At 36.7% G+C, this 283,323-nt stretch overlaps 24 protein-coding genes, 2 long non-coding RNA genes and 3 pseudogenes across 44 annotated transcripts; 15 read left to right on the top strand and 14 right to left on the bottom strand.

Annotated features, from left to right (window-relative positions):
* Positions 1-1,737: 1,737 nt before the first annotated feature.
* Positions 1,738-3,922, bottom strand: LOC103322054 (uncharacterized). Its single transcript, XM_008223918.2, has 5 exons — positions 3,765-3,922; positions 3,480-3,678; positions 2,376-2,737; positions 2,027-2,093; positions 1,738-1,877 (listed from the first exon to the last, which is right to left on the bottom strand). The coding sequence occupies exons 1-5, from the start codon at positions 3,836-3,838 to the stop codon at positions 1,869-1,871; spliced, it is 711 nt and encodes a 236-aa protein (XP_008222140.1). The 5' UTR covers positions 3,839-3,922; the 3' UTR covers positions 1,738-1,868.
* Positions 3,923-5,932: 2,010 nt separating this feature from the next.
* On the top strand, positions 5,933-9,982 carry LOC103322038 (putative glycosyltransferase STELLO2). The gene is made up of 3 exons (XM_008223903.2): positions 5,933-7,977; positions 8,873-8,999; positions 9,227-9,982. The coding sequence occupies exons 1-3, from the start codon at positions 6,296-6,298 to the stop codon at positions 9,695-9,697; spliced, it is 2,280 nt and encodes a 759-aa protein (XP_008222125.2). The 5' UTR covers positions 5,933-6,295; the 3' UTR covers positions 9,698-9,982.
* A 379-nt stretch (positions 9,983-10,361) lies between these two features.
* LOC103322037 (L10-interacting MYB domain-containing protein-like) lies at positions 10,362-13,428 on the bottom strand. Of its 3 annotated transcripts, none has more exons than XM_089043048.1 (4): positions 13,286-13,428; positions 11,982-12,058; positions 11,155-11,488; positions 10,362-11,068 (listed from the first exon to the last, which is right to left on the bottom strand). In XM_089043048.1, exons 3-4 carry the CDS (start codon positions 11,482-11,484, stop codon positions 10,481-10,483), a joined length of 918 nt encoding a protein of 305 aa, XP_088899174.1. In that variant the 5' UTR covers positions 11,485-11,488; positions 11,982-12,058; positions 13,286-13,428; the 3' UTR covers positions 10,362-10,480. The 3 variants fall into 3 exon arrangements, with proteins under 3 accessions (XP_088899174.1, XP_088899173.1, XP_008222122.1); XM_089043047.1 differs by having other exon boundaries at positions 11,155-11,491; XM_008223900.3 differs by having other exon boundaries at positions 11,155-11,498.
* On the top strand, positions 12,650-13,840 carry LOC148914798 (uncharacterized). Its single transcript, XR_016122782.1, has 2 exons — positions 12,650-13,149; positions 13,296-13,840. It is a non-coding gene; the product is annotated as an uncharacterized LOC148914798 (long non-coding RNA).
* Positions 13,841-13,916: 76 nt separating this feature from the next.
* GUN5 (magnesium-chelatase subunit chlH, chloroplast, putative / Mg-protoporphyrin IX chelatase, putative (CHLH)) lies at positions 13,917-20,089 on the bottom strand. Its single transcript, XM_008223899.3, has 5 exons — positions 18,338-20,089; positions 17,912-17,994; positions 15,523-17,325; positions 14,686-15,162; positions 13,917-14,545 (listed from the first exon to the last, which is right to left on the bottom strand). The coding sequence occupies exons 1-5, from the start codon at positions 19,737-19,739 to the stop codon at positions 14,168-14,170; spliced, it is 4,143 nt and encodes a 1,380-aa protein (XP_008222121.1). The 5' UTR covers positions 19,740-20,089; the 3' UTR covers positions 13,917-14,167.
* Positions 20,090-21,441: 1,352 nt separating this feature from the next.
* Positions 21,442-26,033, bottom strand: LOC103322034 (3'-5'-exoribonuclease family protein). Of its 2 annotated transcripts, none has more exons than XM_008223897.3 (9): positions 25,895-26,033; positions 25,038-25,236; positions 24,850-24,899; positions 24,694-24,763; positions 24,482-24,587; positions 23,970-24,036; positions 23,404-23,479; positions 22,369-22,655; positions 21,442-21,737 (listed from the first exon to the last, which is right to left on the bottom strand). In XM_008223897.3, exons 2-9 carry the CDS (start codon positions 25,195-25,197, stop codon positions 21,654-21,656), a joined length of 900 nt encoding a protein of 299 aa, XP_008222119.1. In that variant the 5' UTR covers positions 25,198-25,236; positions 25,895-26,033; the 3' UTR covers positions 21,442-21,653. The 2 variants fall into 2 exon arrangements, with proteins under 2 accessions (XP_008222119.1, XP_008222120.1); XM_008223898.2 differs by lacking the exon at positions 25,895-26,033 and adding an exon at positions 25,534-25,847.
* Positions 26,006-30,122, top strand: LOC103322033 (Adenine nucleotide alpha hydrolases-like superfamily protein). Its single transcript, XM_008223896.2, has 7 exons — positions 26,006-26,480; positions 26,768-27,116; positions 27,207-27,293; positions 28,023-28,144; positions 28,235-28,313; positions 28,825-29,207; positions 29,674-30,122. The coding sequence occupies exons 1-7, from the start codon at positions 26,155-26,157 to the stop codon at positions 29,720-29,722; spliced, it is 1,395 nt and encodes a 464-aa protein (XP_008222118.3). The 5' UTR covers positions 26,006-26,154; the 3' UTR covers positions 29,723-30,122.
* A 4,769-nt stretch (positions 30,123-34,891) lies between these two features.
* On the top strand, positions 34,892-38,815 carry LOC103322032 (uncharacterized). The gene is made up of 3 exons (XM_008223895.3): positions 34,892-35,402; positions 35,621-35,836; positions 35,939-38,815. The coding sequence occupies exons 1-3, from the start codon at positions 34,962-34,964 to the stop codon at positions 38,438-38,440; spliced, it is 3,159 nt and encodes a 1,052-aa protein (XP_008222117.2). The 5' UTR covers positions 34,892-34,961; the 3' UTR covers positions 38,441-38,815.
* A 320-nt stretch (positions 38,816-39,135) lies between these two features.
* LOC103322030 (amino-terminal glutamine amidohydrolase) lies at positions 39,136-41,059 on the bottom strand. The gene is made up of 5 exons (XM_008223893.3): positions 40,848-41,059; positions 40,637-40,742; positions 40,279-40,493; positions 40,019-40,143; positions 39,136-39,509 (listed from the first exon to the last, which is right to left on the bottom strand). The coding sequence occupies exons 1-5, from the start codon at positions 40,919-40,921 to the stop codon at positions 39,352-39,354; spliced, it is 678 nt and encodes a 225-aa protein (XP_008222115.2). The 5' UTR covers positions 40,922-41,059; the 3' UTR covers positions 39,136-39,351.
* On the top strand, positions 40,994-42,136 carry LOC103322031 (DTW domain-containing protein). The gene has a single exon (XM_008223894.3). The coding sequence runs from the start codon at positions 41,136-41,138 to the stop codon at positions 41,943-41,945; it is 810 nt and encodes a 269-aa protein (XP_008222116.2). The 5' UTR covers positions 40,994-41,135; the 3' UTR covers positions 41,946-42,136.
* Positions 42,137-50,522: 8,386 nt separating this feature from the next.
* Positions 50,523-64,650, top strand: VLN2 (villin 2). 3 transcript variants are annotated; one of them, XM_008223890.2, is made up of 24 exons: positions 50,523-50,921; positions 53,334-53,474; positions 53,800-53,899; positions 54,361-54,429; positions 54,566-54,802; positions 54,906-55,083; positions 55,275-55,407; positions 56,673-56,832; positions 56,919-57,069; positions 57,152-57,252; positions 57,344-57,502; positions 57,856-57,924; positions 57,996-58,064; positions 58,172-58,309; positions 59,338-59,466; positions 59,915-60,062; positions 60,226-60,236; positions 60,328-60,468; positions 60,545-60,670; positions 61,781-61,843; positions 62,481-62,582; positions 62,781-63,033; positions 63,760-63,995; positions 64,076-64,650. In XM_008223890.2, the coding sequence occupies exons 2-24, from the start codon at positions 53,419-53,421 to the stop codon at positions 64,187-64,189; spliced, it is 2,943 nt and encodes a 980-aa protein (XP_008222112.2). In that variant the 5' UTR covers positions 50,523-50,921; positions 53,334-53,418; the 3' UTR covers positions 64,190-64,650. The 3 variants fall into 3 exon arrangements, with proteins under 3 accessions (XP_008222112.2, XP_008222114.2, XP_088899177.1); XM_008223892.2 differs by having other exon boundaries at positions 63,796-63,995; XM_089043051.1 differs by lacking the exon at positions 50,523-50,921 and adding an exon at positions 50,926-50,998.
* A 1,149-nt stretch (positions 64,651-65,799) lies between these two features.
* On the bottom strand, positions 65,800-70,991 carry LOC103322028 (uncharacterized; annotated as a pseudogene). The gene is made up of 2 exons (XR_016122791.1): positions 70,777-70,991; positions 65,800-67,026 (listed from the first exon to the last, which is right to left on the bottom strand). The product of XR_016122791.1 is annotated as an uncharacterized LOC103322028 (transcript).
* Positions 70,992-89,076: 18,085 nt separating this feature from the next.
* Positions 89,077-93,309, bottom strand: LOC148914799 (uncharacterized). 2 transcript variants are annotated; one of them, XR_016122795.1, is made up of 4 exons: positions 92,967-93,309; positions 92,696-92,879; positions 90,324-91,391; positions 89,077-89,354 (listed from the first exon to the last, which is right to left on the bottom strand). It is a non-coding gene; the product is annotated as an uncharacterized LOC148914799 (long non-coding RNA). The 2 variants fall into 2 exon arrangements; XR_016122794.1 differs by lacking the exon at positions 92,967-93,309 and having other exon boundaries at positions 89,078-89,354; positions 92,696-92,948.
* A 13,103-nt stretch (positions 93,310-106,412) lies between these two features.
* On the top strand, positions 106,413-109,121 carry LOC103322053 (receptor-like protein EIX1). The gene has a single exon (XM_089043305.1). The coding sequence runs from the start codon at positions 106,533-106,535 to the stop codon at positions 109,119-109,121; it is 2,589 nt and encodes an 862-aa protein (XP_088899431.1). The 5' UTR covers positions 106,413-106,532.
* A 208-nt stretch (positions 109,122-109,329) lies between these two features.
* On the bottom strand, positions 109,330-113,104 carry LOC103322027 (uncharacterized; annotated as a pseudogene). Its single transcript, XR_016122793.1, has 2 exons — positions 112,947-113,104; positions 109,330-110,579 (listed from the first exon to the last, which is right to left on the bottom strand). The product of XR_016122793.1 is annotated as an uncharacterized LOC103322027 (transcript).
* A 738-nt stretch (positions 113,105-113,842) lies between these two features.
* LOC103322026 (uncharacterized) lies at positions 113,843-117,864 on the bottom strand. 3 transcript variants are annotated; one of them, XM_089043053.1, is made up of 2 exons: positions 117,341-117,805; positions 113,843-115,066 (listed from the first exon to the last, which is right to left on the bottom strand). In XM_089043053.1, exon 2 carries the CDS (start codon positions 114,993-114,995, stop codon positions 114,018-114,020), a length of 978 nt encoding a protein of 325 aa, XP_088899179.1. In that variant the 5' UTR covers positions 114,996-115,066; positions 117,341-117,805; the 3' UTR covers positions 113,843-114,017. The 3 variants fall into 3 exon arrangements, 2 of the variants coding, with proteins under 2 accessions (XP_088899179.1, XP_088899178.1); XM_089043052.1 differs by lacking the exon at positions 117,341-117,805 and adding an exon at positions 115,470-116,421; XR_016122792.1 differs by lacking the exon at positions 113,843-115,066 and adding an exon at positions 116,460-116,651 and having other exon boundaries at positions 117,341-117,864.
* Positions 117,865-126,095: 8,231 nt separating this feature from the next.
* LOC103322025 (uncharacterized) lies at positions 126,096-128,049 on the bottom strand. The gene has a single exon (XM_008223879.3). The coding sequence runs from the start codon at positions 127,827-127,829 to the stop codon at positions 126,264-126,266; it is 1,566 nt and encodes a 521-aa protein (XP_008222101.2). The 5' UTR covers positions 127,830-128,049; the 3' UTR covers positions 126,096-126,263.
* Positions 128,050-135,401: 7,352 nt separating this feature from the next.
* Positions 135,402-138,432, bottom strand: LOC103322024 (uncharacterized). The gene is made up of 2 exons (XM_008223878.2): positions 136,834-138,432; positions 135,402-136,535 (listed from the first exon to the last, which is right to left on the bottom strand). The coding sequence occupies exons 1-2, from the start codon at positions 138,133-138,135 to the stop codon at positions 135,546-135,548; spliced, it is 2,292 nt and encodes a 763-aa protein (XP_008222100.2). The 5' UTR covers positions 138,136-138,432; the 3' UTR covers positions 135,402-135,545.
* A 3,237-nt stretch (positions 138,433-141,669) lies between these two features.
* LOC103322023 (ARM repeat superfamily protein) lies at positions 141,670-154,402 on the top strand. Its single transcript, XM_089043033.1, has 18 exons — positions 141,670-142,267; positions 142,698-143,217; positions 143,866-144,117; positions 145,012-145,103; positions 145,834-146,044; positions 146,911-147,089; positions 147,188-147,415; positions 147,745-147,929; positions 148,801-148,900; positions 148,997-149,053; positions 149,152-149,286; positions 151,518-151,586; positions 151,840-151,956; positions 152,634-152,795; positions 152,913-153,041; positions 153,189-153,290; positions 153,621-153,700; positions 153,794-154,402. The coding sequence occupies exons 1-18, from the start codon at positions 141,746-141,748 to the stop codon at positions 154,170-154,172; spliced, it is 3,519 nt and encodes a 1,172-aa protein (XP_088899159.1). The 5' UTR covers positions 141,670-141,745; the 3' UTR covers positions 154,173-154,402.
* A 996-nt stretch (positions 154,403-155,398) lies between these two features.
* Positions 155,399-160,381, bottom strand: LOC103322021 (argininosuccinate synthase, chloroplastic-like). Of its 6 annotated transcripts, none has more exons than XM_016791834.2 (11): positions 160,231-160,381; positions 160,035-160,155; positions 159,718-159,776; positions 159,481-159,568; positions 158,208-158,349; positions 157,420-157,468; positions 157,118-157,300; positions 156,777-156,851; positions 156,484-156,669; positions 156,265-156,353; positions 155,399-156,170 (listed from the first exon to the last, which is right to left on the bottom strand). In XM_016791834.2, the coding sequence occupies exons 2-11, from the start codon at positions 160,099-160,101 to the stop codon at positions 155,624-155,626; spliced, it is 1,485 nt and encodes a 494-aa protein (XP_016647320.1). In that variant the 5' UTR covers positions 160,102-160,155; positions 160,231-160,381; the 3' UTR covers positions 155,399-155,623. The 6 variants fall into 6 exon arrangements, with proteins under 6 accessions (XP_016647320.1, XP_088898892.1, XP_008222098.1 ...); XM_089042766.1 differs by having other exon boundaries at positions 160,035-160,158; XM_008223876.2 differs by having other exon boundaries at positions 160,254-160,380.
* Positions 160,382-176,872: 16,491 nt separating this feature from the next.
* Positions 176,873-182,541, top strand: EMB2654 (Tetratricopeptide repeat (TPR)-like superfamily protein). 2 transcript variants are annotated; one of them, XM_008223875.3, is made up of 10 exons: positions 176,879-177,279; positions 177,372-177,544; positions 177,746-177,851; positions 178,247-179,356; positions 179,446-179,551; positions 179,644-179,848; positions 180,517-180,649; positions 180,899-181,003; positions 181,592-181,712; positions 182,205-182,541. In XM_008223875.3, the coding sequence occupies exons 1-10, from the start codon at positions 176,929-176,931 to the stop codon at positions 182,354-182,356; spliced, it is 2,562 nt and encodes an 853-aa protein (XP_008222097.2). In that variant the 5' UTR covers positions 176,879-176,928; the 3' UTR covers positions 182,357-182,541. The 2 variants fall into 2 exon arrangements, with proteins under 2 accessions (XP_088899231.1, XP_008222097.2); XM_089043105.1 differs by lacking the exons at positions 180,899-181,003; positions 181,592-181,712; positions 182,205-182,541 and having other exon boundaries at positions 176,873-177,279; positions 180,485-180,617.
* Positions 182,542-197,372: 14,831 nt separating this feature from the next.
* LOC103343812 (Integrase-type DNA-binding superfamily protein) lies at positions 197,373-201,407 on the top strand. Its single transcript, XM_008247452.2, has 9 exons — positions 197,373-197,712; positions 197,888-197,970; positions 198,135-198,143; positions 198,257-198,345; positions 198,669-198,742; positions 198,820-198,870; positions 199,581-199,642; positions 199,826-200,457; positions 201,052-201,407. Exons 1-9 carry the CDS (start codon positions 197,489-197,491, stop codon positions 201,103-201,105), a joined length of 1,278 nt encoding a protein of 425 aa, XP_008245674.2. The 5' UTR covers positions 197,373-197,488; the 3' UTR covers positions 201,106-201,407.
* An 800-nt stretch (positions 201,408-202,207) lies between these two features.
* On the bottom strand, positions 202,208-204,288 carry LOC103343811 (protein PATRONUS 1). The gene is made up of 5 exons (XM_008247449.3): positions 204,154-204,288; positions 203,321-203,418; positions 202,822-203,235; positions 202,677-202,735; positions 202,208-202,584 (listed from the first exon to the last, which is right to left on the bottom strand). Exons 2-5 carry the CDS (start codon positions 203,376-203,378, stop codon positions 202,423-202,425), a joined length of 693 nt encoding a protein of 230 aa, XP_008245671.2. The 5' UTR covers positions 203,379-203,418; positions 204,154-204,288; the 3' UTR covers positions 202,208-202,422.
* Positions 204,289-216,331: 12,043 nt separating this feature from the next.
* Positions 216,332-242,814, top strand: ABCA1 (ATP-binding cassette A1). 2 transcript variants are annotated; one of them, XM_089042462.1, is made up of 40 exons: positions 216,332-216,604; positions 217,863-217,942; positions 218,240-218,408; positions 219,258-219,340; positions 220,044-220,260; positions 221,311-221,528; positions 221,682-221,742; positions 221,928-222,014; positions 222,648-222,880; positions 222,998-223,112; positions 223,198-223,287; positions 223,416-223,639; positions 223,725-223,837; positions 224,018-224,124; positions 225,328-225,390; positions 225,946-226,032; positions 226,434-226,532; positions 226,617-226,801; positions 227,457-227,511; positions 227,612-227,683; positions 228,500-229,201; positions 229,340-229,533; positions 230,276-230,486; positions 232,400-232,483; positions 232,941-232,982; positions 233,066-233,162; positions 233,986-234,113; positions 234,230-234,334; positions 235,137-235,283; positions 236,397-236,657; positions 236,762-236,897; positions 237,340-237,419; positions 237,759-237,866; positions 238,104-238,254; positions 239,164-239,300; positions 239,394-239,468; positions 239,583-239,886; positions 240,979-241,112; positions 242,155-242,213; positions 242,294-242,814. In XM_089042462.1, exons 1-40 carry the CDS (start codon positions 216,518-216,520, stop codon positions 242,373-242,375), a joined length of 5,682 nt encoding a protein of 1,893 aa, XP_088898588.1. In that variant the 5' UTR covers positions 216,332-216,517; the 3' UTR covers positions 242,376-242,814. The 2 variants fall into 2 exon arrangements, with proteins under 2 accessions (XP_088898588.1, XP_008244242.2); XM_008246020.3 differs by having other exon boundaries at positions 229,355-229,533.
* Positions 218,909-219,011, top strand: LOC148914800 (U2 spliceosomal RNA; annotated as a pseudogene).
* A 2,323-nt stretch (positions 242,815-245,137) lies between the features above and the next one.
* LOC103342399 (tryptophan--tRNA ligase, cytoplasmic-like) lies at positions 245,138-249,828 on the top strand. Of its 2 annotated transcripts, XM_008246021.3 has the most exons (12): positions 245,138-245,789; positions 245,889-246,008; positions 246,160-246,345; positions 246,803-246,854; positions 246,943-247,008; positions 247,184-247,270; positions 247,659-247,751; positions 248,282-248,362; positions 248,704-248,775; positions 249,019-249,087; positions 249,191-249,301; positions 249,485-249,828. In XM_008246021.3, exons 1-12 carry the CDS (start codon positions 245,575-245,577, stop codon positions 249,533-249,535), a joined length of 1,203 nt encoding a protein of 400 aa, XP_008244243.2. In that variant the 5' UTR covers positions 245,138-245,574; the 3' UTR covers positions 249,536-249,828. The 2 variants fall into 2 exon arrangements, with proteins under 2 accessions (XP_008244243.2, XP_088898450.1); XM_089042324.1 differs by lacking the exon at positions 248,704-248,775.
* A 2,518-nt stretch (positions 249,829-252,346) lies between these two features.
* LOC103342442 (putative pectinesterase 63) lies at positions 252,347-254,049 on the top strand. Its single transcript, XM_089043034.1, has 4 exons — positions 252,347-252,853; positions 252,966-253,172; positions 253,357-253,598; positions 253,702-254,049. The coding sequence occupies exons 1-4, from the start codon at positions 252,347-252,349 to the stop codon at positions 253,880-253,882; spliced, it is 1,137 nt and encodes a 378-aa protein (XP_088899160.1). The 3' UTR covers positions 253,883-254,049.
* An 810-nt stretch (positions 254,050-254,859) lies between these two features.
* Positions 254,860-255,650, top strand: LOC103342400 (uncharacterized). Its single transcript, XM_089042161.1, has 2 exons — positions 254,860-255,297; positions 255,400-255,650. The coding sequence occupies exons 1-2, from the start codon at positions 254,961-254,963 to the stop codon at positions 255,417-255,419; spliced, it is 357 nt and encodes a 118-aa protein (XP_088898287.1). The 5' UTR covers positions 254,860-254,960; the 3' UTR covers positions 255,420-255,650.
* A 6,722-nt stretch (positions 255,651-262,372) lies between these two features.
* Positions 262,373-266,450, bottom strand: LOC103342401 (tryptophan--tRNA ligase, cytoplasmic). Its single transcript, XM_008246022.3, has 12 exons — positions 266,149-266,450; positions 265,925-266,044; positions 265,331-265,516; positions 264,841-264,892; positions 264,685-264,750; positions 264,244-264,330; positions 264,014-264,106; positions 263,625-263,705; positions 263,274-263,345; positions 262,961-263,029; positions 262,747-262,857; positions 262,373-262,556 (listed from the first exon to the last, which is right to left on the bottom strand). Exons 1-12 carry the CDS (start codon positions 266,361-266,363, stop codon positions 262,506-262,508), a joined length of 1,203 nt encoding a protein of 400 aa, XP_008244244.2. The 5' UTR covers positions 266,364-266,450; the 3' UTR covers positions 262,373-262,505.
* Positions 266,451-283,323: the final 16,873 nt, after the last annotated feature.

A 283,323-nucleotide genomic window follows, 5' to 3' on the forward strand; every position in this document is an offset into this window, starting at 1 on the left:
ATTCTAGTCGTTATGGTTTTTTTTTAAAAAAATTTAACTAGAAGACTCGAATTTAGGACCACCCTTAATGTCAAAGCCACTTTATGCCAATGTCAATTGTCGCTTAAGCCAAGCGAAAGGTCCTGGAACTTATTTATTCCCAATCAGGACGGAGTCAGGATTTTAAATTAGGATGGTCTAAATTTATACAAATTTATCAAAAATATAAATGTGTGCAATGGTCAATTCATGAAATTTGTTCAAAAATAAAAGGCTAAATAAAGTTTTTTTTTAACAGATTAAAATAAAGTAATTTAGTTATAACTAAAAATACAGTAGAATAGGGAGCTTATTACAATCTAGAAGCTTGGTAAAGGTGTGTAGCTATTGCTGCATGAAACTTGGGTTTGTAGTGAGAAGGAAATTAATTAATAAGAACAAAAGGGTTGGCTAGGTTGGGTTTCATAAATAAAAAAAATTGGGTGAAATAGGGGAATTAACCCCTAAACACACAAAAACTAAATGACAGAGACAGTACGAGTTCTAGGAACTCTTAACAAATCATAATCAAAGGTAGCCTCAACCCAGCTAAGAATCTCATCAAGCACCACAAACCCCAAATCAAAATTATAGCTCCCCTTTACTAAACAGTCAGCCACCCTATTTTTCTCCATGTAGATGTGGTTAATCACACAATTACCCACTTGTCACATTAGAGCGTAGCAACTGGACAACAAAGATGCCATTGGGTTTCATAAATTTAATCAAAATGATACCGTGTGTATTAAATATCCCTCTTACCAAACTTACTGTTTCATTGAGGAAAAAAACAAACAAACAAAACTTTTAAATTAAAAGTTAAAAGTCAAATAGGTGGCGTGTGTTCTCATCTTTTTTCTACAAAATGCATCTAAGGCGTACACCTCTACAAACCTTCATTGGAGTGGAGTATTTCACAAAGCATGTGGTGGGCTGAGAATGTTATGTTAGGCTGAAAAAGAAAAAGTCACCTGGGCTATAGTTCAGGTTAGCCATATGTACGGTCCGTTTTTGTTCCCAGTTGTAGAGAATTTATGTTTAGGGAAAAAAAAAAGTGATGTTACTTGTATCATATTTATATATGTTAATAATTAATCGCAATTTGTGAAGTAAAATAAATTAAGGTTCGTTTGCCTAAAAATATTTAAAAGAAATGAATTTTATAATGTCATCTAAATCCTTATATATATGAAATGTGTACCTCCATCCAAATGGACCCAAAAGAAGAGCATTTTCATAAGAATATTATTATTATGTAGATGGGTTCTTTGAACAAAATGGGTTGGTTAAAAACTTATTGTATGTATATAAGAACAAAAGCTATTGCTTAACTCGCCCTTTGATTCTTTGCTTACGCATTAGGTTTCGTTAAAAGCCAAAGTTGAGGTTGGCCATTCACAAATCACAATGGACAAATGCCAAATTGCCAGGGTTTTATACTTTCCTAAAAGAACATTCCATTGGTAATTGCTATAACTAACTAATTAACCTTTAGTAAAAGTAAAACTCTGCGGTAATTTTAGGTAAAAGAAGCCGCCTTTCCCTCTAGACTTCAGGTTAAGTGCTGCATGCATGCTGCCAAACAGTACTGAAGAATACGTGTAATTATGAACTGCATGCCATACAATTCACATTTACAATATCATATCATTCCATATTAATTCTATATTATATAGACCATATATATATTTATATATATTTTTTGGTATATATATATATCCCAATTTTTAGCTACCCATCATAACAAAATTTCCCCAACCCAACCAAGGGAGTGGATCCAAGATAGCTAAAACGGGTCGTAAAGATGACCCATGCCATGCTTAATCGGGTTCCCTTTAGCTTACCTCTTCTCACGCTATCTGCGAGGCAAGAAGAAGCAAAAGATTAATAGAGAGTTTAAAGAAACACAAGTATTAATATAAGTATATGATCACACAAGCATAGATAGTTATTTTTGCATTTTTAATATATATTTATAAGCAACTTTAATATATAAGTATATATATACCGTGTAAATATAAGGGTTGTAACGGCCTCCAATGCCTGACCTTTTGACCTTCTCAAGCTTCAACAACCTGCATGCACAGAAACACACAATACCCATTTACATCTCTCCACGTCAGAACATTCTTGCCACGTAAGGCAAAGGGTTTTGTTCTAAAAATTAACTAAAACATAACAGAAGTTCAGATCCGACGGTTAAGACGTTCTCATCACACTAATTTCTCGTGCACTCTTTTTTTTTTTTTTTTTTTTTTTTTTGGAATTTCTCGTGCACTCGATCACATCCACATGCATAACACACACACCAAGGGCCACGTGTCAAATTGAGGGATCGAGAGAGAGAGAAAACTAACATTCTGAGTGCTTTGCTAGTGTCAGGACTGTCACCGATGGTCTGACGAATCTTAACTTCAGAAAAGCAGCAGCCACCGGACAAGAGCTTCAGAATTGCCTCAGCTTTGCGGCGCATGTGAGCCGAGAAGCTCAGCCGCTTCCTCTTCATCGGCTCCTCCCTCACCATAGAAAGCTTAGTGGCACCACGATAATTCCAAGCTGACCATGACGCGTGTCGGCTTCGCGAGCTTGAAGCCGCACTGGAGCTGGTGGACACGCACGAAGACTCCGTGGTGGTCTCAGATCGGAACGACGCCGTCGCCGACGATCCAGAGACGGTCTTCCAGCTTGTTTGCGTCTTGGAGCGACTTCTCCGCACACCCTAATTCAGAGAAAATTCAAATTATTACTTGAAGAAGAAGAAAATGCTCATAATTGAATCGGATCGATGAAATCGAATTGCTCAATCACTGATTTGGAAAGCAAAAATTTTAGAAAGAAGGATCTTTTAGATTTATATTGGGATTGGAAAACACATTAAAGCAACAAAAATGAACCGAAACTTCCATGAAAATCGTACAAACTCAGCCAAACAGCAAGTGAGAATGCCAAAAATCGAAGAGAAACAGAAAGAGAGAAGCTCAGATTCAGCTTAATTACATATCAGCTTGAACTTTGTTTCGGGAAACGATTAAAGTAACAAAAGGAAATTAAAAACACAGTTCGGATTCAGATATATAAGATAAAAATTCAGCCAAACAGAAAAGTTAAGAACGAGACCAGATTAATCGGATTATGCAGAAATTTCAGCCAAACAGAGCTTACAATGCAAAGAGAAAAAGAAGGAAAAACAGAGAGAGAAGCTCCGATTGAGCTTCATCTTCATCACATGACGAAGAGAAAAACTGAAGAAAAGCAAATATTTCACTAATAAGCGAACAGATTAAAGCAAAATAATAAGAGAAAAATCATCGCTCGATCTTCCGTTCCGTTTGGAAAACGATTAAAGGGACGAAGCGAACTCAGAATTCACAGTTCGAATTCAGAGTTGTGAAAATCAACCAAACAGCAAGTAAAATTTAAAAATAGATGAGAAACAGAGAGAGAGAGAGAAGCTCGATCACCTTGAGCTTCATCTCACGACGAAGAGCCGCAAGCGCTACGATTCTGATCTTACGAGCTCGAATCTCCTCCGTGGAAACCTCGCATGTGGTGATCAACGACGAGAACGACTTATTGGAATCCCCAGAAACCGAGCTCTCTCTGCAATTCTCGATCTTGCTTCGCTCCCTCACCAACTCGCGATCGTCGTCCAAACAGAGCCTGCAAGCAAAAATGCGTCAGAAGATTGAAGAACGATCGAAGCGATCGAAACGCAAATGCAAATTGAAATTGAAGTTTTGGTTTACTTCGGAGGTGTGGTGGCCAGGACGAGCAAAGCCGAAGCAACTACGCGTTCGAGTGGAGATGGAAACGGAGCCATTACTCTCTCTCTCTCTCTCTCTCTCTCTCTCTCTCTCTGAGTTTTCGAAAACTGGCGGTTCCTTGCCTATTATTTGAAAATCTCTCTCTCTAAACCGTTTTCATTTTTATTTTCTTATTACTTTTTTAATTTTTAGTTATAGCTCTTTAAACCCGCTGTGGTCACGTGGAATGGCGGGTGCTGCGTTGGGTAGTGGGCTAGCTTGCTAATTCCACTGTTTATTGGGCTATCGATTCATTGGGCTGATATGAATGTAAACCCTCTGGACTTTTGCGCTGCCATACATGAGACCCTCATAGACGGTTATAGAAGCGAAACTTAGGAGGAATCGAATGTGTCACTCCGGAAAGTGGTGAATTCTCTTAACATCTTGAGTTACAAGTTTGTTGCATACCAATAGGAGGTTTGAGATGTTCAAAAGCAGATCAAAAGTGGATTTTGGGGCCAAAGGGCCAAAAAAATGGGTGGTACTATGGGCATTGAAAAATTTTCTCTTTACATTTCTACCATAGACCCATCATCTTCTCTTACTCCCAAATATGGCTGAAAGTTAGGTTGAAAATTTCTGATTATGGATCTTTGAAATCTATTCTGACATCCGAAAGTTCAAAAATCTGAAAATTCCAAAAAAAAAAAGTTGGATTGGAATTAGAATGTATCTCAAGATTTCGAAAATTCCGCATTCTGAAATATATTGGGGTTTCGAGGTTAGACTACATGCAATGACTAATTTCATGTTGAGCTACACATGATTTAATGACCAAATACACATAGACAAGTTGTTCTTGTTCTTACCCAAAAAAGAAAAAGTTATTCTTTAATGACCAATAATTTCTTGTTGGAATTGGAATCCCTTGATTCCTATCTGTTTCATCCGAAAATCAAGCCTACTCCCAAACCTCTAAATCACTACACACCAACATTCATCACCTTCTCTCATTATCCAAACCCTACCTAATATGCATTGTGTTTTTCTTGATCAATGGAGCATCAATTTGTTGTGTATGAAGATTTGAGGAGGAGAAAAAACTATGTTCATTCTTTTGCATTGTGTTTGTTCTAAGCTCAAATTTTAGAGCTGAGCCGACCCAATTTTGAAATCTAGGCGAATATTAGCTTTACTTTAGATCTATGGTGTAATTGGTTTGATTTTGGTCTCCCCAACAATTATGTATTCGATCTTAGATGATCTCTTGGGTTGTTCTAGGCCTAGAGCTATTCATGTAAAGTAAATGTTATTTTATTAACAAAAGATGGGAGATTTGAAAGTATACCTGGCAAACAAGTCATGTTTTATGGTGTTCATATCCAGCCGCTTTATTAACGTATTGACATATACACAACCCGTTAAGTTTTAAAATAATGAATGGCACAACATGACTCGTTTAAACTTAAATGATCCGTTTAACCCGTTTAGAACATAAATTATATTTCTTATAACAAATTGTTAAATAAAAACACCTCATATTAGACAATAATAAAAATGATGTTTAAATATTTAAATAAAATATCTTTAAACAATACATCTAGAGGGATAAAAAATGATCACTCACCAAGTTCCAAATATAAGATAGAATTGTTGATAAAATGTCTTAATAGGTGATTACGGTTATCTCTAAATGGACCCCAAAACGACTAATTAGCTTAACGAGTAGGTAACAAGTCCACCCATTTTCAATACAACTCAATAAATCCAACTTAAATACTGATTTTTTTTTTTTTTCCTTTTACGAATTTGTTTTGTATTAATGGACCATGTACAATATTCCCACCTCTATTCGAAAGCATGATTAAAAAATTAGGATCATTTTGGTATTCTGAAGAGACAAGGTTGTCATAAATAGATGGAAAATTTGAGCTGACAATTATTGCCTTCAAATAATACTTACAAATGGCACAAATCGTCATTATCATATAATAATGAAATAGGCAGAGTAATAAAGACTCAATCAGTCCAATTCTACCATAAAATTGCAGACTGGCAAATCGAGAAGAACCAACTAACAAGTACAGAATACAGAACATAATCGATTTCATATAAAGAAATAAAAAAAGAAGAAGCATAAAATAGAAGAAGAAGACAGAGACCCCACCAAACTGCAACAAGAGAGCAGCTGCAGTTATATAATTCAAGACTTGAAATCTAAGAAAGAAACACCAACCATCACAAGTTCAAAACTTTCTCTTTACCCTAACTGTCGGCAGCGCAACCACTTGACAGAGAAAGCAAGGCAGCTCACAACTTGCTCAAATCACACGCAGTGGCAGCTCACATAACAAAACTTCTTCTTCTTCTTCTTGTACGGTGCAAAAGTACTGCAAATGAACGTTTGTTGAAGGAGCTCAACAGTGAAGCTCCTCTGATCACTCACAATCAGCTCTGACTCTGAGTCAAGGCATTTCAGACTGAGAGAAAAATTTGGGACTTTGGGAATTTGGGTTTTGAAATTTTCTTCAATGTTGGTCCAAGACCGTCCAGGACCCAAATCACCGAAGCACTCTCACTCTTCTCAGATCAGAGCCTCACTCTCTTTCGCTCCAAATCTCGATTTCTCCACATGGGTCTCCGAGAATCTATACAAGATCGTCACCGTCGTGCTTCTCATAGCCACAGTCGCCGTCCTCTTCGTGCTTCGAAACATCGGAGACACCGCTGCTTTGCTCTGCTTCGAAACCCAAGCCCAGGCTCTCGAGAAGATTCGATTGCCGCAGCTCGAATCGAATATCAAGCCCATCTCCGACACGTCGTCTCCCTACGCGAGTTTCCGATCTGAGAAGTGGATTGTCGTTTCAGTCTCTAATTACCCAACTGACTCGCTCGGAAAGCTTGTGAAGCTCAAAGGGTGGCAGGTCTTGGCAATTGGGAACTCGAAAACGCCGTCGGATTGGAGCCTCAAAGGTGCTATCTTTCTGTCCCTTGAACAACAAGCTCAATTGGGTTTTAGAGTTTTGGATTATTTGCCTTATGATTCGTATGTTAGGAAGAGTGTGGGTTACTTGTTTGCGATCCAACATGGCGCGAAGAAGATCTTCGACGCTGATGATCGCGGGGAGGTGATTGATGATGACTTGGGAAAACATTTTGATTTAGAATTGACGGGAGAGGGTGCTAGGCAAGAGATTATATTGCAATATAGCCATGAGAATCCTAATAGAACCATTGTGAACCCATACATTCATTTTGGGCAACGCTCAGTTTGGCCGAGAGGTTTGCCATTGGAAAATGTTGGTGAACTTGGCCATGAAGAGTTCTACACTGAGATTTTTGGTGGAAAGCAGTTTATACAACAGGGCATATCAAATGGACTTCCTGATGTCGATTCTGTGTTTTATTTTACACGAAAATCGAGTTTGGAAGCCTTTGATATAAGGTTTGATGACCATGCCCCGAAAGTGGCGTTGCCGCAGGGTACGATGGTTCCTGTTAATTCTTTCAATACAATTTACCATGTATCGGCGTTTTGGGGTTTGATGCTTCCTGTTTCAGTTAGCACGATGGCTTCTGACGTATTGAGGGGATATTGGGGGCAGAGGCTTTTGTGGGAAATAGGTGGATTTGTTGTAGTTTATCCCCCAACTGTTCATAGGTATGATAGAATTCAGGCGTACCCATTTTCTGAAGAGAAAGATCTTCATGTCAATGTGGGACGTTTGATCAAATTTTTGGTTTCATGGAGATCAAGTAAGCATAGGCTGTTTGAAAAGATTTTGGAGTTAAGTTTCGCTATGACAGAAGAGGGGTTTTGGACTGAGAAGGATCTGAAGTTTACTGCTGCGTGGCTTCAGGACTTGATTGCGGTTGGGTACCAGCAGCCCAGATTAATGTCATTGGAATTGGATCGGCCACGGGCAAATATTGGTCATGGGGATACAAAAGAGTTTATCCCGCAAAAGTTTCCATCTGTTCATCTTGGAGTTGAGGAAACAGGGGCAGTGAACTATGAAATTGGAAATTTGATTAGGTGGAGGAAGAATTTTGGGAATGTTGTGCTTATCATGTTTTGCAGTGGACCGGTGGAACGTACTGCTCTGGAATGGAGATTGCTCTATGGGCGGATATTTAAGACTGTGATCATTTTGTCAGAGCTAAAGAACCCTGACCTTGCTGTTGAAGAAGGCAAATTGGATTATGTATACAAGTAAGTCGCTTTTCTCATGAATCTGTACCTCTTTTATTCAATTACTTTGTTGGCTCTGCCATATTGTTAAATTGTTTAGTTCTATCCTTCTGAGTAGCCGTAAGGGTTAAGAAGATAGGGAATGCTGTGGTATAATATTCAATTGAAACCTTGTTTCTTTATTTAAAAACATTAATTGAGGAGTTAGGTTAGATACAAGTTTGGGGCTACTGTTCTCATATTCAAGACCTAGCAGGAGAGGTTTTTGTCACCAAGGAGCGGATGTCATTCCAAGCTCTGTTCCTTTCTTGAAGGCTCAGGCCTCAATTATTTATTTCCTGGGCAAATATATGCAATTAGTGATCCTTCAGAATATTCGCTAGCTTGTTTCCAGAAATTAAGAATTTAATCATGCATCTTCCTGATTGTGTTCCTCACAGCATTTAAAGTTTAGTATTGATTATACAAAATACCCTGCAACTGTCAGAAAAGATTTTAATTTTAGAAGAGCATTGTTGTTTTCCTTCTTTTCTCGGTTTCGTGAGTTGGTGCCTTGTGGTATGCATTATGTGCTAGTTAGGTTTATGAAATTTATGTTAAATGAGATGAGTGAACTGAACAGCTTCAGAAGCAGGCCCTGTAATCCCCAAGTCTGTTTTAGACTGCAGAATCTATGCGTAGCCCTAGGAATATGAATACTGTTGATTGCTTCTTTCAAAAGCAAGTTTCGGCAGTTGCGTTGTCAATTTTAATTTTTCTTGGGCATTCATTGTTATCGCTCATAATTATGGCAGACAATGGTTGTATGTGAAATCCTAACTGCTTTACTTGCATTTTGGTTGAAAGCCTGTGTTGGAATTAGTTAACATGGGCCATCAGTAGTTTTCTAATTGCGCTTTTCAATGTTTCTTTGCAGGTACCTGCCCAAAATATTTTATCGATATTCCGGTGCAGATGGATTTTTATTCCTTCAGGACAATACTATTCTTAATTACTGGAATCTTCTACAAGCAGACAAAACTAAATTGTGGATTACAAATGAGGTATGACTTCTAATACCCCATTTCTTTAAGATTAACGTTTCTATTGCATTTTAAAACTAGTTATCGTTGTTGCTAATACACACGTAGATACCTTCCGAATCACTTTACCTAGAAGGAAAGCAAAATACAAAATTGATAATATAGTGCCTTCTTTTTCAAGAGCTGATTGGTTGACATTTAAATTATTGTAATGTCTCTTTTTCTCTTACAATTTCAATCTGATTCAGGTATCCAAGTCTTGGACTACTGTTTCCACAAAAGACAACTCGGATTGGTTTTCAAAGCAAGCAGGCATGGTAAAGAAGGTTGTTAGCATGATGCCAGTTCACTTCCAAGTCAGTTACAAGAACTCTGTAACTAGTGGCAAGAGCATCACGGTATGTAGTTCTGAGGTATTCTACATACCTCGTCGGTTTGTAGCTGACTTCACCGACCTTTTTAATCTAGTTGGAAATCTAGAAATTCATCACAAGGTTGCCATTCCAATGTTCTTTCTAGCAATAGATTCACCTCAGAATTTTGACTCAGTGTTTAGTACAATGATCTATGAAGAACAACCACCTTCTACCAATTCTTCATCCCTTTATTCAGCTAAAGTACCTGCCATTCATCCGTGGAATGTGTCAAGCGAACAAGATTTCATAAAACTAATACGAACAATGGCAGAAGGTGACCCTCTCTTAATGGAGTTAGTTTGAAGGTAAATTTCTATCTTTTGATACTGAAAATACCAAGAAAGGGGAGTAAGAAGGAAACGTTGTACCACTTTGTTAACTGTCATACAGAACTCTCTTTTTCTTCTTTTTTTTCTTTTTTGAGGGAAGGGCATCTTTTTTCCATTTTTATTTCTATTTTTTGGTTTCTTTTTCTGTAGGTTTATATTTTACCATTCATTACTGATTGAAGATGCACTCCCAAAAGATGTATTCATCTATCTCTTTTTGATCATGAATATATGAAAGGCAGAATTGTGTATTCAATAATCCGAGTTGGACTTGTAGATTGATTCAAATTCTCGCAATTCGCACATTTGGATTATTGTTAGAATGTCTCTTTATCAAACGAAATACTGACTTAAAAATATTCAAGTTACGGAAACAAGAGGAAACTCATAGCTACAGGAGTTTGGTATCCTATTCAAGTAGGGAACTCACAAATTTCGACTTTCTTAAAAACAATAAATTCTTAAATCCATTTTTTAAGATTCAAAAACATCTTTGGTATGCAACTAGAAAATTGTTTCAAAATATTAAAAATTTGAAAACTTGTTTGGTTTAATTCTTGACAATAATGTTTTTTAAAATGAAGATATTAATAAAAATTATTAAACTTATATTAAACATACTATTTTAACACCCGTGCTTTAATACCAAAATTAAATCATCGCCAAACTCAATTGATCTTCAATTCCTAAATAATACATATTAAATTAAAATATTCTAAACTAAATAAATTCTAAAACTAATAATTCACAATCTCATTCACTTTAGGCTTTTGAGCCACACTCTTCTCCTTGAATCCGACATCTTCACGAACATCCTCCTCCAATCTGAACTAGTAAACTTATCCAAAGCTTTCACATAAGCATCATCATTCACTCCCTCCATGGCCTCCAATATTTCCATACAATCCTCAATGGAGCCCAATTCTTTATATGGAAAGGCCACTTCCTTTTCACTCTTACGCGTAAGCTTTGCCAATGAAACTTCAATCTTGCTATTAAGAGACTTTGCCCAAGCTTCAATGGTTTCATCAATTTTGGTTGATTTAGATGACTTTAACCTTGAGGGAAGATCACTCTGGGGAAATAGAGCAGCACGCTTGTTCTTGTTGCTAGTTCCTTCATCTCCCTCACTAAAACCTCTTGAACCACTTTCTGGATTAAGACCTACATGTGCACCATTGGTAAGAAAATCATTTTCTAGCTCTCTTTCAGCATCAGAATCTGGAGGAGAATGAGTAGATGCGCATTGCATTTGTCCAGAGGCAGTGGTGTAGTTGAAAATCAAACCAAGCAAATCATAGTGAGGACATCCTTTGCTACGAAAACGGCTTGCAAACTTGTTTTTCTGTAAAATTAATACAAGATAGATTAAAAAATGCACATATATTGTAGCATACCAAAACAAGACAAATTATACATGAAGATGCATACCTTGAGATAGGATGCCCAAATTTCTTCCGATGCTTGAACGGTGTTTGTGTTTGGGTCCCAACCCATCCCGGTATGAGAAATGAGCTTTGTAAACTCACGGTGAATCTTGCGCAATCGGTTATATTTCTGCCTCAATTTGTCACGACTGTATCTCTTCCCAAACTTGTCAAACAACTGCTTTTCTATACCAGCCCACTCAGTCTTATCTAAATTATTGGTTTGCAAGCCTTTTTTTGCCTCTTCATACAGTAGATGAATAAAATGGTCTTCAATGGGCTTTGGCCAATAAGCTTTATCATCAAACTCATTTTCAAGGTCCTTGTTTGACATCTCTCTACTATGTACTAAAACAACGTAAACAGACAGACATCACAAAAAACACATGGCAAGCTAAGGCCAATTCAGACAGCAAAAGCCACCATAGTCCAAGTTTTAAGTTCACAATGCTTTTAGGAATCAAAATCAAGATTATTGTTTTCCAAAGTCCAAAACAGAAAACATAGAAATGAACCATTACACTGATAGTCATAAAATTAAAAGAACATCAAGATGAAACTCATACAAAATATTATACCAAAAATGGAAAAGTAAATTCATCACCAATGAAAGGTTGTAACAAACACAAGTAGTATGAAGAGTTAGGAGCATTGAATACTTACTAAGGTCTAAGAACACCAAAGTAGACAGATTTACAAATTTACAAAATCATTGCCTCTTATATCCAAGACAAAAATACTCATAAAGGCAGATTTCAGTGCCCACATAAGATGACTCATAATCAAAATTAGAAACAATACAAACACATAAAAGAGAGAGAGAGGACTTACTAGGCACACTCAGCAAGTTTTCCAAGTTTTTGATTATCCAATATTGCCAGAATCAACTATTTGTTCTCATCAAGGTACTGCAAAATAAATTAAGAAAAAAGACATTAACATTAGATTTATTTTAACTCCCACATATCACTTATCATCTGAGGCATATTGGAACTTCTTCCCTAAAAATTGTCACAAAACCAATTCCTCAGTTTCATATTCAAACTCATTTTTCATTAATTTCAGTGAGATTTCTAAACTGATACTGAAAAGAAAGCAATTCCTATCCAACTAGGGCATATTTACAGAAGCAAATTTCAGTGAGATTTCACAGAAGACAATATGACAGCAAAGAATTAGATGTTGTCTGAGCACACATCATAGAAGCAAATTTTGTGTTTTGTTTCTAGGTTACAGTTTAGGTCATGTCAGCTTGACAGTTTTGAGATCTGGTGTTGATCAATATTTTGGATGCTATGCAGGGATTGAACCTTATTCTCAGGCTAGCTTGGTTGCAAACTGCTCTCCATTCAAGTTTTGGACAAGTGGACTACAAAGTAACTGGGCTGTTTTTAGCAGCCCTTGAAGTCATCAGAAGAGGGATATGGAACTTTTACAGGTAACTACTCAAATCCCAATGATTTTTATTCTTATATCAGTCTACATGTGCAGCCATTGACATGAAACTCAAGTTAGATATACCCCTTTCGTTTAAAGTTCAATTGCTCCAATCTAATGGACAATTTGTTCCAACTGTCCAGGTTAGAGAATGAGCATCTAAAAAATGCAGGAAAGTTTAGAGCAGTTAAAATGTGCCTGGCATTAGTTTCACTGATAGTTCAAAGAGAAGGTTCAAGAAACTCATGACAAAGTATAAAGAAGGCAAAAAAAAGGAAATCAAATAAACCTTAAAAAAGATAAATAAGAGGTATCATGTTATCTACCACAATATTTATGGGCAAGTGAGACATTTTAGAAGGGCCAGTTATAGAGAGTGAGGTCATATGTTGGTAAAAAAGAAGGTCAAAAAATCAACATTAAAAGACTCTTTCCCACCCTTGAAATGATATTAAGTAAAACCAGCCACATTGGAAAAGACTAGAGACCAGTCTTCAAAGGGAATATTTCGAAGCTATGTGCCTACCTCATCACAAAGGCAACGTATCAAAAAATTACAGAGGTATCATTCCAAAACCCTTTATCTGTTAGTTTAGGTTACACACAAGAATTCATATAAATCAAATCGAAAACATAACTCAAATGAAAATTAATCCCCAATCTTCAGTAACAAGGTCAACAAAAGAACTAAAAATTACCCGATTGCAGATATCGGAGATGGAGAGCAACTCAGCTCGCGGTGTGTGACGTTGAGACTTCGACTGACGGAGTCGCAGAGACAAGAGGAGGCCGCGAGAGCAGCCCCCAGATGCCCAGCACTAAAAGTTACTGATGAGATAGAGGGACGAAGAGAGAGAGGGAGAGAGAGGGAGCAAGAGAGGTTCAAGCTTCTGCCATGGAGGCTTGAAAGCTTAGCCCGACCAGAAGAAAAAAATTCTGAAAAAACAGCTATTTTCAAATTACTTTTCGGTGTTTTTGAGTTATTTTTAGGTTTGGGTTTTCAAAAATGGGCCTATTTTTCGGACTTTAAACTCAAATTCTGTTTTTGAATTTAAAAAGTTGGATTCAAATATAATACCAAACAGCTCCTAATTTTTTAATATAAAAAAACAAACCAGAGATGTAAATTTCAAAGGGGGAAATGGGTAAGAAAGAGCATTTTCATTCCGTAAGTTTCATTCTCTGTCATCAGATTAAGAACCTGAAGCTATTTCTTCCATAAGGATTTCTTTAAGATTAATCTCTTAACACTATTTCTGGCATTCTAACCTTTTTTCTGCTTTGAAATTCCCATCAATTTCAACTATAATGATGATGTTGTTGAGAATGTTTATAAAAGAAGTTGTGAACTGAATACATATATTTATAGGACTTAAAAGTCTGCAAAATAACAGTACAGATACATATCCCTCAAAATGAATTGAACTACATGGGGGAACTGGTTAAGAATTCACATTAGACATTTCCTAAAGGCTTTGCCGAGCTGGAAAAAGGGACTGGGGGGAGAGGAGCTCAAGTAAATCATAGTGTTACTGATATTTGCACATTAATTTACAATGTTCTCAACATTGAGTTTGAGTTTACCGATCGATTCCCTCGATCTTGTCTTCAACTTCTGAGTACAACTCCTTCAACTTCTCAATATTCTGCTCATCAGTGTCCCAGTAACCGCGTCCGTTGGCCTCCAGGAATGTCTGTACCAGCTTCCTGAAGGAGTTTGGATTTGTTTTCATCAGCCTGTTCAACATCTCCTCATCTTGAATGAAAGTTGAGTTGGCCTCTTCATACACCCAGTTGTCAACTTGGCCGGAAGTTGCACTCCACCCAACTGTGTTAGTAAGCCTTTTCTCAATTTCACGAACACCCTCGTATCCACTGGATAACATTCCTTCATACCATTTAGGGTTCAACAACTTGGTCCTTGCATCAAGACGCACAGTCTCAGAGAGTGTGCGAACCTGCATTGCAAGATCAGCTTGTTAATTGGGAATTTATTTATTTAGTTTATTCAGATCTTCTTCTGCAATATAAACAATAACATGACACTCCATTCTGAATTTAGTATTGAAATAATAGTACAGTGTGTCTCAATGCTCACCTGGGCATTAGCTGTGGTGGTGTCAGCAATGTAAGCACTTGGTTTCTTTCCATCCTTTCTTAGGTTTTGCACCAGATTGGTTGGATCCGAGTCAAAGTAGTGGCTTACATCAGTAAGTGAGATCTCTGATGAGTCAAGGTTTTGGAATGTCGCATCAGCTGTGCTCAGAGCCATCTCAAAAACTTTTCTATTCTCAGCCATGCCTGTACCAGGGGCATCAGAATCAAAAGCAAAAGATTTTCGGCTTAGATACATGTCTTGCAGCTGCTTCTCATCATTCCATGAGGAGTTCTCCACAGCAAGGTTAATGTTGGAGGAATAGGATCCTGAAGCATTGGAGAAGATCCGTGTTGCAGCTTCACGAACCCCAATCCCAAGGGTTTCTGCTTGTTCCAGTGCATGCTTCCTGATAAAGTTTTGCTCAACTGGCTCATCTAGTTCAGCTACCATCTTCACTGCACGGTCAAGCAGATTCATCTGCAGACAACAAAATTACCATGTAGAAATTGTTAGTAATTAGTTAATACAATTGTCAGTGCCACATTATTGATGCTACTCCATGAAACAGCAATATGCATTTGCGGAATATTTATTTTTCATCAAATAGGGATCTTATGTCACAGTTCGTCAAGCATAGTCAAAGTATTATGTATTTGAAATGAACCAAAACCACGAGGACTGCCAACGTCTTATTACCATAGAAATTCAAAGCCCCTATTATGATATACCGTAAGTCACATAAATAACTAGACAGTGATCCTACCATATAATGTGGGTTGAATTCTTATGTGCTAACATGTATCCAAAAGAAATGGGAAGCATAGAAAAGAACAATACCTGATTGATAAAGAGGTCTCTGAAAACTCCAGAGCAGTTGACAACAACATCAATCCTGGGTCTTCCAAGCTCTTCAAGACTTACTATTTCGACCCGGTTGACTCGTCCAAAAGCATCAGCAACTGGCATTACACCCACCATCCACAAAACCTGAGCCAAGGACTCACCATAAGTCTTAATATTGTCTGTACCCCACAAAACAAGTGCTATTGTCTCAGGATACTTTCCCCCATTATCAATCTTCTGCCTCTCTATCAACCTCTCCACCACAATTTTTGCACTCTGCATTGCTGCTGTTGTGGGTATAGATTGTGGATCAAGTGCATGAATATTCTTTCCAGTTGGTAACACTTTCGGGTTTCTAATTGGGTCACCACCAGGACCTGGCTCCACATATTTGCCCTCCAATGCTTGTTTCAAACTCCCTATCTCATTGTCAGCCACAATCAGCTTCAAGCATTCTCCCAAAAACATAAACAATGTTCTCAGTTTGTCCCTGTCAGCCCTATAAAACTTTGTGTTTGACAAGTACTGAACCCAAGGTTCATTTATACCAAACCCAAGGATTGAGCTCAGTTTATCTTTAACATCAACTACTTGACCCTTCTCATTGGTTGTACGCTCCACAAATGCAGAAATTGCTCCACGTGATGTGTCAGTTATTTGCTTAAGAAGCTCTACATCCTTCAATATCCCTTTATCACTCCCTCTATAAATGTCCTCTATGTCTCTTCCAGCAGTCTCAGCTAATATATCTGGGAGGGAAGTAATCCCTTCTTCTGGACGGTTCAGTGCAGCAATGTTAACAAGAGTTGCAACTGCTTCCATGGCTGTCGGAGGCTCACCAATGACATGAAGCCCACAAGGCAATAGACGGGACTCAATCTCCATGATTTTGTTATACACCTTTCCAACCACAAGATCTCGTTCTTTTGCTGAGATTTCCAGCCCTTCCTCAGGTAGTTCTACGTCCTTATCAAGATTACATTGCTTAGCTGTGCTGATTATTGAGCTAACAATCTGTGACCCACGGCCTGTGTCTTTAAGGGATTGATAGGAGGAGATAAGCTCACTTAATTGCTTAAGGCCTTTGTAAAGCCCAGCATTTTCTGCAGGAGGAGTCAGATAGCTGATGGTGTTGGCATAGCTCCGACGCTTGGCTATGGTAGCTTCAGATGGGTTATTAGCAGCATAATAATAGACATTGGGGATGTTCCCAATCAGACTGTCTGGGAAACAGGCATCACTCATTCCCACCTGTTTTCCAGGCATGAATTCCAGTGAACCGTGAGTACCAAAATGTAGTACAGCATCAGCTTGGAAAATCTTTTCAACAAATGAATAATATGCTGCAAAACCGTGATGGGGGCTAGCTGATTTGGAGAACAGTAGCCTCATTGGATCACCCTCATAGCCAAATGTGGGCTGAACTCCGATGAAGACATTTCCGTACTGTTTCCCATATACTAAGAGATTCTCTCCATCAGAGTTCAGGTTCCCAGGAGGTTTTCCCCAGTTTTCCTCCAATGCAGTAGCATATGGAGTTAGACTTTGATATTCACGGACCCCCATTTTGTAAGCAACATTAAGATTTGGGCTGCTGAATTGAGCCTCTTTGTCATGAATTACATCTTCGATCAAGGCTTCTGAAGTCTCCGGAAGGTTCTCCACATTGTAACCATCTCTTTTGAGTTCTTGCAGAACTGCGAAGATGGAGGAAAAAACATTCAGATAGGCAGCTGTTCCAACATTTCCTTTGTCTGGAGGGAAACTGAAGACTGTAATTGCTAGCTTCTTCTCAGCCTGCATCAGTGCATATACTTGTCATAATGAGATCAGAAAAATTATACAAAATTTATTCAGTGAATAACCATAGAACAAGGACATCATGCCAAAGACAAACATTCTGTTAGTATGAAAAATGGAAGACCCTTTTTGCCACCAGACTCAATCCAAATTAGCACTCCTGTATGCACTACCAGCCAAAGTAAAAGATACCTTGATCTTTGTTATTCTATCTATGATTCTAAGCAAGACTGAAGCATGAGACTGATGGGCCTATTCAAACCGTCTTGGTCATCATTATTAAGAATATATATACCTCTTAAGCAACGACTAAAGCAAAGCATGAAACTCATGTCATATTAAAGTTTGCATGTTTATAAAAATTATTGATACGACCCCTCCGAATCAATCATTACCAGATAACAGGCAGAGAAACAAAGAGTAGGCTTTCTACATATGTATCGTTCAAAACAACGATTTTTATCAGCTGTAGCAAAAAAACAAACTTGATAAAAGTCGAAAAGTTCTTTTTAGTTTCTTATCATGTGTTTGGAAGCAAATTTAGGTTTAGGAGGAAATAAGAAAGGACCCAAAAGGTAAATACCTTTGCCTTCCTTTTCAATTCACCCCATCTGATTGCCCTGGTGCAAAGCTGTTCTACCCTCTTGTGAAGAGCATGTGATTTCCCTGCAATCACATTACAATATTCAGCAACCCTTAATAAATCTTGACTGCTAGGCTTCACACAAGGAGGAAGATCGAGACAACCAGAATGGAGAAAGAAAGTGGAAGCTAGTAGGAGTGTAAATGTCTAAGGAATAAAGTCAGTACATAGTTTTGGTTCACTAATTCAGTTCAAGCACTTGAAGATCAATCTGTTTGGTTAGCATTATTGAATCATTTTCCATTGATTTCCAAAATAGAGAAAGGCTTTTATCATTCCAGCTTTCTTCTTAGTAGTCATTCCAAAGTACTAACTGAAGACTAGTTATAAATTATAGGCATGATAAAAGAATAAAGCTTTACCAACCTGTTCTAGGATCCCGGCCTGCGAAAACAATGGGCTCCATGCCTCCATCTAGCTCTGGGAGAGCCACTTGCAATGCTACCTGAATTGGGTGCAGCCCCAAAGTGCTATTTAACCACTCCTCAGTTGTCTGGAATACCAAAGGCAATGCGACAATGTATGGAACGTCAAGCTTCATCAGAGCCTCAACAGCCCGTGGATGATCCTGTCTAGCTGGCCCCCCAACAAGAGCAAAACCAGTAAGAGATATAGCAGAATGGATAAACGGTTTCTTAGTAACTGGATCAATCAGAAACCTCTCAACTGGCCCTGAAAAGTCAAGCCCACCAGCAAAAATTGGTATCACCTTAGCCCCTCTTGCCTCCAATTCCATGATCACAGCCACATAGTGACTTTCATCCCCAGTAACAATGTGACTCCTCTGCAAAATCAACCCGACTATTGGTGCATTGGGGCTCTTAAGCTTCTCATTAGCATCCTTCCTAGTTCCATACCAATTCAAGTACTCCTTCACATCATCATACATACAAGGGGCTAAAGGGTGCCAAATTCCACTATCCAAGAACAGAACTGGGTCTGAATATGGAATCTTTTCGCCTTTCAGAGCAGGAACATATGAACCAGATATCATTTTCAAGAAATTCTGCAAGTTATCTGGTGACCCACCTAGCCAAAACTGCAAACTGAGAATATAAAGTCTAGCATCCTGAGCTTTATCACTAGGCAAGTATTTCAACACCTTAGGCAAAGTCCTCACAAGCTTGAGCATACTGTCAGCAAAGCCAGCAGACTGCTTCTTCCTCTTGAAAAGTTGGAAAAATGGACTCTTGGATTGCCCAAGCTGGGACATGCTGAAAGAACCCAACTTGTTGAGCCTCATCACTTCAGGCATTGAAGGAAACACCAAAACTGCATCAAGCCTGTCCCTTTCTTTCTCCACAGCATCCCTCACCTTCACGGCAAGCTCCTCAACAAAAATCAAAGACCCAATGAAGATGTTGGCGTCCTCAAGGTCTTGGCAGAACATTTTATAAGTTTCTGCATCACGAAGCTCTTCAACTAAGTAACCCACAACTTCAAAAGAAGCATACTTGCTGTTGCTGTTCAAAGCCTGCACTGCTGCAGTGAGTGATGATTGGTACTGTGCTTCCAAGACCACATAGACAATTTTCACAGTGGGGAGGCCTTTCTTATTTTCTGGCACAATACGCCGGACCTCCTGAGTGGTTTGGGTGAAGAGGCCATTGCCCATTGCACATTTCACTTTGAGGGAGGACTTTAAGCTGCTCTGGTTGACTTTTTTGGGGAGAAATGAGTGAAGAAAGTATTGCTTTCTGGAGAGCGAAGAAAGCTGGTCTGCTTTTGTGTTGGGTAAGGTGAAGGGTGAAGATACTAAAGAAGCCATTGTTAATCAGCCTCTGTCTCTCACCACCAGAGCCTCTGTTTCAAAATTGAGGATTGGAAAAATGAGAGAGAGAGAGAGAGAGAGAGAGAGAGAGAGAGAGAGAGAGAGAAGCAGAACTCTCTCTGTGATTGTGTTTTGTGCCTGAACTTGAGTTTCAGGTCTTATTCTTTCTTTTTCTTTGGGGTTTTGAAGATTGTTGTTTTATAGTTTGTGTGGAGAACAGGGTGAAGAAGAGCACACTTGGAACCAGTGACCTTGAAACAGTTGGTTTTCATGGCCAGTGGTGGAAGTTGGGGACACGTGGCTTGATGGGTCGTCAATGAATTATGAGCGAAGTTATTTCTGAGGTGGAGTTTCATTTTGGTATAGTTTTGAAGGAGCTGAGGGCAGAGAATCAAGAAGTGGGCAATGAGAGTGTAGTTATCTAATCTGTTTTGGTCATTCTGATGGAGTTTGCTGCATTCTGATTGGTTGGAATGGATTTCCAAAAGTACCATGAAGAGCTTGAGAGCAAAGTGTGGATGATGAGAGAGAAAAAAGAGAGAGATATTCCCTCCCTTGTTTCCTTTGCTTGAACGAAGCACAAGCACAATTTTGCACAATCGGCGTGTAAAAAATCTGTCTATTCAATTTTGTCTCTTTGTAAAAAGGAGGTGATAATTTTTCTGTGACAACCATGGGACCAAGTATCTCAGCCATGTCCATGTCATTTCTGGTTTATACTTTCTTGATGCAGTTAAAGCATAAACTGAAGATTGAAGACAGAAAGTTCACGGTAAAATGCAAGCCCACTTATTAAAATTAACTGCACAAGACAATGATACATTAAGGTCCTTTAGATCTTGCAACAAACCATTCTGGTGGAAAAGGAAAAAAAAACCTTTGAAGAAATTAAACCAGGTATTTTATTAGGCTATGTGTACCAACCGTCATTCATTTATATTTTTTTTAGCAAAAAGTTGAGCTTCCTTTTGCTTTTGGAAGGAAGAATAAGGAATGACAATGCAAGCAACAATAACCAATTAAATAGTTTGACCTAGAGTAAAAAGTTGTATTCATTTTACATGATCTATCAAAATTTTGAGTAGAAGCTTCAGCTTCATGATTGTAAATCGTTGGGTTTAATTTTCATCCAGTTTTGCTTACTGTGATTCCAATCTCCATAACCCGTACATTAAGTGACAATGATTGCACCTATGGTTTGCCTCCACATCTTTAACTTGAAGCCACATATTTTTGGGTCGGGAACACCAATTCCTCCTCTACTTTTCATCTTTCAAAAGTTACTTTTGGTAAAAAAAGACAACAAAAACTTATTATTTTTTTTCCCCCTCTTGTGACTAAAGAAACATGCCAATAGGGTCTAACCCAGTGGAAATTGACCTTGACTTGCATACCAGTACTTTCAAGTTCGAATCCCTGTATACTGTGTGAGAAAATCTCCTCCTTCCTAACTTTGACTAAAGAAGAAACATGTTACATAAGCGATGAAAACAGCATCAATCTTACATCCACGCAGGCAACACCTTCAATACACATTAACCTTCCTACATCCTTTTTGAAAGAGGCAAGACAAGACAAGTACAACCTTAGTTCTAGATTCTAACCAATCTGCAATGCGTGTAGTGAGTAATGAGTATCACATGGCAAGCTTTGCAACGGGATGCTTTGCCCATGCTGAAAGTAGCTCAAGGCATCAAAATTTCAAGAAAGCAGAATTCTCACATCTGCTAATTGCTCTAAAAATGTGAAAAATGAACAAAAATGCAGAGCAGTTCCACATATAAAAAGAAAATAAAAAAGACTAGAATTTCTAACTCTCAGAAACCTGGCAACAACTTTCAACACAAAACAAGGATATAGAACCAAGATGTAAACCAATAACACAATCCCCTTAGGAGATGAAGGACAAAACTAATCAACCTCCATACCGGAGGTGACTTCATCTAAGATCGTTTGAAGCTCCCTCGCTCTTTGCCTAGTCAGTGCAACACAATCCTGCACCACAGAGAGCCTTCCTGTTAAGTATCTGAATCATGACTTCATTGGTACTTTTCTTAGGCCACAGTTTTGTTCTTATTAACATATTTTGGTGAAGTAATACTTGATTGAAAAAAAAAACGTATTCAACAAAATATGTAGATAAAAAATGCAGTTTATCTAAACCGCTCCACTAGCATCTTTCTGTGTTTGCAAACTGGAACAATTATGTAAAACAAATGAATAATAACTCACCCAGATAGTTTGATCATAATTTAGCAAGAGAGCATTTCTTATAAGTTTCAAGCCTTTGAAAGTTAAAGCTTTTAAATGTTACCAAGTTTTAGATTATTGTTTCAAACTAAAAAAGGATTGGAACTTTACACTCTTTTCCACTTCTATTTTTTCTATCGAGGCACAGAATTGATGTCAAAAACAGTTTTTAAAACCTTAGTCCTGGATGTAATATGAACATGAAAACCAGCATCCAATATAGTGATATGCATTTTCTTCTTTACTTTCAGTTATCATGGTTGAGCAGATAGACTGCAGGAACAAACTATGGAATTTGTAGTTTTAATCTCCTACCACGTATAATTTGCAGGGTACCATCAAAATAATAAGTTGAGGGTGAAAACTAAGAATTGACCTGGATAGCTGATGTATAGGCAAGAACAGGTCCACCTGGCTTGTAAAGAGACACAAGTTGACCAGATGAATCCAAAACCACAGTTACAAGAGTTTCCATTACAGACTCTTCCTCTGCGGTAGGGTCAGCCAAGATGTAATTCTTATGAAGCAAGCATGTTAATGAAAATGGAATACTGCTTAATGTGAGTTTCCTCTTCCCTTTATTGACTGGCTCCTTTCCTCCATGATCTCCAGACAAAACTACTACTTTCCCATCATCATTCATAGAAACTACAGGAATCTGCACTGCAAGGCATGAAAGTTATATGACCAGAACGATGCTGAACAACACAGTTAGTGTTCAATTGCAATTCTAAGCATGACTTACAGTTCTTTAAAAAAAAACTAAATTAAACTTCTTTTTCTAGCATACTAAGTGAGTACAATCGTTTTAACAGCAAAATAAATGTCAAAATGGAATTGTAAATATTAGAGAAACAGAGATTTAATCTATGTTCTAAAATCAAACAGAAGTAGAGGCACAATTTTTACTGTACAGTACTATAGATGCCAAAATAAAACTTGAATTAATTATAGGATGACCCAAAATGCTCTAAAAGTTCGATTTACTCTACAAATCAATTATATTTTTTTATATATATTTAAAATAGCATGTAAAATGTTTTGTTTTTATATTTCATATTGAGCAAGAAAAGATTTGCCGATCCACACAGAGAGAGAATTTAAAACAGGCATTTATGAATAAACATAAGCTTCAATGGGACTTGATTAATTTCCAGATGCATTTCTCAAATGCATATCTTTCCTTCTTTCCTTCATTTATACATATATTTAGGTTGGTATAAAAGCTGATAGTTTGAATAATATACTGGCTCTAAGTGCTTAATGGTGGGGTAGGTTGGACTTTGGCAACTATGGTAATTCCATATGTTGTGTTCGCAGTACCAGAACTTTACTTTACATAGCCAACTCTTTAAACAGGGACAGAATGACAGTACAGGATACCACATGATGGGATGGCTGTAACACTTACAGTGAGAAAAGGCAGCAACCGCTGACAGCAAAGCAGCATCGAAAAGAGCACCATCAGCATCCAAACAATATATGTCCTGCAGTAGACAAATATATATATCAATATGTATAGGGAGCTTCTTAAGAGGGATCCCTTTTAGTTTTACTATTCACCAAAAAGGATCCCAGGTGGGTGCAACCATCAATGCAATTCGATAATCCAGACCGTTTTATGACCTCATTTAAGGATAATCTTTATTATAAAAAAAAAACACCGAAATTGGAAATCATTTAGTCACAAAAAATTGACAAACACAAAGTTTCCAATATAACAACAAATATCTATGATGACAATGATGATCAAATGGTTAAACGTTTCCGACTTTGCTGATTTTTTGCAGGGATTATTTTTAAATTGGGATCTATAAACTAGACGGTTTGGATCATTGAACCACATTGTGTAGTTCCCAAATAATGAGACCCTTCTTTACTATTCACCAAAAGCGATCCATGTGAAAAAAAAACACACTAAAAATGATTGCCATAGGCACTGACACCTATGAATTTTCCAAGTTTCCAAGTAATTACCAGGTAGGCCATCCAAGCAGCCTTTCCGCTGATCAAGGATAACTCCTTCAAATTAATCATGCCACAACTGCAACAACCAAGATAACTGGTAATTTCCCAAACTGAAAACATCAAATGAAGCATCAACTTTAAATAGGGCAAAGCCAACTTTGATGAGAGTTTTCACCATATAAAGATATCGACACCAACATAAAACGCTTCTGGGTTCAAAAATGGAAACCAATATAACTAAAGCCAGTGTCCACCAAAAAGAAAAGTGGAAAAGTTGATTTCTGAATACAAGGTTCCTTTCAAAATGTTAGTTGGGATCCTCACGAGTATAGCAACTTTAGTAGGATGAGTTGTTTTATACTAGTAAACAAAAAAGTCCTACAAACAATAAGAATTGGAACACAACTAAACCATCTATGATATACTAATGTGGACAGAACTAACAAAACTGACAAATTCAACTAAAGAAACTTCATGTAGAACTGAGAAACAAAGAACAACAAGATAGACATTTGACTTGCCTTAAAATAGTGTCAGATAACTGCTTCGACACCACAGGTGCTGCCTCAGCTGGCCTGCCAGGCCTAACAGTTGGGGAGCAAATTGGAGGCATGTGGAAATCAATTGCTGAAAATATTAAAATTCGAAGTGTGGACAGCCAGTTAAATAAAAGAGAACAAGATCATATAGTTGAAAGAAGCAACAGAAATTTATCAAGTAGTGCAAGTCAAACCTATGCAACCCTCATCCGGTGACTCTTTTGAAGGGGTCATGACCTCCATTTTTATAGCAGCCAACATTCTCTAAATCCAAAAAAACCTCATCAGTCACAAGACCATATATCTCTTTTATACATGTAAAAGACACATAAATAGAGATAAGCAATTACAGTTGAACCAATCTTTACTAATGCTGAGCCATCAGCAGATGCAACAGCCCCTACATAAAAACGAAAAAACATTCAGGTTACATGGCTAAATAAAGTTAAAATTCATAGGTGCATAAACAAAGTAAAAACTAACGAAATGAAGAATGGAGAATTCCATATTATTGATTCTAGTTCAGGCTTTAGCTAACCAAGGGCTGAAGAAGTCTCTCTAGCTTCGGCTAGTGACCTGCCATCAGGTCGTGTAGATTTAACAAGATGAGTCTCGAAAAAACGAAGAGGAAACAGGCGTCTGAAAGCATCCACATCCATTTCTGACAGCACATCCCCAGAAGCATCTGGCAACACCATTCTCTTCTCTTGTTTAGCTTTCTAACGATGTGTCTTGCTCTACAAAGTAAAGATGAATGCTTTCAACATAGAACGAAATCAACAGTTCAACCACAAAGATATGAATTGCATTTCAATATACAGCGACTACTGCTTATCCATACAAATTTGAGTTTGAGATTTAAGAGACGCCTGCATTAACAACCATATTGGATACAAGAATGTTTACCACAACACTAGACTTCAGGATTGAATATTAAGGGGGAGAAGAAAGGACTAAAATTGATAATCCCCTTTTTTCTATTTCACAAAAAGGAAAAAAAACCCAGCAGCAAGCTTCCAGCTCGTAAATAATACCTTGCCTCCACACCCCTAGTGACGAATTTGAAGCCCCTGCTTATTACAAATGGGAGATGGGCTATTTTTTTTCCAAGGGGAAGAAAAGAACACAGAAACCATACACCAGCGCTTATTCACAGTCATTGATTGTTTTCATTAATTTCCAGTAGAACAAAAGCAATGATTTTAGAAAAGACGGCAAACCCAAAAAACTTTTCCTTTCCTAACAACCCACGAAAAAAAATTAGAGGAAAAAAACAGGAAAACAGAAATAAAAGCTTCAATGTGGTGTAGCAGACATTGCACATGTGTTTCTATGCTTGAATTGAAGTATGAGATATTCAGAAAACAAAGAGAGAGACAGGCAGTATGATCATACCTGTAGAAGCTTCGAAGTTGAGAAAGAGAGAGAGAGACTGAGAAACAGAAAATAAGCAAAAAGGGTGTGGGCGGGTCAAATAAATGGGTTAGGTTTTATGGGACCATGCCCGTTTGAGGTACGGGCCTTTATAACCCATACCTGCCATGACCCGTTATCTTTGTCTTTTTTGTCTCCCAAGTTAAAAAATTCTTAGAACCAAAACCCTACTACGTTCTCGAGCTCAGCTGAGGGAAAGAGAGATAGAGGGAGAAATAAGCATGGCGTGCAGTGCTTCAGCTTGCCAGTCAAATTGCTACAAAACCCAGCAGGAAGAAGAAGAAGCTGTTAAAGACAACAGCAATACCAATTCATTTGCTGCTAATAATAGCAGCAGCAACAACAACAGCAACAGTGGTTTGTGTCTGAAGTGCAAGGCCAACCAACCTATCTCTTCCAGTAGCGACGGTGGTGACGATGCACGATTTTGCATCGATTGCTTCCGCGGCAATCTCTTCGGGAAGTTCAGGTTAGCTGTGACCTCCAACGCCATGATTGCTCCTACTGATAATGTCCTCGTTGCCTTCTCTGGTGGCCCTTCTTCCAGGTCCGTCTCTCGATCACTCTTGGCTGTTCATTTGATTCGATTTTAATCACAAATTGTGCTTCATGTAGTAAGAGAACGAAGAAATTTGATCAATTTATAGATACCCTCTTTCTGAAATGAGTCGAATTCTATGTATGTGTAATGAATTTTGTGCATAAGGTGGATTATAGAATGTTAGAAAGTGCCTTTCCGCAATTTAAAAAGATATCTACTGAAACGTTGTTGTATGTAAATTTCGGACTTGAGATTTTTTGAAATACGGAAAAAAAATGTTATTTTGGTTTCAGGGTTGCCTTGCAGTTTGTACATGAGATGCATAGTAAAGCGCAGAAGAATTTCGATGCATGTAGGGATAGATCGTTGCCAGTTTTCGGTGTTGGAGTTGCATTTGTTGATGAAAGTTCTGTTTACTCTGTCCCCTATAATGAAACCGACAAAGTAATTGGAGACGTTAGATTGATAGTGGAAAATCTAGCCCCGCCATCAAAGGAGTTGTATATTGTACCTATTGAAAGTGTCTACTCTTCAGATTCTGGTGATGGAAGGGAGAGATTAAAGAAGTTACTGGATGCTGTTGGTGATGCAACTGGGAGAGAAGATCTTTTATTACATCTCCGCATGTTGGCCTTGCAAAAGGTTCAGATCTTGATATATATATTTCAAGTCAAAACATACAATTAAGGGCAGCAAAATTAATTTATGCAGAATGTTCTGTTTATGGTGCAGGTTGCCTCTCAAAATGGATACAACAGACTTCTACTGGGGTCATGCGTAACGAGGATTGCCTGCCATGTTATTTCAGCCACTGTCAAGGTTTTTTCTTAGTGTCTTCAGTTGAATGCTCATTTCCCTGAAGATAAAACTGCTTACTGTCTCTAGTGAATGTATTAGATTCTTTTACTAATTCATGATATTTGTAATGAATGTTGTGGATTATAATATACATTGCCTTGACTGCATTTGATTTGAGAGATAGTTTTGTCCCCAAGAAAATGGCTTTTAAACCGTTAATGACTGGTAATCCTGTACATGGATCAATGAGATAACTGGCTAATTACTGGTATTTGGTTACATTAATCCTTTTCACGGGAATCTAGGTTTTGCTTCAAGCAATTTTGTTACATACATTTGCGACTCTGTCTTTTGGAATATCAGTTGCACTTAACACTCTAGCAAGGTGTTGTTTATGTCGAGATTATTTCATCTTCTCTGATGTCGAAGCTGTAAACTGATTTCTCCTCTTCATTCAAACAATATTTATGAGTAACTCTGAGTTATTATCAATGAACCTGGAAAAATATCATCTCAGATAATAGATGTTGTGACAGGAATGTAGCAACGTGCTCCTTTATATGATACCTTTTTTCCATGGAAACCAACTGTCCACCATTGCATTTTATTCAAATTTTAGTCTGAATTTTGTAGGAAGGTCACATGATTTGTGGAATGAAAGGCCATTGGTATCAATGGGGTATTTTCTCAAGTTTATGTTGAAGCTCGAAAGGCATTTTGATATATCTTATTTGTACTTGATTTTAACAGGGCCAAGGATATTCTTTACCAGCCGATGTACAGTATGTTGATGCAAGGTGGGAGATCCCAGTTGTGCTTCCCCTTCGTGATTGTCTCGCCAAAGAGCTGACCATGCTTTGCCGCCTTGATGGGTTTGTAATTTATTCCATTTTGGTTTAGCTTCATAGAGAATTTTGTTTTCCTTACTGAATTATGTCTGATCTCTCATCTTGCCAGGGCAGTCTAAAAACTGTGGAGTTGATAAGAAGTCCTTGCACTGGCATAAATGGCTTGGTCTCATCATTCGTGACACTTTTGCAGGTACAAAGTGGGCCCAGTTTCTCTTATCATTTATGACTGATCGAAAATATTTGTTAGAGAGCAGCCTTGGAGATCAGCTTTTACTAAGAATAACTTCACTAGTAAAGTTAAGTATGCACTTGAAGAGCAATTATTGCTTTGTTCTTCAACAAGATGGGAGGGTACACAATTAAGGGTTAATGATTGTTTAGCTAATTGTTGTCTTATGTGGATGCAATTTGAAAAAGGCATCACCAAAAGTTGATAAGGTAAGTTTTAAAGGTTAAAATTGTGCAACATTTGAAAACAACTTGCTTTCTGCATAAATGTGGTCTTACGGCTAAAGTAAATTTTCCTTTAGTTAGAAACACATATATTAGAGGCAGTAGTTTTAGCTTGAAGTTTCTTTCAAATAGAACTTGAGAACAAAAGCATGTATCAATACCATTCTTACTCCACAAGTAATTCCCTTTGGTTAAATACACATATAAAGAACTTGATGGGCAAGTCAAATTGAACTTTTGTTTTCCAGGAAGAAAATCCTTCTCGAGAGTGCACAATTATGAGAACAGCTGGAAAGCTTATCCCATTTCATTTCAACAAAATTGAAGAGATTGATGACTCTAATGTTCTTTTGGCAACTCGAAGGCGTCAGAAGAGATATAACCTTAAACCTAATGAATCTTTTTCCTCCGAGTCGTTCTGCTTTATTTGCAATAGCCCACTCAGCAGATCTGACTTGCTAAGTTTGAAGAACCTGGAGAGTCACAAAACAAGTTCTGTTTGCTGTTCAAGTTGCCAGTTCCAAATACTTCCCCAAGACCCCTCATCAGTAAATGAGTTGTATACTCTTTTACCTGAGCAACTGTTTGCCCGAGCAAAGCATGAAAACCTTGACCATTACAGTGCCCTCAGGTGAAATACTACACTTATTAATCATGTATGATGTTTACCTGCTGGCTTCGGTTTTCAAAATTCCTTAGAAGCTATGAAGAAACCTTGTTCTGGCTGTGGGTTTAATTAAGCACATGCACTTCTTGTGTTAAACCCAAAATGACGAAAACTATAGGACAACTAGATGAACTTAAAGTTGATTATGTCTGTCATTTTGTGCCACAAAACTTTAAACCAAAATTTCAAGATTATCAGAAACTTATGGAATTGGCATTCTCTAGAGGATGCCATCTGGATGCCAGTCTACCATTGAATAGTTGCATTGCGATTATGTACAAAACATTTGACTGACCTCTTTTGGTCGTGTATGGTCAATTCAATTATTTGTATCCTTTGTGTGGCTAAAGAGAAAAAAAAAATAGAGAGAGAGAGAGAAACCGACAATCGTAACTCAGCCTTTTCCCTATTGCTTTATGTTTTCTTTCAGGGAACAAATACAAGATTGCTTGCTTTCAGAAGGTGAAGATGAAACTTGAGTCGGCTCACCCATGCTTGGGATCTCAATTATTGAAGCTATTAATAGGCACTATTTCAATTTAGTCCTTCAGATTGTTTCTAAAGGATGGTGTTAGGATTATGGGTTGCTAGTGGACTTGCGATGCCAAGAGCTAATCACTAAAACAGCATGCAATCAACTTCTGGTCTTTGGACGACTTCCTGCTGTCCTAATTGTCTAACATGGTTTCGAAATAGCGATCATTGTTTCTGTCTTGATGGTGGTATTTATGTTGTGTATCAGAAGTTGCAAAGTTGAACTTGGTTCAGTGAAATTCAAACTGGCTTGAAAATTATTAGATTGTTTCTGCTTGATGTGCAGAAAATTCAATACTCTGCTTTATTCTGGCATGATATGCATGAGAAGAAATTGTGAGTAAATTGTGTTGAGGAATGAGTGCAAGTCGAATGGCTGCTATGATAGTGGTAGGATTCTCCAATTCTTATGAACAGAGTCTAGGGTCCATAAGTTGTTTGTGCTAATGTATTTGACAAGTGGCCCAAGCCAATGTACGCTAGTAGTTAGGGCTACCTGGCAGCTTCTAGGGTTTTTGTTTACCTTGTGATGGACTATGTTGCTATGAGTAGCCCTCCCTCACTGGAGGCACTCATTCTCTTTGCTAAATTTTGGAGTGAGGGTGTCATATATGGACTCCTCGTGCGGACATTCATATTAGTCACATGATCATTTCATTAAACTTAAGTGAAGTTACTATTCAAAGGAATCATGTGGCTAGTATTAAGGTCCACATCTATGATCCATATATGGCACCTTCACCATAGAACGACTCCATTCTTGTTTCCTCGTTTTTATTTTAAATTATCAAAAGGCTTCAAATGTCCATTCAAAAATTCAATAGAATGGGGTACGGCTGCTCTGGTAAAGAAAAACTAAAACAAAAGACGGGTAGAAGTGAAACTAGGTTTTCTATAATTAAGCTTCTAAGGTAACTGAATATAGACTAGTTTCTACGTTCTACCTATTTGATCCATCAAAAATCACGATAGGATCTGTTTTCATCCGTTTCCTAGTTACATTGTGATCTATCCTTTTTTTAAGTACAAGCGATAGTCTAAATTGGTGGGGAGGGGGTTTCTCACACACACACAACTAATAGAATCTCTAACAGACTCTCTATCCTCTCATCTCTAGCTACTTTGGCTAATAAGAAGGAAAATCCTCCTCCAACTACATACTTGGCTCTCTATTTTGGAGAACCAACTTTTGCCTCTCTACATGTAGGGAGGAGGAGAGAGAATTTGGCTAGGAGGAGAGAGAGAGAGAGAGAGAGAGAGAGAGAGAGAGAGAGAGAGAGAGAGAGAGAGACATTTGAGAGGTTGGTGGGGTTGAGTTTCTATTTATTTATATTTAAATATATTTGATTTGCAAGAGAAAGATGGAGAAAGAGAAAAAGAAAATAATAAGAAAATATTTCAGATAAGCCAAAATAGAGAACATTGCTGGAAGAAACACCTTTTAAGTGGTTTGCTATAATAGCTTTCTAGCTATTTTAACTAAAATTTGGCTAAAATTTGGAGACTCTCCTGGAGATGCTCTAAGATGCCATAGGGGTTCGAAGTTGATACCTCTGACCTGCAAATCAATGCCTTTTTCCACTGGGCCCTATTGGCCACGTTGTGATCTATCTTAATCTTTATTAATTAGTTAGAAGTTAACAAATCCAAATAAAAACAAGACACGTGGACCAATATTAATGAGACAACTGGACCGATGACAATCAGGAAAGAAATAGGCAATGTAATATCGTCATTAATTTACTCGGATGACATTAACATAAAACAAGACAAACTGCCTTTAATATTTAGAAACTAACATATAGACACTGCTTCCTCTTTCTGCAAATTACAGTTTGACACATATGCAAAAATAATTCATAAAAAACACAAAAAGAAAAATATATGCACACATGTCAAACTGTGATTGGCAAGAAAGTAGGAGTTCCTACTTTTAGGGAAGGAGACAAGTATTTTCCCTAACATAATGAAATTATGGGCCTTAAACTATTTGGAGGCCACGACAACTTTTGGCCTAAACGTAGTTATGTCTTTGACCATACTGTCATTTGGTGTTAATAATTCACTCATATTATAACACATAGATTAATAATGCTATATGGCACAATTACTATTTATGCAACTTATTTTTCAACCTACAAGAACATACAATTTTTCCCCACTTATTTTTCCAACATACATGACGCATGATATATGATCACAGACTTATCACATTTTCAAAAGCAAGTCACACCATGCAATCACAAGTCGGCTTTGCCAAATAGGTCGTGAACAAAAAAATTGATGAAATGTACGAAAAAGATGACAAGAATTTGCTTATGAAAGTTTGAGTTACCACTATATCTCTAGAAGCATGAAGAAAAGATTCCCATGTTTCCTCATGATTTATATGCGTTCCTCTGTTCTATAACCAAGGGCATGCTTACTAACAGAGAATGAGAGCTCTCATTCAAGGTCATTCCAATATTTACTAGTACTTTGGGAATCAAAATAAGAGTAGGGCTCACACCCTGATTTTTCAAGAATGAGATTCCATGATAAATGGGTGATATTGTAATTACTGGTAATCATGGGTCCTCTGTCATCACTTTGATTCCAAGTTAGTAAAAATTTCACAAATTCGAAATTCACTTACTTTCTTGCCTTAACAATATACTTCTAAGAGTATATTTTTGCGAGTTTTTATTCAATCTCTTCCGATTTGGTTTGTTTAAAAATGCAAGAGCAGTGCAATAGAGATATTGGAGGGAAACTATATTTGTTTAGAGGGACAACTTTGAGCATAGGCAAGGCCCAAAATGTAACACTTAAAAGTCATCATCAAATCAGTGGCCGGCCTATTAAGGCGCAAGGAAGTGCAGCTACACCTCCCCTCGCTCGAGAATCCATAAAAGGTGTTGCATATTGCACCTCTACTCAGCTTTGGAGTTGCAATGTAGGTGTTCGATGAAATGCCTAGATGAAGTTTTTGTTTTTAAGCGTTGTTGCTGCGCGCTTCTTTTTTTAAGAAAAAAAACTGGTCAAAACGACATGGTTTTGAACCAGGCTTTAAAAAAATAAAATAAAAGAGGAAACCTACTGCCATTTCGTGGGCTTTTAATAGGGCATCCATAATTCCTTATTTAAATGGGATTGGGAGTCCTCTTTATTTAATTGGGCTTTAATAGGGATGCAATTATAATGCGACGTTTTCATAATATGAAATCTTGTCGGCAACAATTGTAGGTTAATTGTAATGTTATTTCTTCAATTAATTATGAATAACATTAGTATTGTTTAAATTATAAGGATATTTAGTTGTCTATCTTTTTTGTGTGGAACTTTTAGCCTTTAAAAATTGCACATCCGCTGAAAATTTAACAATACCTTTGAAAATCGCACCTCTGCTGAAAATTGCACCTCTGTTGAAAATGGCCTCGTTCCTTAGATAAATTACTCAACGAACAAGGTATTTTACTATGAGAACGTAAAGGGTTCGTTCATTAAGTAAACGTGATCATTCCGAGAATAAATTGACAAAGAAACATTCTTTACAAATCCAACGAAACCTTTTACACTATGAATGGCAAAGAGTCATTTGTGAGGTAAATCTCCTCGTTCCTTAGGTAAATTACTCAACGAATGGGATATTTTACCTCGTGAATGTAAGGGGTTTATTCGTTGAATAAATGTGATCGTTCCTAGAGTAAATTGACAAAGAAACATTCTTTACCAATCCAACGATACCTTTTACACTACGAACGGCAAAGAGTCGTTCATGAGGTAAATCTTCTCGTTCCTTATGTAAATTACTCAACGAACGAGTATTTTACCTTGTGAATGTAAGGGGTTCGTTCGTTGAGTAAATGTGATCGTTATTAAGAGTAAATTGACAAAGAAATCATCTTTACCAATCCAATGATACCTTTTACACTACGAACGACAAAGAGTCATTCATGAGGTCAATTGTCTCGTTTGTTAGGTAAATTACTCAATGAACGGGGTATTTTACTCCATGAACGTAAGGGGTTCATTCGTTGAGTAAACGTGATCGTTCCTAGAGTAAATTAACAAAGAAACCTTCTTTACCAATCTAACAATACCTTATTTACCATATAAATTGACATAAATTTAAACTATGGATATCTAATTTCCTTCATTTAATAATTCTCTACAATTTTCAATTCCTTCATCCAAATGGATGGTAAAAATAAAATTGACAAAATTGAAATTACTAGGACCAAAGCAGGAATGGTATGTTTACTAATCCGTAATTGGATTAGGATGAATTAAATTGAGGAAGAGTTGAATTGAGGAGCATTAGATTCCGGATTCCTATTGAAGTTTTGGGGTAAGAGTAGTACTAATTACTAAAATATCCTCATTATTAGGTTAAAGTAGATAACAAATTTGGAATTTTAAAAATTGTGTGAGAATATAATGGGTAAAAAATATAAATTCCTAATGGGTTAGTTCTATATGAATTAGAATACCACTTCCCACTCAAGAAGTGAATTCCTCCAAAATCAAGAATTCAATTCCTAATTTTGTGTGGACCTCACTTACTTTTCAATTCCTTGATGTGAAGTAAACGCAAGAATCCTCCATTGGTGGAATTCAGTTACTGATAAGAATTCAAATTCTTGATCAGTAAACAAACCATAACATCGGCTAAGAGCATCCATAATGGGCTCTCTAAACCACCTCCTTAGACAAATTTTAAAGAGGAATTGTAAAAATGCAACTCTAACCATGCTCCCTATTCACCTCCTAATATAGGAAGTTCTCTATGAGCTCATAAATCTAAGGAGAGATAAATGATTTCTAGTAGCTCCCTATAATTTAATGCTGCTTTATTTAATAAGTATTTTAAACCTTTATTTAATGCTAACTATATTTTATTTTATTTTTTAATAGAGATGGACCAATCAAAAAAGAGTTATAACATTTATGACTCTCCAAATTAAGGAATATGGTTGGAGTTGAAATTTTTTAGAGAGCTCCTAAAATAGTTTTCTTATATTTTTGTCTAAATTTTAGCTAAAAAATAGAGAGCATTATTGTGGAGGCTCTAAGTATAAGAACCGAAAGTGAACGCCTTTAAAGAATGTACAGGTGTCAAAAATTGAGAGAGCTAACCGAACTAGGGTTTTAGCAAGAATCAAACGGAACGGAACCAAACAAGTGAAAAGACCGCGAAAGAACATGAGCTCCTCCTCCAAGTGTGGCTGCCCCGTCGTCTTGGACCTCAACAACACCTTCCGGCTCATGGAATTGGGAGCCTCTTCTTCCTCGTCTAGGCTTCTGAACAGCAGCAACCAGCTCTCGTGCTTCACCTCTGTACGATCCAAATCCCAAAGACCACTGGACCCCTCATGCCGCCTTCATTGCCTTCATCATTCATATCCTTCTTTGGCTTTGCCACTCTCTCGCAGAGATTGTGCCCTAAGAGTAAGAGCCACCATTAAAGATGATACTAACGTCGTCACCACGGAGGAGAAGGTAAATGGTGATTGTTCTGCTGAAATCGAGCATTCGATTTTGACGGCTTTGTCGCCGTTGGACGGTCGTTATTGGGGTAAAGTCAAGGAATTGGCTCCTTACATGAGTGAATATGGTCTCATCTACTACCGTGTTCTAGTTGAGGTACTTCTTTTATTTATTGCATTTTTGTTTGTTTGTTTCTATTTGAGCAATTGAGTTTTCTAATCTATTAGAAGCGTAACAATTATGTCTTTCAGTACCAAATATCACATTTTTCACAAGTCTGATTTTTTTATTTATTGGTTAATTGGGTTCTTTGTGGATTTTTTTTTTTTTTTTTTTGGTGAAGTTGTGATTTATATTTATGAAATGTATGACAGATCAAATGGTTGTTGAAACTTTCACAAATCGCTGAAGTCACGGAGGTGCCCAGTTTCAGTGAAGATGCTCAGTCTTACTTGCAAGGAATTATTGATGGATTTTGCATCAGTGATGCATTGGAAATCAAGAGGATTGAGAAAATGACTAACCATGATGTAAAAGCGGTGGAGTACTTCCTGAAACAGAACTGCATTTCACATCCAGAAATAGCTAAGGTAGATATTCCCTCTATTAGTTATTTCCTTTGTATTTGATACAATTCTCTTGATGTCTTTGTTTCTAGTTTTTTAGAATCACTTAATGCTTTCTTATTTCAGGTGCTTGAATTTTTTCATTTTGCTTGCACATCTGAGGACATCAACAATCTTGCTCATGCTTTGATGTTGAAAGGAGCTATCAACAATGTTATATTTCCTGTCATGGATGATTTGATTGAGGCAATATGTGGCATGTCAAAGGTTAATGCTTCCATTCCCATGCTTTCTCGCACACATGGTCAGACAGCCTCACCCACAACTTTGGGGAAGGAAATGGCAATTTTTGCTGTTAGGTTAAGCATACAAAGGCACAGAATTTCTGAAGTTGAGATAATGGGGAAGTTTGCTGGTGCTGTAGGAAATTACAATGCTCATCTAGCTGCATATCCTAATATTGATTGGCCCCTAATTGCTGAAGAGTTTGTAATATCTCTTGGAGTGAGTATTAATCATTATGTTACTCAGATTGAGACTCATGATTATATGTCAAAAGTTTTTAATGCATTCAACCGATTCAATAATATATTGATTGACTTTGATAGTGATATATGGCGTTACATATCTTTGGGTTACTTCAAGCAGACAACGAGGGCAGGTGAAATTGGGTCATCAACAATGCCTCACAAAGTAAACCCTATTGATTTTGAAAATAGTGAAGGTAATCTTGGTGTTGCTAGTGGAAATCTTTCCTACCTGAGTGAGAAGTTGCCTAAATCGCGTTTGCAGCGTGACCTGACTGATTCTACTGTTCTGAGAAACATGGGTGTCGGACTGGGGCACTCTCTTCTTGCTTACAGAAGTACACTGCAGGGAATAGCAAAGCTTCAGGTTAATGAAGCTCGCATAAGTGAGGAGTTGAACCAGTCTTGGGAGGTGCTTGCTGAAGCAATACAAACTGTTATGCGAAGATATAGTGTTCCTGAGCCTTATGAGAAGCTAAAGGAACTAACAAGAGGAAGAACAGTTACCAAAGAAAGAATAAGAGAGTTCATTAAAGGCTTGGAATTACCTGAAGAACCAAAGACCGTTTTGTCAAAGCTGACACCGCATAGCTATGTTGGAGAAGCTGTTAAACTGGCCAGGATGGTAGACACGGCTGTTAGAGCCACCGGGAAAAACACCAATGTTTCTACTGAGAAGATCAAGATGGTATCTGGTAAATCTTCTTGTGAATCTGAGCTTGTGAATTTGATGGCTTTGTCACCATTGGATGGTCGGTACTGGGGTAAAGTCAAGGACTTGGCGCCTTACATGAGTGAGTACGGGCTGATCTACTTCCGTGTTCTAGTTGAGATCAAATGGTTACTATGGCTTTCACAAATTCCTGAAGTCACAGAGGTACCTACCTTTAGTGAAAATGCTCGGTCTTATTTGCAAGAAGTGATTGATGGATTTAGTACCAATGATGCATTAGAAATAAAGAAGATTGAGAAAGTAACAAATCATGATGTGAAAGCGGTGGAGTACTTCTTGAAACAAAGATTCCAATCACATTCAGAAATAGCTAAGGTGCTTGAATTTTTTCATTTTGCTTGCACATCCGAGGACATCAACAATCTTGCCCATGCATTAATGCTGAAAGAAGCCATGAACAGTGTCATATTTCCTGTCATGGATGATTTGGTTGAGGCAGTATGTAACATGGCTAAGGACAATGCTCATATTTCTATGCTCTCTCGTACTCATGGACAGCCTGCTTCACCCACAACTTTAGGAAAGGAAGTGGCAAATTTTGCTGTCAGATTAAGCAGAGAAAGACGAGAGATTTCTCGGGTGGAGATAATGGGAAAATTTGCTGGTGCTGTTGGAAATTACAATGCTCATCTTGTTGCATATCCTGATATCAATTGGCCCCAAATTGCTGAAGAGTTTGTAACATCTCTTGGGTTGAGTTTTAATCCCTATGTTACGCAGATTGAACCTCATGACTATATGGCAGAACTTTTTCATGCAATTAGCCAGTTCAATAACATATTGATTGACTTTGATAGAGATATATGGGACTACATATCGTTGGGTTATTTTAAGCAGATAACTAAGGCTGGTGAGATTGGGTCATCAACAATGCCTCACAAGGTAAACCCTATTGATTTTGAAAACAGTGAAGGCAATCTTGGTGTGGCTAATGGAAATTTTTGTCATCTGAGCATGAAGTTGCCTATTTCGCGTTGGCAGCGTGACTTGACAGATTCAACTGTTTTGAGGAACATGGGTCTAGGATTAGGGCACTCTCTTCTTGCCTACAAAAGCACACTTCAGGGAATATCAAAGCTTCACGTCAATGAAGGTTGCATAAGTAAGGATTTGAACCTTACTTGGGAAGTTCTTGCTGAACCAATACAGACGATTATGCGAAGATATGGTGTTCCCGAGCCCTATGAAAAGTTAAAGGAACTAACCAGAGGAAGAGCAGTTACCAAGGAAAGTATAGTAGATTTTATGCAAGGTTTGGAATTACCTAACGAAGCAAAGTCTAATCTACTAAAGTTAACACCACATAGTTATGTTGGAGCAGCCATTGAATTGGCTAGGACGGTAGACAGTGCCGTGAAGGTGTTATGAACCAAGAGTTGATATAGTTGCACAAGGTCTTCCTTTCCTTTTCCTTTTGAGACTGCTTTGCACAACAAGGTCCTACATATTTTGACTGCTGTGGGACTATGAAATAATCAGGCGAAACGTCATATACGCTAAGGCTGAGGAGCTGCTTTCATTTTAATTGTAGTTGAAAATGTTTTGTATTTATATGCTGGGCAGAAAATCCCAGGTTCAAATTTTGTCCTTGAAGTCTTAAAGAATGGATGGGGCAATAGGGAAATATGAGAGCTTTTCATTAAGCTCTTTGTCATTTCAAACAGCTCCAGCACTCGGATGTTGGGGGCTAATATTTGGTTATGATGTGTAATAAAAGAACAAAAAAATACATGTTATTTCAAATTCTGACTTGAAACAAGGTGATGAATAGAAAATGAGTTGCAGGCGGCAGCAATAAGAGAATTATTTCGCAATGACAATAGTAAACAAGTAACAAGTTCTCATTGACCTCCTGGCGCAGTCCATAATGTTTTCTTCAGTATGCAATACAAGCATGCAATTGCAGCATCGAGGTTAACAGATGACTTCAAAAGTTTACAGGTTACCACTTCGGCTTTTAACATCCTCCAAAATCAAAAGAGGAAAAAGAGAATTTGTCTATTAGAGAGACTTTTTGGCTGCAACCAACCACTGCATACAAGAATTCTCTCACAGCAAACCACTGCAAAAACTTTCTTTCTTGTCATTGAAGTTAAAAATGCAAAGCTCCGTACAATCTTTAAGGAGAATTGCACTTCTCCGAACTACCAAGGAGAAAGAAAAACACAGCCAGAAAGAACTAATCCCAAATGTGATACACCAAGAAAAACTCGGTCAGGATACAGGAAATAAAAATGCTTTATATGTGCTAGTCCATCTGAAAATAGAATTTCCATACATCAAGGAATTTGCGAAAAGAACTCCTCCAGTTGGCTTTCTGTTATGACCACACCAAGCTTTTTGGTAAAAACTTCATTGGTCATATCAGCTCCTGTATCTGTTGCTGTATCTGTAGTACAGATGTCGAAGTACTCATTCAAGTTGTGAACAGTTCCATCTGCACAAATACAGGAAGAAGGATAAAAACATTAAATTCAGTTCTGTTGTGCATTATCACTACCTTGCTTAGCAAAACTATTTGACAGGGAGAGGAAGAGAACAAGCAACTGCTCTATCTCATAAGGGAATTGAAATAAAAATTATTTTATCTTTCATTATAAACAGAACTTATAACACTCTGACCACACGAAGCATGAGCTTCTCATGAAGTTATGCATTTTCCCGCTATTAGTAGTAGAAATCTGACCCAAACTCAAGAATGGAAGTTCCACATATTTATATATTCTAATAATATGATCCTAAACTCAAGAATCTGATATTTTAAATGACGCACAGTTTCATCTAAAAGACATAAAGCAGAAAAAGCAAGGCAGCATTATTTTGCTTGTTTGTTTATTGAAAATGAAAATTTGTTAGAAGTGGTATGCTCCAATCGAGTAGTTCTGATTGTTAATGATTTTACCATCACCAAAATACACAAAAATGTAAGATGAATTTAACATTTACCCTCCGCAACAATGGGCGGGTAGAGGGGAGGTTGATGTAGCCAATTGCCAACAGAATCTTTCATGTGTCTCCTATCAGATGCAAAGCAACGAAGAAACACAGGGGCATGCACAATCCGGAAATACCTGCACCACCACAGAGAGAATGTCATAAATAATGTTTACTGATCACATATTCAGCATGTTAAATTTCTAAACTCAGAGCCAGGTACTTACTGAGCCAAAAACATACAATACAATACAATACAAATGATGAAATACCTTTGGAATTCAGAAAAGGTCTGAAAGTCGGGGCGGATAGTTTCGGAGACATAGCGTGCTAAGGGACAAGGAAATGGAAGACTTGAATCTAAATCCCACACCAAGTGTGGGGAGGGTGAGTCACCTCCGCCTTTTCTCTGTATGCAAATGACATGATAATCCCAGAGAACAATCCCATCTGCTCGGCTGCTGGCCTTCTGATGCCACAATGGGATCTTCACCATTTTTTAATTTTGCACCACAGCAAACAAATAGTAAATTCAATAAGAGGGAAACTATAGCATCCAATAAAATGACAAAATATATAAATTTAAAAACAAATAAATCAATTAAGTCACTTGGGTACAAGGGCACATGCCTGTTTTTTCTCATTGGAAATGAAAACAACAAAAATATCAGAACTTTGGGCATCTGCTATGCCCTTTGTGCCCAGTTCCTTGCAAAGCAAGTACACATTCTCCTCACTTCACAAACACACACAAGAAACAAAAAGGTAATTAATTTTTCTACCTACCAGATTATTAGCACAAGCAATCAGAAACACAAAACAAAACAAAACCAAGGCTTACCAGTAAAAAGGGGTGTGTTGAAATTGAGAGACGTCCCACGAGCTGCCGCTTACTTCCAACTCTGACGTCGTCATCTCTCTCTCTCTCTCTGCCGCTCTCTCTCTCTCTGTCAGCTGACCTCTCTCTCTTCCAAATTTGATCAGATTTTTTAACTACCACCCACCCACCACAACAACGACATGTCGTTTACGAACCCAACAATATATAAACCCAAAACGCTACCGTTTAAACTTCCTTCTATAAAGCAAGCGAGCTCCTCATAGGTCCATAAATTAACATTGACATGGAATGATGGAACCAGAAGAAGACATCCACATCTCCGACAGCGCCGCCGCCGATCCACCGCCGCGTGGGCCCAGGCCCATATGCAGCAACTGCACCCGACCCGGCCCGGTCTGCCTCTGCCATTCTCTCCCGGCGCAGCCCATCAAAACCCAGACCCAAATCATAATCCTCCACCACCCCCACGAAGCCAATCACAAGCTCTCCACAACCCCAATCCTCACCAAATGCCTCTCCAACTCCACCGCCATTGTTGCGCGCAAGTTCAAGCCAGGCCTCTCCCCGCTCCTTGACCAATCACCCCCCGCCATCTACCTCTTCCCCCCAACCAAAGCCTCACCCGCCGTCAGCCTATCAGACCTCCCTAGCTCACCCGTCCCCAAACACTCCCCTTTGGTGCTCATCGCCTTCGACGCCACGTGGAAGCATGCCAGGGAGATGGTCAAAGCCAGCGAGGGGTTTTTGTCGACGTTTGCGAGCAGGGTTTGTTTGGATGTGGATGAGAGTGCGAGTGGTGGGAGCATTTACGACTCGGAGTTGGTTTTGCGGAAAGAGCCGTTTGGTGGGTGCGTGAGTACCATGGAGGCTGTGGCCAGGGCCTTGGGTGTGATTGAGCCCAATGGGGTCGAGATTGAGGCCAGGCTTGTTAGGGTTTTGAGGGACATGGTGGCTTCGCAGGCCCGGTATCTTAAGACGCCCGCAAAGCCCAGGCCCAAGTTGTTGAAGAAAGGCAAGGAGAAACAGCGGCTCAAGAATGAGAGTAAGAGTGAGAGTGTAAGAGAGAGTGACCCGATATCGGGTCACGGACAACTTTAGGCCCGCACCCGAGTCCAAGCCCGTCAGTAAATTGGGCTGACCCGCCACTCTTTTGTAAAAGTTTTTTCTTATTCGAACCATCCCAATTTTTGGTACCCTTGTTTTTTTTTTTCCTTGAACTGAAAATGTATTGGATCAAAGAAAACTTGCAATTCAAAAAAAACCCTAATGTCGGTTTCATTTTTGCATTTTTTTATGTCCGATTGTGCACCGACCAAACCGTCCTTGTGGAATCTTCCCCAATATATCCACTTCATTGCTTGTCATGTGGACAACTGTTCTTGCGAGCAATTAAAAAGGCATATAAATTGCAAAATGGAAATCAAAGAAATACTTGAATATTGAAGTAGGTTAGCCAATTAGGCGTGTCAAAGTTTATTGTATTCTTCTACTAAAAAAAAGAAACAACGTTGATTGCTTTTTTTATAAATAAAAAAAAAACTGAAACACGTCACAAATGAGATCCTTTCGGATCTTAGTACCATACAAATCAAGGTAAACTATAATAAGTACATCTAAGGAGAAATTACTAAACTAAATGCCGGAATATGTTTGATGGTCACATGATTGAAATTTCCAAAAAGTCGCCCGATATCTTTGCGATTGATCGTAAGATTAAGGTATATTAGTTTACCTAGTAATAATTTGTATAAACGTCTTAGAGTCTTCCTAGAAACAATGATTGCATTGTTTCAACGTCGGATATAGAGTATTTTTCTTTGGTCAACCCCTGGCTATAGAGTATAGAGAAATTGTTGCTGCGCTTTTGTGATGGTCCATGAACTTTGTTTTACTGGTAATGTTTTGTGAGCACAAGCATCTCTCATGTAGTTGTAAATTTCTACATTGAGACCTCCCACGTGCAGGAAGAGAGAGGGTGTGGACCAATGATATACAAGAGAGTGATCAAAATGTGCACGTACACCACATGACATGTTCACTTTTTTGCTCTTAAAAGCTGTCACACTAATTATAATTAATGGTGTGAAGGAACTTTCTATTTCGGATTGCTTTTCTGGTGCACAAGTTACAACCATTTGCAGCATGGAGGAGGAAAGGCTGCGAGAGGAATGGTGAGGAAAAGGAGATGCGAGGAAGAATGGTAGGGTTAGTGTTTGTACAAGTGGAATGTTATTCATCACACTCTCGAATTTGTTATTCTGTATTTCTTATATGATGTTTTAACATAACAGATTTAAAGTGAAAGCTCACACATTGAGAGTTTGAATAGTAAATGTCTTATACGAAATTATTTAGAGCATCTCCAAGGGAGTATGTAAAGGAGTACGCAAATAAGGTTTGAATAGTTACATTAGCATTTTCCTCATCTAACGGAGTAGGCAAAATATACATATTGCTAAGGGTAAGCATTGGTTGGGTTCGGTCAATTTTGGTTCCAACCCGATATACAACGGTTTATGATTTCTTGGACCCAAGAACCACTCATTATTAGGCCAACCCAACCCAACTCAATCCTTTTGTGATCGAGTTTGGCGATTTGGTCGGGTTAATTCAAACCTATCTCTATAGAGAACCTACACACCTATCTCAGTGTCTTTACACGAACGACTTGAGACTAGTCATCCTCCTAATTGAGCAAACATAGTGTGTACTAATCTTTGCCGATTACCGTTATTCAATTGGTGATCCTATGACCAAGAACAATTTAAGATTTGATATTACTACGATGGAAAGGTCTCGTGTATCTAACTTTTTTAGACTGCTTTCCATTTATATCTTTATCCATAGACTTGTTACTTTGCGCACATTATGTATCTTAAAGTAATATTCACGCTCCTTTGATTGTATTTATTATATTATATCCTTATTATATACTTAGAATTGAGCAAACATAGTGTGTACTAGTCTTTGCATATATTTAACATGGCAGGCATGAGTGCCTTACTACAACCTCAAGTAGTTGAGTCATAAATTGGATAAAAGCATAGTCAACTTTCAAAATTATTGACCTTATGAAGTAAATGGTACAAATATTTTTCATTATTCTTCTTGGTTAATTTATTCTATATCGTTTTGGTGTATGTTTTTTTTTTTTTTTTTTTTTTTTGGGTGAGAAATTTGCATTCATAATTCAGCCCCCCCAAAAAAAAAAAACCATTAGTCACAAATGACCAATACAAACTAACCACAAATGGCCATTACAATAACATAGCGATCTAACATCAAAATTATAACAATCTAAGGATCCTCCACTAACGATCAAGCAAGATCGAAGAAATTGTGGCATAGGCATCCCAACTAAAAGAAAATACTCAGAATAACCGAAAATAGATAAATCTTGAAAAAACCAAGCCATAACAATACAAGTAAAACTCTTGCAAATGATAGATGGAAAGCTCTCGCAAAGGAGAGTTGGAAAGATCTAAAAAAGAAGAGGTGAAACACTCTCACAAAAGGAGAGGTAAAAAACTCTCACAAAAGGAGATATGAAAACTACATAGAAAACTCAAAGAGTCTCTGTAACTTATTCCAAACATAAAGAAACCCCAAAAAGGATGGTTGTAGAGATCCGACACTGAAACGTATGTGGAGATCCGATGCCGAAACGCATCCGCATATGATGAGTAAGGGAAAACCATTACAAAACGAACACAAATAGAGGAAACTTTCTGTCTCTGAAAATTAGGGAAAAGAGAAGAAGAGAAGAAGATAGAATAGGAGAGGGAGGAAGAAATGAGGGAAGAGGGGAGGAAGAACAGTGATTTCCTCCCCCCTCAAAGTAAAACGACTGTAGATTTTTTTTTGGGAGAGAGAGGGCTAGAATTTTCATCTTTTTTAGTGTATGGTTTACTCATATATTTGTTGATTATTTTATTAGTTAAAAGTTTCGTATTTTGTTAGGATTTGCAATCATAGTTTGAATCCCCTCTCTTGCTTTGATATGATTTTGTATTATAAAAATGTTTTGCATTTTTCAATAATATGTTTGTACTAAGAGCAACTCCAGCGACATGACAGAGCCTCGGGCTGGGGGAAAAAATGTCAAAATCCGTTTCAGCGAGGAGCCCAAGCTCAGGCGCAAGGTGGGACCCAAGAACCTAGGTGGCCCGAGGGTAAGGTTGGCCTGAGCTTCAACCCTCGTTTTGGTGCGGACATCAGAGCTACATTACTGCTACAATGCTCACGTACTACAATGCCGCTAAAGTCCACGTGTCGCGCTCTGGGCTCTCTGATCAGATTTTTTTCTCCAATCTAACGACAGCCAATTTTTGTGCAATAAAAAAATTAAAAAAAATCGAATTAAAAAAAAACAAAAAATTAATGATTTTTTTTTTTCTATAAATACCAAAATTTTATCCGATTGAGATATGAATTTTATAATAAATATTGACACGTACGAACCCAAAAATCTTATTTGAAAATATTATCCAAATTAATTGTTTAGGTAAACAAATTTGTGAAAAAAAACAAAAAAAATAAATAGTAATTGCCCTTTGCCATGACAACGGGTGAAAACATACAATACTATTTGTAAGGGCAACTACTATTCACGTGAATAGTGGCTTCTTTCTCGCTAAGGCAAATGGGTGGAGTTGCTCTAAGTAACTTTTAGTTTAGCAAAGACTTTCTCCAGTAAGGATGTTCATACAACAATCGGAACAGTTCAAGTTTAAGTTCTCTTTCCTTTTTTAGTTAAAACAAAATTGTTTATCCATTTAATTATCCACAGTTCCTTTTTTAGTTTTATATAAGGAACTACGTTTTTGTTTGCTTGCGCGTTTTACACAACCAAACAATTTCTGATTTGTATTTTTTAAAATTATAAAAAATAAATAATCTTCGAATGATGACCTAAAATCAATGTCATATAGATGCAACACCTTACCTAACAACAGTGGCCCGTACATATATAAATAGCTGTATTTGGTCAATTTAGCTCGAGAGATGACAAGATATAAAGGAAATTATTGGTGGCCAAAAAGGTTAGATAAAAAGAGAGCTTAGAATACCATAGTTCTATCACATCACGTGATAGTGACCTAAAAACTTATGTTACTGGGTTATCATTTTGGCTCAATTGCCTTGTATTGTATGAGGCTGGCCTTTCATTTTTCTTGGATTATTATTGTGACATGTTTGTCATTGTATCAGTGCCCTTTCATTTTGTGGTTCCCTCGAATTAAGGGCCAAATGAATTTCTGTTCAGTATTGCATATATATATATATATGGAATTTTTGATAGTGTTGACTTTCTTTTTATTCAACTCTTTTGTTTATATTAATCGAGAGGGACGAAGTAAACTTGAAATCTCTTCTAACATTAGAGTGAGAAGTACCACTAAGTTATACGTTTTCGGATTCAAAGTGTAGTCATACTAAGATATATAAATCGCATTTAAAAAAAAAACACTAGGGCTATCGTAAAAAAACTCTCTAATATTGAGAATGACCCAAACCTTCAGGAAGTCTTTTGACATTAGCCCAAATAACTAAGATATTTAAAATTTAGGCTTATTTGTTGAGATACCATTGTTGCATCAAAATTGTCTCAATTTGCCCATTGACGTTTTAAATGACTCGATCTCCTCCCTGAACTTCTATTATGTGACTAAAGTTGCCACATTCCGTTAATTTTGATATGAAAATCATTAACTCCGCTGATTAGGTAGTTTAAAAATAAATATTTTTGCCACGGAGAAATTATTTTAAATGTTTAAAAATAAATTAACTTTTTTTATTTAAAACTTAAAAACCAAGCAGGCCCTCCCAATCGCGCAACCACCATCCCCCTCCCCATTCCATTGCTCCAATGTCCCACCCTTTTGCCCACTTTTCTTAATGGCAAACAACTCGTAGAACACTTGCTTCTCAGAATTTGTTCTAAAAATGAAGTGCTTTTGTCACACCACATGTATCTTCCTAAACTTCACGCTAATCACCCATTAAATTCAAAAAAGAAGAAGAAAATGAAAAATTGAAAAGGAAATACAACCCAACAGCTGTAAAGGGAAGCAGAAGACAAGATCGTTTTTAGATCCATCCTTGCTCAGCTCTCTCTTTCACCACTCTAGCACCACTGCCGCCACTCCACATTCCAGCCTACGAACCAAGCTGCTCTACCTTCCCACCGTCCCCACAAACCCAATTGCAAAAGCTGGCCAAAGTCTTTTTCAAATCCACTTTCTTCATATGGATGTTCATTTTTATATTTGTTAGATTGGTTGAATGGATCTCGCAGGGGAGCTGTGGCTGAGTTGAGGTTTCGATGGAGAGTGGGGCGACTGGATCTCCCAGGGTAGGGGTAAGTGTTGGGTTAAGACGGCTAGAGATCAGAATTAGAAAGGCGACGACTGGGTTGTGTGGGAAGATCAGTTTGGTGGTTTTGGGGCAGCTACTGATGTTGTTGGGATGTACAGTGGGGTGGTGGTGCGATGGAATCGAAGAAGATGATGCATTACTTTGGGTTTGTGTTAAAAAAAAAAAATTGTTTTTAAAATTTTACGTTATTTAATTATTCTACATATTTGATTTTGAATAAGTTCAAGCATTTTAATCTTTAATAGTTAAAATTACCAAAATACCTATGCTACATCAGCGAATTTAATAATTTTTATTTGAAAATTAACGGAATTGGGCAACCTTTGTCACAAAATTAAAGTTTAGGAGGGAGATTAAGTCATTTAAAACTTCATGAGGTAAATTGAGATGATTTAGAAATCACAAGAGTATTTCAACAAATAAGCCTAAAATTTATTTCTCATGCCTATCCTAACCTATCCAAAGAAAATGTGGATTGATTGGAATTTTTTTTTCTTTAATTAAAAGGTATCTTGGACATTCTCAAGGTCCTGGTGCCCCACCATTAAACAAGCCTACTCTCTCTCTCTCTCTCTCTCTCTCTCTCTCACACACACACAAAGCCAAATGGTTGAAAAAAGGGCGAGCTGACCAATTAAATAATCCAAGCCTAATCCATAAACTAGCTTTTGGGATGAATTTTGTAGCACCTAGCTTCACTTTTAAGAATAGTTCAAAGTCTTGTCGATTAACGTCTTGAGATTAAATGAAACGCTTTGTGGGGAATATTTTGGAAGGTTATCAACAAGGTTTAGTCTTTATATTTCATTCTGTCCTACCAAAATTCATGTTGAATATAATTAATAAGTTATACCAACATATCAATAGCCATTGAGTAATTGACCTAATCATATTGAATAAATATTGTATAATAAGTAATATGCAGTTACAATTTCTCTAAAATTCCACCTAAGTAATTATATGGAGAGTAACATAACATGTCGTGTGCGTTATATCAAAATTTATTTTTGGTTTTCTTCACCGATAAAAAATGTTTTGTTATTATTTTTTGTTCTTCTTATAATAGTCAAATTAAAATATATGTTTATATTTAATTGGTACATGTAGGAGCATAGATTTTACACTTAAATAGAATATATATATACATATAACACGTATGTATATCATCATAGCGTATTATCTTTGGCAATATATAGGAAACTAACACGCTCTTTATCACGCATTGATGAGGAGCATACGGCACTGCATGTTGGGCGTGTGAGCTTGCAAGGTCTAACAGTGATAATCAAGGGATAAGTCGCATAAGATTATCCTCATTTCAAACACTTGTAGTGAGTAATTGAAAATCAAATCACCCATGATATCTCTGCCCATTAAGTGGTTAATGGCCCAATAAATACTAGACAATCAAATCCAATAAACATTTTACCACGGTAAGGATAAAAATATAATACTCGTGGTTTGGCAAATGGCCTATTGGACATGGTCGAACATTTTACCTTGCAAAGACATTACTTGCCTCCTTTCCTAAAAAGAGACAATTATCCTTCCTACAAATCGAAGTTTCAAACATATACAAAAATAATTCATTAAAAACACAAAAGACAATTTCTGTATACATCTCAAGCAATGATCGACAACAAAGTTGGAGTTCTTCCACAGTAAGGAGAGAAGTATTTTCGTAATACATTTTCAAAAATGAAATTTTTCGATTTAAGAGCATTGCATTTGGTGGTGGCTAGGTTGAGTAAAATAGTAACAAATTTTTGTTTGGCTCTTTTTTGTGTGTAACAATAAGTCCTTTGGAAAACAGATGATCAATTTTCAATACAGTTCAAGACACCTACCTACCACCAGTTTAGTAGTATCAACAAAAGGGTAGAACTAAAATAATTAAGTTCACAACTGATAACTGACACTAGTTGTTGATATATAAAGAGAAAATTACCTAAGACAGTAAAGTCGGTTGATGAGATCTTGGATCATCGTGTGTTTTGATTTGGCTCTCATATGAACAACCAACCTTTATTACACACACCTCATACAAACATTTAAACAAACACTTCAACAACATCATAAATAAAAAAAAACAACTTTGTTATAGTTTTTGTTGCATTATTAATTGGCACAACATGATGCACACCTTGGAATTCATTTGCAAATTGTTGAACTAATCCCCATTAACCTTCTACACCCTTCTAGTTTATCTATATAATCAATTTACAAATTAATTGAGCAATTTCAATTCATAAATTATAATATGGAAAAGTATAGCTATATATGTTCTTATCATTTGGCAGTTTTTTTGTTTTTTGTTTTGGTTGAGAAATTCTAGGATTTCATTCATAATTCAGTTGAAAAGTCACTAGCCACAAAGGGTCATTACAATAACGGAGCGGTCTAACATCAAAATTAAGACAATCTAGTGCGTCTCCATTAACAATCATGCATGATCAAAGAAACTTTGGCATAGCATCCCAACTAAGATTGCAAACTCATAATAATCATTTGGCAGTTTAAGTAGAGAAAAGAAAAAAAAAATATTGTGAAGTCTGGTTGAAGTCTTTTATTTTTTATTTTTTTATTTTTGGTCAGAGATGTTATCACTGTCATGTTTGGTAAAACATTGTGTCTGTGTAGTGAAAGAATGAGTACAAAAAAAAAAAGGTAGTTTAAAAAAATCTAGCTTCTAAGCAAAATATTGTACCAATGTTTTTTTTTTAATATTTTTTTAGAATGAATTCTTTGAGCTTACGGGGTAAAGTGGTTGAATTAAATGTGACCCACATAGATGAAAAATTCCTCCATTCCATAATTAAATTCACTATAAGAGAAAATAAAATAAAAATTCTACTGATAGAAAAATAAAAATCAATGTTATATATGCTTTGATTTTCTTTTTTCTCGCACAATAACTTTTTTGACATAAATGATATTGGAGGAAAATTCGAACGTAGAAGCTCGAATGCAGAGATAATCAATTGAGCTACAAACCCTCTGCTCCTTTCAATTTTTTCTCATGCATCAAAGAAAATAGTAAATACCATAGAATTCCCCACTTCAACATGCAAAAAGTAGACAAAATTTCCACATAAAAAAGATAAAGAAGGGGAAAAAGTGTTATGTTAACAATCCGAATTATTATATTCTTTGTATTGTACAAAAAAAGATTATTATATTTAGACAAAATTAATAATTAAAATAAAAAAAGAAATTCCAAATAAGCAAAGAGCCAACATGGCCGGTGCCCCCGTCACCGGATCTTTGCCTTAAATAACGACTTTTTCTGTCTGCCAAAAAACCAAACTCACCCTCTATCTCCCTGTCATTCCGTTTCGGTTTCGTTTCGTTTCGTTCGGTTGGTCTTCGTCGTCGTCATCATCATCTTCTTCATAATTCATTATTCATATTATTTCCATACCTTCTTTCTTTCTGTCTGAAACTCAGCTGTCTCTTTTTCTCTTTCTCTCTCTCTCTCTCTCTCTCTCTGAATTACAAATCTCAAAAGGCTTTACAAAAGTTAGAGAGAGAAGCGCACACACGCAGCACAATAATTCACTTTTCTTTCCAACTCTCTCTTTATTGCCAGCTCTGGTAGCTCGTCCTTCCCATACCCATTTCCCATCTCTCTCTCCCCCTCTCTCTCTCACCCCACCACCCGCCATCATTAAATTACACACAGAGATCCCATTTCAGGTACGTCAATTCTCTCTCTGATCGATCACTTCCTCTGTTTTCATACTCTTTTCAGCTCTATCAATACCAATTTTGCTGTATGTTATCTAGATCTCTATGTTTTTCACAATTCTTCCAGTTCTGCTCTCATGCTTATTTTGTTTGCAATTTTCATTTTTTGTTATCTGGGTCTTTATTATTTTGTATTAAATTTAATGGGTTCTGATTGTTTTCGTTTGTTTATGTATGTGTTGTGAACATTTGATCTGATGGACCATGTTAGTTTTTCTCCCTCTTGATTGCTTGTTCCTTGTTCGATCATCTGTGCTTGTTGGTATTGTTTGATCTCACCTTTTCTTTTCATGAATTTTTCTTGATTTGAATTCGTCAAGAGCTTGAATCGGTTGAATTGAGATGATTGAGTAAGTGATTGACTAGAAGATCTTAATGATTAGCTCAGTACGTAAACTATTGTCAATGATTTTTGATGAAACATTATCTGGATTCTTTCATCTGGTAAAACTTTACTTTAATCTCACTCCATTTTGCCATTGTGTAATCAGGCACGTTCCTGATCAGTTTTATGTAGTATATCTGCCAAAAAATGTTAATATGGATTTGATACTAATTTAGTTGGCAGTCCTATTGCCATTACTGTTGTCATGTTGATCACAAGTTACATTTTAGTTATTGGGAACTTTTTTACTTGTTGGAATACTGGAAGGACTTTCAAATCTGGGAAGCTATTTTCTGTGTGTTCTTGTTGAGTCGGATTCAGGAATGGTATGATCCAGACAAGATTGAGGATTCTTCTCATTAGTGGTTTCAGTAATTAGATACAAGGTTTCAAACTTATTTATATGGCAGCTATACAACTAGCCGATGTTTCATGGATGGATTATATACACCCTATTTGAAAATATCAAATTTTTGTTATTTAGATAAACAAGAAGAGGAGCTGAGTTGGATTAGATTACCGTTGTTGGCTGAGAATTTACCAATGATTCTTCAGTATTTGTGTGTACTTGAAGCCAATGGTTTGAATAGGTTTGTGCTCCAAGTTGTATGGGCAAAACAGATAGAAAATATATTGTAATCAACATAAACTTATATTAGAATGATAGGACCAACTTTGAGGCGAAACTTGTCATCTAGAAACCTTTCCCATAGGAGTATATAAAATTAATTCATGATCATCTAAGTGTGAACTTCATAGGAAGGACTGCACTTACACGTCAAAACTAGTTTCATTATTATACAAAGATAGTAACGTCTATATAGTAATTAATAAATAGTAATTTCAAGGAGTATTTTTAGGTTAATTCGGGGCTCCACTTGTGGCACCAATGAGTAGATTGAAAGATGGGGAAATCTGAGGACAGCATGATCTGTGGCTGAAGTACTATGAAAAGAAGAATGGTGAAAAAAGGGGACATATTTCGAGAAATATGGTCAAGGCAGCAAACAGAGTGGAATTTAGGTATTTGTATCGCTATGAATGGAAGGTTATCCATTAAAAGAAGTTACTAGGGACAAATTTTGAAGAGGAAGGTCTTGCGTAAAATGAGCAGAGGTGTTCTAAGTATTTTGAAAGCATATGTGGAACAAATTCCAGCTATATGAGAAGCAAGAGATGTAAGCAATGATTCGCTTATGAGAGTCAGATACGACCTAATGTGATCGGGAAATGCCTCTGGAAGAGAAACCTGTGATACTAATGCGATTGGGAAATGCCTTTTGAAATATTTTAATTGAGAAATAGTCCAAGGAAGGGGAGTCCATGAAACTAATGTTATCAGGAAATGTCTTTGGAAATATCTCACTTGAGAAATCAGTCAGGGAAGGGGAGGCTATAAAATGTTCCAAAGTCCAACTTGATTTCCTCTTCCATAGCTGAATATCTCAAGTGAAGTATCTTGAAAATCAGATCCAAGGTTCAATGGGCAAAACATAAGCTAGACCTTGATATAAAAGGACTGAGACGTACTGATCAAGTTAGACAACCGAATTCCAAATACAGTGCAGCACTTGACCTTCATTCTCTCTTCTAGCAAGCACTTGTGCTAGTCTGATGTGAAGTTCTTTGTATACAAAAACAAGTCGTTAGTTTAGCATTATGAGATATATAGTGAGGTGAGATGTGGTGAGTGCTGGCAATTTAAACATATGATATTCTCATAGAGCTGAGATTTATTGGTGCTTCTCCATTGAAGTTCTGCTTTGAGTCTCAATGCTGATATTTGTACTAGTGAGAAGAATTATTGAAGCATCTCTATTGAACTTTTGATTTGAGCATCAATGCTGATCTTTATACTATTCTTGAAAAATCAGGAAACTTAGTAGTTTAATTTTGGAAGCTCCTAAGTCTCAGACCTTGCACCTTTAGTTATTATTTTTATTTTTCATTGTTTTTTGTTTTTTTTTCCCCTGCAGTGAACTCTTTTGGAATTTCTAGATACGGAATTCAAAGAAATTCAGCCTTTCTTGAAAGTAACATTCTTACAAAGGATTTCAGGCAATGTCTAGCTCTGCAAAAGCTTTGGATCCAGCGTTTCAGGGAGCAGGTCAAAGAGTGTATCCTTTTATCATAGATGGTGACTCAATAAAAATGAGTCTGGGAGACAGTACTTTCTAAACACTATAACAAATGAGACGAACAAACATCTTACTATTTTACTTCCACAACAGAAAAGTGAAAGTGGCTTAAAATGAAATATGACCTAAAATATAATGGAATTGAGGCCAAGTTTCATGTAGCTGATCCCATATAGTTGAGTCAAGGTTTTGTTCTTATAGACAAAAAGTTAAAGTAGGTTGTACTTGGTGTCAGTTTTGGGAATATATAATTTTAAATATCTTAAACGTGTTATTTGAGGTTCTCAAACTTAACATATAATAGAGGAACTGAAATTTGGCGAATTGAGAATTTCCAGCCAGCTCCTTTGCCAAAATCTGAACATGGAAAATTCTATATGGGGGATTCTTATATAGTCTTGCAGGTTTGTCTTCAAATTTTCACTCTTTAATTATTTTCAATGCCACTATTTATGTTTTATTTTTTCTTGCAAGAATGCTGAAATAAAAACTAAATTTGTCAGTGTAACATTTTTATTTTGGGAAATGCACGAGTTCAATTTGTCTTGGGGTGAATGATAAGTTGATATCATGATTGAATAGCATTTTTGTTGTTCTCCCAATTTACTCGAGTGAAAATTATGATATCAGCTTCTGCTCTGGGGTTTAAAAGGTTTAATAAAAGTATGGTGCACATTTTTGCTCTCTACCAATACTTTTATCCATTGCCATTTTTTGCATGTTCCACCTTAAGAAAGGGGAAGGAGGGTAAGGAGGGGGGAAGGGGAAGACAAGGAATGGGTAAAGGACAGACCAAACTTTAGATTTCCTTCAAGGAGGCTTTTTTCATTCATATGTTTTCACTCGCTTATCTGTCATTTTGTAGACATCACAAAACAAAGGAGGTGCTTATCTCTATGACATACACTTCTGGATTGGGAAAGATACAAGTCAGGTGCGTTTCTGTGTGTTTGTGTGTGATGCACACATGCATAAAGCTTGAACATGCCTCGAATTTTTGGTATATTATATATAGGAGAAAGAGCTAACTTGAAAATATGGTTGCTTTATGTCGTGACTTCTTACTGTAGGATGAAGCTGGGACAGCAGCTATTAAAGCTGTTGAACTAGATGCAGTTCTTGGAGGACGTGCAGTGCAACATAGAGAAATTCAAGGCCATGAATCTGACAAATTTTTGTCATACTTCAAACCTTGCATTATACCATTGGAGGGGGGTATTGCATCTGGATTTACAAAGGTTGAGGAAGAAGAATTTGAAACTCGATTGTATGTTTGCAAAGGAAAACGAGTTGTTAGAATGAAGCAGGTATCCTGTTCTGCTTACATGCGAGTTTAGAGGTCAATTAAGTTTCTTCGATGTAATTCTGCTGGAGGTTAAAGTGAATTCACCTTGCATTTTAATTCTGTAGGTTCCTTTCGCGCGTTCTTCACTGAATCATGATGATGTGTTCATCCTGGACACTCAGAATAAGGTCTTTCAGTTCAATGGAGCAAATTCCAATATCCAGGAAAGGGCGAAGGCTTTGGAAGTAATCCAATTTTTGAAGGAAAAGTATCATCATGGGACCTGTGATGTTGCAATAGTTGGTAAGTGCATATACGGTATATCTCTGTATATATACAATCCCACACAACTCTCACTGTGTTGCCTTTTCCTCTGGTATTGGAAAAGCCTGCTTTATCCAACCAGAATTATTACCTTACATGTTTACTATCTGTGCTGCCCATTCTCACCAGTTACTTATTTCATTTGTTGAAAATTATGTTCACCATGCCAGATGATGGGAAGCTAGATACAGAGTCCGACTCTGGTGAGTTCTGGGTCCTAATGGGTGGTTTTGCTCCGATTGGAAAGAAGGTAACCACTGAAGATGATGTGGTTCCAGAGGCCACTCCTCCTATACTTTATAGGTATTCTCATATTCCGTTACTTTCTTTGTCTAAAGTGTCGATTCTTTAGTAAATGGTAAATTATCTCTCTCTCTCTCTCTCTCTCTCACACACACACACACACATACACACAGAGTGCACTTTCACATGTCTGTGAAGTGTGCCCTTTGGATGTGTTTGCATTTGCATGTGGTAGGTGTGCATAGGAAGTATATTCTGATCTACAAACTCAAAACAGTGAGATTATCTTAATTTTCCCTCACACTTGTTTCTGGACCCAATCTTGCTATAAGTCCTCATGCTTCACATAATATCTAATTGTTTCTGCAAGAGCCTCATATTGATTCTTTTGGGAAGGGGAATAATGGGTAGTAGAGGGAACATCTGGAAGGTGAAGCGTTTGGGAAATAAGGACTGAGGTGGAAGGAGGTTAGCAGTTGGAAGAGAGTTTGTTGTATGGAATGGTGCACTATGAGAAGCTGTGGCTCAAGATTCATCAGCATGGAGGCTGGAAAGGGTTGGGTGGGGAGATGGTGCTGGATTCTAGAGAGAAGGATCTCTCTTTAACCCTCTTTCCCCCTTCCCCATGTTGTTGTTAACACTTGTCAAAACTCTAGTCGGTTCCTTTTCAGAGAGAGCCTGAGATGTTGACTGGACCAAGAATTCATATAGTTGTATTATTATTATTATTACCTAAGTGCATATAATTATCACTTGAAGGAAGTTCTAGTGGAAATGTCGGTATATATTGAGGAAACTGAAGTTTAAGGTAAAGAAACCTCAGTTTCCACTGACAGTCAAAAACAAAAATTTCAATGTTATGTTACCTAATTTTGGGGAAAATGTGGAAGGGTTTGCTTTCCGCCAAGTTTCGGTGTGCTGAAAAACAAAGATATCAGCCAATATGTTTTTTTGTTGTTGAGAAGAAACGAAATTTATTGAAGCAAAGGCAAAAACACAGAAGCGGATAAGGCATCCACAAGCCAACCAAACAACACAAAAACAAAAAGAAACAGCACCAACGCCTCCCAAACTAACAGGGAAAAGCAAACCCCAAACAACCAAAAACAACACACACCAAAGCCCTTATTTAACCACAGCTGCCATATCCCTCATAATTGTGGAGTAAGAGTAGTCTTTAAAATCTTTTGTAACAGATGCCCAAAGAGCTGCCCAGAACTTTACTCTGTCCCAAAGCTCACTCACTCTCACTCCCTCTGTGCCAATATGTTAAACATTGGTATTATCCTCATAAAGTTCTAACTTGTAATAACTGGTTTTTGAAGCATAACTGGTGGTGAAGTGAAGGCCGTAGAAGGTGAACTGTCCAAATCCTTGCTTGAAAACAACAAATGCTACTTACTGGACTGTGGTTCTGAGGTATTTGTTTGGGTTGGCCGGGTGACACAAGTGGAGGACAGAAAAGCTGTTAGCCAAACAGCTGAGGTAGTGACATGCATCTGTTTCTTCATGCTGGTGAGCATATGCCTTTACAGTGATACATGTAAATATAACTCTGAATTTTTTCCTAGGAATTTCTTGCTAGTCAGAACAGACCAAAATCAACACGAATAACCCGGGTTATTCAAGGTTATGAGACACATTCATTCAAGTCCAACTTCGATTCTTGGCCATCAGGATCAGCAACTTCAGGTGCTGAGGAGGGAAGAGGAAAAGTAGCAGGTAATTATGAACTCATTTGTAAAGTACATAATAATACTTTCTGGTTAGCTTTATTTACTATTGTATATTTATGGTCTGCTAGCTTTGCTGAAGCAACAAGGTGTTGGTCTAAAGGGCATTGCAAAAAGTGCTCCTGTAACTGAGGAGGTCCCACCTTTGCTTGAAGGAGGTGGAAAGATGGAGGTCTAGTATATTTTTCATGCCTCTAGTAAAAACTTATTTAATTAGGTTTCTTTGTTGATATTTTGGAATATTGGATGTTTGGTTTTTTCAGGTATGGTTTATCAATGGTGGTGCCAAAACTCCTTTGCCTAAGGAGGATATTGGTAAATTTTATAGTGGAGATTGCTACATCATTCTTTACACGTACCACTCTGGTGATAGAAAAGAAGATTACTTTTTGTGCTGTTGGTTTGGAAAGGATAGTATTGAGGTAATTCACTATCCTGAAAGATTTAGTAAAGCAAGGTTGATATTCTTGTTTAAGAGTGGTTTGTATATTCTGGAAGGGATTTCACCATCGTGAAAGATTTAGTACAGCAATGTTGGGATTCTTGGTCTAGGCTCTGTGTTTGTTCTCCTCTTTTGTCAAGCTATTCATGGTCAAACACTAGTTTTGACCATAAATAGGACTAGTCATGTCCTTGTTTCCAGTCCAATTATTTTTCATTTTTTCATCTTAATTTTCCTTTTGTTGTGAAAGTGGCGTTCTACATTTTTTTCTGTGCTCCATTGAGAAACCTTAGCATTACTGCTAAAGAATTTTTGTTATATAACCCATTTCAGGAGGACCAGAAAATTGCTTCTCATTTGGCTAACACGATGTCCAACTCACTGAAGGGAAGACCAGTTCAGGTATCATATTATCTGTAGTCATGTTGGAAAATATGTCTTTTGGACTTGCATATAACAGGGGCTTCTTGTAGGGTCACATATTTCAAGGAAAAGAGCCACCACAGTTAGTAGCACTCTTTCAGCCTATGGTGGTCCTGAAGGTATACTGTTTGGTCTTGTGAAAAAACTTCTCTTTCATATTAGGAATCTATATTCATACCAAAATGGTTTGTTAATATCCTTTTAATTTGATTGACTTCCACTTCAGGGTGGCTTGAGCTCTGCTTACAAAAAACATGTTGAGGAGAAAGGTTTGACGGATGAGACTTATACAGAGGATTGTGTTGCACTCTTTCGGTTATCTGGAACTTCCGTTCATAACAATAAAACAGTGCAAGTTGATGCGGTATGAATGAATTTATATGTTGTAATCACTTATCCTACATGACAGTACACATTCCAATGACCTAGAGAATTCTTCACAAATTTTTGGGGAGTGACTTCAGATAGTGATAAGCAACTTACTTTATAACATTGCTTAGCTGACTTCATTGCTGGTTAGGTGGGGAGGACTCAATGCAACAAAATGTAGCGGGTTTCACATATGTCGTGCATATTAAAACTATAAAAGCCAGAAAAACAGGAAAAAAAAAGAGGCTACAAATTACCCCTGCACTTCCAATGTAGAAAAATTTATCTGATTACTAGTATGCTTTCTTTAAAATTTTCTGAGGTGCATATTGCATTATTTGAGAGAAATATTCAATGGGATTGTTTTCACTTTTTTCTTTTGATTTCCTTTAAGCATATTGTTTTCTGTTCTTCAGTTTCCCTTTGGAAGCTAGTCTTGGTTGGTCATCGGACATAATTTAACAAAGTGAATATGAATTTCTATTTTCAAGTTAATTTTAAATTATGGGTTTGGGTTTTTTATTTTTATTTTTTTATTTTTTATTTTTTTAAATTTATTTTTTTGAGAAGGTTTGGGTTTTGTATCTTGCACTGTTAATGAATTATAAGTTTGTAACATTCAAATATTAAGCTTTTTATTAATTCAGGTTTAAGGATGAAGTCACTAGAGGAATTTACATAATGGATTTAAGATGCTGTAATTGGGCAAGTGAGAGAAAGAGGGAGAGAAAAATATTGAAGCTGGAGTGGAATAATGGTCCAAAAATTCTTTGTTTTTGAAAAAAAAAAAAATCTACATGCTGATTAGGTGGCTGCAGTTTAATTCTGTTGGCATGTGTTTCCTGTGATTGTTATATGTTGTAGGAAGGTTAAGATGAAACTGCATGCTTCTGAGAGAATGTTTTCTTTGCTATTTTTGGTTGGTGGACTTCACTGCTGGACATCATCTTTATACTTTTTGCTCTTTCTGAATAATCTTTGCTTGTTGTCAATATATGTAATATAGATGTCATTTTTGTTTAGGTGGCAGCATCATTGAATTCTACCGAGTGTTTCCTTCTGCAATCTGGCTCCTCAATTTTCGCTTGGAATGGAAATCAATGCACCATTGAGCAGCAACAATTATTAGCAAAACTTGCAGAATTTTTGAAGGTATACTCTTATAAAGTATTCTACTCTCTCTGGATCTTATGTAACATTATCTGCCTATGAAATTATTGTAGATTCATCATTCAGAAGAGTTATCCAAGTAGGCTTAGTAAATATATTATAGTCAGGTTTTAATTAACAATGTTATACTGAGGACTGACATTGTTTCCACTGGTACAAGAATAAGATAATCGTCTAAGTAAAATTGATTAGGAATGTACATGATAGATGTTATACGTTGGATTGACATTATTTTGTATGTATGCTTAATGCAGTTTCTCAATAGTCGTTGAATGATCACAGACCTTGAATTTCCAGTGTTTCCTTATATGCTCTGTTTTTCTCTTGAATTTCCAGTGTTTCCTTATATGCTCTGTTTTTCTTTCTTTTTTTGTTTTGCCAAAAGATGCTCTGTTTTTCTATTTGAGCCTTATGTGCCTTGCTAATACAGCCAGGAGTCACTTTAAAACATGCTAAAGAGGGAACTGAGAGCTCAGCCTTCTGGTTTGCTCTAGGAGGGAAACAAAGTTACACCAGTAATAAAGTTTCTCAGGAGATTGTCAGAGATCCCCACCTATTCACGTTCTCATTCAACAAAGGTGGAAACTTATGCTAATAATAAAATGCTACTTTAAGCTTTCCTCTTTGTTGAATTTACATTTGACATAAAATGATCTCTAAGTTGGATAATTTGTTTGTAAAGCTAGTTCCGTTCTAACTGTGTTTATTTTGATTGTTCCCGTTTCCATGTGGATTCCCCAGGAAAGTTTCAGGTGAGTTATATGACCTTTTGAAGAGTAATTGAAATTTCCTTCTTTCTTTTTTTTACTGGCTTCTGATCTTTTTCTGTATTTAATTCAACAGGTGGAAGAAATTTACAACTTTACTCAAGATGATCTGCTGACAGAGGATATCCTTATACTTGACACGCATGCTGAAGTGTTTGTTTGGGTTGGTCAATGTGTAGACTTGAAAGAAAAGCAAAATGCTTTTGAAATTGGCAAGGTATGCCTTAATATTAACATTTTTCACATGTTTCCTTTTGTTACATTATTCATTCATTATAAAAAGATTTGTGCAGAAATACATAGCGATGGCGGCATCTCTCGAGGGGCTGCCTCATAATGTACCATTATATAAAGTTACTGAAGGAAATGAACCTCGCTTCTTCACAATATACTTTGCATGGGATCATGCAAAAGCCACTGTATGTCCTAAAACAACACACTCTCTCTCTCTCCCTCTCTCTCTCTCTCTCTCTATATATATATATATATATATACATGGCCAGTCAGTGACTCAATGGGCCCTCTATATCCTGCAAGAAGTGTTCCCACTCCTGAAGTTATATTATGCCATTAATCCTCTTTTCTTTTTTCTTTTTTTGTGGTAGGATTGTGGTTTTTTTTTTTCAATAGCACTAAGAAAAAAATTTATTTCACCATGTGCATGCAAGTTTGAGATCTATGCAGTGTGTGCAATATACCCATATAGATAAATTTTAAGGAATTCTTAGTGTAAAATAGGGAATAACGAAACACATTAAATTCAATGTAACAATGTTTTCTGTAATTTGGAAGGATTTTTACCTTTTCTCTTCATTTTAAGCCGTTAGTTGAGATACACTAGTCTTTTGATCTAGAACCAAATCAAATGTTGGAAGCATGCGCAGAATGCAGAAAATGATAATTAAAAGTTCAAATCTCGTAATGAGGGAAGTGATAAACTGCCTAGATGGGAAGATAATTGTTTTAGGGATCATTACGGTAATGTCAGGAAGTTGATTCAAAGAGTTCATGGTGAAAGTATAGTGACTTTGAAGCATCTATAGTAGAATATCATGACTTATAAATATAGAGGTATATATGTAGAAGTCTATCTTCTCAAAGAAAAGAAAAAAGTGTAGAAGTGTAATTTTGTAAAAACATACTAGTCGATCAATGCTCTTTTTTTGTCTTTTGTCTTTTTTCTGGATAACGTGGTGTTGATTAAATTCTCATTGTGGTAACTGGTGATCTACTTCATTCTTCAGTGGAATAATTGTGTTAGGGATCATCTAAAGTGCGATTAAATTCTGTAACTCTTGGTAGTGCATTTGAGACGCCAGAATTTTGGTTATATGTGTTAGAGGCAGTGTGTCCAAATTAGTTTGTGATGTAAGAATTACTTTGATTAGTAAACTGTAAAGGAAATTGGGGTAATGTGTTTAAAAAGGCTGTGGATATTAACTGCTTTAGTTCAAAGTAATTTATTATGGATTGATTATTCTAGTGTGTTCTATATATATTTTCCTTACAATATGTATACTAAACTGTAGGTTCAAGGAAACTCGTTCCAAAAGAAGGTGTCAATTCTCTTTGGGATTGGCCATGCTGTGGAGGTAAGCAATCTATATTATCAAACATGTTGCGGTGTAATCTCCTCTGATACGTTTGTGCAAAATGCTTTGTAATAAATTGTCTAGTATATACAAAGGATCCAGGACCATATTATGTCTAAAGATTCTCGTAACCCCATTCATAGTTCTTCAATAAATAAAAAACATAGGCTACACAGTTCTAGGGGTTCACCTTATAATTCAATATTCTTACCAGCACCTCTCCAATCTATTAAACTAAAAGAAAAAAAACAATAAATCTCTGTTAACTATGCTAAATACCTCTGGGTATTATAAAGTTGCGGTATTATAAGGAAGTGGAGTACTCTAAGGCTTCAACCTTTTGTTTTCTTCCTCATTTTTTTGGACCCGAGCAGCCCATTTGGAGGGGGTGGGGTTGAGGGTTCTGGAATGATAATTGAAGTGGTGAGTTTGTAGACACATCACATGTGCTCAGCTCACTCTATTGGAACTTCTCAAATTACAAGTTGATTACTGAAATCATGTTTTATTTATAACAGTTTGAAATGATTTAACTACATTAAGGGTAGAAATCTGTCAAATTTCTTAATTTTTTTTAGCATTACCATATATTATCCTTCTGTAATTCACGGAGAAAGGATCCCTGTTGCTGACCCAGGACAAGTCCAGTGGGAATCAAGGAGGACCAAGGCAAAGAGCTGAAGCCTTAGCTGCTTTATCATCTGCATTCAATCCATCCTCCGGAAAATTATCCCATACGGTAATTAAAATTGGTTGTGCCAGTAGTTCCTTCCATGAATCAATACTAGTCTTGCTTTATTGTTTTTGTTTCTCAGCACCTCTTCGTTTTTATATTCTTTTATGATCCATGCTCAATAAAATTGTCTGCTACATGATGATGGTTTGGAATGTGTTCCAAGGCCTCATATTCAATAATTCAACTTCCATGCAATCACAGGGCCAGGATAAGTCCAATGGATCAAGTGAAGGAGGGCCAAGGCAAAGAGCAGAAGCTTTAGCTGCTTTATCTTCTGCATTTAGTTCATCCTCTGGAACCAAACCTTCTCTTCCCAAGCCTTCTGCAACGGGTCAAGGATCACAAAGAGCTGCAGCAGTTGCTGCGCTTTCAAATGTTCTTAAAGCTGAAAAGACTAGGCTGACACCCGATGCCTCTCCTGTGCAAAGTCCTCCCTCAGAAACTAGTGCTTCTGGTAAGGAAAGAAGAAATACTTCTGATTACCTACATAAAATTCTATGCATGTTAGAGAATGGTTCTTTCTGTAATTTCTTTTATCCTGACCCCAATAAAAGCCACTAGTCCTGCATGGTGAGTTTCATTGTTGTTATACATCTCTTTTAAGCATACTCTTTCCCCTTTTTTTCCCTTTTGATTGAATGGCGGTGTGTTTTATTCTGTATTTACGTCATTTGTAAGGAACTTGAATGAGGGTTATTGTTCTTTCTTTTGGTTGTCTAAGTTAGTGGTAGGGATGCTATTTTAAAATTCAATTTTGATAGATATCTGGAATTGTGACTTATATCTCTCCACTGCTTTCTACTTCATACAATAGTGACCTGTAAATCATTTCGTCTCTGCTTAGACAACATAGTTAACCCTACTTTTGAGTTATATTAGATAATTTAAAAGGCTGTATACCAACAAAGTGCAAGCTCTTTTTTCGCCGATTGATCTAAGTGAAAATCAATGCTTGTGATGTTTACCAATCCTGCTCGCGCGCGCCACCCCCCCCTTTCTCTCTCCTCCTCCTCCTCCTCCTTTTCCCTTCTCTCTTCAGTAAATTTTTTTAAAACTAGGAATTAGTCCTAAGCATGATAGATGCTAGCCCTAACCTCAGATCTGTTGCTTCTTGACAATTTTGACTTTGTTCTCGTGAATCTGAAACTGTATAACTTTTGTTACACTTGGGTACTTGCAGCTGAAGCAAAAAGTGAAAATGCTTTCTCTGAAACAGATGGTTTTCAGGAAGTTCCTGAAGTCAAGGAGACTGGTGAAGCACCTGCATCTGAAAGCAATGGGGATGATTCAGAACCAAAGCAAGAGACAGTCCAGGATGAGATTGATAGTGAAAGTAGTCAAAGTACTTTCAGTTATGACCAACTAAGGGCTAAATCGGAAAATCCAGTAACCGGCATTGATTTTAAGAGAAGAGAGGTTGATCTTTTGTGAATCTTTTCATTTCATCAGTATATGTTTTGAAATCATAGTGACATTTCCTCTGTTTGGTTTTTCAGGCTTATCTATCAGATGAGGAGTTTCGGACCATATTTGGGATGATGAAAGATGCATTCTATCGACTGCCGAAATGGAAGCAAGACATGCAGAAGAAGAAAGCCGATTTGTTCTAGAGGCTGAAATTCGTTAGAATGAGTGATTTTTCTGTGTTTATTTGCCTCCTAACTTACAATTCATTCATTTTGATCAATTCTTCTCTGTGGGGGTAATTGTGGGTTTTCTGGTACGTGATGGTGGTGCCTGGATTTCTGTCTAGCACTTTGCTCTTGATGAACATAGCGTTGTGGTTAGTATCGTTATTGATTGAGATGCTGCCTAAAGAGTGATTTTTATCTTATTTTATCTTTCTTAACTGCTGCTGGCTCTTGTAGTGATCACAGATGATAGTCTTATGGACAGCACGCAGGTCAAATTCTTTTATTTGCTCCATATGTATTTCATTTTGGGGTTTCCCCAACTATTTTTTTTATTTTATTTTTTAGTTTGTTAAAAGGGGGGTTGTATATGTAATACATTTGTATTTTATATACTTGTGACCATTATAAAGGAATGGGAAATTGCTTGTGGTTTGCAATTTATTGGGATTATACATTGAACGTGCCGCTTATATTTTTATGAAAATAAAATCATCTCTAAACATATTAGATAAGAAGTTATAATTAATGGCATGTTTATTTATTGGAATGGGTATGAGAAGAATAGAAACTATTTCAATATCTGACTTCTCTGCGATTACTAGACGTAATGAACCAAAAAATATATGGGTCTTACCTTAAAATTAGTAGTTGATCCAACGAATTCCTAACTTTTTGTGTTACTAAGTTCTCCGATTTCTTACTTGGACATGTTTTTGTTGATCACTTTAATTCAAGGTGTATTTTCACCATCCTTACTTGATACATGTTCATAGATATAATCATAGTTGACTTCTTACTTTGTATTTATGGAACCATGTTTATGTATCAAGTGTTGAGAAAAGTGAATATAAAGCTCCCATAATTGTTTGGGATAACGAGAGTTCCCGAGAATGATATTGAATTTGCATAATGTTATTATATTGGTTTTCTGAATAAATAAAAAAACATTATAATTGTAAAATCCTAGAAGAAAAAAAACCATTGCAACGCACTACCAGAAATTCAATTACAAAAGGGATGTAGTAACACATGGTCATTAAAACCTGGTTGAAGGTTGAAACTGTTCCTCTCCCAAGTCCATATATCTTCCAAGATGATTTCTTCTCAGAAGATGAAGTCCATAGGTCATGATAGCTGTTCAAATATTGTACACGGTTCTGAATATTTTGTATAAACTAGCATCCCAGGATGGGATGAACTTGACCATCCTTGTGGCGTACAGAACGTTGTTTGGTGCTGCTACAATGGTAGAAATGTATCTTCCTGCCTCTTAATCATTTCATTTTAGGCTGATCTCACTACAGATTGAAATTAATATTATAGTTATTCTCAATTTACAGAGACGACATAACAAACCTAACATGGATGGTACTGCTGAAAGCTTTTCTCTGCAGGCTACTTGGGTAACTAATTTTTATTATTCTTATGTTAAAAGTAAATCGAACGCATTAAAACCTTTCAAACCTAAAAATACCCAACTTAGACCCATTTAATTCCATGATGAATTTTTGACAATAAAACTGATTCTTTCGTCTTCTTTTGACTAAGATGAACCAATTTTGCATGAATCTGAAGGAGGACACGAAGTGAATTCACAAATTTATCCGTTAACCTTGATTTAATTCTCATAATACAAGAGTATTAAACAACTTAAGCTATGCAAATTAAACATTATCCTAGACGATAGACCCCAAGCTGCTCACAAGATCTGAAGACTCTGAACCATGTTGTTTATTTGAGTTCAAAATACTTAACATTCATATCATCAGGGAAGAAGCAGAATCTTTCCAATGTGCTTGCTGCTTTCCATGAGCCGGTGAGCCTCTGCTGCTTCAGATAATGGAAAATACTTGTAGACCACAGGTTTCACCTTGCCAGCCACAATTGCAGGCCACACATTGTTTTCCACCTCCCTAACAATCGCTGCTTTGTTTTCTGGACTTCTGTATCGCAAGCCGGCAGCTTGGATGGTAAGGCGCTTCGAAAGCACAACGCGAAGGTCTATTTCTGTAACAGCACCACCCATCGTCCCAATAACAAAAAGCCTCCCATCAAAACTTAAGCTGTCAAGGTTCCGCCGAAAGTACTCTGCCCCTATGATATCCAAGATAACATCAACACCCTTGCCACCCGTTTCTTCCTTTACCCGCACAACAAAATCCTCCGTCTTGTAATTGATGCATACATCAGCTCCAAGATTCTTGCAAAAAGCCAACTTTTCCTTACTTCCTGCTGTGACAAACACCTTTGCTCCCCAGTATTTAGCCATCTGAATTGCAAATGTACCAATTCCACTGGAGCCCCCATGAACCAAAAATGTTTCGCCAGCAGATAGCCTACTCATCATAAACACAGTCGACCAAACAGTGCATGAAACCTCGGGAAAACTAGCAGCATCCTGCAAAGAAACACCAGGTGGAGCAAGAAGGACTTGTCCAGCTGGAACAGCCACCTTCTCAGCATACCCTCCCCGCTAAGAAGAGCACACACCTTGTCACCGACTTGCCAGCGGGAGACTTGCTTCCCAACGGCCTCAATGGTTCCAGAACATTCGAGACCCAGGTATGGGCTGGAACCTGGGGGTGGTGGGTACATGCCCTTCCTCTGAAGAATATCGGCTCGATTCAGAGCAGTGGCCTCAACTTTTATTAGGACCTCATTGTCTTTGAGTTCTGGGTCTTCAACTTCTTGTAGTTGGAGGACCTCTGGTCCACCTGGAGTGGATATCACTACAGCCTTCATTGATGCTGCACTCTTTCTTTTTCTCTCTCTTGGACTTGATCTTCCACTGGAGGCCACTCCACAAACGATTCCTAAGTAAACAGGACAGAATACAAGTGTGATGAAAGAATTTAATAATACAAATCCAAAACCTCATCTATAACTCTTGATAAATTAGAATAGACCATGAGTTTTTTGTCTAGGAATATAAAAGTTTTGAAAGGCCATTGTAATTTGTAATATATGCAATATGGACCAGTTATTTCTATAATTCGGAAAGAGAACAAAAATAGAGAGAAAATGCACCTCAACATTCTGAAAGGAAGTAGTCTAATGAATAGAGAGAGCCCAAACAACACTAAAAGCCACTGAAAAACCATAACTACAGAACTCAACCAAAAGAATGGGGCAGCTTGGGTTTGATTTGGTGGTTTCAGTGAGGATTGAGGTGTGGGGATGTACTCAAAAAGATTACAGGCTTTTTACTGGAAACATAAAATAATAAAAGAAGACCTTTGCACTTGCGTTATCCAATACAGTTCTCTAAATTTGTAGGACTAAATAATCCTATCCACTTCAAACAATCCTCCCAAATTCCTCCCTGTTGCATCGGCAAAGCAACTTCCTCGCTTTATCATCCATGAAAGGCATCAACTGCATATTTACTAAGAACTCTTTACATAAATAATTTTGAATGGACTTTTAAGAAACCATTGATAATCTCTCACTCTCCCACAAACCAATTGAAGGAAGTTGAGGTTCCACATCCCAAAACCAATTAGCAACAGGGGGAGTAGCTCAACTCCTTATAATCCCCTTCACATTCTCACACGCCTTCACGTGTGGCGAATTTTCAGCTGTCGTGGACAACACATTTTGGGTGACGTGAAGCACGTGTAGCTGTTGGGCTTTCACACGTGGGCTAACCCGCTCTGAAATCATGAAGGAAGTTGAGGTTCGCCAAAACCAATTGGCTATGGGGAGTAGCTCAATTCCTTAGAGCCCCGCCAAGTTTGGACCCTAGCGCAACAAAATCAGCCCAGCAAGCCTGGGTCCCACCAGCCGGGCAAGCCCACGGGCAATTCTTGAGTGGGCTCAAGCTTGAAGGCACTGATGTCGCGTGACGTCAACCCTGAGAACCCAATAGGAAAATGCCACGTGGCGCTTCCTAAACCCAACAATAGATTTTTTTTTCTAGAAATCCTATGCCCTTCATTTTTTTGGCTTAAAAAAATTAGGAAAAAAAAATTTAGAATTTTTTTTTTAAAATACCAAAAAATTCTTGATTTTTTCCCTATAAATACCTAACAATTTTATTCACTTTCCACACCAAATCTTCATACAAACTCTTCTCCTTCCAATATTTTTTACTTTCCACTCACATTTTTCTACTACTTTCCATTTGTATCAAAAAACAAATGGTCTCTTATGTCGAAGTCGGAGGCGCATGGACAACTCAAGAAGATATTGTGTTGTGTGACTGTTGGGTGAAAGTTAGTCATTGCCCTGTCACAGGCAATAAGATGAAGTTCGCTCATATGTGGAGAAAAATTCATGGAGAATTTTGTATAAGATCGGGTTTGCCTCGGATTGAAATGACCTTGGCTAGTAGATGGAAAATTCTGAATAAAGAGTTAGGGAAATTTAGAGATGCCTCGGAGGTCCTTAGCCGTAGGTTTGTGAAGGTACTCCCTCTTGTAGAGATTTGCTACTGCATCACAGAATCTCACCAAGCACTCTAGGATATTTGATTTTCCCATCCGCGCAATCTCATCGACCTGCTCTACAAATGCCCCGTAAGCAAGCATCCAAAGCATTGTAAGTTTTGCTCCTAAGAAGACTCAAAACCCTAACAGCATCTTACAAATATCATGCATGATTTTTTGGAACAAATGTGGCTGCATCCTATATCTCTCTCGAAACTTAGAAACATGATATAACGAATTTAGGATAAAATAATCCTCCAAGAGATTCTTACCCCGAGACTCCCTACGTCTGTCCACATTCGTGGCACGACGACGACGGTGTCTCAATCTTCTTCAGCACGTCTACGCCAGATTTCTTCCCTTTCTTTCTGTTGCCTCTCCAACACCCTCCTCAAGTTTGACATTGAGAGTAGAATGTGTTTTGTAAAATCTGAGAAATGAAGGAATAGATAAGAGATGGTGTGAAAGGTATGAGTTGATGGTGTAGTTTTATAGAGAGATTTAGAAGATAGAGATGACATGTGGCACAATTTTAGAGGGTGAAAATTTTATTTAAAATCTGATATTATAATTTATTAAAAATATCTGAAAATCTTATCTGACATAGAACACGTGGCACAATTTTAGAGGGTGAAAATCTTATCTGAAATCTGAGATTATAATTTTTAAAAAAATATATGAAAATCTTATATGACATGGGACACGTAGCACAATTTTAGAGGGTGAAAATCTTATATGAAATCTGAGATTATAATTTTTTTTAATGAATATCCGAAAATTTTATCTAGAATAAGGCACGTGGCAACCGAGATTCTCATCTGAAAATATTTTTTGAAAAATAATGGACATGTGACAACCAAAAATCTTATCCGAAAATTTAATTACAAAATATTATCAAAATTAATGGTTTAAAGTATAAAAAAATAGGAAATAAAGTACGATGAATAGTATTTGCCTTAAACTTAGCCCTCATGGGTGGAACCACAAATGGTAAGGCTAACACTATTCACTTGAATAGTGGTAGCCCTTGCCCTAAACTTAGCCCTTAGAGCAATTCCGCAAAGGGCTGAGCCTAAGGTCGGAGGGAGAAAAAAATGACGCGTTCCAACAAAGAACCTAAGCCCGAGTTGGGAGTGGGACCCACGGTCGGCCCCTCGAGCGATTCGGCCGAGCTTGAGCCCAAGTGTTGTCAAGTCATGTGCTCGCATCAACGCGAGGGTTTAAAGTTTTTACCTTTAGCGCGTGCAAAAAAAAATTTAAAACTCGCGTCTTGGCGTCGACCTGCACAACCTCCAACGAGTAGAAGACAAGTGTCATGCCCTCAGGTGCTCCGATCTGCTTCTCCTCCTCCAATCCAACGACTAGCATTTTTTTGGCAATAAAATTATGGAAAAAAAATCGAATTTTTTTAAAAAAATACTAAAAAATTCTGAATTTTTTTTTTCTTTCTATAAATACCTATTAATACCATTCACTTTCAACACCAATCCTCATACATTTTCTTCTACTTCTACTATTATTCACTCTTTATACTCAACATTTTCCTCTGTTTCACATTGTATTTTTAGTTCTTATATTTATGGCTTCTTCTATCGAAACCGGAGGGGCGTGGAGCATCCATAGAAGATGTTTCCTTGTCTGAGGCTTGGCTCCAAGTTTGTCATTGTCCCGTGTCAGACAATGAGATGAAATTTTTTCATGTGGAAAAAAAATTCATGCCGAATTTTGGGAAAAAATTCCGGGGTCGACTCATATGGAAATGACATTGTCTAGTAGGTGAAAAATTCTCAATAAAGAGTTGGGAAAATGGAGAGATGCATTGGCAAAAGCGATGGACAACCATAGAAGCGGGGAAAATCTTAGTAACGAGGTAAGTATTTTGTAATTTTCGTTTTATTAAGTTTAATGTCCTAATATATATATATATATATATATATAATATTTATTGCATTTTCAATATTTTGTTAATATTTCTTACATTTTCAATATTTTGTTAATATTTCTTGCATGTTCAATATTTTGTTAATATTTCTTGCATTTCCAATTGTTTCTTAATATTTCCTACACTTCTAATTTATTTGTAAGGTTAATTGCATTTCCATTATTTTTTTTTTGTTACTTGCAAAAGATTCTTACCCCGAGAATGTCTATGTCTGTCCACATTCCGGCGACGGTCGACTTGTGAACCACGGCGGCGACCTTGGTTCTCTTCATCTTGCAAAGCCACTGCTATGACAACTTGTTCATCGACTTGTCTTTGCAACTCATTGATTTCATCTGCTCTACGGTTTCTCTCATTTCTTTCTCGCTCTTGCCTCTCCAAGCATCTCCTAAAATCTTCCATTGAGAATGAATGGAGTATGAATTCTAAACTCTGAGAAATGAAAATATAGAAAGATGTGGTGTGAGATGTATGAGCTGAGCCTTTGGTTTTATAGAAAATTTTGGCAAGATAGAGATGCCACGTGGCTTGATTTGATTGGAAGAAAATATTATCAGAAATTTGAAATTCATTCGAAATTTGAACCCAAATTTATCTGAAATTTGAATTTTAAAATTCATCCGAAATTTGAACTCAAAAATCTTATCCGGAAATTTTATCCGATTATGAATAGTCTTGACACGTAGGAACTCGGAAATCTTATCCGAAAATATTATCCAAATTAATTATTGAGGTAAAAAAATTTGTGAAAAAACAAAAAATGAATAGTAATTGCCTATGCCATGGCAATGGAAACACAAAATCTTATTTGCAAAGGCAACCACTATTCACGTGAATAGTGGTGCCTAACTCCCCGCAATGGCTAAGGGCATTTCCAAAAGGGCCTTGGGGGCAAGCACAAAAGGGTGTTTCCAACAACAAAAATATGCCAGGGCAAGGTGTGGGCCCCATCGACTGGCTAGCCCTTGGGAGGTTCGGCCCAAGGAGGAAAACTTGTTTTGGTGGCGTCGGCGTTCTTGTTTAAATTTTTAACGTTGGCGCGTGCAACGCACGCACCAACATTAAAAATTTGACGACTCGCTATAGTGACCTCCTAACGGTGTATTCCACGTGGCGCTCCCAACAATTGTCCGATCCACTTTATTTCAAATCCAACGGCAGCCATTTTTCACGAATAAAAAATGAAAAAAATCGAAACTCCCACCCAGCGGCTCTCTTCCACGTGGCAATGATCAGGCGCTCCGATTCATTTCTTCCGACAATCCAACGGCAGCCAATATTCTCCCCAAAAAAACATGAAAAAAATTGAAATTTTTTTAAAAAATACCCAAAAAATACTGATTTTTTTTTCCCTATAAATACCAACCAATACTCTTCACTTTTAACACCAACTCTTCATACATTTTCTTCTCCTTCTACCATTATTCACTTTATTGAACAAATGGGGTTGCATTCTATATCTTGCTCGAAAATAAACATCAGAGTACAGAGATTGTGAGATAAAATAATCTTCCATAAGATTCTTACCCCGAGAATGTCTATGTCTGTCCACATTCGATGCCCGGCCTTCTCGTGAACCACGGCGCCTCTGGTTTTCTTCCTCTAGCAAAGCAACGGCCACACCAAGTTGCTCATCTAGTTCTCTCTGCGCCCTTTTGCTTGCAGCTCTTCTACGCATTCTTGTTCGCCTTTCTCGCATTTGCCTTTCCAAAACCTCTTCCATGTCTGACATTGAGAATGGAGAATGAAATCTAAAATCTGAGAAATGAAATCTAAAATATGAGAAATGAAGATGTAGAGAAGATATGGTGTGGGAGGTACTGAGCCTCTAATTTTATAGAAAAATTTAGGCAGATAGAGATGACACGTAGCGCAATTTTAGAGGGTGAAAATCTTATCTGAAATTTGAAATTTATCTAGAATTTGAATTTCGAAATGTATCTGAAATTTGACATTTTGAATTTATCTGAAATTTGAATTTTGAAATGTATCTGAAATTTGAAACCGAAAATCTTATCCGATATGAATAATATTGACACATAGGAACCAAAAAATCTTATCCGAAAATATTATCTAAATTAATTGTTTAAGTTAACAAAGTTGTGAAAAAACACAAACATGAATAGTATTTGCCATAGCAGCCTAAACTTTGAAACACACTTTGCTTTGGGGGCTAGGGTACTATTCACGTGAATAATGCTTAGGGCTCCTTGCCATGGCAAGGGCTAACTGTGGAAATGCTCTAAGGCAAATGGGTAGAGTTGCTCTTATGGGTGGAGATCTCTAAGCCCTTTCTAAGTTTCTCAACTTTTTAATGTGAGACTTTTTACCGTCACATTCTCACACCAATCTTCCTCCAAACCACCATTTCCTAAACAAAACTTTATTTCTCACTCCTCTTTATGTCCTATATAGTCTATATATTAGATTTGTAAATTTAAATTTCAGCTCAAACTCTGAGTTCCTGATTACCAAACCCTTTATAATATAATCTATGACTTCAAAAAAAAAACAAAAACTTGGGAGAAGGGATGTGTTGGTTTCGAACTAAGCAACTAACCAAGCAACTAAGATGAAGTAACACTTAAACTAGAAATGAGGACTTTATTACGAGAAAAGGGAGTAAGCAGCTGCCCACTGTTTAAAAAATTAATTTTGCTTTTTCAACAGAAACCTTAAAAAAATTTATAGTTCGACCAATTTTTCTTCAAACTCCACTGAAAATTGAAACTGACACTGATATATATCTGTATAAATAACATATATACCCAGAATTAAATAGAAAAGAAAAATTTATTCTCACTTTGAGATTGTAACTAAGAAATGAGACTATAAACAAGAAGAAAAAAAAAAGGAAAACTATGATGTCAAAGAAGAAATACCTTTTGGCCCTTTGGAAGCAATTCAAGGCTGGATTCTGGAAGATTGAGTTGAAACTGCCAAACTGGAAAAATAAGTGGGAATCTGAGGATGTCACTGAAAGAACAAACAACTGATTCAACGGAAGAAGAAGGCAACAACACAGGTGAAGAACCCAACAAGGGTGGTTCGCGGCGTAAGCAGATATAAGCCTGCGTAATGGGCTGGGCTGCTGGTTGGGAAGTCTAGGCAAGCAAGGCCTGAAATTGATTGATGGGCTAGTAGGGTTTTTGATAGGCAGCTGGGCTTTGAAGAAGCCCACCCCAATTTGCATAGAACTCTCGTACCTGTTGATTCCATATGTGATTGTAAAAGTATAAAAATAAAATAAAATTTTCATGAAACTGAGGGTGTGTTTGGTATCCTATTCCAATAGGGAGCTCAAAAACTTTTATTTTTCTAAAAAACAAGGAGTTCTTAAATTTATTTTTAAAATTCAAAAACTTGTTTGTATGCAACTTGAAAACTGTTTTCAAATCTTAAAAATTTGAGAACTTGTGGGTTGTTAGAAAAAAATTAAAAAAACAGATATTTTTTGTTTTTTTAATAATTGGGGTGTTTTTTAGTTGTTCTTGAGTTTGAGTTTTCAAAAATAGGGCTACTAAACATGTTTTCTTTGTTTTGGACTTAAATTCTGTTTTTGAGTTTAAAAAGTTGAATTCAAGTTGAATACCAAACAAGCCCTCAATGTTTCCAACACCCATTTGTTAGTAATCATAGGAGAAGTCATGAATGAAGATAATTCCAAGCCAATACCTATTTTAGGTAAGTTAAGTAAACATTCATGATTGGTTGAAAACCGTCCTTGTTAATATTCTCACTGAACCATATTTCAGTTTGCGTAGAACTCACATACCTGTTGCTTCCATAGCATGCTGAATTGGATCACTTGTTCTGGACATTCAGTTTTTACATTCTCAATGCCGACATCTATAATTGGTTCATGTGTATCAGGAAGCTAACTTTCTGACACATTCATTGGCTAATCTATAACACATTATCACATAGCAATGCTTTTCTTCAAGGTCACGTTTGATATGGAATATTAGACTAGACTAGTTAAATGACTAGATTTCATGTGCAATCTCTTCCATATCAAATGTTGACCTCATGCGGTGTGTACTAAATAAGTTGTTTGATGTTCTTAATTGTGGTTTCAATAGAGGATCATCTTTGAAAATATTTCTGGATTATTAACAAAAACATTATAACGTGAAAATTGAGTCGCTTGGGTTCATTACCAATTGCCATTTATATATTCTTTTCACTATTTCCATGAACTTTTTTAGGTTTGTTGAGAGGCCTTTTGATTGAATGGTGGTGTGTTTTATTCTGTAGACACATCATTTGCAAGGAACTTGAATGAGGGTTATTGTTCTTTCTTTTGGTTGTCTAAGTTAGTGGTAGGGCTGCTATTAAAATTTAATTCGATAGATATCTGGAATGGTAACTTATATCTCTCCAATGCTTTCATTTTTCTAATCTGTTAGACAACGTAGTTGACCCTCCTTGTGAGTTATATAAGATAATTTAGAAGGCTGATATACCAACAAAGTGCAAGCTCTTTTTTGGCTATTGATCTAAGTGAAAACCAATGCTTGTGATGTTTTCCAACGTCTCTCCCCATTAGTCCTAAGCATAATACACTAGCCCTAACGTCAGATCTGTTGCTTTCTTGACAATTTGACTTCGTCTTTGTTCTCGTGAATCTGAAACTTGGTACTTACATTGCAGCTGAAGCAAAAAGTGAAAATGCTTTCTCTGAAACAGATGGTTCTCAGGAAGTTCCTGAAGTCAAGGAGACTGGTGAAGCACCTGCATCTTAGAGCCCCTCCATCGATGAGCCCAGCCCGAGGCTAGGGGAAAAAAAAAAAAAAATTTGCGTTCCAGCGGAGAAGCCCAGGGGTGTGGGACCCACCAACCGGGCTGGCCTAAGGCAAGTTCGCCCGAGGTCCAAAACGCGGGGGTGGCGTCAGCGCAAATCAAGCCCAGCGGCTGGAAGCCACGTGGCACGCCCAGCGCTCGATTTGATTCCACACCTTCATCCAATGGCGATTTTCCAACAATAAAATTATGAAAAAAAATCGAAATTTTTTAAAAAAAAATACTAAAAAATTCTGATTTTTTTTCCTATAAATACCCTTCACTTTCAACACCAATTCTCATACATTTTATTCTACTTCTACAATTACTCAACATTTTTTTCACTCTTCACTCAACATTTTCTTCACTCTTCACTCAACATTTTCATCTCTTTCACCTTGTAATTTTATTTCTTATTTTTATGGCTTCTTCTATTGAAACCGGAGGGGCGTGGAGCACCATGGAAGATGTTTCTTTGTGTGAGGCTTGGCTCCGAGTTTGTCATTGTCCCGTGACAGGCAACGAGATGAAATTTTTCCACATGTGGAAAAAATTCATGCCGAATTTTGCGAAAAATTCGGACTCGCCTCGTACGGAAATGGCATTGTCGAGTAGGTGGAAACTTCTCAACAAAGAGATGGCAAAATGGAGAGATGCCTTGGCAAAAGCGATGAACTTGTATAGAAGTGGGGAAAATCGTACTAACGAGGTAAGTATTTTGTAATTTTCGTTTTATTAAGTTTAATGTCCTAATATATATATATTGTTAATATTTATTGCATTTTCAATATTTTGCTAATATTTCTTGCATTTCAAATATTTTGTTAATATTTCTTGCATTTTCAATATGTTGTTAATATTTATTGCATTTCCAATTGTTTCTTCATATTTCTTGCACTTCCAATTTATTTGTAAGGTTAATTGCATTTCCATTATTTTTATTTTGTTACTTGCATATCCAATATATTTTAAATATTTATTGCATTTCCATTTTTTTGTTAAATAGCTCATTCAAGCACAGGATGTGGTTCGATTGCAACTGGGGGTAGCAAAAAGTTTCACCCATCATGAATGTTGGGAGGTGGTGAAATATTATGGCAACGCTTCATAATTATTCCCACGGGTCCCGACGTTGTGTTAAACGAGACGCCTCTCCGTGATGCAACGACATCGATTCAAGCCACATGTCCCCTGAAACAAAACAATATTGGAAATTTGAAATTTGAAATTCATCCGAAATTTGAACTCAAATTTATCTGAAATTTGAGTTTTGAAATTCATCCGAAATTTGAACCCAAATTTATCTGAATTTTGAATTTTGAAATTCATCCGAAATTTGAACCCAAAAATCTTATCCCGAAATTTTATCCGATTATGAATAGTCTTGACACATAGGAACCCGTAAATCTTATCCGAAAATATTATCCAAATTAATTATTGAGGTAAAAAAAGTTGGGAATAAAGCAAAAAAATGAATAGTAACTGCCCTTAGCAAGGGCAACGGGTGGAAACACAAAATTCTGATTTGCAAGGGCAACTACTATTCACGTGAATAGTGGCTGCCCTAGCTCCCCCCCTTGCCATGGCTAAGGGCAAATGGGTGGAGTTGCTCTTAAAGCAATGAGGATTATTCAGAACCAAAGCAAGAGACAATGCAGGATGAGAATGATAGTGAAAGAAGTCAAATTACTTTCAGTTATAACTAGAATTACTCTACAAATAGAATTTCTTTCAACAGTATAGCCGCACGGCTATACCGATTGAATATCATAATCTGAATTTCTCTTTTTTAATTACTGTAATTAGTAGTTATGTTTTAATTATTATTTACTTCGTGAATAATTAGTATTTAAATATTTTAATACATTTTATTTTTATTCAATAATATGTGAGTATTTTGTGTATAATACGTGAATTTTATGTGTATTATTGAAAAATTTGTGAAAAACAAGTGTATTAAACATGAAAAATAAGTATGTATGTGTACAATATGAGTACTAAACTTGAAAAATGCTAAATTCTTTGTACGAGTAATAACTCTGCAAAAGTAAAACTCAAAATGGGACAACAGAGACTCGAGTAATAGTCTAATGGTAATGGATAATGCTCTAAACTACTCTTATCAATAAACAAAAATCAGAGAAAAATATTTTTTTATTTAAAGATCACTCTATATAGGCTAAATTGTAGCAATAGTCCCTAGACTGTGGCCCAACTTTACTTTTCGTCCCTCACATTACTAAATTGTTACCGTGGTACTTTAATTATACCTCTACTTTCAGAAATTGTCCTTTCCATCATCTCAATCAACTTTTCCGTTAAAAATGAGGGCATATTTGTCTTTTTATTAATTTTAAATTGATTAAAATGTTTATTTTATTATATATATAAATAAAAATAATATATATAAAAAAGTCCCTCTCTCTCTCTCCACCGATTTCTTCCCCTCATTCCCCATGAGCATCACCCGCCCCATGAACCCAGAACCCATCGCCCCCCCATCCACCGCAATAGTCTACCACCTAGTGATGTACATGTAGAATAAAATAGTAAACCCATGTTGGCAGAGAGTGTTTGTTGCTCCCCAAGGAGCTTAGCCACTTGTGCCAACGGTAGGCAGACAACAACATTTGACAATAATAAATATCAACAGGTAAGACTAGACACTAAGCAAGACCAAGGCCACAAGAAGTTGATTGCATGAAATTTAAATTCAGCCAATCTAATCTGTGCCAGAGGGGAAATAAGAAATTGGGAAAGAAATCGGGTGGAGGTGGGGGAAGGAAGAAATTGGAGAGAGAGAGAGAGAGAGAGAGAGATTATATGAGATGAGATTTATTTTTTAAATTTTTTTGTGTGAAACAACATTTTTTTCCATGCCATGTCATCAAATTAAACGGAAAAGTTGATTTAGATGACGGAAATGACGATTTCTAAAACTGGAGGCATAATTAAATACCACGGTAACAATTTAGCAATGTGAGAGACGAAAAGTAAAGTTGGGGCTTAGTCCAGAAACCATCGCTACAATTTTGCCTATATATATGTAAAGAGTAGGGCTAACATCGTTTTACCCTCTCCAGGTTTGGGGTCATTCTTGAAATGGGCCACAGAGTTTCAATTTTCTCAATTTATACCCTAACGTGTTAAAATTCGACCAATTTACACGTTCCGTCAGTATGACATGGCAAATGCAAGGTCCACTTCTTTGGCTTAGGTATAATTAAATATTAAGAAATCATATTTATTTTATTTTGATAGATTAAAATAAAAATAAAAACCTATATTTCCTTTCTTTTTCCTATCTCGCTTCGTCGGAATCTGATAACCTCTCTCTCTCTCTCTCTCTCTCTCTCTCTCTCTCTCTCTCTCTCTCTCTCTCTCACATTCCATTTTGATTCTCTTTCTATCTTCGTCTATTGTTAATTGTTGATTCAATTGGTTTGGAGATAATGAGGCTTGAAGATTTAACACCTAATCAGAATTCTTTGAAGAATCACAACTACAAGATCTCTACAAAACCCAATCCCGCCCTTTCTTTCAAGCGTACGCGTTCCTCCGATTCCCATCCAGTTTGGGTTTTGGGTCAACAAATGAAGATGAGTGTAAAGAGGCAATGCAGATGCCTAAGGCTAAAGATATTGATGAAGAAGATAATGGCGGATTGGTGCCCTTGAAGACAGTTGTTGATCATGGCGTCGCTATGAGTAACTCTAAGGTTTCTTCTAGTAATTTCAGTAGTTGTATGAGGGGGAAGGAGTCGGGATGAGGAGAAAGGGTCGGGATGAGGGGGAAGGGGTTGGGGATTTGGTCGGGATGAGGGAGAAAGGCGGGATGATAGAGAAAGGTTTGGGGGTTTGGTCGGGATGAGGAGAAGGGTGGGTCTGTCAAAAATTAAAAATAATGAAAATAAATATAATTTCTTAATATTTAATTACACCTAAGCCAAAAAAATGAACCCTACTTTTTCCACGTCATCATTTAACAGAAGACCAAATAGTCAAACAGACGGAACGTGTAAATTGGTCAAATTTTAAAATGTGGAGGAGTAAATTGACAAAATTGAAACTCTATAGCTCATTTCAAGAATGACCTGAAACCTGGAAGGGGTAAAATGATATTAGCCCTAAAAAGTATAGACGCTCGGCTATACAATTTATAAAAAAAGAATTAAAAAAACAACCCTAGTCAAGATGCGCGGCTATACTATTTATCTATATATATAAAGCAAAAGATAGAGAATGGTAAAATATTCAAAATACCAGAAAATGCCTTTGGTTAATTCAAACATTAAGAATTGAAATTATTAATTAAATGAGGATAACATGATAAATTCACATTTTTTTTCATATTAAAAAAATTAAAATTAAAAACAAAATTAGATAATAGGTCATACTTTTATGGAACATAATTACCTATGTTACTTAATTCTAAAAATAAAAGAAAAAAGAAAAAAGAAAAAATAAAACCAATTGGCACATGCATGAGCATGTGCCAAAGTAAAAAAGAAAGGAAAAAGAGGACCGACCTAGAGTATAGCCGAGCGACTATACGGTATAGCTGATCGGCTATTTAACAATATAGCCACATGGTGCTCCTCATTTCCAATCACATTTCCAGTCTCAACCCCAGTCTAACAGCCACTCTCAACCCTAGTGTCAACTCCAGCTTTGCTTCCACTTGGTATAATTGCCGAGGATGTTCCTCTTGTATTTCCTCAATAAACACTTTACACTTTTTCTCAACCACAGAACTGGATTGGAATTCTTTACTTTTAAGGCAGTCTTTAACATCACAGTCTAAATGCTCTAGATATATCTCAATCTCCTTAAATTTTAGAACTAATGCACACATATCTACTACATCTTTATCAAACTACAGTAAGGTGAGAAAGTTTAAATGCCGAGGTAACTTATAATTATATAATATAATCCCTTCCAGATAACCCAATTCCTGAACCATATAACTTATTTCAACCATAGACAATCTGTCCTTATCAACATAATCAAAATAGGCAATATTACCACTAACATAGAAATTGTCACTAAATATGTCCTCGTGATTCATGGTCACTGTAAACATATTAGAATTGCCTAAAAATACCAAAATGCACATGCAATTAGACTACAAATATACAATAGTATTCATTGGGACCACATGAGTCACTACATTGACTATACACAGTGGCAGAAACCCTCATTTCAGTATCAAATGGAACCCAAATCTTAACATGGAAAAACATAAACTAATGGGAACAACATAAACAAATGGCAAAACCAGAAACAATCAAACCAAAACCTAAAGTGGTAAAATCATAAATGGAAAAAGCCAAAAGCAATAGAGCACAACACTGACAAACATAACCCAAAACAGGCCCCCAATTTGAAACTTACAAATACAATCCATAAATCCAATATCACCATAATTTGGTCTCACTTCTCCTCGAAGTCTGGTACACCAAGCCATCACCGATAACAACTCTAATTTTCAAGATTCGATTCCCTTTACCTCTGCGATCCACAGGAATCAAAGGCTTTTGGCAGTGGAAAGAGAAGTTCTTTTTTCTATACTTTGTAGAGGAATCGACGATTTGGGTTTAATTTGCAAATTAGGGCTTCATTTTCTTAGGGGATGGCAATGCGTGCAGCTGCATTTGGGCGCAAATCCGACATGGCAACCTCTAACTTTGAGCTGCCATGGTGACCTTTTAAATTATCAAAAAAATCCACATCGACAGCGCCACCTCATCACTTAACGAGGTTCCTGAAGGATTAAGCGACAGAGGGTGTTTTATAAAAGGATTCATAAAGTTCATGTACTGGTCAGATGGGTCAACAAAGGTTGGGCATGTGTTTGTAATGACCCATATATGTTGGGGGTTTATTGTAGTTAATCCATAATTTTTTTTTACAATAATCTTAAGATGAAATTTTATTTTATTTTTGTAATTGCTATATTTATTGGTTTTTTATTTTAAATTTATTTCAATTTCTTAAAAATTGTTAGTTTACTTTTAAATTAAATTGTGGATTTTCCTCCTTATTAAAGGAAAATGACTGGTGTTACTAGAAGTGATTGTACTAGTAATGACAAGGAAAAAGGTATGGCTCATGCTTTACCTATGGTGATCCCTGCTTCCTCCTCTCATGGAGAGAAACTTGAGAAGTTCAATGGAACTGATTTCAAGAGGTGGCAACAAAAGATGCTATTCTATTTGACTACACTCTATTTGGCCTAGTTCTTGAAGGAAGATGCGCATGCTACTGGTACTACTACAGAAGCGGTGGCTGCTGCAGATGCATGGTATCACTCAGACTTCCTTTGCAAAAACTATATCCTCAATGGATTGGATAATACTTTATACAATGTATAGAGTCCAATCAAAACTGTCAAAGTCCTATGGGAGTCATTTGACAAGAAATACAAGACCGAAGATATGCTGGCTTGAAGAAATTTGTAGTTGGTCGATTTATTGATTTCAACATAGTGGACTCCAAGATGGTCATCAACCAAGTCCAAGAACTTCAAGTTGTTATGCATGTGATTGAGGCAGAAAACATGGTTCTAAGTGAGACTTTTCCAAGTGACTGCAATCATTGAAAAATTGCCACCATCCTAGAAAGATTTCAAGAATTATAAGCGCAAAGACATATGACTTGAAGATTTGACCTTGAGGCTAAGGATTGAGGAAGACAACTGTAGTTATGAAAAGAAAACATGAAAAGAAAACTAATAGTAACTAGAGCTACAAGCCACATCTGCTATAATAGGAAGATGTTTACTACTTATCAAGAACTGAACCATGGGAAGCAACTCTTCATGGGAAACTCATCAGCTTCCAAGGTTAAAGGGCACGGAAAGGTGGTTCTGAAGATGACTTTTGGCAAAGAACCCACCCTAAATCAAGTGCTTCATATGCTCACTAAGAATGGTTTCTGGAGCGCTATTAAGCAAGAATGGTTTTAGATTGGTCTTTGAGGCTGAAAGTTTGTACTCACCAAGAATGGGATGTATGTGGGGAAAAGGTACTTGAATAATGGTTTATTTAAGATGAATCTAATAACTATTGTACATTCTATGAATAATAAGAACACAGTTAGTTTGGCTTATATTCTTGAGTCCCCAAATATTTGTTTTGGTATACTAGGACATGTTAATTATGATACTATTCATAGATTAGTTAACATGGATTTATTACCTAAGTTTAACATTGATACAAGTAAAAAATGTGAAACTTGTGTTGAAGCTAAACTTACTAGAACATTCATTCTATAGAACAAAGTACAGAACCTCTAAACTTAATTCACAATAACATTTGTGATTTAAAGTTTGTGCATACTAGATGTGGTAAAAAGTACTTTATTGCCTTTATAGATGATTGCACAAGATATTGCTATGTCTATCTATTTAGAAACAAATATGAAGCCTTAGAAATGTTTAAATATTATAAGAGTGAAATTGAGAATCAACTTAGCAAAATGATTAAGGTTTTAAGAAGCGATAGAGGTGGTGAATATGAAGCACCCTTTGCTGAGTTTTGTGCTCAACATGGAATTATTCACCAAACTACCTCTTCTTATTCATCTCAATAGAATGGTATTGATGAACGCAAGAACCGTACATCAAAAGAAATGATGAATCCTATGTTGATAAATTATGGAGCATCCCAGAATTTGTGGGGAGAAGCTTTGCTTTCTGCAAATCATATTCTCAACAAATTACTTTACAAGAAGTTGGAAAAGACACCATATGAATTATGGAAAGGACGAAGACCTTCCTATAAATACCTCAAAGTGTAGGGGTGTTTGGCTAAGGTAGCAGTCCCTGATCCCGAAAAGGTTAAAATATGACCCAAAACCATTGATTGTGTATTTATTGGTTATGCTTCTAATAGAAGTGCATACCGATTCCTTGTACATAAATCAAATAATGATGATGTATATGTCAATACAGTTAGTAAGTCAAGGAATGCAACATTTTTTGAAAATGTTTTTTCCTTGTAAAGATGCACATGAGCAAAGTTCTCTTAAAAGAACTTATGATAGTAGTAATTTGGAAAATCATCCAGACCAATCTGACCACAGACATGAAAATGAGGTTGAACCTATAAGAAGTAAAAGGGCAAAGACATCTAAATTTTTTGGTCCTGATTTTCTAACTTATTTGTTGGAAAATGAACCTGAAACTTATAAGGAAGTCATATCATCCCCTAAAGCTCCTTTTTGGAAAAAAGCTGTCAATGCTGAAGTAGAATCTATCCTACAAAACCATATATGGGTGTTGAACCAAAAAAAATTCACAAGAAAATTTGTGGGTTTGGATAAGCCCTACAACGTTGGGTGGGTATGGTCCCTATAGTACAATTGATTTCAAAACAAATTTGAAACAATGAGTATGTCAAATTGTCTCTGATCTTATCCCTAGAGAAAAGGAAGGGATAAATAAAGGAAAAATATAATTTGATCAAGTGCGAGGAGGAATCCAATTTGAACAAGGATTGTTCCATCACAATCACTTTATAAAAGGGGGTGTTGAGGCCCAAAATATTCATGGTTCGGCCCAAATAAATTCTCGGCCCAATGTGATGCTTTACCAAGAAGAAACCCGATTTGGGCATGCGAGAGTTCATCATATGCGCTTGCACACATGCCACGTAAGCGACCACGCCACGCTAAGCAAGGAATTATCATTCCGCACCTAATCACGCCACAAGCTTAAGTGGGCCCCAAGCCACTCAAATACCCGGGGCTTGCTTGAGTGGGTTGTGGCATGGATGGTGATAAATCAACATGAGACCCATTGATGGACCGAGAAATGGAAAGTCTCGGGTTGCTTGGGAGCCTCGAGACTCAAGCCCATTTCTTAGGCCCAAACATGTGGGTAAGCACAAGAGAGAAAAATAGCCCAAAGCCCAAGCAAAATAATCTAGCCAAGAGATAACCCAACCAAAAAATAATAAGCCCAAATCAAGAAGCCCAACAAGCCCATTTGCTTAGAAAGCCATCTTGGCCCTTAGAAAAACCCAAAATAGCCCACAAGAGCTTCAGCTCTTTTGAAAAGCAGAGGACACGTGAAGAGCAGATGGCAAACTCCTTAAGCAAAGCTGCTGGAAACAAGTCCCAAGCCAAAGACATCCAAAGAACCGATGAATACCATCCCGCATGCTGTCAGAAGCATCCCTTGGACCAGCATACATTTGCACCTCTTTTCCTTCATCAGATTCAGCCAAGGAAGAGGAAAGAAAAGAAGAAAAACAGCAAACCAAGATTGGAAGCTCTCATTGCACAGCCGCGGGAAAGGGGGATGTTGAGCCCCCAAATCCCCTGAATTCATGAAGATAGACAGAAGCAATCTTTGCCAAGAAAGGGAAGTCGAGAGAAGGGGAGGAGAAAGGGAGAAAAGCTCAGCCAAAGTAAGTAGAAGCCATTAGGGTTTCTTGAAAAATGGTGATTTCCGGCAGCTATAAATTGAGCCTTCCCCTACTCAACAAACTCAACCCACAACCTGCAGAGAGCGAGCTTTTCTCTCTATCTTGCAAAACTCAGACTTGTGCACTGTTCATCTTCTTCTCCAATTTGTTTTTCTGGCAGCTGCCAGAAGAACTCTGCCTTTCTTTTTCCTCTTTCCCTAGTCGAATTCCTCACAAAACACCTCATTCCTTACTTAAACACTTTCTTTTCTCATAAACCAAGCCTAATTTCTCTCTTAGTGCTAAACCCATGTTGATTTTGCTCCCATGCCACATGCCACTCATGCTGAGCTGAAAAGACTATCTGTAAGCATGCCAAAACTATCTGCAAGTTACCATTATTCTCGTTGGTGAAGATAACCAAAATACTTCCTAAGGCTCTCTTGCCTTTTCGAGGTATTTTGGGGCTTAATTCGAACTCGAGGCTCAAGGCGGTTTCTTCCATTTTGCCCTTTACGGCGGTCAGCCCGTAGTAGCTGCAGGAAGAAAAAGCCCTACATAAATTGGCGACTCTGCTGGGGATTAAGCCACTATCTGCACCAATGCCTCCAAAGAAGAAGACCAAAGCAATAAACCGGAGGAAATAAAGAGATAAGAGCATTCCCTCTTTCTTTTTCTTTTTCCTTTCGTTGGCTATCTACTTTGTAGAACAAACATAATATAGATTACTCACATGCTCCCTTTGCTTGTGTCTTAGATATCCATTCTCAAGCAAAACAATATCTTGTAAGACGACTGGGGGCTTGAAAATAACGTGCAAGCCACCACTGTCATCAATGGTTGAGGCTAGCTCTGCCGTTCACCTCTCCGCCATGATACATCATCAGCAAGTCTGGCCATCGCCGTAAATCACCTTCATAGCAGCCCTCACCTCTCTAGAGTTGTGAAAACGCGGTGAGAGAGGGAGAAGGAACACTTGCACAATGCTCTCAGACCTCATCTCTGCGAATGGCTTCACCAAGATAAGATTTTTATTATCATGCCTTGTTGATCTCAATATAGTATATATATTTGTTTGTTGTTCTAAGATATCCATAAAATTTATGTTTCATTGAACAATCTCAAGCATAGACAAAAGCATGTGCATTCAAGTCCTAAAAAAAGATTGATTGATTAGTTGTTATTCATATGGTGCACGACTTCCATCATTTTCTTGTTATGTATTAAACCACCTTTCAATTTTGCATCTCCAGCAAAATTTCTAGGGCCTTATTCCACGACTATTCACTTATCTTACTTCTTATCATTTCGTATCGATCCACCTTTGTGTTAATCAATCCAAGTTACACATTGCAATGTAGATGCCAACTATGCATGCTCGATACTAAAATCATACCTACTCAACATGCTTATGTCAATTATGTTAGTCATTTGCAAGCTACAATGCTTATATTATTTTATGCTTTGGTCATGCAGCATTATATCGGTCATGTGCAAGGGACCCAAGCCTCCAAACAACAAACAAGAAAACAAATGCTCTCATGTTTCCTACCCAACATCTCAACACACTGCCATTATCATTTATTCCTTAGACAAATCTCTCTCTATACTTCCAGTCATAGAAGTTCAAGCACCACTGAAAGAGCCGCTGGAAGGGTAGAAGAAGAACAGAGCCAGTCAAAATCCAAACACCACTGCTGGAAGAATCGCTGCCATAAGCACATGCTACCACCGAATCATGCCAAACTGTCACCGTTGCAACAAAAGGATATCCCAAGTTCATCATGCCATGCAATAACCCAAACAAATACTAAGAAGGCCATGTTGCAAGAGTTTTTGTAGCATGTGCCCATCAAATCTTTTTTTGATGATTATGGTGCACTTGGGGGCTGAGGAAGGAATTCATTGCAATCACCACAGATTCCAAAACCCCAAATGAGCTTAAAAATCCATTATTACCAAAACCACTATCCCAGGACCAAAAATCTCCTTAAAATCCCAATTATGTTACTATGACCTCCAAGTTCGCCATCACTTGTTGTTGTAACCCAACACATTTGCTGCAGTGACCACATACAAAGCTCAAGCTTCAATAGCCAAGTCCAAGCTTTTGGTTCCTAAAACATGTTCACAACAGCTGCAACAAACAATACCTAAGTTGCCATAACTGATATGTTCCAACGCCTCAAGCACTTTCTAAGCCTTGACCATTCCAATGACCAAGTTTAGGAGTCAAAACCAAAAGGCTATCAGGATGTCTCAATTGCCACAATTCCATAATCAAGCATCATCAAGCCCCGAGCTTTAGTCAAGGAATCCAAGCACTATGCTTTACTCAAGAAGGAAAACATCTCAATTCATGGAAGAACCTATGATACTGCTGGAAGAACCTAAACGCTGTCAAGATGAAGTTTATTTTACCAAGCAATTAGAATTTTTGAAGCGATGTCAAGCTTTCAAGAAAAGGGGTGCTGAAAGCATATTTTCCTATATTCATCCATTCTTCACCTGCAACATCCACCCTTTGCTCGCCATACTCTAAGGAAGATCTTACACGCCGAGATACATGACAAAACTCTAAGAGGCAAGCTATTGACAAGGACCCCTTGCCAAAGCGAAGGGGAAAGTAGATGGCTCTTGTCATTCGTGCTTTGATGACTTGTTCGATGTGACGTATTGTGCCACCTGTGGAAGAATGACCCAAAGCCACCGGAGGCTATGTGGGAACCTTGTGGAAATATGAAGAAGTCCAACTGGAGCAAATATTCAAAATATGCAAGCTATAACACCCCGTGGCTACTTGCTAATGGATGGGAGAATGGTTCCAGCAGCGAAGTATTCACATTGGACATGCTGGAAGAAAGCCACTCGGAGGCTTCATTTGGTCATCAAGATTATCAAGAGGCAGCTGTTGTAACCTCTCATAACTTCACAGAGGTTGAAGAAAGTGCAATGGGTTAGGAGCTGCAAATCACTCTTTGATTAGTTTGGTTATGAGCTGCGAGGCAAGCAAAGCACAACGTGGCTCTGTTAAATATCTCTCTGAGCATGGCATCCTAGTACAACACATGCGAATACATGCCAACCTAAGCCGCAAGCTTTCGTGCTATTGCAAGTCATGCACAACCTTGGGCCCTTTCATACTTGGGGCTTAATTTGATGGGGATTGGATGATCTTTGAGCGGATTGGCGGTGCAAGGTAAACAAAGTAGTCATTTGACCGGTGGCCTTTAGGTCTCTGTGATCTCCTCATTTATAATCTGGAGCGATTCGGCGATCTGAGCGATTCGGTGATCTGAGCGATTCGGCTGATCATCTGCATTTCTTCGATTCAGCTGATCCGGAGCGATTCGCTGATCTGAAACGATTCGCTGATCTGGAGCGATTCGCTGATCTGCGCATTTCTTCGATTACAGGCTGATCCGGAGCGATTCGGAGCGATTCGGCTGATCATGCGCATTTCTTCGATTACAGCTGTCGAGGGCGATTCAGCTGTCTGAGCGATTGGTGATCTTCTTCCAAGGCATCAAAAGATTGGATGATGCTTTGGAACAACACGATACAACACCGGAAGCTTTATAAAGCCCGAGTAGAAATCATGCACATATTGGTTCGACCCTTTGGGGAAGGTGGGAAGCTATTTTGTCAAGCCTAGAATCTAGATAAGCCATGCAAAAGAAGCTTTTGAAGATTTTGCTTCTAATTTCAAGCAGTTCATAAAGACAATTAAGCCAACAAAGCGATACATATACATATCTACACAGGAAATATGCAACATGCCTCAAGCATTCAGAAATTAATGCAAGTTCCAGTGGTTCAGTAGTACATTAAAAGGTCATAATGACATAGTCATTAGATTATCTGAAAAGTACACGAGCCATCAAAAACAAGGTTACACATGCTGGAGATTAGTACATCCTATGGTATCAAGAAAGATGGAAGCTGTGCACCAATAGCCCGACCCCAAGCCAAAAAACAACCTACGAAATAAAGGAGGCAGCCTATTTGGAAGATGCAAGGCGTGGCCGTGAGCTATGTCGCATGTTCGAGAAGAGGATGAGTAGGAGGCGACCTTTGCCGGAAGGTGCAAGCAGATGCGGCAGCTATGTCGCATGTTGAGAAGAGGAGAAGTAGAATGCAGCCGCATGAAGGTGCGAGGCTCGGCAGCTATATCGCATGTTACGAGAAGAGGATGAGTAGGAGGCGACCTTCTGGAAGGTGCGAGGCGATGCCGTGCTATGTTGGATGTTCAGAAAGAATGAGTATGAGGCGTACTGCTAGAAGGCGGGGGCATTGTCTACCCCTGCATCGGATGTCCCAAGAACATAGGGGCTATGGGAATCATGCCGTCATGCAGACAATCTTGGGAAAAGTCACAGAGGAGGAATTTCTCGAACCATAATGATACAATAGCAGCAAGACAACACTGGCACTTCGCCTCTGCAACATCTTCACAAGCATTCTTGAAAAATGGAGGGGGCCTTCCCCTCTTCAATTGATCATCCGTTGAATAAAGGTAGCCACTAATAATTGACAACGGGTTAGTGAATGCCATGGCAGGTCTTGACAAGCGATGAATCCCTGCAAGAATTGCCAACAAAGAATACGCTGAAAAAACGGCAAAGCATAAAGCTAGTTCTCTGTGTTAAAGCCAAGCAATCTCCACACTAGCATGCAAGCCCTATGAACTTTACAAGCCAAGCCAAGCAAAGCAAACTATCTCATGCCAAGCGAAATGCATAAACAAAAAAAAAAATATTTTTGAAGCATCATGCAATCTATTACTCGAGCTCATGATGAGCAAATTTCCCATTCCATGCTCAATCAATCATTCCAGCAGACCCATTTTCACAAAGCAAGTGCTACAAACTGAGCACTATTTACCTCATAGTAACCTTTTTCACAAAAACGAAATACCTACGAGTTACACATCCTTGCAGACCCATCATACACATGTTTATGTCTATCCTTATAAAGCCAAAAAAATAAACAGTTACCCATGACCAAATTCTAAGCTCATAAAAAATAAAAATAAAAAGAAACCAATGGTGCTTTTCTCAAAGCTTTCAATAGCCTCTAATCCTATGCATTAATCATACGATTACAAGCATGCGCTCGTGATGCATATAGTTCAACAACAAAAAGTGGGTCAAGAACGCAGCACACGCAAAATATCGCCATAGCGAGGGCAAGTCAAACTCAGGCCAAAGGAAACACTTAAGCAAATACCCAAGCAGCATACAATTTATCCATGGCAAGCGAAATTTTCAAGCAATTCCCATGACAAGCAAATTCTTCCTCAAAATGCAAAAGGATTCAAGCATTGCAGAGCATGCACTCTATCAATTTCTATTTCCACAACATGGGAGAAAAGTCCAAATTTATTCAAGCATGCGAAAAACAAGCCTAGGCCAAGATATCAGTCTATATCTATTCCTCTGAGTTAAAAAGAAGGACCTGAGATTCCAGTGAGCGAGCAAAGCCCATGGGCATGAAGAGCCCAACAAGCCCCTCGATAGATTCAAGAAATTGCAAAAGGAAAGGGCATACCTTGTCAATCACCTCAAAGGACGACCTCAAATGCACCAAGAAAGAAGGGAGGTTGGTGCTGGAAGAAGGGTAGTAGGTGCCGGGAGAAGGACTTTGGCACCATCATTATTTTCAGGCATACTTAAGAATTGGTCTTTCTGAAGATGGATACTTCGGCAACTAATACTTGCAAGAACTTCTTCTCATGGCTATACGACAACTCCTGAAAAATCACAAGCTTTATTCATGCAATTGCACTACAGCAAAATTTAAAGCTTTTCAGACAAAACATCTTGCGAAAGGCTTATGGGGGCTTAAGAGAATCCATCATAGCAAACAGCACATGCAAACTCCGAATGACTTGGGGGCTTCATGCCAAGCAAAAGAGAGAGACAAGAATCCTGAAGTGTTGTAAATTTCAGTTTTCCTCTTGGAGGAAAGCAAACTGTTTGTTACTTATCTGGAGGAAAACAAGCTGTATGAATCTCTTCCAGCAACTCGCTTAGCCTATTCCTTCTCATCTTCAGTCTACTTCTTCCAAAGATCTTCTTTGAAGCAAGTTGCAAAAAAATATATATATATTTACAAGCAGGCCTCTACTTTGTTTCTCGACCCTGAGTAAGCCAAAGAGAATATAACCCAACTCTGCAACCAATTGCTGACCTCAACAAGCTGACTTGAGGGCTTCATGCCAAGCAAATTCAAGGAAGTACACCATGCCTTCCAAACAAGCAAACCCATCTACCTTTTTTTTACCACACAGTATAAATCATCTCTTTGATTACAACAAGCCTAGATAATCTTGCATTATGGTGAGAAACAGTTTTCTATTTCCCCTTTTTGAAACAAGCCAAGTTACATTCTTCTAGCACCTACTCCATAAGCAAAGAATTTTTATCACCTACCCTATTTCAAACATCCTTCCAGTACATGCCTAATTTCAAACATTCTGCCAGTTTCAAATCTTCCAAAAGCCTTCATATCGCAAGTCAAGGTACAAGCAACCAAAACTCACCTTCATGCTACCAAATTCCTTGCAAATTAGTAAGAAGATGGCATTTCTCATGCTGCGGAATCTCTCAATCAAGCCTGAAAAAGAAATAAGGGAGTACGTTGGTCAGATCAAGTGCCGGAAGGGAACTAGTAAACGAAAGGGGGTGCTGGAAGTAGAATTGCTATTAAAGCATAATGTTTTCCAAAGACAAGTTGCAAGAGACCAAGACTCACTTTCATGCTATCAAATTAGACTTCTCATGCTTTATCATGCTTTCGAGCTTTTAAAACAAGAGAATATGTTAGCCAAAATCAGACGCCGGAAAGGTACTCATACACAAACGGATGTGCCGGAAGCATAATTTTCTCAAAGTGCAAGCAAACTCATCTATTAAGCATTTGACAAAATTCACAAGGTGTGATACCAATTCACATGCCAAGAAATTTCATTTCATCCAAGCATTTCAAGCAATTCGGGCGTCTGAAAGCAAATTGAAGAATTCATGCTCTTACAACAATACCAATCCACTTCATGCTCTCACGACAATATTGCTCAAGAACATGCTTTAGCAATACTCAGATCGGCACTCAATGCCAACAGAAAAGACATGCTAAATTCCCAAGCAAAAGCAACATGCCAAGCAAAACTTATACACAAACTTTCCAACCATCCTAGCTAGAATATCCCACCTTTAGAAAATCACTATAAATCAAGCTTACAACCAACAAATCCCAGACTTTCCAGATTAGAACTAGACATATCAAGCTTCATTTTCCCAAAATTTCGTTGCATTTCGAGCTAGGGAAGCATGTCAAACAGATTTCTAAAACAGCCCATGCAGCAGAAACTGTACAGCTCCAGCACCTTAACCCTTACTTTGAAATTCCACCGAAAATTCATTTTTTCTTCAAGTGATGCAAGACCAATTCCAACATTACCATTGAGAAGTCCATTTTTATGTCTCAAAAGCTCCGACTCAGATTCGAAAAGAAACATTTCAAAAGTTCAAAAAACAGCCAGCAAGCTACTTTGAGATATTTTGACAAGCACTTGGCATGCATACCCAAATGAGCTTGTATAACTCTTGTTTATCACCAAGCTAGAATCCTAAATCAAAAGCTCAACCTTAGAATTCGATTTCTAGTTCACAAATTCTGGGAAATACAGAGGAACTCAAGCATTCAAGCATAGAGGACAAGCATGCAACAAAGGCATCAACATCAACTCATGAACATGCTTTAGAAAAATGGAGGTAGAGAGCACTAGAATGGGTGGATGATCCTCAATTTTGGATATGTTATAGACAACATAATTTCAAGCAAATTTTGTGAAGCAAGCGCAATCATACGAGTATCATAAGTTAAAGACACATGCAGAAGAAAAATCTGCAAAGACTCACCAGCCATGGATGAATTCAGAAGTTGCAAACCAGCTTTGAGGTATCAGAAAAATTCAAAAAATTTTGCAAATTTTACTGGCTATAGTACTCGAGCAGATGAACAACTTTGATCAAGGAAGTTTTCTGATCCGAGCTTCCGAAATATGACTTATGTACTGATGCACAATACCCACGGGTTTGGGTCCTGAAGAAGAAGAAAGAAGAGAATGAGAGAAAATCATAAAATAAAGCATGCCATGCCAAATGAAAGGAAAAGAGGGTAGACACTTACAAATAATAAAAAATTCAAAGGGAAGGGGCAACAAAATTTTGCCCATCTGAAGGCCAAGCCAGCAAGGAGACAACGTGCCCAGCTCTCTTATGCTCTCTCAAACTCGTATCTCTTCTTCCACCCATCAATACAAGCATTTGTGAATCAATCCACGCAAACCATGCAACTCAAGCATTTCACTTAGATGCAATCATTTCAAGCAAACCAAACCAAATATCACAATATCAAGCTTTTCAAGCAATACAGTCATCATAAAAATGGCAATGTTAGAACTTGGCAGTTCTAGTTGCTGGAAGCACATAGAAGAAGTCATGCTATCATTGTCCTCATTGCAACAAAGGGGTATCGTTTTTCCAAAACACCAATATTCATGCTACCGGAAGAGTGAACCCTCATGCCAGATCAAGTTATATCTTGATTCAACTCAACCATTAGATTATCTAAGTCCAAGCTAATCATGCCAAGCCAAGTCACGTTTTTTCCAGCACCTATACCATGCCAAACAAAACCGTTTCCAGCACCTATCCTATTCCAAATATCCTTCCAGCACTTGTTATATTCCAAATATCCTTCCAGCACTTGTTATATTCCAAATATCCTTCCAGCACATGCCCTATTTCAAGCATTCTTCCAATATTTAGCCATCATGTCACACGATATCACCTTCATTGAAGTTTTGTCCTCTAAATTCAAAGTGTTCGGAGGCTGGTGCTGTAAAGTCAAACACAATGGTGAATCCAAGCTTATTGCATCCGCAACTCTAAGATTGGATCCCCACTATCCACTAGCACGTCCGGCTACTGTCAAATGACATCCACCATGCTAAATGTCCCAAAAGCCATATTAAACCATGCTACCTTAGCCAAAACCAAGCATCCAAGCATGCAAGCCAAAATCAAGCATACACGCCAATACCAAGTATCAAGCCAAAATCAAGCATACATACCAATGCTAAGCATCAAGCCAAATACCAAATATACAAGTCAAAGCAAATCATGCAAGCCAAAATCAAGCATACATAACTAATATTAGATACACAAGTCAATGCAACTCTTGCAAACCACAATCATGCAAAATCAAGCCTCTCTAGTCACTCAAGCAAATAAATCATGCAAGCTAAGTAGTTATCTTGAGCTAATCCACCAAGCATTTTCTTCTATATCATGCCACAAAATAAGGTCAACTCTTGGTAACTCTAGTAAGTGACCTCAAAATTACAGTGTCTAGGAAAGTTCTTCAAGGCAACACCCTCGGTGTTTAAGGATGATTGGGTTTTAAGTGGGACCATTGTGACCCCTCCAATCTTCCCGGAAAAGACCTGGCTGTAATTTCAGAGACTCTTAACTGTTATCCTTGAGTTGCTCCTAAACCCATGCCATGCCATGCCACGGTAATTTATTTTGGGCTGAAAATTGATTATTCGGACCATTTCAATACACATTCATGGCCCCAATAATCAAGGGGGCTAATGTTGAGGCCCAAAATATTCATGGTTCGGCCCAAATAAATTCTCGGCCCAATGTGATGCTTTACCAAGAAGAAACCCGATTTGGGCATGCGAAAGTTCATCATATGCGCTTGCACACATGCCACGTAAGCGACACGCCACGCTAAGCAAGGAATTATCATTCCGCACCTAATCACGCCACAAGCTTAAGTGGGCCCCAAGCCACTCAAATACCCGGGGCTTGCTTGAGTGGGTTGTGGCATGGATGGTGATAAATCAACATGAGACCCATTGATGGACCGAGAAATGGAAAGTCTCGGGTTGCTTGGGAGCCTCGAGACTCAAGCCCATTTCTTAGGCCCAAACATGTGGGTAAGCACAAGAGAGAAAAATAGCCCAAAGCCCAAGCAAAATAATCTAGCCAAGAGATAACCCAACCAAAAAATAATAAGCCCAAATCAAGAAGCCCAACAAGCCCATTTGCTTAGAAAGCCATCTTGGCCCTTAGAAAAACCCAAAATAGCCCACAAGAGCTTCAGCTCTTTTGAAAAGCAGAGGACACGTGAAGAGCAGATGGCAAACTCCTTAAGCAAAGCTGCTGGAAACAAGTCCCAAGCCAAAGACATCCAAAGAACCGATGAATACCATCCCGCATGCTGTCAGAAGCATCCCTTGGACCAGCATACATTTGCACCTCTTTTCCTTCATCAGATTCAGCCAAGGAAGAGGAAAGAAAAGAAGAAAAACAGCAAACCAAGATTGGAAGCTCTCATTGCACAGCCGCGGGAAAGGGGGATGTTGAGCCCCCAAATCCCCTGAATTCATGAAGATAGACAGAAGCAATCTTTGCCAAGAAAGGGAAGTCAGAGAAGGGGAGGAGAAAGGGAGAAAAGCTCAGCCAAAGTAAGTAGAAGCCATTAGGGTTTCTTGAAAAATGGTGATTTCCGGCAGCTATAAATTGAGCCTTCCCCTACTCAACAAACTCAACCCACAACCTGCAGAGAGCAAGCTTTTCTCTCTATCTTGCAAAACTCAGACTCGTGCACTGTTCATCTTCTTCTCCAATTTGTTTTTCTGGCAGCTGCCAGAAGAACTCTGCCTTTCTTTTTCCTCTTTCCCTAGTCGAATTCCTCACAAAACACCTCATTCCTTACTTAAACACTTTCTTTTCTCATAAACCAAGCCTAATTTCTCTCTTAGTGCTAAACCCATGTTGATTTTGCTCCCATGCCACATGCCACTCATGCTGAGCTGAAAAGACTATCTGTAAGCATGCCAAAACTATCTGCAAGTTACCATTATTCTCGTTGGTGAAGATAACCAAAATACTTCCTAAGGCTCTACTGCCTTTTCGAGGTATTTTGGGGCTTAATTCGAACTCGGGCTCAAGGGGTTTCTTCCATTTTGCCCTTTACGGCAGTCAGGCCCGTAGTAGCTGCCGGAAGAAAAAGCCCTACAGGGAGGATTCAAAGAAGAAAAAAAAGGCTGCAAGGCCACAAAGGCAAAGAAGAAGAGCTGAAAGGCTGGAAAGAAAAAAAGACAGAAGCAATCAAAGATGCATCTGCCTCAAAGCTCCTCTCTTGAGGTACTCCATGTTGGGTGGCAACCCTTTAATCAATCAAGTGGATGGCAATCCATGTGGTATGGCAACCCTTGAATCAAAATTTCTTGGATGTTCAATCCATCTTTGGGTAATAAACCCTGAAATCAAAGCATTGGGTTTTGCACCTCGAAAACCAAGCTTGGGTATTTCACCTGCAAACAAGTTTGGGTATTGCACCCTAGAAATTAAAGGTGGGCATCTCATCCGAACTATCCGTGTACCGACGGTTTGGTTTGGTTTGGTTAATAATTATTTTTTAATTTTAATTATTCCGATCCAACCCTTATCGAGATGTTTGGTTTGGTTAACAGAAACAATATTCATAACCCGACGGAAACCCGTATTGATCCGATATTTATACTTTTTTATTATTTAAATACAAAACAAGAAACCAAAGATAAATACAATTAGCATTTTATATCACTCATTTATCACTGCTGTATCACTTCTTTGTCACCATTGTATCACTGCTTTATCACCAGTCTATCACTTCTTTATAACCCCGGTATTGTAGCATTTTTTGGTCATAAAGGAATTTATGAATTTCCTATATTTTCAAGTTTCGACCTTTGTCTTGTTTTTTACCTGTAACTTTCCAACCGTTAATCGAAATTTTATGTTCTTTATATGGTTGGATTTAGCATGAAAAACTAAAGAACCAAAAGCGAAAAAAATATCAAAATCATTTACATAAATGTAGAGAATTCAGTAAAAATAACACTCAAACGTTCAAACAACAAACACAAGTAGCTCCCAGTATATCTTGAGTATATATTGAATGATATAGTGACTAAGTTATTTGATTTCATACTTGGATGAATTAGACTATTGGATTTTTATATTTTACAAGGATAATTTGGTGTATTTGTTTAAGAACTTATGTTATGTGAAAGTATTATAAATTGTACTTTTATTAGTATGTTTTTATTATGGTACTACCGGCATACCGAAACAATCCGAACCGAATATTAGGTTAACCGATCCGAAGTCTACCGAAATCTTTGGTTTGGTTAACGGAAGCGAAAATGGTCTACCGAAGTCTTTGATTTGGTTAACGGAAGAGTCTTCTACCATTCCAAACCGATCCGTGCCCAGACCAACTAGAAATATGCAGGTGTGTCTTGCTCGACAAAAAACAAAAAAAGATATGACAGCCACGTTTTTTGTGGCATCTTGGTGTTGTTGGCAGCAACAAACCAAAAGAGAAAAAACAAATGAAGAAAGGTCAAAACAAACAAAACCAAAAAATACAAGAAAACAATGTCATTGCTGCGCTAGCTGGGCAAGATCGATTCGATGCTGGTTTTAAAGCAAAATCGAGGCTGGAGCAGTATTGTTCATTCGGTTCGGCTCAATTTGGGTTTTAACTAAAATGCCAAAGAAAACCGGACCAACCCAGGCCGGTTTAGGTGAGGTTCGGTTCCAGTTTTTCACACTTTGGACCGGCTCTTAGCCTAACTAATATTTTTACACAAAGCAATGGAGCAAATCGCCGAATCCATACAAGAAAAACTATATATGAACTTTAAAAGATACAAAAAAAAAAAAAAAAAACTATCCAGCAAAACATATCCAATTGATGCACCAAAGGAGAGTAAGAAACAAAAAGAGAAATCGGACAAAGAGGAGAAGAAGAGAAGAAGAAATAAAGACCTGGTGAGAAATAAATAATCATAATAATAAGAGAAATAGATGAAGAAATAATCAGTGAGAAAGAAGAGAGGAAAGAAAGAATAAATGGGATGAGAGTAGAGAAAAGAAAGAAATCGGAGAAAATAGAGGAAGCAAGAACTAATGAGCAAGAGAGGAAAAAAAGAATGAGAGAGAAAGAAGAAATCAGATAAATGAGAGGGATAAAAAAGAGATGTGAAAAAGTAAGAAAGATTTCATTAAAAAAAAAAATTTTAAAAGCCTTTCTCTTCTCTCTGCCCAAGACATCAACATCATGAATGCCTACCCAACTTGCTTTTTAATTACAATATTTTAATACAAATAGGCATGGGATCAGAGAAAGTGAGGTTATAGGCGTGGACTTCAAACAAAAAGTAAGACAGATTTCATAGAAAAAATAAAAAAAAGCATGTTCTATTTCTCTGCCCAAGACATCAACATCATGAATGCAAACCCAACTTGCCTTTTAATTACAATGTTTAAATACAAACACAAAGAATAGAACGCCATGTGTAAGTAAAATATATATTGAAATGACCTGACCCAATTTCCACTTTGGAATGCGGATCGAAACCTGTTTAAACTGACACCTAGTAACCGTGGGTTGTAAATGACCAAAATGCCTTGAAAATGTAACATAAACCACAGGCCCTTAACTTGTGGTTGTGCACGATAGCGTAGGCTGCCTCGTACCCTTCTTGAGTGATCAAGCCACATGTAGTTCTTTCTTCTCTCGACCAGAATCGGTTTGTTTCTGTAAACCTCACTCTAGGGCTGACATTTCTTGAGTATCCGAGACTCCATTTTACGATCCTGAAATTACCTAGATCAACATATTGGAACATGATTACGATCCAACGGTTCAAACTTGCTGAACCCGGGAATCACCCACTAGGTGAGATCCGTTCGGGATTCAAACGTTATCCGAATTAAGATCCGCGAAATCCTACCGCTCGTGGGGACTAGGAGATTATTCTAAGGTGACTCTGGTCCCCACCCTACGCCCACAGCCGCCACACGCTCCGGTAGCGCGTGGTGCCTAAAGAGATAACACTCTCCCGGAAAAACTCTAAACCACAGCTCAAGACTCCTACCCTAGGTATAACACCCTATTTGGAGCCACTTTTGTTCTTGGACCTACCTAAAAACCCGAAGTGGCGGAATCTCCCAAAATTCAGACGAAAACCAATTCGTAAATCGAGTTGCCTACGCTACAAATTGATCAATTCCTACCCAACAGGCAGCTAGAGCTCGGAAAATAGGTGGAAACCATACCTCACTCGTCGGGATTGGTGTCAGGAAGAGGAAGATCGGAACCGGTGAATTTCAGCGACACCCGAAAATCATCTTTTTCTTGGAGCGCGGCGAGGTCGGGAAGGGCCGGTCGTGGCCTTGAGCCGGTCCTTTGGCACCGGTCCGTTCGCGACCATGGTCGGTGGCTGGATTTTGAAGAAGAGAGAGAGAGAGAGAGAGTGTTGTCGGTGAGAGAGAGACACTGCCCGGGAGAGAGAGAATATGAGGGTTTTAAAAATCTGACTTTCTAAAATTACCATTTTGCCCTTGAACGTATTTTGACCGTATCTCCGTCAATACAACTCGGAATCGAGTGTACTGCATGTCTACAAACTCATTTCGTCGTGTTCTAAGCAACGGTATAACTGAAATCCCAAAATTCCTTCCCGGTCAAAAAGTCAACTTTTATACCATTACAATATTCTTGGGATATAGTGGTCTTTTATTAGAATAAATTAATAATTAAATATTAATTAAGGACCGGGTTGTTACATATATTTAATATGACCAGTCTGGTTTGGACAGGTCCAATTTTTTCAATATAAAAACCGGGAAACTGGATTAAATTGGTTCGGTTCAATTTTCGGTCAATTTGTCCGTTTTTGGTCAACTCGGTTTTTGGTTTTTCCAGTCTTCAGCTCGGTTTTCCGGTTTCCCAATTTGAATGCCCACCCCTACTGCACGCCACTTTCTTTGTGTGCTTTGGGTTAAAAGAAGAGACAGATGCTAGCCCAAAAGAAAACATGATTAATTAAAATTTAAAAAAAAATAAAAAAAAAGGAAAAGGAACAAGGCTTTGAAAAGGCCACGTGCCATGTCTTGAATTCCTTTTTTTTGTCTGAACTTCCCAAGGTTGCAGATACATGCAACCTGCCTTCTTTCTCTCTTTTAGGCATTCACCCATCTCTCCCTTTTTATTTTATTTATTTATTCTACACACACTCTCTCTCTCTCTCTCCCTTTCTTCTTCTATCTCTCCGTCTCTCTCCCTCTCTTTCTCTTCTTCCTCTTCCCTCTTCTCTCTTCTCCATCACAATCCAAAACAGTAAAACATAAATACCCACTCCATACATTTTTCCCTCTTCTTCCCTTCTCTTTCTCGCTCTCCTCTATCTGCTTTTTTTTTCTTTTCTTTCTTCTTCTATCTCTCCGTCTCTTTCCCTACTTCCTCTTCCCTCTCTCACTTCATCACAATCCAAAATAGAAAAATATAAATACCTACTCCATAATTTTTTTTTCCTCTTCTTCTCTTCTCTCTTGCTCTCCTCTTTCTATTTTTTTTTTCTGAGTTGAGTTAAGAATGAGTTGAGAGACAGAGAAAAGCTAAGTTTCGGAGGCTGAGGGACTCATCTGAAGGCTGAGTTTAATTTTGTAAGTTCATATCGCGATATTATCGATAATATCGCGATATATTGTCCATTTAAAGTTGCAACTTGAAGGAAAATATCGTTACTGAAATATCGGCGAAATTATCGAGGAAATTATCGATAAATTGACGATATATATATATAGAAATGTAATAAAATATCGCTGCCCCAAAAAAATGATAATTTCGCATAAATATCGGCGAAATTATCGATATTTTGTTCTATTGTTTGCAAACAATCAAAACAAAAGTACAAGTAAAACAAAAGGAAGTGGGGTCTTCGTGTTTTGTTTTGAGGTACAACATTATAAAAAAAGGAGTTTGCTACAGTAACAGAAAGAAAAGGAAGACATACAAAGGCAAAGTGTAGTGAATGTTTTTCCACAAAAGTCTAATATGGTTCTCGGATCTTGTGACTAAGAGCAATTCCAACAGCAACAAAGTCTGGCCCGAGCAACAGGTGGACCCCAGCAAACTGGGCTGGCCCTTAGGGAGGCTGGCCCGACTTGGAGCCTGAGTTTTGGATGGCGTCAGGCGCTCTGATGCGCGCATAGCCGCAGCCACGTGGCTTCATCTGGGCTCTCCGATCGGATTTTTTCCTCCAATCCAAAGGCAGCAAATTTTTGTGCAATAAAATAATGAAAAAAATACCCAAAAATTAATGAATTTTTTTTCTATAAATACCAACCAATGCTCTTCACTTTTAACACCAAATCCTCATACATTTTCGTCTCCTTCAACTACTATTCACTTTCTATTTAATATTTTTTTTCACTTTCAAGTTTTATTTTTCTGAAATCTTATCCGAAATTTTTTTCCGATTGTGAGATATGAATTTTATAATAAAGATTGACACATACGAACCCAAAAATCTAATCCAAAAATATTATCCAAATTAATTATTTAGATAAAAAAATATGTGAAAAAAACAAAAAAATGAATAGTATTTGCCATTTGCCATGGCAACTTGTGGAAACACACATTGCTTTTTGTAAAGGCGGCCACTATCATAGCAACTGGTGGAAACACACATTGCTTTTTGTAAAGGCGGCACTATTCATGTGAATAGTGGCTACCTAGCTCCCCTCTTGCCATGGCAAAGGCCAAACTGCTGGAAGTGCTCTAAGGGAGCAAGCTTTGTCAAAGTTGTGCAATAAATAAAAAAAGTGCAAATCCCTCTTAATAAAGAGAAGCTAGGGCGGTGGTTGAATTTCTCTCCAAGTCAGTCAAGGCTACACTTCCTTCATAACTCCAATTCCTTTGAGTCTCCAATTCCTGAAGCCCCAATTGAAGTATGACTAATCCACTTAAAGGATGAGCTGCACGTTGGTCTCTTTTGGCACAAAGACCACAGTTGTGAACCAATTTCCGTTCATGGGTCAGTCAAAATATCAAAGGCCAGAAATAGAATAATGGGCTGTCAAAAATAATTGCTCATTAACTCTCAAAAACTCATAGTATTTAATGGGTGATCCAAATAATTACCCATTAAATTTACAGAGGCCCAAATTGCCTATTAAATGGTTTATGGATCAATTTTAAAAATCCTCATAGCCATATTTTGGCCCAAGGGCAAATGTCAATTTTAGAAAATTAGTGAGTTAATAAAAATTGCTCATTATTTTTCTTGGACATTGACAAAAAGAAAAATGGTACAAAACCATCCAATTTTGTCCATGTGTCATCTACCCATGCAAATTTCAATGAGATTAAATTCCAATATCTCAAACACAAATTCTCGATTAGTGTGTCACACTCACCCATTAATTTTCAATTTTTCTCATGGGTCATCTACCCATGCAAATTTCATTGAGATTAATTTCAAATCTCTAAAACACAAATTCTCAATTAGTGGGCCACACTTACCCATTAATTTCTAATTTTTCCCATGGGTCATCTACCCATGAAAATTCTAATGAGATTAAATTCAAATCTCTCAAACGCAAATTCTCAATTAGTGGGCTACACTTACCCATTAATTTCTAATTTTTCTCATGGGTCATCTACCCATGAAAATTGCAATGAAATTAAATTCAAATCTCTCAAACTCAAATTCTCAATTAGTGGGCCACACTTACCCATTCATTTTCAATTTTGCTCATAGGTCATCTACCTATGAAAATCTCCAAATTGTCCCAAAGACACAAATTCTCAATTAGTGGGCCACACTTACCCATCAATTTCTAATTTTTCCATGGGTCATCTACCCATGAAAATTTCAATGATATTAAATTTAAATCTCAAAACACAAATTCTCAATTAGTGGGCCATACTTACCCATTAATTTCTAATTTTTCCCATGGGTCATCTACCCATGAAAATTTCAATGAGATTAAAATCAAATCTCTCAAACACAAATTCTAAATTAGTGAGCCATACTTACCCATTAATTTCTAAATCAATTTGGAACTACGTCGGTTTGATCTCATCAAGGGTACGTAGGCAGTCTAGCATCCCAATAGACGCAACCGCAACCAAATTTGAATCACTGGTTATATCAACCAAATTCTCACAAAAATCAAATATCTATCTCCACACAAATCAAATTTCTGAACTACGTTGGTTTGATGCCTTCGAAAGGGTACGTAGGCAATCTAGGGAATCAATCTAGATGCAACCGCCCAAATCTCCAAACAGAATCCCTGGTTTATTCTTAACCAAATTCGCCCCAAAACACAAATCGAAATCGAATCCCTGGTTTATTCAGCTAAATTCACTCAAACTCTTTTTCAATCAAATTCATACAAATCTTCCCTTTTGCAATGAGTCATCTATTCATTGCGAATCTTTGAACTACGAGTGGCTTGATTCCCACGAGGGATACGTAGGCATCCTGAGGTTGGACTTGGGAGCAGCCGCAAAATCAAACACACACGTTCTGTTTCTTTATGATGGAATCAAAGGGTATTCCCTTGAAGCAAAGGATTGTAATTAAGGGACACTGCGTCTCGAATGGGTTGAATATAAAATAATAAAACCCCATTATTTAATTAGTGGTGGTGAAATTATGTTGGGAGGATCACATTTTCCTTCAATAGTGGGAATTAGTGGATCTTCCTCCTAGAAATAAACCTCTTGGTTACAAGTGGATTTCCAAAAGGAAGATGAAGGCAGATGGATCCATAGACGAGTGTAAGGTGAGACTTGTAGTAAAGGGTTATAAGCAAAAAGAGGTCTTAGACTACTTTGATACATATTCACCGATTACAAGAATAACATCCATTAGAATGCTAATTACAATTACTGCTTTGCGTTATCTTGAAATATATTAAATGAATGTTAAAACTGCTTTTCTAAACGGTGATTTAGAAGAGGAAATTTACATGGAACAACTGGAAGGATTTGTTGTTCCTGGACAAGAGAAGAAAGTGTGTAAGCTTGTTAAGTCTTTGTATGGCTTAAAGCAAGCACCAAAACAATGGCATTTGAAATTTGACAATGCAATAATGTCAAATGGATTCAAAATTAATGAGTGTGATAAATGTGTTTACACAAAAATCACTCAAAATTGTTATGTCAATATATGTCTTTATATAGATGACATGCTTATCATTGGAAGTGACAATGATATGATTAAATCTACTAAAAGAATTTTGTCTAATAAATTTGATATGAAAGATATGGGAATTGCATATGTTATCCCACGAATTAAAAGCTCTAGAACATTAGATGGAATAGTCTTGTCTCAATCACATTATATTGAGAAAATACTTGCCAAATTTGGTAAGTATGAATATAATCCTGCAAAGACTCCATATGATGTGAATCTTCATTTGACAAAGAACACTAGTCAAGGTATATCACAAGTTGATTATGCACGAATAATCTGCGGTTTGATGTATGTCACAAACTGTACTCGCCCTAACCTAGCATACTCTGTTAATAAATTGAGTAGATATACAAACAATCCTAGAAGAGATCACTAGGAAGAGATTATTAGGGTTCTTAGGTATTTGAGCTATACCAAGAACTATGCATTGCATTACACAAAATATCCATCTGTACTGGCCAAAGCCTGCTCACAATATGTATGCATTGTGATAGTCAAGCGACGATTGGAAGGGTTCAAAATAATATGTATAATGGTAAGTCTCGACACATACGTCGAAAACATAATATTGTAAGACAACTCCTCTCAAGTGGTATAATTACTATTGACTATATAAGGTCAAGAGATAATTTAGTGGATCTGTTTACCAAAGGTTTGATGAGAGAGCTAGTTAACAAATCATCAAGGGGAATGGGGCTAAAGCCTATATCTCAATACTTGTCATTATGGACACCCAACCTAGCTGACTGGAGATCCTAAGACTTAGGTTCAAAGGGACAACTAAGTTATCTATAACTAAAGTGCGAGCATTGTGGGGATTCCATTCCCTGCCCATTCCTATGATGATACAATGCTCCTTGCATCGTGTATGGTTAAGTTAATCTTTTAATGATTCGTGTGACTTGGAAAATCAAGTGGAGTATAGCAGGATACTCTTTATAATGAGACTGTTTCTATGAAAATTGCAAGGCTCAATTCTCTAACGTAGTGCCGAACACCAAGAGTGGTCCACGAAAGGACACAACCTAGAACCAAATGTGTATGAAAAGGTATTATGTGAGTAATATTGTTTCGATTTACAAGACGGCCAAAAAGTTCAAGACATCATGTTCACTGATTGGCTAGTAAATCTGATTTTACTTCACTATGGAAGGTTCAAGGCCAAAACCTACCTATCTTGATGTGGTGCCTTTTCAACCGAATTCTCTCAAGTGTCTGCCTTGTACATTTGCATTACGTAATTTCCATTCATGCAGGGATTTGTTAGAAAATTATAATATTTATATTTAATTTTTTGAATGGAAATTAAATTGTGGGGCCCGTGACTTTAAATACATGACTTTTACGAATTGGTATGTGTCAATTGGGAATAGTCATGTTCTTAACAGAGAAAAAATAAAATATTATTTATTTTTTTGTGAATAAAATAATAATACTTTTATATGAAAAGTTGCATTGTTTCATAGTAATTAAAATATTGCACTTCTTGGCTTGTGGTTGTAACAGGAAAAGACACATTTGTTGATATTTTTCAATCACATATTTTTCTGAACAGAGGCCCTGTTGCCTATAAATAGAGAAGGTCCTACAACATTTCATTCAGCCAATTGTCATCCGACAATTGTAGTTTTAAGAGCATTCATAGCATTGTATTTTCATAAATATAGTGAGTTAGTAAGAGAGAATTCATGCACAAGTTTGAGTTCGCTTTTCTTGGGGATTGGAGTGCTACTTCAACAAGAAGTCGATCGTTGTATCCTAGGAGACGTTTGCCAATCAAATCCTAAAAGCACCTATGGGGAGGCAATTTCGTCTTAAGGAGATAGAACCAAGTTCTAGACTCGATCATTTGTAAAGTATTATTAATTTTTTCCTTGTCGTTATTTTCTTATATTTATTTCAAATTTATAGTGAAATTTTATTTTCGAAATTCTGTAAATATAACAATTAGCTTTATTTTTTTACCAACAATTGCATGCATAAGTAAAAAGCCAACCATGCGCATTTGGGGACCAAGACCAACCATGCAGTTTAGTCAAGAAAATGCATATAATTCCATTCCACGTACCTTATTGGACTTGCAAACTTGCAAAATGTGTTAAGGGCCTGGAATCTTGTGTATCCTCAATCCCTATCTACTACGGTATCAACCCATGTGTGTCGCGGCATTTGTTTGGTACTGGCACGTTAGTCCGTCGCGGCATTTGTTTGGTACTGGCACGTTATGGAGACTAGAAAGCCCCCTCGCTCACGTTCTTTGTAATTTCAAGGTGCGCCAGCTCAGATAGTAATGTCAACTGATATAGTGCAAAGACAGAGAGAACCATGGCTAGAATTTGCCAAACTGACCAATTATAAAGTCATCTTTAATTAGCCATAATATTAACAGCATTGATGACAATGATAGTGATGATAAGTCAAGAAGCCATAATATTAACAGCATTGATGACAATGATAGTGATGAGAAGTCAAGAAAATGTGTTGGTAGTGATGAGAAGTCAAGAAAATGTGTTGGACATGGGTTGAGCAACCCCTTATTTTGGGCACGCGCTTCCTGCCTTGTATAATTATATAAATGTATGAGTTCACTTATTGTGTGCTCATCTGCATCACATTGAGAAAACTTGATTCGAAAAATGAAAATCTATCACCTGATGAATATTTCCCAATATTTGCTCCTTTTGTTGTTCTTGTTGGGTGATATTGGACTTGCAAGCACGGGTATGAAAGTGAAACCAATATGCATTGAGGAAGAAAGGAAAGCACTTTTGAGCTTTAAACAAGATCTTAATGATATGTCTGGTAGGCTTTCTTCTTGGGTGGGTCATGATTGTTGCCGCTGGGAAGGGATTTCATGCAACAACCGCACCAGTCATGTTGCCGAGATGGATCTCCGGAATACATATGACAAGTCCACGGCTGTTGAAGAGTGGGACGAGTTGGCTTATAGCCAGTCTCGCTTGGGGGGTAAGATAAATCCTTCTTTGCTTAGCTTGAAACACTTGCATTACCTGGACTTAAGTTCGAATAATTTTGAAGGGATCCAAATTCCTGAGTTCTTTGGGGAGCTTAAATCTCTGAGGTATCTCAATATCTCCTTTGCAGAGTTTACAGGAGAGATTCCCTCTTCTCTTGGTAACTTGTCAAACTTGAACTATCTTGATGTCAGTTTTTCTTCATCCAAAATATATTCCAAAAACTTGAATTGGCTTTCTTATCTCTCTTCCCTAAAATACCTCAATCTCAATGAAGTGGATCTTAGTAGCAGCACAGGTTGGCTGCATGCTGTTAACATGCTTCCTTACTTATTGGAGTTGCACTTGTCTCTTTGCAGAATAGAAAGCCTTCCATTATCATTACACAAGATTAACTTCACCTCACTTTTGGTCCTTGATCTTTCATTTAATGATTTCAATACTTCTTCATTTCCCAGCTGGATTTTCAATCTTACTAGCCTCAGAGAACTTGATCTAATCCACAATTCTTTCAGTGCTCCTTTCCCAGTTGAACTTGGAAACCTCAAATCTCTTGAATACCTAGATTTATCTCATTTGGGGCTCAGAGGTAGTGGAGTTCCCAGAGTCATTGGAAACTTGTGCAAGCTAAAGACATTACATCTTCCTGAGAACAATTTTGATGGTGGGGGGATTGAAGAGTTTTGGGGGAGTTTATCAAATTGTCCAAATAATACACTAGTATTAGAGTCACTAGATTTGTCTGGTTGTGAGTTGGAAGGCCAATTGCCGGCCTCCTTAGGAATTTTAAAAAGTTTGCAGGACTTGGACCTCTCTTTTAACCACATGAACGGGTCCATTCCACAAAGTCTAGGACAACTCTCCGAGCTAGTTGAACTCAATCTGTCTTTCAATTCATGGGAAGGTATTCTAACGGAAGCCCATTTCATTAATCTCACCAAATTGAAAAGTCTTTCAATAGGTAACAATCTTGATGACATAGAGAAGCCCATGTCCCTCGTTTTCAACTTGTCTTATGATTGGGTTCCTTCTTTCAAGCTCCACACAATTGTGATTAGAAACTACAAAGTAGGTCCTGGTTTTCCTGTATGGCTTCAATCTCAGACTGAACTAGTACAGGTCGTCCTTCATAGAACTGGAATATCAGATTCTATACCAGAGGAATGGTTGTTGAAGCTATCTTCCCAACTAGAACACCTGGATTTATCTTGTAACCAATTCCGAGGAAGGCTTTCATCCAACCAATTGATGAGATTTCCGAAGTTACGTTTATTAAATTTGACTCATAATCAATTTGAGGGTCCACTCCCACTTTGGTCCACTAATGCATCTTACTTTGATCTTGAAAGCAATTTATTTTATGGGCCAATTCCCTCAAATTTTGACAAACTGATGCCCAAATTGGAAGAATTGTATATTTCGGAAAATCATTTGAATGGTACAATTCCACCTTCTATTTGCAACATGCAAAACCTGACAGTCCTTTCCCTGAGGAGCAATCATTTTTCTGGAGAATTTCCCCACACTTGGAGTTCGTGGAGCCAGATAACCATTGTAGATGCTGCCTACAACAATCTCTCTGGTAATATTCCCACTTCAATGGGAATATTAAGTTCTCTTGAAATATTGAAGCTCAACAACAACAATTTTGGCGATAAGATTCCCGATTCTTTGCACAATTGCTCTGTTTTGAAAAGTATCGATCTTGGAGGCAACAAATTATCTGGGAGCATACCTCCATGGATAGGAGGATCAAATGTATCCATGTTGTGCATGCTACGATTGCGATCCAACTTTTTTACTATACATATTCCCCGACAATTGTGCAATCTTGGCTACCTTCACATCCTCGACCTCAGCCACAACAACTTTTCAGGTACTATTCCCACATGTTTCAATAATTTGACTTCTCTCATCCATAATGTTTCCGATATATACAATGACTACTATCTTCCACAAACCATGGTGACATTAAAAGGACAAGAACGTGTATATAACACCACTCTAATGCTGGTAAAGAGCATTGATCTTTCATCAAATATTTTGGAAGGTGAAATCCCTCAAGAAATTGGTAGCCTCACTTTATTGGGTACCTTGAATTTGTCGAGGAATCATTTGACTGGTAACATCCCCTCGGTTGTTGGAAATATGCATGAGCTCGAAAATCGAAGTTTGAAACAACTTTCTACGTCCCTATATCTTAAAAAACGACATAGTAAGTGTTACCACGTCATTTTTTTAAACTCATAGACATGGTATTACGTTGATTGCTTTGCAAAAATAGACGTGGTATGTGCCTTACTACATCTATTTTTCTATTATTGAAAATGGATGTGTGAAGTGCATTTTCTGAGACTATTTTTAAAGCTTCAACCGTCGTCGTCTATTTGTCAATTCAGAAATAAGCATTTAATGGTCATTAAACCCTTGCAATGCTCATGTGGCTAGGAGCCACATGTAATCAATTCTTCACAATTTTCTATTCATGATAAAAACAGTCCAAGTGCTCAACGGATTCAATTGAAAAGATAAAGCAAATATTTCTTTGCACAACAGATTCTTTCGCCTGCTTTTGACTAAGATGAACCAATTTTGCATGAATCTGAAGAAGGACACGAAGTGAATCCACAACCTTACAAAATACTTAACATTCATATCATCAGGGAAGAAGCAGAATCTTTCCAATGTGCTTGCTACTTTCCATGAGCCGGTGAGCCTCTGCTGCTTCAGATAATGGAAAATACCTGTAGACCACAGGTTTCACCTTGCCAGCCACAATTGCAGGCCACACATTGTTTTCCACCTCCCTAACAATCGCTGCTTTGTTTTCTGGACTTCTGTATCGCAAGCCGGCAGCTTGGATGGTAAGGCGCTTCGAAAGCACAACGCGAAGATCTATTTCTGTAACAGCACCACCCATCGTCCCAATAACAAAAAGCCTCCCATCAAAACTTAAGCTGTCAAGGTTCCGCCCAAAGTACTCTGCCCCTATGATATCCAAGATAACATTAACACCTTTGCCACCCGTTTCTTCCTTTACCCGAGCAACAAAATCCTCCGTCTTGTAATTGATGCATACATCAGCTCCAAGATTCTTGCAAAAAGCTAACTTTTCCTTACTTCCTGCTGTGACAAACACCTTTGCTCCCCAGTATTTAGCTATCTGAATTGCAAATGTACCAATTCCACTGGAGCCCCCATGAACCAAAAATGTTTCGCCAGCAGATAGCCTACTCATCATAAACACAGTCGACCAAACAGTGCATGAAACCTCGGGAAAACTAGCAGCATCCTGCAAAGAAACACCAGGTGGAGCAAGAAGGACTTGTCCAGCTGGAACTGCCACCTTCTCAGCATACCCTCCTCCGCTAAGAAGAGCACACACCTTGTCACCGACTTGCCAGCGGGAGACTTGCTTCCCAACGGCCTCAATGGTTCCAGAACATTCGAGACCCAGGTATGGGCTGGAACCTGGGGGTGGTGGGTACATGCCCTTCCTCTGAAGAATATCGGCTCGATTCAGAGCAGTGGCCTCAACTTTTATTAGGATCTCATTGTCTTTGAGTTCTGGGTCTTCAACTTCATGTAGTTGGAGGACCTCTGGTCCACCTGGAGTGGTTATCACTACAGCCTTCATTGATGTTGCACCCTTTCTTTTTCTCTCTCTTGGACTTGATCTTCCACTGGAGGCCACTCCACAAACGATTCCTAAGTAAACAGGACAGAATACAAGTGTGATGAAAGAATTTAATAATACAAATCCAAAACCTCATCTATAACTCTTGATAAATTAGAATAGACCATGAGTTTTTTGTCTAGGAATATAAAAGTTTTGAAAGGCCATTGTAATTTGTAATATATGCAATATGGACCAGTTATTTCTATAATTCGGAAAGAGAACAAAAATAGAGAGAAAATGCACCTCAACATTCTGAAAGGAAGTAGTCTAATGAATAGAGAGAGCCCAAACAACACTAAAAGCCACTGAAAAACCATAACTACAGAACTCAACCAAAAGAATGGGGCAGCTTGGGTTTGATTTGGTGGTTTCAGTGAGGATTGAGGTGTGGGGATGTACTCAAAAAGATTACAGGCTTTTAACTGGAAACATAAAATAATAAAAGAAGACCTTTGCACTTGCGTTTCAAACGCCAACGGCGCGTGAGTTTCAAATTTTTTTTACCATTGGTGCGTGAGTTTCAAACGCCAACAGTAAAAAATTTGACTTCCGCTTCGCGTCGGTGTGACATCACCACTGGCAGAATCCAACGGGCATGTGCCACGTGTCGCAGGACTCTCCGATCAGTTTCTTTCCAGAAATCTGACGGTCCTCCTTTTGGCTTAAAAAATTGCATAAAAAATCGATAAAATTCTGAAATTTTTTATTAAAAAATTCTGTATTTTTTCCCTATAAATACCTAACCATTTTATTTACTCTCCACTCACATTATTCACTTTCCACACCAATTCTCTATGCAAACTCTTCTCCTTCCAATATTTTTTACTCTCCACTCACATTTTTCTACTACTTTCCATTTGTATTAAAAAAAAAAAAACAAATGGCATCTTCTGTCGAAGCCGGAGGCTCGTGGACAACTCAGGAAGATATTGCGTGGTCAATCTTGGGTGAACGTTAGTCATGACCCTATCGCATGCTTTTGAATGAAGTATGTGTCGTAATTACAAATATTATGCATGATTTTTTGGAACAAATGTGGCTGCATTCTATATATCTCTCGAAACTTAGAAACAGGATATAACGAATTTGGGATAAAGTAATCATCCAAGAGATTCTTACCGAGAATCCTGCGTCTGTTCACATTCGGGCACGGCGACGGCGGTGTTGCCTTGATTGATTAAGCATACACACCGCTCTGCAAGCATTTGTTCCTCTTCTTCATCGGCGTCCGATCTTCTTCAAGACGTCTCACGCGGTTTCTTCCCTTTCTTTCTGTTGCCTCTCCAATACCCTACTCAAGTTTGACATTGAAAGTAGAATGTGTTTTGTAAAATCTGAGAAATGAATGAATAGATAAGAGATTATTTGAGATGTATGAGTTGATAGTGTAGTTTTACAGAGGGATTCAAAATATAGAGATGACACGTGGCACCATTTTAGAGCGTGAAAATCTTATCTGAAATATGATATTATAATTTTTTAAATATCTGAAAATCTTATCGACATGGAACACGTGGCACAATTTTAGAGGGTAAAAATCTTATCTTAAATCTGATATTATAATTTTTTTAATGAATATCCAAAAATTTACGGAATAAGACATGTGGCAACCTAGATTCTCATCCGAAAATCTTTTCGAAAAATAATGGATACGTGACAACCAAAAATCTTATCCAAAATTTAATTACAAAAGATTGTCAAAATTAATGGTTTAAAGTATAAAAAAATAGGAAATAAAGTAAAATGAATAGTATTTGCCTTAGACTTAGCACAATCATGGTGACACTATTCACGTGAATAGTGGCAGCCCTTGCTTTGCTCTTATAAGCGCTTTATAGGTTTCTCAACTTTCTAATGTGAAACTTTTTACTTTCACATTTTCACACCAATCTTCCTCCAAACCACTATTTCCTAAACAAAACTTTATTTCTCACTCCTCTTTATGTCCTATATTAGACTTGTAAATTTAAATTTCAGCTCAAACTCTGAGTTCCTGATTACCAAACCCTTTATAATATAATCTATGACTTCAATAAAAACGAAAACTTGGGAGAAGGGATGTGTTGGTTTCGAACTAAGCAACTAAGATGAAGTAACACTTAAACTAGAAATGAGGACTTTATTATGAGAAAAGGGGTAAGCAGCTGCCCACTGTTTAAAAAATTAATTTTGCTTTTTCAACAGAAACCTTAAAAAAAATTATAGTTCGACCAATTTTTCTTCAAACTCCACTGAAAATTGAAACTGACACTGATATATATCTGTATAAATAACATATATACCCAAAATTAAATAGAAAAGAAAATTTTATTCTCACTTTGAGATTATAACTAAGAAATGAGACTATAAACATGAAGAAAAAAAAAAGGAAAACTAAGATGTCAAAGAAGAAATACCTTTTGGCCCTTTGGAAGCAATTCAAGGCTGGATTCTGGAAGATTGAGTTGAAACTGCCAAACTGGGAAATAAGTGGGAATTTGAGGCTGTCACAGAAAGAACAAACAACTGATTCAACTGAAGAAGAAGGCAACAACACATGTGAAGAACCTAACAAGGGAGGTTCACGGGTAAGCTAAGCGAAGCCTGCGTAATGGGCTGGGCTGCTGGTTGGGAAGTCTAGGCAAGCAAGGCCTGAAATTGATTGATGGGCTAGTAGGGTTTCTGGTAGGCAGCTGGGCTTTGAAGAAGCCCACCCCAATTTGCGTAGAACTCACATCATTTGTAAGGAACTTGAATGAGGGTTATTGTTCTTTCTTTTGGTTGTCTAAGTTAGTGGTAGGGATGCTATTAAAATTCAATTCGATAGATATCTGGAATGGTAACATAGTTGACCCTACTTGTGAGTTATATAAGATAATTTAGAAGGCTGATATACCAACAAAGTGCAAGCTCTTTTTTGGCTATCGATCTAAGTGAAAATCAATGCTTGTGATGTTTTCCAATGTCTCTCCCCATTAGTCCTAAGCATAATACACTAGCCCTAACGTCAGATCTGTTGCTTTCTTGACAATTTGACTTCGTCTTTGTTCTCGTGAATCTGAAATTGGGTACTTGCAGCTGAAGCAAAAAGTGAAAATGCTTTCTCTGAAACAGATGGTTCTCAGGGATGGTTCTCAGGAAGTTCCTGAAGTCAAGGAGACCGGTGAAGCACCTGCATCTGAAAGCAATGGGATTATTCGGAACCAAAGCAAGAGACAGTGCAGGCTGAGAATGACAGTGAAAGTAGTCAAATTACTTTCAGTTATAACTTATGACCAACTATGGGCCAAATCGGACAATCCAGTAACCGGCATTGATTTTAAAAGAAGACAGGTTGGTCTTCTGTGAATCTTTTGAGTAAGATGAAAGTAAGGACATGAAGTCAACTCACAAACTTACAAACCGAATTATAGAGTACAACATAACATATGCATATTAACTCTGAACCATGTTGTTCACTGGAGTTCAAATAATTAACATTCATATCATCAAGGAAGAAGTAGAATCTTTCCAATGTGCTTGCTACTTTCCATGAGCAGGTGAGCCTCTGCTGCTTCAGATAATGGAAAATACTTGTAGACCACAGGTTTCACCTTGCCAGCCACAATTGCAGGCCACACATTGTTTTCCACCTCCCTAACAATCGCTGCTTTGTTTTCTGGACTTCTGTATCGCAAGCCGGCAGCTTGGATGGTAAGGCGCTTCGAAAGCACAACGCGAAGATCTATTTCTGTAACAGCACCACCCATCGTCCCAATAACAAAAAGCCTCCCATCAAAACTTAAGCTGTCAAGGTTCCGCCGAAAGTACTCTGCCCCTATGATATCCAAGATAACATTAACACCCTTGCCACCCGTTTCTTCCTTTACCCGCGCAACAAAATCCTCTGTCTTGTAATTGATGCATACATCAGCTCCAAGATTCTTACAAAAAGCTAACTTTTCCTTACTTCCTGCTGTGACAAACACCTTTGCTCCCCAGTATTTAGCTATCTGAATTGCAAATGTACCAATTCCACTGGAGCCCCCATGAACCAAAAATGTTTCGCCAGCAGATAGCCTACTCATCATAAACACAGTCGACCAAACTGTGCATGAAACCTCGGGAAAACTAGCAGCATCCTGCAAAGAAACACCGGGTGGAGCAAGAAGGACTTGTCCAGCTGGAACAGCCACCTTCTCAGCATACCCTCCTCCGCTAAGAAGAGCACACACCTTGTCACCGACTTGCCAGCGGGAGACTTGCTTCCCAACGGCCTCAATGGTTCCAGAACATTCGAGACCCAGGTATGGGCTTGAACCTGGGGGTGGTGGGTACATGCCCTTCCTCTGAAGAATATCGGCTCGATTCAGAGCAGTGGCCTCAACTTTTATTAGGACCTCATTGTCTTTGAGTTCTGGGTCTTCAACTTCTTGTAGTTGGAGGACCTCTGGTCCACCTGGAGTGGTTATCACTACAGCCTTCATTGATGCTGCACTCTTTCTTTTTCTCTCTCTTGGATTTGATCTTCCACTGGAGGGCACTCCACAAACGATTCCTAAGTAAACAGGACAGAATACAAGTGTGATGAAAGAATTTAATAATACAAATCCAAAACCTCATCTATAACTCTTGATAAATTAGAATAGACCATGAGTTTTTTGTCTAGGAATATAAAAGTTTTGAAAGGCCATTGTAATTTGTAAATGCCCCTCAATATTCTGAAAGGAAGTAGTCTAATAAATAAAGAGAGCCCATGACAAACCATAACTACATAACTCAACGAAAAGAATGAGGCAGCTTGGGATTGATTTGGTGGTGGTTTCAGTGAGGATTGAGGTGTGGGTATGTACTCAAAAAGATTACAGGCTTTTAGCTGAAAACATAAAATAATAAAAAAGACCATTGCATTTGCATTATCCAATACAGTTCTCTAAATTTATAGGACTAAATAATCCTACCCACTTCAAACAATCCTCCCATATTCCTCCATGTTGCATCAGCAACCTCCTGGCTTCTCAAACTGCAAGACATACTAAGAACTGCAAGCCAAACCATTGAAAAAGCTAGTTCCTAGTTCTTGAAAAAAAAAAAAAATCCATAATTACTAAAAGGTCCTCTAATAATTACTGATCATTAGAGCACTTCCAACCATTTGTCTTACCATGGCTAAAGGGGGCTGGGCTGAAAATAACACCCACATCAAGCAAAAATATGAAAAAATTTCGAAAAAAATACCCAAAAATTAATGAATTTTTTTCTATAAATACCAACCAATACTCTTCACTTTTAACACTAAATCCTCACACATTTTCTCCTCCTTCAACTATTATTCACTTTCTACTCAACATTTTATTCACTTTCAAATTTTATTTTTATTTATCATCTTATGGCTTCTTCTATCGAAACTAGAGGGGCATTTTGTTGTGCGAGTGTTGGGTCCAAATTAGTTATTGTCCCGTCACGGGCAATGAGATGAAATTTTGTCGTATGTGGAGAAAAATTCATACCTAATTTTGTGAAAGATCGGGTTCGACTTGTACGGAAATGGCATTGTCTAGCAGGTAGAAAATTTTCAATAAAGAGTTGGGGAAAAGCGAGGGACAACCATATTAGTGGGGAAAATCTTAGCAATGAGGTAACTTATTTGTAATTTTTATTTTATTAATTTTAATGTCCTTTTTTTTTTAAAATGTTTCTTGCATTTTCAATATTTTGTTAATATTTCTTGCATTTCCAATAATTCTTTTAAATGTTTCTAGCATTTCCAATATTTTGTTAATATGTCTTGCATTTTCAATATTTTGTTAATATTTCTTGCATTTCCAATATTTTTTTAAATGTTTCTTGCATTTCCAATATTTTCTTGCATTTTCTATATCGTCTTCGAAAATCAACATCAGACTACAGAGAAGTTGGGATAAAATAATCTTCCGAAGATTCTTACCCCGAATGCCTATGTTTGTCCACATTCGGGCCACGGCCTTCTTGTGAACCACGGCGGCTCTGGTTTTCTTCAACAAGCAAAGCCACTGCTATGGCAAGTTGATCATCTAGTTCTCTCTGTGCCCTTTTGCTTGCAGCTCATCTATGCTTTCTTTCTCTAATTTCTCGCTCTTGCCTCTCCAAAACCTCTTGCATGTCTGCCATTGAGAATGGAGAATGAAATCTAAAATCTGAGAAATGGAAATGTAGAGAAGATCTAGTTAGCCTTTGGTTTTATAGAAAAATTTAGGCAAATAGAGATGACATGTGAATTTTAGAGGGTGAAAATCTTATCTGAAATTTGAATTTTGAAATGTATCAAATTTGAAACCGAAAATCTTATCCGATATGAATAGTATTGACACGTAGGAACCCAAAAATCTTATCAGAAAATATTATCCAAATTAATTGTTTAAGTAAACAAAGTTGTGAAACAAAAAAAATTTTGAATAGTATTTGCCATGGCAAAGGGCAAGTGCTGAATACACACATTGCTTTTTGAAAGAACAGCCACTATTCACATGAATAGTAGCTGCCCTAGCCCCCTTGCCATGGCAAGGGGCAAACTGCTGGGAGTACTCTTATGAGACAAGGGAGTGTTGGAAACCTTAAATTTTTTAGTAGTTCGACCAATTTTGCTTGCTGAAATCTTGATACTTCATTGAAAATTGAATATAAATATAATCGATATATTGAAACTGATATACCTCTCTCTCTCTCTCTCTCTATATATATATATATATATATATATATATATAAAGGCAACAAAAAGAAAAAGCTTATTCTCGCTTTGAGAGTATAAACGAAGACTAAGAAATGGAAAACTATGATGCTAAAGAAGAAATACCTTTTTGGCTCTTTGGAGGCAACGCAAGGATGAAAGATTGAGCTGAAACTGCCAAGCTGGGAAGGTAGGTGGATGGGAATGTGTGAGACTGTCACTGTGAAAGAACAAACAACTGATTCAGCTGAAGACAGCAACGACAGGTGAACCCAACAAGGGAGGTTCACGGGTGAGCTAAGCCTGGGTAATGGGCTGCCAAGCAAAGCCTGGGTTTGAATTGAAGGCAACGCAAGGATGAACGATTGAGCTGAAACTGCCAAGCTGGGAAGGTAGGTCGATGGGAATGTGTGAGTCTGTCACTGTGAAAGAACAGACAACTGATTTAGCCGAAGAAGGCAACGACAGGTGAACCCAACAAGGTGAGTTAAGCCAGGGTAATGGGCTGCCAACCAAAGCCTGGGTTTGAATTGAAGGGCTAGTGGGTTTTTTGATGGGCAGTTGGGCTTTGTAGAAGCCCACAAATAGCCACCCCCCACACAAAATTTCATGGATATATTAGTACTTCATATTTACGAAATATCGACTTATTGCAATGTAAACGCATAGAAAATCAAGAATCAGATTAATTCAAACATTCATTTGTTATTATAGGCAAGGAAAAGTCAAGAATCAAGATAACTCCAATACCCATTTCAGGATTAGTTAAAAACGAATCCAATCACCATTATATTCTCACTAAACGTACTTCCTAGCATGGCGAATAACATCACTTGTTCGGGATATTCCATTTTCACTTTCTCAATGCCGACATCTATAATTGGTTCGCGTGTATCGTGAAGCTAACTTTGTGTCAAATTCGTCGGCTAATCTAGAGCACAATATCACATAGCAATGCTTTTTGGCGAGATAATTAGTGTACCAAACAAGTTTTTTGATGTTCTTAGTCCTGGTTTTTTCAACAGAGGACCAGTCTTTACTCACTAATTCTTTTTGCGTTCTACGGCGTCGTTTTATGCCTTTCATAAATGATTAAACCATATTTATTCGTGACAAGAAACCATCACTTCGTTTAAAGTGGCCTTTAATCAGGGCCCCTCCATGTTTAAATATGCCTAGTAAAGCTTATGGGCCCCCAAGTTCCAGGAATCCTAAACATCACAAACACAAAGCATCTCGATCACAAAAAATTAATCAAACACTTATCCAAAACACCTAATACTTTTAACATGATTATGTATATTTATACCGTAGGATGATCAAAACTTTTGTTGGACCTTACTGATTGATTGGTTGTCCCTTTCTGCTTCTGCTGCTTGTGCTTACCCTTTCTTTCTTTTTTATGTCGACATTCTTTTTCTTTTTTGCTCAACATATAATTTGCAATATTAAAGGTTCATTGTACATCTTTTAATCACATCAACGTCTAATTTTATACTAAAAGGAATTTGTCTCATAATAAAAGGAATTTTTTCTTTCCGCACAATCTGACGTGTTAAATTTTCATATTCTAATTAAAATTAATGATCATGTTTAATATATGAGATATCAATATAACTCATCCACGTCTTATAATGTAAGTGGGAAATCTTAACATTGTTATTCACTCGTATTATAACACGTAAACGAGTTATACTACATATCCGTATATTAGGTATTACAGAATAAGAAATCATTATTACATCAAATGAAAGCAACTTGCCATAAATTATGGTTAAATTTTTGTGTTGGGTGGCTACAATACAATGACAGGCTTCACATGAAGTACATTGAAGCTTCACATGCAAGAAGAAGAAAAATACACCCACTTAGGATAGGCTCATAAGTGACCCGTGGGAATATATGCCCCTCTATCCCTAAACCAGGACTGCTTCTTCTAGATTGGGACGGTTTGGTCCTTTTCCTGTGTATAATGGCACCACCACCTTCTTCATTTCATGCGCTGCTTGCCATTTAGCCAATTCTCCATAACTCCATAGTCCATGGTGCCACCACATATTATTAAGACAAAGAATCTTTTCTTTTTTTCTTTTTTTTTTTTCTTTTGTGATTAGTTTCTTTTTTTGGATTCTTTGTTGTGATGTGATCTTAGGCACTAGACCTAAGAAAAAGTGTGCATTATAGGAAGATAAAATGCCTTCTTTTTTGTTGTTGGTGGCGGTGTTTGGTTGGTTGGGTTTTTTGTTCCTTTTTTTCCTCTTTGAATAAAGGAAATTATCCATCCAATTTCTAATTTGTTATGATGTGAGCTTTAGGCACTAGACCTAAGAAAAAGTGATAATGAATGACCAAAATATAAGTTTGTTAGTTTAAATAAGTTTCTGAATCAAAACATTCAAAATGGAAAAATAATATCGTTATATAATCAGTCACGGATGTATATAGACTTTAATAATTTACTTGTACTCGTTCATATACACGTAACTATAATATGTCGATAAACAAAACATCTATAAACGTAGACTCATGTCAATCAAGATCTCACAATTATATAAAATCCTTGATATGTTATGGATTGGTAAAACATTCCCATCATACAAACCCATGTGTGGAAACAAATGACAACACCAAATCACTTGAATAATATTATACAATCAAAACAAAGCAATGAAATATTCCAACTTGAATGTCAAACTTTTCCACACCATTCAACATGATTGCATTAGGAACTATATTGAAAGAATTGCATCATTAATGTGGAATCCCTCGCGCCTAAGAAGACCGTCTGAAAATTCAAACCCAAAATTTCACTTCGGATTTTGGAAAGAATTGCATCATTCGATATTGAATAATAATTTAATTTTTATGATTATTTTAATGTCACACGTAAGCTAAAGGCATAAATAAAATAAAATGCAGAGTGCAGATAATAGAAGAAACGACGTACGGCTTCAAAGCTTTCGGCCTATCTATATTCTAATGCTGGTCTGGTCCATCTCTTTTTGGTCCATGCGTGCGTCACTCTCACACTTTGTCATTAATTTGTGAAATTAATTTAGCTAGAAGTTGGGTTGATGAGTATGTAGGGGCACGTATGTATTGTATTGTGCGTATGTACCTAGGCTATGTACATACATTCATATGATATATTCATATAGATTACTTAATCATGTGATAGGTATAGGTATAACATTTATGTTTCGTTTTACAATCACTTAATTACATGAGCAATACGTGATAAGTAGATATGAAAGATCAATCATTTCATCACGTGAACAATACGTGATGAGCATATGTGAGTAAAAGAGTATATATTGCCGCCACACTCTAGAATATTCTAGTTATATATCTAATTGGGTAAATTTGTTTCATTATCATCGAGAAATTCTCCATCATTTTCTCTCACTTTTATGGTTTTCTCATTTTACTTGTTTAGGATGAATTGACACGAGCCAAGCAGTGTACTCTATGATTATGAGTGCTCAAGATGGAATGGAAGAACTAGAAGTGTGGTTGAAACTTTTCCATGGGAAGGAAAATGTGTTACATGGGAGTATTGAAAAAACCAAAAAGGATAGAACTTTTATAAAATCTTCCAAGTCAATGTCAAAAAAAGAAGGTGGAGCCTTTTGCCAGTGTTCATATACAAAACAAGGTTTGGAGGGTTCTCCAATTCTCATTCTCTAAAATTGCTCAACACAGTCCACTCAAAATGTCTTTGTCCTATCTTCTAACCTAATTTGCCATCAATTATATATATAGTCTCTTTCAATTGAGAGACACCTTTTAGGGTCCCATATAAAAAAAATTTCAACGATTCAAATCATTTTTTAAGTCTTACATTCATAAATCATCCTTGCAAAAAATTAGACAAATTGGAAACCGTTTCGATATCCAATTGTGTTCTACAAAATCAATGAACACAGTGTTTGAAAATCTAAAATTTTAATAATTGATTGAATGGTCAAATGATATCAGATTCAAGTGATTTTTTATAGAGATGATCTTTGAATGATTATCTACAAAATAAACCGTTTGGATTAGTAAAATACAATATGGATTGGACCTACAAGAATGTCCCTCAAATAAACTAATTTGAGAGATCCCTCAACTGAAGCTCCATATATATATATATATATATAAGTGGTTCTAAATATAATGATTTTCCAAATCCAAATCTTATGTGGAGTCAAATTGAGCATATTTCTCTGTTATCATGGTCCACCAAGAAGCATCTCACCACAAAAGAACATTAGAAAGGACTGGTAATTGTCTCATGCATATTAAGTGATGTATAAGTGACGCATTTTGGCCATTGATTTGTGTCGGTGGCTTCTTTGGCTTTTACCATGGATGGATGCATGAAGCACTTCGTCGGTGGGCATCCAAGGCAAAGGAGAAAATTTTGGACAACGATCTCACCTTCTTCACTAAATAATTAAATATATCATGTCCCCATTAAGCAATATTTTAATCAAATTTATATAAATACACTATAGAAATGGATCTAACTTGTTTCTTATTAAAATCTGCCATAGTGCACGATGAATGTACTCGTACTGTTATGCATACTTCAATGGAGATCAAGCTCGCAACTTATTCTAATTCTAATTCTTTTCCTCACATCTTATTCACCTCTTAAAAAAAAAGGATAATGTTCTCTTCCCGGAAGATTCTGATATTTCACCTCCTTAGTATTACTTGCATAAAAAGAAAGTTTTTGTTATTACATTGAAAATCCATACCACACACGTTCAAGGTTGTTGTGATGTCTTCGTCGGACTATCTAGTATTTTCGTACATGTGTGTGTATGCAAGGACGGACTTATGCCTATGCTAGAGTGGGCTCCGGCCTAGGGGAAGATTTCTAAAATATTAAATATAGTTTAAATTTAATAAGTTTATTTCTACTCCGATAAATATTTAGCCCACTGCACCAAATAAATATAGCCCACACATGCATTGTTTTTCTTTTTTTATTGCTAATATAATAAACTAATGATAGCACAATCTAAGTAAAGTAAATAATAGCTTAGCCTTCTATTTAAAATAAGCCCGCTTCTCCTGAAGCATATAGGAAATAATAAATATCAATTCGAACCTATATAAATTTGATTAGAAGCCATATTTGAACCTTGAGAGCCTAGAGGAAATAGCTCTCCTCCTCTAAAAAATTGTACAAACCTATCTTCAGTGGGTTCTTCAATCTTGTTAAGTTTTTCTCTTTTTATATATATATTCAATTTCCAATTTTAATTGTTGTTGTTAAGTTTTTATGATTTAGGGTTTGGGTGAAAACTTTTGGAGATTGTTGATATATGTTTTATTTTTGCAACTTGAATTATTAATTAGTACATATGATTTTTGGTGTCTAGTATTTCTTGTTAGGATATCATGTCACATGATGATAATAGACTAGTAAAGAGAGGAAAAACTATTTATTCATTCTTCAAAAAAAGTGGATTTTATTTATATTTTGTACTTCTTTGTGTTATATTTGCTTGAAATGTGCCTTTGTTTGATTTATAAAATTTTATTTACATTTTTGTTTCAAGAGGAAAGGGCTAATAATATATCTCCTCTAAAAAAAAATTATTTAACCTACACCTATAAAAATTCTGGAGTCCGCCATTGTGTGTATGTAAGTTGTATGATTTTCAAGTTTTGCCAAAGCTTGTTTCATTATTCTACACAACATATGCAACGTCTTCTGAATTGGATTTTTCTCGTTGATGTGGAAGAGAATGATATTTAAATCCGATCAAGGAATTCATTGGCTATTTTTAAGTTTTCTAGCTACTTGCTTGTTTTATTTTCTGCTCCTCCTACGTCTCAAAAAGAAAAAAGCTCCAAAATTATTCACTATTTTGTGTAATCTCAATATGTATAAGACAAAGTAAGTCGGGTGCATATTTTGTCACCCGATACACTCTGTTAATATAAAAAGTATTAATTACTTTAAATAAAATATTTTCAAAAGAAAGAAATGAAGAAATTTGAGAAAATAATTGAAGACAAAAAATAACAAATGATTAGTTGCTGCCTATATCAACCTGGACGTGAAGTTCCGAACTGAATAATTCTAACATTTGGTGTGACACTAACAAGCAAGCATGATATTAATTAAGGAATTATATCATTAATAAGTACTCAATATGGTAAAAGTAATGGATCCCACGATTTTTATTATTTTATGTAAATGAACAAATGTTGCGTCAACGGCAAGGAGACAGAAACCCTTCCCGAGTCCCTCACCAGTTATGAGAAAGCTCCTCCTGAGTCCTGACTCGTCAGGAAGTAAAGTAAGTACTGTTGTTGCACATTTGCAATCTAAAGCCATAATTAGTTAATATCATTTGGGTTTATCAAGGTGAAAATCTCACTCACTTTGAGTGATGAATTTTGAGCTAACGGAGTCTATTCTAGTGGAGAATGTCTTCATTTGCATATTATTTGTTTTACTCTTAAACTCGAATCTTATAGCGCTTTGGCAGTGTGTGTGTGCGCAAAAAAACTCCACTCCTTCTTCCTAACTTTGGCCAAAAAAAAAAATTTATATGAATTTTGGAGAGGTTTCAATACTGTCTCTAATTTTTTTTATAAAGAAAATGAAGAGTTCTTGGTTTTTGGGTTTTGGATCTAATTAGCAGGTGTAAATAAAATTCTTTTTTCAATTTATTTTATTTATATTTATTTTTGGATCAATGTGTTCAATGTAGTTTGGGCCATGATCTACACCAGCCAATCTCTTACCTATAAATGGGTCCCTTAAGGTTGTCTCACTGACTCACTCTCTCTCTCTCTCTCACCAGAATGCCATCAATGGAAAAGAGAAAGTCAAACAAAGAGTATTTAATATGTGAGCCTTTGAAATGTGAGAATAAAAAAAATAATTTTTTTATATAAAAAAGATCAGCATGGGGAGTAGCAAACAGCCAGACACTTTTCTTACAATCTCATTAACCCTGAAATGAAAGTATTTTTTGTTAAGAAAATAATATTTGTTTTAGTGACGTGCAGCATTCACTGGGAATACAAGGCCCTGTAATGTTTTAAGTTGTTTTCATTTTCAGAAAATAAAAATGAGGTAAAAACATGTTCAAAAAACAGAAAACATTGAGAATGTTTTCATAAAATGAAAACAAGTTCATGTGTACTTATAGAAAACAGAAAAAGTTGTTTTCATTCTCATGAAACATTTTCATAAAAATAAGTAAAGATGTTTTAATTAATCTATTTTCTTGTTTTAAATTCTGAAAATATTCTAGAAAACATTCTCATTCATTTTATTATTTGGAAAATAAATGTAGGAGAATGTTATAGTTATTATAATTTGTTAAGAAGTTAAACCCATGAAAGTAAATGATATGTAAAACCCCCCTTTTTTCATTCAACAAATGCAAAACCTCAATTTGGTGAGTTTTTGAATATCCTAGAATTTTTTTTAGCATGTTTCTGTATTTGAATTATTCTAATTCCGACTTTACCATATGCGGTAATTTAATATCCGAAAAATCAACAATTAGATTAAATTAGGGAAGAATCAATAACTCATTATCAAGTACCAAAATCTTAGCTATTGTAGAAAGTTTTTGGCAAAACAGTTGAGAATCCAAAATTTAATGTCAACTGCTTTTGTTAGCTAACTATTTCGAGAAACATGCTGTTATCATGACATGAGCTTGGATACCAAGACGAAGTAAATAAGGGGTTGTTTGGTTGGAAGCACAGTAAACTGTAAGGCTGGCAAAAGTGAAAAGTAAAGTCCCTTAAACAATTACACGTTTTTCAGGCTTTGTGGCTTTGGTGCTTGAAAAAAGCAGGGAAATATTTAAAATCAATACGGATGGAAAAGATCACAAGCACATGGCTCCTCATCAATGCTCCTATTAACCCTACGCGTAGTTGCCTCACATTCCTCCCATGAACACAAGCACGCACAATCAACACCCCACTGTTTTTCCCAACCAAAAAACCACTTCATCTTTTTCGCAACAAGTTTGTAGCTCAAGTGATTAATATATACTCAAAAGTCTTAACGTTTTATTATTTTCGTAATGAACTTATAACTCAAGTGATTAACGATAATTATCGATCTACTTGTGGTCTTGTATGTGAATATCTCATCTTCTAATATTGTTTGTATCTAAAAAGAAAAAAAGAAACATGTGGCCATTTTCAAGTAACTCAAGCTTTTGGCCTTTTTTGGCTTTGGCTTTTTGCTTTCATTGCTTTCACCATTTTGAGATCTCTTTGCAAAGGGATTTATTCATGTGCCCAGCTAGGCAAAGCATGAGGATGGTAGTTGATCATGTAATGGGGGGTATGGGCCCACTTACACCAATATTTCCTCTTAGTTTTTTGCATTAATCATTATAAAACAAAACAGGGTTGCTTGATAAAACAAGGGATTTGCTACAGCTTAGCTGCATTGGTGCTAAAACCCCCATCAATCTTGCATTAAAAGTTCGGTCTTTTACCCATTTTTATTCAAAAAAGTTTCCTTCAAATAGCTAGAGCTTAGCTGCCAAAATCCCATCATTCTAGCACTAAGTTTCTTAGCTTCTTTTTTTTCCCACCAAGTCTCCTAGTTGACTTGACTCTATTTTTGTCAATTTCATTTTTGACCTAATAGAAGTTTTAACCCCCTTTGGACCCATAAAAATTTATATGAAAAGAGAATAGTGTTGTTTTCTTATTTAAATCACAGTCTGCCACGTGAAAAAGTTATCACGCATGACATATCGTGATTGACCAGGAAGTGTAAGTGTTTCTCCCTTGGACCCTCTAATTACTATTTGATTGTATTTGCTTGAATTGTGCTCTACCTACCAAAATTCTTGCCGCTACTAGAAAAAAAATTACCATACAAAAGTAAAAATAGACAAGAATTGAATTTATTGCTAAATCAATATTATAAACAAGTAACAACAAAACTTGGAGCCATGGATGGAGGGAAGAAATTAACAAAAGAAAAAACAAGAATTTTTTGGACAATATCTTAATAAAGATTTCTATTCTTTTTTCCCCTAACTTGTTTTATTGTTTCCTAACAATCCCTATAGACAGAAGAATCTATTTCTGATAAACAAATTTGCTTCATAATAATAGAATTTAGGTCAAAAGCGTTACTATTACCACGTTGGATTGTAGTGTGCCCCGACAACTCAGTTGCCGCGCCGAGTGAACTCGGGTCCGGAATTGACTCAGTAGACGTGATCAAATTTATGTTCTTCGCCACGAACGCGTTGGCAACAAGTTGACTCAAAATTCCTGACTCGGTGACTGAGTTCTTCCTCTTGTGCTGCATAGTAGCCCGAACGATTTCTGTCAACACGGTGTTCGACAGCCGGCGGATTCCCCGAGCTCCGCCGGTGATAATCACCGAGTTAACGGGGCCGTGGGACGGAGTTGACTCGGAGTTTTTCTTTCCATGCTTACCAGGTGGCATTGTGAATAATAGAACCGACTCGGGGCTATGGTGCCTGACTCGCCAGAGTGGGTCGCCGAGTACAACCGAGTTTTGGACGTCGACTAACATAATATGCTTGAAATTTCTTCTAACTCGGCCGAGAAGCATCGGGTAACAAGCCCACCTTCGTAGACTCATAGGCACCACGTGGTCTAGAAACCCGGAAAGCGAGTTCTCCGGGTCAAGCTCACCCGCCTCGAACCCGACAACCGAGCCGTAACTCAACTGAGTCAACCCAGCCTCAGCTTCCGAGTTGGCCCTCTTCTTCCCCCACAGAGGCTCCTCAATTTGCTTCTTCCCGGACTTCAGAAACTGAGCCACGTCGAAACCCGAACTGGGTTTTCGACTCGTCCTGTTCAGCTCCCTGTAATGCTTAATGAGCTTGAAAAACGAGTCATCCTCCTCTGCAATTACAGAGCCAAATCTCGAAGAAGAAGAAGCAAAGATGAGCGCCACGTCAGCTTTGGATGTGAGGCCGGACCTGTGCAGGAGCCTCAGAAACAAGCGGAGGTCGTCTTCGGTGACGTCCTCTTGGACATGGCCCACCACAAGATCCGCCATGGCTCTCGTGCCGCGCCTGTACAGAGTGCCCATTTTTTGCAGAGCAAATTGGTGGCGGCGAGAAGCAAGATTTGGGTTGGTTTGTTTTTGCTTCCACATTTTGCCAAACCAAGAGGAAGAGAGAAGGAAGCTGTGATTTGGGTTTGTGGCGGCATTGGGTTTATTGAGTAATTTGGGGTCTGTTCTGGTGGTGGGTGGAGATTTTTGGGAGAGAAATCTTCTGGAGGCTGTTATGATGAGTGGGTGAGGCTTGGTTGTGGGTTCAAAGGTTGAGAGGGTGAAGAGGAGGAGGGTGATGAAGACCAAAAGGGCACAGATGGAAATTGTGGATTGGGCTTTTGACAGAAGGAGATTATTGGAATTGGTTCGTCTGAAAATTGTGCATGTTTTTGATGATGATGAAGAAGAAGAAGAGGAAGGAGATGGGGAAGAGGACGATGAAGAAGATAAAAGCTTGTTGCTTTTGTCAACAATGGCTGTGCCGTTGTCTTCTGGAAAGAAGACTAGAAGCAAATCCATACCCCAATTTTCACTGCTGCTGCTGCTGCTGCTGTTGCTCTTGGCCTTTGCAATCAAACCCATCCGCCCTTTTGTTCTCTCTCTCTCTCTCTCTGTCTCTCTCTCTCTCTCTCTCTCTGGCTTTGGCGCTTTCCCTTTCTCGCTTGATAGGCTTAGGCTGTCTGTGTGCGCATCTGGGTCATATTTTGCTATGCCCTTGCCCACATGTGTTCCACTTGTTTATAAACTCTTGCTTTGGCCTCTCTTGCTATGCAAGAAATTGGAATTAATAATAAACCTAATACCAAACATATAAGGAAAAATACATTCTTGTTATACCATACTTGGTAAATACGCGTATGTACCACGGGAAAAAAAAAACAAATACTTGATTCATATTTCACTTAGCCCTTTAGCTTTTAGAGGTTTTTGTTTTTGTTTTTTGTTACCTAAAACTTATTTTACTTTCTTTTTTGGTTGGTAAAAATTAATCATCACTTGTTTTAAGTTTCAAGAGGTTTTAGTTTTGTTTCTCTTTTTTTCAGTTCTACTTGTGTTTGTTTTTAAGTTTCGGTTCTAGGTTTGTTTGTCATGTCTTAAACTGCCACACTTGTGTTTCACACTTAACTCTAGTTGTTTGTTTCTTAACCGAATTCTGAGTGAAAACATCAAACAAACAGACCTATTGTTTCTTCAATAAGTTCTTTCAAAATTACCCTTTTGCTTTTCAATTACAACCATTGTATTCTCAATCCAAAATTCAGAATGCAATTGGCGAATTGGGTTGGAGGAGGCAACAATGTTTGGGTGGGGAATTTGGTCGAAAAGGTGGTGGGCGTAAATTCCATGGAGGTAACAGGTGAGTGAAGAGAGAAGAAATTGATGAGCTTTGGTAATAACATAACAGGGTGTTGGTGTTGGGTTTATGGGAGAGAGAATGGGCTCATGTGGACAGTTGGTGCTGCCATAATTGTCCTTGGTGAATAATGGCATTGCTAGCTCCACGACGGTTTGCTTTTGTCCTCTAAAAACGTAATGGCTAGAAGATGGCCTTCTTTTGGTAAAACTTATTAAGGTTTGTGAAAAAAAAAGCGTCTTTCGGCTTTTTTATCTTTTTGATATACAAGCGATATTGATAAAGCGGGGAATTGAACTTAGGATATCTGGTATTGAAACTCTTAACCACTTAGGCCCTTGCTAATTTGTTTGTTTAATGCTAATCATGTTGTCTTCATCTCCCATATCATTCAATCCTTCATTGTCAAAAGGTAACTTAAAGCAATTTCACAGTTTTCTTTAAAGGTGAGTCTTGATCAGCCAACCACGGTGGAACAAATATCATTGATCTAATTGATTAATTTTCTGTTGGCTGGTGTTTGATGTGGCAGGTTATAATCTGTAAACACCACATAATCTTGTGCTTTGTCACTATTGGATGGATTCTACCAAGTTTTTAGCGGACAAGAGTCTCCCCCTTGGCTCCCACATACAACATTTGAGGAAACAAGTTATTAATTACAATTCTCAATTAGCCTCTCAAAACTGGTTCTGATCCATCTATATGTGATCTTCCATTCATTAGTGAGCATAAAATCTATATATTCTATAAGGTTAAATACCTTTTTGGTCACTGTGTTATATAAGAAAATTCAATTTGGTCATTGAGAAAAATTTAGCCAAATTGAGCAATATGTTTCCCAAAGTTTACAATTTAAAGACATTTCCGTTATCAAGTGCAGTTTTTATTTTTATTTATTTATTTATTTAATTTATAGAAGCACGTTCAATTTCTTCCTCTAACTCAATGAGCTAGTATATATTGTGCTATTAGGGTTCAACAAATTGGGAAAAATCTTGGGTTGAAATCGAAATTGTGAGGTATAATGTCACGGATTGGATGTTATATTGAAGCCTAAATTGATTGAGTGAGAACCATATTGTGACTTTGGATGGCAAGGAGACGTAATCAAGGTGGTAGAGCACCAAAATATATTGGTAAGTTGTTGATTTCATTTTAATTTGGTTTGATTTTTTTATTTTCCTTATACCTCACAATTTTGATTTCAAGCCAAGATTTTGCCCCAATTTATTAAACCCTAATAACACAATATACCCTAATTTGTGAGTCAGAGGAAGAAAACTGAAAATGCTTCCTAAAAAAATAAAAATAAAACTTAACCAAAGATAACTGAATGTATATAAATTGTAAACTTTGAGAAACAATGACCAAAAAGTAAGGTTTTAGGTTTTAGACATAAAAATTTCACTTTTGAAAAAAAGTTTGAATTTAAAATAAATATTTTGTCCATTTTGCTTCTTTTAAAATTTTTCTCTCTCCTTTTGCTTTTTCTAAAATGTCCCAAAAAAAGTATTCAACCCTATTCTATATATAGCCATCAATTCTTTGATCAAAATTGAATGATAAAAAACATGGAAATTTTGATGTGAAAATGGCTTTAGGGTTTATGGAAGAAACAAAACATGGTGGAAGAGAGAGTGGGCTGGTAATCCTTAAGGAAGGGAGGTGAGAAGAGTGTTTACCATTAAAGTGATTGATGATTTTTCTTTCTTCAATTTTACTAGGATGGAAATATAGGGTGAGTCGATAAATAAGACTAGATGCCGGAAATAACATCACTCTGAACATATATTATAAATTTTTTTTTTAAAAAAAACATGAAATCCACCTTCAACAAAATAGAGATAAATGACATTCTGTGATGAGTAAAAATGACAAATTATATTCAGAGTTAATTATTTAAATATTCATTAGATTACCGCTCTCCAAATCCAATCCTTGATCAGTTTTGATGATTTTTGCAGATTGAATTAGATCTTTATATTAAACGTTCAACACCTTTATTTGGAGAATTTTTTTAGTATGATTGTCACACCGTGGAATTTCAATCAAATCGTATCCAATCTAACTTTATCATATTTTTTCTTTATCATTCATATTATTTTATATTTTAATTCTATTAAAATGTCTGATTCAATTAGATTTTTCTTTATCGACATAAGCTTCCCCGTCCAATATTACCTCCTAGAAATTTTGTATTTTTCTTGAACTTGATTTTGATGAATTTTTTTTAAAATTTAATATCGATGGATTAGCTACTTCAACATTTGTGATTAGGGATTCTAATAGGAATCCAGTTTTCCCAAATACAAGAAATGCATGTCTATTGTGGATGCCACGGTGGTGTTTTTCAGTCTGGTTTGTTGGGGATGGCATCACGCCAGCAATTTGTGTGTTGGTGTTCTTCCTTTTAGAATAGGAGTGTGTGATTGGCTTTGTAATGGTATGTGTTGTATTTTTTTCCAACTTGGGTTTGTCCCATTGGGTTGTATATGGAAAAGTTTTAACGATGCCACTATTTGCATATCGGACTTGTAACCGTTTGTTTGGTTCAATAGAATTCCATTTCTTCAAAAAAGGAAACGCATGTCTATGGCTATGTCATTTTAAACTTTCATTTAATTATATTTTCACCACAAGCCTTAAATACCAAACCCTAAACCTACAAACACTTAAGCTCCCTATCAAAAGAAGGAAAGAACAAAAAGCTTAAGCTCCCAAACAACGTGGTATAAATTTCGACATACGCACAAAATTATGGCTAACCAAATCAACAACAATTATATTGAAAAAATTAAAACGTATTTGATCAATATATGTCAACTATTTCACTTTGGAGTGTACTCTGTAATAAGGGAGTTTTTAATGAATAGTTTTAAAAAAATTACCCTCTGTTTGGATCAAGGAATTGAAAATTACATAGAATTATAAAATGACGGAATTTAGATTTCCATAATTTAAATTTCTGTCAATTAAAGATTTCAGTGTTTGGATTTATGTATTTCAAATTTTGTAAATGACATTATAGAAATTGTGAAATGACGTCTATTTTGGTGAAAATTAAACTCGGGAATTTGATGCCCTAATTTTCACGATTTTTTCTCACGTCATTTAATAAATTCCGTGCTTAATTGCCAAAGAGGGGAATTGTCAATTTCTCCTTTTAAATTTCCTACTTTTAGTTAAGTTAAAGTAACTCGTTATTAACATTGTAACAAAACAAAGTTGAGTCGCTGATCCAAGATATTCACTTGCTTGCTGGTGTCTTATTATGATCACTTATTGTTTGCTCATGTTTCGAAGAAACCAATAAAGTATGAAATACTTTACCCAATATTCTATTCTAGCTATAATAATAATAATAATAAAATGACACTAAAAATAGGAAAAAATAACTCTTTTTAGAATCGTGATATCTGAGACACGTGTGTTGGTCTATGATTGACTGGCCAAAATAAGACACGAAGATCTGATGAGGTGGGGATCGTCTGAGCTGAGCCTGAGATAATTAAGGTATTGAATGAATGAAGTGTCCTAAGTAGGTCTTGGGATTTTTCTTGGCACTGTTTTGACGGTGGATCTGATGGAAGTTTCCATGAAACTAAACACACGTGTTGATATTAAAGCCCTTGTCCACAGCTGCTCCTCGCAGATAGTTTCGAAAACCTGAACTTCTTGGCTGGACTGTTGCTGCTCACGAGTCACTCTGATGACATATTATATATATATATATATATATAAACCCTAGTTCCCAGAAATAATAGTTTTACAAGAAGGAAATATAATATTTCTTTCTTTTTGTCAGAGGAAATGGAAGTTTGTAGTTTTTTTTTGTTTGTTTGTTTGATTTGCTTGATTATTCTAAGCATGTGAGGTTTTTGTTCAATGATACATTAATTGTGGGTTATGTTTGCTTTCAAAACTTGTGCTCAAGTGCAAATCAGACTTTTCATTAAGGTAATGCGCATTTGTTAAAGATTGTAAAAATATTATGTTGGAAATTTGATAAAATAAAATACGATATATAACTTATAAGTATGTGGTTTCATTGACGTCTTTTGTAATACGACAACGCAATGTATATGATTAAGTTGAGAAAAGTAGAGACCCTTCCTTTGATCCGTCTCTTTGGCAGGATGAAAATGGGTTAATGACATCAAGTTATTTGGGAAGACCTAAATGTGCCAAATGTTTGATTCCTAAGCCCTCACAAAAGCCTTATAAAGTTGAAAGCGAGTGATTCTGTGGGATTTTCTAGGGTGAAAGTTCTGAATCATCATCATGGTTATATATAGACATTGACTCATGGCAAGGATGACGGTGGACTCCATTCGATTCAAATTTAATTCATAATGGTTATTATTGGTCCATCTGATTGGACTTTTCACTTGATCTTTTTTGCCTTGAAATTTACTTACTTTTTTACTTTTTGAAAAATCATGGATCGTGGCAAATACGACGGTGGGCTGAACTCCACTTGGACCATTTCTCAAAATCAATTGGTCGCACGTACACTTGTTTGGTCTTTGTTGTTACATTTGCTCCATTGAGTTTTGCATACGCGAAAGTGGAGAAGAACTAGAATGGGATGACACTATTTTATTATAGGGAGTTTCTCACCCAAAATTTGATCATGTTCCATTAAGTGAAATTTTTATCACACATAACAGAATGTGATTGATGAAAATAGCAAAATAACATTATTCTCGTAATATATAGACTTTTTCTTGTGAGAGTGAACAAGCTATCACCATGTATTATGTTAAGTGAAGCAAGAATATGTATGCAACCTACAACACCCCCTCCCCCCTCCTCTCTCTCTCTCTCTCTCTCTAACCAAGTATTGCTAAAAAAAAATTCTTTAAAAAAGAAAGAGGTGATATTAGGAGAGTGGGAATTTGGATATAGGACCTTAGGTGCATAGATAAATATGCTTAACCATTTGAACTATAAATCCTTTGCAAAACCTCCAAAATTTAGAATCATGATCCAATACACCATCCCTTTGCACATAAGACTAGATTAATTTTTTTAAAAAATAAATAAATAGAATCATGATCCACGCCTAGCTTTTAATTTGGAATTTGAAAATTAAGACTAGATTAATTTTAAGGGAGTTTAAAAACACCCAAAATGGGGGCTGATTATAAAAAAACCCAACACCCAAAACACTTCATAAATACATCTAAAACCCATCATTACATACACTCAAAATCCATTTATAAACACACCCACAAAATATACAATTGTTGATTTTGATTTTTATATGTTTAAATAGTGCTTGGGTTTTTTTATAAATACATGTCTAGGATTGAGTTTATTTAAAATTTGTATAATTTTAATTTAAAATATGAATTTATGATTAGAGGAAAAATACGTGAGACCAAATCAATTTGCCGTACCCTTTTATAAGAGAAGAACTTGTATGTCACTGGAATAGCACTTTTTTGTCATTTCCAACCAATCATGCTATGACACGTGAAAAGTTATTACACGTGGTGGGACATGATTGGTTGGGGATGACAAATTAAAAGAGAGTGTTGTCATGCATGCTGCACATACAACTTTCTAGTTTAAGTACATAACTTGTTGAGTAAACTGTTCGAGTTGCTCCATTCTTACATGGCAAATTTGAGACCACCTTCAGTTTAAGAACCTAAACTTTTTTATGGGGATAAAATTTCCTTCTTCTTAAGGCCTCCAGTCTCTTTGTCATAAAGTGTCTATTAAGATAAAGACTGGAAAATTGCAGAAGAAACTAAGATGACTGGAACGAGTAATTGCACCCTTAGCTAGCCAATTGAACAAATATCACTATGTTGTCATAACCAGCTGCCCCTGAAGGCATATAAGCAAGTACAGAATGACCTGTTGCCTCCTGATGATTTACAAAGTAGCTGCAACAATAAGAAAGTTGATATGCAAGGGTTGTAGCTTAAACGGTTAAGAGCGTTTACCCTGCACTGAGGTCTTGTTTCTTGAATCACCCTCCCCCAATATCGCTTATATCCGATGGATTAGAAGCTTGCCTGCCTGATCCCGGCATTTAAGTGAAACTGTATAAGCATCTCTGCAGCAAATCAGCCTTCCATTCTGCACAAATGCAACTGCAGGACCTTATGGAAGAAATTTGAATTACCTGCTGTACTGACTATGCCTGCAAATAAATACCCTAAATTTCTCACACTCCATCCAGCCATATCACATCATCCAAATCATCAAGCACATGACTGACATATTTTGATTTTATTTTTTTTCTTTTATTTTGTTGTTGTTTTTTTACAAAGAAAGAGGGAGGAGGGCTAGGCACAGAGGGTTGCATTCTGACCATCACAGTGAGAAAAAGTAATCCAGAAAAGAAAAAACCCAGCACCCCAAGTTCATTATGCAGAAATGAGCTTGTTACCATAAACCAACCCAATCCATAATGCCTTAACATTTATGAGAAAATGAGGTATCCATTCTGAATTTGAACAAACCTATTAACTAAGCAACCCCAAGCCAAGCCCATTCAAAACCAAAATAAAAGGCAGAGGAAGTAAAAGTCAGAAATGAAGCATTGAACCCCTAAATCAACCTCTCAAACATAGAAATCATAAGAATTTGAACCTCAAAGCAGCTATAGAATCCCATCATAAAGTCTGGTATCACTTTATAAATCCCATTTTCAGAGTGGCAAGCAAGCTAATTTGATCCATATGGGACGTTTAAGTAAATCCCCCCAACACATAACAGAAATTGTTAAGGAGAGTTATAAATTATAGTGTAAGAACTAAGAAGGAATGAAAGAAGAATGATTTAAAGGAAAATAAGAAACTGATGAGGGCTTCAATTTTAAAAACGTTGCAAGTATGCAACTGCCAACAACAATGGAATCTAGAGAGTTCCTTAAATTGAAAGGTACAAATCTGAATGAATAGTAAAAAAGCCTTTCACTACATTTACATGGATGCTGCAGCTGCAACACCTTGAATTGTGTGAAGCCCTTTAGTGTTAGTTGCAGCGAGCCTGCCACGTCCAATCCCACCGCTCCGCTGGTTATGGTCATCAGAGTCTCTCTTTCTTCCACTCAATCTCCTTCTGGCAGCTTCATCCACATCTAAACTCAGCGGAGTTATTCTGTGATTGGGACCCTCCTCTCTGGTGTTGGATCTTGAGGTCCAGCTATCGGTGGAATCAGCTGAATTCGGTTCCCACGAAGAAGAAGACAAGCCCCAGTGATGCTGTTGAGAATGAGAAGTGCCACTCACAAAGCTGTTGCTGCCAGAAGATTCTTGGTCCTCCATATCTAGTAGGCCCCCTCCTTCCAATGCACCAGTGCCCCTTCTCACTGTCACATACTTGTGGAAGCTTGGTTCCATTAGATCATCATTGACAACGACCTCAGACTCCACAAAAGGGTCTTTGGGCTGACCTGCTGTGCTCTTCCCAACAACATTATAATTAGCATTCAGTGAACAATTGTAGCCGGAACCAGGAGTAGTTTTCTTGTTTATTTGATCTGTAGGGTTGCTTTTCGTTGCAGAGTTGAGGTCGGCAACTGCTTCTAGGATGGAGCAAGCCTTGGTTACACATGGAGGGACTGAGACTACATTAGGGGTGTTCTGCTGGTGGAAATTATGTATGTCTTGGAGCAATAATGAAGTATATAAAGACGGCGCAGCAGGATTCGAAAGGGTAGCTGTTTCAGGATCGAAGTCTAGGTCTCTGGATCGCCTAGAGGACCTGCTTCTTGTTAATGTTTGGGGTTTCACTTGTGGCTGTCCCTTAGCCTCTTCCGCTGGAACATTCTGCTGCCTTTCCTTTGATGAGCAGTTTGCACTCATAGCCTTGTTGCTGTCCATTGTACTTGTGCCGCTGGTTATGTAGTTAACACCATGGGGAACAGTTCTGTTATTGTTAATTTCGAGATTCGGTTTTTGCATTGGCACCTGCAAGATGATTAATCAAACTAAATTTGAGAAAGCAAGTTCATAGTAATCTTAATAGTATAAGAGGCTAGCAGATTAGTAAATCCTAATAAATCCTAAGTCAGCTTAATTATCTAAATTCTATGATATAAACATAATGATGAATAACCGATACAATTGAAACCTCTCTCAAACTCTCCCTTCCTATTCTTCTCTCTCATTTAGTCTAATATACTTTAGATTTATGATAATGGTAGAGACGTTTGCATATAATACAGTGGAAAAGATAATGGAGGAAATGACTAGAAGTTAAGCTTACCGGATTCATTAGACTGGTGGGTTCCTTGACAGGAATGTCCTCTTCAGTCTGGATTTCCCTTTTGGTTCTGTTGTTGGTATGCGCTTGTGGATAGGCAAGGGAGTTAGGATCGATCTCAGCCAATGGGTTCCTTCTGTAGGGCGATTGCTCTGCTTTTCTTGAGGAGCTACGGCTAAGTGAAGGTTGTTGTTGCAGCTGCTGACCCTCATTGGGAGCCCCTCTAGCATTTGCTCTAGCAGGAGACTGAGCACGGGGAGATCCAACATTTCTCTTCACCGAAACCCGCTTGATGGTAGCTGCAGATTCTCCATTGTTAATGTGGGTTGTCTTCTCCATCGTCGCCACAGAAGAAATGGCGGCGGCAGGGACCGAAACCATCTTTCCTGGCCTGTTATTCCCATTGGCATTTGCATTAGCATTAGAAGAAGAAGAAGCAGAGGGGTTTTGTTGGGAAGATGAGCGCTTGCTCGGGGATCGACTAGTTCGTCTCTCTCTGCTGCTGGATCGCTGCTGCTGCTGCTGGTTTCTTTCTCTGCTTGGAGTTCTCCTCCTCCTCCTCCCTTGAGAAGAAGGAGAAGAAGGCCTTGACCTCGAGGACTGGCGGTGGCGATGGATTTTGTCCGCTGCAGACATCCCATCAGCATCAGCATCCTCATGACAAATTTCATTGACATTGACATGACCATCTACAGCATCAAAGTCATAGCTCCTCTTCGAACCAGAATACCTTCGATTGTGCCCAGATGAGTTGCTGCGGCTGAGCCTTCCACACTGTAGAAGAATGGCGTCCAGTTCTTCTTTGTTGCAGCTCTGTGTCCTCACCCGCTTCACAACCTTGTCAACGTCATCCGCTAATTCATTGCAAGTACCAGTCTTGGTGGAACTATTAGCAATCTGAGGTGTAGGAGGAGAAGCAGAAGCAGAGGCAGCAGCAACATCAGCCCCCCCATCTGATACTGATGGTTGTTGTTGGATTTGATTTTGGGGAAGTGAGCTTTTTCCGCAATCTCTGTCTCCTCTACTGTCGTGGCTCTTGCGGTGTTTGATGATGAATACCTCCTTCTTCACTTGGACTTGGGTTTCTTGATCTTCTTCTTCTTCTTCAATTTGTTCTTGTTTTCGTTCCGGCTTCTTCGCCTTCATTTCAACCCGACCTGGCTCTGGTACTACCGAAACCGATTTGGGCTTGTTCTTGTTATCATTTGGATCTTCACCCACTACATAGCCATAACCAGTAGCAGGAGGAGGAGGAAGAGGAAGAGGAGAGGAGCTCCTCTTCTTCTTGCTAAAACAAGTACCCATGGAGAATAAGCTTGTGGGTATGTGGGGTTCAAGCCTAAACTCAACCAACAGAGAACAGAAATTGATGTTTGATGTCGAAAGATTGAAAATTTAATCTAATCTAATCTGGGTAAATCAAATCACACAAGAAGAAACCCAATATTGGATGAAAATCCTAAAGAGAAACGGCAAGACAAGGAAAGGTGGGGTTTTGAATTATATTAGAAGAGATGAGGCTGAGGGGAAGACATGGTGATGGTGGTCCTTTGTCTTTGCTCGAGACAATTTCAAAATGGTTTCTCTGTGGCTTTAGCCGTTGGGGATTTCATCTATCTAACCATTTAATTTAATCCAGAGAGAGAGAGAGAGAGAGAAAAGGACAGAGAATTTGAAATGAGTATGTTTTGCCATTCCACTAAAAGCGACTGAGCTCCCACTCTCTGTTTATTTTCTATTTCCCCTTTTTACCCCCCTCTCTGTCAACAAAATAATGCATAGCAAAACTCCATGAAAAAGGTGATGCATTCATCAAAAAATTACTTTCATGCAGAAAAATCCAGAGACATAGAGATAGTTTGCAGAGGAAACAAAAGCCAAAAACAAAAAAACAAGCCCAAAAGAGTTTCTATGTCTCATTATAATGTCAAAAATTCACAGAAAATGCCCAAACATCAAGAACAGAAGTCAAGGGATGAGATGGGTTTTTAGCTAAGAATCTGTACAAATATTCCTCTTTTGCCTTTGTCACTTTCTTTTGATGAATATCTGTCTGGTGTTATCCGATATGCACAAGGGTAGAAACGGTAATTAACAAAAATGCTTCAGCTCCCTTGAGAACCCCAAAACCACGTGTCAGGCTAGTCGCGCGAATAGCAAACGCCATTTGAAATAGTGAGATGCGGACGGGCGGGCGGGATGGCGAATTTGAAAAATAGAGCCGTTAGATGGGGAGAGAACCGTTGGATGGAATTTTCCCGGCCCTACTGATTACTGAACAACCACTGACCCACCACCACCACCACCACCAATTTTTTACTCGCCATATATTTTTATTTATTTTTTTGGTCAATATATATATTTTTATTTCTTTGCTAGCTTTTTTTTTTGGGTCAAAGTTTTCTTTGCTAGCTTAATAATGAGAGATATCGTAACTCATGAGACAACTTTTATAACTTACAAACATTTATATGCTCTCTCTACTTTCTTTTTTTGATTCCAAACCATGATGATTTCGATATCTTTTTACAATTCAAAAAAAAAAAAAAAATTTCTCTCTTTTAGTTTTGTAATGATCTTATCATGTATCCTTTCTATTACATTCATTATGGTGTCGGATATATTATTTCTTGTAATAATTTGAATTACACTCGTAACACTACCTTTTCATAATGTAAGTTACTAATTTATATATATATATATATATATATATATTCTTTAACAATTTTTTATACTTTAAAAAATTACATATTGCTAAGGAGAAGAAAACAGAAATTAACAACTTCATTACAAATAAAGAAAATATAAATATGTTTAATTTTGAAAGTAAAAGCATTCTTTTAAATCAAGTATACATAATGCATGCAAATCCAAGCCACAAATCGAGCCACACGTTTGGTGGTTTAGACAAGACTAGGGCTAGGCATTATAAATTGTAAATTGGTGAAATTAACCGAATCAGATTGGACCAAATCGGTCAATTTGGTTTTTTTATTTTATTTTATTGTTTACAATGATAAATTAGACTCAGTCAATTCGGTCTAACTTGCAGTTTGAGTATTGCCGAACCACCGATTCACCTGAACCAAATCAATCCAAACCACTGAAGTGACATGTTCTCTTGTGATTTATGTGTGTAATCAATATATTTAATGGATCCCTCGTTAGTTATTTAAATATATATATATATATATATTCAAGTGTTCAGCTTTAACCCTATCTCTTTCTCTCATCTCTATCTGCACGCCTCCATCTTCATCTCCTTAAGCCACGCCACCATCTTCATCTCCTCAGCAGGCACCTTGAGGGTGTGGCACCACAGCACAAGGCCCCCAATATTTATGGGCTTCGAAATTTTTTACGTGTATATTATGGATATTAATATTATAGGTATTATTTATATAGTTGAGCGTGTAAGAAAGTAACATAAGTGTGTATTTGGTTGAGTTGGAATTCATCCCCTTGATTTAAGTAGGCAAGTTGGGTTCGAGTTCATATTGTGTCATTTTGTAGTTGTATTTTTACATTTATTTATTTATTGTTAACAATAGAGAAAAAAAAAAGTAAAAAGAAAAGAGGAAACACATCAAAGAAGAAGAAAGCAATATATACAAGCTTTCTCCAATGAAACAAATTTTTTTGGAGTGTATATTTTCACCCACTCAAAATGAAACAAAAAAAGTTAATGTCTTTTTCCTCTTCCATTTTCTCAAATTGAAACATTAAAACTTTTATGAATGTTATTGCATGCTAACCTAAATAGATGATCAATTTTAGTTATTAGAAAAATTGTTTTATGGTGTTAAGTCATGGCAATTTTTTTAATAAATATTTTCATATTAGATTGATGGCTCCCGTTTAAGTTTTGCATAGGGCCCTCAAAATCTCAAAACCAGCCCTACTCCTCAGGCCACACTTCCATTATCTTCTAAAAAATTTCTCTCATTCTTTGTCTCTCTCAATGGTTTCTCTCTCTCATCCATCTATGTATGTTTCTCGCCACTTTCTCCCTTCTATCTACATCTCCATCATTAGATCTGGTCGAAGCTAAGATAAATCTCGGTGTTGCCGTGTGAACCAAACTACAACCAAACCGGTGGTTTGGTTAATCAGTGTTGTCGGTTCCTCCTCCCGTTGGTTCAGCATTGGTTTTCAAAAATTCAACATCGAGGAGTCTAGTTCGGTGAGCCCCTCACAACGTGCATTGGTTTGGTTGCCCAGCACTAGACAAGACTGGACTATTTCAATTAAATGAAATAACAATCTAACATATTGTATGATACAAGTCCAATATACCAATGTGGGACTCATAAGAACTGGCTTGAATTAAACTCAAATTCATTCCAAATTGAGCCACCAAAGATGACGAGGAATAAAGAAAGAGATTACGTTTGAGAAATAAGAAGTAATAAGAGTATCCACAGTGATGAGATGTAAATTCGGGGGTGTAAAATCACTTTTACATCCCCTTTACACATCCGGGTGTAAATATGTTTTTGCTTTAATGGGGTGTAAATTGGGTGTAGCTGTGGGTCCCATCCTTTTATGTTGTTTTTTTCATTTTTCTTCTCTTTTCTCGGGTGGGTCCAATCTGCAAGGGATGCAAAAATAGATGTAAATATACATTTTATTTTACATCTCCATGGTGGTGATATATATTTACATCCATTTACATCTCCCCATTGGAGACGATTCTGTAACTTGGGATGTATATTTAACATATACTCCATATACATTCCCATGTGGATGCTCTAAGCCCGGAGAAAAGATTATAACCTCAACTTTAAGCCCAAACCCAATTTTATCCGTTTGAAAACTTTTTGAAGCCCAACCTTTCCAACCCAAAACCCAAACCGCTAAAACCCTCCCGTCCTCTCCCTTACGCCACCAAAACCCTCCATAACCAAAAACCACCATGGACGAAGAACGCCACCAAGACCTAGACGCAGAAGCAATAGAGCCATTCAACGATGGCGCAGACATCTGCCAGCAGCTCATGGACCGTTACGCCAAGTCCTCGGCTTCGCAGCACCGCCACCTCCTCGCCACTGCCGCCGCAATGCGCTCAATCCTTGCCGCCGAGTCGCTTCCCCTCACTCCACCGGCTTATTTCGCCGCCACCATCTCCGCCATCGACGACATGTCGTCTTCCGCGTCCCAGAACCTGGACCCCACCGGCGTAGCGGCGCTGTTGTCTTTTCTAGCCATGGTGCTCCCGCTGATGCCTCCACGGAGCGTCTCGTCAGGGAAGGCGGGTGAGGCCGTATCGATGTTGATTGAGCTTCTGGAGAGAGAGGAGGGGCTGGCCATGTCCAGCGTGAGGGCTTTGATAAAATGTTTGGGGGTTTTGGTGAGGTTTTGTGATTTGGAGAATTGGGGATCCATCAAATTGGGTTTGGAGACATTGCTCAAGTTCTCCGTCGATAGGCGACCCAAGGTGTGTATTTCTTTGTTTAATTTTGTAGGAGGTCTTTGATTATGTTGTTGTTTACGTATAATTAGCATAAGTGGGTTTAAAATGTGTACACTTGGTGTGAGCTGCATAGGGAGCATGAGCTTTGTGCATAACAGCTTGGTAGTTTGGAGGACTTCTATATGGAAAGTCAAAAAATTAATGACTATTTGCAAACCATAATGACAATACAAGTATTTTATAGTAAGATTGTTTAGAGCTAGCCTTGGTCTAATAGTAATATTGTTCTCTGGTGAGTTGGAGGTGAAAGAAACAAAAACAGCCTCTCCGCAAGCTGGGTCTGACCATTTAAGACCTTCTGATAACGGGAGCTTTGTGTATTTGCTACCCTTTACTAATTGAAGTTGGATTATTTATATCTGGAGAATTTATGCGCATAGTTTCATTATTGCAGGTCCGTAAATGTTCCCAAGATTGTCTTGAGAGTGTTTTTAAGTCGCTCCACTCTCGTGCTGTTATCAAGGAGGTGAGCAAGCTGGTACTGTCTAAGCTCAAAGGTTACATGCCTTTAGCAGTTGAATTAAGTTCACGGACTAAAAATGGACCTAAAAATCTAGAGGTCCTTCACATGCTAAATGTGGTGAAGCTTACTGTTCCCTTTCTCTCAGCAAAAGTCAGTTCAAAACTTCTTTCAGAAATGAATAAGCTTGTTGGTTCACGGTTCTCAGCACTCACAAGGCATGTTCTCCAAATTATTGAAGCATTATTTAAGACCTCAAGAGTTAATGTGATTGTTTCAGAGACAGAGGAGGCTATAGCTTCTCTTGCTTCATTTGTGTCTAAGGGAGATAAGAACCCCTTGGACACTGTCATGTCTGCAGCAACCTTACTAAAATCTTCTGTGTTCATACTTCATACTGGTGAATCAACATTGTGGATTAATAATCTTCCTCTAGTATGTGGTTCTGTGGCGGGTATGCTTCTTTATTGTATTTACTATATCTAGACACTTTGATGCTCCTGTATTAAAGTCAACATCTATGGATTAGCCAAATTTTGTTTTTTTATTTTCATTAGTCACTAACTAAATCTTGTTACAGTTGAAATATAGTCTTGAACGCTCATAAATTGATTATTCTCATCCTGTCATTTAATATTATGTATCTTTAAGGCAACTGGCATGATTGGTGGGGATTCTTCTCCATACTATATTGCCACTGAAGTTTCCTGGCCTGTTTCCGTGCTTTAATATGAAGCTATTGCAGTGTTCTTTTGTAACTTGTTAATCCACACCAGTTTGCAAGATGTTAAGCATCCTTAATTGGTTGTTGATGTCAAGCTTCTTTTTAACGGTCTTGTGATTAGTTTTTGCGCTACACTATTCTGAAGGGTATAAGAAAGGCATATCTGTTGATGAACCTTAATCTGCATTTCTGACCATGTACATTGTGCCTGTTAGTTGAGGTTTTTTTTGGCTTACATGTTGGTGGAGGGTATTTGATATACGTCATATCTATCTATAAATTCTTAACCAAAGCTATTTTTTGGTATAGTCGTCATGTTATGCACTTAACAGAAATTGTTTCTTGTGGCTCTCTAATATGTCGCCTTAACTCATCTAGGTCTTTTGACTTCTGAGGCTAGCACTGCAGCACATGCTTCAGGTATTTTGCAAGAGCTGATAAGCCAATTTGTGGATCAAAGAAGTTTGCTGGTGGCTGAAAGCCAATGTTCTGAAGATGGAGGACATGAGACTATGAAAGCAAGTGCATTAATATCAATATGCACTATTTTTGAGGATGCCCTTAGCACTTGTAAAGGATTGCCAAATGAGCATCTTTTGGACGTTATATCTGCTCTGTTCCTCAAGCTCGGTATGTATATATTGATGATTCACATGACTTTTCTTTTTATCAGGGATTTGCATAACTACAATATAGCCATATCATTATTGTTATTAGTTGAATACTAACACTGGTGCATAACTCCTAATGAGGAGGAGAGTGTGGATCATGTCTTTCTCCCTTGTATTTATTCTTTACAGTTGTGGTGGAAATTGTTTAGGGAGATCAAAGCTAGTTGGCATATCCCAAAGTGCTGTTTTGAGTTTCTGAACACCAAGTTTGTTAGAAAAATCTTTGGGGATTATAGTGTGCGAGGGTAGATGAACTCTGGGACAGGGAGGTTCTGGGCAGCTTTTTGAGAATCAGTTTCGGCTGATTTGAGGGATTATTTTCATTCTTCTTTAATGTTGGATTTGTTAGCAGCTGTGAAGTGAGACTAGATTTTTTGAATTTTGTGTCTTTTTCCAATTTACCTCTATTTGAGTGGTCTTTTATTGTATTTTTTCTCTTTCTTCATATTGTGGATTCCTTATCCACTCTTTGTAATTAGATTTCCTACTTTAATAAAATTCTGTTTCCCTTTAAAAAAAATTAGTCGAATACTTCATTCATATATTTTGCTAACTTTTCAGTTAGTTATTGTTGTTCATGTTAAAAAACACATTGCATTGTTTGATATATTTAGGTTTTTTTTTGTAATTTGGCAGCTTTGTCAGCTAACTTCATGACCTTGCATACTCGTTGGGTTTGTAATGGTTTTTGGATTAATTATTGTGGTTGTGTCATTCCATTTTTTAAATTAATCAAATTCCAAAATCTTTTCTTCTCCAAGTGGTTAGAACTGTTTTCCACTATTTGTATCTTACATTGTTTCTTTCACTGGTAATTCAATTTCTAATTGTTACTCTGGATGTTTGACTGTAGGAGGAATCTCCTATATCTATATGAAAAGTATTCTTCTCAACCTTGCCAATTTAATGACCCTTGCTAGTGGGGACACATCTAACACTGATCATGTAAGTCTGAATCGAAAACTTTTTGGCATTTGGAATAATGGTAGCGCTTTGGTGCAATATTCCACTAATATCTGTAATTTATCACCTTATTGCTGCTTATGTTTTCTCATATCTTTTATTATAAATTTGCGCGATTTCAAATGTTATAAAATCCGATAAAGTCTCTTGGTTGTTGTTCTGGATCCAACTTCTCATTTTCTGCATACTTCAAATGTGCTTGTGTCCGGGTGCAGTGGATTTTTTTTTTTACAATCATTGGATGTCCTTAAATATTCATTACTTTTTTTGAGGGTGTTGCAGCTGGAAATTGACAATATTTATTTGATTTTGTGGTCTGTTAAGTGTATCTCTTCAGAAGGAAAATGAAAAAGAAGAGAAGATAGATGGGCCGTGGGCAGATGTATTTACACACACACATACATATAATTACCCTCTATAGGATCCTTATTTAAGGATTTGTTTTTTACTTGTTATCACTTTAGGTGTGTGTATATGTATATGTTTTTATGTATATATCAGTACAATTATTCTCAAATAAGTTGATTTTCAAGAATTTGTTAGATATGAATAACTGAAATGTGCAATGGGTGAGATGCATCTCAACCAGTCAACTGTTCATGTTTGATCTACTGGGTTAAGAAACAATTCCTTGTTTAAGGATCTTATAAAATAATCTCTCTCTCTCTCTCTCTGTATAACGGTTTAATGTCCCTTTTATCATAACTTGCAGCTTCAGAAATGTATTGGAACTGCAGTAATAGCTATGGGACCAGAGAGGATTCTTGAACTTTTGCCCATCTCTCTTAATGCTAGCGACTTCACCTGTTTAAACATTTGGTTGATACCTATTTTGAAGAATTATGTTGTTGGAGCATCATTGGGTTACTATTTGGAGCATATCATGCCTCTTGCGAAATCCTTTTGTCGGGCCAGTACTAAAGGTATTTTCTTCAAACTATTCATATAGAATTTGCAAAAAAGTATAAATTCGACACATGCATATATGGATTTTTGTGTCTATGGGCTGCTGTGATGCTGCAGCAGGATTTAGTTTTATCCTTTCCTGTCCCCATCTATACTTCCTCTTTTTTGGCTTAAATATCTCCTTAATGAGGATGGTCATGTACAAAAATGATAAAGTTCAATTAATCTAGAGAGTTTCTTTTGAGTTTTTTTCTTTCCTAATCATCTTTATTTTTCTATGAAATAGGAGTGCACAATGTACATCATTATGAATAATGAATTTAATAAGAAATGTTTTAACTTGTCCTTTTGGTTTGCATGGATACAAAAAGTATGCTTCTTACTTAGATTCTTGAAAAAACCTTTATACAACGTTTTCAACAACTCTAGATTCTCAGCTTTTCATTACATAAATTTCAATTTAAAGCTTACCCGTTCAACTCATTAGGTGACATCCTAGTCACATGAGAATAAAGAGAGGTCTAAAATAAAAATACTAGTGGCCTTCTGGCTGGTTGTTTTTGTTTTTTGTTTTGTTTTATTGTTTTTTCGAAGATAGGAAGATTTGTTCTTACTATATCTTGAAACTTTCTTCGAAACATGTTTTACCTTTGTTATTAGTCTCACCACCTCTATATGAGATGAGTCTTTTCCTTTCTGGGTATGATGAGGAGTACAAATGCAATGAAGTGAGGGATAAATTTTTCTGTCTCAAACCCTATTCTTTCCTCTGATTTTCTTTTATTTTATTTTAAATTTTCAATGGCTTCCATAAAATGCAATATGTCACTGTACATAAGTCACCCGTTTCTGGACATCACATTTTCTTTTGCTCCTTTTCCAGTTAAAAAGTCAATAACCAGTCAAGATCTACAGGCTCATGCACGTGATCTGTTGGGATTGCTACCTGCTTTCTGTAATCTTCCAACTGATATATGCCAAAAGTTTGGATCTTTGGCTGAGGTTTTAGTGACATTTCTGAAGGACTCCTTAATGCATGAAAATATTGCAGTTGCCTTGCAGGTGATTTCTCCTTCACAATAATTGGAATCCAAATAATTCACTTGAAGTTTGTTATTGTATTCACGTTTCCTATTGTATTTGTGATTTTTTTTGTCTAGGTTCTTGTGAATCAGAACAAAAGAGTACTTGACCAAAAAGATGGTGGTGGTGAGACAAATTCCTATGATGTGAACGAAATGTTGCCAAAGTTTGAACACATACCCACTTATTCAAAGAAAACTGCTACCAGAAATATTAGGGCTTTGACATCATGTTCTGCTGAGTTGCTTCAGGCACTAACAGACTTATTTCTTGATTCACCGCCTGGGAAGCGTTCATATCTAAAGGTTTTTCAGTTTTTCCCTTGTTTAAACTTTATTAACTAGCCAGAAATTGTCAGCATAACCTCAAACCAACTGGTTTTAAGCTGTTTAGTTTGCACTATGTGGGACGCCTGTGTACTCAACTGTAGGTGAAGCACTTTACTGTCCACTAGGGTTGGTCTTAACTAGGTTTGGTTCACTGTCCTGAATTTTGTAGTATACAATGTTGAATCAGATCCAACTCTGGTACAACTTTGGACAGCTTTTGACGAACCTGGATAAATTTTCTTATATACATATATATGATATTTGTCTCCATGTTGACTCAAATAATATGTATTTTCATTTTTCAGGATGCCATAGGATGCTTGGCTTCAGTAACTGATTCGTCCATTTCCAAGAAGATTTTCGAATCATTGCTCGAGAAGTTCCAGTTCAAAGATGGTGGGGATGAATTTGGAAAGGTGGAGAGTCATACGGATGCATCATCTGGTGAAGAACAATGCAACCTGAGTACTAGAGAGAAAGATGCTCAGAGGTAAGCTAGAGGCTTTCTTCCACATTGTATAGAAGTGCAGAAATTTTATAAGTGAGGTTTGTCTGTTTTGTGGTTCTATAATTATGCATTGAGTGTTCATTATTTCATTTAAGGACATATTTATGGGGCCCTTGTACCGAAAATTTAAGAATGAGCTTTACATGTTTCAACAGCTTGTTTTGCTTTCAGTTTTATTTGCTTGGGTTGGGGTCCAAGTGTTTTGTTGTCATTTATAACAATCTCCTCTGGTAAGATGTTTAAACTTATAACTAGATCAGATAAAGAATTAGCTAACTCTCACCAAAAGGAAACAGCACTTGCTAATCAAAAGCTCGAGCTATCCTCCTTCTGAACGTCTGTACAACTGCTGTCGTTCTATAGCTATAATCATAATCATGGCTGTGTTAGAGACTTTCCACTTGATGACAAATATACATGGCTCTTCATTTGTCATGGTGTGAGGAATCTATCTGTTAACTGCTTTATGGATCTATCAATTAATTATAAGATGGCTAGGGTGTCCAACTTAGGTGTATCCAGTATTTGAAATTTTATACTTATTATTACAAGAGGTTTTTCTTTAATGAACAGCATCGCCTTTTTTGATATAATAAATATGGCTCCCTCCAGTTCCAAATATAAGTTCTCTGTCAAAATCACTGCCACTGCTCAAGCGACATTGGACTTAAATTAGGAGTATTATGAAAGAGCTTTTAGATAACTTGGAGTTGTTGCAAATGTTAAGATGTCTTAAAGAGCTATGACGACTAGTTCTTTCCTTGTGATAAATTGCATTGATGATATCATCAAATTGTTTTATTTATTTATTATTTTAAATAAGTGATCTAAATTTGTTTGAGTTTTAATACAGATGTGTGATAATGGAATTAGCATCTTCTCTTGTTAAAGGAGCCAAGGAGGATCTCATCAATCTAATCTTTACGTTTGCAAAGATACTTTACAGGTATAAAGCTGATTTTTATTGCTTTCATGGCATGATTTTTATTTGTACATTTTATTGTTTTTGTTGCTGTTTATTTCTGAAATCATACTTATTCTGTATTTAGAATGATGACGAGGTAGCGAATCGTGAAGCATACCATGCTTTGAGCAGAATTCTAGAGGTTTGCACTGATATCTTGGTTAAACTTTCCATAGATAATGTTTTTTGCTTTGTTCATGGCTTAAGTTCCTATTCCCTGTATGTTTGAAACTAATGCAGGAGCATACTTGGTTCTGTTCTTCCCAATTTGCTGAGTTGATTGATCTGTTACTTTGTTTGAGATCTCCTGTTGATATCCATTCTCTAAAGAGTCGTTTCGCTTGTTTCCAGACTTTAATGATTCATACTTTGAAGGTCAGAATTATCTCTTTACGAATGTCATGCATATCTATCATTTATAAACGTTGTAATTTGCCATTGTTCTTGATACAGTAGTAGAAGGTCACTTAATTTGTTTCAGAAAAGTGAGAAAAATATAGAGAGGACATGTGACTCTAGCTTTTCCATCTGTGTGTATTTCACTTCATCCACTCCTTTCCTCTGATCCTTTTTATGGTTTTTTTTTTAATTTCCTAAATCTCCTTTTCTATCCTAATTACATGAAGTTCTGAATTTACCCAATGTTATGGAGAACCTAACTGATCGTTTTATAAATTGCATGCACCTCTGTATGAGCTTATTTCATGACTCAAGATGATAAAAGTAGACATCAATATTATTGTGAGGTGTGACAAAAGTGGTGTGATGGTTCTGATGCATGCTTCGATGTCGACTTGTTAGTGTATAGCTTGAAAGCATTTGCTAGGTTGTTTACTATTTAGAATTGCATAAATTATTTATTATGGTCCAATTTTACTATCATATCTTACGAGTTGAGAACAACTTCCCCCAGAAGTTGTCCAAAATTCTCTTTTATCTCGTGTGATATTGGAATTGCTAAACTACTACCATTTTCTTTACATGCAACTTTTAACACCTTGCTTGGTGTGATTGGATAGAGTAAAATTATTATTCTCCCGTCCACTTTGTCCTTTTGTCATAATTCTAATTCTGGATACTTTCCAACTCAATGGTTTTTTTTGGCTTATTTACTGTTTCACCTCCTGGAACTCGAGCTTGCTCTCACTTAACCACCCAGAATTCAAATTTCCTCACTTTACCCCCTGAATCTCTAAAAATTGATGAAATTTTCTCACCTTACCACTTCTGTCCATTTCTGTCCACAAAACCGTTAAGTGTGCTGTGGTGGCATGAGCATTCTAGTAATTTTAGCCCCTCTATCTTTTCTCTTCTCTCTGCCTCTCTCTCTCTCTCTCTCCCATCGCATCCCACCCTACCCCATCCCCTCTTCTCTCTTCTATCTGCCTCTCTCTCTCTCTCTCTCTCTCACACACACACACACACACACACACACTCTTTGCCTCTCTCTCTCCCATCCCCTCCCCAGACCCAACCCCAGCGCACCTCCATCGCGCCCCACCCATTCCCTCCCTCCACCTCTCCTGTTCTCTCTCTCTCACTCTCACTCTCTAGGTCTCTCTCTTCTCTCTTATCCCCTCCCTAGACCCAACCCCCAGCGCACCCTACTCCTTTCCGACCCTCTGCCTCCCCCTCTCTCTCCCATCCCATCACTCTCTAGGCCTCTCTCTTCTCTCCCCTCCCCAATCCCCATCGCACCCCACCCCTCCCATCTTCTTTCTTCTCTGTGCCCTTTTCTCACTCTCACTCTCTCTGCCGAGAGAGAAGATGGGGAGTGGCTGTCGAGGAGATTTTTTGAAATTTTTTTGAGTGGTGGTGGTTTGGGTGTGTTGAGTAATTCCATGGAGGGTTAGGTCTGGAGTGGGGGTTGGGTCTGGGGAGGGGAGAGGAGAGAAGAGAGAGGCAGAGAGAGTGAGAGTGATAGAGAGAGATAGAGAGAAGAGAGAAGAGGGGGAGGGGGTGTGCGATAAGAGTTGGGGAGGGGAGAAAGGTCATTTAATGGGAAAATGAGACAGTGTTGAGAGGAGGGGTTAACATTTGAGACAGAGTGGGAGAATGGGGGGTAAAGTGAGAAAATTTGAGTTCTGGGTGGTTAAGTGAGAGTGAGCTCGAGGTCTAGGGGGTGAAACAGTAATTTTTATTTTTATTTTTTAACAACTGTGTCTATTCACTGTTTCGGTCTGTGCTGGTGTTATAACTTCATCTCAGCTTTCATGTGCTATTTGAAGTCTTGGTGTGATCTTATAATTGGTTTTTAATGTGTAGATTTTTGCACTCTCTAATTAACAACTCTTTTATCCCATTTGATTCTTTATTTTGTGTAGAACAAATTTATGCATCTTTGTATTTCCATTGCAATTGTATAGTGACAATTCAATGTCTCATGACCAGACCAAGGATAACTTTTGCTGCAGCAAGTAGGGAAAATCATGTGTTTTTTCTGTCATCAATATGGCGTACTAATCGTACTTTTTCCGACATCTTATATTCGTTCTCTGTTAACATCTTTACTTTTTCTGCAATGTGCATGTGCAACAATGGCCATTTTAGTGGGATTAAGTGGTCAATTGAACACTTAGTTTAATCTTTATAAATGATTTTTGCAGGTAGACTCAGAGGTGGAAAATTCAAAGTCGTTTCTTATTCTCAATGAAATCATAGTAACGTTAAAGGATGTAAGAACTCTTTTGAGATTTTGATGATTCGTTCATTGTTTTGATATATCCTTGTGTTATTGTTCTTCTTATGTTGTTCCACCTCTTTGTGTGTGAGCCTTTTAAATCTTCGGTTTGCCTGATTCTTTATATAGGCTGTGGCATATCCAAGCTGTCATGGTCTAATGATTTGTATTTAAGGCTAATCATCACATAATTTTCATGATATAAGACACGGATCTGTTAATAATTTTTGGTGTTTCTTGATTTGTAGGCCAAGGATGAAGCAGTTAGGGAAGCAGCGTATGATATACTCCACAAAATAAGTGTTCGCTTGAGAGACACATCATGTGTCAGTTCAGATGGACCTTACCAGAAGCTAATTAACATGGTAAGTGGTTTGCTTATCCCACTTGAAGCTCTTTTATGAGTGATATAGCTTATAATGCTTATTTTCTTGAGGCAAAATGCATCTCTCTGCTACTCATTTATGTGATAATGCTAGTTTTGTACTGTGCTCAAATGATTGGTGGAGGAATCTAGTTAGTATTATATTGTTAAATTGCTTGACTGGATTACATCCAGATGTATGTATATATGTATCTATATTAAAATTTATTTTAGTGTTTTTAGTTTTTCTTGGTTCAAAAGTTTTTAGTTTCTTATTATGTTTTCTAGTTCTTGATTATGTTTCTGAGTTTTGTAACAAACTGAACATGATAATTGTTAATGCTTCTGCTCTAGGGGGTGTGTTGGAAATAGAATTATTTTGTAATTAGGACCCTCCTAATATTTGCTTTCCTAGTTTGTTTAATAAGGGTGATCTAGTTTCTTGATTTGATTGTAATTTAATTTCCTCTTGGATTCTCATTCTCTTTCTATTTTCTCAACAGACTAACTGTACATCCTGAAAAAAAAGAATCATATATAAGTAATATGTAGAGAATGGAAACTAGTATGCTCCAATCCGTCTTCCTTATGAGCGTTCTTGCTCACATTAGGCCTTTGTTGGATGACCTGGTTCTGGTCTGCTGTATGTTTATCGACTGATTATTTTACAATATTCAGATAATGGGCTATCTTTCCGGTGGATCACCTCACATAAAGAGTGGAGCAGTGTCTGTGCTATCAGTGCTGATGTATAAGGATACAGATATTTGTCTTTCGATGCCTGATCTTGTTCCCTCTCTTTTATCTTTGCTGCAAGGAAAAGCTCTAGAAGTTATAAAAGTGAGTGTTGTTACTTCTGATGGCATTTGTTTTTTTATTCTTTCTGTTTTTGTTTATGCCAATGAGCTTCTTTTTGGACCTGAAATGCTAATGAGTTAGTTGCTGCACATTTAACAGGCTGTTTTGGGCTTTGTGAAAGTACTAGTATCTTGCTTACAAGCTAGACGTCTGCAAAATCTTCTTCCTGATATCGTCAATGCAGTTCTCCCATGGTCACCTGTCTCGAGACATCATTTCAAATCAAAGGCACGTACATATTTAACAATAATGCTTTTAGTGGCTATACAAATGCACACGTATATTTATGTTTGTAGAATGTTTATCCATATTCACATTTTTGCATGTAAACATTTTTTGTTTTTTGCACCTTGATCATGTTTGTTTTATCTACAGGTCACAATCATAATGGAGATTCTGTTAAGGAAGTGTGGTACTGCAGCAGTTCAGTTAGTTACGCCAGATAAATACAAGAATTTTGTCAAGGGTATTTTGGAGGTAATTTTCCTTTTATGTTTGACATGTTGAGTTTCCATATATTGAACCTTTTGAAAAGGTGATTTGATGGTTAAGTTCGGGGTACCCATGTTTTAACACGTGCTGGCCAGAATTAAACCTTCATGTCGCACATAATACATATTCCTCTTTTTTATGATTGTTTCCTATTATTGCCTTAATTTTCACATTGAAACATTATCAAAAGAAAATTAATCATTTAGCTGAGCCGAATTTGTTGACATGTCTAATCTGTTGATTTGAACTGAGTTGATGAATCAAATTTCAATGTGTGACATCAGAAACTGAATTTACCGTGCAATGTTACTGCAGAGCCGCCATAACAAGAAAAGTTCCAACGAAATTGCCACAACCGATATAGATACAAGTCATGAAGATTCTTCAACCAAAAGGTCTGATATCATTGTACTGACCAGTTGTATTTGCCAATATACTAACTGTATTTAGTTTACATTGTCTCACTGCTGTTGAACTCTTTCTTAAAGGATGGAGGATAGAAAACGCAAGGGATTTGGTATGCAACCTGAAAAGAATGGATCAATGGAAAATAGAACGAGAAAAAGGGCGAAGAAACACATGCCCAGCGACCCTAGAACGAATGAGCTTCATATGTCTTCTTGGGGTGGACTGAAGCGTGCTGGGAGAGGTAGGCAATCTGATGGTGTAAAATCAGTTAAGGACCAGCCAGAAAGAAGTGGAAAGACAAACAAAGAGAATTATAATAAAGGGCCCAAAAGTGGTCGCAAGAGGAAGATAGATGAAACAAATATGAGCAAGGATGCAGCTGGGAGGCAGAGACCTGGCACTAATAGTAATAAATCCATCAAATTATTCAAGCACAAAAAGGTTGGGAGAAAACAGTAGATCATTGATTAGGGTTGTCATTTTTGTCCGACTAATGTATGATTAATATGTGTATGTCTAAATTATCCAATGAGTTGGGATGATATTCTTAATATGACATGGTAGCATATATGAATCCCATATGAACATTGGGTTCGGGTTGAATACAAATGTGGGGATGACAGAGTTGTGTTAGTGTCAAATTTTGTATTATATAATGATAATGCTTTTATATATTTTCTTCATTTTCATTTGGGCAGCATTTTTATTTTGTAGCTAATGAGTGATGTGTTGGCAAGGCATTTGTAGTTGGAAGTGGTTATGAAGAATTAGAGTGCATATGCAGTTCTGTAATTTTAACTCCTAATGACACTTTTTCTTTTGGACAGAACTCCTAATGACACTTGTCTAAACAGAGAAAAAAAAACCATTAATAGCATCATTAGAACTCAGTGAAAACCCTAAACCCTTCAGCTCCTTACGGCCCTGGCCTTTCAGCCGAAGATATTACAAACTTTCCATTGCGCTCTACTCAAACTCTAGCCTTCGATTCACCAATAATTTGAGTCTTCACCATTCATTAAAAGCTCCACGCAACAAGTATCTTTCATCTGTATATCATGGCCGTACAGCAAATTAATTTATTCATTTTAATAATGACGTTTCTTCTTCCCATTCCATTTTCTTTCGTAATTCAATACCAAGCAAATTCGTTAGTGATTTGCATTTGTGTAATTGGTGTTAATAGATTTAAAAAAAAAATATTTATAAAAACTAATAGAAGCTGAACTTGGAGACGAGCATAATCAAGTTTTTTTAATTTTTAATTTTTAATACAAGTGATAGTTTAAACTACAAAGAGAAAGGAGATCCTTTTTTATTGAAATCACTGGTTTACAAGTGAAGGCCCTTTTTTATTGATTACTGTTTTTCCTTTCTATCTCTTTTGCAAAATTTATTTCATGACAAACAACATTGTAGTGTAAAGTAACTCAAAAACTTTCGAATTGAAAACACCTTTTTTTTATAATTAAATATGTGCAATTATTTCTAAGTTGTAATGTACTGTGAGTTCCTTGCTATTAATTTTATAAAACTTTTTTTTGGCTAATCTTTCAACGTTCATAACTAATTTATTTATAAAGAAATTATTATTTTAGGTTTTTTAGGTTTTAGACATAAAAAAATTTTTTTTTACTTTTGAAAAAGTCAAAGCTTTTTCAAAAAAGACAAAAAAACCACTCAACTTTCAAATCAAAGACATGCAAATGTATTGATTCCTTAGGAAATCTAAAAATAAATAAGGGCATTTTTGTCCATTTTTGCTTCTTTTAAAATTTTTCTCTCTCCTTTTACTTTTTCCAAAATGTCCTATTTTTGTTCAAACCACTGTCTAATATTTATATAACCTGCTCACTCCTTGGTTCTAACATACAATAAAAATGAAAATAAGACAACAGCCGAGTGAGCCCTCAAGAGTCCAGCATCGCTCGCACCCTAATGGGAAGGCCATACAGCCTAATGAACCCAGCTGCATCAGCTTGATCATAGACATCCCCACTCTCAAATGAGGAGATGTCTTGCCTGTACAGGCTGTATGGGCTCTTCCGGCTGGTCACAGTAATGGAACCCTTGTACAACTTGAGAGTTACTGATCCTGTTGTTGTTTTCGAGATTTCCTCCATGAATGAATCCAGAGATTCGCGAAGCGGGTCGAACCACCTGCCTGCATACACCAGCTCTGCGTATTTCAGGGCTAACGAATCTTTAACCTGCATTGTTTCTCGGTCCAGTGTTAGATTCTCCAGCTCACGTGCAGCAGCGAATAGGATGGTGCCTCCAGGAGTTTCATACACTCCACGGCTCTTCATACCAACGAGCCGGTTTTCAACCATGTCAACACGGCCAATTCCATGTTTTCCACCAATCTGATTTAGATGATCAAGTAGAGATGCTGGTGACAACTTCTTCCCATTGACTGAAACTGGAATACCGGAAACAATCCCGATATCTACATACCTTTAGGAAATGAAAGCATGGGCAAGATGCATAAGAAAATGCACTCATAACACAAAGTAAAAGCTAATACACATAGGTTCAAAGTGGAACTTACTCAGGTTCATTTGGTGCATCTTCTGGATCGACTGTTAACATGAACATATCCTTCTTAGGCTCATTTTCCGGGTCTTCCAAAATATCACCCTTTGATCAATTCCATAAATATATACACAAATCAGAGAGAATTTTAGAAAGCCAAAGATGAAGCAAAGGATTTCATATGACAAGATAGTAGTTATCCAGACAAAACAAAAAAGAGTTGTAAAGATTATACCTCATGACTAAGGTGCCATAAATTGCCGTCTCTGCTGTATATGGATTTCTTTGTCACTGGAACAGGCACATTATGCTTCTTAGCATATTCAATAGCATCTTCTCTACCTCTAATATCCCACTCCCTCCAAGGAGCCACAACATTTAGTTTGGGATTGAGAGCAAAGAAGGTCAGCTCAAAACGAACCTAAGCAGACAAGATAGGTTGTGTCAGAAGAAATACATGAGTTGGTATGACCAAAGAAAAAAAAAATACATGAGTTGTGATATTAAATGCTGCATTGCAAGGCATGCCTGATCATTTCCTTTCCCAGTGCATCCATGAGCTACGGCATCAGCTCCAACTTCTTTGGCAACATCTACCATGGCCTGTTTTCAGGAATGTCGTTGTATGTAGTTATAATATTTTTTTAAACGAGAGGAGTATAGATATATCATGACACAGACAAGACAAAATATGTGTCAAATTCAAAAACTGAGCTACTACGGAGCTATACTCAGCAACAAACCAGACAGAACAGACCTCAGAAGAGCATATTTAAGAAATCCAAAAGGCAGTATCTTGGCTGTCCACATATCAATCCATAAAGGTGATGTTTTTGTAATTAAAACAAAACATCATATTGAGAGATCACCTTAGCAATAACAGGGCGGGCCATGGAAGTCCCCAGCAAGTATTTCCTCTCATATATGGCACCAGCTCGCAAGCAAGGGAATATATAGTCGTTTACAAACTCCTCCTTTAGATCCTTTACTACTAACTGAGAAGCCCCACTGGCCTTGGCCTTCTTTTCCAGACCTTCCAATTCTTTTAAACCCTAAAATTTTAGATAAAATAGCAAGCACACAAGTCAGAAGCAATTATTACCGCCCTAAGGTGCATTGCAGAAACAAGAAAGTTTTGACTTTGAAGTAGATATTGCTAATTCCAACTTACTTGGCCAACATCAGCTGTGAAACAAACAACATCACAACCGTAATTCTCCCTGCAAATAAAAAAATAGTTGCACAAAACCATAAAAATGAAGTAAATAATCAGAAGTACAAGCTAGCAAGTTAACTGTGGCCTTGGAAAACACAAGAACAACATATGCAATATGCATCAACAAGCATTAACAGTGGGCGAAACGAAATGGTGCATTGGGTACATGAAACAGGCTGTATTGAGCAACAGAAGAGAACTATCCAATAAGGAATTTCACTAATCTTTAATCAGACAGTAATTTTTTTTTATAATCCTTATAAGTTGCAGTAAAAAAAAAACCATATTTTGCAAGTATCTCAACTATTCTGTGAAAGAGTATGGCAATAAAGCAAATCTTGAGAAGTTAAGATATGTGCAGACATAAAGAGGATAAATTGTTATGTTTTATTAACTGCATAACATTGTTGCATTATCCCTTAAACTCCTTTCATAAGCATTAGCCAAAAGTTTGTTATAAACCTCCTTATATGTTTCCTCTACAATCAAACTATCCAGAAAGTATGAGACAAATTGAATAATTATTGGAATATGGATACGGCTGCAATTTATGGCCCCTGTACATGAAAGCTATTGTTCCTCGAAAAATTATTATTCAAGAACTTCCAGAATTTGCATTGACATCAAAAAGAAAATCCATTCATGATGAGTTTCATGCTCCACGAGACATAATTACTTTTTTTTTTGGTGGAGGGGATCACTACAACGGTCAATGAAATGATAAAAGAAAACAGGGGGATTACCTTAGCCACGGAACGATGACTGATGTATCTAAGCCACCACTGTAGGCCAGAACAACCTTATTCAACTTGCCACGTAATCCTCTTTCCTTTGTAGATCCAGATACTTCTGTCTCACTATAAGTGGGCAGCACTGCTCTAATAACTGCATTCATTTCAAGATAAATATTACATTAGCATCTAATACCTCAAATATTACAGAACCAATGGAAGAGTGAACTTAGAAAATGGAAAGAAATTGTGTGAAATAAGTGAATCTATCCAATTGAGGAATTCTTGATTGAGAAAAAATGATTCCCTCTTAGCTAATACTATCAGGAGCTGATCAACGTAACATGCATCTCTTTTAACTCCTTTATCTCTCTAACCTTCCAACGTGCATACACACGTATACATGCTCTTCACAGTACTTATCCATATGTTTAATCCATTCACAACCACCCTTCACTAAGTAGATGTATACGCCAAAGTTCTTGAGATGTTAATATGCGATCCAACAGTTCTGATTTTTCTGTAGCTAAACATATTCCTAACTGTCCAATGAAAGTCAATTTGGAAGAAGTATCTGTAGCTATGCTATGACTTAAAAGGGGGTTTCAAAACCTCATCACGAAATAATTTTTGAAGACACAGATTTATAAGGTTATTGCATGCTTAAAATAAACAATCATAGGAAACATACCTGTAGCCAATGTTTTACAGTAAAAGAAAACTAGAAGCTTGGAAGAGTCTTCTCTACCTTATTCTCTAATTCTCTATACTGAAGGCTTAAGTGAGTTCAGCAGCTCAGAAATAAACATCAGGGGAGGCAAGGATCTGCTCTTTTGTTTGCTCTCCCATGAGCTAGAATGCTAGCCTTAAACTAGAATGCCACCTAACATACCCATGCATCTTTACAGAAGTTCTACTGTCTATGTGTGTACCTTAACGGAAATGCACAACATGTATACGAAATACTAATTTGCAAAACTTTTCACAGTTCAAAACGTTCACTAATGTCATCTCACCATATGTGATCACTGCAATGAACTCATTAAGTACACTTTAATAACTGAGGTGCCAGAATACATTTATATTATGCACATATGTGGGTGTTCAGTAAAAACAACACAAAAGAAAAAAAAAAAGAATAAACAAATATGGCATGTGTGGATTTAGATCAAATTCCATAACAAAAAACGTTGTTTAAACTTAAATAAAACGGAACAACAGCAGTAACATCCAAAATCAGAACCAAGGCCAACATATGAAAGAACCACTGACTAGGCAACCCCACCTTGGTTGTTATGAGCTCTAGTTACAATTCCATTGCTACTAGTAACCGCAAATGTATTCCCCTGTAGCTCACTCTTTCTAGCCCCCAACTACAGAAACAAGTTATAAGTAAAAATAATAACTTAATTTAAAAAGAGGCAAACAAGTCAGGAACAAACCAAAATCAAGTAATCAACAATAATCACAAGGTGAGGGCAATTTGATATGTATAGGGCATTATGGATATAGGCATAGCTACCTCTTGAAATGAAGATAATTTCCCTGGACAACAAACTTTGCCATGATATGGATACGACTCTGCTCATATAAACAAAAAATGGGATACACGTTATATCAGAGTATACCATCCATCACACAGTAACCCAACTATTTTTAAGTATCTTGGTGCTGCTAATTTATCCTCAAATTTTACAAAATCCTTAAGCATCTGGAATGAATTACGCTTTCTCTAAGAACAAAAGGAACCTATTTTCTTCTCGAATTCTATAAGCCTATTACCACACCCAGAATTTGCTGTTGAGAATATGTACCATTTCTCTGCTAAAAAGAATGTACCTCTTTTGGGACCGTGAAAAGCGAGGTTGGAGGACGAGAATGCGGAAATGGACTTCAATTGCGCCATAGTGGCTGAGACCAGAGTGTTTGTCTGTGAAAAGGGTACCTCAGGTTTTCACTTCTGCTAAAAAAACCAAGCAAATACATAAGCGACTGGATAGTTATCAAAGAGAACTCCGAACTGCACAATTCGAACCAGAAAAAGAAGAATACAACGACGATTTGGTTGAAGACGAAGAAGACGTTCGTGTGCACTGCTCAGTCTTTTCTCGTCGCGTCGCGTGCTCGTGTTTTCTCTGAGCGTATTTTCCACTGGGCTATTATTTTGGGCTAAACCCTCAACCCTGAATTTTACATTTCGCATTACTTTCTATTATTTATTTATTTTTATTTTTTGGAGTTAGTTACCCTAAGCCAAAAAGAAAAAAAAAACTAAATTTAAGTGGATACTAGCTTCTCCGCGTGCCATTCCGCGTCTACGAGGAGTTTTTTTTTTATATTTAAATTTATTTAAAATTTTTAATTTATTTTAGAATTAAAAAATATAATGGGCAGTTGTGTTTCTTAAAAATAGAATCTATTATTTAATTTTTCTTTTAATTTTAAAATTTTTTAAATATGAAAAAGTGTTAATTTACCATATTATCTTTATCTAATTAATAATTTCAATTCTTAATGTTTGCATTAACCAAGGACATTTTCTGGTATTTGGAATGTTTTACCATTCTCTGTCTTTTGCTTTATATATAGTAGCCTCTCTGCATGCGCTTCCGCTGTGAGAAGCTTTTTTTAAAAAAAATTTAAATTTATTTTAGAATTAAAAAAGATAATGGGTAGTTGTGTTCCTTAAAAATAGGATTTATTATATGATTTTTCTTTCAATTTTAAATTTTTTAAAATAGGAAAATGTGTGAATTTACCATATTATCTTCATTTAATTAATAATTTTATTATTAATGTTGGGATTAACAAATGACATTTTCTGGTATTTTGAATGTTTCATCATTCTCTGCATATATATATATATATATATATATATAAATGAATCCAACCTGAAGAATTTGGAAGTCAAAGTGGACTGACTTCCCTAGTGATTTTGTGTTCGAATTTAGGGATGGCAAAATGCATCCAACCCTTAAGAATTGGAAGTTAAGTGGTCTACTTCCCTAGTGATTTTGTGTTTGGAGTCTAAGGATGGTAACGGGATGGTTAGGGAACGGGTATGTGATTATTTATTTATTTTTAGAATCTCTATCCTCATCCCCGAACAGGGGGGCTTACCTCTCAAATCCGCCCCAAATTCCCTTTTTTAATTAAAAAAATATGTGTATCCTACATTATAACACTTCAATTTCACCTTAAATTATCAGTCAACTGATTTATAAAATTCTTTCAATAAACCCTAAATCCTAAATCCTAAATGAGGTTCCAATTCTTTCGGTTGAGGTTAATATATGATGAACACTTTTACATGACAATTAATCACCTCCAAAACAAAGGTTTCAACGGCCATGATCTGGAGGTGGGCCTAGACAGGCTTGGCAGACCGTTAATTCATTTGTTGAAATTCTTCCAAGAATCTTACATCTAAGGTAACCTTTGCATTTCCCTTTTTTTTTTTTTTTTTTTTTTTGCAGTCGCTTTGTCAGTTTGGATCTTTTGTAACAAAAACTGTATGTTTGTCTTTGTTTTCAGCTAGAGTCTCCCATGAGGTATTTGGATTTGGAAGAGATGTCTGAGCATGAACCCTTCTGGCTGTTTGACAAGCTTGAAAGTAAGACATAAAAAATGAGTAAGTGAAAAGCAGTCAGAGGAAGGATTTCTGCAAAATCATGAAGGACTAAATCAAAGTAAGATATCAAAAAATCAGTAAGTGAAGAAGGAATGAATCAACAAAATCAGACACCAACATTGAAACTTGTTCATCATATATTTATCTCAATCAAGAGAAATTTGAACTGCATGCATGAAGTTCATGTAAACTCTCTTATCAATCATAGAGGTGAAGAACTCCGTCATCGCATTCGGGAAGAAATCGTTTAGTTAGTGATCTACGTGCTCGATCACCTACAAGGATTTTAGAATAAGCCTTTAAATATATTTTTATTAAAAATAAATATCCAAAACAAAATTTAATAGTTACATAACCATCAAGAACAAGTATCCACTTTGATTGCAGACTTCTTCGCACTAATCAATAAGCGCGAGATACTTTTTCGCCCTTCCAACTCATACCTTAGGCTAATGACTCATCTATACCAACTCATCTCCAAAATGATTGTGCATTTGAAAATTTGAGGCAAGGGGGAAAGAATGGGAGGAGAGTGGGTTGTCCACATTTCATATTCTTCTTCTTTTTCTCTTTTTTTTTGGCCTATGAGGGTATTTTGGTCATTTTGGCCCAAAATTTAGAAACAATCTCTTATGAGTTCGTTGAGTTGAATATTATTGCTCTACTTGAGAATCATAATGGTCTCACTTCAATTTCTTATACTTACTTTGAAAAATTCACAAAATGTTTGTAAGGGCATTTTTGTCCAACTTGAAATTAAACACATTTAATCCAATACTTTCAATCTAAAATCACTTGATAAAATACTCATAATCATCATTCACCATAATATTATATTTAAGTGAAATATGAAAATCCATCTTGAATTTTTCGGGGTATTACACCTTATATCCAATCTCATTGCATAGCTCTCATACAATTTCATATTCCATGGACTTGCTGTTTTACTATTATAATTATGGGTGGGCATCTCATTCGAATTATCTGCGTACCGACCATACCGTACCGACTGTTTGGTTTGGTTTGGTTTGGTTAAATAATTATTTTTTAATTTTAATTATTCCGATCCGATCCGTACCGAGATATTTGGTTTGGTTAACGGAACAATATTTCTAACCCGACGGAAATCCGTACCGATCCGATATTTATACTTATTCTATTATTTAACTACAAAACAAGAAAATAAAGATAAATACAATTAGCACTTTGTATCACTCCTTTATCATTGTTGTATCACTTCTTTATCACCATTCTATCACTTCTTTATCACTCGGGTATTGTAGCACTTTTTTGTCAGAGATGAATTTATGAATTTCCTATGTTTCCAGTTTTGACCTTTGTCCCCTTTTTTACCTGTAACTTTCTAACCGTTAATCAAAATTTTATTTTCTTTATATGGTTGGATTCAGCATGAAAAACTAAAGAACCCTATCTGGAACAAATGTCAACATCATTTACATAAATGTAGAGAATTTAGTAAAAATAACACTCAAATGTTCAAATAGCATACACAAGTGGTTCTCATTACATCTTGAGTATATATTGAATGATATAGTGACTAAGTTATTTGATTTAATACTTGGATGAATTAGACTATTGGATTTTTATATTTTACAAGGATAATTTGGTGTATTTGTTCAAGAACTTATGTTATGTGAAAGTATTATAAATTGTATTTTTATTAGTATGTTTTTATTACGATACTGTCGGCGTACCGAACCAATCCGAACAGAATATTAGGTTAACCGATCCGAAGTCTTTGATTTGGTTAACGGAAGAGAAAATGGTCTACTTAAGTCTTTGGTTTGGTTAACGGAAGAGTCTTCTACCGTTCCGAACTGATCCGTGCCCATGCCTAATTATGATAATAGACCAAATATCATGGTTGAAAACAACTATTGTGCCTATTAGTGATGGTGAAATATCAAGAAAGCAACATCACATGTTTGACTTAAGGGCATATTTCTAACACATAGATGTGTCATAGAGCTGATAAAATGAGACATGATGCGGAAGACTAGGAAGTGGGACATAGATATGTGCTTCTTGGAGTGGATTAGGAGGTGGTTTTATCCCTATTTCATACAAGTTTTTTGGGGGACGAGACTATTACTTATTGTAAAGGCTTTTTCGTTCCGGCAACTATTATGGGCCTGGGCTGCCGTAAATAGCAAAATGGATGAAATTTCCCCTTGAGCCTGAGTTCGAAGATCAAGCCCCAAGAATGCTTCGAAAGGACAGAGATGCCTTAGGGAACACCTTGGTTACTTCACCAACAAAAATAACAACAGCTTACAAATAAATTTTCTAGCTTTGCATGAGAAACTTGTGGCATGGGAGCAAAATTGTCATGAGTTTAGCACTGAAGAGAAAACTAAGTGTTTCTGGGGGAGGGGGCAAATGGGTATTAAGGTAGGAGATGAAGAGTTTGCAAAGAGGTTGTTTGGGCCAAAAATTGACACACCCAGCCCAGCGAAAAGATGGAAGCCCGAAAAACTGTAAGAGTCCAGCCCAAGGCTCATCAGAGCAAACAAGGCTGATTTGGGCCTCACAGGCCCAAAATAGGAAGAGGGAGCCTGTAGGAACAATCCCGCGTGGTAACCTCTGGGATAAAAAGTCAGCAATGGCAACCTCTGGGATAAAAAGTCAGCAATGGCAGCCTCTGGGACAAAGAAAGTCAGCAATGGCGGAAGTCGCAATGGCAACTGCCATAGAAGAAGTGATTGAAGGGTTCATGACATCAAGTTGATTCTGAAGAACTGAAGATCAAATCCCTCTTATATATGTATATTCAGAGATTTTTCTTCTGTCTTTTCAGAGAAGGTAATTCTCCCAAGGAGATAAGCAAGTTACAATCTCAGAGAGGGATAAGCAGGAAAGCAGGGAGCTGTCCAGAAAAGGAATCAAACTAACCATCACGGGTAAAATATCACAAGGGGCAGCTGAAAAACAGAAGTGATTGCCTATCCGAGAGCCTATCTGCCAAAATCTGAAGAAGAAGAGGAAAATGGGGAAATATCTTTGCCGCCCAATAAAAAACACAATCACCCTACTCCAGAGAAGAAACAGTTTACTATAAATACAAGAAGGGGTGAACAGGGGAAAGGAGACTCAAAAAAAACAACCAAAAAATCAATCAAAAACAAAAACTCAAAATGATCACTTGATCTCAAAAAACCTTCAAAACACTGAAGCAACCAAAGCTCATTGAGCCAAGACACCAACACAAACAACTCAAAATCAACCAGAAGCTCACTTGAATTCCAAGTGAAAACCAGCTTTAGATTAGAATTCCCAAGGTTCAGACTTAGAAAATAAGTCATTCAAAACGAGGTTTCTCTCGTTACAAATTTGGTTTAGCAAAAAACCAAGACAGGTAGAGCTTGAGCTTTTCCCAAACGTGAAAACCTCAACAAATTTTACAAAGTGCAAGTCTCTAGCCCATGAAGTCCTCGAGAACACCATACGCCTTACAGATCAAGAAGCCGTAGTTCGCCCACTCGAAGCTTCACAAAAGCTTAAGGTACATTGAAGCTCTGCCAGAATCAACCTTTGGTATCGATTTATAGTTGAAGCTTAGCAATCAGAGTTGTCAACATTCCAGTCCAGCCCAAATTCCAGTCCGGCCGGGCAATTCGGACATTTCAAGCAGAGCCTCCCATCCAGGCAGAAATGGAGTTCCAATCAGATCTTCATCTCTCTAGCATGAGTATTTATTGTTATAGTTTTGTAAAAGGCAGTTCGCCTAAAAACAGTTTAAATTCCATCAACCATTCTGGCCAGAACAACCTCTTTATACTAAGATAAATTGTTAAAGTCCTCACCAGTCTGAGGCAAGAAAAGAACTTACTTGAGAGATATTCCTCACCCAAATTCACAATCGTTTGTTTGCAGAAATCAGTAACTTGGGGCACAAGTTATCTATTCCAAACTAAGTCTGCTAGAATTTTTATTACTAGCAGTGGCACGCTCGCACACCAAAGAAAGTGACTTGTTGACCAGTCTATGGTTCTCAAGGCAGTGGGGAACTTTGCCCTTCCATCACATGAGTAAACGCAAAACGGGCAAACAGAGGTTTGGCTAAGAATAAGGAAAAAGAGAGGAATGGGTGGCTTGAGTATTATTTCCGGCAGCTTGACAGTGACTCTATTAAATGCTAGAGCAGCCTGCCAAAAAGGGAAAAAATGGGGAGGATGATAAACAGAGCACGAATTTGCTAGGTGTTGCAGGTGAGAGAGAAAGCTTGATATCTTAAATGTGGGTTGTCTTTGGTTGGGTAGAAGAGGCCCATTTTATAGCCGTTGGAAGCCATCTTTTTCCAAGAAACCCTAATGGTTTCTATCCAATTTGGCCAAGTCTTTTCCTTCATTTCTCCCCTCATCCCTTCAATCATCCTATTTTGGTGAAATCTACTCTGCCCATTTGCACAAAATCAGGGATTTTTGGGAGCTCAAGGCCCTTTTCTTGCAGCTGCTTCAGAACTCCCATTTTCAGTCATCTCCTTCCTTTCCTTTTTTCCTTTTTTTATGGTCAGGTCTGATGAGGGAAAGAGAATGGGTATGCATGCTGGTTCAAAGGGTGATATGCGCTCCAATATCCCTTAGTCCCTTGGGTGTCTTTTGCTTGAAACTTGCTCCTTTCCCATGTGTTGGAACCTCCCAGCAGCTTTGTATAATGGACCTTCAGGACTTCTCCTTCGTGGCTTTTGTTTTTCCAGCCAAGTGCTGGGGCTTTTGTAGATCATTATGGTAATTGTATGGGCAAAGGAGAATCATTAAGTAAGTGGGCTTTCTTTATCAAACATTTGAGCTTTTTGGTTGAGTCAATAGGCTATTTTGGTTGGGCTATTTTTGTTTAGAGTGATGAGCTATTCTTTTCTCTCTTTGTGCTCACCCATATGTTTGGGCCTATGAAATGAGCTTGAGTCTCTAGGCTCCCAAGCAACCCGGGACTTCCATTTCTCAACCCATCAATGGGTCTCATGACAATTTATTATCATCCATACCACAACCCATTCAAGTAAGCCCCAGGTATTTGAGTGGCTTGGAGCCCACTTAAGCTTGTGGCGTGATTGGGTGCAGAATAATAATTCCTTGCTTGGCGTGGCGTGTCAAATTTTATCGTCCTTAAAGAGGGACACGGTGTAATAACCCAAACCCAAAATTAATATTTAATTATTAATTTATTTGAGAAAAACAAAAATACCCTTAGCATATTTTATTAGTTTAAAAGTTGACTTTTTGATCGGGAAGGAATTTGGGGATTTTAGTTGTACCATTGCGTAGAACGCGACAAAACGAGTTCGTAGACATGTAGTGGACTCAAATTGGAATTGTAACGAAGGAGTTACGATCAAAAGAAGTTCAGTGGCATAACCGTAAATATTTCGAAGTTCAGATTTTATAAACCCAGATTTTTCTGGGTTTCGGCAGAGAGGACGAGCCGACTTTGGGAGCTGTTTTCTCTCAGCTCCGACCTCCGATTCAGGCAAGACCAGTGCCAGACGAACCACCAAACATCCCTCTTCCAACTTCAGCCCTTCGCCGCCTCTATCGGCCGCCATAGTCGCCGGAAACAGCCGCGAAACAGGCGGTGTTCGACAGTTTTTTGTAAACTTTCGCCGGCTCGTTCTCCGTCATCCGGCCACCATTTCCGGTGATCCAGGTATGGAAACTCATCTATTTCTCGAGCCCTAGCTGCTGGTTGGGTAGGATTTCAGAAATTTCTAGCGTAGATAACTCGATCTTGGATCCAAAGTTTAGCCGAATTTCGGGTTGAGATTCCGGCCACTTCCGGCCAGTTTTTGGGGTAGGTCCAAGAACAAAAGTGGCTCCAAATAGGGTGTTTTACCTAGGATAGGAGTCTTGAGCCGAGATGTTGAGATTTTCCGCGAAGCGTTATCGCTTTAGGCACCACGCGCTGCCGGCGCGTGGGCGCACGTGAGCAGTAGGGTGGAGACCACAGTCAGTCCTAGAATGATCTCCTAGTCCTCACGAGCGCGTGGAATTTTACGGATCTTAATTCGGATATCGTTTGAACCCGAACGGATCTCGCCTCTGTGCGATTTCCGGGTTCAATACGTTTGAACCGTTGGATCGTAGTTAATTCCAAGTATGTTAATCTAGACTTTTCCAGGAATGGTATGGTATTTGATGATCATAAAACGGAGTCGGATACTCCAGAAATGTCAGCCCTAGAGTGAGGTTTCTGATAAAACAAACCGATTCTGGATCGAGCAGAGGAAAGAACTACGTGTGGCTTGAGTCCTCGTAAAGAATGCGTAGGCGCCTACGATTATCAGTGCAGCCACGAATCGAGTCCCTCGGTTGTATTCTTGTTTTGAGATATTTTAGTCATTTACGACCCACGTTTACAGTGTCGATTTTAAGCGAGTTTCGACCGGTTTTGTGATTTTGAGCCACTACTCGGCCATTTTCATCATTTTTGGGGTAGGTCCAAGAACAAAAGTGGCTCTAAATGGGGTGTTATACTTAGGATATGAGTCTTGAGCCTAGTTGTTGAGTTTTTCCGAGCGTTATCGCTTTAGGCACCACGCGCCAGCGTGTGGCGGCGAGTGGGCAGCAAGTTGGGGACCACATCCCTAGAATAATCTCCTAGTCCTCACGAGCGTAAGATTTCGCAGATCTTAATTCGGATAATGTTTGAACCTCGAACGGATCTCGCCTATTATGCGATTTCCGGTTGATGCGTTTGAACCGTTGCATCACATCATTTTCAAGTATGTTGATCTAGGTATTTCGGATCATACGATGTCGACGGATCATAAAGCGAGTCCGGATACTCGAAACGTCCACCGGAGTATGTTTACGAATAATTAAACAAGTGCAGAATAACGAATCAGTTGCAGGTCATGAACAGAGGAAAGAACTATGTAACACCCCGACCCCAAATTTATCTCATGTTTTAATTAATTTGAGTGAAATTAAGAATTTACCCGTGGGATAGGGGTATTTTAGTCATTTTCTTATCCGGAAGGAATTTGAGAATTCCAGTTGAACTGTTGCGTAGAGCATGGTGAGATGAGTCCGTGGACACGTAGTGGGCTCGAATCGGAGTTGTAACGAGAGAGTTATGATCGAATAAAGCTGAGTGGCACGATCGTAAATATTTGAAAAATGGATTTTTGGTTAAAAGACGGAATGCCCATCTTTCTTTCTCCCCGCAGCCTCTCTCTCCTCCTGTCAAAACAGCGGCGGTTTTTCCGCCGCCATCGCTTCCTCCGGTCACCATTCGAGGTGGTGTTGGTCCCAAAATGACCGGTGGTCTTCCGCTTCAACCCGTCTCCGCAAGTTTTGAAGCGCAGAAAATCCGCGTTTTCCCGAATTTTCAAATCGCTCGTTCTCTCTCATTTCTCCACCAAATTGGACGTATAAGGTATGAATTTCTATCTATTTTTCATGATCTAGCTGATGGTTGGGTAGGATTGCATCGATTTTGAGCGTAGGATGTCTAATTTTCGAATTGGATTTTGGCTGAATTTCGGGTGAGATTCCGGCCACTTCCGGTCAGTTTTGGGGTACGCCCAAGAACAAAAGTGACTCCAAATTAGGTTTATTACCTAGGGTAGGAGTCTTGGCTCTCGATTTGGAAGTTTTCCTGCGATGCGATATCACTTTGGACACCCACGCGTGGGCATTGTTGTTGAGGGCATTTTTTCCCACTGCGATCCTCTCGATGTCACGAGCGCGTAGGTGTGCTCGGATCTCATTTTGGATACCGTTAGAGTTCCGAACGAATATCGCATATCGCGTATTTTCCGGGTTCGCTAGGTTTGGGCCGTTGGATGGTCCTGGGTTATAATATGTTGATCTAGGTATTACCAGGATCGTGTAGGATTTGACGGATCGTAAAATGGAGTCCCGGATACTCCGAAAATGCCAACCCTAGGGTTAGGATTTTAGTGACCATCCGATCGTGCGATCGTGAGTGATCCGACCGTCTGATCTGGACCAAACTTGCAGGACGTGTGTCCTAGACCTTATAGAACCTATAGGAACTTTCGGATCATAATTTGGGCCCCGCGGGCCTGTTTGACCAAGTTTGGGTAGTTTGACCCTAGGTCGACTGCTAGACTTTTGTTGTAGTTCTACCATCCCATGAGGGTTAGAATGACCTTGGTGACAGGTCTCGAGCGTTGTTGAGTTAAATGGGTTGTATGCGAATTTAGGACATTATTAAATGATTTAAATTGCGGAATTATCATATGCTATACCAGGGTTCAGTTTTACGAAATAAAGGATCTTATGTGATTTATGTAATTATGTATGTACACGAAGGTATTAAAGAGTATAGAATGTTAGTTTACAGTGCTATCATTACTACCCCACGTACCCCCAATATTGTGATTATGTTGAGGCCTTTAAACCCATGTGGCTGGTGAGAATGTAGCCCCCAAAGTGAAACAGATATGATGGTGGTGAGAATGTAGCAGCCCAAAGAGAACCGTATGACGGTGGTGAGAATGTAGCTAGGCCCAAAGTGAAACGATATGATGGTGGTGAGAATGTAGCCATGCCCAAAGTGAACGATGACTGGTGAGAATGTACCCAGCCCAAAGTGAATAGATGAGGCTGGTGAGAATATAACCAAGCCAGTGTTGAGGTCGCAGGCGTCTTTGGATTAGCCGGCGTGTTGCACCCCACGTGGCGGTGCGTCACGGCGTATGAGGAGAGATATGATTGTGTGAGGGTGGTGAGAATGTAGCGAGCCCGGTGTTGAGGTCGCCGCGCGTCTTTGGATTAGCGGCGTGTTGGCACCCACGTGGTGGTGCGTCCCGACGTATGAGGAGATATGACCGTGTGGTGGTGAGAATGTAGCCACGCCCAATGTTGAGGTCGCACGCGTCTTTGGATTACGGCGTGTTAGCGGACCCCATACGTGGCGGGTGCGTCGGCGTATGGGGAGATATGATTGTGTGAAGGTGGTAAGAATGTAGCCAGCCCGTGTTGAGGTCGCATCGCGCTTTGGATTAGCGGCATGTTGATGCACCCCATACATGGCCTGGTGCGTCCCAGCGTATGAGGAGAGATATGATTGTGTGAGGGTGGTGAGAATGTAGCCAAGCCCGGTGTTGAGGTCGCAGCGTTTTTAGATTAGCGTGTTGACATACGTGGCGAGTGCGTCCCGGCGTATGAGGAGAGATATGATTGTGTGAGGTGGTGAGAATGTAGCCAAGCCTAGTGTTGAGGTCGCCGCGCCTTTGGATTAGCCGGCGTGTTGGCGGACCCCATACGTGGCGGTGCGTCCGAAGTATGAGGAGAGATATGATTGTGTGAGGGTGGTGGAATATAGCGAGCCCGGTGTTGGCGTCGCCGCGTCCTTGGATTAGCCGTGTTGCGGACCCCATACAAGGCCGAGTGCGTCCGGCGTATGAGGAGAGATATGATTGTGTGAGGGGTGAGAATGTAGCCAAGCCCGATGTTGAGGTCGCACGCACCTTTGAATTAGCGGCGTGTTAGCGGACCCCATCGTGGCACAGTGCGTCCCGGCGTATAAGGGAGATATGATTGTGTGAGGGTGAGAATGTAGCGAGCCCGTGTTGAGGTCGCCGCGTCTTTGGATTAGCCGGCGTGTTGGCGGACCCCATACGTGGTCGGGTGCGTCCGGCGTATGAAGGAGATATGATTGTGTGAGGGTTGGTGAGAATGTAGCGGGCCCGGTGTTGAGTCGCCGCGCGTCTTTGGATTAGCCGGCGTGTTGCGGACCCATCGTGGCGGTGCGTCGGCGTATGAGGAGAGATATGATTGTGTGAGGGTGGTGAGAATGTAGGCGAGCCCGTGTTGAGTCGCACGCGTCTTTGGATTAGCCGGCGTGTTGACCCTATCGTGGCTGGTGCGTCGGCGTATGAGGAGATATGATTGTGTGAGGTGGTGAGAATGTAGCGAGGCCCAATGTTGAGTCGCCGCGCGTTTTGGATTAGCCGGCGTGTTGGGACCCATCGTGGCGGGTGCGTCGACATATGAGAAGAGATATGATTGTGTGAGGGGTGAGAATGTAGCGAGGCCCGGTGTTGATGTCGCACGCGCCTTTGGATTAGCCGGCGTGTTGCGGACCCCATACGTGGCGGTGCGTCCCGGCGTATGAGGAGATATGATTGTGTGTGGTGGTGAGAATGTAGTCCCTGTGTTGAGGTCGCCCGCGTCTTTGGATTAGCTGGCGTGTTGTGACGCCATTTGAGGCCAGTACGTCCGTCGTATGAGGGGATTATGTGATATGTTGATGGGTTCTCAAGTGTCGTAAGTTTATTCGGCGTGTGGATAGGTCCCATACGTAACTTTGGATGTTCCGGCGTATGGGGAGATGTCGTGAGTATCATTGAGTTGTGATTCCGAGGAAAAAGGGTTTTAGTGAAAGAGATACGTGTGGCTTGATCCCTTAGTATGGTACGTAGGCAGCCTAAAGTTACTAGGTGCAGCCACAGATTAGACCCCACTTAGGTGGTCTTATTGAGATTGGTTCGGACCTCGTTGTTGGTTCCGAAACTTGGTTGAATTGAGGCTTGTCCTGTGGACTGAGTGAGTGAAGGTGTGCATAAATAGATTTTGAATTTGTTATATGCATGTTTGATACATTAAGTTATTTTAAAAACTTTGTGGCCAGTTCTGCTAGAATCATTTGAAGGCCGGAGGCCATTTATGTAATTGAATGAGATTTTATTGTGCATGCTGCCGGTTTGGTTATAAAATGTGTTTTATGCAGGTGGAAATTTTGGGAAATGTTAAATTTATAGGGAAACTCTGCGAGAATAATCCTCAGCTAAATCCTCTGTAGTAAAAGAGGACATAGTTTAAGGAGTGAACCCGGCATGGGTGTGATGTCGAGTCTCCGCAGGTTCGTCTTGGGTTCCGGGAAATTCGGGCGGGTCTGTCAAACTACGTGTGGCTTGATCCTCGAAGTGCGTAGGCAGCCTACGATTATTAGGCGCAACCACGAGTTAGGGGTTCAGGGGTTTATGTTACTATTTTAGGGCTTTTTGGTCATTTACGACCCACGATTTACAGTGTCGTTTTAAACAGAGTTCGCCCGAATTTCAAAGTGGAAAGGTGTCAGTTTTAAACAGGATTTGGCCCGGATTTCAAAGTGGAATTTGGATCGGGTCATTTCAATTGGTATCAGAGCATTAGGTTAACTTCCTGTAGACATTGCATTACTGGTGCATCTTTATTTTAAGAATTGCTGGACATTTCTTCTGGTTGAAAAATTTGTTAAGGTTTTTATTTGAAAAACTTGTTATACGTGTTATTATATATATACTTATATGTCGATAACTGAGATTTAGCAAGTTGAGCATTTAATTATCGGTTTATTCATCACCTATTTATATTTGTTCATATGATTAATTGTGTTGTAAGGGTATAAATTTAATATTGGAATGACATGCTAAGCAGAGAGCAAGGTGATTAACCAACTAGCTAAGTAGTTGATACATATATTCAGTGGTTGAAAAGGAAGAAACATAACTTTTGGTTTTTATCAGATTTTGGTATATATATATATATATATATATATATGGATATATTTTAAGTTCAGTTGAGAACCGGTTTATTGAAAGTTTATGTAAATAGCAGAGTATGGTTTTCAAACCCACCATAGGGTACCCCCTAGTTGCTTTGAGACGGTTGGTTATTTTGCCTCACGAGTTCGGGACACCTGAACCGTGTGGTGCGAGGATTGCGGCTCAGGCTAACTAATGGTCCCCGAGACTGCGAGGACGCGGCTCGGTTAACTTTATGTTTCGAGACTGCAGGACGCGGCTCGATTAACTTTATGTTTTCGAGACTGCGAGGACGCGGCTCGGTTAACTTTGTGTTTCCGAGACCTGCGAGGACACGACCCGTTAACTTTGTGTTTCCGAGACCTGCGAGGATGGAATTGACGGAATATAAGGAATTGACGGATATAAGGAATTGACGGATATAAGGAATTGACGGATCAGATATGGGGGTACGCCTAGGTGGAGAGGATTTAAGTTCTGATATGTTTTTAAAACTAAATTGAGGATTTTATACAGTACTATTATTTTCTTAATCGATATACTTATGTCACGAGAGAAAGTTGGATATATATATATATATATATTTATATATATGTTTTAGGTAAGTTTCGATACAAGAATTTAAGGGTTTTCGGAACTTATAGATCTTTAACTTATTTTATTTCATCCCATTTTACTTTGTATATTTATTCATCTTTATCTTTCATTGTTTTATACAGTATTAAATATCTTAAGTTTTTCTAGCATATTTTGCCCCCCCGAGTCTCGAGTTATCCGCACCGTGGGAGCGAGGATTGCGGAGCAGTTGACGATGCCTCCCGAGTCCAGTGATTATTGCAGGTCAGGACGTGTCACCTTTGGTGTCACGAGGAATTGATGGTTATGGTTTTGAAAGCATGATTACTTGATATAAATGCTTTTATTTCTTCGTTTAAATTATATGCTGCCGAGTGGGATATTCTTTATGGATACAGAAAAAAAGGAATTTTAGCTAAATATTATATTAATGGCAGCAGAGTTTGTTTTCATAAATGAATCTATGAAATTCAATTGTAGTATTTGATCTTGAATAAGTTTTATTCACATATTAGTAATTATAAATTGATAAGTGCTTTTAAATATTTGATATATATGCTGCCGAGTATGATATCCTGTTTGGATATAGGAAAATGAGATTGATTAGTAGATTGATTTATTTGGTTTGATACGACCTGAAACCTGAATATTATGATGTTTAATTACTTGAATATGATTTAATGCATACTGGCAGATGAGTTATATACATATTTATACTTGTTTTACAGGCAGAATATTTTGGGAAATGATCGTTCTGGGAGACTACGAATTTTCGTAGGAGTCATACTAGAATTTCAGTTAATTTCAGTTAAAAGGACAAACTAGTCTTTTATGCCTAGCATTAGACAAGTATCAGACACTCAGAGGGAGAAAGGAATGTTAGCTAAATATTAGATTCATGACAGAAGAGTTTTAAATTTATCAGAAATCCAGTTTAGAGTTTTATATTTTCTTAAGCCAGCTCAGGTATTCAGATATAAATGTGTGGCCCTCATATTTTATTGATTGCCCTATAGATATAGTTTTTGAAAGGCAAATGGTGAGTGCAGTTCTAAAAGAGCATATTTGATAACCCGAGTAGCAGACGCGGACCCAGTGCCCTCACTTTTTGAGTGTTGGGTATGTAAATTTCGAGGACGAAATTTTTATAAGGGGGTAGATTGTGACAACCCGAATCTTAATTAATATTTAATTATTAAAATATTGAGAAGAAATGACAATTTTGCCCTAGGACTAATTTAGTAAAGGAAAGGTTGACCTTTTGACCGAGAAAGAATTTGACCATTTCACTTACACCGTTACATAGAGCGCGACGAAACGAGTCCGTAGACACGTATTAGGCTCGAATCGGAATTATAACGAAGAAAATACGGTCAAAATACGCTCAAGGACAAAAATGTAATTTTGGAAAGTCAGATTTTTAAAACCCTCAGTTTCTCTCTCTCTCTCTCTCTCTCTCTCTCTCTCTCCCAGCACTTGAGCCCCCGATATTTTCTCCGGTGGCTTCTCCAAGCCACCGCCACCGCCACGCCTCATCTCCGCCTTGGGACCGGATCGAAAAGAACCGAAGCTTTCCTCTTCCCTTCCCGCCAAGCCCGTCCGAAACCGGAATCCGCGGATTTTGCGAAACCCGATCGGTTTTGGGAGAAGATTTCAGGCGCTCGTTCTCCGTCATCCGCCACCATTTCGATGAGTGAGGTATGGTTTCTCACCTATTTCTCGAGCTCTAGTTGCCTGTTGGATAGAAATTGGTTGATTTCACGTGTAGGAGAACGATTTCGAAACCTAGGTTTTGATAAATTTTAGGGCTACTATTCTGGCCATTTCCGGCCACTTTTTGGGGTAGGTCCAAGAACAAAAGTGGCTCCAAACGGGGTGTTATACTTAGGATAGGAGTCTTGAGCCTAGTTGTTGAGTTTTTCCGGCGAGGCGTTATCGCTTTAGGCACCACGCGCCGCCAACGAGTGTGGCGGCGCGTGGCGAGTAGGGTGGGGACCACAGTCAGTTCGAGAATAATCTCCTAGTCCTCACAAGCGCGTAGGATTTCGCAGATCTTAATTCGGATAATGTTTGAACCTCGAACGGATCTCGCCTATTATGCGATTTTCGGGTTCGGTATGTTTGAACCGTTGGATCGCAGTCATTTTCAAGTATTTTGATCTAGGTATTTCCAGGATCGTGACGATCCGACGGATCATAAAACGGAGTCCCGATACTCCGTAAACGCCACCCTAGAGTATGTTTACTGATAATTAAACAAGTATAGAATAACGAATCGAGCGGTCAGAGGAAAGAACTACGTATGGCTTGATCCTCGAAGGGTACATAGGCGCCTACAATTATCAAGCGCAGCCACGAGTTAGGGTTCAGGTTTATGTTCTGTGGTTTTTTGGTCATTTACGACCCACGATTACAAGTGTCGCTTTTAAGCGATTCGGTCCGATTTCAAAGTGGAAAGATGTCGCTTTAAGCGATTCTAGATTTCAAAGTGGAATTTGGGTCGGGTCGTTTCAATATTTGACATTTTTGGTGAAGTTAAATTTTTTCTAAAGTATTAAATTACCACACATAAGCCATCAAATTCAAATTTAACATTTTGCATTTGACATCTTTCTTAGATATGCTCTAAGAAGATGTGAAGGCTCCCTAACCATTCATGTCGATGAAGGAATTGAAAATGACATAGACTTTTAACATGACGAAATTTATATTTCCATCATTTTAATTTCTGTAATCAAGATTTCAGTGTTCAAATTTATGTATGTCTCAAATTTTATAAATAGCACTATGAAAATTGTGAAATGACTTTTATTTTGATGGAAATTAAACTCAGAATTTGATGTCTAAATTTTGACGAATTTTTCCACGTGTCATTTAATAAATTCTGTTTGGCTCCTAATAACTTTTTTTTTGGCTGGTTAATTATGAAGAAAAATACAATTTTAACGCTCCACTCCCTCCAAAATATCATTTTATCCTCTCTCTCTCTCTCTCTCTCTCTCCTCCCGAAAATGGCCACCGTATCCCAGCCACCATTCCTGAACCCGACCCGTCCCAGGACTCGAATTGTCTGCAAAAAACCCGCCAATAACTCATCATCCGCCTTCCAAGAGAAGAAACAGGTCTCCGTCGACTACGACCGCGGCACTCACCACATCTCTACCCGAATCCCCGGCCTCACCAAACAACACATCCCCAAACATCACCGTTTACGAGTCGAAACGGAGCGTTTTCAGAAGGACTGGGCCGTCTCCGACGTCGTCGACCGGGTCTACAAGCTCCGCCACTGGGACGACATCGAGGGCTTGCTCAATCGATGGGTTGGGCGCTTTGCTCGGAAGAACTTCCCCATTCTAATCAAAGTAAAATTTCATTTCATTTCTGAGTTTTTCATGTTGATTTAGCGTTTGAATTTGTGTGTAAAAATGGGGTCGCTTTGTTTTTGTTTTTGTAGAAAATGACGGAGAGGGGTTCAGTGGAGCACTGTGTTCGAGTGTTTGGGTGGATGAAGAACCAGAAGAACTATTGTGCTCGTACTGACATTTATAATATGATGATCAGATTGCACGCTAGGCATAATCTTGTTGACAAAGCTCGTGGCTTGTTTTTCGAAATGCAAGAATGGAGGTACTTATTTGTTGTTTTTGTTTTTGAAATTTCCTCCCAATTTAGTAAGAGTTAAGGCTAGATGAAGAGAAGCGCAAGTTGAGGCAGAGGAGAAGGGATAGGAGTGTTTTGAAAAATAAAGAGAGTTATAAGATGGAAAATAGAAACCTGTACTGAATTTTTACAATAACAAGTAATATTGCAACAATGAACTTTTGGTAGGTGCAAGCCTGATGCTGAGTCGTTCAATGCTCTTATCAATGCACATGGTCGAGCAGGTCAATGGCGTTGGGCCATGAATCTTATGGACGACATGCTGCGTGCAGCTGTGTGTATTTTCTGTCTTCTTCCTCCTAAACAAATCTTAGTGGGTGTGATTTGATGTGAGCAACTTTCTTTTTTCTTTGATTTCTCAAATGATGCATGGGGAGAAAATGTGTGCCATTCGCATATCTTAATCACACTCACTGTTTTTGTTTTTTACTTCAGTAAGTAGTATAGAGTTTGCATGATACCTATTGGTGTCAGTCCGGATGACATTATATTGAATTTATGTTCATCTTGTTTTGGGTTACACATGTTTTTGACTGCTTTAAAGTTTAGGATTTATAAATCATGATTAATTTTTTCTCTTTGATCTGATGTCAAGTAATTGAGATCTATGTTAGTTGATACCACATGCACATCTCAAGAGATCTTCATGATGTTATCTTATGGGTGCAGATCCCTCCCAGTCGGTCGACATATAACAACTTGATCAATGCTTGTGGATCAAGTGGAAATTGGAGGGAAGCTTTGAAAGTTTGCAAGAAAATGACAGATAATGGAGTTGGACCCGATCTTGTGACTCACAATATTGTTTTGTCTGCATACAAAACAGGGGCTCAATATTCAAAGGCTTTATCTTATTTTGAGCTTATGAAGGGAACAAATATCCGTCCAGACACAACCACCCTTAATATTGTTATATATTGCCTTGTAAAGCTTGGACAACATGAGAAAGCCATTGATCTTTTCAATTCCATGAGAGATAAAAGAGCAGAATGTTGCCCTGATATTGTAACATTCACCAGCATCATTCATTTGTATTCTGTATGCGGGCAGATAGAAGCTTGTGCAGCTGTATTTAGTACAATGCTTGCAGAAGGCCTAAAACCCAACATTGTTTCATATAATGCACTATTAGGTGCATACGCTTCACATGGGATGAGTGAAGAGGCATTGTCAGTTTTTAATGAGATTAAGAAAAGTAGTTTCCGGCCAGATGTTGTGTCTTATACATCCTTACTTAATGCTTATGGAAGATCACGCCACCCTGAAAAGGCCAGGGAAGTATTTCACATGATGAAGAAAAACAAATTGAAGCCAAATCTTGTGAGCTATAATGCACTAATTAATGCCTATGGATCTAATGGTTTGTTAGCTGAAGCTGTAGAAGTCTTGCGTGAGATGGAGCGAGATGGAATTCATCCAAATATTGTCTCAATATGCACACTTTTGTCTGCTTGTGGACATTGCGGTCAGAAGGTGAAAATTGATGCTGTACTTTCGGCTGCCAAGCTGCGAGGCATTGAATTGAATACAATTGCATATAACTCAGCTATTGGAAGCTATATGAATTTGGGAGAACATGAGAAAGCTATAAACTTATATCAATCTATGAGAAAGAAGAAAGTTAAACCAGATTCTGTCACTTACACTGTGTTGATAAGTGGTTGTTGTAAGATGTCAAAATACACTGAGGCAATAACTTTTTATGATGAAATGATGGATTTGAAAATTCCTTTGTCCAAAGAGGTCTACTCATCTGTGATACGTGCCTACAGCAAGAAGGTAAGTTTTTGCCAAGAGTTGCTCCTTATTAAATTATTGGTTACTTGTACAAAACATCATTAACTGTTTTCTGTCTTTTTATTACTCAGGGCCAAATTATGGAAGCAGAATCTATATTCAATTTGATGAAAATGGCTGATTGTCCTCCTGATGTAGTTTCATATACTGCAATGTTGCATGCATATAGTGCTGCAGGTAAGATTTTATGTTTAACCACTGACATTCTTTGACGCTGGTAGGATAAGGTACCTTTTGAACTAAATGTTTTTCGGATCTTTCCATAACAGAGAATTGGGAAAAGGCTTGTGCAATATTTCAAGAAATGGAAACAAATGGCATTCAACCTGATGGAATTGCATGTTCAGCTTTGATGAGAGCTTTTAACAAAGGAGGTGATCCATCCAGGGTTCTTATTCTGGCAGAACTCATGAGAGAAAAGGAAATTCCTTTCAATGATGCCATTTTCTTTGAAATGGTATCGGCCTGTAGCTTGTGAGTTGCACTCTCTTTTAATTTTTGTCTCAGCAAGAAGCAGTCATCAACATGTTTCCTTGTTCCTTCCCTATTCTTTCTTCTTAATGGTAGATTTTTCTATTCTTAATTTGAAGACTTGACTTATCATGCTGCTAGGCATTACCTTACATACGATGGAATTCTGGATCACAAAAGGTTCCCCATGATAATATCTACATTAAGATTGGCATTGGCCCTCTGAAATTTTCTAGACTCATGCATATTCATTTCTGTGATATTTCTTGGGAAATAAATTACTTATTTATATGATAGGCAGCCCTATTATATTTGAAGATGACTATTTTTAGTTGATTAAAGAAATATTGGGGGAGAAATTTTTTTACAATTTTCCCCGAGCACATTTTCTTTATTGTTGAAATGCTCTTTGGCTAAGGCTGCACCATTCATTGCATATTTGACAGGATTTTCAGGTGATAATAACAAACTCATGTCTTATTTTTCTAGATTTATGATTTGCTGAGTGATCTTCCTTAGCATCACTTGTCCATGTTCTATCCTTGGAAGATTTTTGCTTCTTTTTTGATACCAATTAGTAACTCTGCTTTTATAGTTTCTATGCTTTTCCCATAAGTTCTTCATTTGTTTCTTTGTTAGTTAAGAAATTGATAATTGGCCTTTGAATGAAGATTACAAGATTGGAGAACAACAATGGACTTGATTAAGTTGATAGAGCCCTCACTACCTAAAGTTTCAGTTGGACTTGTGAATCAGCTTCTGCACATTCTGGGAAGAAGTGGAAAGATTGAGACTATGATGAAGGTACCTAGAAAGTTCTCTAATATTTGATGTCTCAATGTTACAAAGCAAACTACATTACAAACTCATGCATGCGGTGGTTTTCTTTCATGTTTCTTCCTTTTTTTTTACCGAAGTCATTGGAACCTATTACCTAAATCATATGCAACTAAGCTGAGTTTTGAATATTGATAGTTTGTTTTTCTTTCATTCCGGTCATTTTGTAACTCTCTCTCTCTCTCTCTCTCTCTCTCTCTCTCTCTCATCTTACAGTTATTCTTCAAGATAGTGGCATCCAGTGGTGATATCAATTTTGATACTTATGCGATTTTGTTGAAGAATCTTTTGTCTGTTGGAAGTTGGAGAAAATATATTGAGGTAATCTTTAAGTCAAACTTCCATTTCTGCATTTATTTTTGTCAGCAAATGCAGTAAAGTTTGCATCATGCTATTTCTTGGTTGCGCATATGGCATGATGGCCAAAAGTCCAAAGTACATTTAAATCATACTGAGGTTGTACCTATGTTCTTAATTGCTGGTGCTGTAGTATAATTTATGCATGTTATACATTGAGGCTCGTTTTTTCTTTAAATAATTATGCATGTTTATGAAAAGAGACATTAGTTAACATTTCAATGAGCTCATGTTGGCTTCGGCTCGATTATTGAAACTTTTTCTTTATGGAGACCAGTACTCAAGCAATGAATATAGGCAATTACCTATTGAATTTATAATTGAACATTTTGGCTGGAGCACTGTCTTAGAACCAAAGGGGCTGAGCTTTATATTACTGAAAGCACCAATGCATGGTGACTGCATGCATTATTTGATCTTTTCTTGCTTGGAGTGGGTAGGACATTTGTGGACATTCGAGAACAGCGTGATACAAGTTTTCGCCTTACAGTATCTCGTGCTTATGTTTATGGATTCTCAAATCACAAAATGCAACAACTATTTATTGTGCAGGTATTGCAATGGATGGTGGACGCCGGAATTCAACCTTCAAGCCAAATGTATCTTGATATATCATCTTTTGCACAAAAAAGTGGTGGAGCTGAATATGCTACTTTAATAAAGGAAAGAATCGGTATGCAGATGCACATCTCCTTTAATAGAATTCCTTTATTTCGAAACCTATGCTTTGCTTGTACCAGTCAAAATACTTGGAGGTGTCTTGTTTTGTTTGTGGGTTGGGTAGCAAGCCTATGATATATTTAGGTTTGCTAGGTAGAAATCCATGTGATTTTATTTTCTAGGATCTAATTGTTTAGAAGATGGAGAAGAGGTTGGAAGGTTGGAGAAAGCATTTCTATTGCTCAGAGTAGTAGTTTTCTCATCCTTTAATCAGAAAACAAAAGTTATAGAGAGTGGCTGTTCGGTGTGGTGAGCATGCTCTGAGAAGCTATGTTAACTGCTCCTTTCTTATTGTCAAAATAACTAATTTATACATTCAGCTGCAATATCGTCTTGTGCCCTTGAATCTAAGTGGCCTACAATTTTCGTTTTGCTTTGTATCTTCATGAAATTCTCATGTCACTAAGTTGATAGGCAATTAAAATCTGGTCATGAAATTCTGCAGAACTCTTGAAAAGAAAATCTGGGCACCAAGATTCTATAAGCAAGCTGTGTGATACTCATTCCGCCTCTTCGTTGACGAGTAGAACAAAAGTCGAGAACTACAAACTGCTGGAGTCAACAATGGCTGTTACATATCCAGTTTCTGACTGCTAAACGAGAACTGTCAGTCATATATTTGATAGCTCCAAATGTAACATAGAATATTATGTGCAGATTTTGTACAGCTCATGCAACGTGAGAATGGTAGTCATGATAGATTTGATTGTTAAAACAGCTGATTGGATAGGGTCTACACTAATTGCCTGAGGTTGGAAATGAATTGGTTGTGCATTCCTGTTCCCTTTTTGTTAAAATCAAATCAAATTCTAACAGTCTTTTGTTTTTGTTTTAAATTTGAAATATTATCAAACAAGTTTCCTAATTTTAAATAATAATAAAAATGAAATGGCTTAAAGTGATGGTAGAATGATGTTTCTTAATACTGCAGCAAAAAAAATAAAAATAAAAAATCATGTTTCTTATTACAAAATGGGTAAATTGCTAAAAGGATGAAATAGGAATCAAAAAAGAAGAAAAGAAGTCATTTTTACATTATAATTTTCATTGTGGGTTATTTGGCCATTAAACCGTCATGGATTATTAGAATTATGGAACCTCATTTTCAGTACAAATTACTGTACAAACGTAAGATGCCAAGCAAGCTTTCAGACAATCTGGTCCCGGCAGACAGAATGGACTATCAACAGGAATTTTTATTTTTATTTTTGATATAGAAGCTGTGAGAACCTAATTTTAAGCAAACCCTAGATCAAATATTTCCTTCCATTTGGGGAATATTTGATTTAGGGATTCTTGCCTTGATTAGGGATTTGATTCGCATTAAATCCCTAATTGATTTAAATCTCCTAAAAACATAAAAAAAATTCCTTTCCCAACAAGGATTATTTTTCTACAAACCCTAACCCTCCGAGACCACTATAAAAGGATGGCCACGCACAAGGGCTGAGGAGAAAGAGGAGGCGAAGAAGGAAGAGGAATCTTTGCAACCGAATATTCTCGTGAGGAAATCAGCTCACACAAATTGGTGCTTTCATTGAGAGCACGAGATATACTCAAAGCGTGCTCCAAACCTACTTTTTCAATCCACCGAAGCCTTCCAAACAACCATGGTTGGAAGCAAACGCTTTAGGAGCAAAACCACCGCGACGGCGCACTCCAAAACGGCCGAAGCCTCGCTGCCACCATGAGGTACAGCTGCTGCCAGCGATTTGCAGCAACCTCCTATTGTTGCCAGCATGTTCCAGCAGCTTCCCAGCGAGATCCAGCAACATCCCATGGCTGCCAGCGCGTTCCAGCAGCTCCCAGGAGACTTGCAGCAGCCTCCCATAGCTGCCAGCGCCTTCCAGCAGCTTCCCAGCAAGTTCCAGCAGCCTCCCATGGCTGCCAGCGCATTCCAACAGCTTCCCAGCAATTTCCAGCAGCGTCCCATGGCTGCCAGCGCATTCCAGCAGCCCCTCGTGGCTGCCTATGCTGTCCAGCCACCTCCGGCAGCTACGCAACCTCTCCAAACAACTGCTATAGCAACCGGAATGCAGCAGCAGCTGTGCCATGTGGCTACTGAAATTGCAACGCAGCCACACAGCCCCGTGGCCTCCTCCGTCGTGCAACCGCAAGGCCTAGGTGCCGGCGCCGCCCCCCATGACAGTGTCGCCATTCATAACCACCTCAATGCCATCTCGAACCATTCCTCAGTATTGGAGCAAATCCATTCACTCCCTCCTTTGCAACCACACTTGACGTATGCACCCGTGTACACATCTAATGGAGCCCTAGCCCATACGCCATTGGGCCCGATCCATACCTCTTTACCCGACCTATGCAGTCAAGTGGGCCTTAATTCACGAGTTGATCAACTACCAAAACAACCTCATTGGCCAACTACTCATGCAAATCAACTTGAATCAAGGCCCTAACTTTGGAGTCCATAGTGAGGAGAGAAGGATCCGTGAGCATACTGGCGAGCATTTTGAGGGATCCCAGACTAGTAAGTCAGAGACAAATTGGTTGGGGTGAGAACGAGATCGGGCTGACAAGACACAGACATCTGCAAGCCGTACTCTGAGTCGGTCGACGATCCATTCAAGATTGGGCTCACAGGGAGCTCGATTGCGCGACGAAGGCAACGACTGACGCTCACCAACCCGCTCGATAACTCGTGGGGAATCTTCGCAAGCTCAATCTACCAATCTGCCTCACGGCAGGGCAACCAAGGAGGTCAGCCTCTTCAAGTCGACGAGGAAGTTAACCATCCCGCTGAATCACAAAGGTCGCCAACGTGATCGACAAGCCACGTGCGAGGAGGAAGTCAAGAAGCTCGTAAACGACCGACCGTAACACAAAGATTGGCGGAAATTTCGAAGATGCTCTACACAGGGAGGTGGACCAAGCAAACTCTACGCCTTTCACTACCGAAATCGAGCAAGATGCTCTGCCAAAGAGACTCTCAATGCCTTCATTCGTTCATTTCAAGGGGGATTCCGATCCCGAGAGACATCTAAAGCAATTCAAAAGTGCCATGATCTTCTACAAGGCCAACGACGCGCTGATGTGCAAGGTGTTTGCAATGACCTTGTTAGGAGTAGCCCAAGACTGGCTCTACACCCTGCCATCCGGGTCGATCAGTAGCTTTAAGGAGCTACTTACGTCTTCACCAAAGAATACACTTCTTATCGGACGATCAAGAAGAGCCCTGACCACTTGTTTAACCTGCGAAAGAAGTACGATGAATCCCTCCGAGATTACATCAAGAGGTTCAAAGCAGAAAAGGGCAAACATCATTGGATGTGACGATCGAATCGCGTCATCGGCCTTCAAAAGGAGCTTGCCAATTGAGTGTGAGCTGTATCGCAAGCTGACCATCTCTCCTTGCTAAACACTAGTGGAAGTCTTCGCGATTTCAGAGCGTTATGCACTTTGGGATGATGACCAAATCGCCACAAAGAAAGCTGCCAAGCAAGCCGATCAACCAGTTGAGCAGGCAAGCCAAAGAAACGGCATGATAAAAGACAATGATGGAGGCAAGCGCAGATTACAGACCTCAAGGACGTGCTCCAACTGCGAGAGCTGCACCAAATTCAATATCCCGATACAGTAGATCCTAGCCCAAGTAAAGAACATGCCTTGGTTGAAGAAACCATCGCCTTTGAAGGGAAACCCAGCCAAGAAGGATACCAGAGATACTGCGAATTCCATGAAGGGCACGGTCATTACACAAATGATTGCTTCACCTGGAAAAAGCACCTTGAAGAAATGGTCGGAGACGGCCATTGCAAGTAATTCATCGCAAGAGGGGCTATCCATCAAATCAAAGATCGCGACGCAGCTACCAACGAACCTCCACGAAAAAAGTCATACAGATCAGCACGATCCTAGCTGACTCTAAGAGCCCGACCTGACCACCGAGGAGCAGAAGAGAAAGATCATGCAAGCAACAAGAGCAAATCTCCCAAGCCATCATCAGCTACCCAGTCATGGAAGACGATCCTAACATAATCTTTTAAGGGAAGGAAGTTCCAAGACAATGGAATGCCCATCACCTCCGAAGGTACTATCCACAAAGCTTCTCGTCTACCAGCTTGGCTCCAAGCAGGCGGCCAAGCCTTCCGCACCTCCGTTGAAGACAAGTTACTTTTAATGTTACCCCTGCAACTCATCTATTTAGTTCAATAAAGCAATGTAGTCACACAAACATCAATATAAGTTCAAGCTTTTCTTTCCAATGGGGTGTTCACAAATGCAATCGACATGTCTCCGGACGTATGCCAAACGAGCCACACTCATCGACAAGTCTCCGGACGTAGGCTAAACGGGCCACCCTCATCGACACGTCTCTGGATGTAGGCCAAATAGGCCACACTCATCGACACGCCTCCGGACATAGCCAAACGGGCCACCCTCATCGACACGTCTCCGGACATAGGCCAAACGGGCCACACATATAAACACATCTTGGACATAGGCCAAGCGGGCCACACTCATTGACACGTCTCGGGCGTAGGCGAAAGCGGGCCATTCTCGCCGACACGTCTTGAGCGTAGGCCAAGCGGGCTACTCTCGCCGACACGTCCTCGGGCGTAGGCCAAATGGGCCACACTCGCCGACACGTCTCGAGCGTAGGCCAAACGGGCCACACTCATCTACGTCTTGGAAGTAGGCCAAGCGGGTCACGCACATCTCGAACGTCGCCAAACGAGCCACTCTCATCGACACGCATGCGAACATAGGCCAAATGGGCCACTCTCATCGACACGTTTCAGATTTAGGCCAAACGGGCCACACTCATCGGCACGTTTCCGGACGTAGGTCAAACGAGCTACACTCATTGACATGTCTCCGGAAGTAGGCCAAACGGGTCACACTCATCGACACATCTCTGGACGTAGGTCAAATAGGCCGCTCTCAATGACATGTCTCCGGACATAGGCCAAACATGTTGCAACCTGAGAAAAACATCCTATGAGATATGCATAGCATGCCTGGAGTCCCTTAAGAGGACCTGGCACTTATAAATTTCCTGAGGAGACACACAACCAAGATACTGGCTGGTTACTCAAGCAGACCACTTCACAGAGCAAATCACGGTCTTCAAGCTTTTCTATAGGAGACTCAAGTGGAACATCCCGAACATTATGTATACTGTCAATCTTCTTGCAATATGCACCAACAATATGTTTAAACCTTGCTGATGGCTGCGGAACAACTCTTACTTAAGTCTTCTCGTGAAGGATCCTTGGCTTTTTCCTCAGCGAGTCGCATCTTTCGCCAGTGAAGTCGTAGCTTCATTTCTTGAAGACTTGACATATCGGCCTTCCTTTTTTAAAAGGAATTTGGCAGAACATTCCTCCTGCCCAGCCGGCAGATCATCAGAGTCTAGACCATTCTGCTGCCATCTCTCAACATACTAGGTAGTGGGCAGACCACCAACTTCCTCCCGGTACTCACTCAGTAGCCACCAGCGGTCACCTCTACTCCAACCGTCTTTAGCCACCAGCGATGACAACTAGCCTGGTCCCACCTAGCTGGTCCTCGCTGCAAAAAAGAGAAGAAGAAAAAAATATATATATACGTGCTCGACTTACCTTAGGATGCACAACAACTCCTCTCTTCAAAAAGCAGTACAAATTCTCCAAGATCTCTCTCAAGCTAAAAAGTAAAGAAGTCAAGTTTGCGATGTGAAGAAGAGTGAAGAGAAGCCCTGCATTTACAGGTTAGATATCCTAGGTCAAGAAAGAATCGCAAGCCCATTACTACTGGGAACCCAACTCCAAGAACAGTCAAAAGCCGACTCCAATTGGGAGCCCAAATCCAAGAAGGAAGCCCAGATTCTGAGATGGACATCCCAACAGTTAATTCACACCTCCTCCATACCATCACGCGCCATGCAGAAGCTGGGGGGCATTTGTGAGAACCTAATTTTAAGCAAACCCTAGATCAAATATTTCCTTCCATTTGGGGAATATCTGATTTAGGGATTCTTGCCTTGATTATGGATTTGATTCGCATTAAATCCCTAATTGATCTAAATCTCCTAAAATCAGAAAAACAATTCCTTTCCCAACAAGGATTATTTCTCTCCAAACCCTAACCCTAACCCTCCGAGACCACTATAAAAGAATGGTCACGCACAAGGGTTGAGGGAGAAAGAGAAGGCGAAAAGGAAGAGGAATCTTTGCAACCGAATATTCTCATGAGGAAATCAGCTCACACAGAAGCCTAATAGAAACTTAAGATGTATTAAATTAGGTTAAAATATGCCACCTTCGACTGAGATGCGAGTTCATATGGGAATACAAGATGGCTACTCATCTTAGTTTGGTGTTATTTCTCCTCCTGATATTGAAGAAGGTTTTAATTTAATTTCAGCATTTCATGTTGATTTTTTTAAAAGTACTTTTAAGTCCAAAATGGATGAGTTTTTTTAAATAAAATAAAATAAAATAAGATTAGTCTTCTACTAAATGTATAAATATTTATCCATACACTCAATGTCTTAGGTTCGATTCTCCCCTCCCTTAATATTATTTTGTATTTAAAAAAACCATTATTTTATGGAGAAATTCAATATGATGTAGATCATTTTATTCCTAAAACTTTTTTTAGTACATGTGATAGTCTAAACTGTAGGGAAGAGGGTTTCTCACACATACACAACCAAAATGTCATATGAGTTCAAACATGAGACCTCCGATATGCAAAGTCAAGGTACTTTTATACTGGGCTAAAGCTCGAGGTCTTAGGTTTAGTTCTCCCCTCACTCAATATTGTTTATAAACTGATTATTTTATTGAGAAATTTAATATGATGTAGATCATTTTATTCCAACTTTAAAATTGAATTGTAGAGAGTACTCTCTGATGCTTATTATTTTTTAATAAAGCATATTTTTCAACAATAAAAAATAAAAGCGAAATATAGGAAAAAACCCAAAACAAACAAGCAGTTCTCAAAAACACCCAAACACTTTTCAAAATGGCAAAAAGGCCCATTATCTTTAGCTTTAGAGACATGCAAGTCCTAGAACTCTTTCCTCCGCCATCAGCATGTGAATATTTTGTCTTCAAGCAACCAGACCATATGAAGACTTTGTCACTTTGCATATATCCAAATTGTTTTTACTGCGCAACGACAGTACCAGATATAGTGTTTTGTTTCTTTATACATATTTCAGAGTGCATGTATAGAGAGGAATCGTTTGTTTGCCATCAGTGTGCATGTGAAGTTCATATGAAACTTTAGAGAGATAGTATCAGATAGAGAAAAAGATAGAGAGTTTTAGATAAAGAAGAACTCTTCTTCTCATCCTTAGCCATGGTAGAAGTTGGTGTAATTTGTGTATATAGTTTGTAAATCCGAAGAAAGAAGAACAGAACGCTAGAGAAGAGAAAATCTCAGTGCTTCCTCCTTCAAGCTTTCAATCAACAAAACTCCCTTTGTTCATATACTTTCTCTTATTTTCTTATTATTCTCTTACTCCGACCATTGTTAATACCGCCAACCACTGTTTATATCCGGTAATAACAGTAGTTCCAGCAACATAAGCAATTAAGTAAGTCTTTTTCTCTTTTATTTTTGGTTTTCTTAGTAGACTTCTTGTACAAAACAGGGAAACACTGTTCATAATTATGTTATTATCTTGCTAAACTGACGATCAATACTTTGTTTGAGCACTTGGTCATGTTTGATATTTGCCATAACAATAATTGGATGTCTGTCAGGGAACCTCTGAGTTTTGCTCCATAGCCCTTTAAGTTGGCGTCTTTGCAGTTCCATGTTCTAGGCATGGTGTCTGGTTGTTATTTTGGCTTTTAGAAAACCTTGACCGAGCCCTTGTTCGAGAATGGTATCAGAGCTTTAGTTTAGCACCTCAATAATATAGTTATACCAGTAAAGTACCTTGAGAACAGAAGTCAATCAACACAACTGAAAAAACCAACATTTTATAATTTGTTAAAATTTTGTTCAAGTACCAGAAAACAGTAAACCGTTTGCATGTTTGGCCCTTAGTGGACACCTGTTAGAATAAAAGAAAGGTTAGAGGAATTAAAGAAACAGAAAGTAGAATACCAAAAAGAAATTAGAAATCTAGAAGAATTAATAAGATCACCAGAAGTAGATAATTATCCTTGAAGAAAGTTCGAAGTCCAGAATAGCATAACAAGAAACTAATACCATTTAGAAGTCTGTAAAGAATCAATAGAAGCTTTTCAGGAGCATTTAGGCATCTTAAAAGAAAAAGGTAGACTTAGATAAATTTTATGATAGAATACATCAATTTAGAAATTAGTGCACAACAGAAGAAAAAATTAACTTTAGATAATAATACATTAATTTGTTATTTTCCACAAAAAAAAACACAAACATCTATTACATAGCAGTAATAGTCCCTTAGAAAATAGTATTATTGACCTTTTGATTAGTCAAGCAAAAAGTGTAAAATTTGAACATAACAAAAATAATAGAATAATTCAACAGTTACTAGAATATTTTTAGAAAAATTCCTTAAAAATAATTAGACAAAATTTAGACTATATAGCATCTCAATTAGAAGATAATAATAAGAATATCCAAAGATTCTCTAGTAAGAAAGAAATAAAAGAACTCATAGATCTTATAGATAGTAAGCCAAAACAAATAGAACTCCAGTCATTAGAAATTATTGAGCAGTTAAAATTAGAAGTGCAAAAAATGCAGTTAGTACAAAAAACATTAACTGAACAAGTAGAAAAGTTACATAGTAAAATAGATAGACTTTTGGTTTAATGACATATTCTAAAATTAATAATAAATATATCAAAGCATTAGAAGAAGTTGGTCAACTAGATAAGGAACCAGTAGGTCTTACAGAATTTACAACATCTGTAGTAAGTAGTAATATCCCTATTAGACAAAATAATTTAATTATCCAATTAATTTTAAATTTAGCCGAAAAAGTAGATCAATTAGAAGAACAAATAACAGAAATTAATCAAGTAGTACACAATACCACTTCTACACTACCCAAAGACTTAGTTGATAAATTAGAAAACTTAACCTTAGGAAATAATCCTCATAGAAGAAAAAATAGAATAAATCCATTTGATAATAGTAAATGGAACTCTTTAGAAGAAAAGGAAAAGAAATAGTTAGAACAGAAGATGTATACCCTAGTGAACAAAAAGCACAAGAATTTCTTAGAAAAGGCTTTGAAAAATCTCAGAAAAATAAATATAATTTATATCAATTAGGAAGATTTGAAAATAGGCATAGTATTGTAAGTAGTATCAGTCAACATGAAGTAAGTTATATAGATAAAGAAGTAACTCTTAATTTACTTAGTAACACAGCAATAGAACACCTTAAAAAATCACACTATCTACAAATCCATATAGGAATAATTATGATAGGAATAGCTAGACTCACTAGAGCACAAGTAGGAACCAAAGCACTAGTATATATATATGATGACAGATGGGATAACCATCAGCAAGCAGCTATAGCTACAGCAGAAGTAGATCTTAGCACAAACTTAGCAGTCATAGGATGTATTCCTAATTATGTCATGAATATTAGAGAATTTAGTAAACACATTAAAATTAGCATAAGGACAAAAAATTATAATATGAAAGGTGAGTACAAAAATTTAAGCATCAGTCTTATGTATGTAGGAAAAATTTCAGATTGTTATAATTACAAATTTAATGTAGAATTCCAAAATTTAGTACAAACTTTTGGTAGTAAACATGTTAATATGATAGAGGCAAAACCAGTAGATAATAGTTTTTTAGAAGGAACAGAATGGATTTTACCTAATTTACAAGTAGCAAAAAATAAACAACCTAATAAAGCACAAATTTTTGAAAATCGTATAGGTGAAGCAATAATAAGATTTACTAATTATAAACAAATAAATGATATAGAAGACTTAGAAAGTGAATTAGAAGAAGAAATACATATGGCTTTTGATAACTTAGAAATAAATATGATAGAGCATAATTTTGATAATATAGTTGATAAACTCATAGATGACATAGATAATTTAGATGAAGAAGAATATATAGAAAAATATAAAACTTATGAGTTAGGATTACATAGATTATCAGATAAAGAAATGAAAGATTTAATTTTAAATATAGGATTAGAACATATTTTAGGAGAAAAAGAATTTCAAATATATGTTAATAGAAGTAGAATGCATGCCAGTAGAAGATCAATATAGTTCATCTGGACTATCTGTAGCCCCTGCAAGTAGAACAGATCAACAAAATCTTAGGCAAACTAATGAACCATATAGAGAAAATAATGAAGAAACCGGTAGAAATGCTTTTCAACAAGAAGCATTTGGAATAAGAAAAAATAGAATCCCTTATAAAGGAATTGAACAAATTAGTTTAGCAGGAAATATATTAAATTTAGATCATGTAGACCCACAGGATTGGGAAAAAACTATAGAAAGATGGGAAAAAGGATGTGTACATGCAGCATTAATGTTAGATTTTAGTAATAATAAAAATATGTTAGATTACTTTGAGCATACTTTAGATGGAATGGTATTTGATTATTTTCAAGCATGGAAAACTAAAAATCCAATAGAACATCAAGCAACAAAAGAAATGTTTAATATAGATGCTTTTGTTAAATTAATTAAATATAAATTTTTAGACCATAATCGATTAGATGGTAGAAATGAACAAGAACAAATTAGAGCCATAAGAAATTTAGAACAACTACAAATTTGTGATTTGCAATATATTAGTGAATATACTTCAAGATTTTTTCAAGTATTTAGGAAGAACATGTAGAATTGATGATCTTAATCTGTTAGATACTTATATGACAAAAATTAAAGGCCCAATAGGAGAAAGAATTTGGAATGAATGGCAGAAACACTCTAGGAAATTAGATGTATCCATAGGTGCAAGAATACAACATGTATATGATATATTACGATCAGAATGTAGTCAGATAAAAGCAAAAAGACAAATTAGAAAACAGTTTTACATGAGTTGTAAAAACATAGATTTACCTAAACAATATGGATGTCATAGGAAATTTAGACAGAAGAAGCCATATAGAAAGAGCTATAGAAAATATAAACCTTATAAACAACAAAATAAAAATTTTAGAATACAACCTTCCAAAACTTTTAGAAGAAGAAAATATATCCCTAAGCAATTTAGGAAAAGAACAAATAAACCATGGATTAGAAAGTATAAAGTACCTAATAAAAGTACATGTAAATGTTATCTTTGTGGTGAAGTAGGACATATTAGACCTAAGTGTCCCAAATTAGGAAAACAACCTAGAGAAAAATTACAATTAATTGAGCAATTTCAATTAGAAGATGATGAGGACTTAGAATCAATCTATAGTATAGATGACAATTTAAGTGATAATGAAAGTATTTATAGTGTTAATGCCTTAGACTCAGAATCAGAATTAGATTACTCTAGTAATTCCGATAGTGAATTAGATGAACATGTGTATGTTTGAAGAACAAACAGAGCATGAAGAATTTAAATATGTTAATTGAGGATGGCCTCAAGAGTGTAATCAATGTAAGAAAATAATAGTAGAAAAATATTACACTAAGACAATAGTTTATTGTAAACCTTGTTTCAATAATAAATCAATAGAAATAAATACAGTTGAAATAGATAATCAAAAGAATAATTGCCCTAGTATAGGAAAACAAAAGACTAGTTCATTAATAACAATTAATTGTGAGTTAGAATTGTCAAAAGAAAATAAAATTCAAACAACAGCTATGATAGATACAGGAAGCACAAAAAATGTAATAAAAGAAGAATTAGTGCCAGAACAATTTAGGCAGAAATTAGCTAGACCAGTAAGAATCATACAGTTTGATACAAGACCTGTATACTTAACACATTGTATTAATAATATACCAATTAGGATAAAAAGACAGCAGTTTAATTTACCCTTAACCTTTATATCTCCAGTAGGATCATATCCCTTTATCTTATGATTAAATTTCTTAAAAAGTTTACAAGGAGGATTTTTATATACACCTCCAGACATTACATTTTTTAAGAAAGGTATAACCACAACAGATCAGAGTAATATATTAGAGTCTTACAATAGTATTAACATAGAAGAACAAAATTTTAAATATAATATGGAAGAATTAGTAGAAATAAATAAAGAAAAAATACATGAACAAAAATAATCTAGAATATGATGACATAATATTTGATCATGAGTATCCACTTATAGGAAACGTAGAACCTTTAGAAATCATGCAAATAGATAGACCAAAAAATTTAGAAGAATTGTTACAATTAGCTGAACAAACTAGAATTATAGGAGAAGATCCCCAATTACATTGGAATAAGAATAAGACATTAGCAAAATTAGACATCATTAATCCAGACTTAACAATTAAAACAGCAGATATGCCTTGTAACTTGTTAGATAAGCAAGAATTTGAACAACAAATAAAAGAACTTTTAAACTTAAAAGTAATTAGACCTTCAAAATCTAGGCATAGATCAGCAGCCTTTGTAGTTAGAAAACATTCAGAACTTAAGAGAGGTAAAGCTAGAATAGTATATAATTATAGGAGATTAAATGACAATACTTATGAAGATAGTTATAAATTACCAAATAAAGATAAGCTTGTGAATAAAATTCAAGAAAGTAAATATTTTAGTAAGTTTGATTGTAAATCAGGATTTTGGCAAATTAGATTAGCAAAAGAATCAATCCATTGGACAACATTTACCTATCCAGAAGGACATTTTGAATGGCTTGTAATGCCATTTGGATTAAAAAATGCACCATCGATCTTTCAAAGAAAGATGGACCAAATATTTAAGAAGTATGATAATTTTTGTAGTGTATATGTAGATGATATATTAGTTCATAGTAAAAATAAAAATGAACATAGAAAACACTTAGAAATTATTTTGAAAGAATTTATTGATAATGGTATAGTTATAAGTAGAAATAAAGTAGAACTTGAAAAACAAGATATAGAATTTTTAGGTATGTATATTAAGTCAGGAACCATACAATTACAAGAACACATAGCTAAAAAAGTGTTAGAATTTCCAGATAAGTTAGAGGATAAAAGGCAATTACAAGCATTTTTAGGTTTATTAAATTATGCTAGAAGTTTTATCCCTGATTTAGGAAGAAAAATTGCAGCTTTACATAGCAAAACTAGTAAAACAGGACAAAAATATTTTAATAGTGAAGATATTAAGTTAGTTCAAGGCATAAAACAAGATATAACTCAACTTAAACCTTTAACATTACCATTAGATAATAATTACAAAATAGTTGAAACAGACGCATCATCAATAGGATGGGCAGGAATTTTATATCAAAAGAAACATAAAGAAGAACCAAAATCAGAAGAAAAGGTTTGTAGATATGCATCAGGAAAATTTAATGATATACAGGCTAGACTTCCAGCCACTGACTTAGAAATTTTAGGAGTAATTAATTCTCTTGAAGCATTTTCATTATTTTTACATAATGAAATATTTACTATTAGAACAAATTGTCAAAATATTGTTTCTCGTTATAATAAAATTACTACTAATAAACAAGCAGCCCAAAGATTGGTGAATTTGGTTGATTCTATTACAGGAAATGGATTTAAGCCGATATTTGAGCATATTAAAGGTATGGATAATACATTAGCAGATATCTTATCTCGTATTATTCATTAACAGGTATGCAGTATTTTGGACCATCATCATCTGGCAGCAAAAATAATGGTACACCATCACTTGGTGGTAATCCATTAAGCATAAGTAATCAAGCACGATCAGTAGTAAATACTTATTTTTATAATGGAATTTCAGTACAAGAAGTTAGAAATCCCACTTTAAAGTATCGTACTCAAGCATCATTAGCAGAAAAACAAAAAGTTCTTTTAGATAACTTTTGGAATATTAGAACAAATACTGAAAGCATGAGAAAAGGGCATGAAAAGCTTATTAGAGCCCTTGAGCAAGAATTTGTAGCCTATAATTATGATTATAAAATAGCAAAACAACAACTTGCTTTGTTGCAGGAAAAATATTTGGAGCAAAAGAAGGAATACGATTGCATAATAGAACATTTTAGAGTCATTAATATAAGATGTCAAAATCTACAATAGGCTAAAAATCCCACCTTAATGGAGCATAATCGACAAGAAAAAGAGGCTAATAAGCCCAACTTACTTGAGCATAATAGTGAATTTTCTCTTGAGCAAAAATCTAAAAATCCGTATTTTCTTCAAACGCTAGCTAGAGAAAGGAATAAGTTTTTACCAGTAGATGTTAAGAGTCATATGATTAATTTAGAATATGAGCAAAATACATCTCTTCAACTTTATATTCAAGTTTTTCTTTTCAATTTAAAAAGTAATCCACATCCTGGCATCACAATTATTACCAAAAATTGTGCCCATTACACTATTTACTTAGCCAGCATTAACATGATTGAATATAGGGAACTGCATTTAGAGCATAAACAAAAAATAATCGTAGTTACTCCAGCATTATTAGCACAATATGGTTATTTAGGGAAACTTTATATTGAAAAAGGTGAGCATTTAGCTTCATTCCTCAAAAAATTTAGAGAAATTATAGGTTTTTATCTACCTCTCTAGAAAAATGTAAAATTAGATTTCACTAGTATACCCCCAGAGTGGTTTAAAGATAGCATTTACCCAGATTTAGCACATCATAGGATTGTTATTTCTTTTGATGAATTACTTAGTCCGGTAGAATCAACACAAACAGGAATGCCTACTAAGCAAGACATCCAACAATACAGAGGAGCAATAATAGCCGAGCAACAGCTATTTAATGATGATCGTCGACCATACATGCAGTCAAGTTTATCAAGTTGTATTCGAATCCACATCCGAAGACCAGATGATATATATGAATACAGTTCAGCACTACATGAGCAAAAGTTTTTGACGAAATCTACAACCATATAGCGAGCAGATTACAGCAGAAGATAATGACAACTCATACTGGAATAGCTTAGAAGAAGAAGAGCTACACAACATAGATAACATGATGGATGCATGAAGACCACGTGAAGAATCCATCCAGCAGAACAGCCGCTAAATTTCTTGGCTCCATACAGCAGCAACATATGAAAAGAATGAAGATTTCAGTTTCATATGGCTAGGATCCCCTAGGAAATCTAGAAATTAATAAGGGCATTACTGTCCAACCACTTTAATTTTGTCAATCTTTATAAATATTGTACCCATTTTGAGTTTCTTTATAAGTCTCCCAAAATAAAAAAATAAAAAATGAATTGTAGAGTATTATGTAATTAATTTCTTTTTAAAAACGAAAAGTAAAATGTTTTTCTTTAACAGGCTTTGGATCCTTGGGAGAGGCTGCAGACATGGAGCACTGCAAGACATGTGGCTTTCGCAGACAACGCCACTACGCACTTTCAAAGCGTCCTAAATTACGAAACTACCCCCACTTCTCATCCTAGCCGTTACAACCTTTTCAACCTAAAAAGACCCAATCATCACGACCGCCATAATAAAAACAAATCAAGGGCAAATTGGTACTTCCGCGTACCTCTTCCTCTTCTCTCACTGTAGTTTTTCCTCTCTACAGTGCTGAAACAAAAACATAAGCAAAACCCATAAACTCCAAAACAACTCAACACTCAGTCTTCCTCCCTCTCTCACTCATCCATTTCTCTCTCTAGGTTTTTGTTGTTGTTTTGGTTTGGGTTCGATTGAAGTGTTCAATCATGGCGTCGTCGTCCTCCGATCCCGGTCCAAAGACCGAAAGCGGCGGCGGCGGCGGTGCCGGAGCAGAGGCGTCGGAGGCGGTGACGGCGAGCGATCAGCTATTGCTGTACAGAGGGCTCAAGAAAGCGAAGAAAGAGAGAGGCTGTACGGCCAAAGAGCGCATCAGCAAAATGCCTCCTTGTGCTGCTGGAAAACGCAGCTCCATTTACCGTGGAGTCACTCGGTAAGCAGCTGTTTGGTTACTGAGAAAATGTGAAAATCACGATTTTTTTTTTGTTTCCAAGCTTAGGCTGCTTGCTTGTTAGTCCGAAAATGTTTCAATTTCATATTTTTGATGCATTTATAAAAATAATAAAAAATAAAGGAAGAAATTTTGATTACTGGTATTGGAAATTTAGGCATAGGTGGACAGGTCGTTATGAAGCTCATCTTTGGGACAAAAGTACATGGAACCAGAACCAGAATAAGAAGGGAAAGCAAGGTCTCTCTTTCTCTCTCTCTCTCTCTCTCTCTCAAAATACGCTTATATACATGCCTTTCTTCTTTTTTTGTTCCGATTTTTGTATATGTATGCATATGTAATTGCTGACAAGATTTGATTTTGGACTGTGCATGGAACTATTGGCGCGTGATTCAATATGCCAGTTTACTTGGGTAAGTTGGTGGCTCAAGTTTTTCTTGAATTCCTTAAGAAACTGCTAATTATTGTGTAATGTATTATGCATCGTATCAATCGGTAATCCTTGAGTAGCATGTTTAATTTACAGGGGCGTATGACGATGAAGAGGCTGCAGCTAGAGCTTATGATCTTGCTGCCTTGAAATACTGGGGCCCTGGCACACTCATTAATTTTCCTGTGAGATTAGTGTCATTGATTCACTGTTTTCATTTTATTGTTTTTGTTGCACTTGGAGCTGCATCCATGGCCTATCATTTTTAAAATTTCTTCCCTTTTTGTTAATTGGGTATCATTTTTTACTGTTAAATACTAATTGTGAAAATACAGCTATGTTTTCCAAATCAACATCTCAGTTTTTTCATGTCATGGATTGGAAATACATGACATATGTAAATATTTTTTTAGCTACACTATGTACAACGTGTCAATTTCCAGCACTTCTGTTGTCAACTGAAGTATTCCCTTTGTTGAAGTTTTTACTCTTCTTTCAATTACTTCAGGTTACAGATTACACAAGGGATCTTGAAGAGATGCAGAATATGTCAAGGGAGGAATACCTTGCATCTCTTAGAAGGTGTCTACATAGTTGTTTAAGTACATATTGGAATCTGAAAACTGTGCACATTGCTTATAGTAATTCTTTTCCTTCAGGAAGAGCAGTGGTTTCTCGAGAGGAATTTCTAAATATCGTGGGCTTTCCAGGTATATTTTACATTTAAATGTTGCTTGTGTGCACAATATGTGTAAATTCATTTCCAATAGAATTTCTTGGCACATTATGTTCTTCCTTAAAGATGCTCATTTATAAGTTTTTGAGATTGAAGTTTTGTTGGTTATTTAGTTAGAGTCTCTTTCTTCTTCTTTTAGGTGTCAACCATCCCACACTGGAATCGGGATAAGATGTAAAAAACTAGTTTATCACCAGTAGTAACAAATTATTTATTATTCATACTCATGGAGTTATGCATTGGAAATCTCAATTCCACCAGATTTCTGTATAATATTATGTTCTTTATATTTTCTTCTGTGGCTGTTCTCGGTTGTTCTTTTTTATTTTATTTTATTTTATTTTATTTAATGTTATCCAGTCTCCTTTTCCACCAAACAGACTGGAAAATTTAGGCATGCTGTGGATTGCATCACTACAGTGCCAATTTTTTTTTAGTGTAGTTAAATTTCAGCTTGTAAAGGCATAAAATATCTGCAAGTGCACGTGAAATTCTATAGTGAGGGTGCCATATATGGACCTTCATATTAGCCACAAGATCATTTCATTAAACTTAAGTGAAATTCTATAGTGAAGGTCCATATATGGCACCCTCACCATAGAACGACTCGTAAGCACTGCCAGTAATTCATATTGTGCTTCTTCTTTCTGTTCTTAACTTGTTTTTTTGTTCTACACATAACAGTCGTTGGGAACCATCATTGGGTCGTATGGGTGGATCAGAGTACTTCAATAGTATACATTACGGTAAGTTCTCAAGAGATGCTAAATTCAAGCAATTTTTTGGGTGAGGAGCAAAATCAGTTTCCTCATACTCAATCTTGTGCAAAGAAATTGCAGATGCAGGCTTTTTGAATTTATTTATATTCCTTTCATCTGGATTACTACCTAAATCAGTGCCACTTTCCATCTGTCTTATGCCACTTAAAGGTACAGGCGATGATCCAGCCACAGAAAGTGAATTTTTGGGAGCTTTTTGCATTGAAAGAAAGTTTGATTTAACAAGTTACATCAAGTGGTGGGGAACCAACAAATCTCGTCAAGCTGACACTAGCACAAAATCATCAGAAGAAACAAAACATGGTTTTGTTGGAGACATTGGAGTTGAACTTAAAACATTGGAATGGGAAATCCAGCCTACTGAACCATACCAGATTCCCCGTTTGGGCATTTCCCGTGTAAGTAAAAAGCATAAAGGTGCCAGAGTCTCTGCCATGAGCATCTTGTCACGGTCAGCTGCCTATAAGAACTTGCAAGAGAACGCATCAAAAAAGCAAGAAAACAATGCAGATAATGATGAGAATGAAAACAAAAATACCATCCACAAGATGGACTATGGCAAGGCAGTTGAGAAATCCACAAGTCATGATGAGAGACTTAGTGCTGCATTAGGAATGAGTAGTGGATTGTCTCTCCAAGTCCAAAGAAATGCGTTCCCATTGACTCCCTTCTTGTCTGCACCACTAATGACCAACTACAATACCATCGATCCCTTAGTAGATCCCATTCTTTGGACATCTCTTGCTCCTGTTCTTCCCTCTGGAATTTCTCGTACTGCTGAGGTTGGTATTTTCACTTAGAGATCCCTCTTTTTGTTTTCTGTTTTTTGTTCCCAAGAGAAATAATAAACCATTACTTAGCTTGCCTCATAAATAACATGCATGTGATCAGTGGTTTGCTAGTACTCATATAATTGTATCTTTTTCTTAATTTGATTCATATAATGACCCCTACCAGAACATAAGTGAGAGCAAGTTTCTTTCTAAGGTTTGTTGAAGGGGTGGAGATTTTTTAATTTTTTTTGCCAAGGGTAGATATAGTTCAAAACATATAACATTGGTTTTTTAGCATTAGTGATATGGACTCTAGTATAAGGACTGACAATAACCACATACTTTCTCGTCACGGGATGGAATCTTTTTTCTATAGGACATGAGATGGCATTGATCAGTTAATCTTATGTACAATCTGCATGTAGAAAATAATCGAATGAAGGGCCAATTATTGAATAGAAAAAATTTCTCAATAATATGGAAAAAGCAATTAAATTTTGCCTTTCCACTCCTCCCATGGTTTAGGGTTTAGGGAGAGCTCTATCCTTAATTTTATTTCCTATGTGACTTCACCTTATGAGGATTTCAAATATTGTAATGCAGATTACAAAGACTGAGACAAGTTCAACTTTCACTTTATTTCGGCCCGAAGAATGATGCTGCATTTCCATTTGCTCTACAAGTTGATGAGGTGCATGTGTTCGTTGCCCGACTTCATCTGTTCAGGAAGTTGTATTGTACCTATGCATTACCATGCAACAAACGCAGTAAAAGGGCATGAATGGTCAATGTAGCTAGACAAGGCTTTTGCTCTTTTTTTCTTCCAGGTTTGTATTACGTGGGGTGTAGAGAATATAGAAAGGGAGGTAAAACTTTATTGTGTATCTTTTATATAGAAATTTTTTAATGTATGTTGATCAACTAATTTCATAGAGCATTTACGTTACTATTGTTCCGAAGAGTTTGAGTGCTGATCCTTAGTTTTGCTGAATAAGTTGAAGACACGAGTTCTTGATTTGAATATATTGTACAGAAAATATAGTTATTTGATAAACATGCACAAATTGGAATCATTGCTTGTTGCTGTTAATGCCTTCATCAAATGCTCACATGTTTTTGCTTATATCTTGTTATATCTCCATGGTTTTGGGTTCTGGTTCTTGGTTGTGGTAATTGTAGGAGGTGTATTGTGATAATGTCAGCTGTCCACTTATCTCCAACTTACGAATTTGGTTAAAACAAAACTATGCGATCATATTTTTACTTAAATTTTCTTGGATTGTCGAATTCGATCCGAGCTTAAGATTTATCATTCATGGATGTTGATAAGGGTCCTCCCCAACAATGCTTTCTCTAGTTTAAAAGGGCAACCGATGTTACTAATGTTACCTTTTACTTCGTGTTACTGTCAAAATTGTTTTACAGGTGTTCCTGTAAATACAGATTTGTTTTTTCTTTTCTTTTTCTTTTTTGCTGAGAATTAAAAAAGGCGACAGTTTATAGAACAACTCTGCACCATTGAAGAAGGAAGAAAAGAAACCCATACAACCGAGATTCATGAATTAAAAAAGGGTTCACCTAGAAGTTGCATGTGCTTTTTGTTCTCATGAATCATGAACTTCAAGGCTAACATTTTCTAGCCAAACCAGTAAGAATGAGATTAAAATTCAGAAATTTCAAACTCTAAACAGACAAAGAAAGAGGCTTTTGAGAGCTTCAAAATTTTCACCCAGATACTTCAAAATATAACAGATCAATGTGGGTTGAATAAAAGAATCAAACATTCATCACCGTTAACTACTACATAGAGTCTTGGAACAAGCAATAACATCCAAATGCTCAATTAACAATACAGCTAAGAAAACCCTTCTGGAAGCAAGGGGGACTATCAATTTCAAGTTCAAATTGATGCTCCATCACACTGTACGCATTTTGGAGATTGGAGGGGAATCAATCCCTTGAAAACTATGGTGTTTACATCAACTGGAAGTCACAGTCCTCCGAAAACAGAGAGGAAACAGTGTGGAAACCTGGTGATTTTGGAGAGAAGGGAGGTGAGTCAAGCTTTTCAAACAGCCAGGATGGTTCAAGCTCATTCATCTCTTCCAAATCCAAATACCTCGGGGGAGACTCCGGCTGAAAACAAAGACAAACAAACGGTACAGTCACAAAAAATCTAAACTGACGAAGTGATTGCAGAAAAAGAAAAAGGGGAATGCAAAAGTTACCTCAAATTTACTTGACGATGCAGGTGCTGCCCATGGAGATGCAAGATTCTTGCAAGAATCTGAACAAAAAATGAATTAACTAATGAATTAAAATGTCCAGAAATCATTGATATCAAGAAATTAAACTATTTTAAAAGTAAAATACCCTTATGTAGTCCAAGTGTCATCAGAAAATGATCCATGTCCATAGCCTGGGTGTGTGCTTTAATGCATTCTTCATGATTGTGCAGAAATCGTTCCTCTGCAATAGCACCAGCACAAATAGCCTCCTCCGCCACAACACTCAACTTCATGTTGTGCTTCTTCTGCACATGTGGTGCCTGTGAGTTTGAAATGTCAGATAGAGCCTTCCTGCTACGGGTCTGAACCTTATCTGAGGCCTTAGAAAAGGCTTTCTTATTGTTTGCATCATGAACCATTTCCTTGGAAAGCTGGTTTTTTGACGCCTGGGTGAGAGCAGGCTTCCCCGAATTCGATAGATCACCAAGTGGTTTCCTTGCACCAAGCCCCCCTTTCCTTTGTTTTCTGAAGGTATCACCTTTCCCCCCAAGAGAAGATCCTGTCATAGATATTATAAGGGTTAGACCAAACCAGCAGAACAACAATTTTAGACTTTAAAGAAAAGCAGAGCTAGACTTGAGCACCATGAGAGGGAACAATGAGATTCTGATCTTGAAACAAATGACCAATTGTTGATGCCATTGTGCTTTCTTGTAGTCAATTCAAATTAATCTTCTGAAAACTGTAGAAACAGAAGAAAAAGAATGCAGGAATTTAGCATATCTCTTCATATTCAATTGAGGGTGAAAGATACAATCAATCACTGATTATAATATGCCTAAGATCAGAATTTGACATTCTTGGCTAGAAAAATAAACATTAATCACGATTGAGCAACAATTTTTTGTGAAGAATACTCAAGAAATTAGATTGGATACCCCAAGAACTAGGACATCATACACACCAGACCCCCATGACAAGAAATACACTTCTGGGTCATCTTGATCCTAATATTCAACTTCCGCAGAATTTCACATCTATCTTCCCCAGTCACCAAATCATCGTCAAATCCCTAAAACCCTCCCTTACTTAGGGTTAAGCCTTGGCCCCCACAAATTGGGTGTCTTTAAATATTAAAGAAAGAAAGACAGACAAAGAAACATTCCACTGTAATCATAATTAATTAGTTACAATATCTTCTTTAACAAATATTAAAATGAAATTGATCAGAAATTAAACTTCACGTCCAAAGTCCTTCCCTTTCTTTCTGCAACTTGCAAATTGTTTACCCCACACACACGGAGAGATTTCTTCTATTTCATAACCGAAACCACAAATTGTACAAGATTAAGTACTTCAAACATAACTCGAACCCTAAATTAAACCCTAAATTTAAATCCTAAATCGTTTATTAAAAAAACCCAAAAAAACCCAAGTTAACAAACGAATCATAAATGAAAAGATGGCGAAATTATACCTTTCAGAACAGAGGCAGAGGGCTGAAGTGAAAATGAAGAAGGCAGATTACAAGTAGTTTCGTTCGCAGAATAAGCGCAGAGTAAGATCACAACAGAGAAATGCGTTTTTAAAATTTGAGAACAGAGAGGTCGGCCATATAGACGGATGGGATTCCAACGGTAACTTCATGTTGTTTTTACGTTAACACCCCTATTTTCAACACCTAATTACCAAAATTACATTTTTATGTTTATCCGTCCGATTTAGACACTTTGAATCCCCACCGCAATTGTTTTTTCTGTTTAGTACCCCAGTTATTCATGTCACATTTTCATATTTTGTGACTGTATACTATTTTTTTTTCTGCCTAATATTTGAAGAAGTCTCAAATTTAAATTATGTCTTCCTCAACAAAAAAAATTATTTAGACTTTGAAAAATAAAACCATTACCTCTTAACTTTAAAACAAATTTATTCATTAAACATACGATCATATAATGAGCATATTATGTTAATTATTACACATATTTAAACTAACATGAGTTTTGTAAGTGACTTGTAACAAGTTGTTAAGAACATTTAATCATTCATCCTAAGTCCTAGATTTAATTCCCCTTAATATAATTACATATAGTACACATACCGCATAAAACCACATAACACATATTCGAGCGGTTTTGAGCAAGTCCAAACAGTCAGACCTCTTTGCACTCTATTGGTCTAGATCTCTGCTCGAGCTCATAAGGCGCTTCAGCCCTTTGCTCAACAGTCCAAGCCCCAATTTGTAGTTCCAGTGAGCTTCTATAGCCCAGCACATGGGTCCCACCAAACTAGGCCAACCCAAAGACAAAAACAGCTGAGTGTTATGCAGGTTTCTTGGCGTCAACAACAACAAAAAATTAAAAATATATAAAAATACTAAAAATTTCAGGATTTTTATAAATAAATACTTAGTCGTATTCTTCACTTCCCATACCAAAACGCTATACAAATTCCTCTCCTCATATCTCATGTAAATAGTAGTTGTCCTTGAGTTGTCATGGCAATAAGTGGAAACATCACAAGCCTTTTGCAAGGGCAGCCACTATTCATGTAAATAATGTTTTTCTTTTGTCATGGCAAATTGGTGAAAGTGCTCTAAACCTTACCCCAAGGCCACCTTTATGTAATATTAGGTCGGGCCATCCAATATATTATGACGGGCTGAGTTTTAGCCCACCACACTGAATGGGCTTACATCGGGCCTCAAGCTAGTGGACCAAATGATGATGGCTAAATGCAGGCATTATGAAACCTTGGAATGAAAACTGTTACAATCCCCAAGAAACATTAGAACTAGGGCTAGGCATGAGTTCGGTTCTCACCTAAAATCGAAACCGGAGTTGACACTATTCGTTTGGTCTTGTTTTTACGAAAAAAATTATTAAATTGATTTGGTCTAATTTGAATTGGAACTTTTATTTTTCAATTTTTTTTTACAAAACCCAACTAAAATGTTTTTTTTTATTTTAATGCTTAACAATTCACAACTTGGCCAATTTCATGCAAAGGGAGGTGATTTAGAGTTGGACTTGGAAAAAGATTAGTTATGGGCTTAGAAATTTAATATTGGGCTTAAATATTTTATTAAAAAATGCACAGTCGGTCTGATTTTTCACTACAAGAATCTGAACTAAATGAAACTGGTCTAGTTTGATTTTTGGTCATCCCAATTCAACTATGTTTTTCGGTTTTCCAATTTGAATGCCCACCCCCAATTAAAACAAATCAAAATTGGTTCAATCGGTAAGAGGGGTGGGTATGAAACTCAACATAAAAGAAGCTGTATAACTTGCTAAACTTAAAGTACATATACTTTTATTTAATATTGTTAAGGTCGGGCCAAGCCCAAAACAAGTAGAACAAAGCTTGAGAACTTGGGAGAGAAAGGAGCAGTGGCGGACCTACAAAGGCACAAAGAGGTACAATTGTACCTCCTCTCACTGGAGAAAGTGTTGTAGGTGTCAGAAAGTTGCACATCCGCTCAGTCTGGTTGTGCACTCCACATGTTCGACAAAAGACCTCATAGGCTTGCTTTCCTTGGTTGAGCAGCTGCGTTGCGTTGTGCGCTTATATATATATATATTAAAATCTCTGGCCAAAACGAAATCGTTTTGGATCGGGGAAAAAGAAGTCTCATTTCCTATGACTATTTCACTGCTTGTTCTTCCCCTTCACCTAAGAATAATAAATTACATTTGATGGGAGCTTACTTAAGTAAGAAAGAAACTCGCTTGTCCACTAGAAAGATTGAAACTTGAAAATGAAGGTTAGATTTATTTCCTTCTTCCTAAAAAAAAATAGGACTATCTAACTAAGGTGAGAAGCGAGCTAAGCTGCCAAGGATTGCTTGAAACCTCTTTGTTGAAAGTGAAAGTGATACATGAGAATGAGAAAGACTAGAGACCCAGCTGGAGGATGCCCACTTTGAGAATCAATATCAAAGTGTAGAATAAAAAGGAGGAAACTCCTTTCGTATTAAAAAGATTTTGCTTTAAAAAAAAAAAAAGTCCTTTTTTTAGAGATTCTTCCCATCCCCACCAATCAAAGTCTATAAGATCATCAAATTCAATTTTTTTTAAAAAAAAATTACAACTCCTCCGCCACATCTGTTTATTTTCTTGATTTTTTTTAGAGAACTCCAGTCTTTTATAAAAACTGATTCATCGATTAAATTTTGTGCCAAGAAAGAAAATATTGTATCAATCAAGCTTCCAAAGTAAGTTTGAATGTAATTCAAACTGATTCATAATATGTTTTTATTTTAATTGTTTTTATAAAACTTTTAGCCTTTCAAAATTGCACATTCGTTAAAAAAAATCCTGACTCCGGTAGTGGAGAGGAGGGAGGTGGGAATTCAAGCTCAAAATATGATGGTAACTAAAGATAATTGCTCTTAATCACTTGAATTACAATCCCCTTTCTTATGATAAGTTATTTTAACACTCATTTTTTAGCCACGTGCACTTGTTTTTTGAGTGCAGACAATTGTATAATATTCCAATCATTTGAACTTTAAAATTATACTATATTATTTTTATGAACTAAAGATACATCAATGCTACAAGTTACAACAACCAGATTGGACGAACCATAAAATCAAAAGAAAGTCCAATTAATTGTTATTTTCCAGTCATGGATGGAGAAAGTGTAAGGGATCATTTGCTACCATTCACCTTTAAAATCTATTTGGTTGAATGGCAGGTTTTGACATCTTTTTGTTTGGTAGGTATTATCATCGTAATTATTTTTCTTTGAAAGATAATTTTCCATTAGCTAAGTTAACGAGGGTCATTAAATTGTTGATTATGTTTCTCAAAAATGTGAAATTATTGAATGATAATAAAATATGATCGATATATTTAAAATATTTTCACTTTAGGGTATAAAACCAATAAAATGGCAGCAAATCATTTTAGGATCAAACTTCTTCTCTTAAGGGTTATAGATTCTAACTTCAGCTTTACAACCCTATACATGAAGATGTCGCAGGCTAGCTTTTTTGGTAGTCCAAATTTCGAAAGGTGTCTTAGGCATGGACTTCCTAGGCACTCTATTAAGTATGTAGTTTGTTGTTTTGATCGCTTCTCTAAAAAAGCGTAGGCAAATAAGTTTTTAGAAATCTTGCTAAGAACCATGTCCTTCAAAGTTCGATTTCTTCTCGCAGCCACACCATCTTGTTGCTGAATTCCTAGCGTTGTGTACTGAGCAGCTATTCTATTTTCTTGAAGATACCTAGTAAAAAAAGTCTAGCACGTCTTACCCCTTCATCAAACATCCATAATATTCACCCCCTATGTCTGACCTCACAATTTTGATCTTTTTCTCAAGTTACTTTTCTACTTCAGGTTTGAAAATTGTTGAACATTTCAAAAGCTTGAGACTTTTGTACTATGAGATATAGATAACCAAAAAGAGAATGGTCATCTATAAATGTGATGAAATAACGATTTCCATCAATTGTTTGATTAGAGAATGGTCCACAAATATTTGTATGAATGATTTCTAAAAGATCACTACTGCGAGTTGCACCTTTCCTTTTAGTCTTAGTGAGTTTTCCTTCAACACATTCAATACAAATTTCGTCATCACTGAAAAGCAGTGGTGGCAAGACTTGTTCTTTTACAAGAATTTTCATTTTCTCTTTTGAAATGTGCCCTAAACGTTTCAACATTTAAAACTTAACGATCTTTATTGTAATTGAGAGAATATAATCCATCTTTATTGTCTTTGAATTATGAGATACAAAAACATCTTTATTGAATCCAAAATGAAACCAAGTCTTAAAAATCTTGAAATAGAAATTAAATTTTCTTTATTTAGGGTACTGAAACTACATCATCCAACTTTAAAATAAATCCTGAATCCAACTTAAAATCAACTACTCCAATAATATCTAATGAAAATAACAGCTAGCTATCTAATCCTCCTTGTCACAACATGTTGCCATGAAAGTGTTGTTCTCCCTAGCAGGGAACGGGTCAAGTACCACTATCTCACTGTTAGTGGTGGTACTGAAAATCTTAGTAGGTGATTCAGGTTAGGGCGTAGGTTTCATAGACTGCACTAGGAGATTCTTGTATCGAAGTAGCTTATTGATGTTTTGTCATCTCCCATAAGCGCATACAACGAGCTTTACAACGATCCTGAGATTTCTGAGACTGTCCTTTGTAGCAGTGTATATCCTTATGGGTCCTTCATAAGTCGACGACGTCGATGCCTTAACCCTTTTTTGCTCCAGCTCATCTTCCTTCTTCTTCTTAATTAGCTCCACTATATTCTTTACTAGAATTCCATTCATGACAATTTGACACGAGTGACACCTATTAAATGCCATATACTTTTCCTTTTCCCTAAGCTCTAGGAGTTGTACTACAAAATACATACGTGAAATGGCTAGCTTGAATGAAATATAATCATGAGTGAGATCATAAACGATCTCATTCATTCCGAGAATAACTTCAAAATTAAACGTCCATATTTTGAAGTTTTATTTATTGAATCTTTCAATATGCGAGAAATTGATTGATGAAGTGTCTAAAGCCGTAAGGATTTGCAAAAGAAAGCATAATTACTTTCCAAGAAACCAATTCTCAATTTGTTAAGAAAAATAACTTTTCCATTTAACTTTATTCACAAAACTAACAAATAACATATGCAAGCTTCCTTAATTAAGTATCACACCTTTGTGGAAAGAGATTACTTTATAGCTTACACAAATTACGTGTTATCTTGTGCCATCATAAACAAATTACATGAGAGATTCTACTTGTTGAAGAAACTTATCAAGTAATTTAGGTATGATGTAATTTTGGTTATTTCTTTGGGGTTTGAGTATTTATGTTTGATTTTGTTATGAAAATTTTTTCGATTCTCATAACAAAGACAAACACCTATCTAGCTCAGAAAATAACCAAACAAACACAGTTCAAGAGAGAAAACCTTAAATTGCAGTGAATAGTAATATCTGCCGTGAATAGTGTTTTAGGGGTTTTTGGTGTCCATTTTTTATGCAAAATACCTTTATGAATAGGGAATGACCCAATTAACACAACTCATAGCTTTGCTATGACATATGAGCATTTTTAGGGTTTTAAAATCATCTGGTAGGTCAAAAAGGTGTTTAAAGTTTTGAAGATATGAAAAATCAATTTAAAACATGCTCTTCCAGATTCTTTAATATTCTTGATATTTAGAAGAAAGAAAAAAACATGTTTAATCCATCTTCAAATTTTAAACATAACAAAAAACTCATCATGGCATAAACATATAAGAAATTGTAATAGGCATGCTTGGAAAATAATTTCAGTGTGTGCGAATAACCATGTGCTCTGATACCAACTATTAGATTTCTTTATATGCGTGTTCATGATCTTTCACACAATCTGCAATACGTAAAGACATACCTTGCACCATCTTTCTTGAGTACACGACCTATGAACTCATTCAATCGCAGCAACAACAATCCCAGCAAGAACAGGAACGGCTCAAGACTTATGCTCTCTCTCAGAATATGTTTCAGCTCTCTCTTTGTGGTAAGATTAGGGTTAGAGAATGTGTTTGATGAGAGCAGGGCCTTAATCTTATATAGGGCTAGGTCAAGTCATCTCTATTCATCACCAAGGCCCGACTTGACTAATCTTCCAAGCCCACCAAGCAACGGTTCACGCAAAAAGGAAATAAATAGGACCCCTTAATAGGCTTCAAAACCTTTCCTTATTTCACCAGGTTTTGGGTCTCAATGTATAACCTAATTTAAACTCTTATTAAAACATAATATAATTTAGTATATAGTAAACCGATCTAAATAGGAAACATAACACTAGAGACCCAGCTAGAGGATGCCCACTTTGAGAATCAATATCAGAGTGTAGAATGAAAAGGAGGAAACTCCTTTAGTATTAAAGAGATTTACCTTTAAAAAAAGAAAGTCCTTTTTTGAGAGATTCTTCCCGTCCTCGCCAATCCAAGTTTATAAGATCATCAAATTCATTATATATAAAAATTACGACTCCTCCACCAAATCTATTTATTTTCTTTATTTTTGTATTTTTAGAGAACTCCAATCTTTTATAAAACCTGATTCATCGATTAAGTCTTGTGCCAAGAAAGAAAACATTGTATTGATCAAACTTCCAAAGTAAGTTCGAATATAATTCAAACTGATTCATAATATTTTTTTATTTTAAATTTTTTAATAAAACTTTTAGCCTTCCAAAATTGCACATACGTTAAAAAATTCTAAGTCCTTCAATGGAGAGGAGGGAGGTGGGAATTCAAGCTCAAAATATGAGGGCAACTAAAGATAATTGCTCTTAATCACTTGAACTACAATCCCCTTTCTTATGAGAAGTTATTTTAACACTCATTTTTTAGCCACTTGCACTTGTTTTATGAGTGCAGACAATTGTAAAATATTCCAACAATTTGAGCTATAAAATTAAGGTGATTTTATTGGCACCCCAAAATTTGCTCTTTGCACTCCACATTCTCTTTACACTCCACAGAATTTTAGTAAAATTTAAAATTACTCACTACACCTCATTTTTATTCATAAATTGCCCTAATCCATTCCTTAACTTACTTGTGTAAACCCCACCGAAATCTTTACCTTGTTCAGTGGTAGTCCACCGAATTTGTTCTCATTTTTCAGTGGCTGTCCACCGAATGTATTTACGTTTTTCAGTAGTAGTCTACCGAATATGTTTCAGTTTTTTGGTGGTAGTCCACCAAATTTGTTTCTGTTTTTAGTGATAGTCTACTGAATTCGTTTCTTGTTTCAGTGATCATCTACCGAATTCATTACTGAGTTTATACTTAATATTGTTTTTGACTAGGAACGTAAGCACCTTAGGTGCATGTCGAAGACATCTACCCTTCGTTAGTGGAATTGGTGGGCTAATCCAAATAATGGTATATTCAAATGATACATTCAGAGGTTTAGATTAGAACAACTTATTAGGTGTTCTTATCATAATAAAGATAAGATTGTTGTATCTACCTTCATTGAGAGGTGGCATCCCGAAACAAACATCTTTCACATGCCTTTTGGTGAGATGACCATTACATTGGATGATGTGTCATCTATTTGAAGGGTGTCACCTTGTTTTTGTTCATTCAATGGGAATAAGGTCAAAATAGCTTACATTGAATTTGTGGTCGACAATAAATTATTGAAAAAATAAATATATTTCAGTTCATTGCCACTGAATTGTAGGTAAAAATTCGGTAATACACCACCGAACACCGTTCCATGTTATAGTGGATCTCCATTGCATCTTAAGTTAATGGTCAGTCAAACACAACCAAAATAGATGTAATATTTTGGTGGCATCCTACCGAATTTACCTATCGCGTTCAGTACTAGTGTACTGAGCGCAACCAGTGACCATAATGAAATCCTAAACTTGAAAAATGCCAAAAAATAAACTCATACCTCATTCGAAGCCTCTCTAACTTCAGTCTCACCCTTCATGAATAAATACAAGATATTTTTTCACCATTATAAGTGTATAAACCTTATTAGGGTTGTAGGAACATGACAGTTTGAGAAAAAAGTCTAACTAGGTTACGGGAACATATGTGGGGTATAGTAAGCAAATTTAATTTTTATTTTAAATTTTTTTGTCCTTAACGGTAATTATGTATAATGGTTAAACATGTTATTCATGTTTAAAATTAGTATGGGGCGTAAAGAGTAAATAATGGGGTGCCAATAAAATTATACTATATTATTTTTATGAACTAAAGATAAATCAATGCTGCAACAACTTGATTGGACAAACCATAAAAGTAAAGGAAAGTCCAATTGATTATTATTTTCTAGTCCTGGATGGAGAAAGTGTAAAGGATCACCTGCTACCATTCACCTTTAAAATCCATCTGGTTGAATGGCAGGTTTTGATATCTTTTTGTTTGGTAGGTATTATCATCGTAATCATTTTTCTTTGAAAGATAATTTTCCATTAGCTAAGTTTGTAAGGGCCATTGAATTGTTGATTTGATGTTTCTCAAAAATGTGAAATTATTGTATGATATTAAATTATGATCAATATATTTAAAATATTTTCACTTTAGAGTATAATATCAATAAATATCTTCTCACATTGTAATATGTAGATGAGTTATTCCACGTGATTTTAGTACCATGCTATGATTATTTAAAAGTGGAGAAGGAAAATTAAAAAGAAAATAATAGTAATATTTTGGAAATTAACAAATAATCATAAACACATCTGTTTGTACATGTAATTTGTAAATGGGCATATGCCATGGCTCTTGGAATAATTCCAATGTGCTTTGTTTGCTTCCAAATCAAAAAGCATCTCTCCACCACGGGCCACAGTATGATCCTGCAATTCTGGGTCCTACTTGCATCCTACGGCTCACAGCAATCCAAGAACACTTGGGGGCCAGGTTGGACACTCTGGGCCCCACAGGAAGCTTCCCCACTTACTTCTTTTTCATAGGATACAAGTTCCATTCCAGCACACGTGTACAGCGACCCAGTCTGCTAGCCCCAACGTTTTGTCTGTAACGTTATCTGTTCTGTACAAAAAACCAACGTCATCTTAATTTCCTAGGTCATACTTTTATTTAATTTTATTTTTATTTTTGCTGGGAGATTAATTATTACTTTGTCGGTGATCGGTGGTTCGTCTTAAAAAGGCGATGCTAATTATATATTTCCATTGGTTTAAAGACTTGTCACCGAAATCTCGTCATTCAGCTCAGCCCTAAATTCTCACGATAAATTCATACAATTTTTTTTTTGGTGCAAATGGGAGATAGACGTCCTTTTTGGTAAAAGAGAAATGCCTCATGTTTCAACTTCGAATTCTCCCTCTTTATTATTAATATGAGAAATCGAAAGAAACTTCATGTTCAAACAAATTTTTTATTTTAGTTGGCCCTTTGTGGCTGAGTAAAGGTACATATGAGTTTGATGTTGGCGATGGATTCTTTCATATTTGGTTATAACTTGTAACTCTTTTATGGGTAGTTGTAGGGACTCTTTTGATTATTGTATTTGTATTGCCCTCGTGGCGTAATTTATGAATACAATTTTCTTACTGTACGAACAAAAAAAAAAAAACCCTTGAATTGTGCTTACCATCTTTTCAGATTTTTTTTTCCTAGCCATGATCCTTTTAAATACTATTTCTTATTTTCTTTATCATATCAATTGAGTCTTGAACAATCATCCACAATTTAATTTCCACATCTCTAAACAAGCCTCTAAAAGGGGTGATGAGGAAGACTTCTTATTCAAAACGCCAAAATGGACTTATTCACTAACCATAAAAATAAAAAAAAAAAAGGCAAGAAAAGAGAAAAGGGGAGGAGGGGCAATGTTGCTTCTTCCTCCTCCCCCTCTATGAAGTTTTTCTTTTTTATTTGTCGTGGTAGTTGGCTTTTGCCTTCTTCTAATGCAAATCACTTTCGACCAAAAAAAAAATCTAAACCTTTTCATGAATTAATAAATGTACATTTTATGAAAATGAAATATAATTTATGACATGAATATGCTACATCAAACAAAATACATGCCTGGCTACGAAAAGTCAGGTTTAAACTAATTTATGATATTCAGCACAATTTGTAACTACATCTTTTGAAAAAAAAAAAAAAAAAATCATACCTAATTAAGCTCCTTTGGAGTGACGAATACGTGACAATCTGAAAGCCAAAGCAGGTGAAATGCTTTACTCTGAAAGTTACTTCTTGATTGGTGATGGAACGTTGAAGCAAAGTTTTTAATACTATGATCCAATCATTTACAACCATGTAGATATGTGAATGGTCAATTCCTTCCCAGGCCCTAGTGGGACTGAGACATTGACGTACATTGCATATAGTGCATAAAGACATTTAAGCAAAGTTGAATATTTTCGTCAATCATTCAATTAATTATGACACTGTGTATGAATGATGAGTCAGACATATCATAACTATTGTTCATGAGATTTAAACCTAACAGACCAAATTTTCATTCTGTTATATAAAAAAAGAATAATTAAGAAGTCTTATGTATTTGATGTTTTATAAAATAAATAGGTTACGTTAGAAAGGGCCAATATTTTTCTTCTCTGACACATGAATGGACATAGTTGGATCATGCCTAAAATAACAAGAGGAACTTCCTAGTCTCGGTGTTATTGTCACTGTTTTCCTATCTCTTTTTTACATGAAATGTAACATACGGAAATAAATTGGAAGAGAGATGCAATGGCATGAAGTAGATGTGGCAATTATCGATATGACACATGAATGGACATAGTTGGTTCGTACCCAAAATAACAAGAGGAACTTCCCAGTCTTGGTGTCATTGTCACTATTTTCATATCTCTCTTTTTATATGACATATAATAGAAGGAGATAGATAGAAAGAGGGATACAATGACATGAAATAGAGGTGACAATTATCAACATGACACGAACAAAATGCAAGTTAAATTCAAGTCAACCCGCTAAACACCATTATTTTGGGGGGTTGTGTTAACATTAAATTTGTCTTTTTGTATAATATATTATCATATGAGTTATTGGCTTATATGAATATTTAATCACTTAATAAGTTTTTTTGTCAGAATAATTTAAGCGGGTTAAACGAGTTAAAAAAATTAGGGTTAATCATTTTATTAGTCGATGAACTTAGACCCAATTTGTATTTGAGTACCTTAATTTTCAAAATGGTTCCCGTAGTCCTTCAACTTTATTTTTGTTACGATAAATGATCATGCCGTCAATTTTGTTAACTTTTTTAGTTAAATGCAGGGGTAAAATGATATTTTTATATTAAAACAAAAAAAAGAATAAAAAATTATATCTTTAAAATAACAATAAAAGAAAAGAAAATAAAAAACCAACCAAAAAAATTAAGTTTGGGGGGAGTAGAAATCGGGATTGAAGGGGGACAGAGAGTTTAATTTTAATTTTTTTTTTTTAATTTTTTATTCATATTTTAATTAATTTTGATACAAAAATACTATTTTGCTCATGCATTTAACAGAAAAATTAACAAAATTAATGACATGACCATTTGTCCTAACAAAACTGAAGTTGAAGGATCACGAGAACCATTTTAGAAATTAAACTCAACAATTCAACTCAACTCATTTTTAATTAATTTTGATACAAAAATACTATTTTGCTCATGCATTTAACAGAAAAATTAACAAAATGGGACTAATAAAATAATTAACTAATAAAATAATTAACAACAAATTAATATGTTTAACTTCAATAACAATTCAACTCAACTCATTTAATAAACAGAACCTTTTTAGTAAATAAGTTGTATTCGAATTAGAGATTTTTGATCCGTTTAATACCTCAATATGACCCGAACGCGACGCCAAACAACCCACCAACGGCAAGTAAGTATTTGTCCAAAAGAAGACCTCACAAACACAGCACACCCCTCATCACCAATTCAACATCTCGTATCTCGCGTGAAATACGTCACACTCACTCTCCAGTCTCAACGAAAAACTGCCGGGAAAGCGCCTCCATTTCTACCAACTTCACTTTATTCCATGCTTTTAAATAAAAAGGAAAAGAAAAAGAACAAAAAATTCCTTGTTTTTGGTGCTACAGTTCCCTCTCTCTCTCTCTCTCCTCTGAAGCTGCTGCCAAATCCAAAGCTCCCAACAGATGTCTCAGTTGGACTTTAACAAAAGCATTTCCCAGTTGCCACCTCCACCTCCCTCGTAGTCAGCGCCCTCCTCCATATCACTCTCTCTCAATTCTCAAGCGCAGAGAGAAAAAGTGAAGAACGAGAAGGAAAAGCGCAACTGTTCAATCGCTGCGTGGAAGCCTGGAAGATAGGGTTTGGAGCAGACATGGGGACCGGACGGAGACAGTTGAAGGTTATGCTTTGGAAGAATTGGCTTCTCAAAGTTCGTCACCCTTTCGTCACCTGCGCTGAGGTTTCCTTCTTCTCTTCATTTCTTCAAATTTGACTTCATTATAGTTTTTTTCTAGTCATAATTTGTTTGTATCGACTTCCGGTCTTGATTTTCTTTTTCATTCTTTTAAGCGATCATCATAAATTCAGAGTTTTTGTCGTTTGTTTTTGAGTTTACTGTATAATTCGGTGTGGAATTTGTAAATTTTAGACTTAAGATGATCATCATGCTGCCAAGACTGCTATTTTGAGCAGCACTTTGTTTTTGTTTCTTTTGTTTTGGTAAACAGGGGCCAAAGCCCAAAAATAAACAACCAAGAGGGATAAGACTAGTTAGGTGATCAGCAACGATTTGCTTTGAATTGCTCCTTTATATAATCTTTCTATTTTAGGATAATTGCTAATTGAGAGTTATGGAGAAAAAGCTGTATAGTTAACTAGGGACTTTAAAATAAGTATACCGGATTAATGTCACTATAGAAAAAGAAGAGTAGGGAGGTGCTGAAAATCAAGGCTCAAGTGATTTTATAGAGTTAAATTTTTGCTGTCTAGCTCAATCTTGCGGTTGAGAAATTCAAGATGAAGTGATTCATAGAGTCACCTCAAGATGGGTGAGGAGTACGCATGATCATCGTATACCTTTTGGAATGGGAAGGTAAAGTTTATAGAAGAACTTTTAGACAGGGAACAAAATGCTGGACAGTTATGAGGATGTTGATATGGTGGGAAGACAAGAAAGGATAGGATTTGAAATAAAACTAGAATGTTGAATTAGCACATATTGAGATAAAATGAGAAAGCACCAACTATGTTTGGTTTGTATGCGTTCAACAAAGATCAATATGCACCGTTTAGAAGAGTGACTTAATGAGCAGAGATAGTAGTGCTAGGGGAATAGGAAGACAATAATAACAAGGGTATAGGTAATTAGGATTGTTATGATAGCATGTGACTTTAACGAAAAGTTGGGATCAAGCTATGGTGCTGCTGCTGCGGCTGTTGTTGTTGTTGTCTTTGTTATTGTAGCAATTTGCTTTGTTGTTGTTGTTGTTTGTTTGTTTCCTTTGTTCTTCTATGCTGCCTTCATTTTAATTGTAAAAGTAAACAATGAAGCTTATTGTCTTCCTTTTGGATTTTGGTTTTAAAGTGGCAGTTTCTCGTTAGGTGTTATTCATAATGTTTCAAATTAAAATAATTTTCTTATTTGTTTATTTTTCTTCACTTTTGTGAAGAAAAAGTTGATGAAACCAATCTGAAACTTCTTTATGATTTTCTTGCAGATATTACTCCCCACAGTAGTAATGTTGTTGTTAATAGCTATAAGGATGCGTGTCGATACACAGATTCACCCTTCGCAGCCGTAAGTGGAGACAAAGTCTGGCTAATTTTTGTGTTTCATTTATTTTGTAATATAATGTGCGTGTGTGCATGGCAGGGTGTGTGTGTTGCATGCAGTTATGTGCTTTTTACTTGATTTGTTACTACATATTTTAAGGATGTTTCATTTTGGGCAATATTCTCTCAGTACTTAATAAATTTGAAGGAAATAAGGAATCAAATGAAATTAAAACCCACATGGATTTGGGCAAGGTTTTTGTGTGTACAATCTCTCATTTTGTGAGAAGTATTGGTACTAAGTTTAATGAGACTTGACCAGGTATATCCGGAAAGGGATGTTTGTGGAAGTGGGCAAAGGAATATCACCTAACTTTGAACAAATTTTGGAATTACTGTTGAATAAGGATGAGTTTCTGGCTTTTGCACCAGACACCGAAGAAACAAGGTCAATGATTAACATAATATCGGTTAAATTTCCCCTCCTGAAGGTACCCATTCTTATCTATTGCCTGATTTGGTTACTTTTGGTATATAGTTGTGTGTTCATGCACATGCTAGGCGCATTCTTTTTCTTTAGCACATCTGAGCTTTGACACCTCTTCTCTATTTTGCAATTTATTTTTGAAAGTATTGAAGTCTTTGTCACATATGAGATTTGTTAACCACCCTACGTAGAATGGATGATATTGGTGTGGGACTCTAGTTACCCTCAATTAGATATCAAGTCTTGTACTGTCTTCATTCTAGCAAACTATTGAAAACGCAGATGTTTTGTTAACGTTATCATCCTGCTTTGATTTTCTTAAATGGTGTCCTTTTGCATAGGGAAGCTTCATCTTTAAAAGTATGATTTTTGGGCTAATTCATTAGTGCACTATTGTGAGCGAGACGTGGTCAATTAGGCGCTTTTTTTTTTGTTTTTTGTTTGTTGTTTTTTGGGTGTCTTTTTCCTAATAGAAAAATTTAGGGTTAAGTTCTTGGCTTTCTCGCACTTTCTCGGCCTTTGGTTAAGATCAAGTGTAGTATATATTCTTATTAGTAATTTCAGATGATTGACCCAATGGTCATTAATTATTAGGCATAGAATTTGTTGCTTTTTATTTATTAGAAAAATCTTATTTTCTGCCCCTTCTTTTTAACTGGATGTTTTAGTTGCAAAGTTCTGATCTTTTTATTCCCATATGGTTCTCTTCATCACATTTAAGCATGGCTTTGTTAGTTGGAATTTTCTTGTATAAATTAGAAAATGAAATAACGGGTTTCACAATGTGTCCTTTCATTTCCTTCACAAGGGTTTTCATGGCTCAAGCTAAATAAAGTGCATTTCATACTTACAGAATGTTTCTAGAGTTTACAAAGATGAACAGGAGCTGGAAACCTATATAGGCTCAGATCTCTATGGTACCTGCAATCAAATAATGTAAGTCGTACTTTTGTATCACAGAATGGATCTGAGCGAAATTTCCTTGAAATGAATTTCGATTATAGTTGGGACTGGAGAAGTATGAAAGACTAGTGAAGAAATGCAAATTACCATATTTGTTTCTTTTGATGGTTTTCTTGTGCTGGTCAAATGTTTCCTGCCTAATATCTTGCAGATTAGTGATCTCTTGGACTACATGACTGTAGCTATTCATGTGAATAAGAATTGATTCAGTGCATTATATTCATCTTTTTAAATGTGGCTTTGGCTTCCTGAAATTATCTGTATGATCCACACGTTTTCATGAATTGAATGTGATGATTTTTGAAAAAAAAAAGGAGCCAACTATCATACCTGCACCAATTAAATGTTGATCATAATGTGGATAACTTTGCTAGAGATATTGCATTGGTTATGGTATGTTCTAATATCTGCATACTCTAATTACTTTACAAATTAAAATGTGTTTTGCTTTTATTTTTTATTTTTTGTTCTATAATTATTTAATTTATTTTTTTAAAGTAGTCATCTGACTTGTGCTTATAGTTTAAAACTCTTACTATACTGTATTTCTTATGTGATGGTCATTGTGTGATCACTGGATGGCTATTTTTTGAACAACGAAAGTCTGTTTGATTCTATGAGAAGTCACATTATTAAATTTAGCGGTGTCACTGAATAAACTGAACTATTTGTTTAGGAATTGCTCGAATCCAAAAATCAAAGGAGCAGTAGTATTTCATGACCAAGGTCCCCAATCTTTTGATTATAGCATACGTCTCAATCACACATGGGCTTTCTCAGGATTTCCTGACGTTAAATCCATCATGGACACAAATGGTCCCTACCTTAATGACTTGGAACTGGGCATAAGTACAGTACCGACAATGCAATACAGCTTCAGCGGTTTCTTAACTGTATGGTTGCTTCGTACCTTCGCCACTTATTGATTTTTGATATCTTACTTTCATTTGTTCCTTTAGTTGATGTATGGAGCTTTGTCATAACTATATTTATATTTTCTAAAAAACTTTTTGTTCTCCAGTTGTGTTCCCAAAATTTCTCTATACAAAAAGCTGGGTTTGGGTTATTAGTTCATTTTATGCAATCCAGGGTCTAGTTAAAAGTAATTTAATAATCTTTTTTTAACATTCGTTTAAGTAGATCGTTGGTGATGGTTTTCTGAATCTGAATGTTAAGGTGAAAATCCAACTGATTAGTGGCACAGACGTAGATGGTCCTTTTTCCTGGCTTCTTCCTTAACTCATTCATCTATATGCTGTAGGAAAAACATTATCCCTTTAAGAATATTGATTTTTTAAATTTTGGTATGTAAATCCCACAATAGAAATAATAGCACATGCTGTCTCTAGTAACATATAAATTGATAGTACATGATATATTTTTTACAGTGCAGTAAGTTGCAGTCTTTCTCTATGTTGTTCCAAAAGAATCATAATGTTGAGCCAAGTGTAGTTTGTGTCATATTCAAAGTTTGGTGCTAAGTATTTTTTTCCCAAACATAGGGCTTACTCATGTTGGTCGGATAGGGTTTATTTATACCAATACTGGCATCTGATATTGTTGTTGCTTGTCCCTTCTCAGACACTCCCTCAGATTTTCATAGTGTGACTCATAAATTTTTTATAATGGTGAATGATTCAAAATTTAATACGATATCCACTTATAGACCAATCTTCAATGATTCTGAAACTTGATGGTTAATACAGTATCCACTTATAAACCTTTAATAAGTCTAATGATTGTTATTTAACAATAGTGCAACTTCTCACTTTCATCCTTGTTAAATATTGTCACTAATATTTTTTTTTTTTTTTTGGGTTTCACAAAATATTTTCTGATTCTGCCTTGATAAGCGCCTTATCTACAATAAAATTGTGGGTGAAGCTGCATGTATATTTGTGAAAACGCGTGTCCATTCTTCTTATGCTTTTATATTATTGCAGCTCCAGCAAGTTTTGGATTCCTTTATAATTTTTGCGGCCCAGCAATCTGACACCAAAAATATAGAACTTCCTTCATCTTTGCCCTCTGGCAAACCTTCCTCTCTTAAAGTGCCATGGACGAGTTATGGTCCGTCAAACATTCGAATAGTCCCATTTCCAACTCGTGAATACACTGATGATGAGTTCCAGTCCATCATAAAAAGTGTCATGGGTGTATTGTATGTATCTCTTGAATTTTTTATATCTGTTTTTTCCTTTTTATTTTAGATTTCTGTATTGTTCATGTTATAATCATCAGATCACAATCAATATTTCTTAGCATCAATATACTGACATTTTCTGTTTGGTTGTTCTGGAACTTGGATGAGCAGGTATCTTTTGGGATTTCTCTACCCAATTTCTCGGTTGATCAGCTATTCTGTGTTTGAGAAGGTTTGGTACCTGTTATTATATTTTACATGAAATAAAGCTCAAGATTTACCTTATTCACCTCACGGTTTCTGTTTATTTCTCTCTCTGTTTTTTTTTCTTCTTGGTTAACGTTATGGATGAGAGTAATTTGTTTGTCATCCTTTATGTTCCTGACTGCAACTTGTTTTTTATTCATAATGTTTCAGGAACAGAAGATAAGAGAAGGTCTTTATATGATGGGCCTGGAAGATGGGATATTCCATCTCTCATGGTTTATTGCATATGCTTTGCAGGTTGGTTCTTTGTTCTTTTGTATTTTTGTTTAATTTATGAAGAAGTCTCAGCAAGAATTCAATCAATTTAACCCCATTTTTTATATTATAAATTTTTTATTTAAATAATTATTGCCACCATTGCATGCTCTTGTTTTTTTGGAAGATTTTTGAAATATTAATCTAACTTCAAATTTCAGTTCTTTGGCTTTGTAGGATAGAAGTCTAACTATTGTTGCATGGCTCTAGTATTTGCACTGTTGAACAATGATTGAGTCTCAGCATTGATCAACTTGCAAGGAAGGAAGTGTCTCCTCTGATTGATAAAGCAACGTAGTGTTAATGTACCATAGGTGTTGTGGGTCAGGTTAGATTGTGAATATAATTCGGTACACTAGAAAGAAGATGGAGAGGCTATGTTTAATTCGTTTTTCTGAAATTTGAGTCCATTTGGTATGATGGAGTGTGAAACTGCATAAGATGGTCTATTGATAGGTTATGTTGCTTTGGTGGTAATCTAGATCAAGTTCTATTTGAATAAGAGTAGAAAATATAACGTTGGGCTTTTCAGTGCTTGTCATCCCTAACAATTTTCTGTGGGTTTTGTTTTGCTTTGTTTTTTTTTTTCTTCTGATAGTTTGATTTCTTCTGCAGTTTGCAGTTTCTTCTGCGATTATTACGGTTTGCACTATGGATAATCTTTTCAAGTACAGTGATAAGACAGTGGTGTTCATTTACTTCTTCTTCTTTGGACTAAGTGCAATTATGCTGTCATTTTTAATCTCTACATTCTTCACACGAGCGAAGACAGCTGTTGCTGTTGGGACCCTTACTTTTCTTGGTGCTTTTTTTCCTTACTATTCTGTCAATGATGAGGGTGTGCCTATGTAAGTACTGAGCTTTGTACATATCTGTGGTGGATCTCTCTCGCTCTCTCTTCTTAATGAGTACAATGTTGAAAATTCTTTAGTGCAGATGGGTTTCATTCACATTTTCTCTTTCAGGACATTAAAAGTGGTTGCGTCTTTGCTTTCGCCAACGGCCTTTGCTTTAGGATCAATTAACTTTGCTGATTATGAGCGTGCTCATGTTGGCCTTCGTTGGAGCAACATATGGCGCGTATGTTCTGTATTTGGTTCTTTTCCTGTCAAAAGTATTTTAGCCTGTATCATTGTTTTAATTTTGAGTACTATTATCTTTGTAGGCATCATCTGGCGTGAATTTTTTGGTCTGTCTATTGATGATGTTGCTCGATGCGTTGCTCTACTGTTTAATTGGTCTGTATCTGGACAAGGTATATCTTTCAGAATCTTATCTTTTTATCAGAGTTCCTAATTATGGCAATAGATAGACCTGACAATATGCCAATATTCCATGTTTAAGTGTGTTCGTGCCTAAGTGTGGCTTTTCTTATGTGATCAGGTCCTTCCCAGGGAGAATGGAGTTAGATATCCATGGAACTTCATTTTCCACAATTGCTTCTGGAAAAATTCAAGTATTAACAAACATCTCAATCACAATTCCGGTGTAGAAGTTAATAGCCGTGACAGTGTTTCCAAGAAGGCAAGCTTTTCTGGGAAAGATAATGTTAAAGCGGCTGTTGAAGCAATAACATTTGATATGAAACAACAAGAGCTTGACCATAGGTATGTGTGCTAAAACTTGAATCCTTGAGTATTTCATTTGTACAAATTGATTTTTTCTTTCCTTCATGATTCAGTTGACTTGTAGGTGCATCAAGATAAGAAATCTGCACAAGGTTTATGGCAGTAAAAAGGGGAAATGTTGTGCTGTTAACTCATTACAGCTCACCATGTATGAAAATCAGATTCTTGCTCTTCTAGGTGTGTTACTTTTTTGTTTTTTGTTTTGTTTTGTTTTGTTTTGTTTTTTTTTTTTGTTCTGATGAGAAACTCAAAGTTGCATTGAATAGAAAATGAAAAGACAAAATAGAGAATAACACTCTTTTATTGTCCTTGATCCATCATTGTTTTGTACTGAGTTCAAATTTTATTAATTTAAAGGACACAATGGAGCTGGTAAAAGCACAACAATATCAATGCTTGTTGGCCTTCTTCGCCCTACTTCAGGGGATGCTTTGGTGTTTGGGAAGAATATTATAACAGAAATGGTAATTTATCCTCTGCTTACATCACTCTAGAAGCTAAACACTACTAAAATATAGGCTTAATACATCATTCTCAAACAACTTGGTTGAAGAAGATTAATATGTCTATTGTGAAGAAATGTCCCACATTGGAAAGTTGAGAAACTTTTCAAGGGCTTATAAGGAGTTGGGCTACTCCCTCCATTGCCAATTGGTTTTGGGGTGGAACCTCAACTTCCTTCATGGTATTAGAACGGGTTTGCCCACATGTGAAGTCAACAGTCACACGTGCTCCACATCACCTAATATGTGTTGTCCACATATTAGGCTTGAAATTCTGCCACACGTGCTGGGACATGTAAGAATGTGAAGAAATGTCCCACATTGGAAAGTTGAGAAACTTTGCAAGAGCTTATAAGGAGTTGGGCTACTCCCCATTGCCAATTGGTTTTGTGGTGGAACCTTAAATTCCTTCATCTATGATAAATATATGACATGAGCATTATAAATGGGCCAGTCATTAGCCATCAAAACTGTAGGGTTCAAGCCAGAAGGAGATTGTTGGGCTTCATAGCGTGGGCACACTAGACGTCCAATGGGGAGCATTATAATTGGGCCCATCATTAGCCATAAAAATTAAAGGGTTCAGGCCAGAAGGAGATTGTTGGCTTTCATGGTGTCGGCATGCTAGACGTCCAATTTAGAGGACTCCGTTGGACGTCCATTTTTTAAGAAAAGAGTAGACAACCTTATTAGAGCCCACCTGCGAACCTGCGATATGGTACAATAAAATGACCACCCCTTTTTAAAGTCCTTCAACAATCATCGAAAGATGAGCCAAATTGATAATTGTTCAACCATTTGATTATCATCATCAGCATCAGCATTTCATTACTGATTGGAAATGTTATGTTCATTTATTTATTTGATCTCAGTCAATTGATTAATAGTTTCCATTTTGGCTAAGCTTTTCACAAGGATCCTTGAGGGTATAGATAGGGACTGTGTGGTCTACTTTGGAGAACCATCCTGTATATATATACTCTTCTTATAATTTGTCTAGTTCCTGAGCTATGCCGTAACTTTCAAAGTTAATGATCTAAATCATATGCCAAAAGGCATTCTTTTAAATCTTCCTCATTAATTTACTTTCTGCTTACATTTGTTTAATATTTCGGGAACAGTTCAGTTTTTCTTGGATCTTTTCTGATGAGTTTGAATCTATAGGAGGAGATACGGAAGGAATTAGGGGTATGCCCTCAAAATGATATCCTTTTTCCAGAATTAACGGTAAGTGAGAAGAATTATTCCTTGTTGATTTTGAATGTAGTAAATCCTCTGAAGCTACTAGCAAGATTATTGCTTTGTCTTTTGAATACTAACAAAAGGTTATTGAAATATATTTTGTAGCATTTTCATTTATTGTACATGAAGTAGGTGGTGGAGCTCATAAAGTTGCTTAAGAAAATCTGCCTCTAACTCCATCTCCCAAGCTTTGTCATTTTGATTTTATAACGAAAGCAGCAACTAAAAATATACAGTTAGTTATAGACTTGAGCATTCTACTTGTTGGCTGCAATAGTGAAGAGAGCCGAAAAGGCTTCAAATGTCTTCTTGCACAACAAATATAACACCAAAATCAAGCCCTAATATAAATAAAAAATATGGAGAGGTGACAACCATTATCTTTTGTAAACTAGAACCATGCAGCACTCTGAAAATCATAGTTGTCTGACCACCAAATGAAATTTTGTTGATACGTTCACATACACACAGACATGCACATTGCTGAAGACTGGTACGACAGTAATTTCTAAGTTTGATGTGGTTAGATACTTTATCCAGGTGAGGGAGCATTTGGAAATATTTGCTATATTGAAAGGTGTGAAGGAAGATTTTGTGAACAGCGCTGTTGTTGATATGGGTGACCAAGTAAGTTCTTTTGGCAGAACTGGGTTCTTGCATGCTTTTGTATGCTAGTCTGAGCTTTTGGTTGTTCTTGGCAGTTAAGTATGACATATATTATGATCTGCTATCTTTATGCTTTTAGAGTCTGATGCTAGAATCTTAAGCATCAGGCCATCACTATAAAAGTGTTTGCAATATGCTCTAACAATGTATTGGCATGTTCTTTCTTTGCCACAACGAAACTAATGTTTCTGGTCCTATGATTTTCAGAATATGTGATTTTGTCAATTAGTGTGCTACCTGCTACTTTATTTGATTACTGTAGAACATTAGGCCTGGGACAATATTTATTATTTTCTCTTTTTGTTTATGTATTCTTTGGTTCAAATGAGGAGGTTTGTTTTCTGTTTTGTCATTATGATCAGGTAGGTTTGGCTGATAAAATGAACACGGCTGTGAATGCTCTGTCTGGAGGCATGAAGAGGAAATTGTCTCTTGGAATTGCACTGATAGGAAATAGTAAGGTGGGGGCTAAATTTCAATGGCGCTATCTTGTTACGTTCCCGTGTTGGAATGTACTGAAATTTTTTAATTGTTTCCTTTTGCAGGTTATAATTTTGGATGAACCGACTAGTGGAATGGATCCGTACTCTATGCGCTTGACATGGCAATTAATAAAAAAGATTAGAAAGGGCAGGATAGTATTATTGACAACACACTCAATGGATGAAGCAGAAGTACTTGGAGATCGTATAGCTATCATGGCCAATGGTTCTTTGAAATGCTGTGGAAGGTTTCACCTCTTCCAACCGAGCTTGTGGTGTTTTTTTACCTATTTTTAGTGTTATATTTTGACTTAGTTCACATGAGATTTCATAAAGTTATATATTCTCATTTAGTTAGGAAATGCGGAATAACTGACAAATTTTTTGTAGTATGGGGTGATAATGATCTCATACATTTTTCATGTTTGGGACATTTCCATATGTATTCTGTAGTAGATACTTATATGATATATGTACATAAAATATAATTAGATCTAATATCATCCTTATGTATTCTGTTCGTATAAATAAAAATCTTTGTATTGTATGTTGCAATTATTATTAATAAGTTTTGTTTCTCATAAAAAGAGAGGGATCTTATTAGACCACACACAAAAAGTACGTAGAAAAGTTGTCTGTACCATACATTTAGACATTCTGAAGTCTGAATGAGATGCCATTCAAGTGCTCAATAGGACCGTTCGAATGGCCTTACAACTTTATGAACCAATTTTGGCAACGGGATGACTTTAGGGTATAGTTTCTATACATATATAATCATAGGTATGCACGTATAGAATCCCCTATTTTTAATTTTCTAGAAACCATGTTCTGGAAACTTAATGCATAATGCTATCAACATGTTATATAATTTTCTCATATAGAATTCTCACTTTTGAACAGTTCCCTTTTCTTGAAGCATAAGTACGGGGTTGGTTATACTCTAACTTTAGTGAAGGTAATACCCCTATTTGTGTTCATCTTTTTCTGAATATTAAATGGTATATTATCATTATGCAACACCAAAATGCTATGACTAACTGTTTTTCTCATGTCAGTCTGCACCCACTGCTTCTGTTGCTGCTGACATTGTTTTCCGCCATATCCCATCAGCAACATGTGTGAGTGAGGTATCCATCACATTTCTCGAGAATTCCTGCTAGTTAAACAAAAACCTTTCCTATACAATATATTTGGCATGATATTAAATCATTGATTATTTACAATAATATGTTTTTGTAGTTTTATTATTTTCTTTTGAACTTTAGTTGTTTTACTACTTTGATTTTAGGGAAAAATATTGATTCTTGCATCTTCCATGTAAATGGTATAATTGTTCCTGATGTAGGATATGGGTGAATTGAGTATTTAGGTAGTTTAGCGGAAGCGAAAACAATGGAAAACAGAAAATAGAACAAAAGGGATAGGTCTGGAATCACTCCAGCTGTTTGGCTTCACACCAAGTAGTCTCCAATCTCTGGAAAATAAACTTTTCCTTATATCTCAACAACTCAACTCCATAATGAATTACATAGACGGGGTATTTATAATAATCTAAAACCTAGAGACAATAGGATAAAAAAAAATCCCTTGCTAAAACAAAATTTCTAACCTAAATAAAATAGGAAACTTATAAATCCTACTAAAATCTGGAAAACTTAAAAATCTTACTAAAATCTAGAAAACTTAGAGAACAAGTTAGAAACTAATCGCAGGAATAACAAATTTCCAGATTTAAAGACCAAATTAAATGACTTCCTCTTCCATCTCTTTCTTTTGTAAACCCTAATGGGTTTGACAAAGATGTCCTCATCAGTTCCCCTGCCCTTGGATGGGAAATGCGAGGGAGGGGCGGCTGATATAACTGTTTACTTCATAATAGTCCACTTGACATTGCTAGTGTATGACACTTTATGTTACATATGTGGTTTTGTATGCTTGTACAGGTTGGAACTGAGATTTCGTTTAAGCTTCCTTTGGCATCCTCGTCGTCCTTTGAAAGTATGTTTAGGGAAATTGAGAGTTGCATGAAAAGACCCATGTCCAACTTAGAAACAAGTTCTGGTGAGGACTATTTGGGCATTGAAAGTTATGGTATTTCTGTTACAACTTTGGAGGAGGTATTTCTGAGGGTTGCGGGGTGCGACTATGTTGAAGCTGCTTGTTTTGACCAGAAGACTGATCTAGGGCTTCCTGATTCTGTAATTTGTCAGACTACTCATGATCCTGTGCCCAAAAAGATCTTTCACTCAAAAAAATCTTTTGGATATTATAAGGAGATTCTTGGGGTCTTATTTACAATAGTGGGAAGAGCTTGTGGTTTGATTTTTGCTACAGTTTTAAGTCTCTTAAACTTCATCGGTGTGCAATGTTGTTGCTGTGGTATCATTTCAAGGTCAACATTTTGGCGACATTCTAAAGCATTGTTCATAAAGAGGGCAATATCTGCTCGCAGAGACCGGAAAACAATTGTTTTCCAGCTTGTTATTCCTGCAGTTTTCTTATTTTTTGGTCTTCTATTTCTCAAGCTCAAGCCACATCCTGATCAACCGTCTGTTACATTTACAACTTCGCATTTTAATCCATTATTACGTGGTGGTGGTGGTGGTCCAATCCCTTTTGATTTATCCTGGCCTATTGCAAAGGAGGTTTGTCCACTTCGATTTTCCTTAATCTTATATTGGATATGCATGGTCATTTTTTAGCATTTGGAATCTGGGGGTATCCCCTGGATGTGAAATTTATTCTGATTGCTTGCAACATCAATGGTTTCTTGCTCTTAAAAGTTACCGGTGCTGCAGGTTGCACAGTACGTTGAAGGGGGTTGGATACAAAACTTTAAACCTAGTGCATATAAATTCCCTAATGCGGAGAAGGCATTGGATGATGCAATTGAGGCAGCAGGGCCAACCCTGGGACCTGTTTTACTTTCAATGAGCGAATTTTTAATGTCCAGCTTTAATGAATCTTACCAGTCAAGGTGTGTTAAATCAATTTCTCGTTCTTTGCAAATTTCTTTCATCCATATGAATAGGGGTGTCTCAAGGAAATGAAATTCATAGAAATTGATATGCTAGAAACCCCAATATAACTCCTGAAAATGAAGTTTCCACATGGGAAACCCTTGGAATTGTAGAAATTTACACATGCACATATGATAATTCGTTTTCAAACTTGTGGGTCTAATGTAAATGAGATGGTTAAGCTAAAGTACTGTAGCTGTACCCAATTTGCAGCTGAAAGAAGGATATTATTTGTACTGAAACTTTGTTTACCTGTGCTGGACTGGAAACCAGTTAGTTTATAGTCTCTTTTTTATGGTGTCACATTTTCTTATGTCTGTGCTTTGTGGTGGCCTTCTTGGCCACAGTTTCCTTTTGATTCATTTTGTACTTGGCTTTTTTCGTAATAAAATTGTGTTTCACTTATTATTTTTTTTTTTAAAAAGACTTTTTTTTACCTGTGATGGTGGGACTCTGTATGTTTCACTGAACCATCCATTTTGTTAGCAATCCAAGCCGATTGAGGTAGAATATTTTTCCCAGGTAATGAGAGATAACTTGGTCATTTATAAAGCCGCTGACAAAAATTGTGAAATTAATAGAACAAGTGATGATAATTTCTTTCTGCAAAACCAGTACCTGACGTTTTAGTTGACTATAATTAGCCTGCAAATTTTTCTTTAGTGCTCTTTTTTTCATTGTAATGTGTGTGTGATGCAGGTATGGGGCAATTGTGATGGATGATCAGAATGATGATGGAAGTTTAGGGTACACTGTGCTACACAACAGTTCCTGTCAGCATGCTGCCCCAACATTTATCAATTTAATGAATGCTGCAATTCTTAGGCTTGCTGCTCATAATAAGAATATGACAATTCAAACACGTAATCACCCTCTGCCAATGACAAAAAGCCAACATCTGCAACACCATGTATGCCATTTCCATTCAATCCTTTTAAAGATTTTATTTCAAGTTCACTCTTTAAGCATCATAAAAGTCAGTCTCATTTTAGAATTAAACTCTGTTGTGTTGGCTTCTTATCTTTGATTTCCATGTAATAATAACTGTTTTTCTACCTATGAATTATTTTTAACCCCACAAGGAGATATCTGAAAGTATCTATGCCTATCATTTTAAAACATTCTGGATCAGATGAGGCTTATGTTTCTAATGAAGTTAAAAGTGTTGAAGCTTTTCCTGCAGTCTCTCATCCGATGGGATCCATTTATTGGCAGTGATACCAGAAGTTCTGTCAAGTCTTTTAGGATCTTAGGACAAATAGAAAATGAGTTCTCTATTCTACAATGGTGCCCTTTTTGCATGCATGTTGGTGTGCTAAACTTCGAGAAAATCTTACGAAGTGACCTTTTTCTTACAACTTACATGAAGAAAAGTTTGTGAGAATGTAAAGGTAAAAAGTCTCACATTGGAAAGTTGAGAAACCTAGCAATGACTTATAAGGAGTTGGGCTAGTCCTCCCATTGCCAATTGGTTTTGGGGTGGAAGCTCAACTTCCTTAGTGGTATCAGAGACAGGTTCTAGGGTGTCTCTTTGCTACTATTTTACAAATCCTATTTTTCTTCATGACCCTATGTTTCACTACCCTAGTTGCTAATCATTGAAATCATCCACCAAATTGAGAGTCGTTGGCGCTTTTCATCCCTCACCCATATGGGTGTTTATATTGTATAGCCCTCTTGCTACTCCTCTCCTTCTATCCTTGTTTATAAAAAATAAAAAAAAGGCTTTTGTTGTTGAAGACCATAGTACTTCCCTTTTCTTCGTTACCATGTTTCTGTTACGGATCCTATCCTTGGGCAGCACGCTATGATGACTTGATCTTTCCTCCGTGAGCCTCGTCATTGCTCACCGCTCACCGCTCATCGCTCATCCTTAATTTTCATCTTCTTTCAAATCTCAATCCTCTACGAGCCTCGAATTTGATGGGGGTGATGGAGGAGATAGACACAATGTGCTTGCGACGTAGGTTTTCTTGTTACATATGCTTGCGTTCTCCTTGCAATTTAAGTGCTCTCCTCCCCTCCTCTTCGAGAGAGAGAGAGAAAAAAGGGGGTTAAGTTGAGGAAAATATCGGTGTTGCTAGTAGTGGGCCGCCAGCCCGTCTCTTTGAAATTTAACATGGTATCAGAACGGGTTAGCCCAAGTGTGAAAGCCCAACGGCCACACGTGCTCCACGTCACCCAATATGTGTTGTCCACATGTTAGGCTTGAAAATTCGCCACATGTGCGGGGGTGTGTAAGAATGTGAAGGTCAAAAGTCCTATATTGGAAAGTTGTGAAACCTAGCAAGGGCTTATAAGAAGTTGGGCTACTCCCTCTGTTGCCAATTGGTTTTGGGGTGGAAGCTCAACTTCCTTCGAAGTTCTTTGAGTTTATTGATACAATCAAATGTCCAGGACAGAATCTCTTTAAATATAGCATTTTCAAGTGATTCCACAGGCTAATATGAATAGGCTTTATATTGTTTGCGGCTAAAACATTTTGTTTTGTTCTGTTTTTTTTATTCTGGTATGTTCTATTTTATCACTGAAGGAGTTAATAATAAATTTCTTTACGTTTTATTAAATTGTATGCCATGAGCTGTCTGGAAAGTGTTTGATTTGCTTGATTGTTAGTTGCCTGCATCAAGAAGCTGGCTATTTTAGAAATGGTTCTATAGCAAGTAAATGTTATAATTTTAGGTTGAAGTTATGTGCTTATGTTAAGTATTGTACAAATATCTTATGGTTGTGCTTTTAACCTCTCTGATTCATTCGATAGGTTCTATTACAAATGAGAGGATTCAGGAATTTTCACTTCTAGTTATTTTGTTCATTTTGCAGGATTTGGATGCATTCTCTGCTGCGGTTATTGTTAGTATTGCCTTCTCCTTCATTCCTGCGTCATTTGCTGTTGCTATTGTGAAGGTACTGTGCCAAACATAGTCGCAGCTGTCCAGTATGAGTGCTTTTGCTTCTCAATTTACTGTACCATTCTGTGCTAGGATTTGGTTACTTGTAGTTACAATTTACAAAATAAGTGATGCTGTCTTATTATTTACTGTACTATTCTACAATTGGCAGGTAATGTTTTTGTCACAAGAAATACAATTTTATTGAGAAAAAAAAAGAGAAGAAACATTTTATTGTGTCACACAAATAATTAAGCAATTGGGATGACGTGCACCACTATGACCTAAAGGCTATATTACATCAACACCACAACCGATTCCCAGAACAACACCTAATTTACTTGTCGAAAATAGCTGCTTTCCAATTTAACTGAAACAGATCCCCATATTGATGACAAAAATTAACTGTGCATCCGTCAAAATACCTACCTAGAAGATATTGTATGATGCTCTTTTTCGGTTGACTGATGCAGGAACGTGAAGTAAAAGCTAAACACCAACAACTGATTAGTGGGGTATGTTTGTTTGCTGGTAGAACAACCATCCTGTTGTAATTTTGTTACTGATACTCATAAGATTGTAATATCTTAATCCTCAGGTTTCTGTACTTTCATACTGGGCTTCTACTTACATATGGGACTTCATCAGCTTCCTATTTCCCTCATCTTTTGCAATAATTCTTTTTTACATCTTTGGTATGTCTTTAAACTTGTATTCTTCACTAGTTTTTTCTTATAGAAATTTGCGCATTCAACTTCATTTCATTGTTGAATTTTTCGTAAAATAATTGATGGGAATGTCGTCATTCTTTTTTGGTCAAATCAGCAAACAGTAGCAATCAAAATGTTTAATGAGGTTTTCTTTGTTGGTGTCTGCTGGTATAGGGGAATATTTGATTGACTGCATATTGCACCATAGAGGTTGATGTTAATACAAGATATCGTACATGATCTCTTATATTCTCCGGTATTCTTTAGCCTATGCATAACTGACTTCAAAAGTTGTGCAATGCTTTTGTAAATGATTCTTTCTATATTTAGGAGCCTTTTTTGTGTAGGGGTGTGTGTGCGCATACAGACACTCCAAATTCAGGCTTCGCAGATGGTTTCCACATCTATCCGGAATTTTACTCACTAAATAGTTTTTCTTGTATTTTGATATTTTAATGCACATATTGACAAATATTTGTTTGTAAAAATCACAATAGACATGCAAGATGTGAAATTTGACTTTATTGTGTTCTCCAGTTAGAAATTGATCTAACATATTGAATGCCATGGAGATTGACCAACTCTTTTTGAAATGGAGGAAGGATAGGAGGTGGAAAAAAAAGTATTTTGTAATTGTAGAATTATTCGGTGATGACTTTCTAACCAACTCAAAAATATTTTGAACTTAACTTGGAATCAATGCTTCATCCCACATTATGGTCATGGCTAATGATTATTCTTCTTTCTTTCTAGGTTCCCTTGTATATTAATTGCCTCTGTATGTAAACTCATAAAAAAATGTGTGTAGGTCTGGAGCAGTTTATTGGGAGTGGATGTTTATTGTCGACAGTAATCATGTTTTTAGCATATGGATTAGCGATTGCATCAACAACATATTGCCTTACATTTTTCTTTTCTGACCACACTATGGCTCAGGTGGTGTATTTTTCATTGTCATTCTCTTATTCTCACGTCCAGGGCATTAAGCTTGCATGCCCATGTTTATGAATGTCGTTCTCTTGTTTATTAAAGTTGTACTTATTATTATCCAGAATGTGGTTCTCTTGGTCCACTTTTTCACGGGACTGATTCTTATGGTTATCTCATTCATTATGGGGCTTATAAAGACGACATCAAGTGCAAATTCTTTTCTCAAGGTTGTATTCCTACGTACACATCTCTTTTATTTTTTGTTTTAAAATCTTCTTCTTGTTTTTACTGCTAGCATTACTACTTTGTACAGTAAATTTACTAGTCCTTGTAGTTTTTCTTTCTTTCTTCTCAATAGTAGTTTGGTTTTCCTTATCAAACATATATGTGTGTGTGTGTGTGTGTGTATATATTTAGATGTCTGCACGTTATTATCGTTCGGATGCCATTGTAAACAGGGAGGAAAACAGGGAGGGGTAGTAGAAATACATGGTGTCCGCACGATAATAACATCCGGACGTCCACATAGGATATATATGTGATGTAGATAGTTTGTGCTGTGAAATTAAATTCCACAATGATAGCAGGAGAGTATTAGTGTATACTTGGAGTTTCGTCTGGTTTTTAGGGGAGGCCGTGACTGGAAATTGCAATTAATAACTAGATGCTGTCTTTATTCTGAAGGAATTCTAGTGTAGTTCCTTTGAATTTACTTTGAGGATGTTGATTCATTTAGAAAAATAGGACTAATTGCAATTCTTTACTTTACCCTTAACTATTGCTTCTTAAATCTTATACAGTGTTTTTTTTGGTTTCTTTATTTTGAATTTATAGTTTTCAAGCATTGTCTTGGTCTGAACTATCCGACAATGTTGAGAGCAACAAGTGTAAAGCTGTTTATCTTTTGATAAAGGGCTACTCTAGAAGTTCTAGTTTGCCTCTTACTAAATGTTGTGACTCAATCTAGAAAACTAGTGCTGGTGATAATAGGAATCTTATATTCCCTGACATGTGGATCTATGCTTCCAGAACTTTTTCAGATTATCTCCGGGGTTTTGCTTTGCTGATGGACTCGCTTCACTGGCTCTTCTACGGCAAGATATGAAAGATAAATCTAGCAATGAGGCCTTTGATTGGAATTGTACTGGTGGCTCAATTTGCTATCTTGGTATTGAGGTTCGTATCTTACCTCTGGCCTTGTGGGAAAACACTCTTCTGCAACTCTCTGCTTAAAAAGTTAAATATGTTTCTTGAGAAGTGGAATTACCAATGAATATATGTAATGCTAATGAGTAATACCCCTACTCAGAGTGTTTTGCTTAAGTGCTCTTCTATGTTGAATAGTATTTAGATGTCAGAAAGGTGAGGCCCTACAATTGAATTTGTGGAGTCACCTGTCTCTTTCATTCGTCAAAATGTAAGCTTACGTGCTTTGTTTATTTGAACTAACAAAGAATGTAAGAGAGGGAAAATATGATCATAAAGAATGAACTATAAGTTTCAAATGCTGCATGGTGTGCAGGATAATCGGAGATATATGTGTTTGTATATTAAGTAATTGTTGCTTAAGCTATTGGGATATAATGGTAGTCTAGCCTAGAATCAGACTTCTGGGTTCGAGGCGTCCTTGATTTGGAACCTTCCAATACAAGCTACATGAGAGTAGGAGATCCTAAGTTAAATTCCAGTAAATGCAGCCTCCACTAGAAATTGAATTCTAAATTTTAGGCTCTCCTGAGAACTATACATGATGGGACGTATTAGACCCCAACCTCACATCTTATCAAGATGACACTATACCCTAGTTGTAGCTATGCAGTCAAACGACATAATACCCCAAATCTGCTAGATATTGTGTGCTTTTGGGCCCAATTGACCCTCACAACTTTAAATACCATGTTAGATACCACTAGACACAAAAATCTTAAGCTGTTAGAGATGAGGTGAAGAACCTTCAATAATTGAAATATACTTTAGATTATCTTTTTTCTTCTCCCATAAGAGGTATCTATAGCTATGCAAATTACATAAGAAAAGGAAAGCTAGTAATCCTACTCTATACAAGCATCAATATACATCAATGTAATGGGGATGGGGTTGGGGCTGGCAAGTACCTTTTACATGTTCTGCACCTGCTCTGTAATCAATGGAAAGTTTAAAGCAAGAGGTGTAGTATCTTGTGTCTTGGATTGCTATTTGTTACATATTTTAATATTAAGATTGAAAGTGAAACTTTAATTCATGTGGAAAATAGTACTCTGATCTTATTCAAATTTCTCATCTGTGCAGAGCATTTGCTACTTCCTTTTGACACTTGGGCTTGAACATTTGCCTTATAACAAATTGACACTAGCCACGCTGAAGGAATGGTGTAAGAGTATTAAAAGTACCCGTCAAGCCAGTTCGAGTTATCTAGAACCCCTTCTGAAATCTTCCTCAGAAGTTATCACTGATGACCTTGATGAAGACATAGATGTGAAGACAGAAAGAACTAGAGTACTTTCAGGTCCCATTGACAATGCCATAATCTACTTGCGGAATCTTTGGAAGGTATTTCTATATATGGTTCAAATGATATTAGTGGTTCTCTTAGTTTAATAATGTGATACTTTACGACGTATGATTGTATAATAGCAATATATGTCAACTTTCAGGTGTATCCTGGAGGAAAGCTTCATGGTCCAAAAATAGCAGTAAATTCATTGACTTTTGCAGTTCAAGAAGGAGAATGTTTTGGTTTCTTAGGAACGAATGGAGCTGGAAAGACCACAACTCTGTCAATGCTGACTGGTATGTAATAGCTGGACACCAGAATATCAGATATACTTACTGTATTTTTGAAACATTTAAAGTGGACAATCTGAGCAACTTTTTTTTTTTTTTTTTTTTCTTTTTGAGTTCGTACTTATGCCTTCCATAACTAGTGTTTGGTATCTGAGGGAACCACCTCTTAAAAACCAATTGCATTTCATGATAATAAAATACGTCATTGAGTTCACTATTTCTTGGCATTTTAGTTTTTGCTAAGAAGAATTTTATAATTTATTTTGTTACATTAAAAATGATGGTCTCCAATGTTTGATTTCAGACAAATCCTAGTAAAAAACTTTTGACTTTGCATTGCGTTATATTGAATTTGTGGCCTTGTGTGTTTTTGCATTGTTAATTTGTTAATCAGCATATTCTCAAAATTGAATTATTATATCAGTTCCTTCTTTTTGATTCCATCCAGGAGAGGAATCTCCAACTGATGGGACTGCTTGTATATTTGGCAAGGATATATGCTCTAATCCCAAGGCTGCTCGTCGACATGTATGTCTTGATTTTCTTTATATATGTATGTGTGTAAGTGTGTGTTTGTGTGTGTGCCTTGTCAATGATGATGTGGCAGAAGATCGATCCAGGCCATTAATCATGTTGATGATACAATGGAGTCAACAGGATCAAGAGGGTTTTCAGGCATCGGCATTACCATATAATATATGTCTGCATATTATACATACATACATATATATATATATATATATATATATATATATACATTTGCACATACAATCCTTATTTTTATTTCTTCCTTTGTGGAATGTTGATTATCCATCCAATATAGTGATAGATCCTAGCTAACTTTTTCAATGTATCATTGAATTTCAGATTGGGTTTTGTCCACAGTTCGATGCTTTGTTAGAATTTTTAACTGTTCAAGAGCATCTTGAGCTTTATGCCACAATAAAGGGAGTACCAGATTACCAGATAGATGATGTATGTATATCTGTTCAAAGCTCGTAGAACTTAATTTTCTTCTTAGCATCCTGATTTAAGTCAGAATTTTCATCCATTTGCATAGATGTAATGACTTAAATTGTCCATTTAAGCCATATCATGCTAAATTCTGAATCAAACATTTTGCATGTTTAAATATCTTGAATAACTTTGGCACTCTACATCTAATATATATTTTGAGAAACACTCAAATGGTGGAGCCTCAATCCCTGACAGGTTGTAATGGAAAAGTTAGTGGAGTTTGACTTGTTAAAGCATGCCAACAAACCTTCATTTTCCCTCAGTGGGGGAAACAAGCGTAAATTATCTGTTGCAATTGCGATGATCGGAGATCCTCCTATAGTCATTCTAGATGAGCCATCAACAGGTGTACTTGCTGGTTCTCATTCTAAATTCTTGAACAATTTCTATCTTAAGATTTCTTGTTTTTGTGTCCTTTTTATATGATGAAACTGCTTTTATATTTGTGGCATAAGATTTTAAGGAACTGCTGAAATTAACTAAATAAGTGATGAGCAAAATTTGCGGTGTGGTTAATGTGATCTTAGTAAGGCTGTCCATCAGATGGTTACAGAATAAGGATATAGATCTCTACTTAACCAACTTTATTAAACAATAAAGCACCAGGAAGCAATTAATAAGCCATATAAGGAGGGGGTGAGAGAAGGTGCTGGAAACAACTAGTTAGGGATTTCAAGATCGATCCAAAATGGTTGTTTACAGTGGAGGTTGATGAGGGGTCTCAGGGTAGCTCCATGGCTGACAGAGGAATAGGTTAAAAGCTTCTACATGAAAGTTGATCTGGGTTGTGCTGCACAAGTGTCGGAAAATGACTCTTAAGATACCTAAGGCATTAGTTGAGCTTTATATTTGAGGAAATGTGGAGAAAACTCCTACTAGGCATGGATGGTGAGATACAAAACTAAAGGCCCACATACTAAATTAGGGTCAAGGTGATAAAATTCGCTGCTGGAGTAGACACAATTAAAAAGTTCTTATAAATGCCGTTGTGCTTATTTGAATATGGTTCTGACCGGACAATGGTCACACATTAAATCATGTCTATAAGTTGGCAAAAAGAACCTTTTATCTTGTTACACTAGATCTAGAAGTTGCAGTCAAAAGTGTTCTTTTGTTCAACCTCAATATGTACTCAAGATATACAAGACTGCTCCTTGTTTTGTTTATACTGAAAATGTTGCTACACCATAAAAAAGTATATTTAATTTGTGTTTTACTTGGAGACAGTCACAAATCTTGCTCACTATTGTATTAGGTATGGATCCAATTGCCAAAAGATTCATGTGGGAAGTGATATCTCGTCTCTCAACCAGACGAGGAAAGACAGCAGTAATACTTACTACTCATAGTATGAATGAAGCTCAAGCTCTTTGCACCCGTATGGGAATAATGGTACCAATTTACCTTGCTCACCAGTCTACTTGAAGCAGTGCTTAATGCCACTGTTCATATCACTGTATAACCACTTTGATGTTTTATTTTAAGGTTGGGGGCCGATTAAGATGCATTGGCAGTCCCCAGCATTTGAAAACACGGTTTGGAAATCATCTTGAGCTAGAGGTATTTCTTTCGTTTTTCCTTGCTTTTTAGAGTGGTGTGGTCTGAAAGAATTATTTTGTATGATGATATTTTATGGAATTTTTAATCACTTTTAACTCTGTTACCTACTCTTAGGTTAAACCTTTTGAAGTCAGCTCTGGGGACTTGGAAAATCTTTGCCGAGTTATTCAAGAAAGACTTTCATATGTTCCTTCTCATCCTAGGAGCTTACTTGATGGCTTCGAAGTTTGCATTGGGGCCATTGACTCCATTGTGGCTGAAAATGCATCAGTGGCAGAGATTAGCTTGTCACGGGAAATGATAATCATTATTGGACGATGGCTTGGCAATGAAGAAAGAATAAAGTCACTTATATCTTCAGTGCCACTTTCTGATGGCGTGATTGGTGAACAGTTAGCTGAGCAGTTGGTTCGAGATGGTATGAGTAATCCATGCATTGATTAATTTGTATTCTTTCATATTTAATTTTTAATTTTTGGGATTTTCTTTTTTGTTTGGAAAATTTGGATGGGTAACTTTAAATGTCTGTATGCGTACCACATCGTATGACTATACAAATTTTTTGCCCTATTTTCCTGACAGTTGATTATTTTAGGATGTAGGAACTGTTCTGGCTTAGGATTTATATTTTACTCTCAGGTTTTGAGTGTAACAGGATTGTGGAAAAGAATTCTGAACCGGAGACTCTCTCTCTCTCTCTCTCTCTCTCTCTCTCTCTCTCTACACGCAGAAAACTTGGCTCTGATCCTATCATGTAATTAGAGCATCCAAATCAAAATAACTATGGTTGGAGAGGCCCAAGAATGTATGCACATCGTGCAAGGCTTCACATTCTGGATGTGGGATTTACACTCTCAACAATTATCATATGTCTCCACAGTACTAGACTTTTATGATCTTTTATCGCTTTGTTATATATAAGTTGAATTAAGGTCCTGAAGTTTCTAAGTTATTCCCATGCATCTCTCTTCGTAAATGCTTGCTTTTCCTAATATTTTTTCTAGAACTTTAATTTAAGTGACAGAGAAACTATCTACTCCAGACAAAAATTCTTATGCATACGCAGACAAAATTCTTCGTTAATGCTTTAGTTTGCAATCATTCTTTGTTTCATTAGTTTTCATATAGGTTTTAATGAAGTTTGTATTACTCTGGCAGTGCTTTAATCAATATGCAGCGAGGTTCAGTGTACCCAATGTCTACAAGATCCAGATATACATTGCGTTATTTTTCAATGCTTCACTAGGACTTGCTAATACTATGGGATATTCTTATTTTAGGGTTTAGGGTCTTATTTAGACTCTTTGTCAGTGCTCTTGGTTATGATTCTTGCTCTTATAGAAAAATTAGAACTTTTGAAAGGGATCGATTGTGGACTTCAAACAATTTTTATACATATTTGATGCTCTAAATTCTATTTGGAATGTCATTATTGGTAACTCATTTATTTAATTATTGTTTCTTGTTTACCTTGCTACATTTTTTGTACTTAATATTGGAGTTTGTGCAGGCGGAATACCTTTGCCAATATTTTCTGAGTGGTGGTTGTCCAATGAAAAGTTTTCAGCAATTGATTCATTTGTCTTCTCATCATTTCCCGGTGCAATATTCCAAGGCTTCAATGGCCTGAGTGCTAAATATCAGGTAAAGTTTATCTTGAATTAAAGTTACAAATAGTAATTCTTGTGGAAGATTTATTTATATATTTTTTAATCTGTTTGGATTAAGTTATCCAAGTGCTATGCACTAAACTATAGAATGAAGGTTGGCCCACCTGCTAAAGTGTAAGCTTTTGGGAGAAGTAAGCCAATATATTTATAATGATAATGAAGTAGGAGATCCAGATTCAATTCAACTGAGTCTGTAACCAACCAATTAGTAGGCCACATAGGAACAAGAATAGTGTGTGTGTGTGTTGCGCACATTGTGCACGTGCCACTCATGTTGAAATAAAAAATAGCTTTGATGGTAGGTGGGTTGATGTGTATGCGAATTCACTCAGGTGCCCAAGTAGTCTGTTTATTGATGGAATGAATTTTTTTTTTTCCTGAACTCGCTGATGGAATGGTTGAATGGTTGAGAGAGGACACGTTGTGAGATGGAAATGGGGAAGCTCTTGGCTTTAGTTATGTTGTTGTAAAACCTTTATGATTTTAGAGTTAGCATCCTTACTTTGCAGCATAATGGGAGATTCCTGTTATTGCATATTCTACTGGGTGTATAGTAGTATCAGCAGTTGAAATAGTTTTCCAAAATCTTGTTCGTGGTTAAATATTTACTGTTTTTGTTATTTTCAGGTACTATTACCAGACCTGTCCTTTACTTTCTTTTTTCCCCTTCACTGTTACCATCTCAGAAATGTTTTCAAATTACACTTTGGTGCATTCCCAAATTACACTTAGATATGTTTTCTTTTTTCCCGAATTGTTGATCTTTGGTTAGTGGGGGGCCAAAAAGTTACGTCTCTTTTAATTGTTGTAGATTACAGGGGTATCTTATTTTCATGGTGGGCAATAAGCCTCTCTACTTAAGAATGGTCAGTAGGGAAAATGTGGAAAATGGGTTTACCTGTGGCTCCAAATGCCCGTACATGGAGTATGAGCACCATGTGTGATCATGTCTTTCATTGTATTGCTGGTGCACAGAAAATTTTGTAATTTATCTCAACTTTTGGCTTTTGTTGCAGTTGCCATACGGACAGGGCTTCTCACTTGCAGATGTCTTTGGACACCTCGAACAGAACAGGTGAATTCGTCGTACCTTCTTTCTTTGTTTGTGTTCCTTCTTGCCAAACCTGACCAGTGTTTATAATCTCTCCTTTTCAGATATAAACTTGGAATTGCAGAATACAGTATTAGCCAGTCCACTTTGGAAACCATATTCAACCATTTTGCAGCAAACTCATGAGAATCATCATCTACTGAGACAAATCTAATTCAAATAGTTTTACATGACTCATCAAATCGTCACTCGGCACAAGCGGCTCTCTTGTTTTAAAGTTGAGACCGCCATACAAGGCTCTATGTAGATATTAGAGACGGCATATTGTACATAAGTTAACTTTGGGGAAGTGTAATCTGTTAAAAAAACTAATGGGTCAACAATCGTACCTGTCATCAGTCATACGGGTGTGGGACTTGCAGCCCGCATCCTGTCTAGGATTGGCGAGATGACTCTTCCAGAAGTGCATTTGAAAAATCATATTGTTGTGAACTCGTAGAAGATAGAGAGTTCCTTTTATTTGAGTTTTCATATACATTCACCATTGGGGAAATGAAATGCCCGAGGTTTCATATACATTAACCATTGAGGAATCAGATGTTCAAGTTGCCCAGGCTCTTCCATAGTTCTCTTTTGTTCCATCAGTCACATTATAATTATGTGGTAGTTTCATTTAGGACATTGCTTGGCTCCTCATTACACGTCGATCAGAGTCTGACACAGTCAAAAGTAACTTATTAAAATTACAGAAGCAAGTTTTCGCACACGTGTAAGACTTTAATTTGTTTGTAAGGATAAATGACTCTTTACATCCAAGGAGCCAAGTATTTTCCTTTCGTTTATTAACAATTGGGTATGACAATTAATTTAATAAGTGAATCGGCATATATATATATATATATATATATATGTGGTCCATAAGTGCTAAATGTGATTTAAAAATATGGGTTTTTTAAAATTACTCAGAAGAAAAGAAACTATATAATAGAAAAGTCTATAAGATTACAAATTATTATTTATTTGGTAGAAATAACATTGTACGTTATTCTTTATTATTTTATTATTAATAAAGTTCTATCATTTGAAAACTAATTTAGTTGGTTTTTTCTTCTTGATGAGTAGCAGATTAAATACAGGGGAAAAGGCACATGCATATTCCCACCGCAATAGCCGCGAGCTGCTCCAGCACCAGCAGTCTTGCCATATTTTTGCCAGCCAGCACAAATCATTGCAAGGCTTCTCTTGGTAGGGCTCGTCAATGGGCCAGGCCGGGCTAGCTCGACCTAAATTTAATGGGTTTGGGCAGGGCGGATTTTTTTGAACATTTAAAGCCCAAGCCCAACCCATGAGCCGGGCTTGGGAAAGCCCATCTGCCAGGCCGGGCTAAGCCCAATGGGTCGGGCCTAAAAGGGCATACTTCATTAAAAAAAAATCATAAACTTAATCATAAAGGCATTTTAGTCCAAATTTGAAGATTAAACTCACTTAATTCCAATATTTTCACATCAAACCAAATTCATAAAACACTCAATAAAGTCACACAACTTAATAAGGTTTTCCATAAAAACAATGAAACCAAGTATTATTTTTGAGGTTATTACATAATTAGACCGTAATAAGTTTTAAGAAATAATTTTAAAAAATAATAAGTATCAAAAAAATATTTTTTTAAAGGATGATATGAATAAATATGCAAATATTTGGTGATGTGTTAAAAAAAAAACATGATTATACTTAGTGGTACGATTATGTTTCATGATATGATTATATTTGGTGATGTGATATGTTGTTCATCTTATATATATATATATATATATATATATATAATTGTTGAATTAATAATTGACACAAATTAATGTGCTAATCATCCAATTATAAACTAGGAATGAGTAAAGAAAAGTAAATGAAATGAAACAAATTATATGTGATTTAAGTGATATAATTCTAAACTCTTATTTATACATAATTATATATGTATGCGGCCTAACGGGCCGGGCTTTTGGGGGGGCTTTTCACCCAAGCCTAGCTTGCCCAAAGCGGGCCGGCCATCTCTAAGCCCATAACGGGTTGGGCGGGCCCCCATCGGCCCATGAGCCCTCGGGCCAAATGATGAAGCCTATCTCTTGGCAATTACGCATGTACTCCATCTTCCCACAAGCACGAGTTGATTGTGCCACCGCTTCATCTCCTGCACCACTCAATATATTCAACAAACATAAGGCAGATAATGGTGAAACATTCAAAATACCAGAAAATGTCATTGGTTAATGCAAATATTAAAAATTGAAATTATTAATTAAATAAAGATAATATAGTAAATTCACACTTTTTCATATTTAAAAAAATTAAAATTAAATGAAAAAAAATTATATTTTTATGGAACACAACTACTCATTATCTTTTTTTAATTCTAAAATAAAATAAATTTTTTTTATAAAAAATAGCCTCTCGCATGTGCAGAAATGCGTGCGAAGAGACTAGATATAAAGCAACAAAATTATCAACGATCAATACAAATTTCTACTCTGACTTTTCCGCCACAAGTGGCCCTTTCAATTTCTTTGTTTTTCTATAAATATTCCCAAGCATTATATTAAAGAATAACGACCAAATTTTTTGCTGTTTTCTTTTTATAGTAAAAAGTATTTAAAAAAACAAAAGGAGTGTAGGTAAATAAAAGAGGAATAGGAAAATCACCACCCTTTATGAATTATCAAAGTTCGGGCATCTGGGTTGTAAACAAAAAAAAAAAAGTTTGGGCATCTGGGCTTGCTTACTTATAATAACCCAATTTGGTTCTCAGTCTTCTTATGGTGGACTTTTCTTTTGTCAAAACAAAGCTAGCCCATTAGTGAAACAGACCTAGGCACTAGCCCAAACGTCCTCCCTCCTCCTCTCCTCCTCCTCTTTCTTCTCTTCTTCTCCTCTCTCTCTGTCACGCCTCTTCTAAAACGGTGTGTATTGTAATTAGGGCACCTGACATCATCTTCTTCACGAGTTAGCCGCCTTCTTCTTCGCAGAGCACCAGCAACTGGAGATTGGCAGCAGCTACAAGCGCAACTAAGTTCTTTCCAATCCTTCTTCCTTCTTTTTGTTGATGCCGCCGAAACCAGTAAAAACCTAGCCTCTTCGAATCCAGGAGAAGAGGCTAAGTGTATTGCGAAATAACCCCCGCCGTATCCTTGATCGTATCTAGACTGTATCGCTCGCGTGTCCATGGCGTATCGAAGACTTATCGGATGTTCAACATAACAGAAAAGTCCACGATAAGCCGTTTGCCGTATCCGATACGTGTCGGAGGCGTATCGTATCGGAGGAGTATTCTGACCCGCGTATTCTTGCAACATAGGCCTCCGATTACAGAGACTAGGAGAGAGAGAGAGTGATGGAGAAGAGAGAGGGAGAAGGGGAAGGTGAAGAAGAGCAGGTAGTGAATCCGTGGACGGTGTCGGCCAAAGGTGGCGGGAAAATCGACTACGATAAGCTCATTGACCAGTTCGGCTGTCAGAGGATCGACCAGTCGCTCGTCGACCGTATCCACCGCCTCACCTCACGTGCTCCCCACGTGTTCCTCCGCCGCGGGGTCTTCTTCGCCCACAGGTCTCTCTCTCTCGTTGTCTTTGGTTTTCAATCATTATAAATTTGACATTAAAAATAAACACAGAAATGGAGTTGATAGTGGACTGCATGCGAGTGCAGGGACTTGAGTGAAATTCTTGATGCTTATGAGAGAGGAGAGAAGTTCTATTTGTACACGGGAAGAGGACCTTCCTCCGAGGCATTGCATTTGGGTCATCTTATCCCTTTCATGTTCACTAAGTAAGTCCTACCTTACTTTCTGCTTATCTTTTTTGGCTAGGGTTTAACAGACAGATGCTATGTACACACTCATATGTATGTATGTGTATATATAATCAGTGTCTTTGTATAGTAAATTTGTGACGATTTATCACTGAAATGCTTTTTGCAGATATTTGCAAGAGGCCTTCAAGGTTCCTCTTGTTATTCAACTTACTGATGATGAGAAATGCATGTGGAAAAATCTGACTGTGGAAGAGAGCCAGAGACTCGGCAGGGAGAATGCCAAGGACATTATTGCTTGTGGTTTTGACGTAACAAGAACCTTCATTTTCTCTGATTTTGATTATGTTGGTGGGTAAGTAACCCATATGTACGTTTAACTCCATTACTAATTTAATACTTCTGCATGTTGACATGTTGTTCAGTTTGTGTTTCAATTTTTTATCAATGGCCTAGAGTGTGCTATGCAAGCCTTCATTTACTTTTCTGCCCAAGTTAGTGGTTTGAGATTTTGGGATTCTATGCAAGCCTCTTTTTTTTTTTTTTTTTTTTATTATAGAAAAATCTTGTTTGCTTTAAAATCCTTAGTTTCTTAATGAATTTACGTCAAAGGGCCTCGTGAATTTAAAGTTAATGTTGGATGTTCCACCAAGTGATCACCTTATGAGATGCAAACTGCTTGACAAGCTTCGATGGGGAACCTTCTGTTTTCAAACTTTGACAGGGGCGTGATTCTATCATTCATGAATACTGTGTCTAAGTGTGTGTTGTAACACCTTGCTGACTGATTCTATGTTTAATTTTCTATGCAGTGCCTTTTACAAGAACATGGTGAAGGTTGGAAAGTGTGTCACATATAATAAGGTGATTTACAATCTTTTCCCTACGAGCATTATTTTTTATAGATATTTGGTGTACCTCCTTATTCAAGTTTTTGTAATCATCTATCCAGGTTGTTGGAATTTTTGGTTTCACTGGTGAAGATAATATTGGAAAAGTTAGTTTTCCACCTGTGCAGGTATTTTCTTGGCTATGCTGCGTATGATAGTGAATCATGTAATTTTTGTTACTTGTTTCTGATTAGTTCCACGAAAATAGTGAAGCTAATATCTGTTCTATTTTTATACTTTTATGAAACATCACCTCTTGTAAGTCATATTAAGGAGATTCAATGTGGTTATGTGTTAATGCAGGCAGTTCCATCATTTCCAAGTTCCTTTCCACATCTTTTCGGTGGCCAAGACAATCTTCGTTGCTTAATTCCATGCGCGATTGACCAGGTATAAATGATAGGAATAATTCTCAGAGCATGAATTGTTAACTAATGATTGAAAGCGGTCAAGTTTTTTCAGTTTTTATAGATAGGTATAGTTTATGTGCCCATGATAGCAGTGTACAGTAAATTTATGTTATTGTGCAAGTTCTGTTACTATTTAGGAGAACATATATTGGTTAGTTTGTGGGAGATTTTTTTCCTTTTTTATATGACTAAATTTGTAGGGAACCACCTCACCTTTAAATGTAACACCTTTTGAGAGGATAAAACATGGAGAGTGGGATAATTATAGTTTTAGTAACGTTGTGTGCTCATTTGTTTTAGTGAATGCTGTTTTTCTTATTTTCTTTTATTTACTAATACCATGTTATATTTGTTTGCGATTTGTCCAGGATCCTTATTTTAGAATGACACGAGATGTCGCTCCACGGATTGGATACCAGAAACCTGCATTGATTGAGTCTTCTTTCTTCCCTGCCATGCAGGTACTTTATGGTTTTGGCACATAATACATGTGTGCTACTTAAAGTGGTTCCTAAATTTTTAAAGGGGATAAGAAAGATACAATATTTAAATTAGCCAGCTGAATTTAGTTGATGATTTTTATGCAGAATCTGACTTTCTGTATTTGTTTGGCTGTTTATTTATCTGATTTTTTTTCTTTTATTTGACCAATGATTTTGCACTAGAGACTTAAATTATTCCACATATGTTTCATATGACCAATGTTTTCCAGTGGGGGGTGCTAAATTTTGATGTTGGCAGATATGTTTAAGCCCTAATGCGGACTTTGGAGACACTACCTGTATGGATTCGCACACACATAAACATGAATATATCATTGTTCACAGGGAGTGTAGAAGGACCTTAATTAATAAAACAAAAGTTGATTATTGTAATATGAATATTCAGCTTTGAAAAGAAGTAATTGCTGGTGAAACTGGTCATGCAAAAATTGGATGATGTGGTATGCATGTGATTGCTGATATATTTCCTGGAATGTGGATACTTTCAGGGAGAGACCGGTAAAATGTCGGCCAGTGATCCAAATTCTGCCATTTATGTAACTGATTCTGCAAAGGAAATTAAGAACAAGGTTTGCGTTTGCTGTTGCTGTTGCTGTGGGTTTATTTGTACAACCTTTCTATTTACTAAGACTTGCACAATCTTTATTGATGTTCTCTTATTCTAGGGCCAAAGTCTTTAATTGATGCAAGGTTCAAAGTGTAACCTTTTAAACTCCTAGTGAAAAACATGCTTCTCTATTTCTTCAAATAGCTGTCTTCCCTTTCTGAAACCACCATCTACTCGTCTTAGCTTTCCCACACCACCAAACTGCAGTTTCACAGTGCCAAAATTTTCTACCTGAAATCACAGTCCAAATGGTCCAAAAATTCTTCAGGATTAACAAAATAAAGAATTTGTGTGCATATGCAGATAAACAGGTATGCATTTTCTGGTGGACAAGATTCAATAGAGAAACATAGAGAACTTGGAGCAAATCTTGAGGTATTTGAATTGTCTCACATGTTAGTAATAGAAATTTGTCCTCCCCAACTGGTTTGAGAGTGTTATTGTTGCTGGATCTACTACCTTCCCTTCTCATTATAGATTGTCCAAGCAAGAAAAACAATTCTGCTTATCTGTCTGCACTTACATGCCAGTTTGATTCATGTCTTATAAGATTTGTCGGTCAGTACTTGGTGCCATTAACTTATTGAGGAATGATTTTATCTTCTGGACATTATTCAGGTAGATATACCATTCAAATATCTTAATTTTTTCCTGGATGATGACGCTAAACTCGAAGAGATAAGGAAGGTGAGACTGGTATCCTAATGAACTTGTTTTTTTAATAAATAATTTTTTTTATTAGTACAAATGATGCCTTCTTGTTTTGCTAATTCATTTCGGGTACTATTAGGAGTACGGTGCAGGACGCATGCTGACAGGTGAAGTTAAGCAACTACTTATTCAGGTTTTGACTGAACTAGTTGAAAGACATCGTAGGGCTAGGGCTGCTGTGACTGATGAGGTAAGCTTGTGGCGCTAAGGATTGATCATTCTCTTGTTATTTGTCACTGTGCTGATTCTGGCCGCCCATATAGATTTTGAAAGATGCTTGTTGGCACATGGCATTGAAAGCAAACATTTTGAATTATATGAAATCTCAGTTATGACTTAGAAGGATTGATGAATGTTTTTGCATATTTTTCAGATGGTGGATGCATTTATGGCAGTGAGGCCCCTACCCAATATGTTCAACTAAAGTTGAGGCAGAGAGAAATCTACACACATCCATGAATATTTATCTTACAATTTTTGTGTCAACGATCTGTTTGTCTGGATAGTACTCTTCAAATTTAGATCTAGTCATATTGATTGTTGATGTTCAAACACAGAAGTTGTGAAGGTTTCTACGACAACATTTTTATAACAGTCATTAATTGAAACTGAATTTGAGCTTGAGCGCAATGGTTTTAAGTTTGGTTTTGTATGATATTGTGCCCTAAAGTGCTGTATCTGCAGATATTTTTTTAATGGTAGCTGTATTTTCACATCTATTGTCAGGTTAATGTAAGGGATGAAACAGTTGTGAGCAAAGTTATAATTGTTAATGTTACCATCTTCATCAACTCTCAACTGGAGCAAAAATTTCAATTGCAGAATCCATTCGAAAAACTGCAACTGATCATCTCCGAAAGGGGTTAATTGTTTTATTAGTACCTGAATTTAGATCCGTTTTGTATTTGAGTCTCCCAATTTCCAAAATCATTCTCGTGGTTCTTCAACTTTAGTTTTGTTAGTACAAATGGTCACGTCATCAATTTTGTTAACTTTTTTGTTAAATGTAGGGGCAAAATAGTATTTTTGTATTAAATTGATTAAAATATGAATAAAAATAAAAATTAAACTCTCTCTCTCGTTTTCTACTCCCTCTGAACTTGGTTTTTTATTTGATTTTCTTTTATTTTTATTAAAGATATGATTTTTTAATTCATTTTTTTGGTTTTAATATAAAAATATCATTTTGCCTTTGCATTTAATAGAAAAAGTTAACAAAATTGATGGTATAACTATTTGTTCTAACGAAAGTGAAGTTAAGGGACCACATGAAAGATTTTGGAAATTGAGATACTCAAATGCAAATCGGATTTAAGTTCAGGAACTAATAAAACGATTAACCATCTCCTAAATTACCAGTATCATTCTTTATATATAAAAAACGCAATGATTTTTGCATTTAAGGGTTTTAGTGATGAATGTTTGCATTTTGAGGTTTCATGATTGAATTATTGCATTTTAAGGTTTCGCTAATGAATTTTCACACTTTGGAGTTTTATGAATGAATTTTTGTATTTTAAGGTTTCAAAAATTATTTGCATTTTGGGGTTTCATGAATGAATAAGAAGAACAACTTTCATAAGTGCAATAACAATGACATAAATTAAACACACAACATAAACGAAACACACAATATAAATGAAAACGCACTACATAAATTTAAACAAGTGGCTCATTGCCTCTCTCCTTGCCATTTCCAAAGGTCGTTGATCAAATCATTCTTTAGAGTGTGATGCACGTGCGGAGATGAATGGATTTTGTGTACCTATTATGTAAGAAAATAGGCATGTTACTTTGTAATAGAAATTTTTTTACACTTTCTATAAATTAAAAACATATTTACAAAATAACATACCTATTTTTCATTATTTCTATATTACATTGAATATAAACATATGAATATCGTCAAAATTTTTTTTTTTTTTTTTTGTGTGTGGCAAGCATGACCTAAATAGGGAGAAATTATAGAATGATATGGTATCACCACGTCAGCTGGTGATACTTCCATTTAAAATTTGCCGTGTGTATAGCTTTTTAAAGAAAAAATAACTTTTTATACAGCTGGATTTAAAAGTTCAATTTTATAATTTAAACCATAAAAAATAAATAAAAAATAAAACTCAATAATAATAAAAAGGGGGTTTCACTAAAACACCCAAAATGAGGGTCTGAAATTATAAAAAAACCAAACACCCAAAACACTTTATAAACACACCCAAAACCCATCATTACACACACTCAAAACCCATTTATAAACACACCCAAAAAATATACAATTGTTGATTTTGGGGTTGAATTTGGGTGTGTTTCTATGTTTAAATAGTGTTAGGGTTTTTTTATAAATACATGTCTAGGATTGAGTTTATTTATAAATTTGTATAATAAAAATCCCTAGCAACCCCTTCCCTGAGCTCGCCGCCTAAGCTCCTTCTCCCCACTTTTTGCCATGGCTGCCCATCGGTATTTATATATATATATATATATATATATATATAAAATAAAAAAATCTCTCCCTCCCCTCTATTATGGGTTTAAATTTCAAGGAATTTTCACACTATCATGGGTTTAGGGTTCAAGGGGTTTAGATTGAAGATTTGATGGGGTGGGTTTATGATCTTTATGGAATCATTTAATTTCATACGAAGGTTTTGAGGAATCTGATAAGTTTCCAAATCCAAAGTCCTACAAGATATATGGCGATTGAGATGTTTGACAGGAAAAGAAATTAAGGTAGGTGAATAAGAATCCAATCTTGGTTGCATAGCTTTCAAAATGTACCAATAGCCGAATCAAATTTTTTCTATTGATTGTGAAAGAGTGACACAGTAGTCATGGCAGACGGTGGGTGTGGAGTTTTGGAGTTCGTCAATGAAGTAGGTGGTTTCTAGGGGGTTTTCTTTTTTCTTTTTCTAATTTTTTTTTAAGTCTCTTTAATTTTATTTAATAAGAGTTAAAATGAGTGGTGAATCTAGTTATCAATAAATTATACACATGGCGAATTTTGAGTGGAAGTATCACCAGCTGACGGTGATACATACATGCGCGTTTTGGTAATTTTGTGCTTTAATTTATTTCCCATTTGGATTGGGGTTGTTTTTCCTTTTGTTAACTAGATTTCCTTATACTTCCTGGTTGCATTAGGATTTCCAATTCATAGAACCAATATATATACTAGGCCTAGCCTGATTAGAATTGTGTATCATTGAAACTTGAGGCAGCTTATCGCAATAACAAGATGGCTGGAAGAACGACATGCATGGTCATGCCTGCAGCTGGGTTTATAATTATAACAATTCTCCTCGCTGCTAGTACCACTGCCATGGCTGACGATTCGACACCGATACCTGCTGATGGTTCCCAAGTTGGCAGCTGGTTCGATAACAACGTCAAGCCATTAGCAGAACGCAAGGGCGTACTTGATGCCGCCCTTGTGACGGCTGAGGATGGCCCAAAACTTATCAAGGTCATGAAAGATGGAAGTGGAAACTTCAAAACCCTCACGGACGCCATTAATAGCATCCCTGAGAGGAACACCAAGCGTGTGGTTGTGTACATTGGAGGTGGAGTGTACAACGAGAAAATCAAAATCCCACAAAATAAACCATTTGTGACGTTGTATGGATCGCCAAAAAATATGCCAACTTTGATGTTTGATGGCACGGCTCAGAAGTATGGGACTGTCTACAGTGGTACATTGACTGTGGAATCTGACTATTTTAGGGCTGCTAATATTATTGTTACGGTACGTAATTATGAATTGATTAATTTGCTTTAGTTAGAGAAATGTTATATTATTCTAATGATGGTAATGTATGTATCATGGTCTCATGGAGTGGTATAATATAATTTTGCAGAATTCGGCGCCGGAGCCGGATGGGATAAGGTCTGGTGCGCAGGCAGTTGCATTGCAGATCTCCGGGGACAAGGCAGCCTTCTACAATTGCAAGTTTATTGGATTTCAGGACACTCTTTATGATTACAAGGGCTTGCATTTCTTCAAGGACTGCTACATTCAAGGAACCGTAGATTTCATCTTCGGAAAAGGAAAATCTCTCTACTTGGTATGTATTGTAATAATAATGCCTCATAGTACCATACAATAATTTCTCCGAGTTCAAATCATATGCTTGCTTATGTTAACTTTATGCATTGTAGTATTTATTTAAAAAAATATGTCGTTCTAATTAAATTTTAATTTATTGGCTCAAATTGTGATACTAAATAATATGATATATTTTGGTGCAGAATACTAAGATACATGTCCTAGAGCGGAATATTACGGTGGTAATGGCACAACAAAGGGATGCTTCGGAGGATAATGGATTTTCATTTGTGCATTGCAAAATAACTGGCACTACATGTGTGAGGGGTACATACTTGGGCAGGGCTTGGGGGAGCAGCCCCATCGTGGTGTTTGCCTACACTGACATGGCCAACGTCGTCCATCCTGAACGATGGAATGACTTTGGCCACCCTGAACGTTCCAAGTAAGTAAGCAATTTTCATTATTTTTCTAAAATGTTTTCTTATTCTTGGATCCATTTTTTATTGTTATTATTTACATATATATATATGTGGTAATTTTTGCAGCAATATGTTCTATGGAGAGTTTCAGAATTCGGGTCAAGGGTCAAACATAAGCGGGCAAGCACGCTACACCAAAAAGCTAAGCGATGCAGAAGCCAAATCTTTCCTCAGCCTTGGCTATATTCAGGGTTCCAAATGGCTTCTTCCTCATCTAAATACAAGATCCAGACATAGTATAGTTTAAGAATAGGAAATATATACATACATTTATAGTAGTTTCCCAATTTGTTAGGTGAGATTGAGCAAAGAGCGTTGCCAATCCAATACGTACATACAATACATGCACACAAGCAATATGTACATCTCATATATGTATTCGACTACGGAAAAAAACTAATGTAGTTAAGTAGTTTGCCGTGAAACTTTCCGTTTATGGTTTGAATTTATAGCCATGGAAATTTTATATATAAGATGAACATGTTCACATTATTTTACAAGTTGTGACGTTATTTCTTCATCTAGAATGTGCACAAGAATTCCTAATTTATTTGTAAGTTTCCTATTAAAATATACACAATAACTTCCTTTGGGCTTGCCACCAAAAGTCAATTGCAAGTCTCTTTCGGGCAAGAATTCTATAGTGAGGGCCTTAGCTAAGGCCTTAAATGAGGTCATATCCTTTAACCGTTAAATCAAATTAGTTAGCCGTTAAATCAAATTAATTAGTTTAATCTAACGGTTATGAGATTATGCCTCATCTGCAAGCCCTCACTATAGAATGACTCCTCTCTCAAGTAGCTTCCTAGAAGGACCATGTCCATGCAAGGGTATTAAAAACCTTTAATTTTTGGAGCCCATTACGCGTCAATTTTGTCTCTCCTCTTTGTTGCCTTTTTTCTTTTTGGGTCTGATCTGAACGAGTCAAATTTGTCCTCCTTGGTTTTCTGGTTTCACACCACTAGTTTCCTTTCTTCACATTGTACCTCCTTGGTTTTCTGGTTTCAAACCACTAGTTTCCTTTCTTCACATTGTACCTCCTTGGTTTACTGGTTTCACACCACTAGTTTCCTTTCTTCACATTAATGTACACTTGTTGACCATAAAATGAAGTTTCCATTGACTGGTGCCCTTCGAAACTTCCTAGTACCTCACACAGTCCAGGGGCTGTGTTTGTGGAAAATATAAAAGTTGGTATGGCAACAGTTGGGTTTCCTCCCAAATATAAACCTCTTCACAATCTATAAAACGGGGAAGTTTTGCTACACAAAAAGCAACAAAGAAAAGAAGAAGAAGCAAAAAAATTAAAAATTAAAAAAAAAATCATGAAGGCTGCAGGCTCATTGGGTGTGGTTGTATGCTTGTTCTTGGTGGTGGTTGGTGTTTTGGTTGAGGTGGTTCCAATGGCAGAAGGGGACACCACGCCCAGCCAATGCAAGCAGGAGAAGGACCTTCTTGTGAGTGCATGCAAGAGCGCAGTGATCAATAATATAATCGGGCGCAGCCCCTCTCCATACTGCTGCCAACTTGTCAGGGTGACACATGTCGAGTGTGTGTGCCCTTATGTCACTCCCAAACTGGCCAATTTGATCCCTCTCCGCCGTACGATTAAGCAGATTGAAGGCTGTGGAAGAAGCGTCCCTCGCAACTTCAAGTGTGGCAGTGAGTTCATCTCTCTCTCTCTGCCCTCGGTAATCTTTAACATGAATTGATTAATCTTATAGCTGATCTGATTATTCTTGGTTAATCTTATTTTTTTGGCAGGTATCACCACTCCACCATAAGATAAGAAGACGAATATTCTAGCTAGCTACAAGAATATATTATTATGCTTGATTATCAAATAAAGAATAATCTAATTAGCTTTCTTTCAAGCTATGAGTTACATAAATTTGAAGTGCACAATCATGTGCACTAATTATGTATTGGAGAATGGAGGGAAGGGGACAAAGATGTATGACTTTCCTCAAATCAAAGTGAATTATAAGATGTCTCTCCTATATATTCCGATATTATTGACACGATTGTTCAATCTCAACCGTCTATCCATTCAAGGACTAATATCAGCCATTCATTTTATTGGAATAGTTTTTAAGGACTTTATTGTCTGGACTAAAACTTAAGACGCTACATAAAATAACGATACTGGGCTTGGATATTAGAGGATCATATGTACATGAAGGGCATGTTTGTACCCGATTTTGGTAAACGGACCAAAAATGGTCTCAAGTTTTAAAAAAGATAAAACCAGACCCACCAGCGTTTGTCTTTTCTTAAGATCATCCCTCTCCCAATTGGGCCTCTCATAATAATCAAAAAAATTCCCAAGTCATAAGAATCAGGCCTTTGTCTTGCGCCACAAGTTTAAGAAATTGGTAAGTGTGTTTCCTAAGCCCACGTGGGAGGTCGAAGGGGGTTATCACATTTAATGACGACTTGACCTCCTTCTCTTCCAGCAAGAAAACAAGTCGTACTGAAGCCCTCAAAACCAGAAAAGATCAAAGTTGCCAGCCAGGTTTTCAAGTACAAAGAAATCAAATCAAAAAGCTCCACAAAGGAAACCGACGGTTCTTGCCAGAAGTCCTTCATCATTCCCTCTATGAATTGGTTAAGATCAGCAAACTAGCAGCTGACCTTGAACCATAAGCCAAAGGTCTTGTCACAATTTTCTATCATTACAAGTTCCTCCACCTCTATAAATAATGAAGGTCTACCTCAGAAGAAGGGGATTCTCTCTCCAAAACCAGACGCAAAGTCTCAAAAAACAATTGAAAAGCTTTAAAGATAACAAGTTGCCTACTTCTTTTTTAGATAACCAGTTGACAACTCATGCGCTTATCTCTCATAGCTCTACCATCTCCATGGTATAATTTTTCTTTTAAGACATCTTTTTGGTTTCAATGCATGTAATCGTTTGAGCTGGATTGAGAAATCTCCAGTATCTTTTCCTTTATTTTGTAATTCGGATTCACGGATAATTAATGGATTAATTAAGGAATCTTCTATTATTTAGTTTAAGGTTCAAAGTAAACATAAGTTGCAAAAGAACCTATATAAATAAAATTCATTTGATTATCTGAAGACCGAATTATGGACCATTCTAATACATAAAATTGGATTCCCGCCCTTTTACCCCTCGAATAGTCCAGAAAAACTAGCTTTCATGCCCAAAAGGGAATAGGGACCCAAAGGAATAATAAAAGAAAGGAACAAGAAGTTAACTTGGGCCCGAAATTGCACCAACGGACCCTAGTTGACTATTGGTCTAGTTGAAAACGAGAAAATATTGAGGCAGGTTAATAAAACCCAGGTAAGGGTTTCTACTAACCATAAACTTGGTCTTGCTCTGTTGCCTATTCAGGTACTGCTCATACTTGTCAAGGTGATACTCATGAAGGAGAGAATATTGAAGTCCTCTTCATTGAGGAGTAGAAAAGAATCTATCTAGGCCAGTATCCCCCATCTAGCACAATGGCTTGGTAAGGTCCAGAAAGGAGGCGCAAGCTCCACAGCATTGATCATTCATATCCACACCAGATCTATTGGGTTGGTTATATACTCAATAGTGGCACGCCTACGCAACGACGAGAATTAGTATTAAAAGAAGTTGATAGATAGGGCCTTGATCGGGCCCTTGCGCTTTGGCAAACTGATTCAACTTTCAATTTTGTTCGAAAATTGAAGGAGTCCTCTCTGCGAGCCAGGAGACACCATCCAATCAGGGCATTGGTGTTGATTCACCAAATTCCTCTTCGTTCCTCATAGCAGAGTGACCCAGTGGTTGGCAAAAAGGAACGAAAGATGAAAAAAAGGACCAATAGGGCATATATAAGATAATGATACTGGTGTTTCTGTACATGAATTATAATATTATTATTGCTAGAAATTAAATAAATAACAAATTATTAAGAAAGAAAAATAAAGAATAAGTTATGAGGGCAGTGATTGCGATATGGTTATTGTGGTGGTGCTTGGTCGTGGTGGATGTATAATAAAATTCATTTATTTAACCTATAGAAGGTTAGGAGGGGAATATCTGAAGTAATTTGATTTTTGGCTATTATATATGGGAATGGAAACATAAATGTGCAGTGAGGTATTATTCATTTGCCTTAATTAGGTGATTGGTAAACGATTAGCAACCAAATAAAGATCCAGTGGCATGATTTGTAAATAAATCAACCTACATGGATACATTTTATCTCAAATTTAAAATTAGGTTTTACTTAAACATTGTATTAATGGTAAGTTATTGTCTAGAGTTTTAAACTTGTAAGTTATTGTCTAGAGTTTTAAATTACGTTTTAAGAAATTATAACAAAGCTTATAAGATTGCACATTTTCCAGATACAGGCCATCATTTATTTTTATTTTTTTTAACAGATAGGCCATCTTGGATATATGCATAGTTAATGCTCTACTTTCTTTTGTTTTTTAGGGTGCTAATTTTTACACACCTTTTTAATTTTCTCACTTCTCTTTTGTCCACTTACACTTCATTTTAATGGTAATTACAAAAGTATTAAAAAGCAAAAAGGTGCAAGTGTTAGCTCCTTTTTTTGTTGTTAATGTATAATAGAGCCAATGAAGAGGGATAAATTCTGCTAAGTAATGCTCCATTATATTATTTTTCACTTTTCTTCAATATAAGATATTAGAGGAAAGAAATCGAATACATAACTTTTAGGTATAAGAATAAATGTTCTTAACAACTTGAGCTACCAGCTTAATCCCTCGTAACTTGATGAGCACCAAATTTCTTCTTACAAGGGAAAACACACATACATAAATCCCCTTTGCAATACCCTTGAGCTGTTGTTCCAACACTTCTGGCATATTTTTCCAAGCACAAGTCATCGCAATTTTTCTCAACGCAATTGGGCATATCCTCTACCCTCCCGCAAGCATGACCTGTATATTTCGCCACAGCCTCATCTCCTGCAGTACTCATTCAACACATTTTATGGTTTGAGTCATATCTTATAGCAACAAAAACAGTATTATACAATGTAAAGGTTCCTAAGAAATATTTCATTTGACAAAATTCTATGAAAAATGAGATTAATTCTTGTACACATTTTCTTCTTTGACAAATATTATGTCTCTTTAGCAGCAACAAGTTCGTTTAATATATGAACCTCGACCACACAACACATTTTGTCTACAATTAATCTAGTTAATCGATGATCTAGATTCATAATCTAGCAATGTAAATATTTTATATTGCGAGACACTGACAAGCAAACATTTCCATGTTTCGACCAAAAAAAAGAAGCAGCATTTCCATGTACATGCATATAGCATGAAGAAGCATTATTTACCTACAGTACAGAAGAAGAGAACCAACAGAAGCATGGAACAGACGTGGAGGCTCTTCATGGTTTTATCTCTCTAGCTATGTTGAAGAATATGGATCACGCATATATTTTAGTGAGGCGATCTTGTTTATATTTATATATGCAAAAATCTCTTCAGAGCAGTAATTGGGAATTAGGGTAAAGGACCATATATAAAGAACATCGTTTTTTTTCCCTTATATATATATTTTTGTCAACTGAGTCCATTAGTGTATAGGTAATATGAATCTTAATGCTCATTTATATTTGTTTTCGGTTTCGAGTTGAAAATCATTCTTCATTCATTGTACCAATTCTAATGGAATTAAAATGAGCATTGCACATTTTGCTCTTTTTATGGGGAGTTCTATCTTTTGGTTCCAAGAGCCCCTAAATTTTCTCATAGATGTTCTATTTGAGGATTGTAACAAGTAGCTTTTCGGGTATGGGCCTGCCTTTTGGTTCCCCAATTTATTGTGGTGATTCTCTCCAAAATTTTGATCTTAAAATCAATCATCATTAATTGTCCATTTATAATGGGGTGCATTTTTGCTCACAACTTTAAACCTAGGTATACCCTTACCACCCCTCCCAAAAGTTGACACATGTCCATAGATTTAACTATAGTTAATATTTTAGTTTTTATTTATTTGATGACATTATTATGAGAGAGAAACAATACTTTAATAAGATTTGTCCTAATTTACCCTTATTCTAACTTAGCAAACTTTCCACTTTTCTAAATTAATTACCCATTGGCTTTATGTCCCGTGCTTTAATACGAATTCAACATGATCACAGAGAGGTAAAAGCTGTTAACATCTATGCTACTTTAATATAAATAACACCATAAAATTTGTTATCCACTTTTCGACCTCAAATTTGTTAACTTCTATCTGCTTTTTTTTTTTTTTTCCACTTTTCTAAATTAATTACCTATTGGCTTTATGTCCCGTGCTTTAATCAGAATCTCAATTCACAGGCTTCAATACGAATTGAACCCAACTCCTTTTATCCACGCCCAAATACTTTTATCCGAATTGAAGACTTAACAGCTCCCAGAGTTACATTGCTCTTCAATTGCAGGCTCCTCCATCAAGTGAAAGATAGGTAACATCTATGCTGCCTTTTTTTTTTTAGTACTCTGTATTGTTGTTTTTGGTTTGATACTCAAAAAACTAAATAATATAGAGCAATCACCAAAGTATAACAAATAATCAAGTAATACAGAGTACTAAAAAAATAAAGAATTAACTGTAGTTAAACCCATAGACATATGTCAACTTTTGGGAGGAGTGGTGAGGGTACACCTAAGGTTAAAGTGGTGAGCAAAAATGGACCCTTTATAATGGGGTTCATTTGCATATTTAATTGCTTTATTATAGGTTTTGATTATGGGTTTAACCATTTGGGTCATGCTGGCTAAAAAAAAACGTTTTGATGATATTCATTTGTTTATATTCAATGTAATATAGAAATAATGAAAAATAGGTATGTTATTTTGTAAATATGTTTTTAATATATAAAAAGTGTATAAAAAAAAATTCTATTACAAAGTAACAAACCTATTTTCTTACACAATAGGTACAAAAAATTCATTTATCTTTGCAGGTGCATCACACTTTAAAGAATGATTTGATCAACCACCTTTGGAAATGGCAAGGAGAAGGGCAATGAGCCACTTGTTTAAATTTATGTAGTGTGTTTTCATTTATATTGTGTGTTCCGTTTATGTTATTGTTATTGCTATTGCACTTAAGTTATGAAAGTGGTTGTTTTTATTCATTCATGAAACCCAAAATGCAAAAATTTATCAATGAAACACTAAAATGCGAAAAAATAATTTTTGAAACCCTAAAATACAAAAATTCATTCACAAACCCCAAATGCGAAAATTTATCAGCGAAACCTTAAAATGCTATAATTCAATCATGAAATCTCAAAATGCAAAATTCATCACTGAAACCCTTAAATGCAAAATTCATTGTGTTTTATTTTATATATATATAAAGAATGATACTAGTAATTTAGGAGATGATCAATTGCAGTGTTTTGAAGGGATTCTGCAATTCTGCAATTGAAAATTCTGCTCCAGTTGAGAGTTGATGGATATGGTAACATTAACAATTATTGTAATTGGTACTTAGGTGACGAGGGGTAAATTTTATGACACTTAAACAAAACGCAATAATCTTCACACACTTTAGACCTTGCTAGTCATGAACAACCACAATCAAGAATACACACAGAGCATGCCGCAATGTACCTGCAACCCTAGAAGATTACTAATGACAACCTAGGCACTCAGAAGGACCCATCAATCTAGGCATCCCTTGTGCTATCAACAACTATGGTGAAAGTGTGTGAAATCATCATAATCAAGTAAACACCAAACAACAGATAATGATGACTAGTCAACCACAAGGACACAAACCTAGAATTCATACGATGACTAGTCAACCGCCAAGAACACAAACTCAGAATTCATATGATGACTAGTCAACCACCAAGAACACAAACCCATAAAAATTACAGAGATGCAATCAGAAATTGTTCACCCAGAAACCCACCATTGGGGAAAACTCAGGGTCATAAACCGACCAGGCAATCCACTAAGTAGAAAAAGATTCTTACAAAGGAACACAAGCAAGCTCAAGAAAAACCTAGATCTATTTAGGAAGATGAACTATACCTCATTTTTGCAATCTTCTTCTCCAACTTAGCAAAGCTTGAAGCAAAGTTCTTCATGGCAATGATAGCTCATTCTCCAGCTCATTCATCCCATGACACCAGCTTGCAAACTCTAACTCAGACAGAAACCAAAATTTGGATTCAAAGGAGAAAGACCAATTTCTTCAAGAAACCATACTCTTGAAGAAATCAGTCTTGAATCTGACCTAGATATAAATGAGAGAGTGTTTTAAGTAGCTAGATGCAGATTCGTATTTCAAAAAGGAATCAATTAGGAAAAACTCATAGATGAAAATAAGATGGTTCTCTCTTGAGGAAGAAGAAGAGAAAGATGGCAAGCCAAACTTTCCAAAACTTCCACACAAAAGAGATGGCTGCCAAATGAGGAATGCATGCGTTTTTACCCAAAATTCCTAGGTTAGAATCGTACAAGGCAGCAAAGAGAGAAAGGAGAATATGACAAAAAGGTTGGTTATCCAACTGGAAATCCTACAGAGCAAGGATGACTAGTCATACGAGAAACAGATGACTAGTCATCATTTTATGAAATCAATGTGATGCAATGCACAATTTACCTTTGTCAATTTGCTTGAATCTCCATAGGATAGTTGTTAGTTAAGAACACCTAGAGAAGCTATTCTTAATCTAAACTTGAGCTTGATAAAAACAATAAAAATCCTTTAACAAAATTGTCAAGGGAAGCCAAAAGAAAAACTCAAAATGCATAAATTAACAATTATATCTTCGCTGACAACTGTTTCATCCCTTACATTAAGTTAACCTTACAATAGATGTGAAAATACAGCCATCACTTTAGGGCACCATATCATACAAAACCAAACTTCAGTTGAACATATTGGGTAGGGGCCTCACTGCCATAAATGCATCCACCATCTGAAAAATATGCAAAAACATTCATCAATAATCCTTCCAAGTCATAACTGAGATTTCATATAATTCAAAATGTTTGCTTTCAATGCCATGTGCCAACAAGCATCTTTCAAAATCTATATGGGCGGCCAGAATCAGCAGAGTGACAAATAACAATCTATAGAACAATCAATCCTTAGCCCCAGAATCTTACCTCATCAGTCACAGCAGCTCTAGCCCTACGATGTCTTTCAACTAGTTCAGTCAAAACCTGAATAAGTAGTTGCTTAACTTCACCTGTTAGCATGCGTCCTGCACCATACTCCTAATAGTACCCGAAGTGAATTAGCAAAACAAGAAGGCATCATTTGTACTAATAAAAAATTTATTGATAAAAAAAAACAAGTTCATTAGGATACCACTCTCACCTTCCTTATCTCTTCGAGTTTGTCGTCATCATCCAGGAAAAAACTGAGATATTTGAATGGTATATCTACCTGAATAATGTCCAGAAGATAAAATCATTCCTCAATAAGTTAAAAGGCACCAAGTACAGACAGACAAATCTTATAAGACATGAATCAAATTGGCATGTAAGTGCAGACAGATAAGCAGAATTGTTTTTCTTGCTTGGACAATCTATAATGAGAAGGGAAGGTAGTAGATCCAGCAACAATAACACTCTCAAACCAATTGGAGAGGACAAATTTCTATTACTAACATGTGAGACAATTCAAATACCTCGAGATTTGCTCCAAGTTCTCTATGTTTCTCTATTGAATCTTGTCCACCAGAAAATGCATACCTGTTTATCTGCACATGCGCACAAATTCTTTATTTTGTTAATCCTCAAGAATTTTTGAACCATTTGGACTGTGTGATTTCAGGTACAAAAATTTGAAGAAAGCTATTTGATGAAATAGAGAAGCATGTTTTTCACTGAGAGTTTAAAAGGTTACAATTTGAAACCTTGCATCAATTAAAGACTTTGGCCCTAGAATAAGAGAACATCGATAATGATTGTGCAAGACTCTTAGTAAATAGAAAGGTTGTACAAATAAACCCACAGCAACAGCAACAGCAAACGCAAACCTTGTTCTTAATTTCCTTGGCAGAATCAGTTACATAAATGGCAGAATTTGGATCACTGGCCGACATTTTACCGGTCTCTCCCTGCAAGTATCCACATTCCAGGAAATATATCAGCAATCACATGCATACCACATCATCCAATTTTTGCACGACCAGTTTCACCGGCAATTACTTCTTTTGAAAGCTGAATATTCATTGGTCAAATAAAACAAAAAAAAAATCAGAAAAATAAACAGCTAAACAAATACAGAAAGTCAGATTCTACATAAAAATCATCAACTAAATTCAGCTGGCTAATTTAAATATTGTATCTTTTTTATCCCGTTTTAAAAACTTAGGAACCACTTTAAGTAGCACACACGTATTCTGGTGCCAAAACCATAAAGCACCTGCATGGCAGGGAAGAAAGAAGACTCAATCAATGCGGGTTTCTGATATCCAATCCGTGGAGCCACATCTCGTGTCATTCTAAAATAAGGATCCTGGACAAATCGCAGACAAATATAACATGGTATTAGTAAATAAAAGAAAGTAAGAAAAACAGCATTCACTAAAACAAATAAGCACACAAAGTTACTAAAACATTTCATGCTCTGAGAATTATTCCTATCATTTATACCTGGTCAATCGCGCAAGGAATTAAGCAACGAAGATTGTCTTGGCCACCGAAAAGATGTGGAAAGGAACTTGGAAATGATGGAACTGCCTGCATTAACACATAACCACATTGGATCTCCTTAATAAGTTTTCAGAATACTTCACGTCCATATGCTATGTTACACAGTCTCATCAAAGAAACAGAACTGGAGGTTTCATAAGAAAAATATTCTTGATGCAGCTTGGACTGGACTAAGCAATGCTTTGTTTTCTTTACCAGTTAAGTCGACCATAAGAGCTTAAAGGAAAGAATAAGCATTTATGACTTACAAGAGGGTGATGTTTCATGAAAGTATAAAAATAGAACAGATATTAGCTTCTCTATTTTTTGTGAAACTAATCAGAAACAACTAACAAAAATTACACGATTCACTATCATAATCAGCATAGCCAAGGAAAATACCTGCACAGGTGGAAAACTAATTTTTCCAATATGATCTTCACCGGTGAAACCAAAAATTCCAACAGCCTGGATAGACGATTAAAAAAAGTCGAATAAGTACGTACACAAAATATATCTATAAAAATAATGCTCCGTAGGGAAAAGATTGTAAATCACCTTATTATATGTGACACACTTTCCAACCTTCACCATGTTCTTGTAGAAGGCACTGCATAGAAATTAAACATAAAATCAGTCAGCAAGTGTTACAACCCACACAGTGTTCATGAATGATAGAATCACGCCCCTGTCAAGGTTTGAAAACAGAAGGTTCCCCATCGAAGCTTGTCAAGCAGTTTGCATCTAAGGTGATCACTTGGTGGAACATCCAACATTAACTTTAAATTCACAAGGGCCTTTGACATAAATTCATTAAGAAACTAAGGATTTTAAAGCCAACAAGCTTTTCCTACTTTAAAAAAAAAAAAAAGCTTGCATAGAATCCCGAAATCTCAAACCCCTTCGACTTGGGCAGAAAAGTAAATAAAGACTTGCATAGCACACTCTAGGCCATTGATAAAAAAATTGAAACACAAACTGAACAACATGTCAACATGCAGAAGTATTAAATTAGTAATGGAGTTAAACATACATATGTGTTACTTACCCACCAACATAATCAAAATCAGAGAAAATGAAGGTTCTTGTTACGTCAAAACCACAAGCAATAATGTCCTTGGCATTCTCCCTTGCGAGTCTCTGGCTCTCTTCCACGGTCAGATCTTTCCACATGCATTTCTCATCATCAGTAAGTTGAATAACAAGAGGAACCTTGAAGGCCTCTTGCAAATATCTGCAAAAAAGCATTCCAGTGATAACTCTTCACAAATCATGCAAAGTGAAAATCATTAAGGCATCTAATTGAGATCAGCAAAAATAATGACTACGGTGCTTAAAGAAAGTATTTAAATTTCAATAATGTAATGAATGGTCAAATGATATCAGATTCAAGTGATTTTTTGTATGGGATGATTTTTGAATGAATATCTACATAATAGACGGTTTGGATTAGTGAAATACTATGCGCAATGAGCCCTACAAGTATGTCCTTCAAATAAGCTTATTTGAGGGATTCCTCAACTGAAGCTATCTGTGCATATATATACATATATACATATATGAGTTTGTACATAGCAGTCTCATCATCTGTCTGTTAAACCCTAGCCAAAAAAAGATAAGCAGAAAGCAAGGTAGGACTTACTTAGTGAACATGAAGGGGATAAGATGACCCAAATGCAATGCCTCAGAGGAAGGTCCTCTTCCTGTGTACAAATAGAACTTCTCTCCTCTCTCATGAGCATCAAGAATTTCATTCAAATCCCTGCACTCGCATACAGTCCACTATCAACTCCACTTTTTTTTTTTTTGGGTTTAAAAATGTCAAATTTATAATTGATTGAAAACAAAAGACAACGAGAGAGAGGCCTGTGGGCGAAGAAGACGCCGCGGCGGAGGAACACGTGGGGAGTACGTGAGGTGAGGCGGTGGATACGGTCGACGAGCGACTGGTCGATCCTCTGACAGCCGAACTGGTCAATAAGCTTATCGTAGTCGATTTTCCCGCCACCTTTGGCCGACACCGTCCATGGATTCACTACCTGCTCTTGTTCACCTTCTCCTTCTCCCTCTCTCTTCTCCATCACACACTCTCTCTCTCTCCCAGTCTCTGTAATCGGCGGCCTATTTTGCAAGGATTCATCATACGCGAGGTAGCTTTGTTTTGACAAAAGAAAGCCCACTATAGGAAGAATGAGAACCAAATCGTAGCTTCTATGATGCTTCTTCTTTCACTTTCACTTTCGTCAATGATGCTTTCTTTACCCCTTTTATTTATTTATTTAATTTGAAAGATGCTTTCTTTACTAATTTCTAAATATATTATTAAATTAATAAATAATCAGTTAATTCATATAATGGGCCAATAAAATGGGAATAATACTTCAATAATAATTCACTCAATGTTTGTATGGATTGCTATGTATTTATTATGACTATAGGAAGTTATAGCATATAAAATTAATAATAAATTGAAGAAACAACATGTAGCTTCGGAAGATTGGTACATCATTAAGGTTTCGTAATGGGTGTTCTTCTCACATAGCGCCAAGTTTTTTGTCTTCTGATTTTTATTTTTATTTTTTGAATGTTTTAAGGTTAACAAAAAAGTAATAAAAACTAAAGTTTTATAACATTAATTTGTTTATAAACAAACCAAAACCATACTCAATGTTTTATAACATCACACTTTTGTTTCTTCGATCCAATGATTACCATAAATTCAAATATGTTGAATTATGATTTTTAGAACTCTAATATCGAAGATATTGTCGTAAGGAGCATGTAGCTTTTTTGGAGTATATTTTTCATATTTTTTTAATTGTAAGTGAAAATTATACTTTTAGAGCTTGAGGGTGCAGAGAATGTCACAAGGAGTTCCTAGGAATTTTCAGTGTATTTTTTGAATTTTTAATTAATTTATTATGATTTTTAGAAATAAAATCAAGATAAGTAATATAAAAATAAGTAAATTTAGGTTTTAGCCAAAAAAAAAAAAATTTCACTTTTGGAAAAAGCCAAAGCTTTTTCAAATAAGACAGAAAAACCTCTCAACTTTCAAACCAAAGACATGCAAATGTAAATGATTCTTTAGAAAATTCAAAAATAAATAAGGGCAATTTTGTCCATAACATGATTGCGCCACATGTCATTTTGATTACTTTTTTAAGTTTATCTTTAAAAAAAAATTAAAAAATTAAAAATCAGAAAAATACACCAAAAATTCTACAAACTGCTCAAAACATCATCCTCGATTATGAAGGTCCAAAATTATGATTTCACATATTTCAATTCAAGGTAGTCGTTGGATCAAAGAACATAAGAGCATTTTATATTGTTTAGAAACAAATTTGAGTTTTAACAAAAGAAAAGCCCACTATAAGAAGAATGAGAACCAAATCGTAGCTTCTATAATGCTTTCTTTACCCTTTTTTTTTTTTTTTTGAAAGATGCTTTCTTTACTAATTTCTAATAAATCATCGGTTAATTCATATAATGGGCCAATAAAATGGGAATAATACTTCAATAATAATTAACTCAATGTTTGTATGGATTGCTATGTATGTAATATGAATATAGGAAGTTATAGCATAGAAAATTAATAATAAATTGAAGAAACAGCATGTAGCTTCGGAAGATTGGTACATCGTTAAGGTTTCGAAATGGGTGTTCTTCTCGCATAGCACCAAGTTTTTTTTCTTCTGATTTTTATTTTTATTTTTTGAATGTTTTAAGGTTAACAAAAAAGTAATAAAAACTAAAGTTTTATAACATTAATTTGTTTATAAACAAACCGAAACCAGACTTAATGTTTCTTTGATCCAATGATTACCACAAATTCAAATATGTTGAATTATGATTTTTAGAACTCTAATATTGAAGACATTGTCATAAGGAGCACGTAGCTTTTTTGGGGTATATTTTTCATATTTTTAATTTTAAGTGAAAATTATACTTTTAGAGCTTAAGGGTGCAGAGAATGTCACAAGGAGTTCCTAGGAATTTTCAGTGCATTTTTGTATTTTTAATTTATTTATTATGACTTTTAGAACTAAAATCAAGAAAAGTAATATTAAATAGTATAGGGCAACACGTGGCAGCAACTAAAGATGGTGCCGTCAATGTTTCCAAAAGGTGGCATAACACGATTGAACCACATGTCATTTTGATTACTTTTTCAAGTTTATCTTTTTAAAAAAATTTGAAAAATTTAAAATCAGAAGAAAAAAAAACACCAAAAATTGCTACAAACTCCTCAAAACATCATCCTCGATTATGGAGGTCTAAAATTATGATTTCACATATTTGAGTTCAAGGTAGTTGTTGAATCAAAGAACATAAGTGAACTTATAAAACATCAACTAGTGTTTTATATTGTTTAGAAACAAATTTGAGTTTTTATTATCACTTTACATTTTTATAAGTGAAAATTGTACTTTTATAGTTTGAAGGTGTAGAGAATGTCACAAGAATTCTTAGGAATTTTTAGTGTATTTTTTGAATTTTTAATCAATTAATTATGAATTTTATAAGTAAAATCTAGGAAATAATATTAAATAGTATAGGGCATCATGTGGCAGCAGCTGAAGGTGGCGTACCACAATTGCTCCACATGTCATTTTGATTACTTTTTCCAATTTTATGTTTAAAAATTCTTTAAAAAAATAATTAAAAAACAGAAAAATATACCAAAAATTTCTACAAACTCCTCAAGACATCATTCTCGATTATGGAGGTCCAAAATCATGATTCACAAATTTGAGTTTAAGGTAATCGTTGCATTAAAGAACATGAGTATTATGTTATAGGACATCAACTAGTGTTTTCAATTGCTTAGAAACAAAGTTGAGTTTTTGTTATCACTTTACATTTTTTAAAATAAAAATTATACTTTTAGAGCTTGATGATGTAGATAATGTCACAAGAAGTTCCTAGGAATTTTCAGTGTATTTTTTAAATTTTGAATTAATTTATTATGAATTTTAGAAATTAAATCCAAGAAAAGTACTATTAAATGGTATAGGTCGACAAGTGGCATCCCCTGATTGCGCCACATGTCATTTTGATTACTTTTTTCAAGTTTATATTTAAAAATAATTTAAAAACAGAAAAATAAATCAAAAATTGATACAAACTCCTCATGACATCATCCTCAATTATGGAGGTCCAAAATCATGATTTCACATATTTGAGTTAAGGTAATTGTTGGATCAAAGTGCATGAGTGTTAAGTTATAGAACATCAACTAGTATTTTAGATTGTTTTGAAATAAATTTGAGTTATCGTTATCATTTTATATTTTTATAATTTAAAATTATAATTTTATAGATTGAGGGTGTATAGAATGTCAGAAGGGTTCTTAGCAATTTATTATGTATTTTTTAGATTTAATTAATTTATTATGAATTTTAAAAGTTAAATTCATGAAAATAATGTGAAATAGTATAGGGTGACACGTGGCAGGAACTGAAGATGGCGCCATCAATGTTTCCAACAGATGGCGTCACATGATTGCACCACATGTTGTTTTGATTACTTTTTCAAGTTTATTTTTAAAATTTCATAAAAAATAATTATAAATTATAAAAAAAATACACCAAAAATTGCTTTTGACATTATCTTCTACTCTCGAGTTTTAAAATAAAGATTCCATATATTTGAGTTCATGGTAAGCAATGGATCAAAGATTATAAAACATCAACTCTAGAGGTTATAAAACATCAACTAGTGTTTTAGATTGCTTAGAAATAAAGTTGAGTTTTTATTATCAATTTACATTTGTATAACTCAAAATCTATTTTTAGAGCTTGAAGGTGTAGAAAATGTTACAAGGAGTTTCTAAGAATTTTTGGTGTATTTTTTGGATTTTTAATTATTTTTTCTGAATTTTGGAAGTTAAATTCAAGATAAATAATATTAAATCATATTGAGCGACACGTGGCACAGCTGAAGTTGGCGCCGTCAGTGTTTCCCCCGACAAGTGGTGACCCATGATTGGTCTATACACTTTAATATTATTTTTCTAGTATTTAACTTCTAAAATGAGTAATAAAAAAATTAAAAATCATAAAAATACACCGAAAATTACAAACTCCTCACGACATCATCCTCAATTATGGAGGTCCAAAAATCAGGATTTAACATATTGGAGTTTACGATAATCGTTTGATCAAATAACTTGTGTTCACCCATTTTGTGTTTGCTCCTGTGATAGAAGGGTAAAGTTCTCCATTGTCTTGAAAACCATTGACTGGTCAACAAGTCAACTTTCTTTAGTGTGCGAGCGTGCCACTGCGAAATAAAAATTCTAGCAGACTTCTTAAAAATAGATAACTTGCGTCCCAAGTTACTGAGTTCTAAACAAGCGATTGTGAATTCGGATGAGGAATATCTCCCAAGTAAGTTCTTTTCTTGCCTCAGAATGGTGAGGACTTCACAATTTTTCACAGTACAAAACTATTAGTTTTGACCAAAATAAATGATAAGATAGTAAACTGTTTTTAGGCGAAGTGCCTTTTCTGAATGAAAAGGAAAAATCAACTCTAGAAAGACAAAAGGAAGGTTGGACTTCCATTTCTACATGGGTAGAAAACTCTGATCTAGGCCGATTTGGGTAAGCATGTCTTTGGGTGAGCTATTAACAATTTCAACCGCTAAGCTTGGTTGTAAATCGATACCAACGCGTTCGAGTTTGGCGAGCTCTAATCTATTTCAAGCCAAAGGCTTTTGAACAGGCGAATGCGGCCTCTTGATCCGAAAGGCGCGTAAGTGGTGGACTTGAGGATTACTTGAGCCGAATCGCATTGTGGTACCTGCTCGATCGGGACTCTCCATAAATTTGTTGAGGCTTTCATATTTGTAAAAACCCAAACTCGCTTGTTTTGGCTTTTTTGAACTAAATTTGTAACGAGAGAAATCTCGTTTTGAGTGACTTATTTCTTTTAAGTCGAATGGAAGTTCGATTTATAGTTAGCTTCTTCGTGGCTTGAATGAGTTTTTGGTTACTTCAGTTTGTTTGAAGATTCTCAGAGATTAAGTGATCATTTTGAGTTTTTGTCTTTGGTTGATTTTTGGTTGTTTGATTTTTTGATTGTCGAGTGTCCTTTGCTCTATTCACCCTATCTTATATTTATAGGAAATGCTGGAGTAGGGTTTCTAGAAATGGGCAGCAGATTTTCTGAAAAATATCTTTTATTTTTAAAATGCAAAGAAAAAGGGTTTTTATCAATTCAGCAGATAAGCATTCCATAGTCAATTCCCAAAGCAATCACTTCTGTATTTTCTGAAAGAAAACCTAACCCTTTATCTTTAATTTTAACTGCCTTTGTCTGAGCTCAAACTGTGATAGTTAGTTTGATTTTCTGTTTGAGCAACTCCTTGCCTTCTACTTATCCTTTTAGAAAATATAGCTTGCTTATCCCTTGGAAATGATGTCTGCCGAATTTTCTGAATACAGAAAAGGATTTTGATCTTCTCCTCTATATGTGACAGACTTGGGAAATCTTCCTATAAGAGTGCCTTCACTAACCCTCATATCAAATTCCTTTGTGACTAGTTGAAATTGTTGACTTTTTCAAAGTCTTTAGGTAGTCACGTGGGCTTCCTTGAGAACAGTCTCCTCATAAAAGTCTGCCAAATTGTTATTTGGTTTTGTAGACTAGGCCCAGTTCACTTTTCTTCTTTTATTGATCTGCTTAATTTGTAACTGCCATTTTAATTTGGTGTTTCTTTACAATTCTGTCTTTTTCGAAAAAGACGTGGGTTTCTGGCGCTGATTGGGCTTTTTCTTGATATGGTAATTGAACACTACTACAAAAAAGGAAAACCACGACGGGTATTCACCGTCGTGTATTCTGTTTTCAAATCGTCGTGGAATCCACCGACATCTTTTTCATAACAAAACCACGACGGTGAATAACCGTCGTTGTTAAAACAAAAAACGTCATCAAAAATAAAAACCGACGTCTTTGTGCTGCAAAAAGACATAAAAAACGATCGAGAATGAGAATAGACGACCAACTCCAACAAAAAAGCGTCGTTAAAAAGGAAACAGATGACAAATATAAATACGACGTCTTTACAATCATAATAGACGACGTTATTGACACCTACTACGTCACAACATTTCCCACAACCGTCGTAAAATAAATTTTCCACTTCGATTTTTTATGAATTATGACGTGGAAATAGATGTCAGGTTCATTAATTACGACGTATGTATTTACTTAGACGACGTTGAAATGAATAAACAACGTCGGTTCCAAATAAATGAGAGCCGTATTACAGAATTTATACGTCATATTTTGAAAATAAACGACGTGGAAAAAATGATGGGGTCATTAATTACGACACAGTAATTTATAAGGACGACGTTGTCGTCTATATACAACGTCGGTACCATGAAAAAGACCGTCGTGTTTAATAATTTATACGTCTTCATTAAAAAAATTAACGTCGTCTAATTCATCTTAACGTCGACGAATTTAATGGACTTCAAATACCGTCGTGAATTCATCCTTTTCCACTTCGTTTATTAAAGAACTTACGACGTGGTAAATTCATGACGACGTCGTCTTTTGTAACGTTCAGGTTAAAATTCTCATCTTTTAGACGTCGGTATTATGGGATTGGAGTCGTGTTATTTTGAATTACATGGCGGTTCTTTATGCTTGTCCGACGTGTTATCCTGGATTACTGTTTCACAATAGCGTCGTGGTTCTTCATTGTTACTTTGCTTTAAGACGTCGGTAAATATATTGCGGTCGTTGAATGCTCCAAAACGTCGTTATTTATTAGAACAGACGTCGTTTTATTACATTTTTATCAAAACCGTCGTGTTTTGTAATCTGGAACCAGTAATTTTTGTTCTGATTGTTTTGTGGCCAAAACCTGTATAATGAAAGTGAAGAAATCACATTACAATATATTACAAAATTAATGTCATACACTGCCAATTAAAAGCATCATTCAACCCATATATCTTCACACCCATCTCGAATATTTTGACTCCCTAACTCAACCACCACTTCATCAAATGTGTCAACATTTGGCATCCCCCTAGTAAATGGCTCACACTCAATTCTCACATCACCTAAGACATCATCACCAATAACATCATTATATTCTCTATTAGGCATTGATAACACTACCGACCAACCACGATGCATCGGGTCGTCAACAAAAAATACTTGTTTGACTTGAGAAGCCAAAACAAATTGGTCATTCCTATGTCCAATTTTACTCAAATCTACAAGGGTAAATCCAAGTTCGTCCACTACAAGACCAGAAGTATTATCAATCCAATCACACCTAAAGACTGGGATTGTAAACTTTTGGTAGTCAAGGTCCCAAATTTCTTGAATGACACTATAGAAACCCATATTTGAGATAATTGGGTTTTTATCCTTGGCACTAGCAACTTGCATAGTATGTGCAAGTAAATAAACTCCACTATTTTGAGTTGTCCGCACATCATCTTGTGCCTTGATGTTGAATTTAATACCTTTAATGAGATAGCTCCTATATAATGGCACTGCCATGTTTGGACCAACTGCTAGCCACCTTAAATTTTCTGATACGCCATGATTGTCTTCCTCATTAAGTTCACTTTGAACCTGCAAATTAATCATATAACTTCATTCAATCTAACATAGAAAGAAGAAAATTAAAAGTCCAATATGTTATTCAATAACATATACCTTGAAGCGTAGCCATTGAATGAAAGTGCTATTGTGCTTATCCTGCAGCCACTTTGTTCTCTTTCTAAATTTTGGATAAGTGGTCTGGATGTGAATCATATGTTGCCTACATGACACACAAAATTCAAGTATTACGGTCCCAAACATATAAGATAAACATAAGAAATAATTTAAAATGGAAACTTAAAGAATAAAACTCATACGTACTCGATATAAGGTAGGACTTCCTCCGTATTCTCCAAGACATATAGATGTGCTTGGTTCAACAGGTCCCGATCAACTACGCTCACTGTGCAACCTGATAATGGCTTTGAAACTCCCATCTTTTGGCTTGAAGGCACTCCAACTGTACTAACATCAGATAAATGCTCGGTACAAAACTCTACAGCTTCTTCACTATATACCGCTCGCAATGCAACCTTCGGGACGAGTACGATTCTGAACATACCCCTTTAGCACTTTCATATATCTTTCAAACGGATACATCCATCTAAAATATACTGGCCCACACAGACGAACTTCTCTGACAAGATGTACTACTAGATGAACCATGATATCAAAGAATGAAGGGGGAAAGTACTTCTCAAGCAAACACAAAGTAACTACTACATCTTCTTCCAACTTATCTAGCTTGGAAACATCAACAGTCTTTGCACATATAGCATTGAAGAAGAAGCACAAACGAGTTATTGCATACCTTGCAGGCTTCTCCAAAGCAGAACGAATTGCCACAGGGAGCAATTGTTGCATTAAGGTATGACAATCATGTGATTTAAGGCCAAGAAGTCTTGAATCTTGTAAAGATACAAGATTTTTTATATTTGAAGAATAACCTTCAGGGACCTTCATACCATAGAAAGAATTGCAAACCTCTCTCTTCTCTGCTCTTGACAAATTCCAAGGCCCGGGAGGCAAACGAGTACGTCTTTCTTCATACTCGGGTTGCAAATCAGTTTTGACCCCATGTTCAATAAATCTAATCGAGCAGCAATCCCATCTTTATTTTTTCCAGGGATCTCCAGCAATGTACCAATGATACTATCGCAAACATTCTTCTCAATGTGCATAACATCTAGGACATGCCTCACAGGAAGGTATTTCCAATACTCGAGATCAAAGAATATTGATTTCTTCTTCCAACAAACTCTGTCACCATCTTCAACCATATGCAGCACTTCTTCTCCGGTTAATGGCTCAGGAGGCGTGCCATATTCAGGTTTCCCATTAAAAGCTGCACGTTGCCTCCTATATGGATGATTGATCGGTAACCATTTTCTATGCCCAATGTAACAAATTTTGTGGCCATTTTTCAACCTGTGACTAGGTGTATCATCGCCGCATATTGGACAAGCTTTATATCCTTTAACAACACAACCAGATAAGTTTCCATAGGCGGGGAAATCATTAATTGTCCACATTAATGCAGCTCTGAGTGTAAAGTATTCTCCATTATGTGCATCATACACTCCTCCAATCCCATCCCACAAAGATTTTAAATCATCAATCAAAGGCTCCAAGTAGACGTCTATATCATTTCCGGGCTGTTTAGGACCGGAAATCAATAAGGTCAACATCATGAACTTTCGTTTCATGCACAGCCATGGAGGGAGATTATATGTAACTAAGATAACTGGCCAGCAACTATATCTGCTACTTAGAGAACTGTGGGGATTGAATCCATCGATGACAGAGCCAATCTCAAGTTTCTCGGCTCATTACCAAACTCGGGCCATTTATCATCAAGAAGTTTCCAAGACGGGAATCCATGGATGAGACATATAACCGTCAATTGATTTTCTAGCAGCATGCCAAGTCAAACTCTTAGCAGTCTCATGTGATCGAAACATCCTTTTAAACCTTGAAATTGGAGGAAAATACCACACCACCTTCGCTGGCACACCCTCTTTCAAGATTGAATCTTTGCCTTCCTTCCACCTTGAGATACCACAATTAGGACAATGAGTTAAATCCTCATACTCCTTCCTATACAAGATGCAATCATTGGGGCATGCGTGCATTTTCTCATAACTCAGCCCCAATGCACACAAAGTCTTTTTTGCCTCATACATAGAGGCCGGTATTGTATTTCCTTCTGGAAGCAAATCGCCTTGAAGTATCAATAATTCTGTAAAACAGCCATCACTCATCCCATATTTTGCCTTCAAATTATACAACTTCACTAATGCCGATAACTTCGTGTACTTTCTACAACCAGGGTACAATGGTTGATCTCCATCCCCAATCACATTGGCAAACTCATAAGGATCAGATCCAAAATCACCAAAATCATTATCATCCATCTCTATTTCTTCGGACACAAAACTGTACCTACTATGGTCATCATCTTCTTCAACATTTCTACTAGCATTAGTAGTGCTTCCCAAGGTTCTCCGTGAAATGTCCAATTCTTATAGCTTTGGTCAACTCCATTAAAGTATAAGTGATCCCTTATAATTCCAACCCCAAACAATTTCAAATTAACACATTTAACACATGGACAACGGATATGTGTGGTAGTTAGAAGATTTTCTACAGAAAAGTTCAAAAATGCTTCCACCCCTAACTCATATGCCTTCGATCTTCTATCCGAGTGCATCTATGACTTATCCATCTCCGACACTATACCCTATTATATATAATAAAGTGAAAAGGAAAGCAATGACCATCACTATAGCAGATTATATAAAGTCTAATAGCAAGTAATATACAACATAGACGACGGTTTTTAAACAAAAGCAGACGTATTTGACATTTATAGACGACGGATTTTACGTCGTCTAATTATAACTCACGACGGTAGTTACATAACACCGTCGTGTATAAGTAATAACAACGACGGTTTTTAGTCGTATGCCTGAAAACGCGTCGATATCCAGTTTATTTTCAAGATCCGAAAACCCTATTAACAACACAACATAGACATGAAACCAAGCAAGAAACTAACATATACGTGAAACCAACATATACTAAGCATGAAAACAATAAATCCATTCCCAATTCAACATAACAGAGAGTGATTAAAAGATCCGACAAAATGAAATCCATTCCCAATTCAACATAACAGAGAGTGATCAAGAAAACATTAAACAGAAAATCCATGAACCCTTTAACAACATTATTAACAGATCGCAAAACATATACCTAAAACCCTTTAACAAAACAACGTAATATATCATTCAATGAATTTACAAGGGGAAGAGAGGGTTTGTACTTACAGGTTGGCAGAGCTCACAGATTATGACCAAATTGGATTTGACACAGCCTGGCCCAACTTTGAATTAGAGATGAAGTGAGAGAGCGAAATGTTATGTTGCGCGAAATCTGACAATTTTAGGGTTCAGGGTTAGAAGTATAAAAATAAGAGCCAAATCTGAAAATTTTAGGTCCCGCGAATATTTTAAGAAAGCGCGCTTTTTAAAACATCGACCGAAAAAACACGCGTCGTTAAAATTTAACATTAAACATGACGCTAATTACATTAAGGACGTCGTGGTAAAACTATGTACCACGCAAAATCAAAAAAGGCGTTAAAACTATGAAAAACCACGGCGGGGTTAATTAACTACCGACGTTGTAAACAATAATAAACGACTCACGTGTAAACAAAACGTCGTTTAAAAGAGAAACGACGTCGGATTTTTCACCATACGACGTAAACTCCATATTCCACGACTCAATCACCGTCGTTAAAAGTAATACCCTAAACTTTAAAACCCTAAATTATATATTTGTAAAATTTAATTTTATAAAATTGTTTATGGTTTTACATCCTAAGAAATAACAAACATAAACCCTAAACCCCAAAAATTATACTTTAACCATAAACCCTAATAAATAACAACCCTAATCCCCAAACCCTAGACCCTAAACCATCAAACTATGTAAGTGATGCTATGACTCATCAAAACAATTTTATTTAGGTTGGACATTTTAATCTTTTATTACACAAACTGCATTTTTTTGGGTTTTAGGGGGAAGAAAATATATCAATGACTTCATAGGAGTTGAAGTTGAATTTTTTGAATTTATTTTAAATTTATTTTTAAAATTTTGAATTAAAAATAATAAAATATTCTTATGTCAACAACAAACCACGGCGAGGTTAATTAACTACCGACGTTGTAAACAATAATAAACGACTCACGTGTAAACAAAACGTCGTTTAAAAGAGAAACGACGTCGGATTTTTCACCATACGACGTAAACTCCATATTCCACGACTCAATCACCGTCGTTAAAAGTAATACCCTAAACTTTAAAACCCTAAATTATATATTTGTAAAATTTAATTTTATAAAATTGTTTATGGTTTTACATCCTAAGAAATAACAAACATAAACCCTAAACCCCAAAAATTATACTTTAACCATAAACCCTAATAAATAACAACCCTAATCCCCAAACCCTAGACCCTAAACCATCAAACTATGTAAGTGATGCTATGACTCATCAAAACAATTTTATTTAGGTTGGACATTTTAATCTTTTATTACACAAACTGCATTTTTTTGGGTTTTAGGGGGAAGAAAATATATCAATGACTTCATAGGAGTTGAAGTTGAATTTTTTGAATTTATTTTAAATTTATTTTTAAAATTTTGAATTAAAAATAATAAAATATTCTTATATCAACAACAAACCACGACGTTGTAAATAATAATAAACGACTCACATGTAAAAAGGACGTCGTTGAAAAGAGAAACCATGGCGGATGTTTCACCATCAGACGTAAAATACATATTCAACGACCTAATCACCGTCGTTATAAGGTATTAACCTAAACCCTAATAAACGACTTACTTGTTCAAAAGCACGTCGTTTAAAAGCGAAACCATGGCGAAATTGTCATCAAAACGACGTCTTATGTACGCCCCATCACGTCTAAATATCATTTTACGTCGGTTTTTACATAATTATGTCGTTGGAAAGTTATTACACGTCGGTTACGCAATTTGTTTTTTCTTTTATATTATGAAAACCTCAACAAATTTTCAGGGAAAAAAAGGATGTATATTATAAACAAAATTTGGACATTATATATTATAGAAAAAATTATATATTATATAAAAATATCAAGTGTTCCAACAATCATCTAATCCATATGAAGGCAAACAAACTCTGCCCATTCTTTCCTGACTTCATCAATGGCTGCTTGGGGGTATGGCGCTTGATCTTTTCCCTTGGCAAACTGCAATCCATAAACAATGATTATTAAGCTTTACAAAATAAAAAGAAATTCAGAGACAGACGACGTTGTTTTCATAACCGACGTAGTATATCGATTCAACGACGGTAATTTTAAATGACCGTCGTTGATAATACAAAAAACCACAAAAAATGTTTCTGAAAATTTTATTCTTACCTTCTTCTCAAACTCCAAGGAAGGATCCATGATGATGTCCCTCATGAAGCGCATCACATAATACCCGCATTCGACACTGCTTTGGGTTGCTTTGGTGTGCTGGCGAGTTTTCAGATTGGTGCTTTACGGCCTGGTCGCCTATGTAGGGAATTATAAATTTTAAAGCACTGTTCACGATGTTTTTGCCCTCCTCATCAACCACACGATTTCCAGGCAGAGGATCCAGAAAATAGACGGTTTCCCTCTTTGCCCTCACAATCAAAAGACCCAATACGGCTGCACAAAAATAAAATAACAAACGGCGGTTAATATAAAAACCGGCGTATTATATAGTTTCACACGGCGTAATAACAATCATCAGCGTCATTATAAATTTATCACGGCGATAATTAACTACCGGCGTGGTTAGTTGTTTCAAGCGACTCAATAAATAAATAACCGGCGTGGTTAGATGTTTCAAGCGACACGAATTAGTTAAGCAGTTTTATAAGTGGTCAATTAGTGAAAATCATACAAACAAAATCCTTTTAAGGAGACTAACCTGGATTGTAAGGCATCATGAAAATCTGTTCACCATCTGTTTTTGAAGTCGATTGGCTACAATTCGTGATCATGATTAGTGACCCAGCGTTGGCACTAACTTGAGCAGAGTCGATAAAGCCAACCATGCTGCACATATTTGCTTCTCTCAAAACATCATATAAGCACCTAAATATATAAAACAAACGACGGTTATTTATACACAAACGACGTATTATACAATTTCACACGACGAAATGAAATAGAAACAGACGTGATAACTAATTTATCACGGCGGTAGAAAAAGAACGGCGTGTTTAGTGGTTTAAAGCAGCGTAATAATTAAACAACCAACGTCTTATGATATAATATTTGATATTTGATTAGGACAAACCTCATATATACTGCAACCACAGTAGCCCCAATTTCTTCCATGCTTGCAAAGCTGTAATATCTTCATGCAAGGCGAAGGTACTTGATCGCACCAAACACCTCATTCTCAATGTTGAAGGTCATGATCTTCTCCACGAGGCTTTAGTGTCGTTTCCACATAACGACAAAGGACTGTAAGGAAGATGGCACCTCCACATTCGAATAATCAACTACTTGATTACCTGTTTAAAGAAATAAAGCAAAATAAAATGACGTGGTAATTCATTAAAAACGACGGTTTAAATTAAAAAACGTCGTCTTATTATAATTTAAACGACGATAATTAAATACCGTCGTTTTATATAACTATCGACGTCGTAGAAAATAAATTCCGACGTCTAATGTGAAAACAAACGACGGTTTAAAGAAAAATATCGACGTCTGAAATGTGAAAAACAAATTAAAAAGGCAAAGTTATGAGAATATACCTCCTCGTCATGCTTTTCTTCTTCTTGTTTTTCTTCTTTCTTCTCTTCATCATTTGTTTCTTCCTTTTGTCCTTCATCTTTTTTCTCTTTTTTTTCTTCCTTCTTCCCTTCATCTTTGTTTTCTCCTTTCTTCTCTTCATCTTGATTATCTAAAGCCCCAGATTTCTGTTTTAAATAATAAAGAAATATATATATATATATATATAAGACAGTTGTACAGAGAGTAAAAAAATTAAACCAAAGCGTCGTGGTAAGGCATAACCTAAGGCGGTATGTAAGAATTATGGACGTCTTAAAATTATTAAACGATGGTAAATAATAAACGTCGTGGTAATTGTATATTACGTCGTTAAGGACTAAAACCGTCGTCTAAAAACCACAAAGTACGACGTCTAGTGGCGTGTAAAACAAGTAAACTAAATACGACGTGATATTTAAATAAACACGACGGGTTATTTATAAAATCGTCGTGGTATGGTTTTAAAACGACGGGTTTATTCATAATAACGACGTCTAATGTAAAAAACAGAGAATTCAAAGTTCAGTTATGTTACCGTTTCTTCCTGCTGCTCCCCATTTTTGGCAGTATCATCCTCTAAATGTTGGGATCTCCCTTCAGCCCCAGAACAGCTTGCTTTATCAGACATTGGATTTATGGGACTTTGCTGTAGACCTTGGTTTTGAGAGGGGCTAGTTTTCGGTTTAAGCATGCTTGGATCAAAATTGGGGATGAGGTGGGAAAGCTGACTTAGTAAATGTTCCCTCTCAGCCTCTACTAATTGTTTGGTTCTAGCTTCCATCTTCTTAGTCTCCTCTTGAAGGACAAGTCTTACACTTTCCTTCAATTGATCAGCAAACTTTACCCTCTGTGGTCTAGGTAAATTGAAGAATTGCCTAGGGGAAATCCCAGCACCTACCCCTCTTACTCTCCCTGGATGCTCGGGACCCAAAGCCAAGGTCAAGACATCATTACTGCCAGTTACACTCAGACTGCCTTGACCACTTGTTTTTGCAATTCATCCTAAAACAAAGACATACAAAAAAGTCAGCACAAGAAAACACACGACGGTTATTTATAAACAAGCGACGCGATATATAATTTCACACGACGCACCAAAATAGAACTCGGCGTTATAATATATTTATAACGGCGTTAATTAAAACCGGCGTGGTTAGATGTTTAAAGCGGCGCAATAAATAAACCACCGGCGTCTTTTTCTGTAATTACTGAAAACGAGTTGTGATTCGATTTAGATCTTTCACGGCGTTTTTGAAAACATTTCGGCGTAGTAATAACATTAAAGCGGCGAAAAAATTAACCACCGACGTCTTATCTATAATTACAGAAAGCGAGTTGTGATTCCAGGTTTTAGATCTTTCACGGCGTTTTTTAAAATATTTCGACGTAGTAAAATCATTGACACGACGAAAAAATATAACATTAGGCGTAATAAGAATTATATATACACAGTTTAATAAAATTTTAAAACAGAGTGTGTAGGCTTACAATTAATTTTGCTTTCTCTGCCACCTTTGGATGCAGGATGTTACCATGTTTGTCTGTCTAGCTTTCTTCCATAAGGTAGATCGATCAATTTCTACCCGGCATGGTTTCCTCAATTGATCCTCCAAACCAGCATATCCTTTTGAGACAATCGATGATTGTACTCAAGTTTCTCCTAATCTGTGAATGTTGAGAATGCACTGACTCAAATTCTTTGGATAACCTTGAAGCTACAAAGGCATCCCATTCCTTTCTTTATGAATTTATATACTTGGGGGTTGGCTTAATTTCTCCCTCTCCTTGATGTATGGAAGGATATAATGCCTCGTCAGTGTAGACTTGAAATCCTTCCATTTCTTGGCAGTGAAGATAACACCGAGGTCTTGCCCCTTGACCTACCACAAAAGCCATGTCAACGGCTTCCCAAATCTGCTCCTTTATATCATTGGGGATTTCAGCCCATTTCTTGTCCACAAGTGGGACTCTGGAGCGTGCCAACACACCAATGTAGGACTGCATCTCAGTATGTGCAGGGCCACATCCTTTCCCCCTTTATTGTACTCAACAACTGGCTTGATTTTCTGCAATTTTCTCTTCACAACACGAGGCATTGTGCTCATACCTCGACCTGACTTTGAATCCTCAGAAATTGTTGTCGGGCTGCTTGGTTCTGTCTCAGCAGATGAAACAAACTTCATCTTCTTCAAGGGCTTGTCTTGAGGAGTTACCATTCCAAGCTCCTTACCTCCATTTTTTTGGAGCCAGAGTACTTACTTTGGTCTTGAGAAACCATGGTTCTGAATAAACAAACCTGCAAGTGAAAATATTTCGGGAAAAAATTAGAACACACACGAGCGGTTATTTATACAACTCGACGTATGATAAGATTTTACACGGCGTAATAACATAACATCAGACGTAATAAATGTTTAAAGAAGAAACAATACAAATGTTTAAACAACGACGAAACAATATTAAATAAGACGTAATAAGAACTTATTACGGCGATATTTACACGACGTCGTGATATTCATATTAACACGGCGTAAATATTAATATACCGTCGTGTTATGGATATTCACACGACGTGAATAATAAGCT

The sequence above is a fragment of the Prunus mume genome, linkage group LG8, assembly GCF_029339155.1.
Source record: "Prunus mume cultivar Tortuosa linkage group LG8, ASM2933915v1, whole genome shotgun sequence".
NCBI lineage: Eukaryota > Viridiplantae > Streptophyta > Magnoliopsida > Rosales > Rosaceae > Prunus > Prunus mume.

Coding starts and splice junctions, on each gene's coding strand:
- LOC103322031 (XM_008223894.3), top strand. CDS start 41,136: ATGATGGAACCAGAAGAAGACATCCACATCTCCGACAGCGCCGCCGCC.
- LOC103322054 (XM_008223918.2), bottom strand. CDS start 3,838: ATGGCTCCGTTTCCATCTCCACTCGAACGCGTAGTTGCTTCGGCTTTG. Junction 3,679..3,764: donor CTGGCCACCACACCTCCGAA/GTAAACCAAAAC, acceptor TTTTGCTTGCAG/GCTCTGTTTGGACGACGATC. Junction 2,738..3,479: donor GTCGTGAGATGAAGCTCAAG/GTGATCGAGCTT, acceptor TCTCTGAATTAG/GGTGTGCGGAGAAGTCGCTC.
- LOC103322034 (XM_008223897.3), bottom strand. CDS start 25,197: ATGGTGTTGCCAGATGCTTCTGGGGATGTGCTGTCAGAAATGGATGTG. Junction 23,480..23,969: donor CTGCTTGGATGGCCTACCTG/GTAATTACTTGG, acceptor TGTCTACTGCAG/GACATATATTGTTTGGATGC. Junction 21,738..22,368: donor CCTATACATCAGCTATCCAG/GTCAATTCTTAG, acceptor TCTGTGGTGCAG/GATTGTGTTGCACTGACTAG.
- LOC103322037 (XM_089043048.1), bottom strand. CDS start 11,484: ATGTCAAACAAGGACCTTGAAAATGAGTTTGATGATAAAGCTTATTGG. Junction 11,069..11,154: donor TTTGGGCATCCTATCTCAAG/GTATGCATCTTC, acceptor TTAATTTTACAG/AAAAACAAGTTTGCAAGCCG.
- LOC103342400 (XM_089042161.1), top strand. CDS start 254,961: ATGAAGGCTGCAGGCTCATTGGGTGTGGTTGTATGCTTGTTCTTGGTG. Junction 255,298..255,399: donor TCGCAACTTCAAGTGTGGCA/GTGAGTTCATCT, acceptor TTTTTTTGGCAG/GTATCACCACTCCACCATAA.
- LOC103322025 (XM_008223879.3), bottom strand. CDS start 127,829: ATGGGTTTGATTGCAAAGGCCAAGAGCAACAGCAGCAGCAGCAGCAGC.
- VLN2 (XM_008223890.2), top strand. CDS start 53,419: ATGTCTAGCTCTGCAAAAGCTTTGGATCCAGCGTTTCAGGGAGCAGGT. Junction 55,084..55,274: donor CTGTGATGTTGCAATAGTTG/GTAAGTGCATAT, acceptor TCACCATGCCAG/ATGATGGGAAGCTAGATACA. Junction 61,844..62,480: donor GGATTGGCCATGCTGTGGAG/GTAAGCAATCTA, acceptor TTGCTGACCCAG/GACAAGTCCAGTGGGAATCA.
- LOC103322033 (XM_008223896.2), top strand. CDS start 26,155: ATGGCGTGCAGTGCTTCAGCTTGCCAGTCAAATTGCTACAAAACCCAG. Junction 27,117..27,206: donor GCATGTTGGCCTTGCAAAAG/GTTCAGATCTTG, acceptor TTTATGGTGCAG/GTTGCCTCTCAAAATGGATA. Junction 28,145..28,234: donor ATGCTTTGCCGCCTTGATGG/GTTTGTAATTTA, acceptor TTGCCAGGGCAG/TCTAAAAACTGTGGAGTTGA.
- LOC103322021 (XM_016791834.2), bottom strand. CDS start 160,101: ATGGCGCAATTGAAGTCCATTTCCGCATTCTCGTCCTCCAACCTCGCT. Junction 156,670..156,776: donor CTGGGAAAGGAAATGATCAG/GCATGCCTTGCA, acceptor TTGTCTGCTTAG/GTTCGTTTTGAGCTGACCTT. Junction 156,354..156,483: donor TATGGCACCTTAGTCATGAG/GTATAATCTTTA, acceptor AATTGATCAAAG/GGTGATATTTTGGAAGACCC.
- LOC103322038 (XM_008223903.2), top strand. CDS start 6,296: ATGTTGGTCCAAGACCGTCCAGGACCCAAATCACCGAAGCACTCTCAC. Junction 7,978..8,872: donor AAATTGGATTATGTATACAA/GTAAGTCGCTTT, acceptor GTTTCTTTGCAG/GTACCTGCCCAAAATATTTT. Junction 9,000..9,226: donor AATTGTGGATTACAAATGAG/GTATGACTTCTA, acceptor AATCTGATTCAG/GTATCCAAGTCTTGGACTAC.
- ABCA1 (XM_089042462.1), top strand. CDS start 216,518: ATGGGGACCGGACGGAGACAGTTGAAGGTTATGCTTTGGAAGAATTGG. Junction 220,261..221,310: donor GCTTCAGCGGTTTCTTAACT/GTATGGTTGCTT, acceptor ATATTATTGCAG/CTCCAGCAAGTTTTGGATTC. Junction 224,125..225,327: donor AGAATATTATAACAGAAATG/GTAATTTATCCT, acceptor TTGAATCTATAG/GAGGAGATACGGAAGGAATT.
- LOC103322053 (XM_089043305.1), top strand. CDS start 106,533: ATGAAAATCTATCACCTGATGAATATTTCCCAATATTTGCTCCTTTTG.
- EMB2654 (XM_008223875.3), top strand. CDS start 176,929: ATGGCCACCGTATCCCAGCCACCATTCCTGAACCCGACCCGTCCCAGG. Junction 177,280..177,371: donor ACTTCCCCATTCTAATCAAA/GTAAAATTTCAT, acceptor TTGTTTTTGTAG/AAAATGACGGAGAGGGGTTC. Junction 177,545..177,745: donor TTCGAAATGCAAGAATGGAG/GTACTTATTTGT, acceptor AACTTTTGGTAG/GTGCAAGCCTGATGCTGAGT.
- LOC103322023 (XM_089043033.1), top strand. CDS start 141,746: ATGGACGAAGAACGCCACCAAGACCTAGACGCAGAAGCAATAGAGCCA. Junction 145,104..145,833: donor ACACATCTAACACTGATCAT/GTAAGTCTGAAT, acceptor CATAACTTGCAG/CTTCAGAAATGTATTGGAAC. Junction 149,287..151,517: donor TAATGATTCATACTTTGAAG/GTCAGAATTATC, acceptor TGATTTTTGCAG/GTAGACTCAGAGGTGGAAAA.
- LOC103342401 (XM_008246022.3), bottom strand. CDS start 266,363: ATGGAGAAGAGAGAGGGAGAAGGAGAAGGTGAACAAGAGCAGGTAGTG. Junction 264,107..264,243: donor TTCCTTGCGCGATTGACCAG/GTATAAATGATA, acceptor CGATTTGTCCAG/GATCCTTATTTTAGAATGAC. Junction 262,858..262,960: donor AACTCGAAGAGATAAGGAAG/GTGAGAGTGGTA, acceptor GGGTACTATTAG/GAGTATGGTGCAGGACGCAT.
- LOC103322030 (XM_008223893.3), bottom strand. CDS start 40,921: ATGACGACGTCAGAGTTGGAAGTAAGCGGCAGCTCGTGGGACGTCTCT. Junction 40,494..40,636: donor TTTCCAATGAGAAAAAACAG/GCATGTGCCCTT, acceptor AAAATGGTGAAG/ATCCCATTGTGGCATCAGAA. Junction 39,510..40,018: donor CCCGCCCATTGTTGCGGAGG/GTAAATGTTAAA, acceptor GTATTTGTGCAG/ATGGAACTGTTCACAACTTG.
- LOC103322024 (XM_008223878.2), bottom strand. CDS start 138,135: ATGGGTACTTGTTTTAGCAAGAAGAAGAGGAGCTCCTCTCCTCTTCCT. Junction 136,536..136,833: donor CCACCAGTCTAATGAATCCG/GTAAGCTTAACT, acceptor ATCATCTTGCAG/GTGCCAATGCAAAAACCGAA.
- LOC103322026 (XM_089043052.1), bottom strand. CDS start 115,566: ATGGTTTGGCTTGCAGTTCTTAGTATGTCTTGCAGTTTGAGAAGCCAG. Junction 115,067..115,469: donor GGGAGGATTGTTTGAAGTGG/GTAGGATTATTT, acceptor CTGTTTACTTAG/GAATCGTTTGTGGAGTGCCC.
- GUN5 (XM_008223899.3), bottom strand. CDS start 19,739: ATGGCTTCTTTAGTATCTTCACCCTTCACCTTACCCAACACAAAAGCA. Junction 17,995..18,337: donor AGGCCGGGATCCTAGAACAG/GTTGGTAAAGCT, acceptor ATGTGATTGCAG/GGAAATCACATGCTCTTCAC. Junction 17,326..17,911: donor AATTGAAAAGGAAGGCAAAG/GTATTTACCTTT, acceptor GCACTGATGCAG/GCTGAGAAGAAGCTAGCAAT.
- LOC103322032 (XM_008223895.3), top strand. CDS start 34,962: ATGAGCTCCTCCTCCAAGTGTGGCTGCCCCGTCGTCTTGGACCTCAAC. Junction 35,403..35,620: donor ACTACCGTGTTCTAGTTGAG/GTACTTCTTTTA, acceptor AATGTATGACAG/ATCAAATGGTTGTTGAAACT. Junction 35,837..35,938: donor CACATCCAGAAATAGCTAAG/GTAGATATTCCC, acceptor TTCTTATTTCAG/GTGCTTGAATTTTTTCATTT.
- LOC103343811 (XM_008247449.3), bottom strand. CDS start 203,378: ATGGCATCAACAATTGGTCATTTGTTTCAAGATCAGAATCTCATTGTT. Junction 203,236..203,320: donor TCTCATTGTTCCCTCTCATG/GTGCTCAAGTCT, acceptor TATCTATGACAG/GATCTTCTCTTGGGGGGAAA. Junction 202,585..202,676: donor CATCGTCAAGTAAATTTGAG/GTAACTTTTGCA, acceptor CTTTGTTTTCAG/CCGGAGTCTCCCCCGAGGTA.
- LOC103343812 (XM_008247452.2), top strand. CDS start 197,489: ATGGCGTCGTCGTCCTCCGATCCCGGTCCAAAGACCGAAAGCGGCGGC. Junction 198,346..198,668: donor GCACACTCATTAATTTTCCT/GTGAGATTAGTG, acceptor CAATTACTTCAG/GTTACAGATTACACAAGGGA. Junction 198,743..198,819: donor TACCTTGCATCTCTTAGAAG/GTGTCTACATAG, acceptor CTTTTCCTTCAG/GAAGAGCAGTGGTTTCTCGA.
- LOC103342399 (XM_008246021.3), top strand. CDS start 245,575: ATGGAGAAGAGAGAGGGAGAAGGGGAAGGTGAAGAAGAGCAGGTAGTG. Junction 246,346..246,802: donor GATTTTGATTATGTTGGTGG/GTAAGTAACCCA, acceptor TTTTCTATGCAG/TGCCTTTTACAAGAACATGG. Junction 247,752..248,281: donor CTTTCTTCCCTGCCATGCAG/GTACTTTATGGT, acceptor GGATACTTTCAG/GGAGAGACCGGTAAAATGTC.
- LOC103342442 (XM_089043034.1), top strand. CDS start 252,347: ATGGCTGGAAGAACGACATGCATGGTCATGCCTGCAGCTGGGTTTATA. Junction 252,854..252,965: donor CTGCTAATATTATTGTTACG/GTACGTAATTAT, acceptor ATAATTTTGCAG/AATTCGGCGCCGGAGCCGGA. Junction 253,173..253,356: donor AAGGAAAATCTCTCTACTTG/GTATGTATTGTA, acceptor ATTTTGGTGCAG/AATACTAAGATACATGTCCT.